Here is a 228,210-nt window from a genome sequence, read left to right as displayed (position 1 = left end):
AAGGTTTTGTGCACATTAAAGAAAAATATGCCTTCTTAAGATGTGACTATCTGTTCAACATTAAGTTATCTGACGAAGGCCTAAGAACCCGAAAGCTGATTTATAAGGAACTAATAAATATTATTGTGGAACATTGATAGGTTGTATTCTAGTTATTGATCTGTCTGTGTTCCTCCAAGAACTGACGAAATGTTCCATAAATAACAATTTGACTCAGCAATATTATACTCACAGGATAAAATGTTTATTATTTTGTGAAGTGCAGAATTTTAAGATTTTGAACATCTAAAGTAAGCTGTCATACATTGCACCACTTTTAAATATTATCGAGGTTGGACTGAATATTTTTACAGCTTCGTTCGGATTGTATTTCTCAGTAGATAACTGTATCATCTGTGAAAACTTTTAGGTTTCTATTGATATTGCCTTCAAGATCATTAATATACAACATGAATAACAAGGAACACAACATGGATCCTCGTGATACATCTGAAGTTTCTTCTACGTTTGTCAATGACTCTCTATCCAGGATAACATGCTGCAACCTTTCTACCAAGAAATCCTCAGTCCAAACTCAATTTCATCTGATACCCCAAGATCTCAGTGACACTCTGCCATGGGTGAAACAAATCTGTGGCCGTTTATGCTTCCCTTCTCTGTGTATATTCAATATCACCTGCTAGGCTTATATGATATGGGCTCCACACACTATAAATATTATTGTGGAACATTAATATGTTGTATTCAGGTTATTAATATGTGTATGTTCCTCCAAGAACCGACGGAATATTCCATAAATAGTATCAAATGTGCTAACGTAACTCAGTTATCCGTCATATACAACAGGTTAGTACTTTTGATAATAAGCGAGGATGTTGTACTGAGTGAAATGTTTTTCGGAAATGCATTTTGGGCTTCACATTGTCTATGTTTTCGAATTCCATGCTGGTTAGCATGGATGAGTCGTTCCGTCCGAGACAATTTATTATGTTCGAGCTCGGAATATGTTTTAAAATTCTACAAATGTATGTCAAGGATATCGAACGGTAGTTTTGGGGGTCACTTCTGCTACCATTCTTGTAGGTATGTGTGCCTTGCTCTTTCTTCCAACTTCTGGACATAGTTGTTTGCTAGAGGGATCTATGGTAGATTATAGTCAACAGAGGGTTAACTCAGCTGCGAACGGGGTATAGAATCTGATAGGGATTTCATCGAGCCCACGGACTTCGTCCAATTTTTAACGATTTGAGCTGTTTCTCAATGCCATGGACACTAATATCTATTTCACTCACCTTTTTAGGGATACGAGAATTAAGATGGGGCAATTACCTTTGGGTTTTTCTTTGTAAGGGAACCTTTGAAAACAAAATCACTTGTCTGTTATTTTAGACTGTGGATCTGTTGTTGTTTAGTGTGAATCGATCGGTATGCGAGAAAAACTGTCGATATCTCATATAGAAATGCGAACTTGTATACGAACGACGTCACCTGGCTAGGTGGCGTTGATACGTATGAGCCATGAGGCTATGAACAGCTGTGCAGGTCACGTGGCTTAGAGTTGGTTGTTGGAATTTGATCGCAGCTGAAATGTGATATGAATAAAGAAAAACTTTTACATGAACCTGTTTCAGATTTGTAGTTTCTGCTACACTCATGAACCTTGACAGTGTCTAAACATGTATTCTGTTGGTTATATTTTGTCTGCGACCGTGATTGGGTGTTTTCATTTATGGCTCGCGTTATTTGTATATAAAGATTACCTTATCAAAACATTATTGAACGATTTAGTTCCATCAGAGTTTGATTATATAGTTGGTACGCAAAATTAAATTTAGCTTTACACCACGCCTACTGTGTAATTTTTAGACGGTTTTATAATTTTTTTTTCGTTTTTTTGTGGTCACATTTATATAGTTGGTGCTGGAACTGCAGGTTCTATTGTTGCTGCTCGTTTGGCACAAGATCCTAACGTACGGGTACTACTGATCGAAGCAGGTGGATACCCGCCTCCGTTTCTAGATGTTCCTCTTATTGCACCTCTTTTGCAGCTTTCAGGCTATGATTGGCAGTACAGAACGGTCCGACAGGAGAAAGCATGCAAAGGTCTCAACCAAAAGGTATTTTTTTTCGCAATAACTTGTTAAACAGCCAGTCCACTTCTTTATACAATACAGGAAAACAACTCTACTTGAATAATAATTCAGTTTCTGCTCCCAGGAATTATTTCATGGTATTTACTCTAACTCTCAACTTCGCATTGCATGTTTGCTTTGCGAAACACGTTTTCTGTTATAATAAAGGTGGTACTCTCGTGCTTCCAGTTGTGTAGAACAGAGATTAGAAGTCCACCTTTCCATTCAATGCCTGTAGTGTACCGTACATCATACGACGGCACAGAATTGTGTGGGGTGTACATTGAGCCAATTTATGCAATGACAGAAGCAGTTGTGCAGGCTACTTCTGTATAGTACACTATCAATCAGATATAACTAATGATTATCTACTCACGTTGTTAATTGCTAGAATTATTTACAGAGTTTTTAAATTAGGCAATAATGTCCATTAGTAGGAAAGCAGCTACTCTGAAAAAGATGCTTGTTCTTCCTCATGTTTTATCTTTCCAACTACCACCTTATGCTAACTATTTGTGTAAATTGAGTGATTTTAGTGAATGCTATTAGCTGTCTATACTGGTAAAACTACAATATGTTTTATTTGTTCATTAGTATTATCCAGAATTAATATACTTCAGCTCAAATAGTTTCATTAATCGTAGGAGTATTGGGTAGTCATGTAACCTTCTACTTTATTGTTGAATTTCTGGGGATGCTCAATTTCTTTCCTGGTGCCTATCTGGTAAAGACTTCAGCATCAAAATATAAAGCTTTGTTCTGAACCCTAGACATAGTCATAAAGTCCATTTGAAGACAGTGTTTACCTTTAGTATTGTAACTTTTAATTTTACAGTTCATCCTTACTATTAATCACAAAAATTGGTAGGGATGAAATGTATGGGTACATGAGTGCAAGAATCCCAAAGTCTCAGCAGTAGCTCCTCCTACGCAAAATACTTCAGCAGTCCAGTCTCTCTTAGTGGAAAAATAGATTTGAATCCAGATCCTATCTAGCCACTGGTTCTCTTAACTTGTGCTGTAATTTTTTCAGGCACATTTGGCAGAAAAACTGGATTTGCAGTGTTATAAAAATTAAACTTTAAATTTAATGTTAATTTGTATCCATGATATGCTTGTACCCATATTTCAGTCAGTGAATTTTCTCTAAATACAATGACTGAGTCAGCATTTTTGATTTTTAAAACATACTTTCCCTTCTTAGCTAAAGATGATTGATGGAAATGCTTTATTGCTGCCATTTTATCATCGGGATCAGAAAAACCATTTATCACGAGTCGCATGTATAATCAATGTAAAATAATTGGATTGAGAAATAAGTCATTAATAGATGTTGCAATATGCCTTACTATTGTTAAGGATGTTCAATAAGCAGTGCAACTTTTTTTGTGTTTGTGGGCAGGTCAGTTGTATTTAGGATTCCAAAACACTATATTATTCCCAATTCTTTTGGCTACAAAACACTTTTTTTCAACATAATCACCATTCAATGTGACGGCCTTACACCACCTTACTGGGAGGGCTCGTATGCCCTCATGGAATAACCTGCTGGTTGATGTTGGAGCCAACATCATGCTGCATCCATAACCTCCCCATCAGCCACATACTGGTTCCTACAGATTGCATCCTTCATTGGGCGAACCAGATGGAAGTCGGAAGGTGTGAGATCTGGGCTATAGGGTGGATGAGGAAGAACAGTCCAATGAAGTTTTGTGAGCTCATCTCAGGTGTGCAGACTTGTGTGAGGTCTTGGGTTGTCATGGTGAAGGAGAAGTTCATTTAATTGTTGTGGCAGTGGACATGCTGAAGTCATTCTTTCAGTTTACTGAGGGCAGCACAAAACACTTGCAGAGTTTATTGTTGCACCATGAGGGAGGACATCAAACAGGATATCCTCTTCATAGTCCCAGAAGGCTAAGGGTGCAGCTTTGAACTTTTTCTTTGGAGGAGGAGTGATGTGGACCCACACTTTGGATTGTCGTTTTGTTTCCAGTTCGAAATATTGGATCCGCGTTTCATCACGTGTAGCTATGGTCGACAAAAAATTGTCATGATCAGCCTCGTAATGCACAAGCAGTTCCACACAGATGGCACTTTATGGGCTTGTGTTAGACAGCGAGGAACCCAGCGGGCACACACCTGTCGGTATCCCAACTGTTGGTTAAGTACCCCAACGAGTGTTTCAGCTCTACCAACAGAGATGTCCAGTTGTGAGTATGGTGTTTGATTGTGATCCGTCAATCACGTCAGATGAAAGTGTCCACATATTTCCACATTGAAGGAGTCACATCTGTATGCAGCTGACTGGCATGCCTAATTTCTTTCCTGATGCCTATCTGCTAAAGACTTCAGCACCAAAATATAGAACTTTGCTCTGAATCCTAGACATAGTCATAAAATCCATTTGAAAACTGTGTTTACCTTTAGTATTATAACTTTGAATTTTACAGTTCATCCTTACTATTAATCACAAAAATTGGTAGGGATGAAATGTATGGGCACCTGTTAGCGCAACCTTGTTGCGTTGATGACAGGCGGCTCGCCCACTGATTTGGCATGCTTTTGTTCACTGCCACGTCTCTGTAGACATTCTGCAAGTCTTTATGAATATCTGTGGTGTTTCAATGACAGCTCTTTGCTTGGAACACACCTCCATTACAGATGCCATTTTTAAGGCTATGCACATCACTGCCACCTATTGGAACTTCATGAGATTATAGGAACTGAAGCAGGAATATCCCACGATGTCCCACAGCAAATTCCACACTTTTTTTTAAAAAACTGAAACTGGCCATGGAAAAAAAGAGTGCATTGCATTATTTGTAAAACACCCCCTGTACTATGAAAAGCAAACCAAATCTGGACTTTAAGTATCCTTAATCAGTACTTTCTGAGATGAAATCAATATTTAAACCTGTTGAATTACTCCATACTATGGCCCTTCACATATTTCAATCAAGAGTGTACCCAGAATCTGGGGGGGGGGGGGGTGGAGGCAGCTGCTCTCTCCTCTCCTTCACTTCACTGGGTTCACCCTTGGGATCTATTCTTTTAATAAGGTTTCACCCTGGTGTGAGCCAAGTTAGTATCTGAACTGCCATCTTATCTGTTTCCACGTCTATTACTGAAGCACTACACTTTGCATAAAATATAATTTACTAAGTATTCGCTACCTAGGGAGTTCTCCCCCATGACTACTCGCTATCAGAATGAGATGGGTGGTGTTAGATCCTTGTATTCTGGTTGTGTTGTTACGTCCCATCAAGGCTTCATGATTGTTGAGCAGGTTTTCAGGTTCCTCGAATAAGAAGGCCCCCCAACTTTGACGTGTGCATCACAACTGTAGCAGTGCTTCATACAGAGGACATGGATGACATCTCTACACTTTTGTCATCTTTCTGCACTGGTGTAAAATTCCATATCAAGTCTCATGTGCTGTATTTCACTGACTGGTGCTTGGTGTTATATCAGTCTCAGTCTTTATCCTGGCCATCCAAAGTCTGTATTTGAGCCAGCCATCTTATTTCTTCAGTCCTGATGATGAAGTGTTTCACACAGTCACCCTCATTGTTTCTGATTGAAATGAGAATGGCCCGTCCATTGTCATTTCAGCATTGAGACTGTGAAGCAGAAAGAATGGTGAGGAGACTGCTGTATCTTGCTTCACTGTGTCACATACAAGTGTCACAACATATGGTATTATATCTCAATCTCCCTGTTTGATGTCAATGTACATTGAGAGCATATCTGACCACATCTCATTAAAGTTTCATATCAGAGCACAGGCACATTCTGTTGCAGAGTGAAATCCTTCTGGTATTATTAATGTATTCTTTGAAGCCACTCACATGTCATGTCATTTGTGGGTGACACTGCAAAGTGAAATTACCTCTGATACTAGTCTCAGTTAGACAATTTTTTCATGATCAGAGATCAAGTGGGGTGCTCTCTGCTACAAAATGATGTCTTATACAAGAAACCTTGTAATTTCCAGTGTTGGTAGTCAGCTTTTGTGACAGCATAACAGAAGAGTTAGGCACTGCACATTATTACCCATCATTACTTTAGGAACCTCCCTAAGAGGTTGATTCCAATTCAGTGGAATGGCACTGCTGCAGATCAGTTGGCTTCAGATACCCGAAAGGTAATTGTGGCATGTGCTTCTGTTACTAGCATTCCTTACAGTGGCTCACATATCAGTAGAGACATGGCCAATGATAGTTGGATCTGAATCTCTCTTAAAGTCTTTATGAATCCTAAGTACCCAGATATTGAAGCGTCATGGAAAAACTTCAGGATAGCTGGCCATAGATGAGCTGGGATGACATGCAACCATTTCTGCCCAATCAGATCGTAGTTCCTCTTATACAATGTTCTTTTATTAGCCTAATTGTTTTTCACCGGCTATTTCATCCTCTACCAAGGTTTCTGTAGCTTTCAGCCACGCTGGATCATCTTGTGTTCAGCAGCAGTGTCATTTAACACAGCAATGAAAGAGATTTTGTCCATACTGCTGTGTTATGCCAAAGGATTCCTTGGACAGCAGTTGGTATTGTTGAGTTTACGTGTGTTTTCGTATACCATTGTGCTGTAACACTCCTGAAGCCTCAATGCTCATCTTGCCAGTTGACCCAACATATCCTTCAGGCTAGTCTGCCAGCATGGATAATGGTGGTTTGTCACAACAGTGAATCGTTTGCCAAATAAATATGGCAGAAACATGGTGATGACCGTGACAACTGCAAGGCACACTTTCTTGGTTGTATAGTAGTTCCTGTCAGACTTAAAGAGTGCTCTAAAAGCATAAGCTATCATGTTTTCAGCACATTATTGAATTTTTACCAGAACTGAGCTTATCCTGTAACTGCTTGCATCGGTGTGAATACAATGCTGGAACTGGAAATGATGTTAGTACCTCCTTAACGACAAGAAAAGGTCTTCCTTACAACCATTCAAGCAAAATTTGCCATCTCTCTGCAGTAGTTCTTGTAAGGGACATGTCTTGGTATAGAAGTCCTTTATGAACCTCTGGTAATACAAGCACATTCCAGGAAAACTTTTCCCATCATGTATGTGCCAGGAAATCAGAAGACCTGTCACTGCTCTTATTTTCTCTGGATGGGGATGTACTCTGTTGCCATTTGCTAGATGCTACAAAATTTTAATGTTTTTGTTTTGTGTGTTCAGGTGGTGGCCTACAGTCCGAACACACTTCAACACATTTGTTAGCCAGATTAGATGTCCTTCAAATGCCTTTAAAAAATTGACAGTGTTCACCAGATAGCAAAGACTCATTTTCCATTTAAGGGTTTGAAGCAGGTTGTTCATCATGTGTTTGAAGATGGCTGGAGTGATAGTCAGAGCATAATTTTGAACTTATAGAGGCCATCAGGAGTTGTAAAGGCAGTCTTTTTTGCAGTCGACCTTGATGTGTAAGTAGCCTCTCTGCATGTCCATAGTTTACAAATACTTTGCTCATTTCAAACAGTTGAGGATGTCATTAATGCGTGATGAGGATAGACCTCTTTTTTCATTATTTTCTTCAGTCGTTAGTAGTCAATGTAGAAACATCATTTGCCATCCTTCTTGCGAGAGAACCGATAGCACTCCGAAGGTTCACTGATGTCACCTTGAAGCATCTCCTTCACTTCCTCCCAGGTTATTTGCCTCTCAGCTGATGACACCCTAATTGATGGCTGATTGATGGATTGATCCCTAGTAGTGATATGGTGTTTTATGATGGATCAGTTGATCTGTCTTTCCTTCACTCCCAATTTGAAAGCACCCAAAAAGTAGCACAGAACAGCCAATGCTCACCACATTGTTCCTCGGTCAGGCCAGATCCTATTGGTTGTTCTATAATTGCTTCCTCCCCTGTCTGTAGTGGTACTGGAGCACAATTTTTTGTTGATGGAGTTGAGCTGCACTTTGTGGTCCAGTTCAACTACCCCTGTGCACATACCCTTAGGAATGAGTTGTGGCTGCTCATGACATTTAGTGATTCAAAGCCTGCCTTGACCACCTACCATTCTAATGATTACCACTGGCATGTAGATTTCTTTTGTGAGGCTGAGCAGGTTTTTGAAACTGTCGAAAGCTTCACAGTGTAACTAAGCATTTAGAGCAAAGACTGGAAGTCATCTCCATGATGATGATGGGATAACATTGTCTTCAGTGGCAAAAATTACCCAGAGCAATCTTTGATATGTGTACGGTTTGGAGTAGCTTTGTCAGTCTGTAGCCCTGATCTCCCAAAGTCTAGATTGCTTGTCCCATCTGAGAATTACATTATGACTACACTTTCTTAAATAATGAATTCTGGAGGCTGTGTTATGTTGTTGATGTTATTCTTGCAACACATGAGCCTGTCAGTCGAGACATATTTCTGATTGAATGAGATTTTCACTCCGCAATGGATTGTGCACTGATGCGGAACTTCCTGGCAGATTAAAACTGTGCGCTGGACCAAGACTCGAACTCAGGACCTTTGCCTTTCATGGACAAGTGCTCTACCGTTTTAGCTACCCAAGCATGACTCACGACCCGTCCTCATAGGAGATGAGGACTAGAAGAATTGAAGCTGTGGGGACAGGTCATGAGTCGTGCTTGGGTAGCTCAGATGGTAGAGCACTTGTCCGCAAAAGGCAAATGTCCCGAGTGTGAGTCTTGGTCTAGCACACAGTTTTAATGTGCCGATTTTTGATTTTCAACACATTGGGTTTCATATTGTGCAACATAATCTTATTTGGCTGGCAACACGAAGCATTCATAAATACAGTAAAAGTAGCAAAAGTCAACTAGTGCCCTGTCAGGTTGTTCATTGATGGTGATGTTGGTGAGATTTCCTTATATATTGGTGATTGTTATGCATGGCGAGTTTTTATCTACCACAACCTCACCTCTGTAGATTCTTGCCTCACTGAGTTTTTCTGAATTCGCTGGTTAGGTGAGTGGCCGGTGACTATGTATGGTCGGTAGGAAATGGCTACTTAGTGTTGAGGAGCAACCTCATCCAGATACTGTGGTGAGCTTCATGTCACCTGTTGACTATAATTGTCTGCAGCTGACTGTTGTGGACAGAACTCTTGTGATAGTTGATCTCCAGTGGCATAGTGGTGGTCAAAGACTCATCTTCTTTCTCTGCAGTAGCGTACAATATTTCCAGGGTGTCCACAGTAGAAACATAACAGCATGTTGTCCTATGCCCTCCAAATGTGTATTATTCTGCAGGGCGTTATGTTTGGTGGAGGAGTTGGTTGTACCTGCATTGATAAGATACTGGGTTGTTGTTTGATTGCTGCAGTATAGATCAGAGTTGGCCGAGACCATTCTTACTCCCATGTTCGAATGGTGGAAAAGATTGGTGCTAAAAATCTATACTCTTCTTCTTCAACATTCCTCTTGGTGTATGGGTTCGGAATTCATAGCTGCTCTCTCTTGCTTACTCAGTCTGACAGTTCTGGCTGCCATAAACTGCTGCACCGTATTACTTGGTTTACAAGAGATGTGAAGTCATGGTGGTCTTCCACAACTGCTGCAGGAACCAAATTTGTGGATCAGTCATACTTCTTTTATCCATTTCTTCCCTATTGCATTTCCCCAATGTGTTAGTACCACTTGAAGAATTCTTTGGTAGTAGTGACATTCTTTATCAGAAGAGCTTGATACATGTCTTCTGTGACTCCTTCCATCAAGTGTGGGATTTTGTTGAATTCTGTCACATTCAGATTCACAGTCTGGCAGAGGGCCAGAACATTCTGTTTATGGGACTGTGTCATTTCCCCCATGACAGTGAGTCCTATTCTCCAGTTGTTCTTCTGATAAGTGATTTGCTGTGACTGTCATCAAACATTGTTTTTCACCTTGGTCCTGTAATGGAGCTCCTGCTGTATACTTTCATCCATTCCATCAGGTCCTGACCAGCATCTCTGGAAAACACTGATGGATGTCTGATATGGAGTTCGTGTTTTGGAATCCATTGTTTCCTGAATATTTGGACCTTGAGAATGATGTAATGGTTGAGTTGTGGTTCCTGTTGATGTAGGCAAAGAATTTTACATTACCCAATTAGAGACACGGCAATGCAGATGTTTCGAAGTACCTGGTGTCTGTGCCAATGAATGTCACATCATAACCACAGTCAAGTCCAGATCCGAAAGCAGGCTCATCACTGAAGTACGATACTTAGCACCGAAAGTATGTTTGTTTTCAAGACCAATGTACAGCCAGAACTGAACTCCTGCATGAAGAATCCTGCCATTTATACAAACATCAAGTATTACAGAATATATAAACATAAGAAATTTCAAGAATCCTCCAGAAATGACAAATAATTGCTGGTGATTGGGTCTGAACTGGTATCCCACAGCATGCCAGCCAGCCACACATTCTGCTGTGCTGCACTGCATGCAGGGCAGCTCATGGAAATATTTTACTTACATGGGCCAAACATGATGTTAAACTATTATGACAACTATCAGTTATATTTTTTTTCATATGCTCAGTGACTGCATTCAACTGCAGATTCCTTCTTGGTGTGCAAATTGAGTCAGTACTCCATCACTTCATTCTGTTAAGCTGAAGGAATATCTTCTCTTATACAGCTTCAACTTATTTTCTGATCTAAGTATAAAAGCATTGATAGACTGTTAAAAAGGAATTTTACTGCACAACCCAATTGTTATCATCCCTTCATGTAATCATGAAACTTGTTCTTGATCATAAGTACCAGTTTACTTTCTTGATTGCTCTTTAATTTTCGAAATACCAAAGAACTCTTGTGTTACTCTTGAGGAGGATTACCTGGTTGGTTGCACCAATAATCACACCCATTTAGCAATAGTTCATTTATTAACCTTAACACATACAAGGATCATAAAGAACTAACTTGAACATGGCAGAACAGCCAAAGATAATGCTTAGAGTCCAGAGATGGATGCATATCGATGTTGGTGTCGATTCCATCGGCGCCACATAGCCCCCCTCCCACAGTACGGAGTACTCTTGAGAGGCTGGGGGAGGGGGGGGGGTGACTATGGCGTCAGCAGGGGTGGTCCGCAGGAGCCGGACCACACTCAGCTCGACAGCGTCATCGGAGAGCTGTGGGTAGATGTCGCAAAGGAAGGTTCGGCCACCGAACCTGGAAGTCGTTGAAGCAAGCTGGGCGTCGTACTGGCCATGCTGGTCGTGCGGCGACAGGTAGGCTGGCGGTTTGCGGGTGGAATGGAGCGATGACGACAATGTCTCCAGTAGGTGTGCGGAACACACAAAGCATGTCCAGGTTGATGTCGGGTGGGAGGGGAACACATTTCAACAGGTGGCAGGGAATGGCGGAGGTTGTGTTATGAGCACTGGATGAAGAGAAACACACGACGAACAAAGTATAATTGCGCAGTATTATTGAGATGTTGTGGATTATGTCCAGGGGGACAGCAACCAACACCTTGAACGTGGGCATGTTCAAGACGGGGGGGGGGGGGGGGGCGTGAGAAACCTCGACAGGGCGAGGCAGGCGATGGTGGAGAGGTCAAAGGGACCGGCAAAGGGCCCGGCGGCGAGGGCATGATCGTAGGTAAGCTCAACGTGGGGAGCATGTGGTCACTTGACGGAGTGGGTGAGACCAGAGTAGAGGGCGAGGTTGGAGGAGAGCTCGACGATTGGAGCTGGAAGTCACTCGATCGAGTGTGTAAGTCCGACGTGGAGGGAGTGGTTGGAGCGTCATGAGCCGCGACAGTGAGTGGCGTGGTCGTGGCCTGAAGGGGGGTAGAAGAAGGCTCGACATATGCAGGCTCAAGACTGTTGAGAGAGACTGTAACAGCTGAATCTTTCATATGGACGTCATAGGCGTTGGCTGAGCACCGGAGAACTCGATACGGGCCGGTATATGGAGGTTGGAGGGGAGCACGGACAGTGTCATCTCAGAGCATGATGTACTCGCAATTGTCCAGAGATTTCGGGACGTGAACCTTAGGGCAGGAATGGCTGGTGGGCGGAGGGATGTGGAGGTTGATGAAGTGGCTTCTGATGCGGTCCGCAAAGGAAGGTAAGTCAGACTGAGGGAGAGAAGCGGAAGGGCTCACAAGTTCGCCAGGGAGAACAATGTTCTGGCCGTATACGAACTCGGCTATTGTGCCTTTGAGGTCTTCCTTATAGTTCGCACGAATGCCGAGTAGCACAAGGGGAAGGGCCTCCGTCCATAGAGAGTCGTGGCATCGAATAGCCACCTTGAAAGCGCAGTGCCAATGCTCGACTAGCCCGTTTCTTTGTGGGTGATATGCTGTGGTATGGATGCACCAGATGGCGCAAATGTTACGAATCCCGTTGAACAGGGCCGACTCAAATTGTCTGCCCTGGTCAGTCATGATGATAGTTGGACATCCGAAACACGATACCCATGACCCGACGAAAGCTCAAGCAACAGTTTCTGCCGTAATATTGGGGAGGGGCACAGCCTTGACCCAGCAACTTGTTCGGTCGATAGACGAGAGAACATAACGAAAGCCATTAGAGGGGGAGAGAGGGCTGACAATGTCAATGTTAATATGCTGGAAACGCCCAGGAGGGATCGAAAAGGTGCCGAGGGTGGGGGGGGGGGGGGGGTAAAGTGTGCTTGTTTACTTTGCAGCATTGGCACACGATGCAGGAGCGTACCCATTGCTGGCAGTCCTTGTTGACATTTCTCCACATAAAGCACTCCGCTACGAGGTGGGCGGCCGCACGAACACCGGGGTGTGCTAAATTATGCAATGTGTTGAAGACAGCTCGACGGAGCGAGGTTTTGTGTTTCCTTGTCGGAGGTTAGGTAGTTCAGAGAGGTCTTACAGCGAATGGACGGCGTCGACTCGTGAAAGGAAATCAGCAATATATTGTCAGCATCCTTTATGTGTCTGACATTGATGGTGAACTGAGATATGAAGTCCACGTATCTGAAGCGGCGAGGAGGCGGGTCAGCTGGCGGGTTTGTAATGGCCGCAGCCAGGGGTTTGTGGTCCGTTAAAACATAGAAAGAGTGTCCCTCAACGTCAGTCTTAAAATGCTTAATCGCTTCGCAGACCGCGAGCAACTCCCTGTCAAACGCGGAATATTTCCGTTGTGCATTGGTGAGCTTGTGCGAGAAGAACTGCAGAGGGGAAGTTTGGCCGTCGATTGTCTGGCTAAGGACAGTGCTGATGGCAATATTGCCCGCGTCTGTGGCGATGAAAAGCTGCGCATTTGGATGAGGATGTGCGCTGGTGCAGGCCTTGGCAAGAAGATTTTTTAGGGCAGTGAAAGAGTCAGTCGTAGCAAGGGTCCATGGAATGGGCCGAGATCCAGGGGTCCGTCAATGGAGCCTGAATCTCCGCAGCCCGAGGTAGATGTTGGCGATAATAATTAACCGTCCCCAGAAAGAGCCGGAGCTCTTTGAATGACGAAAGTCTGGGTAGGTTTAGTATTGTTTGTACTTTCTCAGGGGGCAGTGAAATGCCGTCGGCAGAGACCTGGAAACCAAGAAAAGTGGCAGTGGGTTGATGTATCTGCAATTTGTCCTGGTTGGTCTCGATGCCTGCTGCCGCAAGTGTGTTCATAACAGTTTGCACATGTCGAATGTTGTGCTTGACGGAGGAGCTGAACCCAAGAATGTCATCAAGACATGCAAAGCAGAATTTTAGGTCGAATAGCACTTCGTTGATGAAGCGTTGCCAGGTCTGGGTTGCGTTTTTCAGACCGAAGGGCATGAATCGAAACTGAAATAACCTGATCTGGGTGGTGATTGCTGTCTTCTCGGTGTCTTCAGGTGCCATGGGGATCTGGTGGTAGCCCTGTTTGCAATCAATGACAGAGAACGTGGTTGCACCTGCAAGGAAACTGGTAAAGTCGGCAATGTTGGGTATGGGGTAGGTGTCCATAATTGTTCGTGCATTTAGTGAATGGTAGTCTCCGCAAATGCACCAGGACCTGTCTCTTAGGTGTCATATGTATGGGCATAGACCAGCTACTGGCAGAGGGTTCAATGACGCCGGAGCTTAGTAGTTCAGAAATCTGATTTTTAAGGTCGGAGAAGCGCTCGGGACAAAGTCGATGTGGTTTACTGGAGATTGGGGGCACCTGGCGTGAGGTGAAGCTTGTGAACCGTGCCATAGGTGACGCCGAAAATGTTGCTGGCGGCACGAGAGGTGGTTTGTTTACAGTGTGTGGCCGGTGGGACAGGCGAGGCGTAGTCGTGGTTTTCGGAGCCACTCAGCAGATCCGACGGGAGCTGAGGCAGTGAAGTGTACCAGGAGTCAACGCGACAAGATTGCCGCCGGCCCAAAGCAGTGGCACCGTGGTCGGGTGAGCTCGGTAGAGCTCGTGAGCCATTAGTGAGTCCATCGTCCGAGGGCGCAGCCTGTGGCAGCTCGGTCACAGGCGAAACGCTTGGCGCGAGTGCACTGTTTTGTGTTGTCAGTGGTGGTCGCACAGCAGCGCGCAGGAGCCAAAGTTGCATAATTTGAGGTGCTGTCCGTGAGGGGCAGGGTAGGAGCCATCAGGTCGGGAACACGTGACGCTCGTCACGCATGCGCACTTGTGTCCGGCCGAGTGTCAAACATTGCCGTGTTAAGGGGGTGTGGCCCTGTGGAACTGTCAGTACACATTATGGCAGTCTTGATAGCACAGTTGCGAGGGGTAGCAGGAGGTACACACACAGAGGCTCGATTGCTGGTATTGCAAGCAGAATCGGCACACTTACTGACCTTGCTTTGTCCTTGCTGTAGTGTCTGTAATTCCTGTGCTGCATCGGAGAGCTGGAGCTGTGTTTAGTGTTGCCGGTGGGAGAGCTCGAAGTTTTCCTTGCGTAGGCGAGCAAAGTGTTCAAGCTCGACAAGGCACTTGTGCGTGGTTTCTTGTAACGTCGTCGACAGAGATGAGTATGTACGGCTGAGATGAGCCCGGACCGATGTGTCATGGGGAGGCAGGGGGGTGGGGGTTGCTCGACAGAGCACAGGGGAAGTGAGCCTTGGATGGATGATGAAACACAGTGTTTCGCACTAGGTCCGGTGAATGTTTGTGGTGTCGCAAGAAGTCAATGCCTAGTATTGGTTCGTCAATTTTGGACACTAAAAAAGTCCACTCGAGTTTGCAGTTTGCGGAGAGTGAGACGACGTGGGAGGTTCAACCTGAGCATTGTAGTTTACTTGAATTCATGGCTTGCAGTGAAGTATGATGAGGGCGGATGTTCGACGACACTAAGGACGTAGGCAGCAGCAAAACATCGGCGCCTGTGTCCACTAGTAAAAGGTATCCTGACAAAATGTCTTTAATGTGAAGTCGTCCACAATTATCCGGTCGTTCCCGGACAGAATGGAGCACTGGGTTGTGCCTGTCATGTTGGGCGCAGGAGGCGGCACCCGGACCTGCCTGCGATTGGCGTTTGGGAAGTAGCAGGGTGGTCTGTAGTTCCGTGCCGCCTCACCAAACCGTGTGTGGAAGTAACAGCATGGGTAGTGCGGTTGCATTTCCTGCGGAAGGTTCGTTGCCAGTGGTGATGGTTGAGGTTCAGTGGCTGCAGTAGGTTCGGTGGCAGGAGGGGGTGTGACCATGGGCCAAGCCGGTGACGTCCCAGTTGCTTGTTTACTGCTTCCCGGAGTGAGCGGAACGGTCGGCACAGTACGGCCCTGGCCACGTCTGGACGCAGGGCGATGAGCCTGAACCTGAGACTTGTCAGGTAGGCGGTGGCTGGAGAAATAGAGCAGTGATGCATTGTGTAGCTTGTCAGCAATTGTCATTCTTTGCTCAACAGGTTCAGGAGACCTTTGAGCGAGAGCAAAGCGGATGTGAGGAGATAGTTTATCTGACCAGATGGCGAGGAGAGCTGTGTCATAGAGTAGATCGGTGCTGACCAGGGCACGTAGCCATCTCCAGAGCTGGGAAGGTTTGTCATTGCCTAGTTGCTCGATGTGGAGCACTTGCCGTATTGCTGCCTCAGTTTAGCTTGCATGCTGACTTAGAACTGTCTTTTTGGCTAGAGTGTACCGGGTAGATGAGTCCAGGGTGTCGACCAGGTCAGCAATCAAATCCTCCTGGTTGTGCAGGTGGGTGATGAGGCACAGAAACCTGGTAGACTCTTCGAGTTTGTAATGGTCGAACACTTCGTCCATAATTTTGAACCAGGTTGTTGCTCTGTCGGGATTAAACGGTGGCAGCATTGGTAAGCGTTATAGAATGTTCGGAAGAACAGGTTGAGTTGAGTTCGTCGGGCACTGTCTGAATTGTTCGAGGAGTGTGTGCCTCCAGGGGATGTGGCAACGACGGCTGTTCGGGTGGCAGTGTGAAGGTGACACGTGGTTGAGCGCGATCCATTGCGACGCGGAAAGCCGATGTGGGTGAGACACCGTAATGTGTCAATTGCAGTTGCGGAAGCTCAACACGTTGTGGGTGTGTTCGGATTGACGCGTCGCGGAAGACTTGATGCGGATGAGGCACTGAGATGTGCCGAGAATGGTAGTGGAAGCTTGACTGGAGCTGGCACGGGTGCGACAGGTGAGAAAAAGTTCAAAGTTTGAGAACGTGTGTTAGTCTGCAGAAAGCTCAACGTATGATCAGAGCCGGGGCCACCGGTGTTGCAGGGAGGCTGCGGACGTGCAGGCTGTCCAGAAGAACAGTGTGGGAAATGATGTCGAACGTGGGACGGAATGTGTGAATGTTCACTGTTCATAGTCACTCCACTCAAAATGGTGTGCGGATAAGGTGAATGTCGTGGCACAAAACACTGAGGTGTAGCAGTGGGATGGAGGTGGAGGTCAGGCACAGATAACAAGTTATTGTTCCTGTTGCAGGCCGAGGTATGGAAGTAGGAAGGCATGTGCTGATGCTGAACCGAGGCAGGCACGGGCGTGGTCGGATGCTGAGGAGGTAGACCTGTGAACGAAGTAGTTCCGGCCAAGTGGAGGGTATCCGCGTGGTACTGCATGGATTGCGGCGTGGCAAATAGTTGTCCTGGCGGTAGTAGGCTGTCCGACAAAGCATTTGCAGAAATCGGCATTGGTCCTGCACTGCATGGGGATCCGTAAGAGGTAACTGCACAGTCGATGAGGGAGGGCATATGTGGTGGGAACAAAGGCATTTGATAGCCGGAGTCATGTGCACTCCTAACCTCATTTATTGTTGCAGGCACGAAAACCTCCGGCGAAGTCAGCAGAATTATCGAGTGAGAGGCATCGTGTTGCAGTCCTGGCGGGTGTACATCGCCCACAACACAATGCATGTCGATCACAAAAGCCGGCATTAGGTGCTGGGCTGAAGTCATTGTTCGAATGCTGTGTCGATGTAATACACACGAAAATAACCGACGCGCAGGTCGCGGACACAGTAAAACGGCGAAAACGGAAGATGTTACAACTCGGGGTCACCAGTGAGGAGGATTACCGGGTTGGTTGCACAAATAATCACACACATTTAGCAATATTTCATTTATTAACCTTAACACATACACGGATCCCTGCCGCCGTTGGATAAGCAGCTGCAGCAGCAAGTCGTATACTCCTAGCTCACTCATTTGTTACATAGTTTAATTCTTAATTTCTTTGCGTGTTTTTCGTACTTGCATTGTTTAATTCATAAATTTCGGGCGTATTGTAGTATTTGAGAGTTGTAGCATCGCGTTTTAGTACATGAATAGTGTAAAATCGCTTAGTCTCCTTCCGCCGCCGAGCAGTGTGTCAGCAGTGCGCAAGTAGCAGCATTACTGCATTTACTAGACAATCTTGTATTTTAATAACCGTTTAAATTTTGTCGATTAGTTTGCGCTCTCTGTAGATTAGTTCAGACGTTCTTTGCACAACAGTTTTTAGCATGGATAGGGACTGCAACTGCTGTGTTCGGATGCAGGCTGAGTTGGCATCCCTTCGCTCCCAGCTGCAGGCAGTGTTGGCTTCGGTCACACAGCTTGAGGCTGTTGCCAATGGGCATCACTGTGGGGGTCCGGATGGGGGTTTGTCAGGGACGGCCAGCTTGTCCCACTCATCCCCCGATCGGACTACAACTGTGGTTGCCCGGGATACTGCCCGCATTGAGGCTGATCCCTCACCTGTGGTAGAGTGGGAAGTCGTCTCAAGGTGTGGCAGGGGGCGAAAGACATTCCGGAGGGCTGAACGGAAGGCCTCTCCAGTTTGTCTGACGAACCGGTTTCAGGCTCTGTCTCAGGCTGATACTGATCTTTGGCCTGACATGGCTGCTTGTCCTGTTCCAGAGGTTGCCCCTCAGTCTGCAAGATCCGGGCGGTCGCAGAGGGTGGGCTTACTGGTAGTTGGGAGCTCCAACGTCAGGTGCGTAATGGGGCCCCTTAGGGAAATGGCAGCAAGAGAGGGGAAGGAAACCAATGTGCACTCCGTGTGCATACCGGGGGGAGTCATTCCAGATGTGGAAAGGGTCCTTCCGGATGCCATGAAGGGTACAGGGTGCACCCATCTGCAGGTGGTCGCTCATGTCAGCACCAATGATGTGTGTCGCTATGGATCGGAGGAAATCCTCTCTGGCTTCCGGCGGCTATCTGATTTGGTGAAGACTGCCAGTCTCGCTAGCGGGATGAAAGCAGAGCTCACCATCTGCAGCATCGTCGACAGGACTGACTGCGGACCTTTGGTACAGAGCCGAGTGGAGGGTCTGAATCAGAGGCTGAGATGGTTCTGTGACCATGTGGGCTGCAGATTCCTCGACTTGCGCCATAGGGTGGTGGGGTTTCGGGTTCCGCTGGATAGGTCAGGAGTCCACTACACGCAACAAGCGGCTACACGGGTAGCAGGGGTTGTGTGGCGTGGGCTGGGCAGTTTTTTTAGGTTAGATGGCCTTGGGCAAGTACAGAAAGGGCAACAGCCTCAACGGGTGCGGGGCAAAGTCAGGACATGCGGGGACCAAGCAGCAATCGGTATTGTAATTGTCAACTGTCGAAGCTGCGTTGGTAAAGTACCGGAACTTCAAGCGCTGATAGAAATCACCGAAGCTGAAATCGTTATAGGTACAGAAAGCTGGCTGAAGCCAGAGATAAATTCTGCCGAAATTTTTACAAAGGTACAGACGGTGTTTAGAAAGGATAGATTGCATGCAACCAGTGGTGGAGTGTTCGTCGCTGTTAGTAGTAGTTTATCCTGTAGTGAAGTAGAAGTGGATAGTTCCTGTGAAGGTGGAGGTTACACTCAACAACCGAGCTAGGTTAATAATTGGCTCCTTTTACCGACCTCCTTACTCAGCAGTGTTAGTGGCAGAACAACTGAGAGAAAATTTGGAATGCATTTCACATAAATTTTCTCAGCATGTTATAGTCTTAGGTGGAGATTTCAATTTACCAGATATAGACTGGGACACTCAGATGTTTAGGACGGGTGGTAGGGACAGAGCATCGAGTGACATTATACTGAGTGCACTATCCGAAAATTACCTCGAGCAATTAAACAGAGAACCGACTCGTGGAGATAACATCTTGGACCTACTGATAACAAACAGACCCGAACTTTTCGACTCTGTAAGTGCAGAACAGGGAATCATTGATCATAAGGCCGTTGCAGCATCCCTGAATATGGAAGTTAATAGGAATATAAAAAATGGGAGGAAGGTTTATCTGTTTAGCAAGAGTAATAGAAGGCAGATTTCAGACTACCTAACAGATCAAAACGAAAATTTCTGTTCCGACACTGACAATGTTGAGTGTTTACTGACAAAGTTCAAGGCAATCGTAAAATGCGTTTTAGACAGGTAAGTGCCGAGTAAAACTGTGAGGGACGAGAAAAACCCACCGTGGTTCAACAACAAAGCTTACTGCGAAAGCAAAGAGAGCTTCACTCCAAGTTTAAACGCAGCCAAAACCTCTCAGACAAACAGAAGCTAAACGATGTCAAAGTTAGCGTAAGGAGGGTTATGCGTGAAGCGTTCAGTGAATTCGAAAGTAAAATTCTATGTAACGACTTGACAGAAAATCCTAGGAAGTTCTGGTCTTGCGTTAAATCAGTAAGTGGCTCGAAACAGCATATCCAGACACTCCGGGATGAGGATGGCATTGAAACAGAGGATGACACGCGTAAAGCTGAAATACTAAACATCTTTTTCCAAAGCCATTTCACAGAGGAAGACCGCACTGCAGTTCCTTCTCTAAATCCTCACACAAACGAAAAAATGGCTGACATCGAAATAAGTGTCCAGGGAATAGAAAAGCAACTGGAATCACTCAACAGAGGAAAGTCCACTGGACCTGACGGGATACCAATTCGATTCTACACAGAGTACGCGAAAGAACTTGCCCCCCTTCTAACAGCCGTGTACTGTAAGTCTCTAGAGGAACGGAAGGTTCCAAATGATTGGAAAAGAGCACAGGTAGTCCCAGTCTTCAAGAAGGGTCGTCGAGCAGATGTGCAAAACTATAGACCTATATCTCTGACATCGATCTGTTGTAGAATTTTGGAACATGTTTTTTGCTCGCATATAATGTAATTTCTGGAAACCAGTATCTACTCTGTAGGATTCCAGAAACAGCGATTGTGTGAGACCCGAATCGCTTTATTTGTTCATGAGACCCAGAAAATATTAGATACAGGCTCCCAGGTAGATGCTATTTTCCTTGACTTCCAGAAGTCGTTAGATACAGTTCCGCACTGTCGCCTGATAAACAAAGTAAGAGCCTACGGAATATCAGACCAGCTGTGTGGCTGGATTGAAGAGTTTTTAGCAAACAGAACACAGCATGTTGTTATCAATGGAGAGACGTCTACAGACGTTAAAGTAACCTCTGGCGTGCCACAGGGGAGTGTTATGGGACCATTGCTTTTCACAATATATATAAATGACCTAGTAGATAGTGTCGGAAGTTCCATGCGGCTTTTCGCGGATGATGCTGTAGTATACAGAGAAGTTGCAGCATTAGAAAATTGTAGCGAAATGCAGGAAGATCTGCAGCGGATAGGCACTTGGTGCAGGGAGTGGCAACTGTCCCTTAACATAGACAAATGTAATGTGTTGCGAATACATAGAAAGAAGGATCCTTTATTGTATGATTATATGATAGCGGAACAAACACTGGTAGCAGTTACTTCTGTAAAATATCTGGGAGTATGCGTGCAGAACGATTTGAAGTGGAATGATCATATACACTCCTGGAAATTGAAATAAGAACACCGTGAATTCATTGTCCCAGGAAGGGGAAACTTTATTGGCACATTCCTGGGGTCAGATACATCACATGATCACACTGACAGAACCACAGGCACATAGACACAGGCAACAGAGCATGCACAATGTCGGCACTAGTACAGTGTATATCCACCTTTCGCAGCAATGCAGGCTGCTATTCTCCCATGGAGATGATCGTAGAGATGCTGGATGTAGTCCTGTGGAACGGCTTGCCATGCCATTTCCACCTGGCGCCTCAGTTGGACCAGCGTTTGTGCTGGACGTGCAGACCGCGTGAGATGACGCTTCATCCAGTCCCAAACATGCTCAATGGGGGACAGATCCGGAGATCTTGCTGGCCAGGGTAGTTGACTTACACCTTCTAGAGCACGTTGGGTGGCACGGGATACATGCGGACGTGCATTGTCCTGTTGTAACAGCAAGTTCCCTTGCCGGTCTAGGAATGGTAGAACGATGGGTTCGATGACGGTTTGGATGTACCGTGCACTATTCAGTGTTCCCTCGACGATCACCAGTGGTGTACGGCCAGTGTAGGAGATCGCTCCCCACACCATGATGCCGGGTGTTGGCCCTGTGTGCCTCGGTCGTATGCAGTCCTGATTGTGGCGCTCACCTGCACGGCGCCAAACACGCATACGACCATCATTGGCACCAAGGCAGAAGCGACTCTCATCACTGAAGATGACACGTCTCCATTCGTCCCTCCATTCACGCCTGTCGCGACACCACTGGAGGCGGGCTGCACGATGTTGGGGCGTGAGCGGAAGACGGCCTAACGGTGTGCGGGACCGTAGCCCAGCTTCATGGAGATGGTTGCGAATGGTCCTCGCCAATACCCCAGGAGCAACAGTGTCCCTAATTTGCTGGGAAGTGGCGGTGCGGTCCCCTACGGCACTGCGTAGGATCCTACGGTCTTGGCGTGCATCCGTGCGTTGCTGCGGTCCAGTCCCAGGTCGACGGGCACGTGCACCTTCCGCCGACCACTGGCGACAACATCGATGTACTGTGGAGACCTCACGCCGCACGTGTTGAGCAATTCGGCGGTACGTCCACCCGGCCTCCCGCATGCCCACTATACGCCCTCGCTCAAAGTCCGTCAACTGCACATACGGTTCACGTCCACGCTGTCGCGGCATGCTACCAGTGTTAAAGACTGCGATGGAGCTCCGTATGCCACGGCAAACTGGCTGACACTGACGGCGGCGGTGCACAAATGCTGCGCAGCTAGCGCCATTCGACGGCCAACACCGCGGTTCCTGGTGTGTCCGCTGTGCCGTGCGTGTGATCATTGCTTGTACAGCCCTCTCGCAGTGTCCGGAGCAAGTATGGTGGGTCTGACACACCGGTGTCAATGTGTTCTTTTTTCCATTTCCAGGAGTGTAAAATTAATTGTTGGTAAGGTGGGTACCAGGTTGAGATTCATTGAGAGAGTGCTTAGAAAATGTAGTCCATCAACAAAGGAGGTGGCTTACAAAACACTCGTTCGACCTATACTTGAGTATTGCTCAGCAGTGTGGGATCCATACCAGATCGGGTTGATGGAGGAGATAGTGAAGATCCAAAGAAGAGCGGCGTGTTTCGTCACAGGGTTATTTGGTAAACGTGATAGCGTTACGGAGATGTTTAATAAACTCAAGTGGCAGACTCTGCAAGAGAGGCGCTCTGCATCGCGGTGTAGCTTGCTCGCCAGGTTTCGAGAGGGTGCGTTTCTGGATGAGGTATCGAATATATTGCTTCCCCCTACTTATACCTCCCGAGGAGATCACAAATGTAAAATTAGAGAGATTAGAGCGTGCAAGGTGGCTTTCAGACAGTCGTTCTTCCCGCGAACCATACGCGACTGGAACAGGAGAGGGAGGTAATGACAGTGGCACGTAAAGTGCCCTCCGCCACACACTGTTGGGTGGCTTGCGGAGTATAAATATAGATGTAGATGTAGATCACAAAGAACTAACTTGAACATGGCGGAACAGCCAAAGATAATGCTTAGAGTCCAAAGATGGACGCATATCGATCTTGGTGTCGATTTCATTAGCGCCACACTCAAAACCTAATGCAAGGCCTTTCATTTCAGTTGTTTTTGTGTCAGTGGTATAGTCTCTTCAGTGAAAGAGTTCCTCTCAAGACTAAATGGTCACCTTTCCTCTTCAAAAATCTGATGTGACAACCAAGCATCAAATGTCATCATCATCATCATCATCATCATCTTGTTTTCATTGTCTTCATCATCTCTTTTTTGTCCTTGGTCTTCACACTTAATAATTAATATAAAAATAACCCAAGGTTGGTTTGAACACCATTGCTTTAATAAGCAAGATCTTTAAAGGTGGCATGCCCTTGCCCTTTACTGACCTGCACTGATTTACTCGACCAATTATAGGGGAACCTATAGTTTTACATGGATTCCAAACAAAGGTGCAGCTTGGCATTTTTCACATTAACAAGTGCCATGAGAGGTGAAAGTAGTGGTAAGTGACAGAAAAAAAATCATAGGCCTGACTAGAAATCGTATTTCAGGCTGTTGGATCCACAGTTTAGCACTTACCCACCGAACCACACCATTATTAACATAAGGTGATACAAAAACAAACAGTTTCAAGGCTTAACATGGTTTTGAAATGAGGTAGAGATATCAGCACAAATTTGAAAGCTAGTGTCAGAAGTTTAGAAAACCAAGAACTGCAAACATTAAATGACAAATATGTCACGACTTGGTATTTCTGACTATGGTTAGAATACCTTTTCTAAGGACTTCTTCAGTGATGGAATTATAAACAAAATGTTAAAAATGGAAACTCATTGCTTAAATTTAAGATTTAATGTTAAATCATCAGAGGTGACTGAAGAACAGAACAATTAATTATGTATTTTATATGACCAGTATAATTTCACACTCTTCATTATTCCCCCAGCGCTCTTACTCCTATCTGCCTGGCATCAGTTTCTGGGAGCTTCTTTTTTCACAAAGTTATTTATTAATTTTTTGGCTTATATCCTGAACTCCTTATTGCCTTTTGATCTGAATTGTGCTACCCCACAATATTACAAATATTTACTATGTGACATAATTGTCTACAGTATCTCTTAATGACAGCACTTGTGTTTTGCATGTGGAGGTACTGTGTTTGATTTCTAATGAGGGCATTAGTTGAAGAAATTGGATGAGCGCAATGGTAAACCACCCCAATAAAAAATTCCATGTGGCAGCAAAGCAGTTTGAGTTGGAACACAATTAAGCCATGCTGTACACAAAATGGACCTACACAGTTGTGGTTGATGTCAGTTACTGTGCTTGCATACCCATGTGATGGTTCCTAAGTCTTCAGTCCAGAGACTGATTTGCTGCAGCTCCCCATGCTACTCTATCCTGTGCAAGCCTCTTCATCTCTGAATAGCTACTGCAATCCTTCAGAATCTGCTTAGCGTATTCATGTCTTGGTCTCCCTCTACGATTTTTAGCCTCCACACTTCCCTCCAATACTAAACTGGTGATCCCTTTACTGCAGGGTGGGTTAGAAATTTGTGCATAATGTTTGTTCACTGTCTTTCGTCGTACTATGCACTACAAAAGTTCTACCTACCTCAGTATGGCCTCTGATCACCAACCCATTTCTCTGCATACGTAGATACTGTTCAGACGGTGTTAATAGCAGCATTGAAGAAAAATCGCCGTCAGTAATTACGTTTGCAAAGTCTGCGTAACCTCTGGTAGCAAACTATCCTGTAATATCTTATAACAATTTTTGGGTGGAGGATGATTGCTTCATCTCTTTAGAAAAATATCAAAATTCTGCAACAATTTCTTTTATTTCTTTAGGTTCAAAATAAAACTTGCTATCAACCTGTATTTAATTAACGAATAATATCACTGTCCTCAGCTCACAGTTCAGACAACCCAGTACACACAGAAGGCAGCCAGGAATGTATTTAAGTCCAACCCGAATTATCACATGATTTACAGTCATTACTCTGCTACAATATACGAGTTTCACATTTGGTCCTTTTTCAGTGGATATCTAATAAAGAAATTGCTCACCAAATATTCCATAGACGAATATGAAACATGCAACGCAGAATTTTACAAAGGCCAGAAGTTCACAAGCGGTTCTCTTTCAAACAAAACAATCCAAAAACTTCCAAACTTCACAAAACTGTCTGTAAATGCAACTGCTGTTATGGCCACACAATCTGGACGCGAGAAGCCAATTATTTCTTCATTTTACACGTAATAAAGACTGAAGCGTTCAACATGACCTGCACGTCCGACGAAAGCTGACTAGCGACTCACTCACTGCCGTTCCTTCCAGGGCCTATAACTACATGCAATGTGCGGGAAATGCTTAACTCTGATTGGTTGTTCAAAATGACCAGCCAATCAAAACGGTCCTTCGAGTTCTTTTTCGCACTAAAACTGTCTTACGCCAATCAACATTCACAGATGCATTTACATCACTTCATCATGCAAATATTAGCAAAATGTTTAACAAAGCCAAATGAAAAGAAAACTAATCTTGAAATAACTTTAGAAAACTATTACTCTGTAAATGGTCATTCTGGCTGCCTCCTTACAAAAGCAAGTACACTTAGACATATGTCATCAGCAATGTGGGGGAAACACAGCTTTCCCATGACACAGTTACGTAATGCTGTACATCATATAATATTAAATCTTTATGTATGTCCCACATACACACCCTCACTTATTCTCATTTACTCACACACCAGCATATTAACTAAATAATAATCTTTTCTGAATTTTATATTACGAACAATGAAAAGTAGTTAATGTTTTTTAATTATGAAAATCTAAATAAATTGTTCTGCCATTTTGTGAACTCCAGTAATGATTCCAAATGATACTAAAAGACAAACTGTTATGAATCCTAACTTACAAGTGTTGGTTTGGGGTGTTTTAGGCAATTTTGTCTAACTATGAAAGTATGCCAGCTAGAAAACTGAGATTTTCACACAATATTCTTTTTAATATCAAATGGCATTATATTGACTTTTGGGTAAATCCACGGAAAAGCGACATTTTTGTCATAATTAAAATTTTCTTCCACTTAATCGTGTAGCATGTCATATTAAAGCTCAGAATGTGTAGTTTTTGAATTTGGCAACACTGCAACAATAAACTTAGCGCAAGCTATGCAATAGAAGCCCGAATATAAACAGTAACAGTGCCTTGCACAGAAGCCATTATTGGCAGTTTTCAGTGAACTAAAACGTAAGTCTTTACTCCTATATTAAACATATTTTACATGTGGCATGCTATATGGTGAACTCCCCAGTCAATTGATGTAGGTTTTCACAACCCATTGACTATTATGGTGTGGGCAGATAATAATCATAGTAGCTTTGACGTCAGTGTTACGTTAGTCATCAAACATGCAATTTTTTCACATTTGTACTGTGATTTCAGTTTTTTTGAGCTATTGTATCCATACACATTAGGACAGACATCCAATATAGCATACTGAGAAAGGGGATGCATAATATGCTTCTACAAACTCTAATAGTAGGTGTGACAAACATAACAGGTATTTTGTGACTCACGTAACTTCCATTATTTGTTACATTAGTCACTGGCTACACCGACATTTTATCTGCCTCACTGGAAATAACAGTTTAATTATACAATTTAATTTCAAAGAGACAATGTTAGTGTGTGTCAAAAATAACGTATAAAATATTTATGACAATTAATAGCCTACTTTGCTTCGGTAGGAAAATTAGTTGAAACGTGCATCATTGGCCACAATGGCTCCAATGACACCAGCAGAACGGAAAAGAAGAAGTTGAGCTAAGCAAGATCCACAGAAGAAGGAAATGGAAAAACAGAAAGCACGTGAAAATATGAAGAAACTCTGAGAAAGTAGAAAAGCTAACAAGAAAATTCAACAAAAGGACAGGGAAGCTTCAAGAATCCGTATGAAAAGAATGAGAGAATGCCAAAAACAGGCTTCTGATGAAACAGCATCCCCTACAATGCCAACAAGTTTGTCTGAAATATCACCATACAAAAGTGCTCGGTCACTACAAAGAGCTGTCAGAAAAGTGAGTGAAGCTTTACCCAGCAGTTCTCGAAAACGAAGAAAAGTGATAACGAAATTATTTTCCACAAGTTTATGTAGCGTCTCTCTGTGTGACACAGTGTCAAGACACAGGTCAACTGCAATCACTGAAGAAACGAAATAACTTGTGCAAGTTTTCTTACGCAGTGATACAATTTCACGCCAGCTGCCTGGTAAGAAAGATGTGAAAGTTGTCAGGGATGCACAAACAAAGACAAGCATGCAAAAGAGGCTGATAATGTTCAGTCTGAAGGAGGCCCACTTTTTGTTTAAAGAAAAGTACCCTGATGTGAAAATAGGATTGTCAATGTTTTGCCAACTGCGTCCACCACATGTTGACTTGTTTGGCTCTTTGAGACAAGAAGTGTGGTGTTGTTTATACTCTGAGAACTTTGAATTCCTTCTTTGCCAGATCCATTTGTACACAAGTGCAGAAACATCCACAAATGGCTTTGTACGTTCTATTGTGTGTGACATGCATAACAAAAACTGTATGATAGGAATGTGTCACTTGTGCTTACCTTCCGAACAATTAGTAGACACCTTGGAGTTCAAAGTGCAACAGTCAACTGAAGAACTTGAGAACTGCAAGATTCAGGTCACTCAGTGGGGTAGAAGGGGTGCAATTGTGAAGCAAGAATGGAATCTTCTTGAAGCAAGAGATGAACTAACATCTCAACTCCAGAAAGTAAAATTACACCTATATAAGATATACCGACAGGCATCAGAATTGTAGAAACAGAAAGACTCTCTACAGCCAGGAAGTGTGATACTGCAAACAGACTTTGCTGAAAACTATTGTATAAGAGACCAGAGTGAAGTAATGGCAGCACACTGGAACAATGATTGTGCTGTGACAATATACACTGCAGTCATACATCATCGACCAGATTCTACTGAGGATGTCAAGCATCAGTTTTGTGCTGTGATTTCAGATTGCACCAGTCACACATCTGCAGAAGTACAGATCTTCAACAAAGTCATCATAACACCTTTTGAAGAGCACTTTGAGACAGTTGAAAAAATTACAGTATGGAGTGATTGAGCAGCCAGTCATTTCAAGAACAGGTATTCCATGGCAGCTATGTCGGCGTGCCCAAAATATTCTGCTTGGAACTTTTTTGAATCATATCATGGTAAGGGCGCACATGATGGTGTGGGTGCTGTCGCAAAAAGATGTGTGTGTGGAGGCGCGTCCTCCAAGGTGACGAGCATATTTCAAATACTAGAGAGTTCTATGATGATCTTGTTGCTGGTAATTTGAATATGCAGGTCCTGTTTGTCGCTGAGAAAGACATGCAAGAAGAAAAACATGAACTGAGTAACTTTTTTAAACATGTAGCTCCTGTCCAAGGTATCAAGGGAGCGCATTGTGTGAAACAAGTAGGAAATTTGCAGGTTTTGTTGTAAGAAAACACAGAAGATGTGGTTGCCATATCTGATAGTGTCAGTCTTCATAATAGCAATGTTGATTCAGATAGCAGTATTCCCCAAGAAAGTAGTGAAGACTTTAGTAATATCCTAACATTTGGTAATTCTGATTCTATAGAACTATCTGTACACAAATGGTGCATTGTTCAATATGATAATCAGAGGTATCCTGGAGAAGTTGTTGGAGTGGATCCTGAGGATTCTAATTCTTTTCAAGTGTCTGTCATGATTCCTGCTGGCACATCTACATATAAATGGCCTGACAAAAAGGATCATATTATTTATCACAAGAGTGACATTGTGAAGAAACTGCAATCACCACCATGACCACTGAATCATCATGGTCATTTCAAGTTCAGTGAGGCTATATGAGATTTATCCAATGCTGTATGCTTTGTATTTACACATGTGCTTCAATCATAAGGCTGTAGCTTATTTTGAAATAAAGTTAATAGTTATGACCATTGTGTTGCGTTTGTCACGTTACGTTTGTCACAGCACCTTACTGATAAAATCTTCCTGCTTCCACCTAATAATTAGCCACACAGCAATAAACAGCTGGTAAGAAGTAAGGTAGAGTACAAAGGTCAAAGTCATATATTAAGGGTGAAACTAAACAGCATTGGCACTTGACAAAAGCTGTTACAACATCAGTTGGTTTTTAAAGTGTCACGCGAATGTTACGTTTGAGATTTTATCTATAAATAGGCTATTGTATTTATAGGCAATTTGTGAAACTCTCAAAGAAGCCTGGAAGTCAACATATCATGTGTAGTATAAAGTATAAAGGTTGTGAAAAAGTAATCATTGTTGCCAAAAGGGAGGGGTAAAAATGTCTGTTGTCACTGAAAAATGTTACGTTAGACACCATGGAATGACCCTTTTAACTAAATTGAACAATATTTAATATAGTTTATTTAGATTCTTAGGGGCTTGAATATTCTGTTGCTCGAATTGACACAGGTACCGCTTCCCATGGCTAGGCTAGCGACAGGTGCGAATGAGTCGCACTAAGATACAAGCGGCTGTTTCTATCACCGCCAATGGCTCCAAAGTTATGAACAGAACTCCAAAGTAGTGCACCAAATGCTATTTCATATTGACTCGTGATGTTACACACCCCCAAGAACCTAAAATTTCTCTTGAGTTTAGCCATAAATGTTATTTAAGAATGACTTCGACAGCTACACCAACACTGTCAAATCTAAATTGTTCTTACTAAAATCTATGTTGAACTGAAGTCTTTCTAATGTAAACAAAATATCTAAGATTACGTTATAACATTATATACAGTTACATAAATACTCAATGGCTAGGGCTTGATGGCATACAGTAAATTTTTATACAAAAAATTTTCAATTTTTTTCTCTCAACATTCTATGTTGTAACATTTTCTTTCAATTTAAATTTATAAAACATTCATGAGGACTCGCGATGTTACACCTTGATGCTTCAGAATGTGCCCTATCAACTGACCTCTTCTTCTAGTCAAGTTGTGCCACAAATTCCTCTTCACCTCAATTCTATTCAGTACCTCCATATTAGTTATGTGGTCTATCCATCTAATCTTCAGCATTATTCTGTAGCACCACACCCGAAAGCTTCTATTCTCTTCTTGTCTACACTGTTTATCGTCAATGCTTCACTACCATACAGATATTTTCAGAAAAGACTTACTGGCACTTAAGTCTTTACTCAATGTTAAGAAATTTCTCTTCCTCAGAAACGCTTTCCTTGCCATAGCCAGTCTACATTTTGTATCCTGTCTACTTCAACCATAATCAGTTATTTTGCTCCCCAAATAGCAAATCTCTTTTACTGTTTTAAGTATCTCATTTGCTAATCTAATTCCCTCAGCATCACCTTATGTAATTCAACTACATTCCATTATCCTTGTTTTGCTTTTGTTGATCTTCATCTAATATCCTCGTTTCAAGACACTGTTCATTCTGTTCAGCTGCTTTTTCAGGTCCTTTCCTGTTGAAACGTCCCCTTTGAAAAATTATACATGACTGCTTAAACTGACACACAATATTTTTAGCACAATGCAATTTGACTTTCAAAAATCCCTACAAAAGAATGGCCCTGACTAACATTAACCTACATGTTTCACAAATCACTTACCTCACAAAAATCTTCGTTACTCAAGCTACTGCAATACAGCGAGCGCCACTACTGCCAGCTAAATAAAAGATTCAAACTACTGAAGGCACTAACTACTGATAGGCACAGTTAGCAAAAGAAAGATTTTGATAGAGAACAAACAATGTATTTACCTTAATATTGTTCAAAAGTCATATTATATGTATCAGTTCATGACATCCAGTCTTACAAATTTACTCTTTCTTACTGAGACACGTCCAGATCGTCCGCTCTCAAAATTCCGCCATCTCTCTCCCCACATCCACCACTGCTGGCGGCTCACCTCCAACTGTGCAACGCTACGCGCTGTTAACATCCAGCTGCCCAACACTACAATGGCAGACACCAATGCAAACTAACCACAGACTGCACACAGCACAGCCAGTGATTTTCATACAGAGTGCTATGTGGCGTTACCAATAAGAAAACCTAAACAGCCTACTTACACTGTCTCTGACGGAATTAAAATGTCATTGGCAAACCTCAGAGTTTTTATTTCTTCTACATGGATTTTAATTCCAACTCCAAATTTTTCTTTTGGCTCCTTTACTGCTTGCTCAGTATACAGATTGAATAACTTCAAGGACAGGCTACAACCCTGTCTCACTCCCTTCCCAACCACTGCTTCCCTTTCATGTCCCTCGAGTCTTATAACTGCCATCTGGTTTCTGTACAAATTGTAAATAGCCTTTTGCTGCCTGAGTTTTACACCTGCCACCTTCAGAATTTGAAAGAGATTATTCCAGTCAACATTGTCAAAAGCTTTCTCTAAGTCTACAAATGCTAGAAATGTAGGTTTGCCTTTCCTTAACCTATCTTCTAAGATCCATGACTTATTGAAATGATAGTTCGGTAATTTTCACACCTGTTAACATGTGCTTCCCTTGAATTGGAATTATTATATTCTTCTGGTAGTCTGAAGGTATTCTGCCTGTCTCATACATTGTGCTCACCAGACGGAAGAGTTTTGTCAGGGCCTCTCCCAAGGCTGTCAGTAGTTCTAATGGAATGTTGTCTGCTCCCGTGGTCTTTTTTCGACTTAGGTCTTTCAGTGTTCTGTCAAACTCTTCACCCAGTATCGTATCTCCCATTTCCTCTTCATCCATATCCATTTCCATTTTCATAATATTGCCCTCAAGTACATTGCCCCTGTATAGACCCTCTATAAACTCCTTCCACCTTTCTGCTTTCCCTTCTTTGCACAGGACTGGTTTTCCATCTGAGCTCTTGATATTCATACAAGTGGTTCTCTTTTCTCCAAAGGTCTCTTTAATTTTCCTCTTGGCCGTATCTGTCTTACTCCTGGTTATACATCCTTGTACATCCTTACATTTGTCCTCTAGCCATCCCTGCTTAGCCATTTTGTACTGCCTGTCAATCTCATTTTTGAGAAGTTTGTATTCCTTTTTTCCTGATTCATTTACTGCATTTTTATATTTTGTCCTTTCATCAATTAAATTCAATATCTGTTGCATTACCCAAGGATTTCTATTAGCCATTGTCTTTTTACCCACTTGATCTTCTGCTGCCTTCACTATTTAATCTCTCAAAGCTACCCAGTCTTCTTCTACTTTATTTCTTTCCCCTGTTCTTGACAACCATTATGTAATACTCTGTCTGAAACTCTCTACAACATCTTTTTCTTTCAATTTATCCAGGTCTCATCTCCATAAATTCCTACCTTTTTGCAGTTTCTTTAGTTTTAATCTACAATTCATAACCAATAAATTGTGGACAGAGTCCACATCTGCCTCTGGAAATGTCTTACAATTTAAAACCTGGTTCCTAAATCTCTGTCTTACCATTATATAACCTATCTGAAACCTCCCAATGTCTTCAGAGCTCTTCCATGTAATTGCTCTGTGCAAAATTGTACGATGCATTTCTTCTTTCATTCTTTACTGCCATTCCATATTCACTTACTATTTTTCCTTCTCTTCCTTTTCCTGCAGTTGAATTCCAGTTCCCCATGGCTATTAAATTTTCGTCTCCCTTAACTACCTTAATAATTTGTTTTCTCACGTCATACATTTCTTCAATCTCTTCTTCACCTGCGGAGCTAGTTGGCATATAAACTCATACTACTGTGGTAGGCATGGGCTTTGTGTCTATCTTGGCTACAATAACACGTTCACTATGCTGTTCATAGTAGCTTATCCATGTTCCTGTTTTTTTTATTCATTATTACACTTACTCTTGCATTACTGTTATTTGATTTTGTATTTATAACACTGTATTCACCTGACCAGAAGTCTGCCACCGAACTTCATTAATTCCCATTGTATCTAAAATTAACCCATCCATTTTCCTTTTTAAATTTTCTAACCTACCTTCCCAATTAATGGATCTAACATTCCATGTTCTGATCCATAGAACACCAGTTTTGTTTCTCCAAATAACGACATCCTCCTGAGTAGTCCCCACTCGGAGATCTGAATGGGGGATTATTTTACCTCTGGAATATTTTTCCCAAGAGGATGCCATCATCATTTAACCATACAGTAAAGCTGCATGCCCTCGGGAAAAATTACGGCTGTAGTTTCCCCTTGCTTTCAGCCATTCACAGTACCAGGACAGGAAGGCCATTTTGGTTGGTATTACAATGCCAGATAAGTCAACCAACCAGACTGTTGCCCCTGCAACTACTGAAAAGGCTGCTGCTCCTCTTCAGGAGCCACATGTTTGTCTGGCCTCCCAACAGATACCCCTCCGTTGTGGTTGCACCTATGGTACGGCTATCTATCTCACTAAGACTCGCAAGCCTCCCCACTGACAGCGAGGTCCATGGTTCATGGCAGGGGGAAGGGGGGGGGGGATGATTCCTATATGCATTTATTTATTTATTTATTTTGCTGCTCTGACAATTTTCTGAGCACTTGATCTTACCTACCAAAATTTAGCAAAAATGTCTGTTGTGAAATGAGCTTATCTCTTGTCCTAACAAGAGATAAGCTCATTTATATCCTGCAGTACCTCTCAAATTGAGCATGTCTTTCCCAGTCACTAATCTACCATTTTTGATCTTAACTTACCATTTATAATTACTGATTTCATAACAGGTTTCCTTAATCTTACTAATAAATAACAATACCTGCATGTTGACAATCACCATCGTGTCCATGTCGTTCCTTTCTCTCCAGCTTGATCTCCACTGAAAGTGGGTCTGTTCAATGCAGAACACTTGATTGGATATATTCACATCTTTTCCAACAACTGTTTCCAGAAACAGATCTCTCATCCCATTTCCAATAGCCGTACTTCTAAAAGTCAGTACTCAGATCATAGAACACACTAACCCTGAGATGATGCAGAGTTTATTTTTGGACGTAGTCACTCAACAGTAAATACCATTCTATGGAAATAGAAGACTGACATGGTGCTCTCCCTATTCATAGAGAATGAAAAAGAGCAAGAATCATACAAAGCAAGTTTTCACAATCATTGTTTACACCTTTAGTGCTGTGAAAAATCTCTATAGCTTGACACGTATTTTCCTCACTAACATACCTTCTCTCTCTCTCTCTCTTTGGGAGACATTTTCAATTGACAACCTGTCTCCTGCAGCAGAATAGTATCTCTTAGACCCTCAAAAAAATTCCAAGAATTATTGTGTTGAAATGGACTAAATTTAAACTAAAGAAAGGAGTGGATTTAGAAATTAGGGAATAACAAATAGGCTTGAGTTTTCCAGATTACTTTTTGATTTCTTTCAGAAAAAATTTGTTCAGAGAACAAGTGCTGTCTGTAATGCATCTCAGGAATGATGAAAAAAAAATCTTGATGAGTGGAAGAACATTTCTAGGTTTTTAAATGAGAATCTTGTACCATATGAAACCTGGGTGCCCAGAAGTAGGTGAAACAGTTTATTTTTAAATGATGACCCAGATTATCACAGGGAAAGACAGCAGCATAGTCACAGTTGTCATGCATTTATATTCACTGTTTCCTGCTACTCACATGCAAATCAGCAAGTTAAGTTTTTAGCTTTTTCTGTGTTTTCTTAGTAGTATATTTCTTAAATTCCATCTTTGTTTTTCTATTTAAAGGGTGTAATCTCGTGTTTTGTAACTTTAAAGTGTAAATTTAGACAGTCTACAGTGCAGTTGCTATTCATTTGTTCATTTTGAAGAGCCAGCAACCATTTGTTTCCATTAGTCTAGTTCCAACTATCGCCTGCAGCGAATTATGTATTTAGCTTTTTCTCTATTTCCATAGTAGTGCTGGGATGAGGAGGACATGTGCCTGCTGTGTGTGAACACAGGAGTAGCTGGTCACAATTCGCGAACAGCTGAAGGTGCTTTAGGCTATGATCAGCCATCCTCAAGCTGCTGCCTCAGGGTATAGCGGTAGTGGAATATATGGCATATTGGTTGGGACACTTCAGGTGATGCTTGTTTTGCCCACAGACTTCACTGCCAAGACACCATCCAACGGACCCAACACAGGTGATCCACTCTCACTGCAGGGTGAGTGGTAAATGGTAACACGTTCACATTAATCGAGATAGAGGGCCATTGTGGGGGTTGGCCAGCTCGCCTTGCCCATTCACCCTATGAATGGGTAGGTGGCTGCTCCTTCAGCAGAGTCTGAGTGGGGAGGATTTCAGTTGTAAGGAGCTCCAATGTTAGACACAACATGGAGTGTCTTAGGGAAATAGTGTTCGGGGCCAGAAAGAAAGTCAGTGTGCACTTGGTATATCTGCTGGGGGACCTCATCTGAAGTGCAGAGGAAGCCTGCTTGCAGCCATTGAGTGTGCAGGTTAGTCATCTGCAAGTTGTGGCTCACATGGGCATCAATGATGCCTTTCATTTGGATTCTGAGGCCATCTTAAGTTTGTATGAGTGACTGGCTGCAGTGTTGAAGGCTGCTGGCCTAAGATGTGAGGTGCAAGCTGTGCTTGCAGTTTGCATTGTTGTTCCCCGGGGTTGACCGGGACCCATTGGTTTGGAGCCGAGTGGAGGGTCTCAGCCAAAGGCTTCGTTGACTTTGTGACAGTCATGGCTGCAGATTTCTTTACCAGTGTTATCTGGTGGAGAGTTGTAGGACTCCCCTTGATAGGTCAGGGGCACACTACACAAAGGAAGCAGCTACCTGGGGAACAAGAGTACTTGGGCAGTGTACATGGTTTTTCTCTGGGCTACGTGGTAGTTTGAGATACTCTGATGAGTACTCACCAGTTGACACATGGATAGCAAAATCAGACTGCATTCAGAGTTAAGACACTTTGAGTGTCAAAATTTTATCACTAAACTGTTGAACTATTTGTAACGAGGTTTCCAAATTTACTCCCCACAAGGAAATTTGTCATGCTCAAATTATCAGTTTTGTGTAGTACTTTGGAACCTATTTTGCTAAAACTGTCTTGAATAGCTAGTTTACCATCCCACATGCAATGGAAATATTTTACATCTTATAGCTACAAACAAGCCTGATCTTATCGATGGTGTTAGCGTAGAGACAGGGATTAGTCGTCATGATGTCACTATAGTTCCTGAAGTTAACAAATCAATCAAGAAGGTTAAGAGAGTATTTTTGCTGGAAAGAGGAGATAAGCAGTTGCTAGCATTCCACATAGACAGTGCATGGGCATCATTTAGTTCCAGTAAGATGGAAATAGAGGAATTGTGGGCAAAGTTTAAACAGATTGTAAATCATGTTCTGGAGAATTATGTGACGAGTTAGTGGCTTAAGGTTGGAAAAGACCCAATGTGGTTTAATAACAAAATTCAGAAAATGCTGAGAAAGCGAAGACTGCAGCACTCTTGATTCAAAAAAGAACATGCAAATGAAAATGGGTAAAAGTTAGCAGAGATTTATGCATCTGTAAAAATATTGATGCAAGCAGCATACATCAGCTACCACCATCATGTCATTGCAAAGGATCTAGCCATGAGCAAGTTCTGGTCCTACATAAAATCGCTAAGTGGATTGAAGGCTTCTATCCAGTCACTACTTGATCGATCTGGTGTGGCTATAGAAGATAGCAAAAGGAAAGCTGAAGTTTTAAGTTTCACATTTAAGAAATTGTTCATGTTTTATGAGAAATAATTCTTACAAACATACTATTGTTTGAATATCACATTGATTCCTATGTGGAGGACATAGTAATAGTCATATCTAGCATAGAAAAACAACTGAAAGAGCTTAAAACAAATAAGTCACCAGGTTTAAATGAAATCCCAATTTGGTTTTACAAAGAGCACTCTACGCCATTGGCCCCCCTAGCTTGCATTTAGCATGAATCTCTCACCCAGTGCAAAGTCCCAAGTGACTGTCGACCAATACCCTTAACATTGGTTTGCCACAGAATTTTTGTACATATTCTCAATTAGAATATAATGAAGTTCCTTGAGACGGAAAAGCTTCTGTCCACAAAGAAGCACAGCTTCGGAAAGCATCACTCATGCGAAGCTTAGCTTGACCTTTTCTCCCATGATATCCTGTAAACTGTGGATCAAAGGCAACAAACTTATTACATATTCCTATGTTTCCAAAAAGTGTTTGACATGGTGCTCCACTACACATTGTTAACAAAGGTATGATTGTACAGAATAGGTTCTCAGATAAAAATGTGGCTCGGAGACTTCTTAAGGAACAGGACCCAGTATGTTGCCCTTGATGGCAAGTGTTCGTCAGAGACAAGGGTATTTTTAAAGGTGCCCCTGGGAAATGTTGTAGGGACACTGTTATTCTCTACATCCATAAATGAGCTGATGGACAGAGTGAGCAGCAATCCACAGCTGTTTTCTGATAATGCTGTGGTGTATGGGGAAGGGTCTTCATTGAGTGACTGTAGGGGGAAACAAGGTGACTTAGACAAAATTTCTTGTTGGTGTGGTGAATGGTAGCTACCTCTACATATAGAAAAATGTAAGTTAATGCAGAGCAGTAGGAAAAACAATCCCATAATATTTTAATACAGTATTAGTAGTGTGCTGCTGTCCACAAATCAGCACAGATTTAGAAAGCATCACTCATGCAAAAGTCAGTTTGTCATTTTCTCTTGTGATATCCTGTGAACTATATGCGCAACATTGCAAAGTGATCCGAAATGGCATGAGCATGTAATGGGGAAGGCGAGTGGTTGGTTTCAGTTTATAAGTTCATCAGTGAAGCAAACCATACATAGAACACAAGTGTGACTCATTCCTGAGTACTGCTTGAGTGTTTGGGATTCCCACTAGGTCAGATTAAGGAAGACATTGAAGCAGTTCAGATGCACATTGCTAGATTTGTTACCGATAGTTTTGATCAACAAGCATTGAACCACTATGAGACGTGCAGGAAGGGAGGCAGTGAGATTCTGGAAGGCACCAACATGGATGTGAAGCCATGCCAACTCCAGTGCTGGGGCCAGCTGCACTAGGTTTCTAGGTTGAGGGTCCCTGGCACGAATAACTTGATTGATATAGTCCCTGAAATTCTTTATTGGGTGTAAGTCCAGGGAGTTTAGTGGCATGGGAACATGCTCTTCGAAGTATGCATGTGCAGTGTGAGTGGTTGCATTGTCTTCCTGGTAGAAGCCATCGTGCATGAAGGGGCCATGGTCCCCAAGGATGAATGCATACTTGGGTTGGTCTGTTTAGTCTACCAGAATGATAAGATCACCCAGGGAATGCCAGGAAAACATTCCACGGACCATAATGCTTCCTCCTCTGACCTGGACTCTTCTGACAATTGCTACAAGGCGTTTACTTTCAGACATTTTTTGTCACACATGTCAATGGCCTTCTGTCTGATGAAGCATAAAAGATGATTCATATGAAAAGACCACTTGTCGCCAATTAGTGGGTGTCGAGTTGTACTGGTGCGCAGATTCCAGCCTTCATTACCAATGAACAGCAGTCAGCATTGGCGCATGAGCCAGGTACCTACTGTGAAGGCCCAGAGGCATCAAAATTTACTGAGCAGTTGTTGAGGAGACACTGTTGGTACCCCTTTGTTCATTGGGGCACTCAGTTTCTCAACAGTTGCACATTATTTACCACTGTCACCATGGGGCACCACAATTGCCTCAGCACCATTTCTGGACAGCACCATTTAGAAATTTATAGTATACTTTAACCACAGTGGCATACGAACAGTTTAAAAATTTAGCTGTTTCAAAAATGTTTCCGCTGTTGATGAAAAAGCCTGTAGTCATGCCCTTTTGGATTTCAGGTAGATTGCTTCATTTCCACATTACAACAAGGACTGTTTTCCGTGTCCTGTCAGCATGCTTTATACGCCCTCCACCACCCATGCTGCCACCTGCTGTCTGTGAGCTTGCATGTTGACATGGAACATAGATGGTGAACACATTAATGTGAGTGGACTGTGTAATACGGAAATACTTCAGGAACTCAAATGGGAATCCCTGGAAGGATTTTTGAGGAATGCTCTTGAGAAAATTAAAACTGGCTGCAGAACTATCCTGCTGCCGCCAATGTACATTTCACATAAGGATCATGAATGTAAGATAAGAGAAAGTAGGGATCATATGGAGGCATATAGACAGTTGTTTTCCCCTCGATCTATTTGCAAGTGGAACAGTAAGGGAAATGAGAAGTCGTAGTACAACGTACCCTGCATTATGCAGAGTATGTGTGTAGATGTAGATGTAAGTAACAAATTAGTAACTGGGCATTATGATAAAGCAAATTTTTCCCTTGCAGCTAACTGATTCTGAGGAGCATACACATGTAACAAGAGAAAACCACACTAGATTTTGGGAAAGCTACTGCACTTTTTCCACTTTTAACATGCTAACACGCACAGAACCATACAACCCACAGCTGACATGATAATTAGATTATTATTAAAGCAGTGCAGATTTGTGTAGATGAAATTTTGATGATTAGTAATGGCTGTCAGCACTATTTAGAACTTGTGATGTATATAAATTATAGATTTGGTGGAAACACTTCATCATCCAACCTAGTGTCAAAGTCTATTGCTATGAGACATTCTTATTTCAGAAATGAGAAGACAGGTCTCCATGGACACAGTGCACAGTGGAAAATAATGTAGATGAATGGGAACAACTGAAGTTCCATTAGTGGCCTTTCCTAAACTGAGAAATGACCATATTGGGTTCCTAAACGTTCAGTGACATTTTAGAAGTGTAACTAGTTGTCATTTACTACCACACTTGTTATTCTTGTGTGCACCTGCCAGACATCTTCAGGTGAGATGTTGAAAACAGACACTGGCTACCCACGAAGTAAAATTTATTTGTTTGCTATACTTGTTTTGCATATGCATCATGATTGTAACTGCAAGACTAACCACACTTCCAACAGCGAGGGACTGTTGGATTGTCACTCATCATGGTTCCTGGTGTGCTCTGTCACCCTTGCCATGAGCGAATTGTAGAAATAGTGGGATTCAATGTGTTAACCAATTGATATCCGCTGTTCTCATTAACAAGATTTTCTGCAAAGCGTGTATCACCACACTATTTAATGATAGAACCACAAAATGAAATTACAGTAACCAAATTTGTTGTTCCATAAAAACACGGGAGAACTGCCGGATATCAGTAACTTCCTGCCACGATATTTCGGCGCAGAGTCTTCTGGCCATCTTCAGGTGAATGCCACTGTAGTAGTACTACTAGTACTAGTAGTAGTAGTAGTAGTAGTACTAGTAGTAGTAGTAGTAGTACTAGTAGTACTACTACAGTGGCATTCACCTGAAGATGGCCAGAAGACTCTGCGCCGAAATATCGTGGCAGGAAGTTACTGATATCCGGCAGTTCTCCCGTGTTTTTATGGAACAATCAGTACGCCGGGAAAGCTTTAAACATCACACCAAATTTGTTGTTTGATTATATTTCATTGTATGCCTCTTGGATAGACAAATTTAGCAATGGAAGATTTCGTGGGTTGCAAAAGGCAAATGCAGCATTGATTTTATAGACAGCATTTGTGGATTGACCTATGTCAGACACACTACTTTGCAAAGGTATATAAAATACCTTCAGACAATTGTTGCAGTGTGTTTACTTTCAGACATTTCATGCTGTGTACACCAATGGCGATCTGCCTGATGGAGCATAAAACATGATTCATCTGAAAAGGCTACCTGTCACCACATAGTGGTTATCGCCGCCTTTGTTGCTGATGAACGGCAGTTAACATCGGTACATGAACCAGGTGCCTGCTGTGCAGCAACATTCGCTGAATGGTTTTTAAGGAAACACTGTTGGTAGCCTTGTGGTTCATGGGAAGCTCAGTTGCACAACAGCTACACTTCTGTTCTCCCATATGCATCTCCACAGCCTTCGTTTGCCCTTGTCGTTTATGGCTCATGGTACACCACAGTTGCCTTGACACCATTTTATTTTTATATACTAAAGCCTTCTGCAGTAATGTATCATCATTCACCAATCTGAGAAAGTCTGCAACTTATATGGTGAAATTTCAAGAGGTCCCTGCCTATCTTGAACAAGACGTTACCAACAAATGGAAGAAAATTATGAACGGTCTTCTGTTCCTACAGTGTGTACATAACTGCTGTTTTATGATAAGTAATTGCACAATGTAAATATTAATCTACCAGTAGGAGATAAACAGCAGAAATTTATTATAACTGATTAAGTAAAAGCTCTTGAGCTAATTTTACTAAGCTGGGAAAGATGGCACCAGATCGGTTATCATCACATTGGCTCCAGCTTCAAAAGATGTTTTTGTGTAGCAAGTGTCATTATTGGCAACTGTTGTCTGCACCCACAACTAATGGAAGTGTCACTTATCCAAGTGCAGATTTTCTGGAAGAGACATTAAGTGTAAACAAGGCACAGTGAGTTTTTAAAGCTTTAAGTGAGATTGGTGAAAGAACCGTCGCTCTCCCACTGGTACAGAATGCAATTCGATGTTTGTGCTAAGTCAGTTGAGGAGATGCATGTGGACAGTAGTGCTACATCAGGTGCTGTCCTGACCATTTGTGGCCAGTACAAGACGAGCAACACCCAGCACGTATGGCACTGCTTCTGGCAACTCAGAAGAAGGCAGCTCACATCAAATGGTCAAACAGATGCAGTCAGGACAGCTAACTGGAAAGAGACAGCAGAAACTGACATGGCTAATTCCAATGGTAATGCCAAAAAGAAAACTGCAACAATTAGAGAAGTGGTGAATGTACAACAGCCATATAAAAACTTGATGGTATTTATTGTAAATGAATTTTCTAGGAAATAAATGACACAGAAAAGAGCAGGTGAATTACAAGAGGAATTAAAGATGAAAATATCATAATGGACAATAGAGCAGTCGTTATTAATTAGTAAGTTGGAACAACTACGGAAAGAAAATGACAATTAAACAGAAAATTTACAAAAACCAGAGAAAATATATTCATGTGCTGTGCCAGTGATACCTCGTAGTAGAGATGGAGCTGAAGCAGCTCCTGCTGCTAAAATCACACCCCCATGAAGTATGCAACAAAATAGTTTTTTCTTAAAGCTGTGAACAGATGAAGAGGTAAAGGTAACACAACAAAAACCAACACCCTTAATAAATGCCAAAAACTTGTATAAAGAAGATCAGGCAAACTAATAATGTAATCATTCTGAAAACTGCTACAGAAAGTGACATGGAAAAGATAGTGAGCAACAAAAAGACACAAGAGAGACTGAGACGTAAGCAACATATGAAAAAGAGACATTTCATGATGCCGGCTGGGGTGGCCAAGCGGTTCTAGGTGCTACAGTCTGGAACCGCGCGACCGCTACGGTCGCAGGTTCAAATCCTGCCTCGGGCATGGATGTGTATGTCCTTAGGTTAGTTAGGTTCAAGAAGTTCTAAGTTCTAGGGGACTGATGACGTCAGAAGTTAAGTCCCATAGTGCTCAGAGCCATTTTCTGAAAATTTCATGATATTGCATGACATCCCGGAGGTCACAGATGCAAAGACACTAAAATACACAATATACGTGCAGAACCTTGAAGATGAACTGACCAAGAAAAATTGTGACAATGACTTTACAGCATGATTCAGGACAGGACCATTGGGAAGTAAAGCAGTCTATCAAATTATTAAAGTGAGCTGTGAGGTTAGAACATCTCTCATGAAGTGGCAAAAAGGATACCAGTATCTTAGATTTCTTTCAGTTTCAGTAAAAGTCTACCTCGTAGTGAGGTGATGCATGCAATGCCAAGACCTTGGATCACTGGCAAAACATTGTGGTAAATAGGTAGTAACATGTGGACTCTGTGGGGAAGAAGGCCATATCAGAAAAAAACCGGAGTAAAAGCAAACAAGCAGCATTGTGTGTGTGCCATGTGAATATAGAAGCAAAAAGTGGAGAGGTAATAGAGATGAATGTTACACATATCAAACCCTCCTAACAAAGGAGATTTTAAGGACAGATTATGGACAGGCATCTCATAACAATAGAAAGTAATGAGGACTGTAATGAAACTATTGTGTGCCATCTAAGTAAAAAATATAAATCATCATTGAGGAGGAGGAGGAGGAGGGGGAGGAGGAAGATGAAGGAGGGAAGATGAGATGGGACACCAAAAAAGTGAGGAATTTCTGGTAAAAAGGAAGCAGTAAGTACCATAAAAAAGAGAATGTGACAGACCAAAGTAGAGCTTCATGCACCTCTGAAAAAGTCAGAAAGAATTTTTTGGCACAAATTCAGAACTATGTGGTTTAATAGAGAAGCAACTTTAGAGGTGGAAGTAAGAGTGATGTATGATAAAGGCAAATTGGCAGCTGTATGTAGAAAGCAATAGCTTACAAATAGATGAAACTGTGCCGCCTACAGAATTAAAAGATGAATTGCCAATGCAGGATTGAATCTGTGACAAAAACAGTATGAGACTGAGAACCAGTTTGTACAGGAAACAGATACATAACACAGACATGAGGCAATGGAACACAGACTGGAACAGATGCACCACAACTTTATGAAAGCATAGAAAACATTATGCATCTCACTAGGCTGCAAGAGCCAATGATGCATTAAGATTTATGGTGAGGAATATGCACCAAAAAAGAGATTATGTTACTGTTCCTGTACTTGTTTTCACAGATAGAATCCATCTCCAATTGAACAACCTTCTAACAGAAGTGGAAAAACTGGAGAAGTTATTGAAACAGGTTTCTGCCAGAAGTACTGATTTATTTTCCTTAGATATATTGTACAAACACTTTGTGGTGACGTATGGTTGTCTAATATGGGATTACAGATGAGAATGGCTAGATTGTCTAATTGTCCCTATTTTAAATCATCATTGTTCCATCGTCTTTAACAGAGATGAAAACAGGACAGCTTAAGGCCATGAGAAGTTCCGCTGTATTGTAGGAGGCTAGAAAAGTGGCAGAAGAGTTGAAGTTAGTTGTGGATCTAAGAACCATATTCTAAATCAGATCCCCAACATGCCAATAACTACCCATACAGTCACCCAAGGGCAACAACCTATGGCAGCAATAATAGTACTTAACAGGGCCATTGCAGTGATTAAAATATCACAGTATTGTTCAGAACTCACAATCTGTGTGGAAATGTTAACCAGAAAGGAGAGTTGCATACTCGTTTCTGTGTATTTTCAGTTTAGTTGGTTCAAATGTCTCTGAGCACTATGGGACCTAACATCTGAGGTCATAAGTCCCCTAGAACTTAGAACTACTTAAACCTAAGTAACCTAAGGACATTACACACATCCATGCCTGAGGCAGGATTCGAACCTGCGACCGTAGCAGTCGCGTGGTTCCGGACTGAAGCGCCTAGAACCGCTCGGCCACAGTGGCCGGCTTCAGTTTAGTAATGAAGTCAAAGAGTATCTCCTAAGGCTGAAGTATGTTAGTTACCTAGGATGAATTAAGCCTCTTGTGTATACCAGTGAGAGCAGAGATGAAGTTCGTATTGTACTGCAGACGCCTGATTGATGATAATGGTAGACAACTAGAAGAAGCCATTATGGAACTCAACCCACAGATACTGAGTACACCATGCATCTACCAACCTGCGAAGGAAGGGCCAGAGCAATGTCAGATATTGATGTCACTCTAGCAAACATGGCAGTGATGCACTATGTGAAAGGCTGGAAGGCTGAGAGTGGTACAACAGTGAATGATCTGAAACAAGAAGAGCCAAGAAGCTGTACCAGAGCAGCATGGCCTGAGAAGAAAGAATCTGAAGGCTGCATAGATACAACAGTGTTTTAAGGAAGACCATACCCTATACCATCACTGGAAAGAAAATTCAAGACACCACAGAAAATGTGCACATAAAGCCCAAATGCAACATCAAGGAGGTTAACTATGAAGACCTGAGGAGGGTGTTACAGTATGCAGGAAGTCCATCACTGAGTGACGATGTAGATGTTAGTGTGCAAGAACAGAATGTGGCTATACATAGAGCAATGGAGATGTTGATACTTATCAACAGAGGTAGTTGTAGATAAGTTTCTTGTGTCTGCACTAAGGCACTGCAGTAATTGAGATGTGAAACAAGAAGAGCCAGAAAGCTATACCAGAGCAGCATGACCCGAGAAGAAAGAATCTGAACGCTGCATAGATACAGGTGTGTTAATCAAAGTTTTTAGGAAGGATTATGGAAATCAAAAATGAAACAAAGGGAATATGTCATTCTGACTAACTTAGAAACCAATTCCTGAGGATTACCATGGAAAATAGCCTGTGAGAAAATATGATCACTACCAGTCCTATCCATGGCCAAAAGAAATGATGGTATAATAACAGAAAGTTGGGAACAGTAAATTGCCCTGCTAATGGAAACTCTGCTTCCTGACATCCATGAAGAAGAAGATGAGACAGAAGATCAATGTAGGTTATGAAAAATGTTATGGATGATGCTGCAGTCACAGTATCCACAAAGACCAAGGAAGACTTCACAAGACATTCAACCATCTGTCAGCATACTGTCATCCCAGCTCGACAATATATTCTACAGATGGAGAGAAGACAACAGCTTGTCAACCACTGAATGAAATGGTCTCCCGTGAATCTACATTGCATTGATGGAAGTGGTCATGGATTGTGGATTCTAAGATGTAACAGCGAATCGTGGAATTGCCTGTTATAATGGATCTGCTACTAATGTGCTGCCCTATGCTCAAGGAATCCAGTAGACAATGACTTTTGACCATGGTAGTATGAGTGTGGATCCAGTAGTGGAAAAATCATCTACATTTTAAGTGCACCATAAAAAATGAACAAAAACTGAACGGATTCTGATTACTGAGAGCAGTATTACTTGTTTGGTAATTGGTTAAAGATTTTAATGTGGTTTTGTAGTGGTAGAAAGTAGTCATAGTAATAGCATTTTTATAATATTTGCATTTTTTAGCACTAGCATTTTTAAATTAAGTATCAGATATAAATAATTAATGTGTGCATTTATTGTTATCCACAAAAGTGTGAATCGTATAGCCTGTTTTAACTTCTCAGTTAGTGGGCTGTGATTGAGAAGAATAAATAAATAATTATGTCAAAAAAATAGTATGAGAAAGTACAAACATTCAGTAGCAGTTTAATGCCAATTCATTTTTAAGCAATTTCCAACAGCTGCACCTCTTTGTCACCTAATATCTTTTCTCATTCATCTTCCCTGAAGGATTTCCATCATGATGTCATTCACACATTCATGCATGTTCCAAAGATCCTTATAGATATAAGGAGAGCCTTCACCAATGTGAAACAAATCAAGGTACTCATGGGCACAAGACAAAGACATCAAGTTAAACTTAAACTGTGTGCTGTATTAACAATAAACTATTACTATACTGCTTAATGATATACACACTTATGCCATCCAAAATTCAATTGAGAGTCAACATTAATAAAACGTGTCTGGGAATGGACGGTGTGTGCGCAACGACACACATCATTCCGGAACACAGTACAGAGCTGCATTGCATCTATATCACAACAGATGTTCAGTGGCCTACATGGGGTAGTAGTGGTTACCATGCTGGATACAAATAATCGTACTTTGGCTGATGTCATGTTGGTGGGCCACTTGCCTGGAGCTTGTACCAGAGTTTTTCTCAATATCTTGTAGAACCCTGCTTCCAAATCTGGTGTTTGCACAGCCCTGCACATTCGTCTGCCTGAAAGGACCTATGATCACACAAACACCCAAAAAAAAAGCCATAACATGTTGTGTGATGCGTTTGATGTCTGTAAAGGTACTTGTTTTGATATAGCCGTGCTGTCTCGTGACTGTTTCTACCTGCTTGGCTGTACAGAAACAACATCTTGGCTTGTTTCAGACATGAATCCAATACCAATCTGCTGCTTTTAGTGTACTGCATCAATCACACAGACTGCAAAACACAATTAACACACGGCACATGGTCAGAGGAACTATTATCCGTCAGTGGCATCTACTGTGGCAACGATGAATTTCTGGACACACATTCTTAGGAACTTTTTTCCTCCATTTCGAGTCAGGAATCTGCCCCTGCAGTTTGCCAGTTTTATTAATGTTCACCCTGTATGACTGCTGTTTATCTGGTGGTATATTGTTCTCTAATTTCATTGTACAATTATGTGAGAAATTGGTTATTTTTCAGAATCTTCAGGCGTTTACATAACTATATTTTTATAAGTTACCAGTACAAGTGTTTTGGATACATAATTTATTTTGTAGCAGATCAGTATTTCTTGTTCACAGTTCTGCCAAGAATACACTACCCCTGATTTCACTGTATATCAATGCAAATAATAGTACATTTTTGATAATTTTTGGAAGCTACCATTTTCCTTTGCATAATCCAAGAGCAATTTGCAGTAAACTGGCGTTTGTGATTTAATTACTGTAGCAGATATTCTGACTAACATATTGTGTTACGTCTAGTTTTCCCTTAAAGAGGAGTAGCTCTTTATATTATCTGCATCTATTGTAAATAACTCTGTATTCAAGTTCACAAACAGTTACAGTTAACCTCAGAACATTTTCGGAAACTAGTAATTTTTACCACAGGGTTTTGTGTTGCCTTAATATAAATCTCAGTTCGTATATTTACTTCAATTCTTACAGAGAATTAGCAGCTTTTTAGTTCAATAGATTTAAACACAATCAGTGGCTTAGCTTAAAGTTATTTTTTCACTGTCTTGTAATACATTGCACCAGCCAAAATGTAGTCCCACGGTGAATGCTGTTCTCAAATATGGGTGAATTGGTTGACATTTGTAAGCAGCTGAAATTGCCCTTACTACTGTCAAACGATTGGAGCTGCTGCGAATCGGTGTGTTGGAAAAGCTCCCTAGTGTAATGTACCAGAGGTACCTCAAGTACTGTCCTCTCCTATAGATCCTGTCTCCTCTGCAGAAAGCACAGGATCTCTCATTACTCATCCACTTGACTACAAGTGGCATGCCAATAGTAGATCTGTGCGTCCTGTACAGGGTGGATGGGGACCAAGAGGACTCAGGGTGTTGTACCAGTCCCTCTAAGCAAGACTGAGTTGCTCTCTCTTACTGGAACTGAAACTGAGCCAGTGGGATTCACTTCACCAGTTTTGGGGAAACTTGTTTTGTCTGGTGTCAAGAGGAGGCAAACACAAAAGCGTAGGGGTCTGTTAATCAGTTCAAATGTACGGTGAATGATGGCACCCCTTAGGGAAATGGCAGCAAGGGACAGGAAAGGACACCAGGTGCACTCAGTCTGTATGTCTGGGGGCCTTATTCAACATGTTGAAGAGGCTATTCCAGAAGCCATTGAGGGAATGGGGTGCAGCCAACTGCAGATTGTGGCATACATCGGAACAAATGACGCTTGTCATCTGGGCGCCAAGGTCATACTCGGGTTATTCCAGTGACTGGCAGAGGAGGCTGAGAAGACCAGCTTTGTACATGGAGTTTCAAACAACCTCATAATTTGCAGCATTGTTCTCAGAACAATGCTGCAAATTGTTGTTACAACTGAAGTACCGTAATTCTTGTTAGGAAGAACACCAATCGAAAAAGTACGAAAAGCTATAATATCTCTTTTATTATAGCTCTCCAGTCCTCCAAGAGGAGAATCACCTCCTTGTATTATAGCAACAGTAAACCATGAGTTACCAGCAACCAATTCAGTAGTAGTACAAGAAAAATTAATCTTGCAGCCTACAAAAACACTAGGCCCTGCTAATAACTGTTGTTGGGCAGTATTCTTCGGTGTAAAATTGAATGTATCTACATTCTTGTAAACTGGTAATCTCGATCTTCTTGTATATCTTCTCCTTCGGTAAGGCATGGCTGTCTGTAATCTGTGGCTGCCTCGAGTCGACTGACGTGCAGCTGCCTCAGTAGCAGTGACGTAGTTACTGATAAGATGGGCACGGCAGGAATTAAGGGCCCTGATAACTGCAATGGCGTCACTGGAAGCGAGCAACATAGTATTCTATGACTATAATATCAGTGAATCACTGTTGGAACTGACTAACTCATACAAATACCAGGGTGTAACACTCTGTAGGGATATGAAATGAAATGATCACATAGGCTCAGTTTAGATAAAGCAGGGTGTAGACTTTGGTTTATTGATAGAATTCTGTGTAAGTGCAATCAGTCTACAAAGGATATTGCTCACAAATGACCCATGCGACTGGTTCTAGAATGTTGTTCAAGTGAGTGTGACCTGAACTGAGTAGGACTAACAAGGGATATTGAATGTATACAGAGAAGGGCAGCACGAATGGTTACATGTTTGTTTAATCCATGGTAGAGCTTCACAAAGATACTGAAGGAACTGAACTGGAAGACTCTTGAAGATAGATGTGAACTAGCCCGAGAAAGTCTATTAACGAAGTTTCAAGAACCGGCTTTAAATGGCGACTCTAGGAATATACTACAATCCCGTACTTGTCGTGAGTGGAACAGGAAGAAACCCTAATAACTGATACAATGGGACATACCCTCTGCCATGCACTTCATGGTTGTTGGCGGAGTATAGCTGTAGATGTAACTGTAGATGAAGATGTTGGTGTACAGAATAGATCTACATACATGGCACACCACTGTATGGTGCATGATGGAGGAATCTTGTACCACTGCCAGTCATTCCTTTTCTTGTTTCATTCACAAATGGAGTTACTGGTACATTTTTGAGCAGGGGACAGCGAAATAGTTGTTGGAACCAAGGAGATTCTCACTTATTCATTTGGTTTTTTGGGTACCACTTAGAGTAATTTCTTGGAATTCAAGGACAATCAGTTCTCTGATTTATTAAAACACATTGACAATATTTTCTTCTCAGCTTCCATATTCTAAAGAATCTGAATCAGTTTTCACAAATAAATCTTGCCTGTTTCTGTATTCAGCTGTGAACATCTTCCTTAGTATTGACCATCTTCTCATTGACCAGGAAGCTCAATATTTTGGTACATCCAAGGCAACAAATAAAGAATGGTAATTCCACTTTGACCATTGTCATCTTCACTGTATGAAATAGTCTCATAACTGCTACAGCGTTAGTAATACATTTATCTGTTTTATTGCTAATTTACTATCAAAATACACAGTTTTACTACAGCCTTCAGTTCTTTGTGTTATCTCATCTGCTTGTTTTCCAAGTGCATGTTGCATGTTATCTAAATCGGTTCCTAGAACTTTTGATTCATCTTTAAAATACCATGGACCATTGCTATCATTGCAGAATAATATAATAACCTGTAATGCATAATACAATGTCTGTTGAAAAAATTCCAGAACTTTGTCCACAAAATTTTCCTGCACGTACCTTTTCTTGTTGCGCATGGTCTCCTTTGAAATTTTCTCTTCCACAAATGATACACCATCCCAGTGCCATTTCCACTTCCAGAAGCTGTCTTGGTATGCCTCTTGCTCAATTGCGCGAAATGCCGTCAGCACAGCTTTGACATTTGATCTGACCTGAGGTGCTTTTTTTGGTCTTGAGGGATCTTTCCCTACCCAGTGTGAAGACTGAACCTTGGTTGTTATCATTTGTGTGATCCAAAAACTCTTCATAGAGTGCGAGATGGAGGGCTCTCTGGTCTTGACTCCTGAGCTGTGATGCATTCCAAGATGCTGTGTCAGGCTTTCAAAACATGATCCAACTGAAATGTGACAGTCTTCTGCAATTTCTTGGACAGTCAGTCTTTGGTTACCATGCACAATTTCATAGATGTTTCTGACATGAACGGCGTTGGTAGATGTTGAAGGGCGTCCTGAACGAGTATCATCTTTAACATCCAGCTGGCCATTTTTAAACCAAGTGCACCATTCGTAACACCAAGGCTTAAGCACCCATCACTGTAGGCTTTCTGCATCATTTGGTGTGTCTCTGTAAAGCTTTTCTTGAGTTTCATGCAAAATTTAATACAGACGCATTGATCGTGTAACTCAGCCATCTCGAAATTCGTCAACTGTGCAACAGAACTTTCTACTCAATACAGCATTAAACAATAACTAACAGACATACAACAATGAAACTTCCAGCAGTTACACATTAAACACAGGGGTGTGCACGGATGCCAACTGCATTTCGCTCCAACGCACTTTTGGCGCGAAATTACAATTGCCATTAAACTGTTATTAACTATTAGCAGAGTAACTTTAGCAGAGAAGCTTCTACATTTTCCGTTATCTGTTGTTTATCTCCTATTGGTGCATTAATAATTACATAGCCAAATATACTTATTATAAAACAATACTTATCTACATACTGCAGGAATAAATGCTTGATTATGTTGGCTGTATTTTTCCAGAATGCAAACCTGTAAACGTCTTCCACCCTATTTTGTTCAATTTTACTCCATGAGGTAACAGGCATGAAAGTATGTAATATGAACTTCTTTATCAAAACTATGATTCTTTGAAGTCATAGCTTGAAATGAGGCCCCTGTCTTTCCATTACCGCATTTCACAGGCTATAAAATGTCACGGACTATAAGACACACCTTAATTTTTGAGCAATTTTTTAAAAAATAACTTCTTTACCATTTTTATTATCAGACTGCAAAGCTAGACTAAAAAAAGTTTTTATTTTATAAAACTGAACTGACCTTTAAAATCCCCGAAAATCATCATCTGAATTTTCTTCTTTCATATTTTGGCTTTGGTTTGTATGCTATGTCCATGACGCTCCATAAACCTGTAGCACTAACCAGCTCCACTCTTAAAGCCTGTTAAGTTCCAGTGTAGTGCTAGCTTATGAGCATGTATTTGGATCATTTTTGTAATTCCAATACCATTTTTATGGTGTCCTTGAATCCATTCAATATGTCTTCTTCTAGTTTTGGTGATTTTGCATTCAGTCCTCTATTAGCTCATTTAGTCTTCCCCATTTTTCTTTTCTTTTTTACTAGCCTGCCAATTGCAAAGGATTCTTCTGTTGGTGGAGAGCCAAAGTGCCGCTCAGCTGCTATGTTTCCATGTTGTTCTGCGTATGTTAATACTTTCAATTAACAGCCCACATCATATTAATATCTTTTACTTTTCTCCATTACGAAACTAGCTACAAACAAAACTATTGCACTCTTACCGATAACACATATGACTTTCAATTCAAGTTCACTGGCACTGTAGACTTCATGATCCGTCATAGGGTAGACAGTGTTCTGGGTTTGTGACAGTGGGGTGGGAAGGGAGACAGTGTTAACAAGCTTATGAATCCATACAAATCATGTTCATTGCATCAGTGCACTGCTGCTGCCAGGTGAATCCAGTGTTGCCAGATAGAGATAGGTTTCCTGCGGTATTGAATATATGGCCATTTTTAAGACTGGCAGGAAATGTAAATCAAACACTTGTAAATCCAACATTTTTACACTAATTTCAAGCAAATCACTCTTGAATTTTGGAGACAATTTTTTGAAGAAAAAAGTGTGTCCTATAGTCTGTAAAATATGGCATTTGCTCCATGCTAAACATGCTTCCTCAATCTAAACTTATACTCTATCTCTAATCATATGTGGAACACTAAATTACAACGTTCCTTTCTTTGCATCCTACCAGAGAGCTGTACTGTTAGACTATTTCTGAACTTGTTGGACAGTCTACATTCCTTTGTCCACAGTCTCTAGAGCACTAAAACTATTGGAGATAGGTAGGCTGAGGCTAACTTTGTGCAAGTAAAGCAAAACAGGTCTTATTACTCGTATAAAAGTTTACAAACTTACTTTTTTTGCACTGCAATAGACGCAGTTATGCACTGGTGTGTTTCCAGTGATAGGGTGCAAGGTGGCTGTGTCGAGTAGTGTCTAGTAGCTAAATCAAACTACTGAACTGCTGTGAAGCTACAGCTGACAATCCTCAAATCTGATTTGAAGTCAAAGGTTGCTACCAACAACCTTGAAGCTGATAACTGTGCTGATGGCTGCTCAAACAGTCTACAAATGGCCCCACAGCTGATGGGGTGAAGGACTACAACAAAGTGTTAATAGGTAACTACAGAGAGCAATACGGTGTTCTTTCTGCTAAGATGCAACCTGGAGTAATCTAGAAGGATGAGACCAGTGAAAACTGTTATAAGGAGACTTAGTTGTCTGGCTGTTTCAATCAGGTAGCAAACTGTGCCCTCAGACTTTGAAGTATAGCAGAAGAGCTTACCAGAATACCGCAAATATTTGCTGTCCCTTCAATTGCTACATAGCCTCATGTACCTCTCAGTTAACAGAAAACAATGTGGTCCCACTCCAAAGTCCAAATAGCTGCCAGCTGTTCAGATATGGTAGCCCATGGCTGTCTGCTACTGCAACTCCATGAGCCTCCCCCCACACCTCTTGCTACTGCGTAGGAAAAACTACCTCTTGGTAATGAATGAGCTCTCTATGTGCCCACTACAGTTGCCATACAGCCAACTGCAACAACCCACAGCCCTCTCCTGTTCATTCGGTAAAGCACAGATTCAAAAATTGGGTGTCAGAAGGTGTCTTTAAGTCAGGAAGAAAATTAAGCACCTAATTCCTCAAAGCTACTTTTGCAGTTTTGTAAATTTGATTTTATTTTGTTCTAAAATAATAATTGAATGGTTACATATAATCCAAGCCCTAGTATATGACTGCCATATAATATAAGGTTATAGACCTGCTACTCTGACAATTAGTGGAACTTGTGTATGATTGGATAAATTTTGTCCATATTTATGATGCATAATAAAAGTTTCAGTAAAAACTACAAGATAATGAACACTGCTTTGACACAAAATGCATTTACTAAATTGTTTTGACCTTTCTAATCATAAGGCTTCTGAGGCAGTGGTCAGACTTAATATTCTCTTGTGAAATGCAAATTTATCTTCCTAGCACAGCATAGATCGAAGGTTGAATACTGATATAATTCTATAATTCTGCGTAATATAAGTTCATTACAGTAGACTGTTATGAATTTCTTCTTAATGTTGCAGCCTTTGCCTTTCAATGAAATCTCTCTACTAGCTGTTCTCAACAACTCTCTTTTTGTTTATTCCATGAAGTTCCAGTGCCGACTTGAATTTTCAGTTGCCATGATCTCATTGTGCAACTGTTTATATGTAATAAATCAAACAGAACGCAGATTAAACATTAATTTAATGAACACTCTCATTCTTTTGTTCTAATCATCATCCTTGTGACTCATTTTACAATATAGCTGAGGTGTGTGGGACTCATATCAAACAGGACTAACAGGGGTATTGAACATACCAGTGTACAGAGAAGGCCAGCAGAAATAGTCAGGGTGTAGTTTGAACCATGTGAGAGTGTGACAGAGATGCTGAAGAAACTGAACTTGCAGACACATGAAGATATAAGCAGACTATCCTGAGAAAGCCTACTTACAAAATTTAAAAAACTGGTTTGAAATGATAACTCCTGGAATGTACAAGGTCTGTTCAAAAAGTCTGGAACATTCATAATTTCACACCAGTGGTGTGTTCCCGAAGTGCAGTTGGCGTCCCTGCACACGCCTGTGTTTGATGTGTAACTACCAGAAGTTTCGTTGTTGTGTACCTGTCAGTTATTGTTAAGTGCTGTATTGAGTAGAACATTGTGTTGCACAGTTTGCGAATTTTTAAATGGCAGAGTTAGAGAAGCAATGTGTCTGCATTAAATTTTGCTTGAAACTTAAGAAAACCTTGACAGAGACACACCAAATGATGCAGGAAGCCCACGATGATGAATGCTTAAACCATAGTTGATGTTATGAATGGTTCATACTGTTTAAAAATGGCCAGCCGGAAGTTAAAGATTACCCTTATTCAGGACCCTCTTCAACGTCTACCAATAATGCTCATGTCAGGAACGTCAACAAAATTGTACATGCCAATTGAAGACTGATTGTCCGAGAAATTGCAGAAGAATGTAACATTTCAGGTGGCTCTTGCTATGAAATCCTGATACAGCATCTTGGAATGCATCATAATGCCACCAAGTTCGTCCCATGGCTCATGAGTCCAGACCAGAGAGACCTTCACCTCACAATCTGTGAACAGCTCTTGGACCGTGCAGATTAGAACAAAACATTCCCTAAGAGAAACATAACTGATGATGAGATGTGAGTCTGTAGTTATGATGTTGAGACCAATGTTCAATCTCCATAATGGGTTAGGAAGGGTTCTGCAAGATCAAAAAACGCTCCTCAGGTCAGGTCAAATGTCAAAGCCATGCTGATAGATTTCTTTGACTTTGATAGAATAATTCATCATGAATTCGTACCACAGGGACAAACTGTTAATCAATGATACTATTGGGAAGTGATGTGACACCTGCGATAAAATGTGAGAAGGCAATGGCCTGAAATGTGGTGAGACAGTTCATGGCTCTTGCATCACGATAATGCACCTGCACATTAATCTCTGTTGGTACATGACCATTGCACGAAGAATGAGATCACTGTGCTGCCTCGTCCTCCGTACTCTCCAGACCTAGTCTCTGCAGAATTTTTTTCTATTTCCAAAGTTGAAAATCCCATTGGAAGGCTGAAGATTTTCAATGAGAGACAAGATAAAAGAAAATTTGCATAAGACGTTTCGTACAATCGAGCAAGAGGCATTTCAAGACTGCTTCTGGAAATGGAAATTTTGTTGGGAGCGGTGTGTCAATTGTGGAGGAGAGTTATTTCAAAGACGATCATGCACAATAAGTAAAAGGTAACCTTAGCAAAAGTTTGTGCATGAAGTTCCAGAATTTTTTGAACAGACCTCGTACTACAATCCCCCTCCTCTTCCATATTGTTTCTCCAGAGATTATGAGAACAAGGTGAGATTAATTACAGTGTGCACAGAGGCATGTAAACAGTCATTCTTCCCATGCTCCATACGTGAATGCAACAGGAAGGAGCCCTGATAACTCATACAATGGTAGTACCCTCTGCCACTCATTTTACACTGTTCTGCTAAGTATGAATGTAAATGTAGTCAGTGTTTTCCAAGCCCCCTTCATGTAGATTATGTAAGGGTTACATAACTATAATCCACCTAGATAAACTTTTGCTGTGCATGTTCACAGTTGCATACCATCAGTTATAGGCTTACCAAGAATCAGACAAGATCTGCAAATGGACACAAGACTTCCTTACAGACAGAACTCAACACTTCACTCTTAACGGGACAAAATTAACAGATGTAAAGGTAATTTTTGGAGTACCCCAAGGAAGTGTGATAGGACCATTACTGTTTACAGGGTCTATAAAGGATAGTAGAAATCATCATAAAATCTTTAAGACTGTTCGCAGATGATAAAGTTGTCTCTAAGAAAGTAGGAATGCCAGAAGAATGACTAGCAGAGGATTGACAAATAGTGCAGGCTCTGTCACTTGACTCTGAATGTGAATAGATGTAACATATTGTGCATATATAGGAAAAGAATTCCACTACTGTGCAACTACACTATTGGTGACAAATTGCCGGAACAGTATCTACCATCAAGTATCTAGGGGTAACTATATATAGAGCAACCTTAAGCAGGATGACCATATAAAACAAATAGTAAGAAATGGAGATGCCAGACTGATATTCATAGGAAGAATCTTAAGAAAATGTAACTCGTCCATGAAGGAAGTGGCTTTCAAGGTGCTTGTTTGACCGATTATTGAGTATTGTTCATCAATCTTCGATTCTTACCAGGTAGGACTATAGAAAAGATACAGAAGATGGCACATTTTGTCACAAGATGATTTAGTTTGCACAAGAGTGTTACAGAGATGCTCAACAAACTTCAAGAGAAGTATTTGGCATCGTGGAGAGGTTCACTATTGAAATTCCAAGAGAGCACTTTCTGGGAAGAGTCAGGTGACAAAATACTTCCTCCCACATATCTTTTCTGAAGTGACCACAATGAGAAAAGTCAATAGATTAGAGCTAATAGAGAAGCTTACCAATGATAATTCTTTCCATGTGCCATTCACAAGTGGAACAGCAAATGGGGGCTCAGTTAGTGACACCAGAAGTACCCTCTGCAGCACACCGTTAGGTGGCTTGTGGAGTATTATATAGATATTGATGTTGATGTTGATGCAGATGTTGATCAGTTATTGTGGCTCTTATTGTCAGCAATGTTCACTCTTGTCATATGTAAATCAAAATCCCCTTGAGTTATATGGTCTTTTCACGTTAAGATGAATGAGAACTTCCTAGCTCTGGTGTGGCAGAAGTCGACTTCATCCCACTCACGTTTTGTGTTCATGTGCTGCCAGCCTCAGTGATCTAATATGTGTAGGTCACACACTTTATCTTGACCGCTCTGTGATTGGTGAGTCTTTGTGCCACTGCGGAATATTTACGCTTTGTTGCCAACCTTAACTATGTAGTGGTATTGTGCACCATAGCAATAGATGCTGCCAATTTATTATTTTCATGGCTAAATTTAGCGTGTTTTCAAGTAACGTAGCATGCAAAAAATCAATTGAGCGTTAGCATGTATTTTAGCAGTTATTCCTGATATGTCAACAGTTGTGTGTTTTTTGTTCAAACAACAAGATTGTGCTATCAGAAAAGTCTTAGTTTCCACCTTTGGACATCCTACATCATTCATTATCATGGGAGAGGGTGTCCCAAAAGTTCAGGGCTGAAACTTCAATACAAATCCAGATTGGAGATTGTTTTGTTGTACATTAGTAACTAATTAATGTGTGATGGTGATTTCAGATTAGTGATTAGAGTTTGCTGGTAATTCTTTGACAATGACTGTGAAATGTAGCCAGCATTATTGTTAAGGGTGCGAGTTTATGTACGAGTTTAAAGAGTGGCTTCAACCTGTTGAAAATGACTCCAGAAAAGCATACTGTAAGCATTGCAACTGAAAGATCTAAGTATTTAAAAAAATGATTGATAGCCAAAGTGCTGACTTATAACTACACAGAGTAAAGTGCACAAATGTAATCAAGAAAATATTAACACCACATTTTTATCAACATTAAGAGATGACATTGGTGATCAAGAATACAGTACGTCAATGATGTTAATAGATAGAAATAAGATTTGCTAGAACTATTTATTGGTATAGTTATTTTTTGGTGATTAAGGTAATTGCATTTTCCATTTTTTCATCATTTTCCATAAACTTTAGCATATTTTTGGCATTTTCTAAGTGTATATTTTTTTCTGGTTGGCAGTGCTGGCAGCCAAGTAAAGTTGTGTAGCCATTGCAAAGTGATTCTTGTGCCATGTTTTGTTATACTGCAAATTAGTACATATCTTGATGAGTGCCAAAGTGGTTCCTGTCCCATAATGAACGGCACCAGATACTCTTTCCACTCCTCGGAGTAGGACAAAGGATAATACGTGGTAGTACTTTATGGCATGAAGCTAGAAAAATAATAATGTCTCTGAATGTTGTAAGTAGGAGAGCTAAAATAAAGAGATGCTTCATTCTCTCTCTCAGGTGTTGAGATGACGGGAATTTTTGCAAAGATAATCCATGGAAATCACTAGAAACTCCTAGTAAAAAACATGAGTTTCAATTCAAAGTTTTCAATTTGACATTGATTAAGAATTGCCTTTCCCTGAATTACTTTAAAACGATGTTTTTGTTTGAGTGTGTATAGGAATTCTTGGTACTGGTTTCCTTACTGAAATGACTTTTCAAAATCAAATTTTCAATTATTTAGGTTTGGATCCCAAGTATTATATCACACACTGCAATAATTTGCCCTGGTGGGTGCTTGTTTGTGAGTAGTAAACAAAAATGAATTTTCTGTGATCCACTAGATGGCTAAAGTAGCAGCAATAATGTCCAATTTGCAAATCCACATCTTAATTTGTAGTGTACTGGATAATTTGTTTGTAGGTAGTGGGCTCAAGTTCCCTCACATGTCAATTTAATATTATGTATTTATGGAAATGACTGTCATCGTTTTTACTCAATTAATTGTGGCTGCACGGTGAATGTGGTGCTCAGATCTTCCTATAAGGGCTGAAGTATTTGCACAGAACACAAGTCCGAAAACAATTTATTGGACTCACTAAAACGAAACAATAATACAATCTCCAAAAGAACAACAGACTCGATCCCAACTGCAGATTGTCACAAATATAAAATAACAGATAATAATAGAAAAGACCTGACTCTTCACGGGGAGAGATCACAATAAAACAATTCTACAATGTCAAAATGTTTGTCAGCTATACCAGTTTCATCTGCAAGAGATCGGCCAGCTAGAAGAGGTGTCTGTCCATGGCTGCCAGTTCTGTATACTTCCAAGTGGTGCATCTAATTGCCCTTTGCCAGCAGTGCTCTGACCTATAAAACCCATTTGGTGGATGTGTCTGCTGGAACTATTTGCGATCACGTGCTTGGTGTTTCAAAATAGTTCCTGGGCTAGCTGCGACCTCTGGTGAAGTTGTTCTGCAGTGTCCACAAATGGGTAGCAGTCTCTGGTGGCCGTTGGTGGAAACCTGGCATTGTGGCCAAATGTAAATATTTGTGTTGACAAGAAAGATGATGTAGGTTTTCTTGGTGATTATACGCCCTGTGATGCAGGCATCCTGTGTTGGTTGGACGTGAAGTGGGATGCCGATGCAGTAGGCACTATGATGTATGAAGTGGACGGCCACAGCAGACCTCCCCCCCCCCCCTTTCCATCCCCCCCAGATCCCCCCCAGGGGGGAATGGAAGGCTCATCTCGACATGGGGCCCCAGGGCTGTTGGCAACAGGAGACCGGGAGCAGGTGCAGGTGCAGGATCTACCTCCATGGGCGTAGAGACCTCTACGGAAGATTCCACCTGGGGTGTGACCAGCAGCGACGGCGGAGGCAGCGGTCACCGGAGGTAGCGGCAACCGAGACAGCGGCAGAGGCAGCGGAGCACCATCATCCCTGAGCAGACAGCCATGGAGACGGCAGAGGAGCCGGCTGCGGACTACACCGGGGGAAAAGCTGGTTGGTGTGCTTCTGGCACACCATGCCATAATCAAGAATGACTGCTGCCGTAGCATGGCCAATGAGTGATGAGACCCTGATGGAGACCCACAGAGACGATTCCGGGTGAACACCATCACCCAGACTGGATCCTGCAGAGAAAAATGGGGTCGTGCGGAATGCGGAGGAGCTGGGCGGGGAGAAGACGGAAACAGGAGAGATAAGGGGGACTGATGAGGGTGGCCATGAAGTTTTTCAGCTGGAGATGACCCATCCTGAATAGTGGACTGGTAGGAGGAAAGAAAGACAGTAAGGACATCGTCCAGGGAGTGTTGGGAACACAATTTTGACATCTGGACTTTGAGTGTACTGACAACAGTTCAGCTTATCCATTAGATGCAGAATGAAACTGGATGCCCAGGGTCGTGCAGAAGGAGGTAAATTCAGCAGCTGTAAATTCAGGCCCGTTGTCGGACACCAACATCTCCAGAAGGCCCTCAATGGCAAAGATGTGGGAAAGAGCTTGGACGGTATGGGCGGGTGCCATGGAGGACATGCAGGAGACATAAGGAAACCCACTGCTTGCGTCCACAAGCATAAGCTGGGTGGAACTGAGGAACAGGCCTGTGAAATCCAAGTCCAAATGGAACCAAGGAGAAGGAGAAGGAGAAGGAGGAGGAGCAGGAGCAGGAGGCCATGGGAATGGGCATCAAGGGGGTGCTGACTGGTGCCGTTGACAAGAGGAACATGAGACCACCATGCTGATGATGACGGCGTGCATCCTCCTCCGGTAGACATACTGGAAGGCAAGTCGTTTTGTCAGGACAATCCCCAAATGACCAACCTGCAGGAGCTCCAAGGCCGCTGGTGGAGGGATGGTGGCAGCACAAACCGCCAACAATCATTATCGCCCAAGATGAGGAGGACCCCCATCTCTGACAGACAGGTCCTGGCTGTGGTGCCAGTAGGCCCAGACCTCAAGCTGCGACAGCTGACAACAGTCTGATGTCCACCCATGTTGAACGGGTCGGCTGCCGTGCGATGTGTGATGAGCTTGGCATCCAGCAGCAAATCAGATACCGCCTGGGCAGCAGCATCATTCAGGTGGAAACAGGCAACTGGCTCAGCATCGAACTCAGGGTCAGCACCCACCAGGAGGCGAGAGAGAAGATCTGCAGCAAATCAGATACTGCCTGGGCAGCAGCATCATCCAGGTGGAAACAGGCAACTGGGTCAGCATCTAACTTAGGGTCGGCACCCACCTGGAGGCAAGAGAGAAGATCTGGCCCAAAAACAGATTTTGTAGGAATATTCAGTGAGGAACAATGCCCAGCGCTGGAGGTGGCGAGCAGTCCTCGTGAGGATGGTGGACATAACACTGAACAACGAGATCAGAGGCTTATGTTCGGTGTACAAGGTGAAGCGACAGTCGTAGATGAAATCGTGGATTTCATGATGGCCAAGGCCTTCTACTCAATTTGGCTGTAGTTACGCGGTGTTGGGGATAGTGTTTTGGAGACGAAGGCCACTGGGTGCTCAACTCCATCGAGAATGCGAGACAAGACAGCCCTCACACCATAGTCTGACACATTGGCAGCCAAGGTGAGAGGCTTGTAGGTTTCATTAGGGGCAAGGCAACTCAGCGTCAGGAGAGAAGACTTCAGATTGGCGGAACACCGTATCACAAGACGGCAACCAGTCACAGGTAACATTCTTATGGAGGAGGTGGTGAAGGGGTTCCGCCAAAGCCGCAGCATGTGGGATAAAATGGCGGTAATAATTGAGTTGACCCAGGACTGACTGGAGCTGGGGGATGTTCTTTGGGGGTGGCAGCTGCTGAATAGCCTCAACATACTGGAGCATCGCACGAATGCCATTAGCACTCAAAACATGACTGAGGTATGTCACCTGAGGAACAAAACAAAGACATTTCTCCTTGTTGCAATGTAAGACGGCACCCTGAAGATCATAGAAGAGGTGTCAGAGGTTCCATGCCAAGTCCGGGGTGGAGACTCCAGCGATTAAGATGTCATCAAGGTAGTTAGCTGTCCACAGAAGGTGAGTGTAATGGAAGAGCCCAAAAGGGGTATTGATTACCAAGATCATTTTCGACAACTCATCCGTAGGCAACTGGAGGTAGGCATCCCGCAGGTCAATTTTGCCAAACACCTTGCCTCCAGCCAACCTGACAGGATGTCATCAACCTTGGGTGTGGGATAGGAGCCAATAACAGTCTGAGCATTGACAGTGGCCTTAAAATCCCCACAAAGGCAAAGAGATCTGTTCGGCTTCTCAAGGACCACAATGGGTGTAGTCCAGTGACTATGGTGGACTGGTGTCAGGATGCCCTCAGCCTCTAGGTAGTGAAGCTCCTGCTATAGTTTGTCATGGAGGACAAGCAGTACCGAGTGAGCCTTGTGGAACATCGGGACCATTGAGGGAAGGCTTGCGATATGGGCTTATAACCCAGAGACCCCCGGAGATGTGGCAGAGAACATGTCTGGGAAGTCATCCATAAGATGCTGCAAGTGATTGTCTGCTGACAACGACTGGACAGCCAGGCCCGAGTCATGTAAGTTGAGGCCCGGTAAGGGGAAAAGATCCATTCCGAATAAGTTGGTGGCCTTGGGGGCAGTGAGGACCAAAACCTGGACCATGACATGAGTGAGGTACTGGACCCAAGTCAAGAACCACCCCTGTTTGCAGGTGATGTCATTGCTAAAGCTCTTCAGGGAAGTATTGAATGGACGAAGCGGAGGTGAACACAACTGACAGTGGGAATCCCCATCGATGGTGGTGGCGGAGGACCCTGTATCCATTTGAAAAGGTTGAGGAGTGCCTCAGTGCAGCTGCGGTGGCTGCGGTGATGTGAACTGGTGCCAGGGACTGCAGTGTGGAAGCAGAGTGAAAGGACTGCTGATGAGTGTGGATAATGGATAAACAGTTGTCTAAAGAGGGATATTTCAGGTTCAGAAGATCAGTCCGTAAGGTATCATCTGGAGCATGGACAAGAATCATATCATGAATGAGTGCTGAGCCATAAGCCTGCTTGCAATGGGGTTGCCACAGAAAAAATGACAGTCACGGGAGAGACCTTGCAGTGTAGTAATCCATTCCCTGTATGATTACACAGGAAGCTTCTGACAACAGAAGAACCTGTGATGTGCTGTTGCCACGAGAGAGTCAAAATAATCCAATAGGCTAGAAGTCAACACCCAGTAAGAGAGAGTACGAGCTTCTGCATCGGGATGCAACTGTTGCACAAGGTGGAGACAAGTTGGTTTACTGGTTTCCTGCGTTTGCTCAGTTGTTAACTGCTATGGCAGACGGTATTCCAGGTATTGATGAACCCTCAGCACAAGTCACAGCGCTGTTGGAAAGTATGTAACAAATGAATGAGCCCACGTAGGTGAGAAAAAATGCATGACGCTGAACATAACCAGTGACATCATGAGCAATAAAGTGTTACTCCAGACGAGCCACGTAGTTGTCCCAAGGCTCAATGGATTTGTTGAACTTGGGAAATGCAGGAGGCATGGTACGGAGCCCCAGAAGCAGGGAAGCTGGGTAGAACTACTGCATGGGCACCCCAAAGGGTGGGGGGACAGCGCCTGTAAATGCTGAATAATGAGCTTCTTCGTTTGTTGCATACTTTCCAACAGTGGTGTGACTTGTGCTGAGTGTTCATCAATACCTGGAATACCATCTGTCATAGCAGACAACAACTGAGCAAATGCAGGAAACTAGTGAAACAACTTGTCGCCACTGAAGTATCTGCACTAGCAGAATAGAAATGCACAGAACACAATTCCGAAAACAATTTATTCGACCCATCAAAATGAAACAATAATACAATCTCCAAAAGAACAACAGACTCGATCCCAGCTTCGGATCGTCACAAATATAAAACAACAAATAATAATAGAAAATACCTGACTCTTTAAGGGGAGGGATCACAGTAAAACAATTTTACAGTGTCAAGATTTTCGTCGACTATACCAAGTCCTTCTGCAAGAAATCACCAGCTAGAAGAGGCATCTGGCTGTGGCTGCCGGGGTGGCAGCTCTGTATACTTCCAAGTGGTGCATCGAACTGCCTTTGCCGGCAGTGTGCCGCCCTATAAAGCCCGTTTGGCAGATGTATCTGCAGGAACTATTTGCGATCACATGCCTGGCATATCAATTTAGTTCCTGCGCTAGCTGCGACCTCTGATGAAGTTGTCCTGCAGTCTCCGTGAATGGGTAGCAGTCCTTGGCAGCCATTGGTGGAGACCTGGTGTTGTGTTGTGTTGTGGCCGCCGGTAAATATTTGTGTTGACAACACTGATGATGTAGGTTTCCCTGGTGAATATACGCCCTGTGATGCAGGCATCCTGTGTTGATTGAACGTGAAGTGGGTTGCCGATGCAGTAGGTGCTATGATGTACGAAGTGGGCGGCCACAGCAACGGTGTTGTTCTGGACAATTTTTCACACCACAACAGAAGGATAGACAAATACAGTTTGATACCAGAGTGAGATGATTCAATGGTTGCTAAAGACGTGTTTTCCCTGCAATGAGAGCATGAGAAAGCATGCTCTGTTCTCTTCAGCTCAAGAATATAGACCTGCTAAAAAGTCATATGCAGTCAACAAATCATCTAAAGAGAAAGGCTACATGGTTGTCTGCTTGCAGTTGTATTATTAACTGGCACGAGCAAAAGTGGAAAGGTTGTTTAGAGAGTACAACATTTTATGGAACATAGCCAATGACAATGTGTTTAATATTGCAAGCAAATCCTTTCTGTTAGTAAATGAGAGAAGTGGCATGGTGTTTAGTACACTGGACTCGCATTTGGGAGCATGACTGTTCAAATCCACATCAGACTATTCAGATGTAAATTTTCTGTTCCTTCTGTAAATCTTTCCAGGTAAATGCCAAGATGGTCCCTTTGAAAGGGCATGGCTGATTTCCATCCCCATCCTTAACAAATCAATCTGAGCATGTGCTCTGTCTCTAACGACCTAGTTGTCAATGGGATGTTTGACCCTACTTTTCATTCTTTCCTTCTTGTATCAGTAACTTCTGATGACTAGGAAGTGTACTGCAAGATAGCCCAGCAACTGGGAGACGATTACTGGAGGTGCAACGGTGTTTTAAAATTTGTGGTAGATGAAATCTTTATTGATACTGCTGAATCTGATAGTAGTGACGATAATAGTGAATATGATCCAAAGAGGAATATAATGAGACTGATTCTGAGTGTCCTTATGTGTGCTTGCAATTCAGCATTGCATATGTTATTAAATGTTCAGAACTTTACTATCACAGTCTAAGTTTTACTACTGCGCTTTTTAATTTTGAATTGTCTATGAGAACTGATCCAGTATTGGTAGCAGTATGCGCCACCATTCAATATAAATCTATCAATTTTGATTTCATGATTCTTGTAAGCTTTTGTTTCATGCGTTTCAGTTTTTACTTTCCAGATGCGCAATATGCAACAGTTAACAGCTGGTGTGGTGGCCAGTAGATGACACTGTCCATGCCGCTTGGAGCATAAATTGATATGGTGGTGCAAGTGACATAAGCCCTGCTCCCGCTTCCCCTCCTCCCTCTCACCGCTTGGTAGCATATGTGTTGGGAGTCAGTGGATAGAGATGCTTCCTCCACTCCCTGCACTCTCACTCAATTTGTTATTCTCCTTGTGAACAGACTATAATCTAAAAATACTCTGGATTCTATTGTTTATGTATTTGTGACAGACAGTGTAGTTTAGCTAAAACTGTCAACATTACATTTAAATTCAGCTTCACATTAGCATTATTTTCTTGACAAACATTTTAGATTATGTATGACTGTCCTTCATGAAGATTGGTTGAACAGCATTATCCTATTGGTGGTACTATCCATGTTTCGCCCTCCAACCTTTGAATTAACTAGCCTTTTATGGGGAATGTGTAGTTTCAAATGGTTCAAATGGCTCTGAGCACTATGGGACTTAATTGCTGAGGTCATCAGTCCCCTAGAACTTAGAACTACTTAAACCTAACTAACCTAAGGACATCACACACATCCATGCCCAAGGCAGGATTCGAACCGGCGACCGTAGCGGTCGCGCGGTTCCAGACTATAGGGCCTAGAACCGCTTGGCCAAATGTGTAGTTTAATGCGGAATCTGAACAAAGTTGTGACTTGGCACTGTTTGCATATACAAAACACTGTTAGAGATAAAGTAAGTTGTAGGTAAAGGTGAAGTTCCGCATCAGATGCAGCATGAAGGGGCATGTGGTCACCCCACTCTCCCAGCCTTTACTGGGTTTCTTGACCTTGGAACCACTATTAATCAGTCCAGTAGCTCCTCATTTGGCCTCATAAGGCTGAGTGCTCGCCACTCCAGTCCTCCCACAAAGGAAAAATCCCTGGCAGTACTGGGAAGTAAACCCAGATTCCTTGCATGGCAGTCATCCGCACTGACCATTCAGGTGCTGAGGTGGACAAAGGAAGCTATAAGTGACAGAAAAAGTCTTACCTCTGACTGAGGGTTTAACGACAGACCTTTGGTTTTGTAGTCTGACACTTACTTGCATAGCTGTCAATCCATAAATCTTTCTTATTGATAGTTGATTCTTTTAAACTAATATGGATTAGAATAACAAAATGATTGACAGTTGGGCATGGAAGACAATGATTACCTAAGTTCATGCTTAAACAGCAAACAAAGTATGTGGCAGCAGCAGCTGCGGTATGCTGTTACAAACCTACCCCACAAGTCCTCCATGTAGTACTGAATTCACTTTACTGGATTGTTATAAGCTTATCACTTTCCTATTCCATGCACTGTGTTGTAAAAAATAAACATGCACCACAAAGAGGAATAAAGCACACAATGAAACAAATCACAGCCATTAATATTAATGCAGTCCCCAATTGATTTTGTTTAGTGGCACCTGGAGCAGCAGAGTGATATGACAACAGTGAACAGAAGGAAAGTTAAGAACGAGCTCATTGTCTGGTAGGTTTCTTTTGAATTATTATAATTGTGTATCAGAAAAATGATTCCTAAGGACACCATGTGTATTGAGTTTCTCTACGTTATATACTGAGCAGGGCTATTTCTAGATTTCTCTCTTTGATCCAAATAATAATGAAAGAACATTTAATGTGCATGTAATTCAAGTCTTACCAATTACCACAGCTTCATTCCATATCCTTTTCTTACTTCTCAGAGTTACTTTTACCGAGTGTCCAGGAATATAAGTTTTTCAGCCCTTAACCTTCGAGCAGGCACGCCTATGTATAAAGTACACCAACCAAAAATAACATTGTCATGTACTGTTCAATTGTTATTTTACAATTGTGGGCCCATACCTATTCCTTCATTATTGCTTCAGCTAACACAGTGATAAGTGTGATGTCATATGTCCAAGTGAGCAGTAGTAATATAAAATAAACAGTGAGCTATGTGAGGAAAAATGTATGATCTGTGCAAGAAAATCACCCAGATTCTGAGCTAGCAACACAATTCCACAATGAAGCAGTTATCTATGATGTAAATAGCAATCAAATAAGTGGAAGGTTGGAATCTGATGCAACAGCATTGTTTAGTGGGTCGAGTGGATCATTACTGTGGGGTATGCTTGTATGCAGCAACAGAATGATGTAATGAAAGTTTATTTTATTATTGTTTAATTAAAGAGTGATTTAAATCATCTAATGTAAATTAATTTTATCATTGTTTAGTTAAACTTAGATTAAATTATGATTATTTGCTCATACATGTTTACCTTGCTAACATAAAGACAACTATTCTTTAAATGTGTACAAAGTATGCCACATGCCTGCTCATATTACAAAAAACCGTGCACCCGCTTGAGGCTTAAATGGACTACATCCACTGCTTCATTGCTTCTTTGAAGTATCATACATTTACTGTAACGGTTAGGAGAGTCAAGTCATTCCACATCCTGATATTTTCCACAACCACACCTGACATCACATTCATTTATAAGGCCCCATTTGATCAAATTTGGCTTCACTAGTGCTTCGCTTGTTCCGACACAGTCCAAGCTTCTTCAAATTTCCTCTCACAAGATCTAACTGCTGTGTTTAGTGGGGTTTAAGTGTTTCAGGTCCACAGGACCTGCCAGATAAGATGTGGCATTCAGTGGAAGTATGCTTAAATTTTTCTTTATGCTCGTGACCATTTCTTTGGGAATTAGGGTCTATAAGACCAGCTGTTTTGTATAGGTTATTGAGCAGCATAGGTTTTATGCAACTGGTTATTAGTTCTGCTGCAGAGTATTGTGTGTGGTCGGTGGTTCTCAGCAACTTTGGTTTTGGTCTAGTCCCAGATTTGCTGTTGCAATAGCCAATTTTCTCAGTATGTTATTTATTGCTGCATGTTTGTGATATGGCTTCTGATGGTAGTCTCAGGATGAGCTTCATTCCACAGGGTTCATATTATGAAGTCACTGTGAAAGTTCTGCATTTGATTGTTAGTAGATCTATGTTGTTGCATTCGGTCCTGTTTGTCTGACTGTATCCTGTTTTGTGAAGATTGCACTGGTATACTTAGGGTGTGGAGTTTCTACAGCTAAGCACATTCTCTCTGTTCCTCATCTCATTTTTCCTTCATCCCAGTGCGTTTATTGAATGCACAATATGTCCCATTTTTGTGTGTGACTAAGTTCCAGCAGAGTTTGTTGTTTATTTTAGGTGATTCCCTTGATGTTTAGGCAAGCAGTGGTCAAATTTGGCTCTGACAAGTGACATTTCTCTATTTTGTTTTGCTCTGTACAGATGCATGAGATACACTTTGATGTTTTTGTGTTTCTAGCAAACTGTTAAGGTCTTGTCCCGACTAGATGGGATTATCCTTAAACTATCTTTGTAGTCATTCAGTGACTTAGAACATATTTTCTGCAAGACTTAAAAATACTGTAGAAACATCTCTTTATAAAACTGGAGATAAGCAAACCATGTATGAGGGTTGGAACTTAAATAGAGGCAACTTTTTATTCACAACCGATACAAAAGGGTTACGTGTTTGCACCTGTTACTGTCATTCAGAGTAGCCACCATCGTTGTGTAGAACCCGTTGCCAGTGATGTGGAAGGCATAGTATACTGTTAGCAGAGCCTGTTCTGTTGATGGTGAGAGTGGAGCGGTCTAAAGTTATGGTGATTCTTGTGCATGACTGTGATGGTGTTATCCTAACGCATTACATTCCTCCGTGGCAGACCATCAGTGCACAGTATTACTGTTCATTTTTGGAGCATCACCTGCAACCAACTTTGCAAAAGAAGCTGCAACACTTTCTGAACAACCCACCCATAATTTTGTGTGACAATGCACGGTTGCATACAGTGCAAGCTGTGGCTGCTCTGTTTGGTCGGTGGGACTGGGAAGTACTGTACCATCCACCATACTCCCTGGACATAAGTCCTTGTGACTTTGATTTGGTTCTGAAGATGAAGGAACCACTTCATGGCATTTGATTCAGAACTGTTCCAGAGAGTTGACGGGCAGTAGACCGTTCCATTCGCACCATCAACAGAACACGCTCTGCTAATGGTATACTGCGCGTTCCACATTGCTGGCAATGGGTTCTACACAATCTTGGTGACTACCTTGAAGGACAGTAACAGGTGCAAACATGTAACTCTTTTGTCTTGGTTGTGAATAAATAGTTGCCACTATTTAAGTTCCAACCCTCGTATAAATAAAGAGTTATGTTGTTTCTCCCAGTCTTTTCAAGTTTTTGAGAAAGTAATCTGTCATGAAATATGGTCTCATTTTCCTGAGCAGAAATTGTTAACTAACTGCCACTCAGTTTGGCTTTCATAAAGAATTCTCAGTGGAGGAAGCCATATGGGTGTCTCAAAAAGGAAGTCCTGACCGAACTCAACAGGAAAAGATTCAGTTGGCAGGTTGCCAAAACCTTTGATTGTGTGGATCTAAAATATTGTGGAATTCATAGAGTGGTTACACAAGGTTCAATACTGGGTCCATTCCTGTTCATGTCTTAATAAATAATCTTCAATTACTTTAAAGAATGATTCAAAAACTGTACCATATGCTAATGAAGCAGCTGTACTGATCTTGGCTGGAAATCAGTGTTAACAGACATAGATCAACAGCTGACAGTTTAATTCATATTAATCTCATAACTAATATTATGCAACTTCATGCAAGTAAAAGTGACCTGCTTATATCAGAAGTAGACATTAACTGTCACACATTGAATGAAACACCGTGTGTAAAATTTTTCTGGGTCACACTGGGTTACAAGTTCACTCCTATAAAATTTAATCAAGGAGCTGAGTTTGGCACATTGTAAATTTAAACCCAAGTGTGTTGACTTATTCTGCATGTTTTCACTTACTTTTGTTTTATGCAATTGTCTTCTGGGACAGTACATCTAAAGTTAGCATTCATTCAGCAAAATTGAACAGTAAGAATATTATATATAATAAAGAATTGCACATTTTGCAGAGGCCTTTTTAAGTACCCCCACCAACATAGTGGCACAGTGCTAACTACACTGTACTCAGATTTAGGAGGACAACCATCTTGTTGCCATTTAGATTTTCTGTGAATGGTACCTTAGAGAAGGGCACGGTGAATTTCCTTCTGAAATGGAGTTTGTATTTAGTCTCTAATGACCTCCTCATCAACAGGAAATTAAACACTAATCTTTCTTTTCTATTTATTGATCTTAGAATTTCAACACTCTGTTCCAAATACAGGTACTCCTAATGTTTTCTGTTGCCGATCATAAAAGCTGGGTTCAACTGAATTGTGATTTACAGAATCACAATTGTTGGGCAAACTTGGCCTCCTTGTGTAGGGTTTACAGTGCTGTTGGATACTCAATATCTCGCCTAATATAACTAAAATATTGTGAATTCCTACCAATGCAAAGAAGAATGATAACTATTTCTTTGAAGCTTATGATTATATACATGTCAATATTAAACTACCCATTGCAACCCTCACTTTAGGGCAAACAACATTTGTTGAACACAAATAAATTTTCTGTAACAACAGATTCCACTATCTACAAGTATTAGTCCATGAAACTGAACAATAATAGTTCTTGATATAAATTAATTTAAAATCTAGTCTTGTCTGACAGTGATATACAAGTAAGTTCAAACATTACTACTTCATTATGCATGCAGAAGGAAATTATTATATTAAGCAAGGTTTCACTTAAGCCTTATGGTAATGGAAACAAATATGCTCATCAGCCAAAGCACTATACAGCTAAAGTGTAAATCAGACCAGGTAAACAGGAGCAGTTGTCATTGTTCACTTGTAGAGGCAAAGTCAGATAATAGCATCTGAGACTGGGGAGCCTTATATTTACCTGCTATTGAAGTTCCCATGACATACCTACACTCATGATCATAAATTAAGGATAATGCAGATACATGGGGAAACAATGCTCTGGTGGGTGGCTGTGGTTGTCGCACGGTGTCACTGGCAGCAGTCCAAATAAGCAGAGGTGTGTTGGTGCATGACAGAGTACAGTGTGGCGAGTAAATGTGCAGACATTTTCAGAAGTGCTAATGGTGACTGTGTTTTGAAAATGGCTCAAAGAACACATATTAATGACATTATGAGGGGTAGAATACTAGGCAACTGGAGGTTGGTCAAAGACAGCAGGCCATAGCATGGGCTCCCCATGTGCCACAAAGTTTGATCTCAAGATTATGACAAAGATTCCAGCAGATAGGAAACATGTCCAGGTGCTACAGTATGGGACGTTGACATTGTACAGCTCCACAGGAAGACCGATATCTCACCATCAGTGCTCACAGACGGCCACGGAGTACTTCAGGTAGCCTTGCTCGGGACCTTACCGCAGCCACTGGAACAGTTGTCCCCAGACACACAGTTTACAGACGACTGAACAGACATGGTTTATTCACCTGGAGACCTGCAAGGTACATTCCACTGATCCCTGATTACAGGGGAGCCCGTAAAGCCTGGTGTCAGGAACACAGTACATGGTCAGTGGAACAGTGGTTCCAGGTTGTTATGTTCATGGATCAGTTCAGGAATAGTCTGAACAGTGATTCTCATCGGATTTTCATCTGGCGTGAACCAGGAACCAGTTATTAACCCCTTAATGTCCTTGAAAGGGACCTGTATGGAGGTCATGGTTTGATGGTGTGGGGTGGGATTATGATTGGTGCACGTACACCCCTGCATGTCTTTGACAGAGGAACTGTAATAGGTCAGGTGTATTGGGACATCAATTTGCACCAGTATGTCCACCCTTTCAGGGGTGCAGTGGGTCCCACCTTCCTCCTGATGGATGATAATGCACGGCCCCACCAAGCTGCCATCCTGGAGGAGTACCTTGAAATAGAAGATATCAAGCAAATGGAGTGGCCTTCCTGCTCTCCAGACCTAAACCCCATCCAGCACGTCTGGGATGCTCTCGATCGATCGCTGCATGCCTTCAAACCCCTAGGACACTTCAGAGCTCCGACAGGCACTGGTGCAAGAATGGGGGGCTATACCCCAGCAGCTGCTCGACCACCTGATCCATAGTATGCCAACCCATTGTGAGGTCTTTGTACGTGTACATTGTGATCATATCCCATATTGATGTCGGGGTAAATGCACAGGAAACAGTGGTGTTTTGTAGCACGTGTGTTTCAGGACGGTTTCCTCAACTTATCATCAATACTGTGGACTTAAAGATCTGTGTCGTGTGCGTTCCCTATGTGCCTATGCTATTAGCGCCAGTTGTGTGTAGTGTCATGTTGTGTGGCACCGCATTCTGCAATTATCCTTAATTTATGAGCATGAGTGTAGTATACCATCGGCTTTTCTGCCACAGATGATCACTGATTGAAAGTGGAAACATTTGAGAAACTTACACTTACGACATTTTTGAGCATGGACCATAGAAACCAGACATAGATTGTGCAGATGTTCTTCTGACATGCAGCTAGTGAGCATAATATCACCGAGGTAGTTTACACAACATGGAATTCCTGCAATAGTTTGTCTAAGAATTCTCTGGAATATGGTAAGAGTGCTAACCACACCAAAAAGCAACATGTTATATTGACAGAGAACAAATGGTATGATCAAGACTAAAACCTTCCTTAAGTCGTCAGCAAGAAGTAACTGCTAATATGCATTGGCTAAATCCATTATAGAAAAGAGTTTTCCTTTTGAAAGTTAAAAAAAAATTTCACCTGGTTGAGACAAGGTATAAGAATTAGTGTGTGCTTTTACATTATTGGTTTGCTTAATGTCACCACACAGTCAAATAGACTGTAGCTCTTCAGCGAGGGAGGGGTCTTACTTTCTTAAGGATTGTGTGTGTGGATCTCCTCATCTGGAGCTAAACAAATCTTACATCATACATTAAACTTTCCGCATATGACACCTCTTACACACACACACACACACACACACACACACACACACACACACACACACGCCTTACCCTTACATTCAGCTTACATTATCTACTCAGCCGATCAAAACCTGGGGTTCGAGATGCATGGCTACTTACAGGTCTGACTTATGATGATGCAAGAATTGCATTCTCACCCCTGTTATGTGTATTGGGTTAGAAAAATATTTGGATAATAAAGAAAATATATTAGACAATGGCAACACAGACACATTAACAATGACAATAACTTTTGAACCAATTAGATACCAATAATAACCTACCTACGGATTTGTAGTCAGCAAAAATGCCCATTGGTATTCTGGACTTCTAACATCACTTGCTTGAAGCTGCAGCATGAGACATTTTTGACATCTTCTTGAGCCTTTTTGAATGGCTGGCAGATCCTGTGACTGCTGCTGTGTAGAACTGGTTAAGTGCTTGACGATTTCTAATGCTGGTTTAGCTGTCAGTGCCAAAACTCAAGAAAAGTTGCATTCACGTGGCAACCGATTAAAAATGTATATTAGGCCATGAAACCAAACATTGGTTCTTGATAGAAGCAGTATTTCCTGACTGAAAACCATATGAGTCCAAGCACTACCACTTTGTTACATAAGCATATCAAAATTATAATACTAATTCAAATTCCATTTATGTCTTGCGGTCGGGAAACCACTCGTTGATCAACTGGAGCACCATACAATGCAAGTCAAAATTAGCCCAGGTAATCCTGTTGTAGAGGTGAAGCTGGATAATAGCAACTAAGAGCGAGTGTTGGTAGGTGTGTGCAGCACATGCTGTGATGCCAAGATTTCTGCTGATTAATGCCATCTGGCATACAATAAAACACAAAACAAATACAAAAGATATGAAAATATTATTCCCATATAAATAATGGACCTTCCTGGAGTACTTGATCTTTTTCATATCTTTCAGTTATTACTAAATTAGAAAAAACAACTGCTTCAACATACACTTGCTCATTTGTAGATGACTAGGAGACATAACATTTCACAGCTTTAATACATATTGAAATTTTCCCAATAAGTAATTCTGCCAAATACTGTATCCTTTCAAAATGAATAACACGGTTAAGCTACTACAAACAGCATAGTGAACGCATTATTGTGGCCAAGATAGATACGAAGCCCACACCTACCACAGTAGCTCTGCAGATGATGAAGAGGTTGATAAAATGTATGGTGAGATAAAAGAAATTATTCAGATATTGAAGTGAGATGAAAATTTAATAGTCATGGGTGATGGGAATTCAATAGTAGGAAAAGGAAGAGAAGGAAATGTAGTAGGTGAATATGGAATGGGGGTAAGGAATGAAAGAGGAAGCCGCCTGGTAGAATTCTGCACAGAGCATAACTTAATCATAGCTAACACTTGGTTCAAGAATCATGAAAGAAGGTTGTATACATGGAAGAAGCCTGGAGAAACTGGAAGGTTTCAGATATATTATATAATGGTAAGACAGAGATTTAGGAAACAGGTTTTAAACTGTAAGACATTTCCAGGAGCTGATGTGGACTCTGACCACAATCTATTGGTTATGAACTGTAGGTTTAAACTGAAGAAACTGCAAAAAGCTAGGAATTTATGAGATGAGACTTGGATAAACTGACATAACCAGAAGTTGTAGAGAGTTTCAGGGAGAGCATTAGGGAATGATTGACAAGAATGGGGGAAAGAAATACAGTAGAAGAAGAATGGGTAGCTTTGAGAGATGAAATAGTGAAGGCAGCAGAGGGTCAAGTAAGTAAAAAGATGAGGGCTAATAGAAATCCTTGGGTAAAAGAAGAGATATTGAATTTAATTGATGAAAGGAGAAAATATAAAAATGCAGTAAATGAAGTAGGCAAAAAGGAATACAAACATCTCAAAAATGAGATTGACAGGAAGTGCAAAATAGCTAAGCAGGGATGGCTAGAGGACAAATGTAAGGATTTAGAGGCTTATCTCACTAGGGGTAAGATAGATACAGGCTACAGGAAAATGAAAGAGACCTTTGGAGAAAAGAGAACCACTTGCATGAATATCAATAGCTCAGATGGAAACCCGGCTCTAAGCAAAGAAGGGAAAGCAGGAAAGTGGAAGGAATATATAGAGGGTCTATACAAGGGCGAGGTTCTTGAAGACAATATTATGGAAATGGAAGAGGATGTAGATGAAGATGAAATGGGAGATATGATACTGCATGAAGAGTTTGACAGAGCACTGAAAGACCAAAGTCAAAACATGGCCCCGGGAGTAGACAACATTCCATTAGAACTACTGATAGCCTTGGGAGAGGCAGCCATGACAAAACTCTACCATCTGGTGAGCAAGATGTATGAGACAGGCAAAATACCCTCAGACTTCAAGAAGAATATAATAATTCCAATCCCAAAGACAGCATGTGTTGACAGATGTGAAAATTACTGAACTGTCAGTTTAATGAGCCACGGCTGCAAAATACTAACACGAATTCTTTACAGACGAATGGAAAAACTAGTAGAAGCTGACCTCGGTGAAGATCAGTTTGGATTCTGTAGAAATGTTGGAACACATGAGGCAATACTGACCCTATGACTTTTTATAGAAAATAGATTAAGGAAAGACAAACCTATGTTTCTACCATTTGTTGACTTAGAGAAAGCTTTTGACATTGTTGACTGGAATAATCTCTTTCAAATTCTGAAGGTGGCAGGGGTAAAATACAGGGAGCGAAAGGCTATTTACAATTTGTACAGAAACCAGATGGCAGTTATAAGAGTCGAGGAGCATGAAAGGGAAGCCGTGGTTGGGAAGGGAGTGAGACAGGGTTGTAGCCTATCCCCAATGTTATTCAATCTGTATATTGAGCAAGCAGTAAAGGAAACAAAAGAAATATTCGGAGTAGGAATTAAAATCCATGGAGAAGAAATAAAAACTTTGAGGTTCGCCGATAACATTATAATTCTGTCAGAGAAAGCAAAGAACCTGGAAGAGCAGCTGAACGGAATGGACAGTGTCTTGAAAGGAGGATATAAGATGAAGATCAACAAAAGCAAAACAAGGATGATGGAATGTAGCCAAATTAAGTCGGGTGATGCTGAGGGAATTAGATTAGGAAATGAGACGCTTAAAGTAGTAAATGAGTTTTGTTATTTGGAGAGTAAAATAACTGATGATGGTCAAAGTAGAGAGGATATAAAATGTAGACTGGAAAATGGTGAGGAAAGCATTTCTGAAGAAGAGAAATTTGTTGACATCGAGTATAGATTTAAGTGTAATGAAGTTGTTTCTGAAAGTATTTGTATGGAGTGTAGCCATGTATGGAAGTGAAACGTGGACGATAAATAGTTTAGACAAGAAAAGAATAGAAGTTTTCGAAAGGAGGTATTGAATAGAATTGGGGAGGAGAGAAATTTGTGGCACAACTTGACTAGAAGAAGGGATCGATTGGTAGGTGATATTCTGAGGCATCAAGGGATCACCAATTTAGTTTGGACGTCAGGGTGGGGGGTAAAAATCAAGAGGGAGACCAAGAGATGAATAAACTAAGCAGATTCAGAAAGATGTAGGTTGCAGTAGGTACTGGGAGATGAAGCAGCTTGCGCAAGATAGAGTAGCATGGAGAGCTGCATCAAACCAGTCTCTGGACTGAAGACCACAACAACAACAACAACAACAACAACAACCACCGAGGAAATAGCAACTTTTTAAAAGTAGTATATTTCATGCTAATTCACTAGGTTAAGTTATCTAGCATAAGCACAAATGATCTGAAGTGTTGTGGTGATAGTTTAATGTTAGTAGTTATACAGCTTACAGTGGTAAGAGTTGCTTTTATGTTGTTAAATGCATATCTTGACTCATTCTACATTTCTGAAGGTTCGCCCTCTTGGTGATGGAATGCATGGCACACTTGCCCTCTCTTCTCACAATGTATCAAAATATTTAGACTCTCTAACGTAAATTTTACTTAACTGTAATATCTTTATTAGATAGATCTTGAGTTTGCCAGTGTATGGACAGCAGAGAGTGGTGTGTGTAAAGTTACATAAATGCTCTGTTTAAAGTATTAGATAAAATCACAGCTGAATAGTATAGATGGAGGGGCAATGGCCTTTTTCAGAGTGGCTGTTTTTCTCCTAATATACGTAGGTAATGTAATCTGAATCATTTACAACAATTATCAGTAGAAGTAGATTAGGACTATTCATAATTTGTTGTTAGCTTACTTTAGAAAAATAGCCAGCAATGGTCATTTATGTCAGTTAATGTATAACTCCTTCATGATGTAATTTACCAAACATAATGTGTAAAGTAATGACAAATGGATGAAATATTCTGTTCTCTTGTCTCCTCTCATTTGCTTGTAGCAGTTTTCCACTGGTATGGGACCAATCAGTTTACTTTCTCTTTCTTATTTCTCTGTCGTGATCTATGTCATTCTTGTTTCATTTGCAAGCTAATGGATAATTATTAATCAATTGTTCCTTTTAATTTGTTTTTCAAGTTCGTTTTTTATCTTGCATTTTAATTAACTTCCATCGTTTACTTTTATTCCTTTGTAGCTGCTCCTCTTGATTTGTACACTGAAAGCCAAAGAAACTGGTATACCTGCCTAATACTGTGTAGGGTCCCCACGAGCACGCAGAAGTGCCGCAACATGACGTGGCATGGACTCAACTAATGTCTGAAGCAGTGCTGGAGGGAATTGACACCACAAATTCTGTAGGGCTGTCCATAAATCTGTAAGAGTACAAAGGGGTGTTGGTCTCTTCTGAACAGCACGTTGCAAGGCATCCCAGATATGCTCAATAATGTTCATGTCTGGGGAGATTGATGACCAGTAGATGTATTTAAACTCAGAGGAGTGTTCCTGGAGCCACTCTGTACCAATTCGAGACATGTGGAGTGTCTCATTGTCCTGCTGGGATTGCCTAAGTCCGTTGGAATGCATGATGGACCTGAATGGATGCAGGTGATCAGATAGGATGCTTACATACGTGTCACCTGTCAGAGTCATATCTAGACGTATCAGGGGTGTTGTGCAGTCATCAAGGGTACACAAGTGGGCCTTCAGCTCTAAAAGCCCATATTGGTGATGTTTCGTTGAATGATTTGGGCACTGACACTTGGTGATGGCCCAGCATTGAAATCTGCAGCAATTTGCAGAAGAGTTGCACTTCTGTCATGTTCAAGAATGCTCATCAGTTGTTGTTGGTTACATTCTTGCAGGATCTTTTTCCAGCCGCAGCAGTGTCAGAGATTTAATGTTTTACTGGATTCCTGATATTCATGGTACACTCATGAAATGGTCGTATGGGAAAATCCCCACTTCATCGCTATCTCGGAAATGCTGTGTCTCATCGCTTGTGTGCCGACTGTAACACCATGTTCAAACTCACTTAAATCTTGATAACCTGCCATTGCAGCAGCAGTAACCAGTCTCACAAATGTGCCAGACACTTGCTGTCTTATATAGGCATTGCCGACCATAGCACCTTATTCTGCCTGTTTACATGTCTCTGTATTTAAATATGTGTGCCTATACCAGTTTCTTTGGTGCTTCAGTGTATTTGCATCTACATATTATTATTGTCTCTCCTTTTTTAGCGTCTGACAGACAACATGTATTCTAGATGTGATACATGCTTGTTCACATTAGATATGTTTAATTGTCATAATGATTGTGAAAATATGATGTTATTTTCTCCTTTGTACCCCCCTGAATGGCTTTAAATGATGTAGAATTATCCATTGGTTATCCCTATTCTGATTATATTTTCAGTTCAAATCATGGACTAAAGTGTTTTATAAATTTTTAATTGCAATTCTTGACAGTTTTCTTACTAGTTTGCAATATAGGTTCAACAGCCCCCAATTATGTCATGACCATTTTGTTTTTGGTTTTCTTAATTGGATTACGCATATAATTACTAAAAATTATAATGCTAAACTGAAAAAAATCTTTTTTTATAATAGTCAAGCAATTGGCCAATGGGAAAAGTTGTAGGAGGATCTGGTGCACTTAATTATGCCATGTATATTCGTGGGCATAAGAAGGATTATGATTATTGGGGAGACAGAGGTAATGATGGATGGCATTACAATGATGTGCTGCCATATTTTAGAAGAGCTGAAGAGCAACGTGGGATAAACATAAAAGATTGTAAGTCAGAAAATTAAATTTCTTCCATATCTCACATTTAATGTGTAAAATAATTAATAATTATATTTGCAATCATAATTTATCATAAAAATGATTTGTTCAGAAGCAGTGTAATGATTTGAGGGGCTATAAGGAAGTTCTCATGGAAGAAAATAAGCTAGTCAGTGTGACTGAAACATCCTGTCCTTCCCACTACCAGAAATTAAAGCTCCCATTGACTACATAAACCTATAGATGGAGTACTGCTGCTATTGTGAAGGATAGACCAACATTTTTTTGAGTGATTAAAGGAAATCAAGCAAAAATAATTTTTTTTATTGATGAATTCATCCATTCATTGTGTTCTAAAGGTCTCATCAGGAAGGAGGACATTAAGGCATGTGGAATAAGTTGAGGTATGCATTAACAAAACAGAAGCAACTCAGGAACATAACTGTACATTGTATTTACAACTGACTGTTGCTGTACTGCTTAATGCTAAACATACTCTTGCTGCTACTCTGAAACGAACTGCTGATCCCTCAGATATTAAATAACTACCGTTTATCTTCTGCCGGTAACTTAGTATTTGTTCAGTATGGAAATTTCTGGAACAATGTAAATAACTTGGGAGCGACTTACACACACACACACACACACACACACACACACACACACACACACACACACACACACACACACACACAGAGAGAGAGAGAGAGAGAGAGAGAGAGAGAGAGAGAGAGAGAGAGAGAGAGTTACTAGTAGGAATATAAAAGGTAAATGGTAGCTAATTAATATAACTGAGGAATCAGCAGTTCTTTTCAGTATTTTAGCTAATGGTGTGTTGTGTATTTTAACTTGGTATTTACTGTATTACATTGGTATTTTTCAAATAAAATGGTTAGTTACACCTTCACTACCAATATCTGACTGGAGCATGCAACTACTCGTCATGCAGACTTACAATGAATTGGCTATGTAGCTAATAGGTATTTTCAGTCCTTGAGTCTAGATACTCAGATAATATGCAGACAGAGTGGCTACTGCGCTGTATTCTTTATTTTCCTTTGGACTGGCAGGAACACCAAGTTTCTTACTTCATGTTGGAAGAGAGCTAGTTGTGTTGTGACCAGGCAAAATTACTTTCATCGGGCCACAACTGTGGGTTCTTTTATTGCTCTGGGAGAAGGCTCATCAAACTAAAACATTGAAATATTAGTTCCTTTTTTTCACATATATGAATAAAAGATATACTTAACTTTGCCACAGTTTTTTGCAACAAGATTGCTTGATAATTTAAAACTGTCATTGGTTATGAAAGCATCACTTGATGCACTAAGTAACAAACTGTTCCTGTGAGGTACCATGGTCAACATTTACAACAGTGTAAGTTCATCTGAAAATATAAAAGTCACTGCCCTATGCAATGATGTTGTCTGCTGTTGCTGAGGTGTCAAACTGGGGTTGAATTCTTGCATGTTCGACACTATGTTGACCTCAGTGTGAGGGTACTGCTATGCTGAGAGGGAGATAGGGTCTTCAGGAGCACCTCCCATGTGGTGTTATGGATTGCAGTGAGACCTCCCTAACATCTGTGGTATAGATATGTGTTGCTGACTTTGGTGTGGCACTGTGATCTCTGAATGATACAGCACCACAAGTTGAATGCTGTTGCACCAAAGTATGTAAGTTCAAATGTGTGTGAAATCTTATGGGACTTAACTGCTAAGGCCATCAGTCCCTAAGCTTACACACTACCTAAATTATCCTAAGGACACACACACACACCCATGCCTGAGGGAGGACTCGAACCTCCTTCAGGACCAGCCGCACAGCCCATGACTGCAGCGCCTTAGACCGCTCGGCTAATCCCGCGCGGCAAAGTATGTAAGTCCACCCAGTCCATAGCAAGGAGGCAAAGTTAAGACAAAAATTATTTTTGTCTCCTGTTATGATATTGTAGATTACATTTCCACTGAAACTGATTTTTATTGTCAGCAATAAAAACCATTCAGAAATAAATGTGCGGGGAGTCAATGTAAAATTTTAAGAACCTTGATGAGGCTTGTCAAAGGTGAACACTTCTTTCCTTTACACAATATTCTTATTGATGTATTATCCTGAATAAATACTTCATTTGTGTCAGTTGCATTGCCACAGAAAATAATTCTGTAAGACATCAGGAAGTGTAAATATGTAAAATAACCCAACATGATTGCCTTTTCATCGAGAGGCACTTCTTCAAGCTAAACGTGCTGCACTGAGCTTCTTGATTAATTTATCTATGTGTTAACTCTGGTTTAACTTCTTATTGATCTGAATTGCAAGATATTTTACAGACAGTTTGTCATTTACTGTATGACCATTAATACCTGCTTCTGGTCCTATAGTTTGAATAAAATATCTTTGCATTTAACATATGGCAGTACCAGGGGGAAATGTTGTCAATGTGCAGTCAGCCATGCTTGATCAGGCTCTACAAAACAGGCAAGTGGCACTCAAGAAAGAGCTGTGATTTGCTGGCAATGGCTCCTAACAGTTGACGTGCAGAAACATTAGTCACAAAGTTATTAAAACTAAGTCATTTTTACTTCTCTGAAATAGTCTTTGCGAGCTTAAGACTTATTTATATGCTGTCAACCAGAAGTAGGTCTATTCATCTATAATCAGGATTGACTCTGGGAACACTAAGTTTGAAACCTGACTCATATCATCAGCAAACATAACAATTTTTGAACTGTCCTTTAACATCATGACTATGATATTTAGAATTAAGAATGAAGAATAAAGTGCTTTACCCCAATGAAACATCTTTCAGTGTACATCAAATTTGATACTTTTTATAACTTGCAATCTGCAAACAGGTTGCACTCACATTTGACGAGATGTGTTTGTTGCTGTCAAATTATTATTTGCAATGTTTCCATGTGGTTGATATTATTTGCAATGTTTCCATGTGGTTGATCGTGCCTTTAGTTCCATCAATGCCACAAGCAACTGGATCAGTCATACCATTTGCAGGTGATGGATTTTCAGGGACTGAGTCAACATTGTGATTTCACCTGCGCAAACCATTCTTGGAAACCTCATATACAGATTATTGATTTGTGACATGATGGTCCAATTGGCGCCCAACCTGGAAGTACATATTGCAGCTCTCAAGCTGGTCATTACTTCCTTGGACGATATTTTGAAAATTGTGCATTCTTTCAAGATCATGCAAATGAAAGCCTTATGGTTCATACCCAGATGACAGTGGTTCAGCCGCCACCAAGGGATTGAAATTCACCTAAGTTCTTTTTCTGATGGCAGTCACTTTGGATATGCCAGTAGCCTCTGAGCAGCCAGTCACATGGTGCCAGTGTAAGCAGTGGGGTCTTCCATCTTGTCCTGACTCTTTCACATTACACAAGTATGCAGACTATCCAGATTGCTGGGCACACTGCATCCTTTGTGGAAAGGATCGTCATCTCCTTACTGTCTGCCATCAACCATTGGGACAGTCAAGCCCCAGTAAAAACTTGTGTCAAGGGTCAGTGCATAAATTTCAGGCCATTGTTACCCTGGGCAATCCTCTCACCATCAAACTATTTATTAATCTCACAATTCCACATCAGAGCATTCGTTTCCAAGTAGACACGAGAGTTGCATATGATGACTGGCCTTTTCCCTCAGAGGTCAGTTTACAATGACAGCAGTGTGCAAGGAGGTTACATGGTTGATAAGGAATTTGTTACCTACCAATAGCCACTTGGCTGTAACCCTTACAGCCTGGGTGCTGAACTTGATGACCTTTGTGCCATTCTCACGTCTCTGTTCAAACCGGACTTTAGGTGCGCCACTAATTTCAAAACGCATATTTCTCTCTGCCCGTATGCCTGTATGCAGTGGCACACCTGCTTCTGCTGTCCCTATGGATGGCAATTAAGCTCGAACTCAGTCACCTTCATGGAGCCAGGGTAATTGTACTTGTCAGAACTAGTGCTTGGGCCAGACCCCTGGTGGTGATCAAGAAACCATATGGCTCCCTTTGGCTCTGTGAAGATTTTGGGTCAACAGTCAGTGCCCAGGTACATGTGGAAACCTTCCCCATACCACGTCTGGAGGAACTCCTCACTTAGCTTATCGGCAGTAAATATTTTTCCAAGGTAGAGCTTGCCAATACTTATTTACGGATTCCACTAGATAAGGAAACACAATTCATTATGGTCGTCAGGATCCACTTTAGCTTGTAGAAATACAAATGTCTGTCCTGTGGGATCCAGCAATCACCCAGGGATACCTGGAACAGTTAACCATGTCCATTCCTGCTGATACCAATTGTCTATACGACTTAACAGTTACGGATGCTATACACCAAGACAACCTACATAACATGTAAATGCTCTTTACTATGTTGCATGCTGCTCAAGTGCCACCTACAAAAATGCCAGTTTTTTCAAGAGGAGGTGGAATACTTTGGACACTTGATAAACAAAGATGAGATTCGACCCACTGACTGCAACATTTCAGATGTTTACTCTCTCCCATGTCCCCAAAACCTACTGGAGCAGCAGGCTTTTTTGGCTATAGTGAATTATTATTCTAAGTTCCTCCCATGTGCAGTTCGATTTATGCACACACTCAACCAGTTGCTGAAGAAGGGAGTTCTCTTCTGGTAGTGGGCTGCCTGTGAGCATGCTTTCACCCAGATGAAGCACATATTACACTCAGTGCTCTGCCTTATGCCCTTTCTGCCTTCACATCCCCTTGTTTTGGCTGCTAACACTGGCCTCTGTGGTATTGGTGCAGTACTGGAACAGTGTAATGATGATGGTACTGAACAATCCATCACCTGTGCGTTGAAGACACTGACAGCTGCTCAAAGAAACTTCTCACAGATTGAGGACTAAGTTTTCCATAATTACTGATCTCAAACTGTTGGTAGTGCTGTTTGAGACAAACTCTCAGTTTCCAGAGCTTACAGCTCAAAGGTTCCAGCATTGGACTCTTTTCCTTAGTTCTTACAATTAGACCATTAAGTACAAGCCTACCATGCAACATGCAAACACAGATGTGCTCTCTTGCCTATGCTCCGGACCAGCATTTGACCAACAGGAGATCTGCTGTTTCCATATTGATATAGAACGACAATGCATGTTGGATGGGTTTCCTGTCACTGCTACTCACATTGCCGCAGACATGTGCCATGATCCTATCTTCTGGCATGTCACACACTGTGTGCTACATGGGTGGCCCACTTATTTTTCCAAATCAGCTGATCAGAACTCCAGGCCTGGGTTTGCCTTCCTCATTATTGGTCTGTTATCTCCAATGTTCTCCTGCTGGATGTGGAGATGGATAACCACCCTGTTGTCATCCTCACTACCTTACACCCTCATATCTTGGAACTCTTACAGTGTGGGATTAAGATGTGTGATGTTTGAAAGCCCTTGTCAGGTGGCATGCCTACCAGCCAGGTCTGAGCAAAGATGTGGAGGCCATGGTGTGCAGCTGTTCTCCAAGTGCACATCAGGCTGCTGCTCCTAGTCTTTCGCCCCTGGCTCACTCTCCACTCCCCTGGGACCGCATTTGTCTGGGCTTTGGTGTCCCTTTCTGGGCTCTGTATGGCTCATTGTCATGGATGCTTATTCCAGCTAACCCTATATGGTTAACATGGTGTTCACCAGTAAAACCATCACACTCAATACACTTACCCAGATTCTCACCATTGAAGGGTTTCCCTGCACCCTTGTGCCCAACAACAGGTCCCAATTCACCGTGATGAGCTTTGAACAGTTCTGCAATGCCAATGGCATTAAACAACTTTTTAGCCCACATTTTCACCCAGCCTCCAATAGCTAAGCGGAGCAGATGGTGCGTATGTTTAAACAGCAAATATTGAAAGCAGTGGGCATATCTACCGTCACAGTGGCAGTCTCAATGTTTCTGAGCAACTACAGGATCACACCTCTGCATGATTGCAGCCTGGTGGAGCTCCTCCACGGGCAACAGGCACGTACTTACTCTCTTCCACTTCATGGCACCACATCCTTTAGAACCCTGGATGTGACACACTGGATGATACCCCCCAGGCTCAGCAGTCTGGGCGTGTTCCTGTGGACCAAAACCTTCGTGGATGGTGGCTACCCATATACAGTGCCTATTTCAGTCGATACTCCTTGGGGTTTGGAGCATCGGTTCACCAGTCAACTTCGTCCCCACTTACTGTTTGCACCACCTCAGTGGGCCACTCAGAGTTGGAATGCCCACCCTCATAACCCCTCAACCACACGGGTACCGTCTGTGCTCCAGAGCACCGTCAGCAGTTCCCGTGGATGTGGGTTTGGAGGATGCAAACTCACCACAGCATCCATCCCCTCAACAGTTGTCTCCCACACTGGTGTTCCCTTGTGCATTTCGGGCAGCCCATGTTCCTTCTCCCAGCCAGCAGGCTCCTCTGCCAGGACACTAACTGTGCCACCACTTCACCTTCTGAAACATGGTCATGGGAACTCCAGGCCCTATGTCCCATGCTGGGGGGATATGGTATCTCCACCTGATGAGTTCAAAAGCCTACCAGAATGCACGGATCTAGATGACAACTGCTAGGCAGCACTCCTAATATTTGCAAATGCTGATTTCACCATCTCAGCACTAGGTGCAGGTCACACCCCATGTGCCGACCTATCGGTGCCCGCAGCCATACTATAAAGCTAGCAGCACAGAGCCCCACACTTTAGTTGTGTTTCGAATACTTTCTCATATTGTTCCTTGTACCCATTGTTCCTTGGTTCCAGATATTGCTATGTCTAGAATCTCAGTTTTGGTTTGCTCTCCAGACTTGACTAATTATCTATGCCCTCAGCTGGACATCCAACGTCTCCCGGTTGGGTCAATTTCTGGGTACTATAAACGACTACACACATATTGCTGCTCACCCATTCTGCAGTTATTGGCTTCGCCAATATTTAAAAATACCATTGCCTACCTCAGCAGCCACATTAGTTACCACTATCTCTCCTACAATGGTGGCTATTAAAGTTGACACCAGAAAGGATAGCAAATGACAAAATTTTTATCTTGTGCATATGTAATACAGTAGAAAGAACACAGTCAATTTTTGACAAAATAATTTAACTGGATAGATAAAGAATCTACCCACCAAGTGGTGGCAGAACACACACATAAAAGAAGATTATAAAAAGCTTTTCGAGCCAGTGGCTCATCTTTTAGACAGAAGGGTTGAAGGGGAAGGAAAAGGGGTGAAGGAAAAGGACTGGAGAGGTCTAGAAAAATGGGTAGATTTTGGGAGAGTCACCCAGAACTGCAGGTCAGGGGAGACTTACCGGACAGGATGAGAAGGAAAGACTAATTGTTGCAGACTGCATCGGATGGAAATCTCTATTTTTTATCTATCCAATTAAATTACAGTAGAAAGAAGGTAATTTTGGAGTACATAGGATGTGAAATTTAGTACAAAGAGCTGCCACATCTGACAATATCAGTAGATCTAATCCAGCTAGGCACAGAGCAAACTGAGCTTGGATGACATACCATACTACTTTTACTCTATGCCAGAATTCATAAATCATTGTGAGTGACTAGTGGTGATGTGGTGACCGGAAGCTTTCAATGAGTGAATGTGCTGACCAGGGCAACATCAAACCCCCTCTGTATCAAGGTGTGGAAGGACTACACTGGCAGCATGCAGTTTTACATTATGTTGTTGACAATAACGTCATGTACTCTTCAAAGATATGGCACAGCCTTGCAGTTTGACATGTCAGAAATGTAACAGCTGCTGTCCAAATGACCATTATACAAACCAGAGGTGCTTGGTTTGTGTACCAAATGACACCCCATAACATTGTGCCATTGCTGGACCTGTATGAGGATGACAAATGCAATCTGGCACCTTTGTTCTTCTTGACTCCTTCACTTTTGGATCTGTCTTTCATGATGTGTACGCAGAACTGAGACTCAGCTGAAAGGCAGCATGTGCCATTCTTCTGTCCAGTGTTGGCATTGAACGCATCACTGTTATTTAGAATTGGATGCTTAGGAGTTATTAGATCTTAATATAATTGTTGTCTCAATATACCATTCTCCAAATGGCAAGTTCGAAAATTTTCTCATCCAAATGGAATTTTGCCTATGCTACTTACCATGCTTGAAATCAAAAATTGCATTGTATGGGTATTTCAATGTTCACTTTGGTACAGAGAATACTAACGAGACAGGATTTATGAACATAGTAGCCAGTTACAGACTGTTGGTAGCAAACCATTTATCAGTCAGAAATGATGCCTGTCTTGACACTGTGATCACAAATTTAAATTTTTGTTATTATCCAACGACTGTATTTGACCCAGTGATCTATGACCACATAGCATAGGTCATGGAAATTTATACAAAAAGATCTAATAATCAACCAATTGCTTCCTGGCATTTTAATTGTGTGTTCACAAAAAGGGTCATCAATAGGGACACATTAAGCACTTTTCAGACAGCACCATCTGCAGTAGAGTGGTAACCTTGATTACAGGAAACAGCATTTGAAGAGTTTATCGAGACCATCAAAACCAAATTTTACTATATGCATCCACATAAGATGGGAAAATGTCCTACAAACATGTTACAACCCAGACAAAATATGGTGAAAGAAAAAGGATGATATACAAGTGAAGTGAAAAAATTAAAATGCATTATACTGATCATTACAAAACAGTAACTGATCCCAGGGCAAAGGAAAAGTTTTGCAGCAGACATTTACAGGGAAAAAGATTCTATAGAAAGGATATAGAAGGAGCCAAAAAGAAAAGCATTGATAGATTGATTGAAGGTGTTCACAATCCCATTTAATGCAACCTGGAGCCCAATTAACGCATCTCTCCATTAAGCCTTTGTAGCCCAGATGACTTCAACAATTATTTTATTGACACTGTGAAAAAAACTATAAGTGCAATCCATGGTGTGAATATAGATCCTGAAGCTGCTGTAATAAATTAACTGAAGGGAAAAAGAGAGAGATAATAAAGACTGTAAAATCTAAAGTGTAACCCAGGCATAGTAGCAAGCTTCAGACCAATATTAATAATTCCAGTCTTTGCTAAAGTCATTGAGGCTGTAGTGAAAGACCAAATCTCAAATTACTTTGAAATTAATGAACTCTACTCGGACACACAGCATGATTTCCAGAAAGGTAAATCTACAACAGTAGCGGCACTAGATATGGTTGCTAGGATAAAGTAGTTTTGAAGAAAAAGAATCTTTAGCAGGTCCCCAGGGAGCTCATAGTTCTTTCACGAGTTCGTGTGTGGCACACACGTGGTGCTGAGCTATTGCAGTCCATTCTTCCTTCCCTGGCTGCACTTCCTTCGCTGTGCCCCTCCCTCTCTATCCTCACTCTTTCCCTGGTGTCCCTTCCTTCCCCTCTCTCAGTGTTCTGGTTTATGTCGACCTGGCTCCCTGTATTGCTTCTTCTTGGGGTTTGACCTTCACTTATAAATTTCCTGTTTTTAGAGTGAGCCATTTGGGGAAGAATTCTCTCCCTAGCGTCTGTGGCACGGATTCCTGTCTCCCCCCCCCCTCCCCCCGTCCTTCCCCTCTTCCTTCCCCGCCGTAGCCCCGCTCCTCCACGCTATGCCACCAACATTTGTAACCAGTCCATGTGGTGGGGCTGTTATGTACCCCTGACAGCACAGGGATCACACTACTGATACCTGAGCTGTTCCCTCCCCATGTATGGCAAGAAGTGATTGCTTGTCTCCCTAGAGCATGAGAGCTCCCGGCAATGGTCGTGATGCCAGGTGGCCCTTGCTGTGCCTGGGTGGCACCCTGGGGAGAGCCCCTGATTGGAGTGGGTGGTATCAGGGTGGATGCTTGACGCATGAAACGTATCAAGCTGCAAAAATCTGACCATCCTCAAATGATTGTCTCTTTGAATGGTAAAGGATCATTGAATGCTGCTTTGTGTGACCTGGCAGCCTACAGGGACACATTCACTGCCAGAAAGCCATTGTTTTTTGTGGAGAATATTAAGGACAAGTTTGGTGAAGTGGAGTCTTTCCTTAAGATGCAGTCAGGCTCCTTGTTGATCAAAGCTTCTTTTGCCACACAGTCTGCAGCACTTCATGGTTATGATCATGTTGACTCTGTCTCAGTGTCTATTACCCCTTACCTGTCTCTAATATGGTACAGGGAGTGATTTTTCCTAGGGACCTGCAAACTGATGAGAAACTCTGGGCTAATCTGGAGAGACACGGCATTCATTTTGTTCAATGTGTGCTGAAGGATCTTAAAGACAACTGCACCAATATCGGTGTCTATATTCTGAGTTTTGAGGAAGATATTGTTCCCAGGGAAGGTCAAGGTTATGAGCTTTTGATGTGACAAGAAGCCATAGTTTCCACCACCCATGAGATACTTTCGGTGCTTGCATTTTGGGCATATATATATATATAAGTCTTCCCACCGTATGGTGGACCCCTTGTGTGGTGATTGTGAACACGCACTCCATGAGGGAAGCCCCTGTGTTCCACCACCTTAGTGTGACAATTGTCATGACCACCATTCTCCTTGCTTACCAGATTGCTCAGCTTACAAGAGAGAAAAGAAAATCCAAGAGTACAAGTCCCTGGGTCACCTATCTCATACTGAGGCTTGCCAAAAATATGACTGACTCCATCCAGTGTCACTTTCTTCAACTTTTGCCTCTGTTACATCCTTTCCCCTCCTAACTCTTCCTTACCTCAACCCCATCCCCCTCCCCTGCAGTTCCCATGCCCTCCACTCTGGGAACCACTCCCCCCCCCCCCTCCCGACCGACGTAGTGCCCTTCTTCTTTGGCACCTGGCGGTGATGGGGCTCCCACCTGGGACCCCTCCCCCTGGCATCTCTCAGGCCAGCAGCTTACTACCACAACTCAGCCATGAGACACACTGTATGTGCGCCCCAAGGTTGCTCACTCTCTTTAAGTTCTGGATCTAGCAGAAGCCTGGCCTCCATCTGAGCCCTGCCCTCTTCCATAAGAAGAAACGTATTATGCATGTCACCCCATCCTTGTCAGTTAAGACTACTGACCAAGTGACATGACCTCCTCTCAGCTTATTTGTGTCCAACCTGGACTCTTGCCACACAGTAATCCTGTGGAATAGCAATGGATATTATCATCACCCATGGGAAATACAACAACTTGTTTCCTATTATTCTGCATTCTGTTTTTCTCTTCAAGAAAGGCACTTCTATGATTACCACTTTCCAATATTTCATGAGAATCGAGTGTTCTGTTGGAACTGTGCTGTCCCCAGGATAGCATCTGGAGAGGTCTTCCCTTTGGTTCATCCGAATATCAGTAGTGACTGGATCCCCCTGCATACCAACCTGGGAGCAATAGTAGTTAGAGTACAAACAACCCCAGCAATCACCATTTGCAGTGTCTACCTCCCTCCAGTTAGGCCACTTCCTTAAACTGAACTGTCTACCTTAATACAGCAACTCCCAGCCCCATATCTCCCTTCTTGGGGTTTCCCCTTGGGGGAGTGCTACTTCTATGGGTAGCGGTCTTCTAATTGATCAAACTATTATAGACTTTGATTTGTGTCTCCTCAGTGATGATTCCCCTACCACTTCTATGCTGCTCATGGCACCTTTACTGTTATTGATCTCATCATCTCCTCCCCTGCTCTCGTGGCTTCCCTACATTGGTCAGCCCATGATGATCTTTGTGAAAGTGACCTCTCCCTGGTGATTTTATCATCCCCCGGCTTCCACCAGGCAGACAAGCCCCCACATTGGGCATTCTGCAGAGCCAATTGGCCTTTATATATGTCTGCTGTTTGATTTGACACATCTCTCTAAAATTGCATTGATGCGGCCGTGCAGTACATCTCTGCCACTGGTCTTCATGCTGCTGGCACTGCTATCCCCATATCCACAGATGTCCCTCATTGTCAACTGGTACCGTGATGAGCCAAGGATGTAGCAGTTGCTGTCCAGGACCACCAGTGGGGGCTACAGCAATTTAAACGACACCCTTCACCGACCAACCTCCTCGGTTTTAGCTTCTCCATGCCAAGGCTCGCTACCTTATCAAGAAGAGTAAAAAAGAATGCTGGGAGTGCTATGTTTTCTCCCTGGGAATGTATGACTCTTTGTCGCAGATTGAGCCGAACTCTGTAGCCTTCTGTGCTGCCACTGACAATCAACTGTCCAGGGTCTTATCCTCCAGAGTGCTCTATGTACTGACCTATTGGTCCTTGCAGAACACTTCGTGACACGCTTTGCGACAGCATTGGCGTCCTCTTCCTATCATGCTACCTTTCTCTGCCAGAAATGCTTAGTTGAACAGACCCCCTCCAAACCCCTACCAAGCTGAATCCTATAATGAACCCTTCACTGAATGAGAATTCTTGCAGTCTCTTACCTCTTCACATGATGTGACCCCAGGCCCAGATTCTGTCCACAACCAGATGATCCAACACTTGGACGTTCCCCAGAGGCAATATCTACTCAGGGTCTTCAACCACATTTGGCTCATGGGTGCCTTCCCTCGCAATGGCAATACAGTATAGTTATCCCCATCCTTAAGCCTGGAAAGGACCCAATGCCTCTTGACAGCTACCGCCCTATTAGCCTGATAAACATACTTTGTCAACTGATCAAGAAGATGATTAACTTCTGATTTTATTGGGTACTCCCGTATCAGTGTGACTTCTGGTAAGAACAATCTCCAACTGACCATGTACTCAGATTGGAAACAGCAATCTGACAGGCTTTTACTGCTTTTGCTGGCTGCTTTTGGCTGCTTTTGCTGGCACCTTGTCATGGTCTTCTTTGACCTACATAAGGCGACGACACTGCTTGGTGCCATCACATTTTAGTTACCCTCCTTGACTGGGCTCTTGCGACCATCTTCCAAATTTTTATCATCGAGTTTTTATCCCACCGGCTCTTCCGGGTTCAAGTTGTCACTTCACTCAGCACCCCTCGAATTCAGGAGAATGGTATCCCACAGGGTTCTGTGTTAAGTGTCACACTCTTCCTCATACTCCTCAATGGGCTTGTAACCTCTGTTGGGCCTCTGGTTGCCTTCGCATTATATGTCACTGATTTTTATATCTGGTGTTCCCACTCGGTAGCATCTGTTGAGCTCCTGCTCCAAAGTGCCACTGACAGGTCTCTGCATGGGCCGTTTTCCATGGCTTCCAGTTTTCTCCGATCCAGAATTTTATTTAGGTGACCAGCTCCTAGAGGTTGTAGCACATTCCCGTTTCTTGTGCATTATTTTTGATACAAAGTTGATGTGGCTGCCCCATATTCGCCACATGAAGACTAGATGCATGCGGAAACTTAATGCACTCTGTCTCCTGGTCCATACATCTTGGGGTGCAGACCACACTACTCTTCTCCATCTTTACCTTGCTCTGGTCTTGTCCAGACTAAATTATGGTAGTCAGGTTTATGACTCAGTGGGTCCTTCCACTCTGAAAATACTTGACCCTGTTCACCATTGTGGGGTGCATCTAGCTATTGGTCCCTTTCGCACTAGTCCCATTGACAGTCTCCTTGCAGAAGTAGGGTATCCCCCTCTACAAATATTATAGAGCCAGCTCCTGGTTTCTTATGCAATCGCCATCACTGATTCCCTGACCATCCCATGTGCCCTGTTGTCTTTTCAAATGAGGGATGTCTCCCTCCTGATAACTACCCACCGCTGGGACTGTCAGTTGGAATGCATCTCATTTCCCTCTGTCGGGATCCCCATCTCCACTCACTGGAATGTGCCCAGTGTATTCCCTCGCCCTCACCCCCCCCCCCCCCCCGCCCCTCCCGATGGTGCCTAGACTGGATTAGGAATGACCTATTCCAGGGTCCTAAGGTTTCTGTCTCCTCTATGATCTTCCGGCATCTTGTACATTCCATCCTTGCAGAGTTGCAGGGTGCTACAGCCTTCTACACTAATGGTTCTAAGATGATAGATAAGATGGGATAAGCTTTCACTTCTCCTACTGGCTTAAAACACCATTTGTTGCTGGGATCATGTAGTGTGTTCACAGCAGAGCTGCTAGCCATTAACAGGGCCCTTCATTTTGTTACTCAGGGCACCTTCCACATTGTTTTAGTGTATACCAACTCAATGAGCAACCTACAGGCTATCGACAGGTGCTACTCTAGTCAGCTTTTGGTCTCTGCTATCCATGACCTTCTCTCTGCCCTTGGCTGTGTTGCATGCTCAGTTGTCTTTCTGTGGGTCCCAAGTCATGTGGGCATCCCAGGGAATGAACTGCCTGATCATTTGGCAAGAGAAGCGGGCACTTACCCCCTTCTCTTTGATGATGCCATATACACTGATCCACATCAAATCTCTCTTTGCCCAAAAGTGGAATGGCATCTGGTACACTACTGCTCACAGTAATAAACACACTGTGGTTTGGTGCTCTTCATTCCACTCCTCTCGGAAGGAGTCCACTGTCTTATTCCGTCTACATTTTGGTCATACCAGGCTCACCCATTGTTTTCTCTTGTGTAATGAGCCAACCCCAGACTGTGGTTGTGAGCCAGACTGACAGTGTCCCATATATTGGTGGAATGTCCCTTCTTTTGGCCCTTCGTACGAAGTATAGTCTTCCAGAGTTCCTATTTTTAAAATTAGCAGACAATTCATGGGTGGTTTAACTGGTCCTCAGTTTCCTCCATGAAAGTGGTTTCTATTTTCAGGTATAAGGTTTTGCGTAACTCCTGGAGCAGAGGCAGGGTAGTTGTGGTTGGTGACACTCTTCATGTTACCTCAGTCTGGGACTCATGACCACATGCCATGTAAAGACCACTGTTTTATTCCTCTGTTTTACCAGTTTTTAGTTTTGGCCTACAATTTTATGCATTCTACTGTGAGTGTTTTTACTTCCTCATTTTATAGTTTGACTCCTCTGACTGGGTTCTTCCACTTTTAGGGGACCCCCTCTCTTCCTTGGGTAACTTTGGAATCACGGGACTGATAACCTTGCCATTTAGTCCCATAAACCTTCCCCCCCTCCCCCCCTCAATCAATCAATCTTTAGCTGTGAATTTTGTGACCTTAGTAAGATAATTTTTCCCGAGGGCATGCAGCTTTACTGTATGGTTAAATGCTGATGGCATCCTTTTGGGTAAAACATTCCAGAGGTAAAATAGTCCACCATTCGGCTCTCCGGGCGGGGACTACTCAAGAGGACATCGTTATCAGGAGAAAGAAAACTGGTGTTCTACGGATCGGAGCATGGAATGTCAGATCCCTTAATCGGGCTGGTAGGTTAGAAAATTTAAAAAGGGAAATGGATAAGTTAAAGTTAGATATAGTGGGAATTAGTGAAGTTCGGTGGCAAGAGGAACAAGACTTTTGGTCAGGTGAATACAGGGTTATAAATACAAAATCAAATAGGGATAATGCAGGAGTAGGTTTAATGATGAATAAAAAAATAGGAGTGCGGGTAAGCTACTACAAACAGCATAGTGAACGCATTATTGTGGCCAAGATAGACACAAAGCCAATGCCTACTACAGTAGTACAAGTTTATATGCCAACTAGCTCTGCAGATGATGAAGAAATTGATGAAATGTATGATGAGATAAAAGAAATTATTGAGATAGTGAAGGGAGATGAAAATTTAATAGTCATGGGTGACTGGAATTCGATAGTAGGGAAAGGAAGAGAAGGAAACATAGTAGGTGAATATGGATTGGGGGTAAGAAATGACAGAGGGAGCCGCCTGGTAGAATTTTGCACAGAGCATAACTTAATCATAGCTAACACTTGGTTCAAGAATCATGAAAGAAGGTTGTATACGTGGAAGAATCCTGGAGATACTAGAAGGTATCAGATAAATTATATAATGGTAAGACAGAGATTTAGGAACCAGGTTTTAAATTGTAAGACATTTCCAGGGGCAGATGTGGACTCTGACCACAATCTATTGGTTATGAACTGTAGGTTTAAACTGAAGAAACTGCAAAAAGCTAGGAATTTATGAGGTGAGACTTGGATAAACTGACAGAACCAGCAGTTGTAGAGAGTTTCAGGGAGAGCATTAGGGAATGATTGACAAGAATGGGGGAAAGAAATACAGTAGAAGAAGAATGGGTAGCTTTGAGAGATGAAATAGTGAAGGCATCAGAGGATCAAATAGGTAAAAAGATGAGGGCAAATAGAAATCCTTGGGTAACATTACCAGATGAAAAAAAATGCAGTAAATGAAGTAGGCAAAAAGGAATACAAATGTCTCAAAAATGAATTCGACAGGAAGTGCAAAATGGCTAAGCAGGGATGGCTAGAGGACAAATGTAAGGATGTAGGGGCATATATCACAAGGGATAAGATAGATACAGCCTACAGGAAAATGAAAGAGACCTTTGGAGAAAAGAGAACCACTTGCATGAATATCAAGAGCTCAGATGGGAACCCAGTTCTAAGCAAAGAAGGGGAAAGCAGAAAAGTGGGAGTAGTATATAGAGGGTCTATACAAGGGCGATGTACTTGAGGACAATATTATGGAAATAGAAGAGGATGTAGATGAAGATGAAATGGGAGATATGATACTGCATGAAGAATTTGACAGAGCACTGAAAGACCTAAGTCGAAACAAGGCCCCAGGAGTAGACAACATTCCATTAGAACTACTGACAGCCTTAGGAGAGCCAGTCCTGACAAAACTCTACAATCTGGTGAGCAAAATGTATGAGACAAGCGAAATACCCTCAGACTTCAAGAAGAATATAATAATTCCAATCCCAAAGAAAGCAGGTGTTGAGAGATGTGAAAATTACCGAACTATCAGCTTAATAAGTCACAGCTGCAAAATACTAACGCGAATTCTTTACAGACAAATGGAAAAACTGGTAGAAGCCGACCTCGGCGAAGATCAGTTTGGATTCCGCAGAAATGTTGGAACACGTGAGGCAATACTGACCCTACGACTTATCTTAGAAAATAGATTAAGGGAAGGCAAAACTACATTTCTAGCATTTGTAGACTTAGAGAAAGCATTTGATAATGTTGACTGGAATACTCTTTTTCAAATTCTAAAGGTGGCAGGGGTAAAATACAGGGAGCAAAAGGCTATTTACAATTTGTACAGAAACCAGATGGCAGTTGTAAGAGTCGAGGGGCATGAAAGGGAAGCAGTGGTTGGGAAGGGAGTGAGACAGGGTTGTAGTCTGTCCCCGATGTTATTCAATCTGTATATTGAGCAAGGAGTAAAGGAAACAAAAGAAAAATTCGGAGTAGGTATTAAAATGCATGGAGAAGAAATAAAAACTTTGAGGTTTGCCGATGACATTGTAATTCTGTCAGAGTCAGCATAGGACTTGGAAGAGCAGTTGAATGGAATGGACAATGTCTTGAAAGGAGGATATAAGATGAACATTAACAAAAGCAAACGAGGATAATGGAATGTAGTTGAATTAAGTCGGGTGATGCTGAGGGAATTAGATTAGGAAATGAGGCACTTAAAGTAGTAAAGGAATTTTGCTATTTGGGGAGCAAAATAACTGATGATGATCGAAGTAGAGAGGATATAAAATGTAGACTGGCAATGGCAAGGAAAGCGTTTCTGAAGAAGAGAAATTTGTTAACATCGAGTATAGATTTAATTGTCAGGATGTCGTTTCTGAAAGTATTTGTATGGAGTGTAGCCTATATGGAAGTGAAACAGGGACGATAAATAGTTTGGACCAGAAGAGTATAGAAGCTTTCGAAATGTGGTGCTATAGAAAAATGCTGAAAATTAGATGGGTGGATCTTATAACTAATGAGGAGGTATTGAATAGAATTGGGGAGACGATGAGTTTGTGGCACAACTTGACAAGAAGAAGGGATCGGTTGGTAGGACAAATGTTCTGAGGCATCAAGGGATCACAAATTTAGCATTGGAGGGCAGTGTGGAAGGTAAAAATCATAGAGGGAGACCAAGAGATTAATACACTAAGCAGATTCAGAAGGATGTAGGTTGCAGTAAGTACTGGGAGATGAAGAAGCTTGCACACTATAGAGTAGCATGGAGAGCTGCATCAAACCAGTCTCAGGACTGAAGTCAACAGCAACAACAACAACAACAACAACAACATTTCTTGTAATGTGCTATAGCATCAACATCGGAACTGTTTCGGATTGACAGATACAGTTTTCTTTTTGTTTTACAAGATACCCGTATCCCTTTAGTAATCCATGGCTTCTTTGTAGACTTTGCTCTAGCCTTGGTAAGTTTTGGGGGAATACAGTGTTCGAATAAGGTAAGCACTTTATTAGCAAAAGTGTTATATTTTTCATTCATGCCATGAGCACTGTAAACATCAGTCCAGTGATTGTCTATGAGGAGTGTCCCAAAATAATGAATTTTTGGCTTATTGATTACCCTCTTGAGCTCAGATTTAACGGATTTTATATCCTGTTCAGTATTAACATTTAACAGAAGGAACTGCATGTCATGGTCTGATTGGCCATTGGCTTTTGGTTTTGTAATATAATTTTGTTCATTGGACTTTTCTATCTTTATTATCAATGGCTGTTTGTGAGCAAGTGGCTACCGTAGTGGGGAACTTTACAGTGGGAATTAATTTGAATGATAGTGTTACTAACTCAAATAAGTTCTTATTGGGAGAGTCTTTAAGGAAATCTACATTGAAATCACCAGCAACCACTATTTCTTTGTTTTTGGTTGTTAATTGGGCCAGTACAGCTTCAAGGTGGTTTACAAACAGATTAAAGTTACCTGCAGGTGCTCGATATACACTTAATATTATGAAGGATTTTCTGTGAAGTTCTAATTCTGTTGCACATGCTTCCATATGCTGTTCTAGGCAAAATTTATGAATGTCTATGTTCTTAGTGAGATGCTAACCTAAACCCTGTAACACTTAAAAGTTCTTTACCAGTGGTCACATGATGTTCAGAGAGGCAGATTATGTCAGCTGGGTTTGAAGACTCTAATTCATCTATGCAGATAGTTAATTCATTAATTTTATTTCTCAGTCCTCGAATATTTTGATGCAATAAAGACAGCTGATATTGCACATTGACTGAGTTAAAATTGGGTAGAGTTAAAATATCTGCTGATTGTTGAAAATTATTAACCAATAGCTGTTTATGCTGATGTAATTAGCTGGAATTATGTTTTTTCATTTCTTTCTCAAACTGAAGGTTTGTCTCAGTTCTAACCTCTCTTAAAATTTGCTTTCTTTCTGTCCTCCATACCCTAAAAAAGGGTCTTTTCTGAACCCTATAACCACTGGTATTTTACCACTCATGACAGTGCCTCCCCCCTTTAACTTTCCTGCTATTTCCCCAGCCAATTTACCCTTCCCCTTCCTGTTGAGGTGAAGGCCATGCCTAGTATAATCCCACCTCCTGAGAGAATCAACAGGAACCACACCAATGTGTGACCCTGCACCCGACATAAGCAGCCGTTCCAGCTCCAAATTAACTCTCTTGAGAGAAGAGTTCAAACGAGGTCAGTCATGGCGCCCAAGAACAGATACAAACTCAACACCAGTATGCTTCGATGCTGATGCAATCTTCGCCAGGTCACACTCTATACTGTACCCAGGATCTCTGTCAATACTGTTACCTGCCCCACCCACTATAACCACGGTGTCTTCCTTAGTGAAATCTTTGCAAAGTGATCCTAAATCCTCTGTCACCTGCTCCAGACCAGCACTAGGCTTAAAAAAATTGGTGACCTGGTATTCTGATCCTAGTTCATCCTGCAAAAGTTGGCCAACACCTTTTCCATGGGAACTACCTAATAACAACACTTTCTTTCTCTTTACTGATTTCCCTACATTCTTACTTTTCAATTTGCTTCTGAAAGTTTGTTGTGCCCTGTCTACACCTGCAACTGCTTGAGGCTCACCAGCTTCTAACTGAAGCAACAGGTCAAATCTATTTTCCACATTCACCATGAAGCTGTCAGACAAAGTTCTAGACCTGTTCCTCCTGTTGCCTGTTGCCACTTCCCACCTCTCTTTACCCTTCTCCCTCCTCAACCTGTCAAAATCTCCCCTGGCCTTGTCTAACTCAGCCTGAAGGGCGTCAATTTTCCCCTCCTGTTCTAGTATCTTGTCTTTACTATTACCTCACATACTTCTTTAGGAAGACGTAAATTCAATCATGCTTTGACAAAAGCCTTTTCACAGCACGAAAATCACAGTCATTGGGGGAAAAGAATTTCCTCTCAGGGAAGAGGTGCAGTTCCCCAACATCCTTCGGAATGCAATTATCTAAGTAATGCAGAAGAAAAGAAGCTACTTCATTTGGTCCTTTGTTACCCTGGATTTCATCACAGAGGTAAAAATGACCTTCTCCTGATTTTGCAGTATAAATTTAAAAGATATTGAAGGTTAACTGCCATAGATAAAACAATTCCTGCAGTGAAATATTTGGCAGTAAAATATTTCTACATGTAATTCAAATTAAAACGGCCAGGTCCTCCCTTTCTCTGCACAGATCCGTGAAAGTTTGAAGAGAATTGTAATTTTTTTTAGCTCTTCTTTCATGGATCATTAACTCTGCTTCAGCAGCCTTCCTTTCCTTTTGTTAAGGAGTGGAGTCTTTAATTTCTGTTCCTGAACTTCACATGTACAGCAAGCATCTACCTAAGGCCTCCCAAAACTGAGGTGAAAATGGTCTTTGAAGTATTTGGCATAGTACTGGTATGTAATGTCTATATCAGAATGTTTTTCATGTTCTAATGTGAAACTTGTTATTGATAATCATTATAAAATTATGGTAAATAAAACCTGAGGCACAATACTGGTTAAAAGTCTCCATTTCTTGACGAGAAGGCAATGAAGGTTGCTGAAGCAGTAAATGAGCCACAAAAGAAAAGCTAAAAAATTCCTGATTTTCACATTTAACTTTGCATCAAGGTAATTTTCAGCTTGAAGGAACAGTGAGTCTGTTTTTTTGGAAAAGACTCAATATGTTGATGAATGGGCATCTTAATTTCAGCAGACTTAAGACCATAGAAAGCTATAAATGCCTTCCAGCAGACTTCCTTTATTTCATTACTGAGTATGATAAAGTACTTAAAAATTGCACGGATGACACATTTTTAGATGGACGAGGTCTTTGTACATTGTCACAGGGGATGAGACCTTGTAAATATAAATCCTTTTCATCTTTGCTCTTTAAAATATTAAATCTCTCTAATGAAGATGTCTGATCAAATATATCTACTGTAGCAAAACATGCTTTCTTAAAATTGCATTTCCCACATGTTTTTCTTTATGGAATTGTTTTTCCTACATAGTTTATTTATTAATTATCACACTCTTGTATTCAGCTTCATTCCTCAAACCTGTCTTTCGCTTTGTGGAGTTATCCCTTCATTTTGTGAAGTTATCCATTATCACAGAACCTTAAAATAAAACTGCAATCAACCTGCACCTTGTAATCACATAAGATAACCAAAACCAAGAATGTTCTGTTCTGTCTAAGAGACAACCAATGACGAATCTTCTTATTAGAATAAATAGGTCTTTCAGTACTGCCAACAGAATCAACAGTGTTTCAACATTAAGCTTAGAAACACCAATACACCAAGGATTATGTTGTTTCTAAAACTAACACAAACTTACAGACACAAAAAACATGCACAGGTACAAGGAAATTATGTCTTTTCTATACAGAATGCTGCAGCCAACGTTAAAGAAGGCCTGGACCTAAATAACTCATTTTGCTTAAAATGTGGAGTTATATTGTTTATAAAATGATGAATTCAAGTGAACTTCTTTGTAGGCAAGTTCCAGTAAAACAGATCTTTTAGTAGAATTCTATTACATCCGCTGAAGTCCGCTTGAGAAAACCGCTCATTTGATCTGTCAGCCTTTAGCATTTATTTTTAACAAATATCTAAAATTTGGAATTTTCTCTGAATCACTAAACTTTTCAAAACTTATATCAATTTTTTTTTTTTAATAAGTAAACTCCATGGCAAATCTCAATACATACAGTAATTTCCGGAACATATTAAACCCTTATATACAATCAACTAAGGGTTTATTTTGAAGAGCATATTTCTTACAAATAATCAGTTTTGTTGTCAATGTGGAAAAAATTACATTTCAACAATTCTTATCCAAACCAGATAATTAGAGCTTTTAAAAATTAGAATATGGTCCCACTTGTTTTATATGACCTAAGTAAAATTTTTATTGTACTCTAGGTAAAATATTACTTGAGAAGCTGATTATTACAAGGTGAACAATACATGAATGAAAGTAATTGCTTTATAGGTAATAGCGGAAAACCATATATCTCATTGAAAAACAGGCATTGTTTGATGAAAATTGTTGAGATGGGCTTACGTCAGGGATCAGTTTTTGGACTGTTGTCTTTCATAATTGCGATAAGTGATTTGCCACATCATATTCCCCATTCTGTGATCTACAGTGTAGATGAAACAACAGTATTTACTACTCATCAAGATGTGTCAGTATTAAAACAAATGTCATAGGCATCACCAGATGCTGCAGTGAAATGGTTTCCTCCAGTAAACTTTTGTGTAACATAGATACAACACACTGTATTATGTAACAACTAGCAGACTTTTAAGATTTCATCTTGAATCCAAGTTTATGTGCAGAGAACACATCAATCATATTTGCGAAAGAATTCAAGGGCAACATAGATAATATGGAAACAGAGAGGTGTAGTTACTTCTGAAGATCTAAGATCGACAGATTATGGATTGTTCCAGTTTCCCATTTCTTTTTGGCTACTGTTATGGGGTCAGTCATCTCCTATAAGTGATATATTGAAAATAAATATGAAAAAATACATGAGAAGTGCGTAGAGCTGGCCCAAGAAATCACTGCTGACTTCTATTTAGAAATCTTAATAAACTTTATACTTATGGTTATAATAGAGGGAAACATTCCATGTAGGAAAAATATATCTAAAAACAAAGATGATGTGACTTACCAAATGAAAGTGCTGGCAGGTCGACAGACACACAAACAAACACAAACATACACACAAAATTCAAGCTTTTGCAACAAACTGTTGCCTCATCAGGAAAGAGGGAAGGAGAGGGAAAGACGAAAGGATGTGGGTTTTAAGGGAGAGGGTAAGGAGTCATTCCAATCCCGGGAGCAGAAAGACTTACCTTAGGGGGAAAAAAGGACGGGTATACACTCGCATACACACACATATCCATCCACACATATACAGACACAAGCAGACATATTTAAAGACAAAGAGTTTGGGCAGAGATGTCAGTTGAGGCAGAAGTGCAGAGGCAAAGATGCTGTTGAATGACAGGTGAGGTATGAGTGGCGGCAACTTGAAATTAGCGGAGATTGAGGCCTGGTGGATAACGGGAAGAGAGGATATATTGAAGAGCAAGTTCCCATCTCTGGAGTTCGGATAGGTTGGTGTTAGTGGGAAGTATCCAGATAACCCGGACGGTGTAACACTGTGCCAAGATGTGCTGGCCGTGCACCAAGGCATGTTTAGCCACAGGGTGATCCTCATTACCAACAAACACTGTCTGCCTGTGTCCATTCATGCGAATGGACAGTTTGTTGCTGGTCATTCCCACATAGAATGCGTCACAGTGTAGGCAGGTCAGTTGGTAGATCACGTGGGTGCTTTCACATGTGGCTCTGCCTTTGATCGTGTACACCTTCCGGGTTACAGGACTGGAGTAGGTGGTGGTGGGAGGGTGCATGGGACAGGTTTTACACCGTGGGCGGTTACAAGGGTAGGAGCCATCCTATCCCTATGAAATCCCCAAACCACCTTCCCTACCTTCTGGCTCCTACCCTTGTAACCGCCCCCGGTGTAAAACCTGTCCCATGCACCCTCCCACCACCACCTACTCCAGTCCTGTAACCCGGAAGGTGTACACGATCAAAGGCAGAGCCACGTGTGATAGCACCCACGTGATCTACCAACTGACCTGCCTACACTGTGACGCATTCTATGTGGGAATGACCAGCAACAAACTGTCCATTCGCATGAATGGACACAGGCAGACAGTGTTTGTTGGTAATGAGGATCACCCTGTGGCTAAACATGCCTTGGTGCACGGCCAGCACATCTTGGCACAGTGTTACACCGTCCGGGTTATCTGGATACTTCCCAAAAACACCAACCTATCCGAACTCCGGAGATGGGAACTCTCTTCCTGTTATCCACCAGGCCTCAATCTCCGCTAATTTCAAGTTGCCGCCACTCATACCTCACCTGTCATTCAACAGCATCTTTGCCTCTGCACTTCTGCCTCGACTGACATCTCTGCCCAAACTCTTTGTCTTTAAATATGTCTGCTTGTGTCTGTATATGTGTGGATGGATATGTGTGTGTATGCGAGTGTATACCCGTCCTTTTTTCCCCCTAAGGTAAGTCTTTCCGCTCCCGTGATTGGAATGACTCCTTACCCTCTCCCTTAAAACCCACATCCTTTCGTCTTTCCCTCTCCTTCCCTCTTTCCTGATGAGGCAACAGTTTGTTGCGAAAGCTTGAATTTTGTGTGTATGTTTGTGTTTGTTTGTGTGTCTGCCGACCTGCCAGCACTTTCATTTGGTAAGTCACATCATCTTTGTTTTTAGATATAAACTTTATACTTAGTCTTATTTATTTATTTAGCACCCGTATTATCACATTCATGATATTGGACTTGTCAAAGTACAGAACAGTATAAAATATTACATATTTATATTATGTACAAAATCTTATAATTGGTATCAACACTTCTTTGCACCAAAAACATTATTCTGCTTACGTACATGCAGTTAGAAGAAAAGCTTGTGAAACTCCTTGGCTGATTTTACTTAAACTATTTAAGTACCATTACTTTGGTTAACTAGGCATAGTAACATACAGCACAAAATCTGGGTGCATAATTACATACATACATGGATGAAAGAAGTTTGGTTTTATCAAGGTATGGTTGATAATTGTGAATTTATGTTTAGAGAGTTATGAAGTAGTTCTACAGATCTGAGCAAAATTCTGGGTATTCGTTAATGCTGTAGAAGCTGTTGTTTATTAGTAGATTTTTTAGTTCTTTTTTTAATGTTTTACTGTTTGGTATTTTTTTGATGCTGTCTGGCAATGCACTGTACAGAATTTTTCGTTTTTAAACAGCACAGTCCTAATATATTGATTTTCTTTGTACAGCCCTATGATAATCATCCCTTCTCCTTGTTTGATAATGGTTGATCTCACTATTCAAAGCTGAAACTTGATGGTTTTGTATGAAGCATACGCTTTCAAATATAAATATAGATGGTAAAGTCATGATTTTTAATTCCTTAAAGATACCTCTACATGGTGCTCTGTAAGCAACAGCACTTATTAATCTTAAAGCTTTCTTTTGGAGCTTAAAATACTGCTTTGCAAAAGATGTATTTCCCCAGAATCCTATTCTATACTTCAGTAGACTATGCATTTATGCATAATAAGCATTTAATCTGTTTTGGTATTGCAGCAATCTTTAAGCACTCTTAATATGTAGCAGTACTAGCTTAATTTTTTGTTAAGCATTTCTTCATGTTTTTTCCATCTTAGATGCTCATCCACCCATAATCCTAAAAATTTTATGGGATTCTTTTACTGAATTTGGCTATTCGATAATGTGAATTTTACATTGGTCCTATTTTTGTTCCTTATATGTTTGAAGTTCATCCACACAGTTTTCTTGTCATTAACAACTAGACAGTTATCTTCAAACCATTTTTCTGCCTCTTCTGCTGTTTTGTTGATATTTTGCTGCCTCTCATAATCACTCTTCCCTTTTATAATGAAGATGGTGTCATCAGCAAATAATATAGTATCAGCTGTTGAAAACTGTCGAGGTAGGTCATTAATAAAAATCAATAATAACAATGGTGCCTATGCCAAGCCCTGGGGCACTTTATAATTAACTTTTTTATATTCAGAATGGTACACATTTCCATCCTGACATATAAAAAGTGTAAAAAAACTGTGTATAAAAATTTTTGGAATGTTTACAAGAGACAAGAAGACATACCTTTTTATGTGACAAATCTGTTCAGTTGCATCAATTCCCTCCTGGGGTTCTTGGACTGACGTTCAACAATGGTGTTCAAACTGTTGTATGACGAACATTGTTCTAGAGATGTTACTGAAAATGTTCTTTTACATTAATACAAATTGACATCAGTTGCTAATGATTGTCTAACATGCTCAAAACAACCAAGTGTTCCACGAATAATGGCTGCAGCTTCAGCCAAATGGGCAACCAGCTCTTCTGAAATGTTTATCAGTGTCTCATATCCAAACACTTCATCTGTCCCAATGTGAGTGAAGCAGGGAGAATGTGGTGGTAATGGTGCTGACTGACTCCTTCCAATCCAACATTTGAGGAAAAAATTGTCTAAATGTTCTCTGACATTGGGTGGTAAAGTGTTATGAAGCCTCATCATGCTGGAACCATAATCATTGCCTGGCTGTTAGCAAAACATTCTCCTCCATTTCTGGTAGTACCTCATGGCAAAAAATACTCTTCGCTAAGCATATTAGACAGAAAATATGACCCAGATGACCATGAACAATACATGTCCATACATTTATTGTAAACCTCTATTGATGATGGAGCACATGAGTTGCCTAAGGATTTTCCATCTCCCAGCCATCTCACAAGCCATTGTGGCTTGTGAATATTCCTCTACCTGTGAAGCCAGCATCGTCCGTAAACATAATACATATTGGAAGAAAGAGATATTTACAATCTGGTGTAAATACCATTGGCAGAATTCCATATGCTGGGAAAAGTCACCAGCTTGTAGGTCTTGTACCTTCTCAAATGGATGCATGTTCATCTTGTGCAGGACATTCCAAATAATAGTGTTGGGAATATTTAGTTCCTTGCCTATGGATCAATTGCTGGTGCTAGAGTTGTCCGTGGTTAGCTGTAACATAGCTTCCTCAAACTGTAGTATACATGCTGTGAAGTCTGCCATTCCTGTCAGTTTGGCCTAAGGAGTCTCTATTGATGATGGAGCACATGAGTTGCCTAAGGCTTTTCCATCTCCCAGCCATCTCACAAGCCATTGTGTCTTGTGAATATTCCTCTACCTGTGAAGCCAGCATTGTCCGTAAACATAATCAATGTCGTCGTCACTGCCGTCTGTGTCACGTCTGCTGTGCAGCGAGCTACGTTAATTTAAGTATTAACTGTATTTTTCTTACTTGTCACTTCTTCTTCTGTGTGTTTTTGCTTTTAGGAAGCTTTAATTGTTGAGTGCTAGTAATAGTATTCCATAGATTTCGTTTTTGTTTTGAATACAGTCAGAGAGAGACCCTTTAGTCAGCCACAGTGCCAGTAGTGCTAGTGTTTGGTTTGAATACAGTCCAGAGACAGGTAGTGCTATTTTCATTTTTTTCTACAAGAAGTGTCTAGTAACCACAAATTAGTCAACTATCAGTCGCCTTTAGTGAATTAGCAGTCTAGTTAAAAGTTGATTAACTCTCTACAGTAAATTGATTTCTTAGGATGGATAGGATGTGTGACTGCTGTGTATGGACGCAGGAGGAGCTAGCCACTGTTCACGAACAGCTGAACGTGTTGATGGCCATGGTCAGCCGTCTTCAGGCTGCTGACTTGGAGTGTAGCGGCAGTGGGGAGTTTGGTGCATCGCATGGTACACCCCAGGTGTTACATGCTTCACCCACTGTCCCCGCTGTCGAGACATCTTCGCGGGTACCGGGCGCGGTTGGGCCACCCTCTCCCCAAGGGGAGTGGCAGGTTCAGCGGCATTCGCAGCACACGAGGCGGAGGGTCAATGTGGAGGCTGGCCGTGTGGCATCACCCGCTCTGCCTGTGAGTGGACATGTGGCCGCTCCTTCAGCAAGGTCTGAGCAGGCACATGGGGGGAGGGGTTTATTAGTGATTGGGAGCTCCAACATTAGGCGGTTGATGGAGCCCCTTAGGGAAATAGCGGAAAAGTCGGGGAAGAAGGCCAGTGTTCACTCTGTCTGCTTGCCGGGGGGGTCTCATCCGAGATGTGGAGGAGGCCCTGTCGGCGGCGATAGAGAGCACTGGGTGCACCCGACTGCAAATTGTTGCTCATGTCGGCACCAATGACTCCTGCCATCTGGGTGCAGAGGTCATCCTCAGTTCATACAGGCGGTTGGCGGAGTTGGTGAAGTCGGAAAGCCTCACTCGCAGGGTGGAATCTGAGCTAACTATTTGTAGTATCGTTCCCAGAACTGATCGCGGTCCTCTGGTTTGGAGCCGAGTGGAAGGCTTAAACCAGAGATTCAGACAATTCTTCGGAGATCTGGGGTGCGAATTTCTCGCCCTCTGCTATCGGGTGGAGAAATGTAGGGTCCCCCTTAATAGGTCAGGCATGCACTACACACAGGAAGCAGCTACAAGGGTAGTGGAGTACGTGTGGAGTGCACATTTGGGTGTTTTAGGTTAGAGAATTCCCTCCCTAGGCCCGACAAGACGCCTCCTGAGACGTGACAAGGTAGGAGTAGGCAAAATGCAACAGGGAATAACAATATTAATCTGCTAATAGTAAACTGCAGGAGTGTCTATAGAAAGGTCCCAGAACTGCTCTCATTAATAAACGGTCACAATGCCCACATAGTACTAGGGACAGAAAGTTGGCTGAAACCAGATGTTAACGGTAATGAAATTCTGAACTTAGATTGGAATGTATACCACAGAGACAGGCTGGACAGTGAAGGGGGAGGCGTGTTTATAGCGATAAGAAGTGCAATAGTATCGAAGGAAATTGACGGAGATCCGAAATGTGAAATAATTTGGGTGAAGGTCACGGTTAAAGCAGGCTCAGACATGGTAGATGGATGTCTCTATAGGCCCCCTGGCTCAGCAGCTGTTGTGGCTGAGCACCTGAAGGATAATTTGGAAAATATTTCGAGTAGATTTCCCCACCATGTTATAGTTCTGGGTGGAGATTTTAATTTGCCAGATATAAACTGGGAGACTCAAACGTTCATAACGCATGGCAGGGACAAAGAATCCAGTGAAATTTTTTTTAAGTGCTTTATCTGAAAACTACCTTGAGCAGTTAAACAGAGAACCGACTTGTGGCGATAACATATTAGACCTTCTGGTGACAAACAGACCTGAACTATTTGAAACAGTTAACGCAGAACAGGGAATCAGCGATCATAAAGCGATTACTGCATCGATGATTTCAGCCATAAATAGAAATATTAAAATAGGTAGGAAGATTTTTCTGTTTAGCAAAAGTGACAAAAAGCAGATTCCAGAGTTTTGTCTCAAGTACAGATAGTGTTGAGGATCAGTGGACAAAGTTCAAAACCATCATACAATATGTGTTAGATGAGTATGTACCAAGCAAGATCATAAGAGACTGAAAAGAGCCACCGTGGTACAACAACAGAGTTAGAAAACTGCTGCAGAAGCAAAGGGAACTTCACAGCAAACATAAACATAGCCAAAGCCTTGCAGACAAACAAAAATTAAGCGAAGTGAAATGTAGTGTGAGGAGGGCTATGCGAGAGGCGTTCAATGAATTCGAAAGTAAAGTTGTATGTACTGACTTGGCAGAAAATCCTAAGAAATTTTGGTCTTATGTCAAAGCAGTAGGTGGATCAAAACAAAATGTCCAGACACTCTGTGGCCAAAATGGTACTGAAACAGAGGATGACAGACTAAAGGCCAAAATACTAAATGTTTTTTTCCAAAGCTGTTTCACAGAGGAAGACTGCACTGTAGTTCCTTCTCTAGATTGTCGCACAGATGACAAAATGGTAGATATCGAAATAAACAACAGAGCATGGAGAAACAATTAAAATCACTCAAAAGAGGAAAGGCCGCTGGACCTGATGGGATACCAGTTCGATTTTACACAGAGTACGCGAAGGAACTTGCCCCCCTTCTTGCAGCAGTGTACCGTAGGTCTCTAGAAGAGCGTAGCGTTCCAAAGGATTGGAAAAGGGCACAGGTCATCCCCGTTTTCAAGAAGTGACGTCGAACAGATGTGCAGAACTATAGACCTATATCTCTAATGTCTGTCAGTTGTAGAATTTTGGAACACGTATTATGTTCAATTATAATGTCTTTTCTGGAGACTAGAAATCTACTCTATAGGAATCAGCATGGGTTTCGAAAAAGACGATCGTCTGAAACCCAGCTCACGCTATTCGTCCATGAGACTCAGAGGCCCATAGACACGGGTTCCCAGGTAGATGCCGTGTTTCTTGACTTCCGCAAGGCGTTCGATACAGTTCCCCACAGTCGTTTAATGAACAAAGTAAGAGGGTATGGACTATCAGACCAATTGTGTGATTGGATTGAAGAGTTCCTAGATAACAGAACCCAGCATGTCATTCTCAATGGAGAGAAGTCTTCCGAAGTAAGAGTGATTTCAGGTGTGCCGCAGGGGAGTGTCGTAGGACCATTGCTATTCACAGTATACATAAATGACCTTGTGGATGACATCGGAAGTTCACTGAGGCTTTTTGCGGATGATGCTGTGGTATATCAAGAGGTTGTAACAATGGAAAATTATACTGAAATGCAGGAGGATCTTGCAGCGAATTGATGCATGGTGCAGGGAATGGCAATTGAATCTCAATGTAGACAAGTGTAATGTGCTGCGAATACATAGAAAGATCCCTTATCATTTAGCTACAATATAGCAGGTCAGCAACTGGAAGCAGTTAATTCCATAAATTTTCTGGGAGTACACATTAGGAGTGATTTAAAATGGAATGATCATATAAAGTTGATCGTCGGTAAAGCAGATGCCAGACTGAGATTCGTTGGAAGAATCATAAGGAAATGGAATCCGAAAACAAAGGAAGTAGGTTACAGTACACTTGTTCGCCCACTGCATGAATACTTCTCAGCAGTGTGGGATCCGTACCAGATAGGGTTGATAGAAGAGATAGAGAAGATCCAACAGAGAGCAGCGCGCTTCATTACAGGATTATTTAGTAATTGCGAAAGCGTTACGGAGATGATAGATAAACTCCTGTGGAAGACTCTGCAGGAGAGATGCTCAGTTGCTCGGTACGGGCTTTTGTTGAAGTTTTGAGAACATACCTTCACCGAGGAGTCGAGCAGTATTTTGCTCCCTCCTACGAATATCTCACGAAGAGACCATGAGGATAAAATAAGAGAGATTAGAGTCCACACAGAGGCATACCGACAATCCTTCTTTCCACGAACAGTACGAGACTGGAATAGAAGGGTGAACCGATAGAGGTACTCAAGGTACCCTCCGCCACACACCGTCAGGTGGCTTGCGGAGTATGGATGTAGATGTAGATGTAGAATACATATTTGGAAGAAAGAGATATTTACAATTTGGTATAAATACCATTGGCAGAATCCATATGCTGGGGAAAGTCACCAGCTTGTAGGTCTTGTACTTTCTCAGATGGATGCATGTTCGTCTTGTGCAGGACATTCCAAATAATAGTGTTGGGAATATTTAGTTCCTTGCCTATGGATCATTTGCTGGTGCTAGAGTTGTCTGTGGTTAGCTGTAACATAGCTTCCTCAAACTGTAGTATATGTGCTGTGAAGCCTGCCATTCCTGTCAGTCTGGCCTAAGGAATCTTGTTTCAGAAAGACAGCCGTCAAGTATTTGAAATGTGACATGATTTGGTATCTGCCTCCCTGAAAACTGTTCTTGCCGGTCAACTGTTGCAGCATGCCTCCCCATAAATGAAGCACGCCAGTTAACTCAGTTAGAGCTTAAGTAGCCATTGAGGACCTGTAAACATCAGTAGTTGCTCCCATCCATATATGTATGTATATAATTGTGTATCCAAAGCTGTGGACCTGCTTTCAGTTATAAAACCTTGTTCTTCCTAGCAGTAAGACAAGCAGTAAGATGTAACTATGTTGCAAATCATATTTCACTGTTAATGTGTTATGTACAAAGCAGTCAAAACAAATGTGAACGTTGGCCTAAGGGAAGCCCAGTATTAAAACCTTCAAGGACAGAGCACCTGTGACATTATTATTACACAAAAAAGTGTTTCTTTTTATATCCTCTAACAACTCTACAAATTTGTGTACATAGTTTTTTTACACCATGTGTGCATGCCTGTACATATGTACATCTCATTGCTGCACACTAAACTGAATATTAAAGGGCTTCATGTAAGAGGAGATATTCATCAGCACAGTACTAGAGGCAAAATGGAAATATATATTTCAAAATACAGGCTGGTAAAAGCACCACACTCACCAAGAGCCAAGTCCCAAAAAAATTTAATAAATTACGACCCTCAGTTTGGTCCACGTCTTGGAATTTGTTTCTCAGTAAATGTTATAGCTGGTTGGCTGAAAACCCATTTTATAATATAACAGAATATTGTGTTAAAATTCAATGTGCATTAATATTTATCTGTAATTATGTACACTTGTAATTTAGTATGACTGAAATTACACATTTCTGTAACTAGGTATTATAGATTAATGCTACTCTGCTGTGGATGTGGACAAGGGCAAATAAAGATTTTGGTTCTTATCAGTGTACAGCCCAAACATAAAAATGTGTGCTCATTAGAACAGATTTTGGTTGCAAATAATTGGTGATAATTTGATTGGAACTTCTATTTCACCTTCCCAATCTATTTGGAAGGAATTGGTTACAGTTGATGCCTTTAGATTGTTTATTGCATTATTTCTCACCACAAATGTGACAGGATATGGTCCCATAGGAGTATGCTCAGTTGCAGTTCAGCAGCATTTGAAAGAAGTCTTTGGACACAGATATATTTGGCACTGTAACCTCTATCAGTTACCACTGAATTTGCTGGATTTGATACTACTGTATGTTTTGTGTGTGTATGGAGGGGGTTATGGAAGACTGCATTTACAACATACCCATCACAAGAAACTAGGAATCATACACAGAGAGAGCACATCAATCATTTATTTAATGGTGTCAACTTTATAGCAGTGTTTGAGGAAACATTTCAAACTTTTTCTGTAGAAGAGTACTTTAAACTTTGTGTATATTTTATTCCTCATCAGAGGCTTAGCTTACAGCTACTAGTCTATGTGTTAGAATAAAAGTTAATGCTCTGTACGTATACATTAATAAATGATAAAAGTGTGGTCTTTACATTTTTATTATTATTAGCATTGGTACCTGACAGAACCGCATATGAACTACCCAAACTCTTTACCTTTACAAATGTCTGCTTGTGTCTGTGTATGTGCGGATGGATATGTGTGTGTGTGTGAGTGTATACCCGTCCTTTTTTCCCCCTAAGGTAAGTCTTTCCGCTCCCGGGATTGGAATGACTCCTTACCCTCTCCCCTCCCTTAAAACCCACATCCTTTCATCTTTCCGTCTCCTTTCCTCTTTCCCGATGAAGCAACAGTTTGTTGCGAAAGCTTGAATTTTGTGTGTATGTTTGTGTCACATCATCTCTAATAGAGGGAAACATTCCACGTGGGAAAAATATATCTAAAACAAAGATGATGTGACTTACCGAACGAAAGTGCTGGCAGGTTGACAGACACACAAACAAACACAAACATACACACGAAATTCAAGCTTTCGCAATGTCTGCTTGTGTCTGTATATGTGTGGATGGATATGTGCGTGTGTGCGAGTGTATACCTGTCCTTTTTTCCCCTTAAGGTAAGTCTTTCCACTCCCGGGATTGGAATGACTCCTTACCCTCTCCCTTAAAACCCACATCCTTTTGTCTTTCCCTCTCCTTCCCCTCTTTCCTGATGAGGCAACAGTTTGTTGCAAAAGCTTGAATTTTGTGTGTGTGTTTGTGTTTGTTTGTGTGTCTATCGACCTGCCAGCGCTTTCGTTCAGTAATTTAGGATCACTGAATGGCTGCTGTTTTATGGCAATAGCTCCTCAATTGTGGATTTTTCAGCCTATGGTCATCCGATAAATTGTAATTGATTTAATGTCTCCAAAATTGCTCTACCCAAAAATTAAGGGCTTCCTCTTTCCTTTTATTTTTTTACTCTTTCATGTACAGAAAAGAGAAAAAAAGGCAAAATGGAAAGCTGAGTAAATAATGTTTTCTGATAATCTTGTTACAATTTTGATCAGTTCTGAATTGTTGCACATCTGGGCCACCTTTCAATCAGCAGCCAAGATGGCGACATGTGTACAAACTGTGGTAAATTGCTCTGTAAATTTTGTGTTATTATCATCAGTAAAGTGTTGTTCATATGATATTATATTGGAAAAAGGTATTAGAGCATGCTCACTAATGCATAAATGGTACCACACCAGTTCTTTTGTGAAATTAAACTCTGATAGAATCTCGTGCGATTGTGGTCAACTGTGTAACAGTGTCCAAGGAGCAATGGAAATGTGCAGTGCCAGAATCGAACTAAATGTTTTACATGAGCTTTATTGTGATATAAATGCAGCTAGAAAATACGTAGAATTCCTGTAGAATTTAAAGCAAGTATTGAGGAATCCTCTTGAAAACAAAAACTGTTAATCAGAAAGTGTTTACAGCAGGCCTAGCCCTAAAAAAGTACAGAACAGTTTTGCCATTCTAGATGGTGGAAAAGCAAACAAGGAAGACTTTAATGATACTGATTGCCATCTAACAGATGCTGCTGATATATACGAAAATATAGCAATAGCATTGCCCCAAAAGGCAGTAATGCATACATACACACATACATACATACATTAATACTTGTTCCATAGATCATGAATATGACATTTTGTAATGATGTGGAACATGTCACTTTAACATAAGTTTTCTTTCATCATCATCATCATCATCATCATCATCATCATCATGTAAGACTGATTATGCCTTTCAGCGTTCAGTCTGGAGCATAGCCCCCTTATAAAATTCCTCCACGATCCCCTATTCAGTTCTAACATTGGTGCCTCTTCTGATGTTAAACCTATTACTTCAAAATCATTCTTAACCGAATCCAGGTACCTTCTCCTTGGTCTGCCCCAACTCCTCCTCCCCTCTACTGCTGAACCCATGAGTCTCTTGGGTAACCTTGCTTCTCCCATGCATGTAACATGACCCCACCATCTAAGCCTGTTCGCCTTGACTGCTACATCTATAGAGTTCATTCCCAGTTTTTCTTTGATTTCCTCATTGTGGACACCCTCCTGCCATTGTTCCCATCTACTAGTACCTGCAATCATCCTAGCTACTTTCATATCTGTAACCTCAACCCTGTTGATAAGGTAACCTGAATCCACCCAGCTTTCACTCCCATACAACAAAGTTGGTCGAAAGATTGAAGGTGCACAGATAACTTAGTCTTGGTACTGACTTCCTTCTTGCAGAAGAGAGTAGATCGTAGCTGAGCGCTCACTGCATTAGCTTTGCTACACCTCGCTTCCAGTTCTTTCACTATGTTTCCATCCTGTGAGAATATGCATCCTAAGTACTTGAAACCGACAACCTGTTCTAACTTTGTTCCTCCTATTTGGCACTCAACCCGTTTATATTTCTTTCCCACTGACATTACTTTCGTTTTGGATATGCTAATCTTCATACCATAGTCCTTATATTTCTGATCTAGCTCTGAAATATTACTTTGCAAACTTTCAATCGAATCTGCCATCACAACTAAGTCATTCGTATATGCAAGACTGCTTATTTTGTGTTCACATATCTTAATCTCACCCAGCCAGTCTATTGTTTTCAATATATGATCCATAAATAATATGAACAACAGTGGAGACAGGTTGCAACCTTGTCTTACCCCTGAAACTACTCTGAACCATGGACTCAATTTACTGTCAACTCTAACTGCTGCCTGACTATCCATGTAAAGACCTTTAATTGCTTCCAAAAGTTTGCCTCCTATTCCATAATCTCGTAGAACAGACAATAACTTCCTCCTAGGAACCCGGTCATATGCCTTTTCTAGATCTATAAAGCATAGATACAATTCCCTGTTCCACTCATAACACTTCTCCATTATTTGCCGTAAGCTAAAGATCTGGTCCTGACAACCTCTAAGAGGCCTAAACCCACACTGATTTTCATCCAATTGGTCCTCAACTAATACTCGCACTTTCCTTTCAACAATACCTGAGAAGATTTTACCCACAACGCTGATTAAAGAGATACCTCTGTAGTTGTTACAACCTTTTTTGTTTCCATGTTTAAAGATTGGTGTGATTACTGCTTTTGTCCAGTCTGATGGAACCTGTCCCGACTCCCAGGCCATTTCAATTATCCTGTGTAGCCATTTAAGACCTGACATTCCACTGTATTTGATGAGTTCCGACTTAATTTCATCCACCCCAGCTGCTTTATTGCACTGCAATCTATTGACCATTTTCTCCACTTCCTCAAATGTGATCCTATTTCCATCATCATTCCTATCCCATTCTACCTCAAAATCTGAAACATTACTGATCGTATTTTCACCTACATTGAGCAACTCTTCAAAATATCCCCTCCATCTGCCCAAGGCATCCACAGGATTCACCAGCAGTTTTCCTGACCTGTCCAAAATACTTGTCATTTCCTTCTTACCTCCCTTTCGATGACTGCTAATTACACTCCAGAATGGTTTTCCAACAGCTTGACCCATAGTCTCCAACCTGTTTTCAAAGTCTTCCCAAGATTTCTTCTTGGATGCTGCAATTATCTGTTTGGCTTTGTTTCTTTCTTCAACATAACTTTCTCTGTCTACCTGAGTTCTAGTATGTAGCCATTTTTTATACGCCTTCTTTTTCCTTTTACAGGCTGCCTTGACTGTGTCATTCTATCAAGCTGTTTGCTTCATCCTAATTTTACACACTACTGTTCAAAGACATTCTTTAGCCACTTCTAGTACTGTGTCCCTGTACCTTGTCCATTCCTTTTCCAATGACTGTAATTGACTACATTCAACTAACTGTACCTTTCTGAGATCGCTGTTATGTACTTGTGCCTGATTTCCTTATCCTGAAGTTTCTCCACTCTTATCCTCCTACATTTGGACCTGACCTCCTGCACTTTCGGCCTCACAATCCCAATTTCACTGCAGATTAAATAATGAACAGTGTCATCAAAGAATCCGCTGAACACACGTGTGTCCCTCACAGCCTTCCTGAATTACTGATCTGTTATTATATAGTCAATGACAGATCTGGTTCCCCTGCCTTCCCAAGTATACCGGTGAATGTTCTTATGTTTAAAAAAGGAGTTTGTGGTTACTAAGCCCATACTGGCACAGAAATCCAAGAGTTGTTTCCCGTTCCTGTTTGCCTCCATATCCTCTCCAAATTTACCCATAACCTTTTCATACCCTTCTGTTCGATTTCCAATCCTGGCGTTAAAATCACCCTCTTTACACAAAATAATTAATTAATAAATTAATTTTTTTTTACTGTTGCTACTTCATATCGAAGAATTCATCTATTGAGTAGAAGGAGTTGTCATTCAGAAATTCTTTTAATTTGTTTTAAATGTTGGTTGGTTATCTGTCAGACTTTTAATACTATTTGGCAAATGACCAAAGATTTTTGTGGCAGCATAATTCACCACTTTCTGTGCCAAAGTGAGATTTAATCCAGGATAGTGAATATCATCCTTTCTTCTAGTGTTGTATGCACTTTGCTGTTATTTTTGAATTGGGATGGGTTATTAATGACAAACTTCGTAAGTGAATATATGTATTGCGAAGTTACTGTGAATGTCTCAAGTTCCTTAAATAAATGTCTGCAAGGTGATCTTGGGTGGGCTGCAGCTATTATTCTGATTACATGCTTTTGTGCAATGAATACTTTCTCTCTTAATGATGAATTGCCCCAAAAATATGATGCCATATAAAGCAATGAATGAAAATAGGCATAGTAGACTAATTTACTGATATGTTTATCACCAAAATTTGCAATAACCCTAATAGCATAAGTAGCCAAACCTAACTGTTTCAGCAGATCATCGATGTGTTTCTTCCAATTCAATTTCTCGTCAATGCACACACCCAGAAATTTTGAGTATTCTACCTTAGCAACAGACTTCTGTTCATAGTCTATATTTATCAATGGTGTTATGCCATTTACTGTACAGAATTATATAAACTGTGTTTTCTCAAAATTTAGTGAGAGTCCATTTGCAGAGAACCACTTAATAATTTTCTGAAAGACATTATTTGCAATTTCCTCAGCTGATTCCTGCTTTTTGGATGTGATTACTATACTTGTATCATCAGCAAAACGAACTAACTTCGCATCTTCATGAATATAGAATGGCAAGTCGTTAATATACATTGAGAACAATAAGGGACCCAAGACTGAACCCTACCCTGTGGGACACCATTCTTGATACCTCCCCAGTTAGAGGACTATGTTGGTTTTTGCAGACTATCTGTACTGTTAATTTCAACCTTCTACATTCTTCCAGTTAAGTATGAATTAAACCATTTGTGCACTGTCCCACTCATACCACAATACTTAAGCTTATCTAGAAGAATTTCATGATTCACACAATCAGAAGCCTTTGAGAGCTCGCAAAATATCCCAATGGGTGATGTTCAGTTATTCATTGCATTTAGTATTTGAACAATGAAAGCATATATAGCATTTTCTGTTGGAAAGCCTTTCTGGAAACCAAATTGACATTTTGTAAGTACTTCATTTCTACAAATATGTGATGTTACTCTTGAATACATTACTTTTTCAAGAATTTTGGATAAAGCTGTCAGAAGTGAGATTGGGCGGTAGTTGTTAGCATCAGATCTATCCTCTTTTTTATGCAACAGTTTAACAATAGCATATTTCAGTCTACCTGGAAAAATTCCCTGTTTCAGTGAGCTACAACATATGTGGCTGAGAATCCAACTTATTTTTTGGGAACAAGCTTTCAGTACTCTGTTGGAAATGCCATCAATTTCATGTGAGCTTTTACTTTTGAGTGAATTTATTATTTTCCTAATTTCAGTAGGAGAGGTGGGTTGAATTTAAATTTTATCAAATTGCGTAGGTACTGCCTCTTCCATATGCTGCCTTGCATTTTCTAATGAATAGCTGGAACCTATTTTCTCTACAACACTTAAAAAATGATTATTAAAAATGTTTTCTACATCTGACTTCTTGTTAACAAACTTTTCATTGTGTTTATAATAGAGGGAAACATTCCACGTGGGAAAAATATATCTAAAAACAAAGATAATGAGACTTACCAAACGAAAGCGCTGGCATGTTGATAGACACACAAACAAACATACACACAAAATTCAAGCTTTCAAGGAATATGTGTGTGTGCGCGCGAGTGTATACCTGTCCTTTTTTCCCCCTAAGGTAAGTCTTTCCGTTCCCGGGATTGGAATTACTCCTTACCCTCTCCCTTAAAACCCACATCCCTTTGTCTTTCCCTCTCCTTCCCTCTTTCCTGGTGAAGCAACTGTTGGTTGCGAAAGCTTGAATTTTGTGTGTATGTTTGTGTGTCTATCATCATGCCAGTGCTTTCGTTTGGTAAGTCACATCATCTTTGTTTTTAGATGTATTTTTCATTGTGTTTGATAGAAATACAGTCTTCCTGTGCTCTCGGTTGCCCTGTTTCCCTTTTCACAATATTCCAAATTGTTTTAATTTTATTATCAGATGTGCTAATCTCAGACATAATGCACATACTTCTGGACTTTTTAATAACTTTTCTTAATACAGTGCAGTAGATTTTATAATGTTTCATTGTTTCAGAATCATTACTCCTCCTAACTATAAGATACATTTCCCTTTTCTGTTTTCAAGATATTTTTATCCCTTTAGTAAGACATGGCTTTTTACAATTATATTTCACTGTTTTTTTAGGGGAACTGTTTTCAGATACAGTCACAAAGGTATCATGAAATGGGTTAAATTTTAAATTAAGACCATGTTCCCTGTACACCTCATCCCAGTCTAACTGTTGCCAGCTTTCCCTAAAATTTTGAAGTGTTAAATCGTTAATGGAACACACTATTTTGGAGACTGTTTTACATTACTGTATGGAGCAATATCATATACTGTAACTAGCTGTGCATCATGATCAGACAGAGCATTCTTAACAGGAAAAGTTTTTATTTGATTGAATTTATCTTGGTATGAAAATGTTGTCTACCAGTGTGCTGCTTTCCTGTACCACCCGAGTAGGAAAATCAGTAACTGATGTCAAATTGAAAGAACCAATTAATACTCCCAAGTCAAGCTTTCTATCTGACTCTTTCAGAAAAGCTACGTTGAAATCCTCACAAACAATAATTTGCTTTCCTTTGTCTGACAGGTAGCACAACAAAGAATCCAAGTTTTTCAAAAATAGATGAAAAATTCTCAATGGGGACCTATACATGGCTACAATTATAAAAGTGACTTTATTTAGTTTAAGCTCACATGCACGTTCTTCTGTGTGTTGCTGTACGCAAAATTTTTTAGTTTTCATATTTTTCACACTATGACTGATTTTAACATATATGGCAACTCCTCCGCTCTCCATAGTGTCTCTACTTACATGTGTTGAAAGCTTATGCCCTCCTACATTTACCATTTCCATACCTGTGACAATATGATGTTCAGACAGGCATAGTACATCTATTCCACCCTCAGTTTCTAAATCTTCTACACAAACAAGAAGCTCATCTACTTTGTTTTTTAATCCACTGATATTCTGATGCAATATATTAACATTATTTTTTACTGTGCTTTTATGTGAATCTTGTGACATACTAACATTATTTTTCACTGTACTGTTATGAGAATCTTATGATATTTTCGCATCACTAGTACCTGCCTGTCTGAACTTTCCATTATGCTTAATTTCAATCTATGTAGGATGATTGGATACTAATCTTAGCCTAAAAAAGTACTCCCATGAGTTTCAGTGGTCACCCCCCCCCCCCCCCCTAAAGATTTTACTATCATCCCAACCAGTTTACCCTTCCACTTGCTATTGAGATGCAGACCATATCTCATGAAGTCCCACCTACCAATACTATCAACAGGAAACAAACCTATGCTTGACAAAGTAGTCACCCAAAGCAGCTGATCTAGCTCCATATTGACCCTCCTGACAGAGCTGTAATGGCAGAAATACGTATCTTATGAAATCCAAGTTAGTTGTTTACTCAGACAGTCATGGTCATGATCTCGCAAAAATCTTGCAAAACAGACACAATCTTAGAGCTACCAGCAATGTAAAACCTGGGGTCCCTATGCACAAAGTTATAAGGAACATACAGTGTGATAACACTACACAAGAAACTTGGGTTTTGGTTATAATTGGTGTTGCAAATGATGTCTAGTGCAATGAACTAAAAAGTGACATTCGTGACTTATGAAAAACCCTAGATACAGTGAAAAATGAAAGTGTAATAGTAACTCGAATACCACACAGATATGACCTAATAGAAAGTCATGTGTCAATCAGGAAATTATTAAGGCCAACAGGCAATTTCGCAAAATATGCAAAGCATACAGAAACACAAACTACCTAGATGTGAACTTTTTGGAAAGGAAATACTTCACCAGGCATGGTATGCATTTAAATATTCATGGGAAAAAGTTCATAGGCTCTAGAATAAATGAGATGGCTGAGATGATGTACACAAATAACAACATCATGCCTATTATTGTATCAACTCAAAATGGAGAAGCCATCTCATCACAGATGATACCAGCAACAAAAAAGCAGCAGAAGAAACACAACCAACAGCAGTTACACAAAATGCTGCAGTACAAACAATAATCGGAGCAGACATGCCAACAACAGCGTCTCCATCAGCAGCAGCATCACAGGCAACAGTAATAGCAGAAATCCCAGCAATAGCAGGAGCAACAGCAGACATGGAAACAATGATCCACGGGGCAGCAAGTAAACGGAAAAGGATACCTCCTTCCCATCTTAAGGTTTTCTTTTATTGCAGATGTGACAAAAAAGAAGCCACCAAGATAAGTAACATTAAATGTCTAACAGTACTCCACCAAAATATACACTGTGTAAAAGAACAAAGTGCAACAGCTGGAAGTCGAGTTACAAATCTTAGACAGCACTGTTATCTGTATTACAGAGCACTGGTGTAAAGAAAGTGAAATCATATATATTAATTTACCCTCATATGTCCAAGCATGTTCTTATTGCAGAAACGCAATGAAAGGTGGAGGATCACGTTTTTATGTTAAGAACAGTATTGAATTTAAAGTCAGAAATGATATTCTCATGCTAAGTGTAGACAAAGACTTTGAAGTGTCAGCAATAGAGATATTTGCTATAAATATGCCCAAGAAACTAACTATACGATGTGTATACCGTTCTTCCAGTGGTAATTTAGATATATTCATTTCAAAACTTATACAAAGCCTAGAACTAGCATTGACTCTGAAACATAATATTCTTTTGTGCGGGTACTTTAACATAAATACAGCTAAAACAAATGACACCGGTAACACATTTATGAATATCCTGCATGTCACTAGTCAACTGTGCAACAAGAATAACCACACATTCATCATCTACCATTGACCATGTAGCTACAGATGTAGGCAGAGAAAACTGTGATGTACTTGTTAAAAATCTGGGACTGTCTGACCATCTATGTCAAATTATAAAAATAAAAGCTTGTGTAAAAAAAAAGGAAATCAAAACTGCATGTATATAAAAGAGTCTACTCTCCATCAGCTTTGCAAGAGTTTTCCTTAAAGTTAACACATGAAAGTTGGGAAGGAGTATATATATAGAAACTGAAGGGAATAGCAAATTCTCAATTTTATGTCTGAGTTCCAATTAAAATTTGAAGAAACATTCCCCAAAGGATTAATTCCTATTGGAACACCCACCACCAACAAATGGATTACTAAAGGAATTAGGAAATGTGCTCAAACTTGTAAATACCTAAACTCCATTAAAAAGGACAATAGTGATCCAGTTTTTTTGCACTACTACAAAAACTACAAAAGGATCTACAGGAAGCTACTCAATACTGCAAAAAAATCAGCCAATGATAGGTTCATAAATTTAGCCAATAATAAAAGTAAAGCTTCATTGGCTGTAGTGAAACAAGAAACAGGAACTGTGAAACAAAGAGGTACAAACACACAAATCAAGAACAAGGAAAACTTAGAAAGTAACCTGAAAGAATTAGCAAATTATGAAAATACCTACTTCAGCAACATTGCAACAAAGTTACAGAAAAATTTTTCCAAAAAGTGCTAGTCAACCAATACAGAAGCATACAGCAAACTCAATAGTATTGGTTCCAACTACTGAGGAGGGAGTATGCAATGTTGTAAGGCAATTAAAGAACAAGAACTTGGCAAGTTTAGATAAAATTCTAATGTGTGTGTTGACAAAATGCATAAATGGTATCAAAGCTCCACTAACAGAAATCATAAACGAATCCTTCAAAACTGGTTGCTTTCCTGACTATTTGAAGCAAACCAAAATTTTACCAGTTCACAAGGAAGGTGACATAGAAAACGTTGAGAACTACAGACGAATAGCTGTATTGTGATGCTTTTCCAAAGTGATAGAAACAATAATGAAAAACAGGCTTATGAGCTATCTAAGTAAATTCAACCTCCTCTGCAATGACCAGCATAGTTTCAGGCCTGGTAGAGGTACAGAATCTGCAATAGCACAATTTACAAAAAGAGTTTTAGAAGCACTACATGAGAACAGCTATGTAACTGGCCTTTTCCTAGACCTGTCTAAGGCATTTGATACAGTTGACCATCAGAAGCTGTTGCATAAATTAGAGGCACTAGAAGTAATGGGATTGGTTCTCAAATGGTTTCATTCATATCTAGAAAACAGAGTACAGTCAGTAGAGATAACACGTCTCCAGTGGATCAAAGTACATTGAGAAACATATATCTGAGCCACAATATATCAATATTGGGGTCCCTCAAGGAAGTGTACTGGGCCCAGTATTGTTTCTGGTGTATATAAATGATTTCCCCAGAACATATTATCCATGGAGAGAAGATATTGTTTGCTGATGACAGCCACATAGTAATCACCAGTAAGACACCAGCACAAATGCTGGAAAATTCTACTGAAGAGCTGAGGGATGTTCACAAATAGTCTCAGGAAAACAAAGTAACTCTCAACCTAAAGAAAACAAATACAATATGCTTATAATGAACAGAAAACAACCGGCTGAAGTGGCCAAGCGGTTCTAGGTGCTTCAGTCTGGAACCGCGCGACTGCTACGGTCACAGGTTCGAATCCTACCTTGGGCATGGATGTGTGTGTGATGTCCTTAGGTTAGTTAGGTTTAAGTAGTTCTAAGTTCTAGGGGACTGATGACCTAAGATGTTAAGTCCTATAGTGCTCAGAGCAATTTTATTTGAACAGAAAACAGAGCCCCTTAAATTTAAAACTAGATAACATCTCCATTGATGATGTACCTACAACAAAATTCTTAGGGTTACACATTGACAGCCAAATGAAGTGGAATGAACATGCTATGAAATTCTCGAAATTAGATTAGATTAGATTTACTTTCATTCCAATTGATCCGTAGTGAGGAGGTCCTCCAGGATGTGGAACATGTCAGAAAAACAACAATACATGACAAATATTTACAACTAAAACAAATAAGCTAATGTACCATTCCACAGGTCCCAAGTGCAATGATCGTCATTTTTTAATGAACACTAAGAGTCATTTTACAAATACTAATGCACTGAATTTAAAATAAAAAAGTTTTTTATTTATTTATAAGGTAATTCAACTACTGTAATACTTATTTACAATGAACACATTACTGCACTGAAATGGTGCAGAAGTTAGATTATACTAACACACACACACACACACACACACACACACACACACACACACACACACACACACACACACAAATTTTCAATGAACACATTACTGCACTGAAATTGTGCAGAAGTTATGTTGTACTTATATACAAACCAGTTGGTTTTACTAAGAAATTCATCAATGGAGTAGAAGGAGTTGGCCACCAATAAATCCTTTAGGCTTCTCTTAAACTGAATTTCATTGGTTGTTAAGCTTTTTATGGCTGCTGGCAAGTTATTGAAAATGTGTGTTCCTGAATAATGCACACCTTTTTGTACAAGACTAAGTGACTTTAAATCCTTGTGAAGATTATTCTTATTTCTAGTATTGATTCCATGAATTGAGCTGTTGGTTTGAAAAAGTGATATATTTTTAATGAAAAATTTCATTAAGGAATAATTATATTGGGAAGCAGTAGTTAGCATCCCTAGTTCCCTAAACAGGCTTCTGCAGGATGTTCTTGAGTTCACACCACATATAACTCTCACTGCACGTTTTTGTGCCCGGAAAGCTTTAGCTTGGCTTGATGAATTACCCCAAAAAATAATCCCATATGACATTATGGAATGAAAGTAAGCATAGTATGCCAGCTTTTTCATTTTTATATCCCCTATGTCTGACAAAATTCGCATTGCAAACAGAGATTTGTTAAGACGCTTCAGCAGTTCTGTGGTGTGCTCCTCCCAGTTGAATTTATTATCAAGCTGTAATCCCAAGAATTTAACACTGTCCACTTCTTCTATCTTCTTGTCATCGTATGTTAGACATATACTCTTGGGACACCCCTTACAAGTTCTGAACTGCATGTAGTGTGTTTTTTCAAAGTTTAGTGACAAAGAATTGGCTAGGAACGAGTGATTAATGTCCACAAATATTTTATTGGCTGATCTTTCTAAGACTACACTTGATTTGCTATTTATTGCAATATTTGTATCATCGGCAAACAAAACAAACTTGATATCCACAACATGTTATGCTCTTAGAGTCCTTGTAACCACATGCAGTAATGAATGTTTGAGAACTGTATACTTTAGTTATGTTCATTCAGTAATCAGTTATGGTATTATTTTCTTGCAAAACAGTGCTCAGAATTTACAAACAGTATTATAAAATACAAAAGAGAGCAGTAAGAATTATAACAAAATGCAGTAAGTGGGCCCACTGCAGAGAACTTTCCAAAATGTTAGAAATTCTAACTGTTCCTTGTGAATTTATATTCCAAACCATAGTGTACATCAAGAAAAATATAGGAAATTGTAGCACAAATAGCAGTTTTCATGACTATAGTACAAGAACAAGTCACTGTCTTCACCTAGACAGGAAGAATAAACATAAGACTCAAAATAGCTTCTTGTATGAAGGTGTAAAACTGTATAATAAACTGCCCCAGAAAATAAAAGAAACAGGTAACATGCTTTTACTCTATAAGTGAATTCCTTAGTACAAAATGATTGTAAATAACTCTTGTTTCACAATATTTAACTGTATGTAACATTTTGATAAGAATTGTAAATAACACATATGTCACAATGTTTAACTACATGTAACAGAAAACTGTATAAATATATGAATGTACTCAAACTGACAACATCCATACATTTTAAAATGTCCACGGATGGCTAAATAAATAAATAAATGAAGTATCCCCAGTGTTCATTTCTGAGACCTATAAACCATTATCTTTATTTCTGAATAATGTAAAATGCGTTTTTGAGACTAGTCATTCAAGGAAATGAATTAACAGTGTAGTACTAGCATTTTAAATTATTAAATAACTGATTTGCAAAATAATATTGTATAGTAGAGATAAGCCAAATGCACCATTTTTAACAGACTGTTCTTATATTTGGGAGAATGGGCTGTGGAAAAATTAGAGGTTGCCTTTATTCACTGTATTTAAAATGGATGAGATGATGATGATGATGATGATGATGATGATGATGATGATTATATGGGTGGGGAGATTAGTAAAAAGTTGTATCTGATTTTTCAGTTGTCAGATTAGCTCATAGACAAAGGGTATAACTAGTGGAGTGTGTCATGGTCTATTCCTGTTTCGATTAAACAAAAAGAAAATCACTACACAAGTCAGCTGTGTTTCACTTCTTAGCACAGTTGCTTCTGAAATCTGGAGATATGAAGTAGCTCTGTATTACAAAGTTAATACCTGCCATCTATTCAATCTTAAAAGGATCCTACTGTCTTCACCCTTATTTCTTGTTAACAAACTTCTGTAAATATATTTTCTTCACTCCTTTCTTCATTGCCATTTCATCAGGTGATATCTTCAGAGTGTTATTATTTTTTATGTACAGGGTGAATGTTATTAACGTTTAAAAACCTCTGAAGTGACGTAGATGATGCTGAGACAAGTAATTTAATATAAGACACATGGGGTTGCAAAGTTTGGAAAACACCCTAAAAATGGATGAGACATGTTGAACTTGTGACATCACCATATTAAGCACCTCACCACATGTGCTGTGGTTAGGCTTGGGTGTGAAGGGATGATTGTGTGTTACAATAAGTCAATTTGAGCAAACGGTGAAAATTTCAAAGACTTTTGTAAATGTGATATGTTGTAAACATAGAAGTTTCAAAATTATTGGTCTTGTTGTAACCAAGTAAAAGTTGTTCTTATTTTGTGTTTCTTTCCTTTTGTCACCTAATGTTTTCTTTAAAGACATTGTTTATTTAAGAAAATTTAGGTCATTTGATGTTAACAAAACAATTCAGAAGCTTATAGTCAATTACTTGTGAAGCAATACTGTAGGTTTTTGTTGCATTGTGCTTTGCTATAAACAATTGAACACAGCAAGGTCAGTAAATAAAATAATAAATCTTACTTCAGTGTGAACACACACAGTTGTCTAACACAGTGGAAAAAAATACTCCCTACCAGATGCAAGACACAAACCCTGAGCTCCACGTGCTAAATTTGTGCACGTGCATCCATAGCCACACATATGTGAATACTTGATCTGGACTGGGATGATCTGGTGTGCCAGACCAATAGGCTCAACTGCTGCGTGAGCTTTGAGGTATGTCATCTGGTGATGCCACATGTTCAATATTTGTCATCCACTTTTGGGATATTTCCCAATATTTGCAACCCATGCATCGTATACAAAATTACTTGTCTCAGCATAATCTATGTCACTTTGGAGGTTTTTAAATGTTAATAAGAATTGCCCTATATATAGATGACTTTCCAGTCGATTCCTGGGAAAAAATTATTTTTTGTTGACTGCAACATTGTAACCACAAATAAAATATCAGAGTTTCTGGTAGAGGAGCAAATGTTTACAATTTGTTAATATGCAATAACCTGATATTTAATATAAATCAAATGAACAGTAAGAATTTTGTTTAAATATGGCAAATAATAATGTAACATTAAACATAGTTGATAACTTTATTGGTTGTGTAATTAGCAGGTGCTTTGTAGCTGCATACCTACTCACACACACACGCACACACACGCACGCACACACACACACACACACACACACACACACACACACACACACACTTATTCCTTTTCTATGGGACTGTTGTCTAGGGAGCAAATACATACAATGTTGACATCATTTTCTAACTTTGGAAATGGGGTCATAAAAGCAACAACAACAACAACAACAATAATAATAATAATAATAACAATAATAACAGGAACAGGGTTCCTTGTCAAAATCCATTAAAGAGTTGGTGACTTTAACTGCAAAATCTGAGAAAATTTACCAATGTGTTATGCAGATTAACAAAAATTATAACAATAGCTAAATCAATGATAATGGAACTAGAGCCAGTCATAACTTACTTGTCATAAGAAATAATTTAAAAAAGTATGAAACAATGTTATCTAACAGAAAATCAAGCTGAAAAATTAATTTCCTAAGCAATAAAAAAAGATAACTCAATCCAAGCAAACAATGGAAACACCAGGTAAGAATATCGACAGTGTAGGAGAAGACAGATTGCCACCTACTGCACCGAGCGAGGTGGCGCAGTAGTTAGACACTGGACTCGCATTCGGGAGGACGACGGTTCAATCCCACATCCGGCCATCCTGATTTAGGTTTTCCGTGATTTCCCTAAATCACTCCAGGCAAATGCCGGGATGGTTCCTCTGAAAGGGCACGGCCAACTTCCTTCCCCATCCTTCCCTAATCTGATGAGACCGATGACCACGCTGTCTGGTCTCCTTCCCCAAACAACCAACCAACCAACCAAACAGCTACTGCAAAGAAGATATGTCAAACAGAAACAATTAAAATATACTCTCTCTCTCTCTCTCTCTCTCTCTCTCTCTCTCTCTCTCTCTCTCTCGCACACACACACACACACACACACACACACACACACATATATATACATCCCATTCCTGATGTCCAGGCGGAGCTTCAAGGAATCCTCAGAACCTTAGGCCCCCCCTACAAAACCTTTCACCTGACTCCATCAACCTCCTGACCCCACCGACACCCCGCACCCCTACCTTCTACCTTCTTCCTAAAATTCACAAACCCAATCATCCCGACCGCCCCATTGTAGCTGGTTACCAAGCCCCCACAGAACATATCTCTGCCTGCGTAGATCAACACCTTCAACCCATTACATGCAGTCTCCCATCCTTCATCAAAGACACCAACCACTTTCTCGAACGCCTGGAATCCTTACCCAATCTGTTACCCCCGGAAACCATCCTTGTAACCATTGATGCCACTTCCTTATACACAAATATTCCGCACGTCCAGGGCCTCGCTGCGATGGAGCACTTCCTTTCACGCCGATCACCTGCCACCCTACCTAAAACCTCTTTCCTCATTACCTTAGCCAGCTTCATCCTGACCCACAACTTCTTCACTTTTGAAGGCCAGACATACGAACAATTAAAGGGAACAGCCATGGGTACCAGGATGGCCCCCTCGTACGCCAACCTATTCATGGGTCGCTTAGAGGAAGCCTTCTTGGTTACCCAGGCCTGCCAACCCAAAGTTTGCTACAGATTTATTGATGACATCTTCATGATCTGGACTCACAGTGAAGAAGAACTCCAGAATTTCCTCTCCAACCTCAACTCCTTTGGTTCAATCAGATTCACCTGGTCCTACTCCAAATCCCATGCCACTTTCCTTGACGTTGACCTCCATCTGTCCAATGGCCAGATTCACACATCCGTCCACATCAAACCCACCAACAAGCAACAGTACCTCCATTATGACAGCTGCCACCCATTCCACATCAAACGGTCCCTTCCCTACAGCCTAGGTCTTCATGGCAAACGAATCTGCTCCAGTCCGGAATCCCTGAACCATTACACCAACAACCTGACAACAGCTTTCGAATCCCGCAACTACCCTCCCGACCTGGTACAGAAGCAAATAACTAGAGCCACTTCCTCATCCCCTCAAACCCAGAACCTCCCACAGAAGAACCACAAAAGTGCCCCACTTGTGACAAGATACTTTCCGGGACTGGATCAGACTCTGAATGTGGCTCTCCAGTAGGGATACGACTTCCTCATATCCTGCCCTGAAATGAGATCCATCCTTCATGAAATCCTCCCCACTCCACCAAGAGTGTCTTTCCGCCGTCCACCTAACCTTCGTAACCTCTTAGTTCATCCTTATGAAATCCCCAAACCACCTTCCCTACCCTCTGGCTCCTACCCTTGTAACTGCCCCCAGTGTAAAACCTGTCCCATGCACCCTCCCACCACCATCTACTCCAGTCCTGTAACCCGGAAGGTGTACACGATCAAAGGCAGAGCCACGTGTGAAAGCACCCACGTGATTTACCAACTGACCTGCCTACACTGTGAAGCTTTCTATGTGGGAATGACCAGCAACAAACTGTCCATTTGCATGAATGGACACAGGCAGACAGTGTTTGTTGGTAATGAGGATCACCCTGTGGCTAAACATGCCTTGGTGCACGGCCAGCACATCTTGGCACAGTGTTACACCGTCCGGGTTATCTGGGTACTTCCCACTAATGCCAACTTGTCAGAACTCTGGAGAAGGGAACTAGCCCTTCAGTATATCCTCTCTTCTCGTTATCCGCCAGGCCTCAACCTCTGCTAATTTCAAGTTGCCGCCGCTCATACCTCACCTGTCTTTCAACAACATCTTTGCCTCTGTACTTCCGCCTCGACTGACATCTCTGCCCAAACTGCCCAAACTCTTTGCCTTTACAAATGTCTGCTTGTGTGTGTGTGTGTGTGCGGATATATATATATATATATATATATATATATATATATATATATCTAAAAAGAAAGATGATGAGACTTACCAAACAAAAGCGCTGGCAGGTCGATAGACACACAAACAAACACAAATATACACACAAAATTCAAGCTTTCGCAACAAACTGTTGCCTCATCAGGAAAGAGGGAAGGAGAGGGAAAGACGAAAGGATGTGGGTTTTAAGGGAGAGGGTAAGGAGTCATTCCAATCCCTGGAGCGGAAAGACTTACCTTAGGGGGAAAAAAGGACAGGTATACAATTTTTTCCACGTGGAATGTTTCCCTCTGTTATATATATATATATATATATATATATATATATATATATATATATATATATATCTGTGTGTGTGTGTGTGGATGGATATGTGTGTGTGTGTGTGCTAGTGTATACCCGTCGCTAAACATGCCTTGGTGCACGGCCAGCACATCTTGGCACAGTGTTACACCGTCCGGGTTATCTGGATACTTCCCACCAACACCAACCTATCCGAACTCCGGAGATGGGAACTTGCTCTTCAATATATCCTCTCTTCCCGTTACCCACCAGGCCTCAATCTCCGCTAATTTCAAGTTGCCGCCACTCATACCTCACCTGTCATTCAACAGCATCTTTGCCTCTGCACTTCTGCCTCGACTGACATCTCTGCCCAAATCCTTTGTCTTTAAATATGTCTGCTTGTGTCTGTATATGTGTGGATGGATATGTGCGTGTGTGCGAGTGTATACCTGTCCTTTTTTCCCCCTAAGGTAAGTCTTTCCGCTCCCGGGATTGGAATGACTCCTTACCCTCTCCCTTAAAACCCACATCCTTTCGTCTTTCCCTCTCCTTCCCCTCTTTCCTGATGAGGCAACAGTTTGTTGCGAAAGCTTGAATTTTGTGTGTGTGTTTGTGTTTGTTTGTGTGTCTATCGACCTGCCAGCGCTTTCGTTCGGTAAGTCACATCATCTTTGTTTTTACATATATTTTTCCCACGTGGAATGATATATATATAAGCCACCTCACACACACACGACCACCAGCGTCAGAGTCTAAGGCAGAATGCCTTGTTGCCCGAGATTCTGGAGTTGGCAGTTGTGTGTGTGTGAAGTGTGCTTCTTTTAATGATGAAGACTGTGGCCAAACACAGCATGTGAGTGTCTTTTAATTTTGCCTGTCTGCAACTTGATGTGTCTTCTTTGTGGTGTGTGGCAATCTGTCTTTTTCTTCATTGATGATATAACTCAGTCTCACATTTTTTTTTTTTAGAGAAAACGCTATTAATTGTAACTTTTAAGTAATACATACTATAAAGTATATGGTAATTTGGATAGCCTAACATAGAAGTTGGTAAAAATGTAACATAATTGAATAATAAAACACCTCCATCACTCTACAATACTCTCTTTCAGTATACAGCTTTTTTTACCAGGAAGTGGTATGCCAAAGATCTGCAATGGAAAACATGAGGGCATCCTAGAAATAATGCCCCCAAATCTGTTGTGTCAAATCTCATAAGGCTTTTTAAATGAAGCAAATGTCATTAACATTATACAACTTTATTCTTCCTGTCAGCATATTTGCAGCCCTCTGCCACCATAGGACTCTGAATTGTAGCACATATCGTATTGGTGTGAACATGACTATGTTGATTTGTGAGAAACAACATGCTGTAATCAAGTTTCAAATCCACTTAGTTTATCCACAAATGGACACCCTCTTCTTTAGTGTGCCATTACCAGACAACACATGAGTGCTGTAACATCTGCAACAATCGGTTGCCTTGGATTCATTGTCATCGATCATTCTCCATGCAGTCCTGACTTGGTTCAATCCGAGTTTCATCTGTTCACAAAATTTAAGGAACACCTTTGAAGACTTCACTTTGATAGTGATGAAGCGGGCAGGCAGAGGTGAAGTTGTGGCTCCATCAACAAAGTCAAACATTCTACAGTGATGGTATCAACAAAGAGGTGTTTCCTTGGGTGAAATGTGTTCATCCCCAGGGTGACTATGTTGAGAAATAAATATGTAGATATGAAGAATAAAGATGCATAATGTTAATAATATTTGCTTTATTTAAGAAGCCATAAGAGTTTTCACATAAAAGATACAGACGCACTAATTTTCAGCATGCCCTTCTACTAATCTCCTTTCATGGGTGGCATGAGTAAATTGTGGTCTTAATATCAGCTGAAAGGACACATGCATAATGTATGATTATTGTCCACATAAAATTTCTTGATAGTTAACACTTAATGTGTTGGAGCTGCTTTCCTCCAGTCAGAGCATCCAACTTCAATGTCTGAACCGTTTGCTGTTGCCAAACTACCACAACAGATGGTCAGTGCACTTCCAATTCCTTGTCTGGCTTTCTTTCATGCTTTGGTTGGACCCTGAATCCTGGGTCTGGCCCTTTTATTTTGTATTTCATCACACATGATAAATGCAACGAAAACAACACACACATACACACACACGCACACACACACACACACACAATGATGCTAAAGAAATACACACTTTTCGTACATGGCACTAACCCTACACTATTGGATTTTTCTGCACAAAACATGTTTGAGCATCACATATACAGGAATTATAAGTGCAGATATTGAATTGCATTAGATAAGCTTCACACAATGTTGTGTGAAGCAGAATTTTTGAAGGCTACAAGTCCGTACTGCAAATGGGTCACCAGAGTCATAAATACAGGGTGTTTATAAATGAATATTGGGGTTTTAATGCTTTATAATATTTATTATATTAAACTTACAGTTATAAATGATATGTCAAATGAAAGAGCAGCTCAAACAGTTTTACGAAGACCCTTATAAATGTTCAGTGTGAGCACCATTTGTCCCATGGCACACATCAAGTCTATAGCTGAGTTCTTCCCAAACATTGATAAGTGTGTCTTCAGTGATTGTAGCAATAGCTGCTTCAGTCCAGTTTCTTAATTCAGGCAGGTCTGCTGGTAGTGGAGGCATGTACACACGATCCTTGATGAAGCCCCAAAGGAAAAAATCACATGGCGTTAGGTCGGGTGAACGTGGTGGCCATGCAAAGCAAGCCCTGTCATTGGGTCCCTTGCGGCCTATCCAGCACTTGCGTACAGTGATGTTCAACAAACCCCTTACTTCGCTATGCCAGTGAGGTGGTGCACCATCTTGCTGGAAAATGAAGTTCTATGGCTCCTCTTCTTCCAACTCAGGGAAGAGCTATTGCTCTAGTGTATCAAGGTAAGAAGTGCCAGTTACAGTAAGTTCACCAAAAACGAAAGACCCTTAAACTTTCCACCAGGATACGGCACATGAAACAGACACTTTAGGGCAATCTCGTTGCATTTGTACCACCTTGTGAGTATTTTCTGAGCCCCAGATGTGCACATTGTGAGTGTTAACATGTCCACTTAAGTGAAAGGCCGATTCATCACTGAAGACAACATGAACCAGAAAATTTTCATTGTCATGAAACAACATTTCATTTCCGAAGTTGGCACCTAATCCATGGTCTGCCGGCTTTAGAGCCTGTAATAACTGTAAATGGTAAGGACGTAGTTGTACGCGTTTTCTTAAAACTTTCCAAACAGTCAACACAGGAACTTGTAATTCATGACTAGGCTTCTGGACTGATTTCTTTCGGCTGCAAGTGAACGATTCTCTCACTCGCTCAACAGTCTCTTCGCTAACTCTTGGTTATCCTATGCTCTTCCCGTTACAAAGGCAGCCGGTATCTTTAAATTGATGATACCATCTATGAATGTTATTATCACTTGGAGGATCACAACCGAACTTCAGCCGAACGTACGTTGCACAGTAACTATATACTTCGGTCTTTGCAAACTGCAAAACACAAAACGCTTTCTGTTCACTAGTCGCCATCTTCGCTACTACCACTATCTAGCAGATTGTGGCGGAAAAATTGCGCACTTCACATTGCGCACTGGTGCCTAACACAAATGTTTGAATTGCACTTTCATTTGACATATCATTTATAACTGTAAGTTTAATGTAATAAATATCATAAAGCATTAAAACCTCGATATTCATTTATAAGCCCCCTGTATAACATTCAGCCACCACATAGTGGTATAACGCAGTGGTTAGCATTTAAACCTGAGATGTAAATGGTAGTGGGTTCGAATCTTGTTGAAAGCAGCAATCTTTTTTATTTCTAAATCTAATCAAATGACTCTGATTACTATTTTTATTCAGTTAATTGGTTTAAATGTAATTTTATTTATTTATAATAATTTTCTGTGTCATTTTCATAACTGTGTTGGTTTTTTTGATTTAGTCTTATTTTTCTTCCTGCCCTTCATTTTCCATTTGGTATCTGCCTTTGTCCCCTATAATTTTCAACCAAGTACCAACCAGGACTGCTCCTTGGTTGGAAATTCAGCAGCTTGTGTAGCCAATGTGAGGACAGTTTCAGGTTACCAATGATAGTGAGCAAGTATAGTTAGCATTTAGTGGTGAAATTTAAATTTTTCTGTCTTGTGTTTGCTTGTAGAGGTTGGCTTTAATCACGATGAATAAAGTGATTGTGATTTTAGTTTTGTCACAGATTGTTGATCCCAATTTCCTCAGATACACTGCACGCCACGGCGTTGTGGTTAAGGTAGGACATGAGTTTAAATTCAGGGCTACGAAACCCATAGTCTGCCACAGTTCAGTCATTGGTCACTTAATAACCAGCTGTCAACAGAGACTCTTGCATTTATTCATACCTTGTGGATGACACTTCCAACATAGATCTGATTCACACAATAACAGGATTTGTGAAGTGAACCATTGTGTTTGGCTGTCGCCTATAATCAAGCGGTAACCAGCAGCCGATGTGGCAACACTGTAGTAGCCAATGACAGACGTTAGTTGTCAAGTAACCTTAATCAGATTATAGTTACAAGATGCGAATGAATAGTGTAACATAATTTGTACTGTATCAGCTAACTTATTTGCAGGTTATATACATGTAAATTATCATTATACACAATGTATAAGTCCTTGTGAAAGTAACTTGTACGTATGAATTTGTTGACATTCAGTTTTTAAGTTGTTATCTTAATCTGAAATGTGAAATATTATTTGAAAGTGACCTGCCGATGAAAAAGAATTATTTAACTAGCTGGCTGATCTTTTTATCCATGACTTTTTGTCATTTTGTGATTCCCTTTTATAAACTTTCGCATGTTCACCCCCCTCTCCCTTTTCCTCTCTATCACTCTCTCTCCCTTTCCTTGTGGGTTTGTGGATATGTGACTTTCAAGTTATTTTTTTAAATTTATTTAAGTATCTCTCACTTTTTATTTTAGAATGAAATATTAATGTGCTGTTGAAATGACTTTCATTGAAAGGTTTATACTGATCATCTGATTTTAGTCATCTTTTATTTTATCTCATTATTTTACAGCTCAGTACCATTCCATATTTGGTCGCTTACCTGTAGAGGATCTTAAATTTGTCAGTACCTTTGCAAAAGCATTTCTGGAAGCTGGAAAAGAACTGGGTTATTTAGTAAGAGATCTCAACCAGGAAGAAGCTACAGGTATTTCAAACTTCACTGATTTCATTGCTTTAATATGTCACATATCAAAGAATAGAAACTGAATATGATTTACATTCAGGTTTTATGCTGACACAAACAACTACTGACCATGGAAGGAAATGCAGTACAGCCAGAGCATACATCAGTCAGTGTCCTCGAAACCTACAAGTCATCACAAATGCCATTGCAACAAAGGTATAATAGATATTGTGGTAATGGCCACACACACACACTCTACATATTTATTAATATTTATCCAGACAGATGAATATGGATTGTGAGGATTGTAACTTAAAGGGTAAGAGAAAAGGAAGGTGTTGCATGGAAGGAGAGGGGAGACAGGTAGGTGTCTTTCACTAGTGGTGACCAAATTAGGACTAGTTTTCAGTACATTAAAAGATAAACAACAGAATTAACAGAGCATTAGTGAAAGAGAGGAATTTGGATGGAAGGGGGAATAATATATGGGGGAATGCAGAACACAGTGTCAGATCCAGGAAGGAACAGTTTTCATACTGGCAGGAGAGGAAACCCTGACTCTATGTGCACTGAATAGTTGTGGTTAGAATCAGTGAGTGCCATCAGATTGATGCACAGTGTCAGATGGCATCTGTGGTGGTTGAGGTGATTGACCTGTTGCTTTCCTTGGATTCAAGAACAGAATGTTGTGATGGACATGTAACAGGAAAAAAAAATGTTTACTGTAGACAGTAGCATTGTCCATGCAACTGAAGCCATGCCACCCATCCAGTTCCAGGTGTTGATGAACTTGGGAAGAAAATACACTGTAATTGGGCTACCCAGTGTCTTCATAATCTGTGCCCCCTTGTCACAATGTACATTGTTCAATATTCAGTTTATTCACCATTGACCACTTAGAGCGGGATAGGTCTGAACATTAAATATACAATTAACAATAACTTTACAGTAAAGTTTTTACAATTTAATTCCTTTTCTTTTAGTAATATTCTTATATACTAATGTCAATGATTATTTCAAAATATTCTGTTATCTTATAAAATGGTTGTTTGAGTAACCAGTCATAAATCTTACGTTTGAAAATATTACTGGTCAGTGACCGAGTAAATGCTTGAAGTTTATTGTAGAGTTTTAAACTCATTATTTTGTGTGAGTTTGCAGTCTTTGTAAGTCTGTGTCTTGGTATGTCGAAGTCCAGTTTGCCTCTGGTGTTGTGGGGATGTATGTTCTCTCTGGTCTCGAACTCATTTAAGTTGCTTTTGACATAAAGCAGTACTGTGTAGATGTATAGATTCACAACAGTTAATATCATGTGCTTGATAAAGAGGGGGCAGCAGTGTTCCTTGGGCTTAACTTTGCTCATTATTCTGATAACCTTTTTTTGAATTTTCAGAATTTCACACTATTTGAAAGGCACATATGAGGAAACTGTGCACACTGTCTACTAAAGACTTTATTGGTATTTACTCTAACTAGCCAAACCAATCATTGCTTATATTCTACAAATCAGTAAATTACACAAATTTCAGAGCTACATTTCTGTTTTCCAAATGTGTGACAAATTTGACGGTTCTGAAGGGACCATGTTGCACAGATGGTCTTACACCCAAATCTGCAATACAAATATTGTGAGTGAGTAAATTGGGTTGCAATCTTCATGGATTGTTATAAGATATTGGAGTCATTTTTGAAAAATCACTAAGATAAGAAAGTCACTAAGATAAGCATTTTAGGGACAGTGGCTAAATATTATGACTGCTTAAGTTTATTCATACCTTTTTATATCATTCTTATATTTTGATTTTCAAAGAAACTTGGTTGTTAAATTATGTATAAGGGAATATTTCAGCCTCAGACTTGACTTATAGTTGGCACTCTTGGTTTCCAAGATGAATAGGTCTAACTAGCACAAATAAATTTGCAGTTCATGTATTTTGTAATGTCTCTGAAACTGCATATGGAGGCATCTTGTATGTGAAAACCTCTGCTACCAATTATTGTTGAGTATGCATTGCCTTTAGCAGGAATGGACTCACACTGGTTAAGAAAGTGACACTTTCCACATTACATTGGCACATAGACAAAATAATTGATCGAAACTTACTGTGCCCGTGCACCTGCCCCTCCAATTGCCCCCCCTCCCCCTCTCTCCCCCTCCCACCTCCCCACTATCACCAGCCCTCTCCTCCCCAGTTTACAAAAAGCATGATTGTACTCTGTGACATAGTGTTGCGGGCTTTCAAAAATAAAATGAAATATTGTGTGACGTGATCCTCAACTATGTACCCACCAATTCAGAGTTGCAATATTAAATGTTTTGGCTGGTTTCATTGTCTAGGGGCTGGGATATGTAGTTGCCGCATTACAAGCCAAATACTGCTGAGTCTACAGTATACAGTATGAATATACACATGAATCAAATGGTCGAAGGTTCCTATCACTCGGCAATTGCGAATGTAACATAGAAATTTATAAATGAAAGAGTGCAGTTAAATAAAATCTGCAGGTGGTATCTGAACAACTTCAAATGATGAGTACAACAGTAGAAGTACTTTTGAGAATGCGGTATATTTCTGTAAAACATTTATTGGTGTTGATGGTCCAGCAATTAAATAAAATATAAGTTGAATAACAGAGAAACAATAGATTCCTACTTCACATAATTAGTTACGAACAACAACATGGCTCACGAGATATTCACTTCTAAACGCATACTACGTATTCACTGCAGAAGCCATGGAAATCACACAGGAGCACAAGTCAGCACTCCGAAATATTTCTGTCTCTTACGACCACGCGCAAACTGCTCCATTGTCCAAGTCTTTCCCCATGACTGTGCATCCATCGTACCATCGCGTCCCTCACGCTACACTCCCCAAAACTCCTCATGCCAACTCCGGAAACGATGCTCTTCTCTCACTTCCATCCAGTCTCCCCATTCACAAGCGCTGTGGTTGCCTAGAGCGCTCCCTCTGTGTCTCCAAGCCAATGCATACTCACAAACGTATTGAAACACACATGAAATGCTGGATTTACATTTAAACAGCTTGAAATTAAATAAATATTCCTACGGCCGGACCATAAACACGCTCTAACACACATAATTAAATACATAAACAAATTAAATAGACATATATCTAAGGAATAGCAAGCAAAAGTAGGTCAGTAGCCTAACGTCTCTGTGCTTTCTTAAACACTGAAACACTGTAAATAATTGACCAATTTCTTCATGAATAGAGTATATCAGATATAAACAAAGACATAGATGAATAAATATATTTATAAGCATGCTGCTACTGTTTTTTGTGTAACTGTGGAGTACTTATGGCCTGACACAATCAATAGTAATCGGCCACTTTGACCTCCAATAACTCATGTACTATTGGTATGAATTACAGGCATATAACTTCAAAGTTACTTGCCTGTAATTTATACCAATTTAGGTTTACACAAATATCTTTCTAAAGACATGTTGATCGACAAAATCGGATGAAGTGTTTAGATGTTACTTGTATAATGTTACTTGTATAATTTATCATCAGATACTAAACTGTAAACTAATAAAGATATTGAAAATCTGATTACACCATCAGAATAATTGGGCAAATCATGGCAATGTACATGTTTCTTTTTGAAGTATCATGATTCCTCTGGCTACTATTACTTTCTATATGAGCTGTGAAATGTCTGCCATTATGGTTTCACAAACTCCGCCATCTTTGGCACTCCCATCATGTCTCCTTCATTGACACAACAGCACCATGGAATTCCCAGCCACACAGCTGGATCATGCACTGGGCTACTCCTTATGCTCAGCTAACATTCTACACCACGTGGTTGCTGCCGGGCCGCGGCCCACCGGGAGGCCTCCACGCGGCCACGCCAACTCCGAACTTAGAATATTTCCAGGACACCACAACTCCCCTGTTACCTCACAGTGTTCATCAAAAACTGGCACATATTGAACAATATCTGCTTGCAAAGGGTTGCAACCCACCGTACCAATGCACTGACATCCGTGGAACTCTGATATGTAGAGCATAGCTATGTCATACACAGATAGTCTTGTCTAACCCAAGAACCCATGGACTTTGCATTTGTTTTTAAAGAAAATGGATATTCTGAGCAGCAGATTCATGGGGCTGTGGGATGTGTACCATCACCAGCAGTGCATGAATAGTAGCATAGGTCTGTGGCCTTTATTCTTTATGCTTAAGGCAAATCATTTAAGATCAGAATCATTTTAAGGAGGTTTGGTATTAAGAATGTGTTCCATCTACCTGTAAAGATTAGGGCACTACTCGGCTCTGTCAAGGATGAGTTGGGATCAAGGGCACCCATGCAGTAATTTGTAGGGCAGGGGGGTCTAGATTTGTGGCTACGGTATATTTTTAATATTTCTGATGATGAATGGCAACTTTTAAGTAGCCATAAAAATTTTCAAACCGACCATGTTAAAAACCAGTGTAATACTGACTTTTAAATTGTTTTCATGATAGAAAACCACCTGAATGCATTAAATTTTTTCCTTTTCCTGAGAGATTTTTGGGGGGGGGGGGGGTGTCCTTGGCCCTTCTTGCCCCTAAGTGTTGACACTCTTGTTTCGAATTTAGGAAGTCTGTTGGCCCTCCTTGCCCATAGGTTTTGGCACTCTTGTTTTGAATTTAGGAAGTCTGGCATGTACTAAATTCCATGTCATTGTTAGAAGGTTTATGTTGTGCAAACAATTCACACATTTCAGGGCAGGTCCATGGAACATCACCATCACATGAGGCCGCACCAACCTGAAAAATCAGTGGTAGCAGAGCATTGTTTAAACAAGTGGTAATGGATGTAATTTTTATGAGATTCTGATAGTTGCCAGCGCATCTGGTTTTTGCAACAATATTTATAAAGAGTTGGTTGAAGTTAGATTGGCAGATAACTAGATTTGCGGAGAGAAGTGGTTTCTTGTAGCAGGATGTGGAACTGTGTATTATCCTGCATCAAAGCAAGTGTTCTTTGGTGTGGTTGACCATAGTGTTTTTTAGGAGAGTCTTTTATTGCAATACATTTTTGACACTGGTGTCTAGTATGGTCGGCACCCCCGCCGTAGTGGGAGCAGCACCATGGTGTAATTGCATGTCCTGTGTATGGTATGGGGGCCTATATATAGAATGATGGTTTCCAGTCTGGCCATTAGTTTTCACAGGGAGACAGTAGCAGCAGCAGCAACAGTATTGGCTCTCCTGAAGATGGCAGACAGATGGATCGCTGAAACATTGGTTTAGTTTGATGTTTTAATCTGGCTGTCAACCAGAGAGTACTTCCATTGATTTTGTAGGTGAATTACATTTTGTTAACATTTTTTCAAGAGTCTCAGCCTGATATCTGCTTTCCTGCAGTTAGTTCAGTGTCATTATACCACTTTGCCACTCTGGCGATTTACTTCTAAGTATCTTATGGTTGTTACTGTTTTCAATAATTTATTGCCAACAGCATAATCTAACAGTAATGGGTTTTTTCACCTATTTATGTGCAGTTACCTTTACATGTGTTAAGAATCAGCTGCCAGTCCCTGCAACAATCACCAATCCTCCATATATCTTCCTGCAGTTTGCTACACTCTTCTGGTGAGCAATCTTCCCAACAGCATCTTTTGTGAAAAGCCTTATAGTGTTTCTGATTTTATCCACTAGACCAGTTACATATATTGCAAGCAGTAATGGCCCTGTAACACATGGGGTAATCCCAAAAATACCTTTACATCTCTTGCTTTTGTCCCCATTAAGAACCATGTGTTGAATTTCTTCTACTAGGATATCGTGAATCCAGTCGAGAAACTGGCTCAGTATTTGGTATGCCCATACTTTTCTCACTAAATGACATACAAGTAACATGGTAATAGCCTAGATACCTTTATTTACACTTCTGTGATTTCATAAATGAATATGAATTAGTTTTTGAAAACAGCTAATGAATATTATCTAAGGAGAAAAAGTGGCAGATTTACACATAAGAAAAGTAATAGAATTAATTACCATGCTTAACAAATAAATTAGATTAGCACTAGTCATAATTGGTTGTTAGTACACTTTACAGAAATTGTCAGCAATCATTGTCTGTCTGTTAATGTATAACTTGACTCGTTCCTCATTGGTTAGGGCTGTTCTTCGTAATGGATTTGGATGAATGATCACTGGATGGATAGTGCAGATCACTCACAATAGGTGTTAATGTGTAAATTACTAACACAAGTTTCACAAATCACTCATTTACTGATTCTTTCATATTTCATGTTCTGTAAATCCTATTGTGGAGGAGAATGTTCAGGGATGTGCAATGAGTCAGGACTGAAGCAGTCACAGCAGACTACTTTTATACAAAATAGTAACAACAATAAGATGACATTTATTTAACAGAGTTTTAACCAAAAACAAATCGACATGGATGAATGTAGCTTCAATGAAATACACCCACCATGAAATACATATTTCACACAGTAATAACATTTAAAGCTGTGTGCTTCTAGTGTGAGAATCTTTGGTTTGCATCCAGCAGATAGTCTGCATAGAAAGCTATTAGCACTTACTTTATTTACACAGTATATGCTAGTGCTTCCACATCAAGCACTGTCTTCTCTACAGCAGCAGGAATTTGTGGCAAATGTATTTGTTTCATCTCTGAATGACAACATCCATACCAACAAACTCTCTCAGGCTTTCCTTTATTGAAACTGTCACACTTATCTTGTCCACACGCAAATCTCCCTGATAGTTTTATTCTCTGTCATCTATCACTTCCAAAAATCTCAAAATCACCCACTTGTCACCTAGTACCATCCAGATTTAAATTGCCTCAATACATTAATATTTCAAGGCTATGGCTTTCTCAAGCCAGATGCTCGAATAAGATCATCCCTCCCTAGTATCCTCCCTGCTACAGTCACTGTCACCTATGTAACTATCTTGTCAAACCATATGCATTCCCATATCATGCTCCCTAGTTCTTACCTCTGTAGTTATTCCTGTGCTAAACTAGCTCCATGCACCCACAAATCACCATGACAAGTAAACCCTACATCATCAAAAGGCAAAACAGCACGTGAAACCACACATGTTGTTTGCCATCTAACATGTCTTCATTATTCTGCTTTTTGCAGAAATGGCCACCATTAGAATGACTGTAGGCATGATTGGACACAGAAGAATTGTCCGACTTGGGAATATATAGTATGCAGTGCTAAAGATGTTCTACAGTCTACAGCATGATTCAAAAATGTGTCTCCAGCATATACTCTCGTCCCACCACCCTCCTGGAATCAACTTCTGTTAATTGCCACACACAAAATGCTCACTTCCTCTCCTCCCTCCTCTTTTACCCATTTCTTGGTAGCATTTCTTTCTTTATTTACCCGTTTCATCTTCATCTCTCATGAAGCTGGCAGCCCCTCACCAGAGGCTGCTGATTGTGAATGGTGACTCAGTCACCTGCAGCTGATAGACAGTGGCTCCTGGAGGGCAAATGTTCTTTATATTACTGTGCACCAGCTCTAGCCAGCAGTCTTGTACATGTCACTAAATGGTATTTTATTACCTATGTTTTAACTGTCATACTGTGACCAAATAAATAGTTGACGGGCTTGGGCAGCAGAACTGCAGGTTTTGAGCCATTATTACTAAAACTTCCAAATATTATTATGCAGTCTCCATAGTTAGAAATATGATAATCTGTCTGGTACTCGATAAGGAAGCTCATCAGAGTGCCCTTCACTGTAAGGATGTGTCCTAAACATTGTTCACTCCATTTAAGTCTCCCGTGCTGTGGCCCACCAAATCGAAGTGTGAGGGGTGTCGCAGTCATTGATAGTGAGCCACATCAGTGCATAGCAATGGGCTCACCGAGTATGGAGGATGTTGATGCTATTCAAACCAGGAAACCTGGCCACAATTGACAGCCCCATTGGCAACAACAACAAGGACACCATGCAGCACTTCTGTCATGTCCCTCTTATTTTGTGCAACATGAGAGAGTTGCATGCTCCAGGCAGTGGGTGTTGTGCCACGACTGCCACAAGAAAAGCTGCATTGCATCAGTTTGTTGTTCTCAGCCTTCCTCAGAACAAATGGACTTTGGCATTGATTCTGTTTCATCATTGTCTACAGATCAGAATAAGCTCTTTATTGAAGTGTTTATGCTGAATAAACCATTATCCCTGCAAGTGGACAGTTTCACTCCTCAGCTCTCAGACATATACAAATGGCCTCCATACCATTGCTTCCTGTCAAACGCAATCTGTTAAACTACAGTAGACAACATATTCCTGTTCTTGATCATTTACTGTTGCCAAGACTGAGAAATCTGTCGTCCATTCTATCACATATTTGGTTGTTAATGATCCTCATAGTGAGAATTTGTTTGGTTAGATGCTTTCATTTCTGTTGACTTTTCTGTTACTGACACTGTACATCTACTATCAGATCATATTCCTTATCAAGACATAGATTCATTGTGTTCTGAATTTTTGGATTTGTTTTTGAGGGATTAGGGTGTGTGAAAATCTTCACAGTCCACATCACACTTAAACCTTCAGCTCAGCTGTGTTATTGCTGGGTGTGATCCTTACCTGTGTCCTTATGTGAACAAGTTAAGTCTGAACTGGATCAGTTGACATCACTAGGCATCATTCACCACTTTTAACAAGTGAGTGCAGCTACTTCATTGATGGTTGTCAAAAAACTGTTGGTGCAGCTCTGACTTTGTGGAGACTTTAAAGTTACCATCAATGCACAGTCTGTTGCTGACACATACCTGTGCCTTGAACTGATGAATTACTTGCAAAACTGGCTGGGGGGGGGGGGGGCAATTATTTTGCAGGATTGACTTAACTGGGGCCTACCTGCATGTTCCATTAAAGACATATGAAAATAATTGCTTGTTGTGACATGCCTTTTGGTCTTTATCAATATCAACATTTAATGTTTAGGGTGGCTAATGTCCCAGCTATTTGCCAATGCTTTGTGGAGCAACTAACAGTGGAGGTTCTTTGCTGCATCAACTGTCCTGATGATATTGTAGTGATGGACACTACATCAGAAGAACACTTACATAATCTCCATTCTTTCTTTGCAGTTTTGCAAATCATAGGCTTTACAGATAATCTTACTAATTCATAATTTTTTCAATGTGCTTTTGTGTATCTGGGTCATGAACTTTCCAGATAAGTTGTTAGACCCCTGCAACACCATGTTGCTGCTAAAATGGTTTTGACTCGTCCAGTGGATCTATGGGTACTGCTAGTGTTTCTTAGTAAAATGGCACACTATCACAGGTTTCTTCCAGGTTCCATCACTCTGGCTCACTCCCTGCACTAGTTGATTCACAAAAATATTCCTCTCCAGTGGTCACCAGCCTGTGAGCATGCATTTGTGCAGCTTACAAACAAATTATGCTCAGTGCCTTGCCTCGCAGCTTTCCAACCTGGGCAACCTAGTGCTTTTGTCTCCAAAACGCTCAACACAGCTCAGCAGCACCATTCACAAGTTGAAAAATAAGTCCTTGTGATCATTTATGCTATAAAGAAATTTCATGTATTCTTATACAGTACAAAATTCCACTTAGTCACAGACCATAAACGTTTAGTTTCCTTGTTTCATCCTTCAGTTTCTTTACCTGACAAAGCTGCTCATTGCCTTCACCATTGGGCCTTATTTTTATTGAGATATAATTGAAATATCCATTTCCGCCCTACATTGCAGTACACATTGTCTTGGCTGCTAATGGGGTCCGATCCATTGTTTGATCAGGAAGAACTGTTGAATTTTCCTTTCGACACAGAAGCAAGACAGACTATTGATGATTTCCCAATTACTAGTTCCAGGACTGCATCAACAGTAGCTGTGGACCTAATGCTTAAACAAGTTGTGTTCATGATACAACACAGGTGCCCTGACAGTCAATGGGGCTGGGCATCTGACCCATTGTGAAACTTCTATGCTCTCTGTCATGATCCTTCCCTGTAGGATGATGTCATTCTCTTGTCAATGTAAGGGGGTTCTCCATATGATGTGATTCCAGAAATGTTAGCTAGGGAGGTTATCAACCTGTTACATAAAGGTGATTGGGAAGTCTCCCACATTAAAATGTTGTAACGTCAGCACACATTCTGGCCCAGTATTGATCGCAAGGTGGAGCTCCTGGTCACAGCATACTGCAAGTGCTCAAGTCAACAAGTGGCCCCTGGCACTGTTTCTCCCTTTTGCCAGCACTCACACTACCTTGAGAATGAATCCATATTTACTTTGCTGGACCTGTTTTTAGCAACTTTTTGGTTGTTGGTTAATGACCTTTTCTGAAATTTCCTTTCGTTGTTTGTTGTACATCTATCACAGCAGATATTTCAGTCAAGGCGCTGTCAGAAATTTTTTCTTTTGAACATCTACCTTGTATGGTTGCTTTGGACAATGATCCTCAGTTTTTTGCTCAGTCAGGGGCATCCGCCATGTCACCGCACCTCCCTCTCATCTGCAATCCAGTCATATGTGGTCTTTCAAAACACAAATGCGCAAATATGTCATGGAATTTCTATGAAAGAGACCCTTATACTCTTTCTCATTTCTTACAGCGTGACTCCAATCAGGGGCATGAGCCCAGCCAAACTCTTCCATGGCCGACAGCTATGTATGGTGGTCCATCTCCTACTGCTGTATAGGCATCTTGCAGTGCCACTGATGTCACAGAAGCAAGACAACTATTGACAATTTCCCAATTACTAGTTCCAGGACTGCATCAGCTGTAGCTGTGGACCCAATTCCCAGAACTCCAGTTCAGACAACACCCGCATTGGATTCCACACATCATCCCAGTCAGTAAGGGAGCCATGTGTTCGTGGCACAGACAGACGAGCATCTTGTGGTATGTCAGTGGACTCAGTTGTGCCCTCGGTCGAGTGCTGACAACTCTCTGCAGACCACTGCTGCAATGCCTCTTCCATCGGCATTGCTGTTCACTGTGGACAGCACACCATTCAGGCCATGCCCGCCCACCCTCCCAACATGATTTCCGGCTGCTCTGTCAGTGGCCAGGCCCCATACAGGCAATTCAGGTTGGCCCCCTGTGGTGCCTTTTCTCATGATGGGGGGGGGGGGGGGATGTTGCATGTATACTGGGACTTCATAAGCGCAACCACAGGCACCTCCTGTGCCTGTGCAGAGACTTCTGATGCTGATGCAGGTGCCTCCTACACTAGTGGCACCAACATTACCGCTGGACACCATGGCTCCCCAGCTCACTGTCCCTGGCGTTGAGTCCAATGTTAACATGACCACTGCCCCTGGGGTAGGGAGGTCTTCAGCTCCTTCCTGGAGCGGGAGGAAAACATGTGAGACCACGCTCGCACCATTTCTGCTCCTACTCGCTGGTCCATGCACACCAGGAACTGTTTGCGCCTAGGACTATGGATATGTCAGTCATCGGTGCATTGCAGAGGAGCTGTCATCTGATCACTCTTTGCCCCCACCCACAAGGAAGGAGGAGTGTAGTAACCCAAACATTACTACACCTCTGACACCACTAACGTGGCATGTGTCACACACTTGAATATCATGCTGTTTGGTTTTTCCAGACCCCCACCAGAGAATGCCAGTCATGGACACTACACAGTTGCCTGCAACTAATAGGCAATAGCTCCTGGTGGGCAAATGTTCTTTATATTGTCAAGCACCATGTCCAGCTGGCAGTCTTGTACATATCACTAACCAGTATTGTACTACGTATGTTTATGCTGTCACACAATGCTCTAATAAATAGTTGTTGGATTTTCACGAGCATATCTTTTATTATGTTCAGAATTAGTGGACTTACCGTATACTATCTTTGACCTCGTACAGTCTCTGATACTTGGCTCTTCATCTTTGTGTCCCCACACCCACAGAAGAGGTGGAGGTCTCTCAGCCGGGGATCTGAATGATCTGTCCCCCTCCTTTCAAAGCTTTCGCAACCTATCCCTCTTTTCTCTGTGAAAAAGGAATGAACAGTTCTAAAAGCTAGTGTAAATGTTTCCAATTTTTTGTGTGTCTATTGACAGTACCTTGTCCAGTCCTGTCTCCTTGTAATATTATTGTATACTTTGCCTCATTCCGCTTCCCTGTAGCTTTACCTTCTTGCTGGAATGGAGAGAACATGTTGAATGAATGAATGAGTTATGAAATAAATGGAGGATTTATTTATTTATTCCTGTGATTCAGACTGATAGCATGCTTTGTTAAATCAAAGTTTATGCTCTGAAGTAATTAAACTGTTGTTACCTACATCGCAAGTAGCTGTATTTCTTAAAAAAGTTATGTAACAAATAATAATGTTGTATAAATAGGACTCCATATTTGCAGATGTAAAATATTTTTTGAAAAATATTATTGTAATTAAGTAAACATTAAGCTACTAATAGCAGATAAACAGCAGTTGTATGATAAAACTAAGGAGGCTGCAGCATTTATCAAAGTAGCAGCTGAATTACTAATTTACTAGATTAAATGTAGATGGAAATAGTATGAATAGCATTAGCAGTGCAGTGATAGTTTGTTGTTAATACGGTATACAAATTAATTTTATGTGATATCTTTCTGTATGTTACTATATTTCTTGATTCACTACATGTCACAGAAAGTTCTCCTCTTTGATGGGATCTGCCGGAGACAGTGAATGAATGATAAAAAAATTTCTCTGAAAGTTATGTTGTACTGCCATTCTATAACACTCAGTTTTTTTAGTGCGTCATTAGGTCTTCAGTCATGAATTAAAATTAGCTAAACAGTATGCAGTCAGTCATTTAATGTAATTGTGTAACTGTTATTTTGTAACTTGAGAATTGATGATATTAATTTTTCATTACAGCAGTATTACGAAAAGAGATTGCCACTCTCCATACAGAGGAGGCACTGAATCACAGGTAAGCACAATGAACATTTAAATATTTAGCAGTCTTGTGATTGCCACTCAATGCCTACTCTGTATGGTGAGTAACAATCTGTCCTTTCTATTTTTTATTTTTCATTACGTTTAAATGATTTCAGATATTATTCAGAATGAAATATGAAGCAAATGCAGTCACATATGTGCAGTCTAAACAGAACTTCACTGTGAAGGCTCGCAGAGGAATTGTTTTATCTGCTGGAACTATTGGCTCTGCAAAACTTTTAATGTTATCGGGAATAGGACCAAAGAAACACTTGGAAGAAAATATGGTAACATTTGTCTACTTTTTGTGTATACACTTAAGCAATTGTTTTCTTGTAACATGTCAGAAATGAAGTCCCAGTCTCTTTATCATCTCATTGGTATTTTGAGGTTTATCTATGAAGTAAGAATTAGTAGTCATTAAAAATAAAAGAAAATAAACAAAATATGTTTCTTAACAATGAAATAAGAAACAAAATAATTCACCATATAATGAAGATAATGGCCAGTTGACAGTTATATGAAAAATAATTTGACATCATAGCTCAGCTTTTGCAGTCTTCACCAGAGCACAAATACAGAGTAGCATTTTATGAGTTCTCCTGCCTGACTGTGCTAATCAGCGTCTCAACTTCTCTCTTATACAATTAGTTGTTGTCTTTACTCATTCCACTGTATGTATTCCATTGCATATTTGTCAGGTAGCTTTTACACTATCTGTTTCCATGTATTCCATTTTCTGATTCATTTATCACTGAAAGTACAAGGCAGTGTCTCACTTTGTCAGTGAGAGGTGGTACATAAATATGGGTCCAGATATTTCACTGCAACTATGGCTTTATTGGCTAGCAAAGGAATATCTCTATAAAATAATAAATATGAAGAAAACACCTCTTATCAGGTGGCATTAGGTACAGCCAGAAATATAAGATGGCTCACGTGGTAGCTTTTGGAGAATGGTTATAGCCCATGCAAATTGCAGGAAAGGTTTGGAAGAAGTGAGACTATCAGGGTATTTAGGAGGAAGGGCATCCTGGTGTCTTGGCAAAGCTATATATAACATAAAAAAGTTGAAGCAGATTACATAATGGATTAATCTTCTATTTCATATTGTTCTGTTGCACTAGCATTGTCTTGTAGATATTGTCACATAATGACCACACTCAAGTTCAAATCTGAAAGTAGGGTTGCCAATGAAATACAACACTTAGCACTGGAAGTACTTTATTAAAAACTCCAATGTACAACAAGAACAGAACTGAACTCCTGGATGAAGAGTGAAGCTATTTGTACAGACATCAAGTATTCCAAAATGCTGCTCTGTTCCAAAATAAACAAACATAAGATACTTCAACAACCTTCCAGAAATGATAAATACTAAGTAATGTATAATTGCTGGTGGCCATGTTTGAAATAGCAACCTCCAGCATCCCAGCCAGCAACACCAACCATTACTGTATGCACCACAATTTGCAGCAATATCCCTAATAAACTGTCATGAATTGATTGATGCAAAGACTAACTAGATTTTGTCCAGTTGTTTACATAAAGGGAAAATTTAAACAAAACTATAGAAAGCCAAAAATCAGCTAAAATATTGAAGTGGAAGACCAGTGAGCATGTGAATTGGGTCAATGAAACAGCAGATAGACTAACCTCATTGTTGATGGAATTTCCATGGAATTCAACATAGGTCATAGTTTAGCTTACAATATATCCATGATGGACTTGGTTATAGAAAGTGTGTAACTGGTGGGTGCTGAGGTATCTCCATGACAATCACATTGATGCTTATCAAACAGGTGTCTCAGGGACACTTGAGCCATTATGCACATGAAGGAGATGCTTGCATGGGTGAAATTATGGCAGGAGATATGTCTTGGGTACAATAGACTAAGAAGTAATCAGAGGACTGGAAACTCTCATTATCACCAGTTAAAAACAAATTCAGGGTACTGGTATCCACCAGGAATCTCATGCTGACAATCTTTAGAGATCTCAAGAGCTTTCATCTACATCTACATTTATACTCCACAAGCCACCCAGGGGTATTGCGGAGGGCACTTTACATGCCACTGTCATTACCTCTCTTTCCTGTTCCAATCGCATATGGTTCGCGGGAAAAACGACTGCCGGAAAGCCTCCGTGCTCGCTCAAATCTCTCTAATTTTACATTCGTGATCTCCTCGGGAGGTATAAGTAGGGGGAAGCAATATATTCGATACCTCATCCAGAAATGCACCCTCTTGATCCTGAACAGCAAGCTACACTGTGATGCAGAGCGCCTCTCTTGCAGAGTCTGCCACTTGAGTTTGCTAAACATCTCCCTAACGCTATCAAGCTTACCAAATAACCCTGTGACGAAACGCGCCACTCTTCTTTGGATCTTCTCTATCTCCTGTCAAACTGACCTGGTACGGATCCCACACTGATGAACAATACTCAAGTATAGGTCGAACGAGTGTTTTGTAAGCCGCCTCCTTTGTTGATGGACTACATTTTCTAAGGACTCTCCCAATGAATCTCAACCTGGCACCCACCTTACCAACAATTAATTTTATATGATCATTCCACTTCAAATCGTTCCATACGCATACTCCCAGATATTTTACAGAAATAACTGCTACCAGTGTTTGTTCCGCTACCATATAATCATACAATACAGGATCCTTCTTTCTATGTATTCGCAATACATTACATTTGTCTATGTTAAGGATCAGTTGGCACTCCCTGCACCAAGTGCCTATCTGCTGCAGATCTTCCTGCATTTCGCTGCAATTTTCTAATGCTGCAACTTCTCTGTATACTACAGCATCATCCGCGAAAAGCCGCATGGAACTTCCGACACCATCTACTAGGTCATTTACATATATTGTGAAAAGCAATGGTCCCATAACACTCCCCTGTGGCACACCAGAGGTTACTTTAAAGTCTGTAGGTGTCTCTCCATTGAGAACAGCTTGCTGTGTTCTGTTTGCTAAAAACTCTTCAATCCAGCCACACAGCTGGTCTGATATTCCGTAGGCTCTTAATTTGTTTATCAGGTGACAGTGCAGAACTGTATCAAATGCCTTCCGGAAGTCAAGGAAAATGGCATCTACCTGGGAGCCTGTATCTAATATTTTCTGGGTCTCATGAACAAATAAAGTGATTCGGGTCTCACACAATCGCTGTTTCTGGAATCCTACAGAGTAGATTCTGGTTTCCAGAAATTACATTATATGCGAGCAAAAAACATGTTCCAAAATTCTACAACAGATCGATATCAGAGATATAGGTCTATAGTTTTGCACATCTGCTCGACGACCCTTCTTGAAAACTGGAACTACCTGTGCTCTTTTCCAATCATTTGGAACCTTCCGTTCCTCTAGAGACTTGCGGTACATGGCTGTTAGAAGGGGGGGAAGTTATTTTGCGTACTCTGTGTAGAATTAAATTGATATCACTTCAGGTCCAGTGGACTTTCCTCTGCTGAGTGATTTCAGTCGCTTTTCTATTCCTTGGACACTTATTTCGATGTCAGCCATTTTTTCGTTCATGTGTGGATTTAGAGAAGGAACTGCAGTGCGGTCTTCCTCTGTGACACAGCTTTGGAAGAAGGTGTTCAGTATTTCAGCCTTATGTGTGTCATCCTCTGTTTCAATGCCATTATCATCCCAGAGTGTCTGGATATGCTGTTTCGATCCACTTGCTGATTTAACGTAAGACCAAAACTTCGTAGGATTTTCTGTCAAGTTGGTACATAGAATTTTACTTTCGAATTCACTAAATGCTTCATGCATAGCCCTCCTTATGCTAACTTTGACATCGTTTAGCTTCTGTTTGTCTGAGAGGTTTTGGCTGCATTTGCAGCGAAGCTGCGTTTGCAGTGAAGATCTCTTTGCTTTCGCAGTGGTTTCCTAACTTTGTTGTTGAACCACTGTGGGTTTTTCCCATCCCTCACAGTTTTACTCAGCACGTACCTGTCTAAAACGCATTTTACGATTGCCTTGAACTTTTTCCATAAACATTCAACATTGTCAGTGTCGGAACAGAAATTTTCGTTTTGATGTGTTAGGTAGTCTAAAATCTGCCTCCTATTACTCTTGCTAAACAGATAAACCTTCTTCCCTTTTTTTATATTCCTATTTACTTCCATATTCAGGGATGCTGCAATGGCCTTATGATTGCAGATTCCCTGTTCTGCACTTACAGAGTCACAAAGTTCGTGTCTGTTTGTTATCAGTAGGTCCAAGATGTTATCTCCATGAGTCGGTTCTCTGTTTAATTGGTGCAGTACCAGGGAATGAGCTGCACTGTGATGAATGCTTGCTATGGTGACATGCTGATAATGCAGTTGAGGCCTATCAAATCAGTAGGGTGGTCACTTCTCTCTCAAGTACTGCTCTGCTATATGAATTCACACCTCCATACAGTTGCACATCATTGCACATTATAAGGATATGATCTGAAATATCACATGTAAAACATTTTCCTTGTAGCCTAAACTGCCCATCATCATATTTTCACTTGTTTGGACCTTTGACTGAATGTCTGTGGGATAAGATGCTTGCAAATAATTGTGAAGTCACTGGGATAGTGTGAAGATGGTTAGGAGCCACAACAAACACTTTCGTTTTGTAGGCATCTGTAAACTTGTTCAAGACAAGAACGTTGCAAATCAGAGTTATTATGTCAAAAAATAAACTACAAGCATTTCTGTAAGTATCTCAGATAAAGACCTGTAATAAGATACACATTATTTAATTACTCACCCATGTTCATTAATAACAGCTCTCCTTGTTGACTGTTCTAAACATTTTTTATCAAAAAGTTTTTCTCATTTTCATTTACATTGAACCACATGTTATACCTTTTACCCAACTATAGGTATAGATACTCAGAATAATTGCATGAATTGGTTTCGAGGTAATGGATGAACCTGTGGCTAAGCTTGTTGCACTGGTTAAAGGAGAAACACTGTAAGGTTAATTCTGTATTGTGTGTTGTGCATTAATTCCATGTGATTCTACAAGGAGGCAGAATTTTCAGCACTGAGAAGGAAAAATGAATGCCCGGGAGTAACATTTGGTGATCTGTAATTTAATAAGTCTTGTTTGTACTGCACTGTTTTTAATAGGTATTCAAAAGACACTATCCTGTGGCAACTTCATTTACAGATGGTATACTCAGTGTTTTAGAAATAGATTACCTCTGTAATGGAAACAACAGTTACCATCCGATCCTCCTTCCTTGCACTGTAACATAAAAGATGTATCTAAAAATTGACAGGTTTTGCCACTGCAGTGTGAAGATGTCAACAATTTGTTTCTGATAGATGATGGTACACCATCTCCTTCCCTTGGGAGGTCAGTCAGTTGCAAATTAATAACTTCCATGGTGACAGATTGGACATGTTGCCCCTGTAATCATACACTCTTTCTCTGATATCTTGTTCAGCAGATTAAAAACTATAAGGTGGTGGTGTGTGAAGCACTACATCTCTGTATCTCCTCTACCTGCAATGAAATGATTACAGGCCAGAAACAGGGACTCAGAATTGTTGTAGTAGTAGTGGTAGTAGTAGTTTTATTCATCCATTGATTACTCTTAAAGGGAGGTTTGGACAGGTTGTGCAGTTGCAGTTTAAGAACAAAAAAGTAACAACAAAATTTACAAACCCTAGTACACAATACTGACTTGTTTATACATTCTTGCTGAGAGTTACATCATAATACAAAAAGCTAGTGGTGCTCTGTTCATTTAGTCTGCCTTCATTGCTGAATAGTATGCATAGCTGACTGCCATGTGGAAGACCTCAGCCATGTGAGGTCAGTTGAGGAGCTAGTTGACTGAGTAGTAGTGGCTCCAGGTCAGGAAAACTGACAATACCTAAAAGAGCAGTTTGCTGACCCCATGCCCATCCATACCCCATCCAGTGTCCTATTGGCAGAGGAAAATGTGGCAATTGGTCAGTATCATTGGGCCCATCAGGGCCTACAGATGGAGTTTACATCTTTTTACTCTGTTCATTAATTTCTCAACACAGATCACTGCATTCACTATTGGCTGACATCAGCACCATGATGTCCACCTGCTTAACTGAATGGTAACGTGCTTGCCTCCCATACAGCGGGCCTGGTTTGATTCCTGGCCGGGATGGAGATTTTCTCCACTTGTGGAATGGGTGTTGTGTTGTCTTCATCATCATTTCATCCTCATCATCGGCACTCAAGTCGCCCAATGTGGCGCCGACTGAAATAAGACTTGTACTTGGCAGCCGAACTGAATGGAGCCTCCCGGCCAACAGTGCCATACAATCATTTCATTTCAGCACCATGATTATGATGATGATGGTGGTTTGTGTCCATTTTATGTTTTTCAACTTGTTTACTTGCAGAGTTGGCATCCCTCCATAATCAGCAGTATGTTGATTGAAGAAAGAAGAATAAGATTTTTTTATTTTCCATTACAGAGCTTTGGTGTAAGGTTTTTCAGAGAAAAAGAAAAACATTATGGTGTGAAATTGCTTTCTTTAAACATACACGCAGGCATATTGGAGTATGCGTAGGTTGGTGTGAACTGTCAGATGCGTGGACATAGTGAGAATTCATAAATACCTTTTAGTAAACACAATGAGTTAAGGCACGTAACAGAAAAAGGCTTATAATAAGAACAGTGTTATATTACATGGGAGCTTTTTTTTGAGACTCCACCAATCCTTCTGAATAACACTTCAATCTGAAGACAATGTTGAACAACACATGTATAAAACTGATCACAGACCATATTGTACAAACACACATATAGTTTAAAAATATGCCATGAAAAATATACACCAAACTAGCATGTGAAACAGTCATTTGGTTTGTAACTATGCTCTGGTGTACTTGCTAGACACACATGTCCACCCCATTTATTGCAGTGATTTGATAAAACATTGGAACTTAAATTCTGAACAGCCTGTTACATAACAGTTTACAATTCAATTAATCTTTTATCATTGTTTTCTTGTCATCAGATTGATGTTTTGCAAGATCTTCCAGTTGGGAACAACCTTCAAGATCACATAGCAACAGCTCCTGATCTGCTTGTACTAAATACATCATTATTGCTTTCTCCACTTGACATTGTTTCACCATCAGCAGCTTGGGCATATTTTATTAATGGAAAAGGCAAGTAGATGATACATTGAGTACAACAAAGAAAAACTGTTGGAATTATATGAACGTTTTGAAGCCGTTTTGTGATTTAGAATGAACCAACAACATTATGTTATTCTCTCTCTCTCTCTCTCTCTCTCAGCAGCAATTTATAGTGTAAGCCTCTGGTAGTTCTTTCTCTTTTCATTTTTAGAAAATGGCAGCTTATATAACTTTATCTGCACTTTGTTAGTAGAAAGTTCTGCCAGAATATAAATAGTTTAGCAGTAGAGGTAACAACTCACTGAATAGTAGAGGTATTAATGTCAACGGGCACATAAGCAAGACTGATAACTTTGCTAGCTTTCAGACAAAGCCTTTTAAAAATTTGTACCATATTTCGACAGCTATAACTGTTCCAATAGTTACAATGAGGTTAAGTATGTGAAGTGTGGGGGAACTTTCAGAAACTGTGAGATTCTTTAATAACATTGGGCTCCTCAGTTTGATAATACAGTTACGGATAGTTTAAAAATATTCTACTCTTTTGACCAGCTAAGATTATCTAGAATCTCTAGTTACGGCATGCAGAACATAAATAACATGAATTCATAGCAGTTCAACTTAATCTCTGCTTAAAGACAATATAAAATAGTTACAAAAGCTCAGAAAATAGTAAAAATTTTTAGTTAAAATGACCAAAAATAGTTTGAAATCTTTCATTGCTCAGAACAAAAAGTGGAATTACAGCTGATAATTGTATCAAATAATGTAAGAAGTGTTGAAGTTTTTGTATTATCCTTCATCGAACTGAGGAAAAAGAATTATGGAAATGTACACATAAGTTAAAATGCTTGAGAACTGTGGTTGCTGTAAGTATTTTTTATGTTTAAAGAGAAATCTTAACATTAGGTTTAAGTTCTTTCCTGCTGTTGGGATAAATTATATGCACCTGCCTTCTCTAACATTTTTATCTTCCTCTTTCTTCCTTTTTCTTAGTTAATCGTATGCTCAAAATGCTCAACTTATGATGATATTATGCTTATAACATTCACTTGATTAAATGAACGCTATTGATGGAAATCATGTAATAATGTGATTTATCTGGAAAATAAAGATTTAAGACAGAAAATATTTCTTAACTTCTCCATTTCCATATTAAGTTAATGTACAGTATATTTAAAACACAACTTTTATTACTTTTCCAGATAATCACCACCCATATCCATACATTAAGCAAGCCTAGATTACAGATTTTTTATTCTGCTGTGAAAGTGTGCCAGGTGCCTTCCTTACCATAGTTGTTGAACCTTGTCATCATCTTCTCTGCAAGATATTTTATCAACTTCAGAAATATATGAAAATTGTGAAATACGGATGTTATTCTGGGGATGATAATAAAGTTCACCACCAGGAAGACAGCAATGGTTCCTGGGTGTTTTTGACAGAATATATTTCGGAATTTCAAGCAGAAAACCAATTCTTGAAGACATAATTTCTTTGCATGGCCTAATGTAATTTATCTAGCACCTGCAAGTAGATACTAAAACTGCTTGCACAGGCCAACGAAAAATTACTTTTAAAAAACTTTTTTACTTTGCTAGCTGATCTGTATAGATTTTTATGAGCTGAATCCAAATCTAGCCTTAGTTTTTTGTATCATATATAGTTTTTAAGCAATCTGCTTTTTATTATATAGTATAAAAATCCAATGCTATACGGTAAACTGGGAAATTAATGAAAAGCTTTGTTACAACACAAGCATGGTTTGTATATACAGTAAGCTACTTAAAACAATATGTGTTAATAGAGGTTTCACTTGTCAGCTGGTATTGCTTTGTATTTCATTTTTCCTTTTGTTTGAAGCTTCTTGTGTAGCTTTTTCTATGATGAGTCACTTGCTGAACTTCTCGGTGAAGTGACCAACAATAGTCCCCCATCATGTTGGTGTTCCAGTGGCCTTGGTAGCATTTTTCCATCACTTTAATGTCCTGGTGAAAATGCTCTCCCTGCTCCTCACTAACATCTCTCTCATTGTCCAGGACGTAATCAAGGTGACTGTTCAAAAAGTTAACTTTCAGGCTCATTAAACATCCTAAAGTTTTAAACTTCTTTAACATTGTAGCTATAATAGAAACATATTCTTGGTCTTTTTCATGTCCAAATAACTTTGTAATGACTTGCTTGAATGATTCCGTGCTTCTTTCTCATTTAAGGTCATTGTGGATTCAAAGTTAACATCAAACATAAATTTTCTAATGTCAGGTCCGACAAAGACACCTTCTTTTAGTTTAGATTCTGAAAGATGTGGAAGCTTTTGGCAGAGATACTTATATCGGAACGGGATCGGTAATCGGGATATAGAAAACTTAATTCCCGTATACGTTGTAGCTTGTATATATTTGCACTTGACACTGCGTCCGTACAGAACGAAATATAACAAAGAACGGACTAAAGTAAAGTTAAGATGGAGGCTCGACAGAGCACTTAGAGTTCACCAGATATTAAGTTTTGTGGTCGATACGAACTATTGACACCACACAGCTGCTCCCCCTCCCCCCCCCCCCCCCCTGCCCACCTAAGCTAATGAAATCTGGCGAGGGGGAAGATTAACCTGGGGAAGAATAAGTTCCCCCAGTAGGACCAGATTCTCGCCAAAAAGAAATTCGGGTATAGTCCCCTGTAGGTTAGGTTTATAGGTTGAGCGTAGGCCAAGTAGCACCCATGGGAGAGCTTTCCACCAGAGACAATCATGGCATCGAAGGGCCGTCTTGAGGGTGCAGTGCCATCTCTGCACCAACCCATTGCTTTGTGGGTGATAGACGGTAGTGTGTATTTGTTTAATACTGCAAATATTGCAGAGGATGGTGAAAAGGGAGGATTCAAACTGTCGACCCTGATTGGTGGTGATAGTTATCGGGCACCCAAAACGAGCAATCCTTGAGCCAATGAAAGCCTTGGCTACCATCTCAGCAGTAATGTTAGGGAGAGGAATGGCCTCGACCCAGCGAGACAAACGGTCAAGAGTTGATAAGATATATCTATGGCCCTGCAGTGACATTATCTGCCCCCTTGATGTAACAGACGTCCATCGTCAATTGAGAAACCAGGTCAAAGTGGCAGTAACATCGAGGGGGTGGGTCCTCCGATGGGTTGCAGACATTTCTGCCAGTGGTTCGTGATCGGTGAGGACTAAAACAAATGTTGCTTGATGTTGGGGCAGAAATGTTTGATTGCCTCATAAACAGCAAGGAGCTCTCTATCGAATACAGAATATTTTCTCTGTGCCGTAGATAGTTTCTTGGAGAAGAAATGAAGGGTAGAAACCATGTCGCCCTTGCGTTGTTGCAACACTGCCGCACCACGATGTCGCTGGCGTCCGTAGTGATGAATAACTTGGCCGAGGGGTCGGGGTGGGCGAGTGTCACAGCGTGAGCTAAAGAAGTCTTCAGAGCTTTGAAGGCCTCTAGCATCGGAACAGTCCAAGAGACGGGTTTGATACTGGAAGTTTGTTTGCCTGATAGCGCGTCCGTCAGGTGTGCCTGAACAGCGGTGGCGGAAGGCAGATGGTGATGATAGTAATTGATGGTGCCAAGGAAACAGCATAGCTCTTTGTAAGTAGCCGGGGGTGGCAGAGACATGATAGCCTGCACATGAGATTTGGGAAGCTGTATTCCGTCAGCGGAGACGGTGTAACCTAGGAAGGAGACTGATGCCTAGCGCAACTGAAACTTGTCGTTGTTGACCACGACACCATTGGAGTTCAAGGTCTGGAGGACCTTAGACAGATGATTTTCATGTTCCTCCACTGAGCTGCTAAAAATGAGAATGTCATCCAGATAAGCAAAGCAAAACTCGAACTGTCGCAAGATAGAGTCAATGAAATGTTGCCACATTTGCGCTGCATTCTTTAGGCCAAAGGGCATGAATTGGTATTGGAATAACTGAGCAGTATGATAATAGCCATCTTAGGAATGTCTTCCGGCGCCACGGGAATCTGGGGGTAGGCATGTTTAGAGTCAATAACACTGAAACTTGCGGTGCCCGATAACATATGAGTGAAGTCATTGATGTTTGGCACTGGGTAATTGTCCATGATGGTATGAACGTTTAAGCGTGTGTAATTGCCACACATTTGAAAAGATCCGTCATGTTTGGGGACGAGGTGGATTGGGGAAGACCAGTTGCTGTCTGAAGGTTGCAGAACACCTGCTGCCAAAAGTTCATTAATCTGCTGCCGGGCCGCGCGCAAATTGATAGGGTTGAGGCGTTGGACCTTATGCCTAATAGGAGGGCCGGCAGTGGTAACTATCTTGTGTGTCGTTCCATCAGTGATGGAAGAAACTGAGAACTGCACATGAGATTGGTTAACATCCTGGCGCCGAGTCTTTGGATGAGTAGGGTACAACGAGGCCTAGCTGTTAGCGTGAGTGGGGAAAGGTAGCACGAAAGTCACATGTTTTTTACGGGAGCACGGCATGCACTTGTGTGGAGGGGGTGGCTGTGAACGCACCGCTGAGTGAAAGGAAGTGGACGGCAAATGTCAGCTGTTAACCTTGCACTGGACAACCAGCGCGAGCGAGAGCAGTGCAAGCATCGCACGTGGGTCCACAATGGCTGCTAGGTCATGTTGCCGGTGAGTGAGAGAGGGGGAATATTTATCAACATGCGTGGCAGCTGTCCGAGAGGTGGGCGTGGTCTTAATGCACGCACGCGACTGTCATTAACAGTACTGTTCGAAACACGTGGCACTGGATTAGGCGAGTGCGACAGGGGGAGTGGGGGGGAGGGTTGGAATGTCACACACAAGTAAAGTTTGTGGACTAACCTGGTGAGAGTTCGAGCTAGGCTCAACTGAGCAATCTTGTTTAGGTGCGGCGCCATGGACTGCAGTTGCAGAAGCAATGTACGACCCACGGCGAGCTTGCTGTAAGTGGATGCGATGTGTTGTTTCAGCTTCTCGTTGTCCTGGCAGAGTTGCGTCGCCGAGTCTAATTCTCATATTAGGTTGGTAACATAGGTTGCAACGTTCCCCGCAAGGGTGGAGCACTCGCGTATGATATCGTATGTTGCGGTGGAAATAGAGCATTGGACATAGGTGCGGGTGCACGGTACGTGAGTGTTCGTAGGATGGTGGAGCACTGAACCCTATGCGACATTCGGAGATAGTTCATAATGAGACAAAAACTCCATCGGTTCATAGATTTAGGCAATGTATAATGTCCACGGAAAATGTAGAGAAGGAGATGGGGTCACTGTAACCTTTACTGAGCCTGAGATAGGTAACGTAGCTGCATTGACAGTTCGTAGAAGTGACTACATCTGTGAAGAAGTGGGTGGAGTCATCGAAGTAGGTATGATCGACACGTCAGCACCAGTGTCGACCAGAAAAGCTAGACCTGACACAATGTCAGTCACATAGAGCCAACCACTTGGCCGGGCAGATGGAGTGTAATGTAAGAGGACACCTGTTCGGTTCCCCGCAGGACCTGGCATCTCTTAATTCCTGCGGTTGGCATTGGGGTATTGGCATGGCAATCTGCACTTCTTGGTGTAGTCGCCGAACACTGCAGAAAGGGTGAGGAGGAGGTGGAGACTGCGACAGCGGGGGCAGCGTGTCCTCGTTGATTTGTACCTGTAAATAGACCAGTACGTAAGGTGCGTGGGCGATCCTGGAGTGCTCGGGCAGTAGAGAGAGTGAGCCGATGCTGTCAGGAGAAGTAGGTGACGACGGAGTGAGCCCTGCCTCTGCTGGCCGAACGTCGGTATGCGAGGGCGACTATGTTGATGAATGGCGTGGAATGAACCGGTTGATGTTGCTCCAGCAGTGAATACAACTGGTCAGTGATGTGTAGGCGGGAGCTGGTGGACTCGAAAGAGAGTGGTAACAGATGGATCTGTAGATTGGTAGGTAGTTTGGCAGACCACACAGCCCATAGCGTGACGTCAGGCATGGTATGCTTGTTCACGAGCAATTGAAGGCTGCGACAGAGTTGTGAGAGGGTGCATTCCCCCAGGTGCTCCTTGTAGAGAATCTTGATTATTAACTCTTGTGGCAAGCAGGCAAGTCGTTCCATTATAGTCTTCTTTGCAAACTCGTATTTTGGTGCAGTTGGCGGTGAAAGGAGCAGGTCACAAATCAAATCTGAGTGGTCGTGGAGGAGTGTGACGAGGCAGAGAAATTTTGAGTTGTCATCAGACACATGATGTAACTCGAACAGATGCTCAACGAGCTCAAACCACAATGCCGGGTTGTCCTCGTATAAGGGGGTAGCTTCGGTAGGCGGCCATAAGGGGGTGATGATGGCGACTTCGGTGTCTCCTGGGGTAGTGGCTGAAATGAGATAAGTCAGAGGTCAGCGTGGTAGGCCCGGATTTAAACCAGGCGAGCAAATCCATAGTAGTGGCAGCTGGCATAGTTGACTGTGTGTCACGAAAACACGGCGTGGCAGGCACGGACGGTACCGTGGTAACGGGTGAATGGATGGCACACGAGGGGGGCCCGGAAAATGGACTGTGAGTGCTGGATGGAAACGACCCGTTTCTGGAACAGGATGAGAGATGAGAGACCGGCGTGGCAAACACAGGCGGTGCTGTGTGTGTGTGTGTGTGTGTGTGTGTGTGTGTGTGTGTGTGTGTGTGTGTGTGTGTGTGTGTGTGTGTGTGTGTGTGTGTGTGTGTGTGAGAGAGAGAGAGAGAGAGAGAGAGAGAGAGAGAGAGAGAGAGAGAGAGAGAGAGAGAGATGGTGCATAATATGCCTGTAGTGCATGTGGCGGGCCACTGAGGCGAGGTAAGGGGTCCACGTTATGCGAAACACTGAATGTGAATGTAAATTATGTTATGCTAAACACTGAATTGTGCTTGTAAATTAGACACAACTGGAACACGATGTGCACGGAACAGATCCGGTGTGATTTGTAGTACTGGCGGTGAAGGCTGAGTCCATTGTTCACTCTAATGGTGTAGTTGTTGGCCGATGAAAACGGATGAGGTTGAGAACGTGAATCACTGTGCATAAATGATGAATACGCCGTTGGCGAAGAAACGATGAAACTCGGTGAGTGGAGTTGTGCTTCCACATCTTCAAACAAGGCATTGTTTGGCATGGTCATTGTGTAGTGCATATAACCTGTTGCATAAACACCGGCATGGAAGATGTGAAACATGAACGAACTGCGGGGTCACCACTATGGGAATGAGATCAGTAATTGTGATATAGAAAACTTCTTGGTTGATACGAACTATCGACGCCACTCTTGAAACATGGTCCATCTTTAGGCAAAGTCTTTACAAACTGTTTCATTAGGCCTAACTTTATATGTAGAGGTGGTAGGAGTTTTTTTTTTGGGATCTTCAAGGTTTTTGTCTAGAATGTTTTTCTCACCAGCTTTTAAAGACTCCCTCACTGGTCAGTTCTTTCTGCACCAGTGTTGATGCCTAGCCCTACTGTCCCATTCAAACAAGAAACATGGAAATTTGGTAAAGCCATTGTGCTGACCAAGGAGCATGCATGTTACTTTTAGATCACCTCATATCATCCAACCATGAGCAGAATAGCCTATTTTATTTAGCACTATTTCTAGGTTTTCATAGCTTTCTTTCATATGTACAGAATGTCTAACAGGTATAGATGTATACAGGTTACCTTTGTGTAATAAAACATCCTTTAAACTAGTTTTGGATGAATCAATAAACAGCCTCCAGTCTTCCATTTTGTATTCAATACCAAACTCATTCATCAGATCGGGAATGTCTGAGCAGTACAATAAATCACCTTCTCGTTGAAAAAACTTGGAAAATTTGCTGCACTTTCTTTCTATACATGTTTATACTGGTTCCAACTGCCAATAAGTTCTTTTATTTTAATCTAGAGCCAAGCAATTCAGCTTTTTCTTTCGTTAAGCCAAGATCCCTAACAAAATTGTTAAGCTTGGTTTGAGTAAACAATTTGGGCTCTAGACTTGCTGTATTACAATGGAATGCATCATCATCTGGTTCATCTAAATCACATTGTACATCAGAAAATACGTCTGTTGGAATAGAATTTAAATCATCTGGTGGTTCAGGAACCGGCAAATCTACACCATGCCCTACTAGTCGGATGGCGGACAGAAGGTTAGGGTAGCTTATTACCTTCTTGTTTTTCAAATTATGACCAGTAATATCAACATCAAAAGTAGCAGTCATTGGAATGATTTCTTGGCTTCCTCCATATCATAGGAACTGCAAATCTAAAGACTTTTCTCTCCTTTTTGCACCATTTTCTCAGATCTTCAACACACATATAACATACCTTATGCGGCGCCCAAGATTTATATTGATCACCAAGTTTAGATCAAAAGTATGATAGATAAACCTTTTTCACAAAGTCTGTAGTGCTTCTTTGGAGGTTTTTAATCACAAATTCACCAAAAATATAACAAAAACTGTCAGCAGAATTTTTACAACCGCTATTAGACATTGTATTGAGCACATGTACAGGAAATGGGAAAATTAGGTTAGGTTGACAGTAAACAAAACGCCATCTGTTAACACAAAAATATAATTGACCGGTTTGTACCAGCAAATGTTTTTCAGCAGTGCTACCAACGTTATCTACATTCACTACATCTCCTTTTTAAATTATTTTAACTATATAAAAGCTGTTGATTTCCTTAAAAAATCGCTTAATTTAATAAATTTAACTATAAAATGTGGAGAAATGGTGGGTGATACAGTTTTTTAAGTATCAGATTTTTTCCCACCATAAAAAACATAAGAATAAGGTATTTTCAGCAAAAAAGTTGGTCCGTCATTGGCCTATGTTATTGTTGTCTTGAGACAAAAATTTGATTATTAAAAAAAGCTTTGGTTCTTTTCTGTCTGGAGTTGAAATCTAGATTTTTTCTGTGATGATGAATACGGGAGGTGGATGAAAATATGGTAACACCAAAAACACAACACTATTCCTGATATGATGGAGGGAAACTGTTGGCATTTGAAACAACTTCTAGCCTTCTCAGTGATAAATACAATCCCTGTGTGGTTTTCAGGGGAATCTTATATCATTCTTCCTGCAAAATAGTGGTAAGTTCAGGTAACGATGATGGAGGGGGTAGCGGTCATACAACCTTCTCTCCAAAGTAGACTACAGTAATTCAGTAATATTGAGATATGTTGACTTTGGTGGCCAGGGGAGGTGTGACAATTCTCCCCTTTGCTCAAAAACCAGTTCTATATGATGCGAGCTGTGTGAACATGGGCCCTGTTATCTTTGAACACAGCATCACCACTGGGGAAGAAATATTGTGCCATGGTACAGTATGATCAGCCAAAATGCTCACATAATCCTAGTCAGTAATGCAATCTTGCAGAGTAGCCCTGAGGCCCCTGGAATATCATGATATGACTGCCCAAATCATCATCAAACCCCTGCTGTATTTCACTCTTGGGACATAAACTTGGCCAGAAGTTGGGAAAAATGTGAAAAGAGACTCATCCAACCAAATGGCATTCTCCCATTACTCCATAATCCAGGTTCTTTGGCTTTGGCACCATATTTTCCTGTTACAGGCATTTGCATCACTGATGAGCGTTTTTTGCAATTCCTTGGTTATGGAAGCATCTACAATCTGAACACCAACACGTGTTTGCCCAAGTTTGACTTCACTTAGCTTTGACATGAGATACTCACAACTATGCACAATGTTGTTTTGAACATGACTGAAACTGACAATGTGTTGAGGACATTGCCCAGGTGCTATTCATGGTCAGGTACAACTGTGCAATGTGCAGGCTTAGCCAGCATCTGCAGTTATGTTCAAGCATGCATTTCTCAGTAAAGAAAACTTATGTTAAACTGACACTTTCCACATGATAACGAAATGTTGTATTCGAGCTCTATGGGACAAGTATTAATATTATGTCATCTTGTTTCATTGCTGATCATTTCTTTTCAGGTGTGTGAGCTTACCAAATTTCAGGCCAGCTAAAGCGTAGTACAGAAAAGTCATTTCCTTGTTGCTCTCAGTACAAACTTCACATTTGTCAGAATGTGGAATTTGCATGGCCCTTATGAACATGTATTTTGATTAAGACAGTGCCACAGTTGTGGTCTGGTGACTTGTGGGATGGCATGTATGCATGAGAGAAATAGGAGTTGTTACATATTGTCCAAAAATAGCTTATCTTCTATTACTTCCCATTTTGTGGAAAAATGTGGGAATTTGAATTAAATACTGAGAAATATAAAATCAAGACTTGTTTTCTTGCTGCCGAAAGATTTTACAGTTTTAATCTGTCCTTTTCAGCTCCTTTAATGTATGTTTCAGTGATGTACATTCTGCCTTCGTTTAAGTTTTTTCCCCAACAATCCCATTGCACATCAGTAACATGTACCTCAAGGTTTTCTAATTGTCCAAAACCATCGACATACCTGCTAACTCTTCTGATTAAGGTGGGAGACTCCTGATTTTCTACTTTTTCTCCTGTCTTCAATTGTTCAATTATTTCTCTCAATTTTAGCTAATTGTCATCATACCCAACCCATTTGTTTTTAAAACCTGCCATTCCAGTTTCTTTTTTTTCTTTTCCTTTTTTTCAATTGTCAGAAGTTCTTTACTCATTAGTAGTTTGTAATTGATTGTGCTCAACCTATATCAATTGTTATTTTTCCTCTTTCCCTCACATTCTACTGAATTTATACTTACAATGCTCAACATTGTACTCTGTTGAGATTTGTGTTTGTCTGTTGTCATTTTGCATAAGTGGAGTCACTTATATTTATCTATATAACCAGTATAAAGTTTTAGAGTGGATGGTTATGAGTTTTGTTGCCTGAATCCCTGAAAGAATTTATTTTTGTACAAGAGGTTATTTCATGTGCATCTTATATGTCATATTTATAGGATTTTGATTTTATATTTTGTTTTTAATTATGGCAAAAAATATCTGTTTCCCTTTCTTCACCCATTACAAGACAGGTACTGTGCATGTTCTTATGATTGTTTCTATGTTACTCAATATTTAAGTATACCTTAATATTAATAGGCTACATACATCACTAGAGTTAAATATTATGAGAATTTTACAGACTTTAATGACATTGTTTCCCTGAGAATATATAATACCAGCTAACTTTGTACATACCATCACATAATGATTGAAATCTTATGAAGAGAAAATGAATACTTCCCCTGAAACTCAAAAAAGGAGGAGTTTTGGCAGAATTTCAGAATATGTCTGAGAGCCAATCAGCAAGCCTTTTTACATGTGTATGTCACAAGACAATATGGAGAACAGTGTTTTATGGCAGTCACTTTTTTTTATTTCAATTATTCCAATCTAGTACCTAATACTAATTACCTGGGCTAAGCTGCACTTGAAGCTCTAGTGTTCTTATTTGCATTCTTTTACCTATTATATAGCTTTGTGATGTCATAGGGAAAGACTCACATCAGTTGCCTATGGATTATACTGAAAATGAACTGCGGTTCTTGGTCCTTGGTACCTACTGATTTTTAAAACTGAATCTCTTGATTTTTTAAAGTTTGCAGGTATGCATGGAGTATTGGGCTCTAGGCTCACAGTGTTGAAGGCAGAATATTGAACAAAGCTCAGGATCTGCACCCATCCTAGATCTCGGCTAGGTTACATTCAGTGACTGAGGTGTATTATGGGATGTGCCTTCAGAAAACATGGACATCATCATTTCCTGCATTTGTTCCTTTAATGTGCTAAACATCCATGTCTCCCTGTAGTACTACAGTGGGTGGAACGGGGCAGTAGTCAAGTGCTGTATTCCATAGAAGAGGTGGAATGCAGAACTGAGGACCATTGACTGAAACTATCGTGTAGGGAATGACCTCCATGGCAAAGATGCTGGCCAGGAAACAGATTATACTGTGCGGTTAAAGGCGCTGCAGTCTGGAACCGCAAGACCGCTACGGTCGCAGGTTCGAATCCTGCCTCGGGCATGGATGTTTGTGATGTTCTTAGGTTAGTTAGGTTTAACTAGTTCTAAGTTCTAGGGGACTAATGACCTCAGCAGTTGAGTCCCATAGTGCTCAGAGCCATTTTTGTTTGAAACAGATTATAGTGTTTACTTAAGTGATTGTAATCTGTACTATTTAGTGGAATTTGACATGTCCAGCACAAATAGTCACATAGCTCACTGGGACAGGCCAGCAAAATCAACATGAACTCACTCCCATAAGTGCTCAGGATTTGAACAGAGAGATAAATGTTGTGCTGAATGATTCTGGGCAAAAGCCAAACATGCCCAGGCACTATGTTCAGTCACCTTCTCAATTCTGGGCCACTAAAAGACATTGTGCTATCATGTTCTTACTGTCCTTTTTTCAGTTCCAGGCTTGCAACTGGAGCGTCCACGGGTGCAACAAGCGTGGAATAAGGAACCAACATTCTTCTTTCTTGGCTGTTAGGTGCTAGACACCATCGGTGGCATTCAGATGGTGCTTCAATAGGAAAAATGTCCTAAATAATTTAAATAAATTCTGGCTTTTATTAGACTGTTTGCTAAAGTCTTTAAACAAGCTTTTGAATGATCTCTCTCTCTCTCTCTCTCTCTCTCTCTCTCTCTCCCTCTCCCTCTCCCTCTCCCTCTCCCTCTCCCTCTCCCTCTCCCTCTCCCTCTCCCCCCCCCCCCCCCCTGAATTTTTGTTTGTCTGGGATCTCCTCCCAAACCCCTGGGTTGATTTCAATCAAATTTCCCATGGAAACAGTAGGCCTTATGAGTATCAGCACTGTGTGTTTTATGATATCTTAGCTCCAATAGAAGTGGAGATGCAGGAAAAAGCATCTTCTTCCCAGCCCTTGGCGTACAGGCTACCCTTCATGAAAGGCATATTGTGTAGGAAGAGTATCGGCTGCCTGATAGTTGTGCTTTGCTGGGCAGCCTACATGTCAGGGGCAAGAAATTGTTTCTACAGCCACTCAACATGTAGGCAGCCCACACGATAGCCATGCTATGGTGGAGTAGTTTTTGACTGACTTATCAACCTACTTTGCATGACAGCCTATATGTAAGGCCAAGGAATGGCTTTCCAGTTCCTGATGTGTAGGCTGCCCTGTGTGACAGACATGTTGTATTGGAGTAGTATCAGCATGGATGGAGGGATGGGTTGGGAGAAAGGGAGTTGGGAGCAGATGGATCGAGAGAAGTGCGAAGAAGGGTAAAGACAGAGGGGTTAGGAGGGAATGGGCAGCGAGAGGTGGAGGAGCAGATGGTCAGAGAGAGGTGGAGGAGCAGATAGGCAGAGGTAGGGGGGTGGGAGGAGATGAAGAAACAGAGGGGGTGGAGAGGGGGAGATAGACAGTGGCGGGAGGATGAGGTCCAGAGAGTGATGGAGGAAAAGGTGGAACCAAAGAAGGGGGGAAGGTGTGTGCAGTATTGTGTCAAACACATATGCAGGTGAAGGCATGGGGAAAAGGCATGGTATTCAGAAAATGCCAATACAAAAACAGTTATCATGAATACACATAGGTCTTAAAGTAGTAGTTTTCTCCTTTGACATGTGCTGTGGCCTGCTCTTGTGGCATATACATTTTCATCTATTGCTGCTGCTATATGGATTTTGTCGTACACTCTTTAATATTTTGTAAAGAATGCTTACAATGCGTTGTTTATTACAATCACTACAAGTGCACACCACAAGTGTCCTTTTGAATTCAGCAATGAATTTCAGTACTTTCTGTCCAGTCTTCATCTTGTCCCTCTGACTATTTCTTACTGCAATAAAGTATTTTATGCTGTATTTGACATTTCTTAGAATCATATCTCTTACTGACTTTTGCATACATTTAGCACTCTTGAAATAGGCATGAGCAATCTTTTTATTGTGATTTTTGTAAGTCCTGTGACAATTTACACACTTATCATTTTTCTTGTTGTTGATTAGTTTCCTTAGTTAATGTTATTTTTAATTGTACCAGTGAAAAAAAAAAGATTTTTCTTTCTGTCAACACCATTATCAGATGACTCTAGTTTCAAAGTTGTTATGACAGGCCTCTTGCAACTTTCTTTATACTTTTACCGCTCTTCCTCATGGATTCCAAAGGAGACCACTTTCAGTGATGTCCTCTGGACATCCAACATATCTTCTTCCGTTCTAACCATTTCAAGGAATTTCATGGGTATCCTGGTTGCTTCCATTTCTTTCACATAACCCTACCACCTTAATGGAGATTGGTAGAGTTTTCGCAGTACACAGTTTCACATCTACATCCATTTCGTTCTTTTCATTCCTTAGCATATCCTTTTTTTTTATTGCCTCGGCGTAGATATAACAAACTTTGTTTTAACAGCTTTGATCTGGTGATCTGATTATTCTCTCTCTCTCTTTTTCTTTCTTTCTCTGAGCACTGGTCACTGGTCTCCAGTGAGTAGGTCAAAATTGTAATATCGTAGGTACTGAAGATGCTTAGTTTTGTCTTGTGTGGTATTCGGTTATCCCAAAGCAGGCTTCTTACCTTGTTGTAAGACTTAAGTGTGCTTATATGTGCAGTTTAGAATTTCAGTTTGCATTAAGTTTTTTGCAATTTATCTCACAGCTCAAAGATGGGAAGTGTTGTACATTCTCCAGGAATCTTCCATTCAGCTGTAACTCAGGCTGTTCTCCTTGTCTGCTGACCTTCATGGCTACAGTCTTTGATTCACTGACTTTGATACCAAACTCCTCAAAAAGATCATTCCATATCTTTCATTTTTCTTGGACTTCATTTGTATCTCCCCAGATCATAACATCATCTGGGAACACATGCTCTTTGTACCATTGCAGACATGTAAGACATTATTTATTATATCTGTTTTTAGCCATGAGATAAAACAAAGGTTATTATTATTATTGTCACTCAGCCATTATATAATCAATGAACCCAAGTTGAATCAATTAAAATGATATAAAATAACACATTGTGTCTCCTAATTCTCAAAACTGATTATGCTGTCATAGTCAGTTATAAATGGAAGTTGTCACCGAGTGAGGTGGCGCAGTGGTTAGCACAGTGGACTTTCATTTGGGATGATGACAGTTCAAACATGCATCCGGCCTACCTTATTTAGGTTTTCCGTGAATTCCCTGAATCACTTCAGGCAAGTGCCTGAATGGTTCCTTTGAAAGGGCATGGCCGACTTCCTTCTCTGTCCTTCCCTAACCTGATGGGACCAATGACCTCGCTGTTTGGTACCCTTCCCCAAACCAATTAACTAAATGGAAGCTGAAATGCTAACATTTGTGACTAGTTATCATAGACAGTTAAAAAGTAGCTGTGATTTAAAACAGAAAATTTGCTGCTCTTTATAACTCCATACTTTACCTAGTTATGACTCTGAAAGATGTTTATTTCTTATCTTTTTTTTGTATTCTGTAAAACAGCCAGTAGCAGTAAAGTTATCAAAACAAAATAAAAATTGTAGGTTACAACTGTTAAAAACTTAGATTTTTAAGTAATTAATATTTAGAAATTGTATTTTGTGCTACTGTGCCCTCTAGTACTTGGATAAGAAGTAATTTGACACATTTTTGATCAGTTTTCTAAATTTAAATTTCTTCCTTTATATTTGTGTCTGAGAAGTGAATATACTGAATGTGTGTCCATATTGTCTATATTCAACAGTCGTACAGTCTTGACAGTGGTGGCCTTTTCTGTCTCTTTGTGGTGCTTCTCAGAATATTGTCTTTATCCCCTCCTACACAAAAGTATTAATTAATAAATACAGCCTTATCACATACCTTATTTTATATTATAGGCCCATTATCAACACCTGGATGTGAAGCACTTGCTTTGCTGCAAACAAGGGCTTTAGGCTCTTCAACTGACTGGCCCGACATTCAGCTGATGGCAATGCCAATGGGTGTTTCTAGTGACGGGGGCATTCATATGAAGAGAGCACTAAATATCAATGACACGGTAACAATAGTAATAGTCTTCTATTTTATTGAAACTGGCTTTAGGTTTCCATTGATACACTATTTATAATTTACTTTCTTTGTTATTTCTTATCACCCAGATGTGCTTTTCTTACTTTTCATGTTTATGTCATTAATTACTGATCACTTGTGGCTAATTTGCCTATATATTAGTGAGCTTAAGCAATTAAAAAGCAAGATCTGACAGTATATGAACAGTTTTTGCTTTACAACAGTCTGTTTGTCGTCATCTCTACTGATGTGGTAAATGCTTCAAAATGAAAGTCACTTATTATTGACATTAGAGATTGATCTTGTGATTAGATCAATCTCTCCACTCATCTCTTCTGCTTTAGAACTCCACCTCTGGCCATAGTTAATGGTTTTATAGTTTACGAATAAGAATAAGAATCTTTATTAGCCATTCAATATTTTCTTATACAATGGGCTTCATCAATAAGTTTAATTACAGTATAAAGATGGTTATATTCTCATAACAATGTATATATAAATCATATGAATGTTAGTGTAGTACAATAGCACACATTTGGAATTTTATATAGTGTTAATTTCACAATAAAAAAGAAAACATTATACAAATTTATACTCAGCGGGGAGTATTCATGTTGGTGACACTATGTCATTATCATATACATGTTGATAACACTATGTCATTATTCTAAGATATTGATACAAATACAGAGCACTCGAAATAGGTCTATGCCTATATGTTAGATATTGTTTTTCCAAATTTAGGTCCTACTACAGGCAGAGGTACCTTTCTCTATGTTGAAACAGCAAATCTGCCATATTACAATCTTTATATTCATCAACTGAGTAAAATGCTTTACCTTTGAGCCATTGACCCAATGTTGTCTTAAATTTATTTTTAGGTACTGTTTGTACAATTTTAGGGAGCATATTAAACAGTTCGAGGTCTTCATATTTATAACTATTATGTATCTTGGACAATCTAGAGTTGTTGTTGTTGTTGTTGTGGTCTTCAGTCCTGAGACTGGTTTGATGCAGCTCTCCATGCTATTCTATCCTGTGCAAGCTTCTTCATCTCCCAGTACCTACTGCAACCTACATCCTTCTGCATCTGCTTGGTGTATTCATCTCTTGGTCTCCCTCTACGATTTTTACCCTCTACACTGTCCTCCAATACTAAATTGGTGATCCCTTGATGCCTCAGAACATGTCCTACCAACTGATCCCTTCTTCTAGTCAAGTTGTGCCACAAACTTCTCTTCTCCCCAATCCTATTCAACACCTCCTCATTAGTTATGTGATCTACCCATCTAATCTTCAGCATTCTTCTGTAGCACCACATTTCGAAAGCTTCTATTCTCTTCTTGTCCAAACTAGTTATCGTCCATGTTTCACTTCCATACATGGCTACACTCCATACAAATACTTTCAGAAACGACTTCCTGACACTTAAATCTATACTCGACGTTAACAAATTTCTCTTCTTCAGAAACGATTTCCTTGCCATTGCCAGTCTACATTTTATATCCTCTCTACTTCGACCATCATCAGTTATTTTGCTCCCCAAATAGCAAAACTCCTTTACTACTTCAAGTGTCTCATTTCCTAATCTAATTCCCTCAGCAACACCTGACTTAATTCGACTACATTCCATTATCCTCATTTTGCTTTTGTTGATGTTCATCTTATATCCTCCTTTCAAGACACTATCCATTCCGTTCAACTGCTCTTCCAAGTCCTTTGCTGTCTCTGACAGAATTACAATGTCATCGGCGCTTCTCCATGGATTTTAATACCTACTCCAAATTTTTCTTTCGTTTCCTTCACTGATTGCCCAATATACAGATTGAATAACATTGGGGAGAGGCTGCAACCCTGTCTCACTCCCTTCCCAACCACTGCTTCCCTTTCATGCCCCTCGACTCTTATAACTGCCATCTGCTTTCTGTACAAATTGTAAATAGCCTTTTGCTCCCTGTATTTTACCCCTGCCACCTTCAGAATTTGAAAGAGATTATTCCAGTCAACATTGTCAAAAGCTTTCTCTAAGTCTACAAATGCTAGAAATGTAGGTTTGCCTTTCCTTAATCTAGCTTCTAAGACAATTCGTAGGGTCAGTATTGCCTCACGTGTTCCAATATTTCTACGGAATCCAAACTGATCTTTCCCTAGGTCGGCTTCTACTAGCTTTTCCATTCATCTGTAAAGAATTCGCGTTAGTATTTTGCAGCCGTGACTTATTAAACTGATAGTTCGGTAATTTTCACACCTGTCAACACCTGCTTTCTTTGGGATTGGAATTATTATATTCTTCTTGATGTCTGAGGCTATTTCGCCTGTCTCATACATCTTCCTCACCAGATGGTAGAGTTTTGTCATGACCGGCTCTCCCAAGGCCGTCAGTAGTTCTAATGGAATGTTGTCTACTCCAGGGGCCTTGTTTTTCGACTCAGGTCTTTCAGTGCTCTGTCAAACTCTTCACGCACTATCGTATCTCCCATTTCATCTTCATCTACATCCTCTTCCATTTCCATAATATTGTCCTCAAGTACATCGCCCTTGTATAGACCCTCTATATACTCCTTGCACCTTTCTGCTTTCCCTTCTTTGCTTAGAACTGGATTTCCATCTGAGCTCCAAATACTCGTACAAGTGGTTCTCTTTTCTCCAAAGGTCTCTTTTAATTTTCCTGTAGGCAGTATCCCCTAGTGAGATAAGCCTCTACATCCTTACATTTATCCTCTAGCCATCCCTGCTTAGCCATTTTGCACTTCCTGTCGATCTCATTTTTGAGACGTTTGTATTCCTTTTTGCCTGCTTCATTTACTGCATTTTTATATTTTCTCCTTTCATCAATTAAATTCAGTATTTCTTCTGTTACCCAAGGATTTCTACTAGCCCTCATCTTTTTACCTACTTGATCCTCTGCTGCCTTCACTACTTCATCCCTCAAAGCTACCCATTCTTCTTCTACTGTATTTCTTTCCCCCATTCCAGCCATTTGTTCCCTTACGCTCTCCCTGAAACTCTGTACAACCTCTGGTTTAGTCAGTTTATCCAGGTCCCATCTCCTTAAATTCCCACCTTTACAGTTTCTTCAGTTTAAATCTACAGTTCATAACCAATAGATTGTGGTCAGAGTCCACATCTGCCCCTGGAAATGTCTTACAATTTAAAACCTCGTTCCTAAATCTCTGTCTTACCATTATATAATCTCTCTGAAATCTGTCAGTATCTCCAGGCTTCTTCCGTGTATACAAACTTCTTTTATGATTCTTGAACCAAGTGTTAGCTATGATTAAGTTGTACTCTGTGCAGATTTCTACCAGGCGGCTTCCTCTTTCATTTCTTAGCCCCAATCCATATTCACCTACTATGTTTCCTTCCCTCCCTTTTCCTACTCTTGAATTCCAGCCACCCATGACTATTAAATTTTCGTCTCCCTTCACTATCTGAATAATTTCTTTTGTTTCATCATACATTTCTTCAATTTCTTCGTCATCTGCAGAGCTAGTTGGCATATAAACTTGTACTACTGTAGTAGGCATGGACTTCGTGTCTATCTTGGCCACAATAATGTGTTCACTATGCTGTTTGTAGTAGCTTACCCGCATTCCTATTTTTTTATTCATTATTAAACCTACTCCTGCATTACCCCTATTTGACTTTGTATTTATAACCGTGTATTCGCCTGACCAAAAGTCTTGTTCCTCATCCCACTGAAGTTCACTAATTCCCACTATATCTAACTTTAACCTGTCCATTTCCCTTTTTAAATTTTCTAACCTACCTGCCCGATTAAGGGATCTGACATTCCACGCTCCGATCCGTAGAACGCCAGTTTTCTTTCTCCTGATAATGACATCCTCCTGAGAAGTCCCCGCCCGGAGATCCGAATGGGGGACTATTTTACCTCCGGAATATTTTACCCAAGAGGACGCCATCATCATTAACCATACAGTAAAGCTGCATGCCCTCGGGAAAAATTACGGCTGTAGTTTCCCCTTGCTTTCAACCGTTCGCAGTACCAGCACAGCGAGGCGGTTTTGGTTACTGTTACAAGGCCAGATCAGTCAATCATCCAGACTGTTGCCCCTGCAACTACTGAAAAGGCTGCTGCCCCTCTTCAGGAACCAAGCGTTTGTCTGGCCTCTCAACAGATACCCCTCCATTGTGGTTGCACCTACAGTGCGGCTATCTGTATCGCTGAGGCACGCAAGCCTCCCCACCAACAGCAAGGTCTAGAGTATGGCAGATCAATTGTGTGGTTTCGTCCTGTATTATGGGTGTGGACAGATGACCTAAGGGGATATTGAGCTATGTTTTCTTTTATGTGTAATAAGCAATAATAGATGTACAATAAGGAACTGTCATGTTGTTAAATTTTTTGAAATGTTCCCTTCATGTATCCCTAGAAGATAAACCTACTATACATCGAAGAGCTTTTTTTTTTGGCATCTAAAAATTTATACTGAATTGGGAGAATTCCCCCAGAGCAGAATACCATATGAAAGATGGGGGTGGATATAAGAAAAATATGAATGCAGCAGTAAGTTTTGGCTGACATTATTCCTAAGCTTATAAAGTAGGAACATAGCACGTGCAAGTTTAGAACAGACGTATGTTATATGTTTATCCCAGCTAAGTTTCTGGTCAATCATCATTCCTAACAGTTTAACAGACTTATTTTCTTTGTTTGATACCTTCAAATTAAAGAATATTTCCTCAATTTTTGTTTCATTTATGTATAGGGAGTTTGCACTAAACCAATGAACCAATTTTTCAAATATTATAATATTTTTTTCTCGTACAGATTCAAGAGTCTGTCCTGAATTGATAAATGTTGTATCATCCACATAGAGGACTGTTTTACAGGGTAAATACTGTGGCATATCATTAACATACACTACAAACAGGAACGGCCCAAGTATGGAGCCCTGTGGCACATCTCTCTTTATTGTTTGTAGGTTTGACAGCTGCCCATTTACACTAACAAATTGTACCCTGTTGTTTAAGTAGGATTCTCATAATTTCAGGGTGTCCTCTTCCATGCCAATGTCTTAATTTCATGATCAAAGTACTATGAGATACAGTGTCAAATGCTTTCCTCAGGTCTAGGAGAGTAGCACAAGAGATTAATCTGTTTTCAAAGCCATCATATACATCACTATCAATATTTTCAACCGCTTTGACTGTGGATAGTTTAGACCTGAATCCATGCTGTGAGTTACTTAACAAGTTATTCCTCTCAAAATAGTGATTCATTTGTTGGTGAACACAGTCTTCGATTATTTTAGATATTATTGGGATTAATGAGATAGAGCGACAGTTACTTGGATTTGATTTATCTCCTTTCTTAAATATGGGAATAGTTACTGCTATTTTCAAACAGTCGGGGAAAACCCCTTGCTGTAATATACGGTTAATGAGAGTGGTTAGAGGGGACAGAAGATCACTTGATATCTTCTTTATGACAAAGTTTGACAGACCATAGAAGTCCTCTGCTCTGAAACTACTTAGTTTGTCTATTGCTTTGCTAACATCATTTTCAGTTACTGTTGCCCAGCAGAATTTATGAATTACATTCTTATTTAAACCTAAAAGAGTTTTAGCATCAAGCAAAGTTAACAAAGTGTGAGTTTAAGATATCTGGGGCTATGGGTATAGCTAGTTGAGTTGTTGGTCTATTTATTTCACTTTTAATTACTTACCAGGCAGCTTTACAACTGTTTCTAGATTTAAGAATATAGTTATCATTCGCCCTACATTTTTCCAAGCTTTTTTCAGATCTATAAATTTTTCTTATTCTAATGTACATCTCTTTATTCTTGCTGCTGTTATGAGATCTGTCCTTAAACATAAGAAGCATAATCCTGATGCTGTTGAGGTATGGTGTGAACCAATTATTTAGTCTCTGTGGTTTATGAGCTTGGTTATTATTCTGTTTTTTTTACTAATCTGGGACAACACTCATCAAATATTCTTGCAATTTCCTCTATAAATAATTTGCTTGTGTTATTCACAAACATATCTTTGTATAAGATGTCATTCCAGTTAACTGACCTTAATCTAGTTCTAAGATCTCTTATGTTGCATTCATTCTTAGGTCTAACAGTTTTGTGTTGTTCATCTGGGATGCTGACTGGGACTGTAACCCATAGACTTAGTCTGTAGATATTGAGCAGTCATCATATATATTCACTATATCTTTTATCTTTTCTCATTACTTCCACAACCAATCAAAGAAACATGTTTGTGTCACTTGGGTTCGACTTTTTCCCTTGCTAGTATAGATCCATGTTTCAGCACCATATATGCCACTCTATGGACTTTTAAAAATCAGCAGCATTTCCTTCCTTTTCTTATTTTCTGTGTCCACTTATTACATCACAATTTCTGAATTTTGTATTTAATATACAAGAGAGGTAAAATTGTCAACATGTTCAATAAGTTTGTTATTAATGATCAGCTTATATTGGATTTGCAATGACCACAATTATATTTTTAATTAGTGTCTGTAATTCAAGAGTTTTTGTTATAATGCATATTCAAAGTTGTAATATATTGTTTGATTGTCCACAAATATGAATGCCTAAGTTAAATTGTCACTATTCATGTCATTGTAAAAACCAGATGGAAAATTTTGTCTCATTGTCAAATGGAGTTGTCAATGTATAAATTGTATAAAATTATTGGCATAAAGCAGCTTTCTAGTACACCCACATACAAAAAAAATTGGAGGGTTATTGTTTAACATCCAATTGATAACAAGATTATTAGAGATGTCACACAAGCTCAGAATGCTTGCTTCAAGGAAGGTAATCAACCATGCCCTTTCAAAATAACAACCATGGCATTTGCCTGGAGCAATTTATGAAAATCACAGAAAACCTAAACGGGATGGTTGGACATTAAAATTTAAAGGGGAGAGGGAAAGGGGGGGGGGGGAGATACTGATTAGCCTCATTCCAGCTAGTAAAGTCTCCAAGCTGTTTCACATTCTTGTGTGTCACAGATGAGTGGGTATCCTTCCACAGTTTTATTAACTCATTTCCAATAAAATGAAATAATTCTTCCTTTCGTAACTGTTTGAAGAATGTGACATTGTGCGTTGTATTGGTAGTTTTCCATTACCCATTACCACATGCTTGACAGAAAAGACACTGTCCATTGTAGCTTTCAGCTGTTAAGACAGCTGTGCTCTACCTGCATGTAATTTTCCATTGCATAGAGAAATGATCATATGCACAGTGTGTATTTTTGTGACAAGGATTTAATATCATTTTTATGGATGAATAATATCCTGCTTTTGTTGCTGCTGTTAACAAATGCAGGTCTATATTTCTGATGATGTTAACCTTTTTGCAAGAGTCTTTGAAATTATACTGACACATAGGATAAGGCACCATTTTTTCCCTAATGGCCTTTTATAATGACCAATACACAAAAGGGAAAGTTCAGTGTTATTGGCCCAATTTCATTTTTTCAGCACTGAAAAGATGAGTGGTACATTTGTTAGTGTCAGTGGTGTTGAGAAACAGCTGAAACTGCTAAAATTGAACAAATTATTTAGGAATAAACAAGACAATTCAACACAAGGCAGAAATGCTGCATTGTCAGTAGATACACAAACAAAAGATACAGAGCTTTGCTAGCTTGAAATTCCTTTTAGAAGCTTGTAGGAGAAACATGCATACATACTCACACACATTCATGCACATGCACACGCCTGTCTCCCTACCTTGTGTTCATTCTACTGCCAGCTCTTTCCTGGCCCACGGTGAATGTACTGGGGTCTGGTGGTGGTGCATGGTGGGCAGGGGTAGTGGATGGAGAGAGGTGGGTTGCAGGAAGGTAAGGGGTTGGGGGGAAGCGTCTAGCGGTTCGTGAAGGTGTGGGGAGCTGTCTGTGGGCTAGATGGGGGTGCAGGTAGAGGGGCCAGGTGGCAGATAGCGGGGCATGCAATTTCACAGACTAGCACGTAAGATGGCAGCACACAACTATCTGACACAAAGTGGCCAGGGGTAATAAGACAGGGGATGGTGTTCACACACACACACACACACACACACACACACACACACACACATACACACACACACACACATGCACTGTTGGGAGGATTGTGAGGGGACAGCGAGTTACCTAAGGTTTAGGCCAGGGAGGTTACAAGAGTGAAGGATGTGCTGTAAGAACGGCTCCCATCTGCAGCTCAGCAAAGCTGGTGGGGTGGTGGGCATGATCCAGATGACACAGGTTGTGAAGCAGCCATTGAAATCTCACATGTTGTGCTCTGCTGCATGTTGTGCTACTGGGTGGTCCACCTTGTTTTTGGCAACAGTTTGGCGATGGACATTCATTCTTGTTGACAGCTGGTTGGTTGTCATACCAATGTAAAATGCTGTGCAGTTGTTGCAGCAGATGTGGTATATGACATGGTTGCTTTCACAGGCGGCCCAGCCTGGACTGGAGTAGGAGGTGCTGGGCGGGTGGATAGGGCAGGTCTTGCATCTGGGTCTTCGACATGGGTATGATCCCTGTGGCAGGGTATTGGGTGTAGGAGTGGCTTAAGGATGGACAATGATGTTGTGGAGGCTTGGTGGGCAGCAGAACTCCACTTTGGGAGGGGTTGGAAGTGTCTTGGGTAGGATGTCCCTCATTTCAGGGCATGATGATTAGGCCGGTATTACACTATCAAATTTCTTTGTCAAAGATTTGATCAAAGATGTGATCAAATATTCCGTCAAATATATTTGACAAAGATCTTTGATGTAGCGCTAGAAGTGGTATTACACTGTCATCAAATTTTTTGTCAAAGTTCAAGATGGCTGACTACTACTTGTTATTAACCACAGCAGTTGCACGTACCGCAATTGCATTGTGTGCACATGCGGAAAAGAATTGGGGGAAAAAAAGGAACCATACATACAAGGTTGACAGTCTTAAATTCCTGGCATTACAACTTGATAATAAATTCAGTTGGGACGAGCACACCACAGAACTGCAGAAACGCCTTAACAAATCTGTATTTGCAGTTCGAGTGTTAGCAGACATAGGCAACATAAAAATGAAAAAGCTTGCATACTTTGCCTACTTTCACTCCATAATGTCATATGGTATAATATTTTGGGGTAAATCTTAAAGTCAAACAAAAGTTTTCAGAGTCCAAAAGCATGTAATACGTTTATTTGTGGAGTAAATTCACGGACATCCTGCAGAAACCTCTTCAAAGAACTGGGTATACTAACTACTGCATCTTAGTATATTTACTCCTTAATAAAAATTGTCCTCAATAATATATCTCTTTTTCCAACAAACAACTCAGTTCATACATACAATACCAGGAACAAAAATAATCTGCACAAGGACTTAAAAGCACTTACTTTAGTTCAAAAAGGGGTCCACTACTCAGGAACACTCATCTTCAATAATTTGCCAGCAAACATAAAAAATTTAGTTACAAATAAAGATCAGTTTAAAAGAAGCCTGAAAGACTTACTAGTGGCCAACTCCTTCTACTCCCTTGACAAAATTTTTAATAGAAACAAATGATGTATTTATTCATACTATTCGTATTGTTATTTCAGCTTAAAAAAATTGACATGTTCCCCATCCACAAGGATCTCCTCAGCACGGATCTATGGAATGAAAAACTAATCTAATCTGGGTGAAGCCGTGGGTTTTACGACGACACGATAAAAGCATTCAACAAAACTTGTTACGTGAGCTTACAGTGGAAGATGTCAAGTAGTACATCAATTACTTAAGAATGGAGGATGAGCATACATTTCTGTATGTTCTCAGTGAGGTGTATCCTCATATCACAAAGCACAATATTCACTTAAGAACTGCTACATCTTCAGAAGACAGGCTCACTGTAACACTCCGATTCCTTGCTACAGGAGAGGGTTAGGTTAGGTCAGGTCAGGTCAGGTCAGGTCAGGTCAGGTCAGGTCAGGTCAGGACAGGACAGGACAGGACAGGTCTCCAATCTTCTTAATCTATTTTTGTATTCAGGGTGCCTCACGTTGTAAAGCGCCTCATCAGCTTCATACATCTCTATTAACTTTGTAGTTGTCGGCACACACCAATTGTATTTATCGGCAATGTTTATAAAAACACTACAGATGACAGAACGCTGCAGCGATGCTAGCGCTCCATGTGGTAACATGTCACATTGCAGTGAACAGGAGACAAGCGATTTCTTTGATCAAATCTACAGCGAGGCCCTAGATTTGATCAAATATTGGACGACATTTGACAAAGTCCCTATTACACCATCAAATATCTTTGACAAAGATATTGGACAAAGAAATTTGATAGTATAATACCGGCCTTAGATAATCAAAGCCCTGATGAAGAATGTGGTTCAGTCATTTCAGTCCTGGGAGGTATTGAGTGACAAGGAGGGCGCTCCGTAATGGTTGGTTCTTGGGATTGATGTGAGGATCAGGTGTGTGTGAGGCCTTCAGCATACTGTGCGAGGGAGTTCTCATCACTGCTGATGCATGCACATGCCATGGGTGGCCAGGCTGTATGGGTGGGACTTTTTGGTGTGGAAGGGGTGGCAGCTTGCTAAGTGCTAATACTGTTGGTGATTGGCAGGTTTGATGTGGACTGTGGTGTAGATGGAGCCGTTTGAAAGGAGGAGATCAACATCTAGGAAAGTGGCTCAATGGGTGGAAGAAAACAGGTGAAGTGAATGGGAGAAAAGGTGTTGAGATTGTGGAGGAGTGAGGATAAGGTGTTCTGGCCTTGGATGCAGATTACAAAGATATCAGCAATCACCCAAGGGGTTCGGAGTTTTGGGAAGCTAGGAATGTTTCCTCTAGGTGGCTGATGAAGAGGGTGCCATGCAGGTGCCTAAGGCTGTGCTACAAATTTTTTTTGTATACTTTTCCTTCAAAGATGAAGTAGTTATAGGCTAGCATGTAGTTGGTTAGTTATACGAGGAATGAAGTGGTGGGTTTGGAAACTGCAGGGTGTTGAGAGAGGCAGTGTTCAATCGCAACGAGGCCATGGGCATGAGAGATGTTGATGTGTAAGGAGGCTGCATCTACAGTTACGAGTAGGTACCCGGGAGATAAGGGTGTGGGGATGGTGGAGAGCCTGTGCTGGAAGTAGTTGGTATCTTTAATGTGCGAGGTTGGTTTTGGACAAGTGGTTGCAGATGTTGGTCAACAAGGGCTGAGATTCTTTCAGTGGGGGCACAATGGGGTGCCGAGTATTGTTAGGTTTGTGCATTTTGGGGAGCGTGTAGAAGGTGGGTGTGTGGGCTGTTGTTGGGGTGAGAAGGGAGGTGGATTTTGGGAGGAGGTTCTGGGAAGGGCCTATGGATTTCAGCAGGGATTAGGGGTTCTGTTGGACTTCTGGGATGGGGTCACTTTAGCTGAGTTTATAGGTGGAGATGTCAGACAACTGGCAGAGGCCCGCTACCAGGTAGTCACTCTGGTTCACCACAACAGTGATGGAACCTTTATCTGCTGGGAGCAGGCGGGATCCAGTTTTAGGCAGTGTGGGGCAGTCCTTTCTTCTGCTGAAAGGTTGTTGTTCTAGGGGAGGGACCTGGGGAAGGATGAATAGACCAAATTCGAAGTTAGGAATTCCTGGAACGTGACCAGGGAATGGTGTTGTGAGTGTGTGGGAGGGTGACAGTTTGATGGTGATACGAATTGGGACAGGGAAGATTCGATGCTAGGCTTGCGTTTGCTTTGGTTGAAGGGTTTGATGGCAAAGAAATGTTCTCACTATAGACAGCAGAAGAAGGAGAGTAGGTCTTTCACAAGACCAACATGGTTAAACCTGGGAGCAAGGCTGAATGTGAGGCCTTTGAATAGGAGTGAAACTACTGTGGGGCTGAAGATTTTGGTGGAGAGGTTAACAACGATGTTCTGGGATTGTTTCGATTCTGGATATCATGGAGTGTTGGTAGGGGTTTTGGAGGTTGAAAAGTTCAGTCAGGCAGAGTCTGGGTGCTATGAGAGGTTGATGAGGAGGAACACTGCGACTAGGTTTGGGGTTGTATAGTGGTGCGCCAAAGTGAGAGTAGGATTTCAGCAGGCTGGATAATATGTAGAGATTGTGTTTGGAATGTTGTTCTAGGTGTTGGATTGTCAGGATTTTAATTTGGGTGGTGAGGTGTAGGTAGTGGGGTCGCACAGTAACAGTATTTTGCGGAGGGAGTGGAAGTGGTTCAGGGATGTCTGTGCCATGGAGACAAGTTTTGTAGAACCAGGTTTATGAGGGAAAGGGACTGGCGAAACCTGAAAAGGTGAAGGTATTGTGGAAAGAGTGGTGGGATCCAGAAATAGGGATTTTTGCAGTTAGGCCATGTGGGGGGATTTTATGGCTTGGGCAGCATTTAAGGGACAAGATATGGGACAGGGTTTTGGCTAGGAAGAGGGAAACTTTTCTAAACTGATGCAGATAAATAAAGCAGGGGTCCATTGTGTTGCTGGGGAAGGGGGAGGGAGCACTGGGGAAGGAAGTTGGTGTTGAAAGTGGCTGGTAAAGCTTACAGGGAGAGTTGAATAATGTTGATTCGTATAAGGAGGGATCAGGGGTCAGGGGGTAGTATTGTGACTGACTTATATCTCATCTCCACATATTGTCATGCGCGCAAAATAAATTTGATGACATGTGATTTATCAACATATATAAGAGATAAAGAGGAAACAAAGGCACGTTGAGTTGTGTGCGTGACCATTATAACAGATGCGACTGTAACTATAGGGTGTAACAAAAGTTGCTTGCAACCATGTGTGTCGTGGCTGTCACAGAGTGTGTCATACAGGCAAGAGGGAAGAAACATAAGAGAAAGAAATGGACAGACAATAAAGATCAGCTAGTAAAGAAGACAGTAACAATGGGCAGACGATACGAGGTTTAGATGGAAGGGAGCCACTAGGTGGTATAATAATGTATGAAAATTTCACTCTCATTTCCCTGCCACAGGGATCATACCCTTGTGGAAGACCCAAATGCAAGACCTGCCCAATCCACCCACCCAGCATCTCCCTGTCCAGTCCTGTCACAGGCTTATCCTACCCACCAGAGGCTGTGCCACCTGTGAAAGCAGCCATGTCATGTACCAGATCTGGTGCAACCACTGCACAGTGTTTAACATTGTTATGACAACCAACCAGCTATCAGCCAGAATGAATGAATGTCCATTGCCAACCAGTTGCCAAAAACAAGGAAGATGACCCAGTGGCACAACATGCACAGAGCACAACACGTGGGGTTTCAATGGCTGCTTCACAATCTGTGCCATCTGGACCCTCACCATCGCACACCATCCCCTGTCCCAGTACCCCCGCCCAGTTTGTGTCAGCTAGTTGTATGCTATCATCTCATGCCCTAGTCTGCAACATGGCATGCCGAGCTGTCTGCCACCTGCCCCCTCTATCTGCATCCCCAGCTAGCCCACATGTGGCTCTCCACTCTCCCATGAGCCTCTAGATGCTTCTCCCCAACCTCTTCTCACCAACGCTGAGCTTCTGCCTTTCAGTGAGTCATCTCCTTTATTCCTAAATACACTCCTGGAAATTGAAATAAGAACACCGTGAATTCATTGTCCCAGGAAGGGGAAACTTTATTGACACATTCCTGGGGTCAGATACATCACATGATCACACTGACAGAACCACAGGCACATAGACACAGGCAACAGAGCATGCACAATGTCGGCACTAGTACAGTGTATATACACCTTTCGCAGCAATGCAGGCTGCTATTCTCCCATGGAGACGATCGTAGAGATGCTGGATGTAGTCCTGTGGAACGGCTTGCCATGCCATTTCCACCTGGCGCCTCAGTTGGACCAGCGTTCGTGCTGGACGTGCAGACCGCGTGAGACGACGCTTCATCCAGTCCCAAACATGCTCAATGGGGGACAGATCCGGAGATCTTGCTGGCCAGGGTAGTTGACTTACACCTTCTAGAGCACGTTGGGTGGCACGGGACACATGCGGACGTGCATTGTCCTGTTGGAACAGCAAGTTCCCTTGCCGGTCTAGGAATGGTAGAACGATGGGTTCGATGACGGTTTGGATGTACCGTGCACTATTCAGTGTCTCCTCGACGATCACCAGTGGTGTACGGCCAGTGTAGGAGATTGCTCCCCACACCATGATGCCGGGTGTTGGCCCTGTGTGCCTCGGTCGTATGCAGTCCTGATTGTGGCGCTCATCTGCACGGCGCCAAACACGCATACGACCATCATTGGCACCAAGGCAGAAGCAACTCTCATCGCTGAAGACGACACGTCTCCATTCGTCCCTCCATTCACGCCTGTCGCGACACCACTGGAGGCGGGCTGCACGATGTTGGGGCGTGAGCGGAAGACGGCCTAACGGTGTGCGGGACCATAGCCCAGCTTCATGGAGACAGTTTCGAATGGTCCTCGCCGATACCCCAGGAGCAACAGTGTCCCTAATTTGCTTGGGAAGTGGCGGTGCGGTCCCCTACGGCACTGCGTAGGATCCTACGGTCTTGGCGTGCATCCGTGCGTCGCTGCGGTCCGGTCCCAGGTCGACGGGCACGTGCACCTTCCGCCGACCACTGGCGACAACATCGATGTACTGTGGAGACCTCACGCCCCACGTGTTGAGCAATTCGGCGGTACGTCCACCCGGCCTCCCGCATGCCCACTATATGCCCTCGCTCAAAGTCCGTCAACTGCACATACGGTTCACGTCCACGCTGTCGCGGCATGCTACCAGTGTTAAAGACTGCAATGGAGCTCCGTATGCCACGGCAAACTGGCTGACACTGACGGCGGCGGTGCACAAATGCTGCGCAGCTAGCGCCATTCGACGGCCAACACCGCGGTTCCTGGTGTGTCCGCTGTGCCGTGCGTGTGATCATTGCTTGTACAGCCCTCTCGCAGTGTCCGGAGCAAGTATGGTGGGTCTGACACACCGGTGTCAATGTGTTCTTTTTTCCATTTCCAGGAGTGTAATTCATAATTCTCAACTAGAACTTTCTGTACAATAAAATTGAACAAATCTCCGCATTCCGGATTCTGTACTGATGGTAAGTGATAAGAGCCAAACAGTTGCAGGATAAAGATTTATTTTTTTATCCTGCAACTGTTTGGCTGTTATAATTTACCATGAAGATTTTTAACAGTTGCTGCTTCAGCCATGTTTAAAATTTTGAGATTCTGTACGGAAACTTCCTGGCAGATTAAAACTGTGTGCCGGACTGAGACTTGAACTCGGGACCTTTGCCTTTCGCGGGAAAGTGCCCACACAGTTTTAATCTGCCAGGAAGTTTTATATCAGCGCACGCTCCGCTGCAGGGTGAAAATCTCATTCTGGATTCTGTACAGAATTTGTGAATGAGATAGGTACTCTTTTAACTGCAATAGGCTGTAAGACAAAAATACAAAATGATGCACCATAAAGGAATTACCCGAATGAGGCAGAAGGTGATAGATGTGATGCACATGTGCAGACAAAGAAAGATTACAATTCCAGAAAAAATGGATGATTTATTCAAGAAAAAGAGCTTCACAGACTGAGTACACCAGTAATGTGTTAGTCATTCTCTGGTCCATATGTAAGCAGTTATTGGTCTTGTTATTGACTGCTGGAGTTGATTGATGGAGTTGGATGTCCTCCTGATGGACATTGTGCCAAATGCTGTCCAATTGGCATGTTAGATCATCAAAATCCTGAGCTAGTTGGAGGGCCCTGCCTGTAATGCTCCAAATGCTCTCAATTGGAAAGAGATGTAGCAATCTTGCTGGCCAAGGTAGGGATTGGCAAGCATGAAAACAAGCAGTAGAAACTGTTGCCGTGGGCAGGTGGGCATTATGTTCCTGAAATGTAAGCCCAGGACATCTTGCCATGAAGGCCAACAATACAGGGTGTAGAATATTGTGGACATACTGCTGTGCTCCAAGGAAGTTACAGATGATAACCAAGGGGTCTTGCTATGAAAAGGAATGGCACACCAAAGCATCACTCCCAATTGTCAGGCCATATGGCAGACAACAGTCAGGTTGATATATCACTACTATCACAGGCATCTCCAGACACATCCGTGCTGGTCTTTGGGCCTCATTTTGGAGTGGGACACATCACTGATGACAATTATACTCCAGTCAATGAGGTTCCTGGCCAAAGACATGTCTGGAGATGCCCCAAACGGGGGGAGGGGGGGGGGGGGGTACCAACCTGACTGTCATCTGCCATAATTTCCAACAACCAGGAGTGATGCTCTGGAGTGCCATTTAATTTCTTAACAGGACCCCCTTTTTTTGTCATCTGTGGCTCTCTTACAGCACAGAGGTACATCTATGGTATTCTATGCCCCATTTTGCTGCCCTTCATGGGATTCCATCCTGGTCTTACATTTCAACAAGATAATGTCCGCCCACACACGGCGAGAGTTTTTGTTGCTTGTCTCCGTGCTTGGCAAACCCTACTTTGGCTAGCAAGATTATCAGATCTCTCCCCAATTGAGAACGTTAGAAGTATTACTTGTGGGACTGTCCAACCAACTCAAGATTTTGTTGATGTGACAGTTGGATGGAATCTGCCACAATGTCACTCAGGAGGGCAACCAACAACTCTGTCAATCAATGCCAAGCCAAATAATCACCTGTGCAAGGGCCAGATGTGGACCAATGCATTATTGACTTGCTCAATTTGTGAAGCTCTTTCTCTTGAATAAATCGTCCAATTTTTCTGAAACTGTAATCAATTTCTTGCCTGTACTTGTTCTGACCATCACCACCTTCTTGTAACTCAAACCTGATTTATTGAGTTTGATGTAAGTTAATAATTTGGGTGGCCTCTCACAGTTTCACAGCAGTTGACACACTGTGATAGTAACACACTACAGAGAGAGGTAGTGACGGTAGAATTTGAATAAACAGTTTTCATAATACTCATCTTTTACTCATCTTCTTTGTTGTAAGTTGTAGGCTTGTATTCCATTCTGAAATGTAACATTTTATATTGATCTAGAGCAGGGCTTCACAATATACGTGCTCGCGGAGCAAGCTGTGAGCAGCCAGGCGCGAGCACGGAGCAGCGCGAGCACGCTACCCCCACTACAGGACCAGGGCGGAGAGTGGGGAGAGTCGCGTGGGACACACAATAGATGCCGCCAGTCAATGTAAATACGCGGCCACCTGCAGGGATATCACTCACGAATTATTACTGCGACAAATGAAACAAATAAAGGAGAATGTACACGTGCCACATAATTTTATTAGCTTAGTGTATGCCTTTACCATCTGTAGACAGAAACTAAAGAATTCCACGACAATCCTATATCTTCAACACTTTCTTCAACACTACTTAAAATACCACCTCCGGTTGTAGTGTTCTACATGGCTACTACATCAAGGAGCTCCTCCCTCACCTGAAGATCTCTATTAACACCTCTAATAAATACGGCAAGCTGCGCTGTTCCAGTGATATCAACACTTTCGTCCAGAGCTAGAGAATACGCCATAAAATCTTTACAGATATTTGCAAGCTGGCTCTGGACGTCGTCTGCCATGTCCTGTATGCGACGCATAATGGTCATGTTAGATAATGGCACAATCCGAAACTGTTCAACTTGAGATGGACACAGATGTTCCGCTGCAACTACCAAACATTCTTTTATTAAATCGCCATCAGTTAAGGGGCGTAGGGATTTTGCTAAAAGCAAAGCAATTTTGTAACCCACTCTGAGAGCTGCCTCAGTTGATTTTTCTTCGTCGTCCAGATCATCTTCGGATAGCTTCCTTTTAAGTTTAAAAACTTCCTGTGCACGATCTGGTCTATCACATTTTCCACGTCCATAGTCTTTCGCGTGGTATGACATATAATGTCGCTGCAAATTAAATTTCGTAAAAGAATTCAGCGTTTTGTGACATACTAAACATTTTGCAACACCATCTTTTTCAGTAAACAGATACAATTCCTCCCAATGGGGATTGAACTGCGAAAGCATGGTTGGGGTTACACAAGGGCAACTTCACAAGATTCTTAACCAGCGAAGTGACTGTTAAGAGCTGATCGTAGTACTTTAAACGTTACACAGTCGGCGCGAATTCAATAGGCACGCTGCGGCCCTATTCAAACGTGCGCGCGCATTTCCCCTCCCTCCCCTCCCTACCTACTCCGCGACCTTGCGGCTGCTCGCGAGTACGTGCCTGAGCAGACTCGAGTACTCGCGCTCAAAACCGGCCAGTTGTTAAGCCCTGATCTAGAGGATGCTAAACTTCATTTTGTTATGTAATATGAACACTGGTGGACTTTCTGGTGCTGGACACACATATTTTCAGTCACTTCACTTCACAATACAAATCAATATCAACCACAATGCTAACACAACATGTACAACTTGTATTCCATCCTCACACTTCCAGCTCGTACCACTGACTATTCAAAGATAAAGATTTACCTCTAACAATATGAAGCAAAGAAAATAATATCATATATTGATCTATTTGTGCAAAATCAGCTTTGAAATATATATTTCAAAAATAAGATGGAAATGATTGTTTATAATTGCTTATCTTCAATTTGGGAATCAGTCATTTCATATGATCCAAGATCAGTTAGAACATTTATCTCACCATAACCTGTTTTATTAATATTACCCTTCCAAAAATTTGGAGAACATAAAATGCGAGAAAAATTTTGATACAAAATAATAAAACTGGTTATGGCAACAAGGTTTGGAGTATAACAAATCAATATTCATAGGTTTTTTTCATTACATAATTTACAATATTTTTGACTTCATTCAGATGAGGACAAGAGCAAATTTTTGCTTCATAAAGGTCGTTTCTCACAAATTTTGAAAACAATTACAAAGTCTAGCCTTTTACCTATTCTGTAGCTCACAAATTATTATCAAATGTCATATAACATAAATGGGATAGTCAAAAAGAGTTATGCATAACAAATATTCCTACTTTTAACTCTGTTTTTTGACATAAAACTGCATTCTTTGGTTTTATCATAGTGGCATGACAGTAGAACTGGCATTTCATGAAAATGTCTGTAAGCATTTTGAGAAATGCAAAAATTCTGTTATCAACAAATATCTGTTAGTAACTGCTACGCAAAAACACTTTCTTTATTCTCCTTTATATACCAACATTTATAAATCTGTCTTCAATTCATGAAATGTTATTGATTGGTGATGCTCTGGGGCCAAAAGAAAACATTTTAGTTCACATAGAGTTATTTGAAGTGCTTTAAAGAAAATATAGCAAAATACTCTTGATCACAGAACAAAATTAATGTACTTGGTTAGGAACTTTTTCCTTTTGCTTAGAACACAAATGAAATGTTTTTGCATCAACATTTTACAATGTCTCTTACATTTTTCACTAATACCTATGTGTCTTTCATAATACCTTACATCATCATCAGGTATGTCACTTTGGAAAATAGTTTGTCAGATTTTAAGCCCATTTCTGAGTTTACTTATTTATTTACTTTTTGTCAACCATTACTAGGATCCAACTCTCTCTCCATCTCATTTGCAAGTGGTTTAACAAAATAAATGTGCCTGCTCAACACTTACCTTCATGCCACACGCAACAGAACTTACATCATTAAGCTACATTTCATCTCTTACAGCTTCAGCTGTCATAACAACTTCAGTACCTTTTCCTCCACATAAACCTCTGTTATTTCTTTAAAGTAATCACCCTTTTATGCATTACCATTTCGACCACAACATATGACACAAAAATCACTGCCTATTTATTATAAATTTTCACGTCTTGAGTGGCGTAAACACTCCTTTTTGTGCATTACTACCTGTAAAAACGCCAACTTCAGGCCCTCCTGCCCATACTCAATAATCACTGACTTTCACTGAAGCAAACTCCATTTTATTTTCTTCAATATTGTTACTGTTGCCCATCATTAACCTCCTATTACCACAGTACACATCCATTCTATCAAACTACATGGTTTACTCTACTTTATCATCCAGAATGGATACCAGAACCTTCTTACTTCCAAATTTAACTTTCATACAGAACACTGAACCCTCAGCATATAAAAACATTCTACTACAAAAATTATTTCTTGCCCAACTTTGCAAGAATTTTTTATGCACAAAATGGCAGATGCTTCAAGGATAAAACTGTCGGATCACCTCATCCACAGAAGCTGTGGTCACATAAAATAGGGTAGACCATGGATAGAAGAGAATAAAAAAAAAAAAAAAACTGAAGAGCACAGTAGGAACAGAACCCAGATAGGAAAGAGTTAGTATAGGGTGCAGCAGAAAATAAGAATCGATACACCCAGCTATGGAAGGCACCACCCATCAAGTGGTGTGGCTGCCAAAGTCAGCAGACCCCCTAACTTAATTCCATGTATAAGACCATCAGTTTTATCACTCATTTGTCCTTTAGTATCTGATTGCTACAAACATTTTGCATTCAATAGTTTTCATGACACATAATAGATTCTAAAGTAACATGTGAAAAATTTCTTATCAAGTCTTTCAAATTCTGTTACAGGATGAAACAACTAGAGTATTCTTACATGTTTTCCTGAAAACTGTGTTATTTAGTTACTTATGTAAGAGAAAGTTGGCCACAAATTATGCCAAAATATCAACAACACTAAAATTTGCTTTAAGGTGCTGTTCATCAATTATTTGTCACTGTCATATTTAAATTCTTCTTTCACATCTACATGAAGTACACGGATTTAATGGGGCAACGTGAAAGTTCCATACATATCAAAAATAATATTAAACATCAGAAAAAATATCTATCATAGTAATCACAAGTAAATTATATGCATCACAAGAAATTGCAGTTGTTTTGTGAGAAACAGCATGGTACTTTCCTCACACCTTCCCAAAACTGGTACCTGGAAATATCAAAGATTCATTGGATGACAAATAATTCTAGACAGCAAAAAGGAATGCTGTAAAGGTCATTTTTCAGATTCCAGAGGCTTTTTACACAAATATCATGACAAAAACTAACATGTAAATTACACAAGTACTAATTCACCATATGGCAGACATGCTGAGTCATGATATGCTCAACAAAAAGATTCACACAATTACAGCTTTCGGCCATTAAGGCCTTTGTCAGCAATTGACACACAAACAGACATGCACACAAACACACTCACGCAAACGCAACTTGTACACACGTCTGCATTCTCAGATAACTGAAACCACATTGCGAGCAGTAGCACCAATGCATGATGGGAGTGGCGACTGGGTGGTGGTAAGGGGGAGGCTGGGGCGGGGAGAGGGAGGGATAGTATGGTGGGGATGGTGGACAGTGAAGTGCTGCAGTTTAGATGGAGGGCGGGAGAGAAAGTGGGGGGAGAGGGGGGGGGGGGGAGGAAGTAGCGGAAAGAAGAGAAATAAAAAGAAATTAAATGACTAGGTGTGGCGGTGAAATTATGGCTGTGTAGTGCTTGAATGGCAACAGGGAAGGGGCTGGATGGGTGAGGACAGTGACTAATGAAGGTTGAGACCAGGAGGGTTACAGGAATGTAGGATGTAGTGCAGTGAAAGTTCCCACCTGCACAATTCAGAAAAGCTGGTGTTGGTGGGAAGGATCCATACGCCACAGGCTGTGAAGCAGTCATTGAGATGAGAGAGATCATGTTCGACAGCGTGTTCAGCAACAGGGCTGTCCACTTGTTTTTTGGCCAAAATTTGTCGGTGGCCATACATGCGGACTGACAGCTTGTTGGTTGTCATGCCTACATAGAATGCAGCACAGTAGTTGCAGCTCAGCTTGTAAATCACATGACTGGTTTCACAGGTAGCCCTGCGTTTGATGGGATAGGTGCTGTTAGTGACCGGACTGGAGTAGGTGGTGGTAGGAGGATGTATGGGACAGGTCTTGCATCTAGGTCTATTACAGGGGTATGAGCCATGAGGGAAGGGATTGTGAGCAGGGCTTGTGTAAGGATGGACGAGTATATTGTGAAGGTTCAGTGGACAGCAGAATACCACTGTAGGAGGGGTGGGAAGGATAGTGGGCAGGACATTTCTCATTTCAGGGCACAATGAGAGGTAATCGAAACCCTGGCAGAGAATGTGATTCAGAAACCTTCACAATATACTCGTCCATCCGTACACAACCCCTGCTCCCAACACCTTACATCATGACTCATACCCCTGTAATAGACCTAGATGGAAGACCTGTCCCATACATCCTCCAACCACCACCTACTCCAGTCCAGTCACTAACATCACCTGTCCCATCAAAGGCAGGGCTATCTGTGAAACCAGTCATGTGATTTACAAGCTGAGCTGCAACCAACAAGCTGTCTGTCCGCATGAATGGCCACCGACAAACTGTGGCCAAAATACAAGTGGACCTCCCTGTTGCTGAACACGCTGTCAAACATTATATCACTCATCTCAATGACTGCTTCACAGCCTGCGCCATATGCACCCTTCCCACCAACACCAGCTTTTCTGAATTGCGCAGGTGGGAACTTCCCCTGCAATACATCCTACATTCCCGTAACCCTCCCGGTCACAGCCTTCGTTAGTCACTGTCCTCATCCATCCAGCCCCCTCCCTGTTCCCATTCCAGCACTACACAGCCATCATTTCATCACCAAACCCAGTCTTTTAATTTATTTTTTTTCCTCTCCTTTCTGCTACTTCCTCCCCCCACTCTCCCCACCTTTTCTCCTGCCCTCCGTCTAAACTGCAGCACTTAACTGTCTGCCACCTCCACCATACTATCCCTCCCTCTCCCCGCCCCAGCCTCCTCCTTACCCCTACCCAGTCGCCACTCCCACCGTGCACTGGTGCTGCTGCTCGCAAGGTGGTTTCAGTTATCTGAGACTGCAGATGTGTGTGCAAGTTGCATTTGTGTGTGTGTGTGTGTGTGTGTGTGTGTGTGTGTGTGTGTGTGTGTGTGTGCGCGTGTGTGTCTATTGCTGAAAAAGGCCTTAATGGCCGAAACCTATAATTGTGTGAATCTTTTTGTTGTGCCTCTTGCGACTCAGTATCTCCCCTATATGGTGAGTAGCAACTTTCCTTCTCTAATATTGGTACATTCCATTCTGGATTTTCCATTGTTTGACAAGTACTAATTCATTATATAACACAAAGAAAGTTATATAAGAACTGAATAAATGCTGAGGGATTGACTGAGATTCATACTTAAAGCTTCAGCTTTTCAAATGATTAGTTAGTTAAAACATTACTCTAAACATTGACAAATAACACCGTTAAAAAGCTAATTACTTTTCATGAAAGAACGTAATAAAACAAAATCATGACTTCTTTACATTCTGTATAGAAGTAATACAGCATAAGCAAAAATAATAAGTTACCACATTTGAAATTGTCTGTGCAAAAATTTATGGAAACCTATAACTACATAGTTCTTCACAAATGGTAGAAAACATTTTGTTTCTACAGCTTTTCTTTCTTTCATTCTCTTTTTACTTAACAGATACATTTGACTTTTTTTTTTTTTTCCTGCAACTATTACCGTGTTGCTTTCCAGAATGAAAATTGTTACCATTTGCTCTATTGTGTTCCTTCTGATGATAATTGTTTCCATTGTGTTTACCATGTTCTCTTTTGCTGTTATTATTACAGTGCCAATCTTGATTACTACCTCTTTCAAAATATTTGTGCTTTGTGTGGTTGTACTTTACTGATTTTCAAAAACTCTATCTAATTTATCTACCTGTTTCAAAAACTGATTTATTCTACAGAACAGCAAATAAATTTTTTAACAAATGTAAAACAAAAATCTCAGGTGCAATAGAAAATAAAGAGGGGCAAATGCTGTTTGATGAAAACATGGTGAAGAGATCGAAAGAATACATTGAGGAGTTCTATGCCGGAACATCTCTTTCAGAGGAAGTAACAGGAAAAGAAGAGCAACTAGACAAAGATAACAAGGGATATGAAATTCTGCAAGAAGATTTTGAAATGCTCTAAAAGAACTATGGGCAACAGTGCAACGGGTATTGATGGCATCCCTGCAGAACTAATGAAGAATGCTGGTGACAGCATAACAATGATGCTGCTTAAACACATTAGGTCTATCTGTAACACAGGAGAGATACTGACAGACTTCCAGAAATGCATCATTGTTCCTGTACCAAAGAAGGCAGCAGCTACAAAATGGGAACAGTACCAAACTTTAAGCCTAATATCACATGCATAAAAAATTCTCATCAAAATAATTCAGAAGAGAATTGAAAAGAAGGTGGAGGACATGCTGAGTGAAGATCGGTTTGGTTTCAGAAGGGGACTGGGAACAAGACAAGTGATTCTACACTGAGACTCCTTATCGAAAAGCAATTACAGAAAAATAAACCAATTTATATTGCCTTTGTAGACCTGGAAAAGGTATTTGATAATGTTATCTGGCAAGAGATGTTCACAGTTCTGAGGAAAAGTGGAATGAATTACAAAGACATCTGTGTGATACTCAGTTTCTATAAGAATGAGGTGGCAGTGATTAGGAACTGTCGGCAGGAACAAGAAGCAAATACTAGAAAAGGGGTAAGACAAGGGTGTGCTCTCTCTCCCCTCTTATATTCAGTGCTTACATCTAGGAAACTATAGACCAAGTTCGAGAAACTACTGAAGTGGGATTCAAAAATAATGGGCAGAAGATAGACATGCTGTGTTATGAAGATGGTATTGCCATAGTCACAAAGGCAAAATAAGATCTAGAGGAAGTCCTCAGAATAATAAAAAGAATTCTATGCAATCAATATGGAATGAGAATAAACAAGAAAAAGACTAAAGTGATGGTATGCACCACAGAAGCAGAATATGAACCTCTAAGAACGAGAATTGGAAGAGAGGAGCTGGAAGTGGTAGAGGAGTTGACCTACCTGGGAAGCAAAATCACAAGGGATGGTAGAAGCCAGAAAGAAATTGTGAGCAGAATACAACAGGCCAAAATTGCTTTTAATCTGAGGAGGAACTTACTAGCAAGAACATCAATTGGAAAATAAGGAAACGTATCATGAAAGCTTTTGTTTGGAGTTTGTCCCTATACGGATGTGAAACACGGCAATGAGAAGAGAAGAGAAGAGAGAAGATGGCTAGAGGCTCTGGAAATGTGGTGCTATAGAAGGATGATGAAGATCAGCCGTAGAGACAAAGTAACAAATTAAGAGGTGCTTAGAAGAGTACAGGAAACCATATCTCTGTGGAGGCTCATCCAGAAAAGAAGAGACAAACTTGTAGGGCACATCCTAAGACACAACAGCATCATTGGGACAATATCAGAAGAAGCTACTGAGGGAAGGAATTGGCAGAGGTGACCAAGGACATCACACATTCAACAGATCATGAGTGACGTTGGATGTAACACGTACATGGAAATGAAGAGGAAGGCAGACAGAAGAGAGGACTGGCACTCTGCTGCAAACCAAACTCAGAGTTCAACAGTAAAAGAAGAAGATGGTTTCAAAAACTGGTCTATTGTGTCATCTGGCCCATAGTCTAGGTCCCACTGTGCCTCAGCTAGTAACCTCCTTTTTAAAGCCTCAATCTGGGTGATTCAAGAGGTTTGCTCAAATGATCTAAGTTTTTAACTTTATTTTTGCAAAACTGTTTCATGTTAATATGCCCTTCCCTGTAATTTGGTCCATTGAGAAATTCACTTTTTTTTCTAGCTTGTTCAGTCTCTGACCAAAATCTGTCTAAAAATGCTTTCTCAAAAGTTGCATAGGTTGTGTTGTCATTAGTATACTGATTAGCCCAGCTTCCAGAAACAAACTTGATTTTCATAATATCACTCATATTACGCACAAAGTTATCTCTGCAATGTCACAGAAAATGTACAGGGTGTAAACTACCTTCATCTGTGAAGTTCTTTACTGGAATGTTGCGAAACATGGTACCAACATTGTTTATAAGATTTCTGTTGACTATATCATTGGACAATTCTTCAACCTTTTTGTGCAGAACAGAAACACTTACTTTCTAGTGTGCTGGTTCTCTTGTTACTTAATAAAACATTTTCTGTGAATTTGCTGTCTGCTGTCTTCACCTGTTCAACAAAACTGCTTTCAACAAATACCAGTTTGGTATCAAAATTAGTTTCCAAAATCGAAATACAACTATTTACATTTTCGTCAACAGTACTTATTTCCCTATGCACTTTTTGAAAAACAATTTTGTTTTTTTCCTATCTTCAGTGATCTCATCTTTGACATTTTTGACTTCAGTGTTAAATTTAAGAATTTAAGTTCAATTTCTTTCATTTTAGACTCAACATACTCTACTTGAACATCTAATCTACCAATTTTTTGATTGATATCCTTTAGTTGAGCTGTATTTCTACCTATACACTCAAATAACACTCCTGTGGAATGACCAAATTCTTTGAACTCATTCTTACTTTCTTGTTTATGATTTCCAAGTTGCTCATTAATTTTTGTGAACTGGTCATTATTCATTTGTATTAACAGTGCCAACATGGTAGGTATGTCATTATCATAACCTCGTATTACTAATTTACTGGATTTATCAGCACCTTTTTTTCTGTTCTACTGTTTCATCAATAAAGCTTTCCTGCTCCTGTTTTACAACACTACTTAAGTCTTCAGTCTGTATTACTTCCCACTGTTTCAGATTCTCATACAATGACTGTCATTGTTAATGATTTTTCAGTGAAACACTTTACCAAAAAAAAAAAAAAAAGATTTACAGTATTTAAATTTGCTGTTGGATGTTGACATTGTTAGTTGTTTACCTCACTTTTTATTTTTCATTCTTTACTTCTTCTTGCTTGCATACTCCTTTTGGTGCTGCTATTGCTGTTTCATAGCTGTGGTTCATATTTGTCCAATAATTCACATGACATTTTCACAATGTGTATACTTTTAATTTGAAAAAAGAAAAATAGACCAACACAGTATTACACATTTCACATTAGGAAAATCCCAGATGACCCCCACTCTCTTGTTGCCCAAAGTTGATTTATTAAGTTTGAAGTAAGTTAGTAATTTGAGTGCGTGGTCACATTTTCACAGGACTTGACACACTGATACAGTTTCACACTGCAGGGAGCGGTATTAATGGTGGAATTTGAATAAACAGTTTTCATAATACTCATCTTTTACTCATCTTCTTTGTTGTAAGTTGTAGGCTCATGGTCCATTTTGAAATGTAACTTTTTATATTGGTCTTGAGGATGCTCGGCTTCATTTTGTTATATAGTATGAATACTGGTGGAGTTTCTGGTGCTGAACACATATATGATTCTGACACAACAAACATAACTTGTACTCCTTCCTTGCACTTGCAACTTGTACCACTAATTACTCAGAGACAAAGATTTACCTCTAACACCATGTAGCAAAGAAAATACTGTCATATATTGATCTATTTGTGCAAAATCTTCTTTGAAACATACATTTCAAAAATAAAGTACAAAAAATTGTTTATCATTGCTTATCTTTTTAAGAAGTCTGTATCATCATCATAACTATATGATAGTGGATTTCTGGGTTTTGAGTCTTCAACTTGGGAATCCAGTCATTTCATATGATCCATGATTGGTTAGTACATTTATCCCATCATAACCAGTTTTGTTACAATGTACATCACATATTCCAATTTCTGTCTCTTTTGAATAATTCTTTGATGGTGCATCTTTCTTCATGTCTGAAGAGTGTATACTGTATATTTGTCAAAAAAAAAAAAAAAAAAAAAAAAAAAAAAAAAAAAAAAACGTACCCAGCAGTTGGTATAAAGTGCAGGTCATGCACATATAAAAGAAAGTAGCAGAAATGATCCAAAAAACTACCATTCAGTATCTCTGACATCAGTCTGTTGAAGACTCTTAAAATGAATTCTGAGCTCAAACATAATGATGTATCTGAAAAAGAATGACCACTTCCGTGCCAACCAGTGTAGACTCCAAAAATATCGATCATGTGAAACCCAACTTGCACTAAGACGTCATGAAAACATTGAATCAAGACACTCAGAGATGCAGCAGTTTTGACTTCTGAAAAACATGTGGCTCGGTACCTTATTGACACTTATTATGCAAAGTATAATTGTGTGAGAGGTCAAACCACATTGAGGAATTGTTGGTAGTGAGGATACAGCATGTTATTTTGGATGGCAAATCATCTACAGATGTAAAAGTAACTTCAGGTGTACCACAGGGAAGTGTGTTGGGATCCTTGGTTTCGTGTTGTATATTAATGACCTAGCAGATAATATTACTTATAACCTCAGATTTTTCACAGATCTATAATGAACTGCTGTCTGAAAAAAGTTGCAAAAATGTTCAGTTGAATCTTGATAAGATTTCAAAATGATGCAAAGATTGGCACTTGTTGTAAAAGTTCATAAATGTAAAATTGTGAACTTCACAAAATGAAAAATCATTGTATCCTATGATTGAAATATCAGCGAATCATAATTGAAATCATTCAATTGATACAAATACCTGTGTGCAACAATTTTTAGGAATATGAAATGGAACCATCACATAGGCTCAGATGTTGCAAAAGCAGGTGGCAGACTTCAATTCATCGGTAGAATACTAGGGAAATGCAGTCAATCTACAAAGGAGTTTACTTACAAAACACTTGTGCAACCCATCCTAGGATGTTGCTAAATTGTGTAGGTCTCTACCACATAGGACTAACAGAGGATATTGAAAAAAATGCAGCGAAGGACAGCATAAATGGTCACAGGTTTGTTTGGCCGTTAGGAGAGTTTCAAAGAGATAGTAAAGATACTGAACTGGCAGATGCTTGAAGATGACACAAACTACCCCTGGAAAGCCTACTTACAAATTTTCAAGAGCCAGCTTTACATGATGAATCAAGGAATATACTATAACCTCATACGTATCACTCCTATAGGGATTGAAAGGACAATATTAGACTATTTACAGCACACAAAGAGGTGTTTAAACAATCATTCTTCCCACACTCTGTGAATGCAATAGGAGGAAGCCTTAATAACTGGTACAATGTAAAGTATCCTCCGCCATGCACTTTGCGGTGGTTTCCAGAGTATAGGTGTAGTTTTACATGCATATACAGTTATAATTTTGTATTTGGTTAGCAACTAGGTCAGAGCAAAAGGCATTATTGAAAGCAGTGTATTCGATCATGTAGAATACTATCTGACAGGAGAAACTGACAATGGATCAAATATAAGGTAATGCCACATGTAGTGAATGTTCTGTGTATATGACCTAATGTATGGTTGAGTTTACACAGGTTACAGTATTAGTGTCTGTTCTTTTTCTGTAAATGTTAATTGACTATTTGTGTATTTAATGTCTATGTTAAGGATTAAGAAATAACTAAAAGAGTTTTCGGGTACATTGTGACTTTAAATGTATTGTGTTTAGAATCTGAGTGTACGAAGATGGTATTTAATTGTTGAGTTGTGCCAGACCATATATGCATCACAGCAGCCACATATCTGATTGTATATTTAATTTTATTACTGATTGGCACTTTGTGTAAGGATACTTGCCCAAAATTAACCAAGAAAGTTTCAGCTATTAAGGAGCAAAGAGGAATCAGTTGTCAGGAAGTTTAAAAATTGCACGTAATTTACTGCAAAGAGAAGTATTCATTGTAGCAGTCATCCCTTGTGCTGTGGCTAAGCCATATCTCCATGTCATCCCTCCTCCTAGCAAAATCAATTTTTAGGAGATGTAACAATTTCTAATTGTGGAGAAATTTCCATTCATAATTAAATTCACGATTTCGAACTTAGTAACTTCAGTAGCACCTAATATATCTGTCTGCCCCATGTAATTTTATATATGGTTGCAGATAACTGTCACCTACTGATGACATAAGAAGCCAAAAATACTTATTTAATAAATAAAAATTTCTTCTTGCTATCACTCAAGCAGTTCATGTCAAGAGAATGTCATTCTAACTTTTAGCAAATTTTCTTTCCTCCTCCTCAAGCCATCTCCTGTTCCTGGTAGAAATTCTCTAGCCTATTGTTCTGATGCTCAGAATCATTTTTACTTGACTCACATCACTTCCATTTGCTATTTGTTCTGTCTGCCATGTTTCTATGTCTAACCTAAAGTTTTTCAGTGATATAGTATTCCCTTTCCATGTTACAAACACTGTGTAGGGTAGATCTTGTGGTTTCCAAACCCAGCTGGCTTTTCTTTAGGTGCATGCTTCCTAGGCCATTCCACTCTTTCCATTGGCAATTCCTCACCCCCAACCCCTCCCTGTCACACTTTGAGACCATTGACAGTTATAAATGCCTGCCACTCTTTTATCTGGTGGCCTACACATTCTTTTTTGCCTTGAGGATAAAAAATCAGTTATAAGTCTGAACTGAATGAAGATGAAAAAGTAGCTAATTGTTGCAGTATATTTTCATGGAATTTGAGCACATAAACTTAAAAAAAGTAATCCAGATACTGGTCAACAAACATTTGTAAACATCAAGGATAATAATTCATGTAACTATCTCAGGTATCTTAAGTATGAATTTGTTTGTCAATATGTATAATGTAAGTTCACAAGTAAAGCCATTTCACCAAATAAATCCAACTTTGGATGTAGAAATGGTATTAGTATAACTCTAAAAATCTATGCACATTCTAAATTCTCTGACATATGAAACTGCTATATCTGCTCACAATTCAGATATTTATTGACAATGTCGGGATTAGCATGAGCTAACTTACCTCTTCTTGGCGTGAACAAAACTGAGTTTGGAGGTTTCACAGAACAAAATTCTTTATTTCGGTAACAGTATCTGCTGAACTGATTGGACAATTGGTTACCCTCAAAGCTGAGTAAGTTTAACCTGTAGGAGAAATGTTCTGAATGTGCATATCACTCAGGAACAGGTGAACCAGAAACCAGCCATAGCCAGCCATAGATATTGCATCTCTGAGAGACTGGTACTCAACAAAACATAAAAGCATGTAACAAAGAAAATCATATACAAATTTGCTCATAAAGAATAATCAGTACAAAAGAACATAAAACATATAATGAAACACAGTGCCCCTGGTGATTGGCACAAAAACTTTTTGACAGCTCAACTCATTTGTTAACACGGACCTCACACACACAACACTGTGCCACTGAATACAATCACTGGTTGGCGCGAACATCGTAGGAGATGCATCAACAGTAACCATTTATGTTCTGTTTAAGTTTAGAGTAAATGTGTACAGTTCAGTTTATTGCCTTTTTTTACTGATTTTGTGCTTGTGGTTTCCAGTTGTGGGCAGAGTATTTCTCACAGCTTCAAGGGCAACAAGTAGCAAGTATAATGCCAGTACTTTTGCATCCAAAAAGCAAGGGAAATGTTCATCTTAAAAGCAGAAACCCTCTGGATCCACCGGCAATCAATCCACAGTATCTCTCCAGTCCAGATGACATAAAGGTTCTTTATGAAGGTACAAAACAACAAGCATAACTGAAATATTCCGTATAGATAGCTGATGTTTCAGTATGCCTAGAACACTTCCATTAAAAAAATTGTTTGTAATGTGTTATTTGTTTATGCCAATCTGAAGATTGTAGTTTTGCAGGTATCAGAATAGTGCAGAGGTTAATAAATACAACACCTATGCAAAACCTGGGTGTTAAAATGTACAGAAAGCCCTTACCAGCTTGTAGCATGTTTGAATTTGACAGTGAAGCATATTGGTATTGCTATATGGAACATATTACTCTCACATCCTACCATCCTGTTGGCACATGTCGTATGGGGCGACCAACAGATTCAAGTTCTGTTGTCAGTGCTCAGCTAAGGTAAGTGCAGTTTCTCTTTTTTAAATGTATAGCTGTACTATTAAAAAGAAACACAGTGTCTGCTCAAAAGCATGAAAGAACAGTGAGTACCTGGTAGTAATTTTTAAGAACCAAACAATGAAAATAAACTGCAAGGATTTAATTGTGTTTAAAAATACTCTAATATGCACAACAAGACTCGTATATTGAACATATATATTGTGCATATCTTGGCATTGTGTTTGCTAACTTTAATACAGCACAGGACATAAAAGTATATTTCTCATGTACAGTGAGAAACATAATCCCTGTGTATGATTTGTTCTCATTTTTTATGACAATATGCCTGCCTTACATATTATAATGTGGTAGACCAGAAAATATGACAGTGAAATGACTGCTGCCAGAAATGACCCATATCCCAGTACACAGGATGAGGATAAAACAAATATTCTGTAAAATAGTGGTAACACTGGCATTCTTAATTCCACTAGTATAGGAGTTTACAGTTGTCCTATGGGCCTTAAATAAAGTGTACTGCTGGATATCAAATCATGATTATTTTATGTTAATCTAATTTTGTAGAATATTCTAGGAAATTGTCCTACCATATTTCCTATTGTTAGCACTTCCAAAACAAGATATAAATTAATACTTTGCATGATTGATTGTTAGGTAGATATGTTGCTAAGTTTGCTGTTAAAAACATTTTGTATGCCAAAAGTTTGTTCACATGAAACATGTCAGTACATTTTTAAGAACAGAACTATGTCTCTGGCCTCTTACAGAGTTCAGAAAGTTAATGTTATGTCTATTTATCAATCATACTGTCATATGAAAATTGTCATTGTTACCTGTTATAAATAACTGGATGCGTGAACCCACTGGGAGCTGAGTTGAGTTAGTTTTGAGGTAGTAATCGGTTAGTATGGCACAGTAACAGTATAACTCTGGGTCTCAGAATTGATGAATTTGTGAAAAGTTGTAATATAAACTGGAAATTGATCAAAACTCGTTGTACACTTTTTAATTAGAGTGCACGTCTGCCTTCTGACGTGCATGAAAAACAAATTTTATTTAGACTGCAGTGAAACAAGTTTTAACAATCACCCTGACTGCAAAAAAGGGATAAAGCTAGGAAAACATCTGCTACAAGTTATATCACTATTTGTAAAAAGCTTCATGATATATTTAGAAGCAAAATACAAAAATCAGTTTTTTCTACAACAATTTGTAATGCTTTGCTACAGTATACAGATACCAATTTTAATACTTTGACAACAACATGTTTTGCAGACACGTCTGACATACACTGATATCTTTCCAGTTGCATTTGATAATGGCTCAAAACCCAAAATCGCTATGGGGGAAATAATTAAAAAATGCATAGTCAATTGGTGACAGTGACATCATTTGAAAACAGTATTTCAGTTTTGTACAACAAGCAGCACATGAACTAGAGACAGTAGATTGCTACAGATATTTGGGTATATATATTGATTACAACTTGAGCTGGAAAAAACATATTGCTGAAGTGCTGGTTCAAATGGCTCTGAGCACTATGGGACTCAACTGCTGAGGTCATTAGTCCCCTAGAACTTAGAACTAGTTAAACCTAACTAACCTAAGGACATCACAAACATCCATGCCCGAGGCAGGATTCAAACCTGCGACCGTAGCGGTCCTGCGGTTCCAGACTGGAGCGCCTTTAACCCCACGGCCACTTCGGCCGGCCCGCTGAAGTGCTCAAACAATTAAATTCAGATACTTTCGATATACGTATAATTCCTAATGTTAGAAGCAAATGAATCAAAGTGATAACATATTTTGCACATCTCATCCCAATAATGTCTTACAGAATAATTTTCTGGGATAACTTGTCACTTAGAAAGAAAATATCGACTGCACAAAAATGAACAATAAGAAAAATGTGTGATGTTCACTCACAGCCATCTTGTAGGTCCTCTTCAAGGAGTTAGGCATTACTCATTATTAAAGCTGTCAGTGGTTCAGAAAGGAATTCAGTGTGCATAAAAAAAAATTTATGAGCATTTGCCAAATAATATAAAATGTCTGCTTTCAAATCCTTTATGGAACATGTAACTAACCAACTAACAAGAGAAAATAAAACAGTGAAATCAGTACTTATTACTGATCTTTTGACCACCATCAAGTTTGAATTCTGTACTTGTACATTTTGTTATTACCATTGGTGAATCTTACTCTTTGCACATCATGATTGTAAGACTGAAGGTAATAATTCTCAATAAAACAATTTCTTACTACTGGAGCTGATATTCTTTGAAATTTTAGGGTTAATTTTGAATGACATCGTAATATGTGTTTAACTGTTCTTCATAGTAAACTTTACAGATCTATTGTGGGGTACTCCATAAAGTGTATTATGGTCCATTACATTGTGTGAGTTGAGAAATCTAATTGTAAAACAAAAATATTGTGAAAAGGAAAGTTGCCACTCACCATGTAGCAGAAATGCTGAGATGCAGATAGGCACAACAAATAGACTGTCACGAATGTAGCTTTCGGCCAGAAGGCCTTTATCAGAACACATACATACACACTCATGCAAATGCAACTCACACACACGTGACTGCAGTCTCAGGCAGCTGAGGCCACACTGCAAGCAGCACCGGTACATGATGGGAATGGGCGGGGGTAAGGAGAAGGCTGGGGCGAGTAGGGGAAGGGATAGTAGGGTAGGTGTGGCAGACAGTGATGTGCGTTGGTGAGCACAGATGGATAAGATGGAAAGAGGGTAGGGCAGCTGTGTGCAGTCAGGAGGTTAGACAGAGGGAAAGGAGATGTGGGGAGGTGGGTGGGGGGATAGCAGAAAAGGAGAGAAGTAAAAAGACTGTGTGCGATAGAGGAATGAGGGCTGTGTAGTGCTGGAAAGAGAGCAGAGAAGGGACTGAATGGGAGAGGACAATGTCAAACAAAGGTTGAGATCAGGAGGGTTATGGGAACATAGGATGTATTGCTGGGAAAGATCCCAGCTGTGCAGTTCAGAAAAGCTGGTGTTGGTGGGAAGTATCCAGATGGCACAGGCTCTGAAGCAGTAATTGAAATGGATTTCATGCTTGGGAGCATGCTCAGAAACAGAATGGTCAACCTGTTTCTTGGTCACAGTTTGTCGGTGACCATTCATGCTTGTTCGTTGTAATGTCCAGATAGAATGCAGCACTGTGGTTGCAGCTTAGCTTGTAGATCACATGATTGGTTCACAGGTCTTGCCTTTGATGGGATAGGTGATGTTCGTGACCGAACTACAGTAGGTGGTTGTGGAAGGATGTATGGGACAGGTCTTGCATCTAGATCTATTACAGGGGTATGAGCCTTGAGGTAAAGGGTTGGGAGCTGGGGTTGTGAAGTGATGGACAGGTATATTGTGTAGGTTCGGTGGACCCAACCAAAGACCAATGTTCATTCCTCCATTCAACCGTGATCCATCCCCACTGGCCCCACATCACCCCCTGTTAACTTTTCAGAATTTCTTAACCTCGTATCTTGCTTCACCATCATTCCCAAAATCCCTAAACATGCAAACTAACCTTACATCCACAGAAAGAACCACAGTCCACCATCTTAAAACTGATCCTGATCTAGTAATCCTACCTGCAGATAAAGGCACCACTGTTGTTTTGAACCGCAAGGATTATCTGGTAGAAGGACTCCATCAGCTGTCAGATACAGCCACCTACAAACCTTGCCACAATGACCTCATTCCAGAAATCCAGCAGGGTCTCCAGTCACTTCTCAAATCTCTAGGCCCATTCCAGAACCTCTCTATTCACCCCTACCACTCCGCTCCCACCTTCTACATGCTTCCTAAAATCCATAAACCCAACCACCGAGGATTCCCCATTGTGGCTGGCTACTGTGCTCCCATTGAGAGAATCTCTGCTCTCATAGACCAACACCTCCAATCTATTACCCGGAACCTACCCTCCTATATAAAAGATACCAATCATTTCCTCCACCGTCTCTCCACAGTTCCTGTTCCTTTACCACATAGTGCTCTGCTCATTACTGTCGATGCCACCTCCCTTTACACTAACTTCCCTAATGCCCATGGCCATACTGCTGTTGAACACCATCTTTCCCAACGGCCAACAGATTCCAAACCAGCTACCTCCTTCCTAGTTGCCATGGCCAACTATATCCTCACCCACAATTACTTCTCCTTTGAAGGCATTACCTACAAACAAATTTGTGGTATGGCTATGGGCACCCGCATGGCACCTCCTATGCCAACCTATTCGTGGGCCATCTAGAGGAATCGTAAATACCCAGAAACCTAAATACCTCCCCTGTTTCAGATTCATTGATGGCGTCTTTCCAATCTGGATCGAGGGTGAGGACACCCTATTCCCATTCCTCAAGATCCTTAACACTTCTCCTCCATTTGCTTCACCTGGTTCTACTCAATTCGACAAGCCACCTTCCTAAATGTTGAGATCCACCTAAAAGATGGCTGCATCAGTACCTCCGTCCATATCAGACCTACTAATCACCAACAATACCACCACTTTTACCACTGCCCCCATTCCATACCAAGAAGTCCCTTCCATACAGCCTAGCCACCCATGGTCATCACATCTGCAGTGATGAGCAGTCCTTCTCAAAATAAACTGAGGGTTTGACTGAAGTCTTCACAAACCGCAATTATTCTCCTAACCTTGTTCAAAAGTAAATCTCCCGTGCCTTATCTTTCCAGTTTCCCACCACCTCACAAAGTTCCACTGTCCAGCCACAAAGGAGCATTCCTCTCGTAACTCACTACCACCCGGGTCTGGAGCAACTGAATTACATTCTCCACCAGGGTTTTGATTACCTCTCGTCATGCCCTGAAATGAGAAATGTCCTGCCCACTATCCTTCCCACCCCTCCCACAGTGGTAGTCTGCCACCCACTGAACCTTCACAATATACTTGCCCATTCCTACACAACCCCTGCTCCCAATCCCTTACCTCAAGTCTCATACCCCTGTAATAGACCTAGATGCAAGACTTATCCCATACATCCTCCAACCACCACCTACTCCTGTCTGGTCATGAACATAACCTATCCCATCAAAGGCAGGGCTACCTGTGAAACCAGTCATGTGATCTACAAGCTAAGCTGCAACCGCTGTGCTGCATTCTATGTGGGCATGACGACCAACAAGCTGTCTGTCCACATGAATGGCCACCGACAAACTGTGGCCAAGAAACAAGTGGACCACCCTGTTGCTGAGCATGCTGCCAAACACGACATCCTTCATTTCAGTTACTACTTCAGAGCCTGTGCCATTTGGATCCTTCCCACCAACACATGCTTTTCTGAATTGCGCAGGTGGGAACTTTCCCTGTAATATTTCTTACATTTCCGTAACCCTTCTGGCCTCAACCTTCGTTAGTCATTGTCCTCTCCTGTCCAGCCCCTCCATCGCACACAGTCTTCTTATTTGTCTCATTTTCTGCTATTCCCCCACCCCCCTCCCCACCTCTCCACTCCCTCTGTCTAACCTCCTGACTGCACATAGCTGCCCTACCGTCTTTCCACGTCATCCCTTCGTGCTCCCCAACAGCATGTCACTGTTCACCACCCCTACCAATATCCCTCCCCGTCCCCACCTCAGCCTCCTCCTTACCCCCACTCACTCCCATCATGCACCGGTGCTGCTGCTCACAGTGTAGCCTCAGTTGCCTGAGACTGCAATCATGTGTGTGTGAGTTGCGTTTGGGTGAGTATGTATGTGTGTGTTTGTCATCTAATTCTGACAAAGGCCCTCTGACCGTAAGCTATATTTGTGATGGCGTTTTTGTTGTGCCAATCTGCAACTCAGCACCTCCACTATATAGTGACTGGCAACTTTCCTTTTCACAATAGTATTACATTACATCCTGGATTTTCAATTGTTTGTAAAATAAATGTCAGTTTCAGATTTCAAGTAAAAATTTGTAAAAAATTTTAGTACGTTTACATTGTCTTCAGCCATATAATTACATCACCATATTGCCACCAGGTGTAAGCCATATAGACACAAAAGAATTGTATGACCTCCACATTTTTTAATTCCTTTAATGAAAACTGACTTGAAATTCCTCAGGTGTATTATTAAATATTGTCACATGATATGTTCAGTGTAACTTGTTCTAAAGATATTTGTCATGTATTTTGATGATATATGTTTTACTTTTCAGAGTCCACAACACCAATCATTTGTATGTGATTGATGCCTCTGTCATGCCAAGTCTTCCGAGTGGCAACATAAATGCAGCAGTCACAATGATAGCAGAAAAGGGTTCCGACATTGTTAAAAATTATGCATACAATGAAATTGCAAAGAGCAATAGGATTGATATCTTTATCCCAAAGAAATCCACAGACTGGATTTTCAGAGTAAAGTGATATAAATTGTTACATTCTTTCTATACATATAAAAATGATGGTAGAACCAGTATCTGTGCTCTATGAATCATTATGAAATGTAGAATGCAGCTTCAGTATTATCATATGTAGAAATTATTTTATTCATTCACGCAGTTATTCATTGCTGACTTCACTATTGTTTTTGACCTAATATTTTTTAAAGGATATTTTGAATTAGTGCAATATTCTGATATTAGGAATAGTAATTTTCTTTTGCACACAATGTCTCAGTTTTTATAAAAAAGAATGTATCTTATCAGTGTGTATGTCATTAATTTTATATTTTGTGAAAATATAATTGGCAAACCATACAGGAAATCTAAATTTAAAAATTATAAAATGAACAAACTATTCTAGATTACTTAAGCACTACTTTCCTTGTTACTATATTTTGTCATACATAGCACAGCAAATAGATAACTCTAGAAAAATGAAGAGGGACATCATTGCAATCAGTATATTGTTCTTGAAGAATTTTATTAAGTCACTCAGAGTGGTACAAAGTTTTTGGCCAGAAAGGCCTTCATCAAGAATAGATGAGACACACAGCAGCACCACTGCATGATGGGAGTGGCGACTGGGTAGGGGCAAGGAGGAGGCTGGGGCAAGGAGGGGGAGTGGTAGTATGGCAAGGAAGTGCTGAAAGTTAGATGGTGGGCAGGTGGGGGGTGGTGGGAAAGGGGGGGGGGGATGTAGTGGAAAAGGAGAGAAGTAAAAGGACTGAGTGTGATGGTGGGATGATGACTGTGTAGTGTTGGAATGGGAACAGGGAATATGAAGGTTGAGGCCAGGAAGGTTACGGGAACGTAGGATGTATTGCAGTGAAAGTTCCCACCTGTGCAATTCAGAAAAGCTGGTGTTTGTGGGAAGGACCAACAGCTTGTTAGTTGTCATGCCCACATAGAATGCAGCACAGTGGTTGCAGCTTAGCTTTTAGATCACATGACTGGTTTCACAGGTAACCATGCCTTTGATAGGATAGGTGATGTTCGTGACCGGACTGGAGTAGGTGTGATGGAAGAATGTATGGGACAAGTCTTGCATGTAGTTCTATTACAGGGGTATGAACATGAGGTAAAGCGTCAGGAGCAGGGGCTGTGTAAGGATGGACGAGTATATTGTGTAGGTTCAGTTGATAGCAGAATAGCATTGTCCACTACCCTTCCCACACCTCCCCTTACCACATGGCTCCTACCTTGTAACAGACCTAGTGCAAGACCTGTCCCATACATCCTTCCACCACCACCTACTCCAGTCTGGTCGCAAACATCACCTATCCCATCAGAGGCAGGGCTACCTGTGAAACCAGTCATGTGATCTACAAGCTAAGCTGCAATCACTGTGTTGCATTCAATGTTGGCATGACAACCAACAAGCTGTCTGTCGGCATGAATGGCCACCGACAAACTGTGGCCAAGAAACAAGTGGACCACCCTGTTCCTGAGCACGCTGCCAAACATGACATCCTTCATTTCAATGACTGCCTCACAGTCTGTACCATATAGATCCTTCCAACCAGCACCAGCTTTTCTGAATTGCGCTGGTGGGAACTTTCCTTGCAATATATCCTGTGTTCCTGTAACCCTCCTGTACCCAACCTTCATTAGTCACTGTCTTCACCCATGCAGCTCCGTGCCAGTTCCCATTCCTTACTACATAGCCATCACACACAGCACAGACTTTTTACTTCTCTCCTTCTCCGATAAACCCCCCCCCCCTCCCTGCCGCTCCCCTCACAACTCTCCCCTGCCCTCCATCTAACCTGCAGCTGCAGCACTTCACTGTCCGCCACGCCCCAACAATACTATCCCTCCCCGTTCTCCCCACTCCAGCTTCCTTCTTACCCCCACCCAGCCACCCAGTCGCCAATCCCTTCATGCAGTGGTGGTGCTGCTCATAGTGTAGTTTCAGTTGTCTGAGACTGCAGTTGTGTGTACAAGACTGACAAACAAAAATTGATGTCATGGTAATAATGCCATCTTACAATTCATCCACATAAAGTGGATTTTTATGAATGAATTGTATATTGGAGCATTGCACATCTATCTAGAATGACATTCGTTTATTGTGAAATTCTTCAGATGAGAGAATTATTAGATATTGACAGCAGTGTCCAACAAAAAATGAGTCTGAAATAAGATAGGCACCACTTCCAGAAGTATTGAAGGAAAAGCTGAGAGTACGACTACAGCTCCCCATGAGTGTTGTTATTAAAAATACAGCATATCTTACCAATGGACACCAATCCTTTCCTCAATATTAACCAAATCGAAAAGTTAGCGGCTGTATTCACGCAGGGAATTGATAAATAGTGATAGAGAGATGTAGTTTGAATACGTAAAAATGGATTGTTAATGAATAACATTGTAAAGGGTCTGACTGTTGCTCATTCCCATCTTGAATGCAATCAAGAAGTTAATAAATTAAATAAGCACCTAAGAATCAAATAATAAAATCCCAACTTGTTTGTAAATTGATATCACGAAAATTCGAAGACTTTAATGTAACCCACTTGACTATAGATCAAGGAGAAATAAAATCTAACAAAAAATAATAAACTATTGTGAGTTACAACCAAAAGATAATGAGGAAAAATTCCCGAGCATCTAAGTAAAACAGCTGTAAGAGGTTAATTTTAGCTAAAAGTCAAAAAGTGGTATAATCATATGATTTTTAAAATGAAAACTTTAAAAGTACCTATCTACAGGATAACTGTGCAGAGTGCAATGTGGGAACTTTCCTATTTAAAATGCATGTTGCTCAGCAGTTGTTACTCATTATTGTGTCAATTTGAGTGCATTCGAAAGGCTGAGCCATAAGAAAATTGATTTTTATGTGGGTGGCCATGAATATGGATAGTAGCAGTGTGTAGAAAAAGAAACCAGGATCTTTGAGAACCATGTGGACACCAGAAAAGTTTGAGGAAGAAACTGGCAATTTTGAGTTTCTCAAGGTAATCTGCACACAAATCACTTGCAATATCTGATCACACAGTGAGATGAATTATTCGTAAAGACTCAAAATTTCATCCATACAAACCGGCAGTGTGCACACACTTAATCCACACAATTCTGCTCCATGAAAAAATGCATGAGAAGCCTTGATCGAAAACATGCCCAGTGATACCATCATATTCTTCAGCTATGAAGCACACATTAATTTATCCAGATGCATGAAGAAACAAAACATGCAATATTGGAGTGGCACAAATCCCTGAGAAATTCATTATCAGCAGAACATGCGACTGTTTTGTGTGGATTATCTAAAATTGGCATTGGTGGTTTTTCGAAGACAATGATAGGTCCATTACGGTCACTTCTGATTGTGTGTCCAGAGTTTTTTTCCCAGACTTGAAGAAACGGATGTGGGGTATATTTGGTTCCATCAAGATGGTGCAGTGGCTCACATGGTACGAACATCAATGACTCTTGCACGGACAAAATCCCTGACTGTCTCATATCTCTGAGGAGCAAACTTCAATGTCCAGCAGGCTCACCATTATAGCCTCCTGTGACTTTTTGTAATGGGGCTATCTTAAATCCTTGGTGTATACCAATTATCCATGGACCCTGTGTGAATTGTGGAATAATATTCGTGCTGCTATTGCCAAGAAAGCATTGTGAAGAAACAATGGGTAACACAAGAAATACTTCAGTTGATTGATGAAAGAAGGAAGTTAAAAAATGTTCAGGAAAATTCAGGAATACAGAAATACAAGTTCCTGAGGAATGAAAAAACAGGAGGTGCAAGGAAGCTAAGACGAAATGCCTGCTTGAAAAATGTGAAGAAATAGAAAAGGAAATGATTGTCGGAAGGACTGACTCAGCATATGGAAAGTCAAAACAATCTTTGGGCAAATTAAAAACAAGCATGGTGACATTAACAGCACAATGGGAATCCCACTGTTAAATGCAGAGGAGAGAGTGAGTGGGTGGAAAGTGTACACTGAAGGATCACGCTGTTGAACACGAGCTTAACAGATTTGTGCAGTGAAAGCTAATGTAAACACACGACATGGACACACTGGCCTTGTACTGAACATGGACGTTGGGCTACATGCGCACACTTCCCAAGCTAAACACCATGCAGATCCTGACTGACAACAAAGGGACTATGCGATTGCAGCAAGCACTTTGTTAGGAGAGAGAACTTATACAGGATCATTCCAAAAGATTTGCAAATATTTTACTATGTTATTCTACAAGTAAAACTAAAGAAAAAAGTTCATATCAACATAGGTCTGCAAATGTTTAGTTACAGAGTTATGGCTAATAAAAGATTTTGCCTGAAATTTAGAAACTTTGCTAATATGAAGCCATTGCAAAACTGTACAAGGTTAAAGTAAAACACAATTTCCATTTATTTTGTTGTTATTGGTCTGGTGAATCTAATAAAACATGTCCCAGACATGTATCTGCAGTAGTTTTCCAGAACATCCAGAGAAGCCAAGATCATTATATAAAAAAATTTGTTTACTTTCCATTAAGAATGTGGAAACATTTATGTCATTGTTGGCAACTGTTAGTGAGTTGATTCAGTCATTTCCTAAACTTGAAACGAGTTAGTTTTCTGTATTGTTCAGTCAAAAAACATAACAACAACAGTGTATTTAATTGAAACCACTTAGTAACTGTTGTAGTTTGTAGATTATTTATGAGATATGGGTGCCTTTCAAATTTATGACAGAGAAATATGCTGATATGGTGTTTATTTATGGCAAATGTGATGGTAATGCTATGGCTGCAGTTAACAAATATTGCGTACGTTATCCAACTCGGAGGATTCCGAATACACGAACCATTAGCGGAGTATTTCAAATGTTATGGGAGACAGGTTCTCTCCCTAGTGTTCGTAACCATTACGAGTGCTCAATATGTGAAGACAATGATGAGGATTTTATGGATGCTGTTAACGTGGCCCGGGTACTAGTACACGACGTATCTCTCAACGATTAGGCATTTTACAATCTAAGATACGGTGTACACTGAAGTACACACAATCAAAAAGTGCATCATTTACATCTGGGAGATCATGCTCTTCACTTGGAGTTGTGCAACTCATTAAATACTAATCAGCAGTTCCACAAACGCATTTTATTTACTGTTGAGGCACCATTTACTCGAGATGGTATAAACAATTTACATAATGAGCATGTGTGGTCTGAAGCAAATGCATATGCAACAGTGCAACACAATTTCCAGCAGCAATTTAGCATAAATGTTTGGAGTGGTATAATCAACACACATTTTATTGGACCATTCATTTTCCCAGGGCATCTAACTGGCGAGATGTAGTTACAGTAGTTTCAAAAAGAAATGTTCCACTTTCTCAAAGATGTTCCACTTGCTACACGACTGAAAATGTATTTTCAACATGATAGTGTTCCTCCACATTTCACCAGTGCCGTTACTACACATTTAAATGAATATTTTCCCCAGAAATGGATTGGACATGGTGCTACACAACTGTGGACACCCAGATCACCCTATTTAACACCAATAGATTTTTGTGTATGCTTGGGTGAAAGACATAGTTTATGAGGAAAACGTCAATATACACGAGGCATTACTTGTTCACATTATGAATGCAATAGAAGAAATTAAGAAAAACTCTGTGAAACTGAAATGAGCAACAATCTCTGTTCATACATGCGCAGCTAAATGCATCGAACTCAGTGGAGATATTTTTGAATGTTTATTGTGAATGTATTGTGAAACTGTATGTACACTTTACAACTTCCTTAACATTGAGCTTTGTTTTTTCTGCTTTAACATGAATTTATGTATGCTATGGTATTAATAAAGCAGAGTATCTGACACATTCATACAGTTTCAGTTAACATTATTACCATCATTTTTCCAAAATTAAATTCTCTAACTTTGTGTAATTGTCTGGAATTTAAAAACAAATTAGACCAAATAGTTAATAAATGAAAATTTTTTATGAAATTACATCTTTGCTTCTCTGGATGTTCTGGAAAACTACTGAAGATGCACATCCGGAACATATTTTATTAGATTCACCAGATCAATAACAACAAAATAAGTAGAAATCATGCTTTACATTAACCTCATACAGTTTTGAGATGGCTTCATATTAGCAAAGTTGCTAAATGTGAGGCAAAATATTTTATAAACCATTAACTCCATAACTAAACATTTGTGGACCTTGGTTTATATGAACTTTTTTCTTTAGTTTTACTTGAAGAATAACATATTAAAATATTTGAATATCTTCGTGACTCACCCTGTATATGTATGTGTTAAAAGAAGCTGACATGCCTCTGTAAATTGATAATCATTCAGGGTATCTCCAATGGCCGAAAATAAAGGCTATACTGGTACTGGCCAGGATTATCACACCTCAAAAAGGAAAATAAGGTCAGACACTGTGCACCTCCATATGGCGTCAGTGCACAGTGGGGGGCAATTGTATTGAATCATATCATTTTTTCTTTCTTTTCTTTTCTTAAATATATGCTCTGTGTATACTGAATGAGTTATAGACACTGCCGAAGGTAAGTTATCGAGTTGTTTTGTGGCAAGGATAATGTTTTGATACATTGTTAAATGTCTGTATGAAGCAAAGTAAGAAATACGCTCTTCAATTTATTAATTCTTCTGCGTTCACAGCTTTGTTTCGAGAAGTAGTAGCATATGGATGTATGCTTGGCTCTGTTGTACTAACATTTTTAAAAATGTGTATTTCAACTGTTGATTAAAAGTGCTACAAAAATTATTGGCAAAGCAATGTTTATTTGCACAGTTAAGAGGACAATTCCTGTTCATCATTTGACTCACCACCGAGATCCTGCATCAAGAGATTCGGTGCATATAAGAAGAATTTATGTGGTATCCGGAGGAGTGTACCCGCATTGACATTGTCACAATGGAGACTAAGCACAATGAAATTAATGGGAAGCACTAGGTAAAGAAAATTAATTTTATTAACCTTCAAGGTATTGATATTAAAGGTCTGTTGATATTGGTATCAGTTAAAGTTCACCCAGGATTTTGCACAGATTCATAAATGACCTTCAAATTTCTTTCAACTATCCAATTACTCAAGCAATTAGTAATCAGTTTCCATCAACACATACCTATTCAAGAGGCACTAGCTATGCATTTAGCAGCACATGGAAGCATGCACTTGATAGGGAAAAACTCAGAGGAAGACTTCTCACAGTTCTCTGTGTGATGTGATAGATGGCTCTGCAAGCAATGCTAGAGAAAGTGTGCAAGCAAAATCTATGAATGTAGTAGGTACCATACCTGTACACTCCATCATAATGTAATCCAGACAATTGGATGCCATCCTGTTAGTCTAAAAGTGGGAACCTCACCCAGTTCATGACAATCAGTTTTAGTCCTTGATGATGATGATGATGATGATGATGATGATGATGATGATGGAGATTATCATTAAAAGCTTGGAATTTTATCTGGATTTGACATGGAAAGTTAACAGAGATCTTTTCATGCATGTACAGTATCAAGAAAACTTTGTGAACAGATGCAGATATTGATGAACGCCTTGGCAACTGTTACTGCCACAATGTCTCTGATGGATGTGGGTTCCACTCATTGTGTAACTCTGTCTAAGTTGGAGAGGATACATCAGGACCCTTCTCACTCCAGTAGGGGCTGGACTAGCTCTAAGTGGACTGTGGAAATGGCCCCAGACAATCTTGAATCTTCCTAGAGGAAGCTGCGTGTGGTGGCCAACTTTATTCCTTTGGCACGTTGCACAATCATGAGCCCAGATCGTACAGTCTTTTTTTACATTTGTTGAGATGAACTGCTCTGTTACAAGTTTGACTGGAGGCTGAATCCCGGTGTGTGAAAGATTGTGCAGGTTTCCCAGAGAGGGCTAGGTATGACTGGGTAGAGACTGTTCTGATAAACATTGCACAGCACACATTTACTAGAGCCCAGAAAGCAATGGTGTTTAAAGCACAGTCTGGTGTTGAGATTGTAGAGTAGATTGATAATCTGCTGGTTATGGGACTGCACGATGGTGAGTTGGTCATGGATATTCTATACATTTTCTGCGCCCTTAAGGTGTCTGACATCAACAGAAATTGTGCAATAAAGTGATAGCACCTGGGGATGGAATCAGTTGACAGGTTTTTGATGACATGAGCGAGTGGTCGGTGATTTGTGTAGAATGTGATTAGTCAACTTATGACACCGTCCTGAAAGTAATGTAAGGTTTCATACACCGTGAATAGTTCACATTTGAAAGCAGACCATTTTTGTTGGGAATTATAATGTTTCCATGAGAAGAAACGCAATTATCAGGTAACTCTACCAAGTTCCTGTTGTAAAATGGTCCTGATAGCATAGTCGCTTGCATCCATGGTGATTGACAGGTGAGCATTAGGAGTAGGATTGGGCAGAATAGTAGCCTTGACAAGATCATCTTTGAAGCTGTCAAATGCTTGTTGCATATATGGAGTCCACTTGAGCCAGTGCTTCTCAGTTTTATTTTTGCCTGACAGTACCTCAGTTAGAGGTAGAAACATGGTGGCAGGTTTAGGGAGGTGACACTGGTAGAAATTTATTGTTCCTAAAAGATGGCATAATTGGTGATAGTCCATGGGTGATGGCAACAGTCGAATTTGGGCCATTTTTTTGGATGTGGGGTGGATACCATTAGTGTCAACAAAGTGGCCAACAAAGGTTACCTTATATTGTCAGAACTGACACTTGGCATCATTAATGATCACTCCTTTCTGTGCTAGTATGTCAAAAATTGGTTTGAGATGGTGCTCATATTCTTCTGGCGTAGTGAAGAAAATGATGATATTGTCAAGATATGCATAACAGAAGGGCAGTTTGAGCAGTGTGCCTTTGATAAAATGCTGCTAAGTTTGTGCTGCATTTTTGAGTCCATATGGCATGAACAGAAATTCAAAAAGGTGACATGGCATAATTATAGTGGTCTTTGGAATGTCCTCCTCACTCACAGCAATTTGGAAGAATCCTCTCCTGCAGTCTACCACACTGAAAATCATTGCACCCATGAGAGAGAGTGTTAATGTCTTGCATGTTAGGAACTGGGTAGCTGTCAGTTATGGTGCACAAGTCTGACAGCTCTGTAATTGCCACAAAAATGCCAAGTACTGTCTTTCTTTAGGATGAATGTAATGGGCAACACCCAAGTGCTATCAGAGGGGTGAACAATTCCTGCTTTTAATGTTCATCTATGGCAGCTTTTGCTGTGCTTAATTTGTGTGGAGGTAGGCAGTGTGGTCAGCATCAAACAGGCAGACATGGGATGGTGATAATCTGGTGTACAGTTCCATTACAGATACCACTGGGTGCAAGGGACTTAGGGATACACAAAGATGGCATGTTGGTTGCATCGGCAGATTCATACCCAGTATCTGAGGGTGGCGCTTCACTAACCTTGCGTATGAAATCCAGTGACCTGTTTGAGTTAGTCTGCAAGGTGCACCAAGGTTCTGTCAGAGGAGAGAGCAGCATTGATGCCTCGTAGTTTGAACTTGATGCAGGTGGGGCCTTGTGACATCGATATATATCAGTAACATCATGTCTTGCAGTGTGACGGTGGATGTAGCAATACGCTGGCAAAGTTCATCATTTTCATCATGTGTGTGGGTGTTGGAGAGTTGAATGTAAAAATATTAAATCTGAGGATGGTGAGGCACTGAGTAAAGTGTTTGTGAGGATTGATGGTGAATGGGCTAGAATAGACTAACACAAATCCTTGGCTGGGTGAGATGAGTATGTCACTGATGTGGTTGATTATGGGTCAACAGTTGTCTTGCTGAAGTAAAACATTGTGAGCCAGGTCTGTGCCATCAGCAATGAGGAAGGTCTGTGGTAGTGGTTTGTTAGAACCTAGATTGATGTTGATGGTAGTTGAATTGTACACAGTGACTGTAGTGTCATGCACCATGCTAACTTAAATGTGCAACATGACAGCAGAAGGGGTATGCACATCAGGGCATGGTGCTGACATCAATGCCTGTATTGGCAAACAGGCAGTTTTGTGTTGTGCAGTCAAACATGTAGAGCAAAGAACTTTACGTTTGCAGTGTGATCAGTGGGATTGTAGACATATGTGATGCAGTAGGTGTTGCATACATGGGTGAGGGGAAATGGATCAGGATGTTATATAGTCTGTTGCATTGAAAACACTATGTAACTTACGGATGTGGAAGGAACATGGGGCACACTCAAAGAATTGTCTGTCTGATACCATTATGCAGGCAATTAAAATATAGGCACGACATACTCAAGTGGGCAAAGAGGATTGGAGCGTTGCACAATCTGAGGTGCTGGAAACACCAAAAATGTCCATGGTGCAGTAGATGCACTGTGCACACTCAGTGAAGTGTTTGTTTGATGTCATTGTTCAGGTAGGAGGTTGACATTGTTCATTGTTGGTACATGGCACTGTTGCATCACATTCTCAATTTTAGTTGCAGTCTGATGAGACACACTTGGTTGCATGGTGTTGTAGGAAGGCACATATCATGAAGTTGCAAGAAAGTCACTGTCTGTTTGCAGTAATTGTGGGACTCTGGAGTCCAAAAATGGCTGTGTTGTTACCGCATAGTTACTGGTGTGGTTGTACAGTGAGAAAATGCAGCTAGACGCAGTTGTCAGGAGTCACCAATGTAGGTCTTTGCCACAGCGATAGGTAACTAACATAATTAATACACCCACAACTGCTATAAATGATGAATTATTACTGAATGTTAGAGCTTACATGAAGTGTGACCAGCACATATAAATCAGCAAACGAATCCACACAATACATTGCTGCAGGGAATCAGAGAGGTATTTTTCCCTCATGGCAGCAATATTGTTAGTTGAGTCCCCACACAAAGTTTGTTAATTGTTGTTGACTTTTATAAACAACATGCCTCTTTAAGAGATACTGATATTCAAATGGGATCCAGAACATGAAAATATTGAATATTACCTTTATTGCGATAAGTCGCATCTAGTACTAACCTCGATTAGACTTAAAGTTTTGGATTAAGTTTAACTGAAAATATTTGAAGCGGTTATATAATATGGCAGCAGAATTAATTACAAACAATAAATATTTTTTTCAAAATTTTAAAATATAACACCACAAGAATATAATATTACAAAAGGTGGGAATAAAGTACCCAACCCATTGCTATTGCTAAAGTTAATGAGCAGTAATTGTTATTTCTTAATCTGTTTCTGAGTTATTTTACTGGTACAAAAATCATGTTCCCATATCTAATTAAAAACATTGCTACCAATAGTTAGCACAGAATATTTAAATATGTATTTCTATGTATGATACTAAAATGAATTAAAATTTTATTTCTATGTAATGACCAGTGTTGAATAAAAATTACTTTCATCTTCATCATTTGTTATCATTTTGTCAACAATGCTGAAAGGTTCAGTTCCTTGAGTTTCCACTTAGTGAAGCAAATAGCTGTGAAGTTATTCCATTTCCCAGGAGACATAACATGATCAGATGTTACTGAAGTTAATATCTGTAGTACTGCAAAGAAACCAGATGACATCTCAGAAATAAGAGGAGTGTCTGTAGCTAAAAGAAAATAGTGTCCCTTCATCCCTTTCCCACACACCTCTACACCATACCTCTAACTTATCTGCTGCTCACTCTATTGCTTCTACAAACTCATTTGTTGAATTTCATTGTTTATTTCCATTTTGACTGCTATGCTGGACATCTCTCAAGCTAATGTTGGGGCAGATACATTAGTACTCCATTACTCCTGTAATATCACATGAATAATAAAATTGAGAACTTGCATGGTAAGAATTACTGAGAACAATACTTTCCAGAGGTAAAGCATGTGAGTCTTAAAATCACTGTCAGGAGCAACACCGTAGTGTACTGAGAATTCTTCTCTGCTGTCGGACATGAAATGACTAGCAGATGACTAATGAGATTGCCCCACGATGGGCGCCATAAAATGTAGTGAACTGACAATTCTCCCCTACTGTTGGACATGAAATGATGAGTAGGTGACTAATGAGATTGCACCACATTAGAAACCAATAATTAATTTATATCAATAATTAAATTATATCAAACACAAAAATTAAGGTGTTGATGTATGAATGTAAAAGATTGCTTATGTGATTGAAACAAGGAAGAAATGTATTTATTTCAGTGCTGTCTATACAAACCAAAGCAAAATTACAAATCTCAGGGCCAGTTTGACTGGGCTTGGACACAACTCAGTTATTAAGGGGAAGGAGGGGGGGACGAATCATTGCACCATTATTCATGATCATTCGTCATGTAGTGCTGTCAAGGCAGGCTCTGCAACGGTATGGCATGTCACCTTGGAGCTGTGTGACATGGGTTGGCTGCCCTCATTAACAATTGCAGCTTTCCAGGGATGCTCAGGTATGACCTCCATATTGTTTACCTATTGTCAGATGTGTGGCGGAAGCTGTGATATCATGGAGCCAGAGACCTCATGTCCTCTCACTTCTGTTCTGTTTTGCCAACTGCCTTTTTTGCTGCTCATCCATCTTTCAGCTCAACTCTTCTTTGAAATTTTCTTCCTTTTGGCATTGTCATTGGCATGCTAAATATTCAATGCATTCCAATGACAGATCACCACTGTGCCTCTCATATCTGGAGTGGGCTGGTGCATGCCTCGTGAATTGGTCATGATTTCATATTCTTATGATGTTTTTCTGCATTCCGTGTCTGTTGTGAGAGTAGCTACACAACTATTCTTTGTAACTGCTCTCTCCACATGAGACCTGGACAGCTTCATGTTTGGTCTTAATCTCAGAGTCTGTTGGCGTCCATGATTAATAAAGAACATCCTTATTGTCAAGAAAAAGATCTTAAGAGCGCTGGACTCTTTCACACACCTCCCTGCACGAATTCTCTGTGGTTTTGTGTACACTCCTCCCTATGCACTTGGAGTGCTGGAATTGCCGGAACATTCCTGCTTTCTAAGATTGGCCAGAAGAACTCACATGCTTTCACACATACATTCTTGACATTCTGTCCTAATGACTGCAGGTGCCAAAGAACTTGACATTATGAAAAAATATATAAAAACAATGGAAAATTTGGTACTAACCATATGGGAACTGTCTGAATCGTCAAGGCAACAAGATCTCATTAATGCTAGCCATAAAATTCGTAGGTCTGCACAACCAAATGTACAAAGTGTAAACAGTACGACTGTAATTAGAAATATGAACGAACTGATCACCCAAAAAGACACAAGTGAATTAAATGCAAGAAAAGAAAGTGTTAATAGTGCATCTATGGATAAAAATATGAACAAACTATCCACACAAAAATATACAAGTGGATTAAACGGAGAAAAACACAAGGTAAATATTCGTAAAGAAAAAAAAGTAAACAATCACGTTATGCATAAGCAAGGATACAAGCAACAGACATATATTTTTGCAGATAGTCATGGGAGAGGAGTTACGGAAATTATGAGAAGAAATCACCCAGACCATAATGTAAAAGGCATCATCAAACCAGGCGCGCCATTACGCGAAATTCTGAAAAACAGTGACAACATATTAACGACGGGTAACAGCTGCATCATAATAGGAGGCACAAATGATGTTTACTGTAATGAAACTTGGCGTGCAATGAGAATCGTAAAGGAAACAATCAAAAGGATGCCTCGAGTGCGTTTCTACATTGTTAGTATCCCCAGGAGACACGGTCTGATGGAAAACTCGTGTTTAAACTTCGAGATTGTTACAGCAAACAGGCTATTTGAGAAAATATGTAGAGGTTTCAGAATACGACTTTCGTAGAGATAAACAGTGTTCACAGAGAGCACTTCACAAGACATGGTCTCCACATGAACGTAAAAGGGAAAAGATTATTAGTGCCGAAATACTTAAATTTATTAATGAGTCATCTGTAATGGAAGTGTCTCCAATCCCAATTCCGCCAAAACAAGAGTTGTCTGTAACAGTGGAACCATCATTATCTGCAGTAGAGCTACAACAAACACCAGTAGCAGCAGCAAAGGCTCAGATATTCTCAGCAGCAGTGTCAGATAAACCAATAGCAGCAGAATCACCACAATCATCAGCAGAGCTGTCGTCATCAGCAACAGCATCCAGAACAGCAGACCCCATAATACTACCTCAAGGCAATGAAAATGCATGTGAGGAAAACATACAAAGGTCATTAGCCGCAGCAGCTAACAAAGAAGGGCAGTCACCAAGTCGGGGAGCACAGGAGCCACCAGCAACAGCAACCACACAGAAGAGGTACCTGAGGCCTGGGAGGTCAACAGCAGAAGCAGCTTCCAATCAAGACAGATGCCTGAGAACTAGGAGACCTTCTACACTAAGTGAGGATTTTTATGGTACCGAGGAGGCAGAAAGAGAACATGGAAAAAGATGTAAGTAAAACTGTCCATCTTAAATACCAGTGTGACAATAGTGAGAGGAATATAAACACCGGACAAAGATACGAGCCAGGTTTAATGAAACAAACTGAAAAATCACTGAATAGTACCAGAAGCAAAGGGAGCAAGTGAAGTGCTTAGTATATTACAGGAAGGGGAACTATTACATTTAAAGCCAACTGTTAGAATACTTCACCAAAATGTTCAATACATAAACAATAAAACAGAGGAACTAGAGGTAATATTACAGGAGTATAGGCCAAACATTCTAGTAGTTACAGAACATGGGCTAAAAGAAAATCACATAGGAATGTACAACTTGAAGAATTATGTGAAAGTAGCCAGTTTTTGCAGAACTTCCTATAAAGATGGTGGGGTTGCCATTTTTTCTAACTATAAATCAACTAAAGCCATAAATATAACAAAATATGCTATGGAATTGAGCTTTGAAGCTACAGCACTGGAAACTAAAATTGCTGGGAATTTATGTTGTGTATTAGGTTTGTATCGATCACCAAATGGTATAATTAAAACCTTCTTTGAACAGCTGGAAGATATAATCCAACACCTCTCAAAAACATATGCTTATTTGGTCATTATAGGAGATCTGAACATAGACACGAGTAAAAATACAGACAATACTAAGATCCTACTGGACTTATTGTGCATATACAATCTAAAAATAAAAATAGATAAACCAACCAGAGTAACAAAGCATAGTGAAACTATTATTGATCATGTAATAACAAAAATTCCTACATGCTATTGTGACACACAGGTAATAAACTCCACATTAGCAGACCATTTTGCAATCATGATAGACATAAATATAAAGACTAGTGATTCAGTGCAGAAGATATGGGAGATGAGAAGACAGAACTACCCACATAACATAAACCTGCTAAAAAAGATGTTAGAGGCAGAAAACTGGGAAACAATATATGCAGCTAAAGATGCAAACACCAAATGGAACCAATTTTATTCTTTATTCAATTATTATTATGATGTTACATGTCCTGTTAGTAAAAGGTTTGTCAAACAGCAACAAAAAAAGAAAAGCTGGGTGACTGGAGAAGTAATCCATGCCAGAAATAATCTGAGAGTGTATTATGACTTCTCCAAACAAAAAAATACTGAGGCCTACAACACACTGTATGAAATAAAAAAGAAAGAGTACTGTAGTTTTATCAGAGAAACTAAAGCATCATTCATCAGGATGTCTATAGATAAGGGAAAGAACTACTCAAAAGGTTTATGGTCGTTCATTAATGAAGAGAGAGGAAAAGTAACAAATCGGGCAGAGGACATCTGCCCACTGATGAGTGGGAAACACAACGCAAACCCTCTCGAAGTAGCCAATACTTTTAACAGATATTATATTACTGTAGCTGACGAATTAGTAAGTCAAAATAAAACAAATGCAGTAAGTAAATTGTTAAACCCCTCACATACAAATCATATTATGGTTTTCATACCTACAACAGATGCAGAAGTGTCAAACCTAATAAAACAACTTAAAATTAAACATTCATCTGTCTTGGATGGTGTCACATCACATCTCATAAAGGAATGCCGGGAATGTATATTAAAACCATTGACACACATGCTGAATGCTGCGATAGAAGAAGGTATATTTCCAGATTCACTGAAAGTAAGTAAAGTGAAGCCAATATTTAAGAAAGGGAACAGGGATGAATTAGGAAATTACAGGCCAATATCATTGATCTCAACATTTACTAAAATCTATGAAATGATAATAAAGAATAGAATTGTAAGTTTTATAACAAAGCACAATATACTGCATTCATCACAACATGGTTTCAGAGAAGGGAAGTCAACAAAAACAGCATCAACAGATATAATTGAGCACATTCTTAATTTACTTGACAGGCAACAAAAGACTTGTGGGATTTTTATGGACCTATCTAAGGCATTTGATTGTGTGAACCACTCAAAATTAATGATGAAATTATATCAGTATGGAATTAGAGGAAAATGCTATGACATACTTAAATCATACATTACAAATAGGAAACAATGCATGGAAATCAGACATACTAGTGGGGGATATATAACAAACTACAGATCAGAATTACAAACAGTTAAACACGGTGTGCCACAAAGGTCTGTACTTGGGCCAATACTATTTATACTCTACGTAAATGACTTCCCTAGCTATATAAATCAGAAACTTATAATGTATGCTGATGACACAACAATCATTTGCACATCTGACACAAAGGAGGAGCTTGAGAAGGAAGCACTCCTGACTATTGAAAATGCAAATAAATATTTAACACAAAACAACCTGTTTGTGAATCAGTCTAAAACAATGAATTTAGTATTTCAGACCAAGCATAGTGAAAATTATAATATAAATGTTAATATAAATGGAAAGACTATTAAAGAAGTAACCAGCACAAATTTTCTAGGAACTATAATAGACAGAAATTTGGCAGGGGAGCACATAGATGCACTGTGTAAAAAGATAAACAAACAGATCTTCATCATGCATAAAACAGCTAAGACTGTGGATGATAAAGTCCTCAGATCAATGTATTCCCACATTTGGCTTATTCAGTTCATATATGGGGAAATGCACAAGCTGGCTACCTAAAAAGAATATTCACAATTCAGAAAAGGACAGTGAGATGCATTGCAAAAATACCACCAAGACAGACCTGTAGGCAAGCTTTTGTACACTATAATATTATGACAGTATATTCACTGTACATATACCAAAGCATAATGGCGGTAAGGTCAAGTGATAAACACCTCCTAAATAAAGATGTACACAAACATGGTACAAGAGGAAATGAAAATTACTACATGATAAACAGAAATCTAAAACTGTCTATGACTGCCCCAGAAGAAGCAGGCAAAAGGTTTTTTAATAAACTTCCCAAAATCATTAAAAAAGAAACAGATCTAAAATGTTTTAAAAATCATTTGAAACTATATCTCACAGAGAAATGTATATACAGTTTGAGTGAATACTAAGATGGTGTTGAAATATATCATTACTGAAATGTACCTTTAAAAATTATCATTTCTGTATGTTGTTTGGATTTGTGTGTACATATAATGTGAAACATGTAAAACCTTTGTATGATTATGGACTATTTCTGTTTAATTATTTGTTTCATTTATATATAACGAAATCAAGTTTGATGTTAATAGGCTATTGTATGACACATCCAATACTCTCAGCTGGATTTTCAGCTGGAGTCCATGGGCAAAGAATAAATAAATCAGTTCTTAGCATGCTTCTCGGTCAGTCAGGTCCTTCGCAGTGTGCCCCTTCTTGAGTGAGGTGAGGGCATCCACCCAGCTTCCTGCTGTGTGCTTGTAGAAAACCTGCAGTGTCCTCTCTTTGGGTGCTCACCGCAGGGTGTCCAACTCCCTCTTCCTCCTCTGGCCGCTGGCTCTGTGAGTTGGTGAAAGTGGCCTTGACTGGAGATACCACACACCTCCTTGTCATGACTATTAAGCTTCTAATATGGAAGGTTGAAAGCCATGGCAAAGTGGCCGATCTATGTTCACTTGGCCTGTCACACACACTTCAAAAAGAAAGTGGACATCTACACTCTTTAA

The 228,210-nt window shown here is 40.7% G+C and overlaps 1 protein-coding gene across 4 annotated transcripts; it reads left to right on the top strand.

Annotated features, from left to right (window-relative positions):
- The first annotated feature begins 1,382 nt into the window (after positions 1-1,382).
- Positions 1,383-210,406, top strand: LOC126234494 (glucose dehydrogenase [FAD, quinone]-like). 4 transcript variants are annotated; one of them, XM_049943186.1, is made up of 12 exons: positions 1,383-1,815; positions 1,915-1,970; positions 2,049-2,117; positions 79,514-79,700; positions 136,008-136,142; positions 136,222-136,337; positions 149,171-149,341; positions 156,055-156,208; positions 171,924-172,084; positions 203,269-203,446; positions 203,582-203,804; positions 209,987-210,406. In XM_049943186.1, the coding sequence occupies exons 1-12, from the start codon at positions 1,677-1,679 to the stop codon at positions 210,192-210,194; spliced, it is 1,797 nt and encodes a 598-aa protein (XP_049799143.1). In that variant the 5' UTR covers positions 1,383-1,676; the 3' UTR covers positions 210,195-210,406. The 4 variants fall into 4 exon arrangements, with proteins under 4 accessions (XP_049799143.1, XP_049799142.1, XP_049799145.1 ...); XM_049943185.1 differs by having other exon boundaries at positions 1,384-1,815; positions 1,915-2,117; positions 209,987-210,404; XM_049943187.1 differs by lacking the exons at positions 1,383-1,815; positions 1,915-1,970 and adding an exon at positions 67,068-67,138 and having other exon boundaries at positions 2,062-2,117; positions 209,987-210,401.
- The last annotated feature ends 17,804 nt before the right edge of the window (positions 210,407-228,210 follow it).

Source organism: Schistocerca nitens, chromosome 2 (assembly GCF_023898315.1).
Source record: "Schistocerca nitens isolate TAMUIC-IGC-003100 chromosome 2, iqSchNite1.1, whole genome shotgun sequence".
NCBI lineage: Eukaryota > Metazoa > Arthropoda > Insecta > Orthoptera > Acrididae > Schistocerca > Schistocerca nitens.
This window is presented reverse-complemented; position numbering and strand designations above follow the sequence as displayed.

Coding starts and splice junctions, on each gene's coding strand:
- LOC126234494 (XM_049943185.1), top strand. CDS start 1,677: ATGTATTCTGTTGGTTATATTTTGTCTGCGACCGTGATTGGGTGTTTT. Junction 1,816..1,914: donor AGAGTTTGATTATATAGTTG/GTACGCAAAATT, acceptor ACATTTATATAG/TTGGTGCTGGAACTGCAGGT. Junction 136,338..149,170: donor CAAATGCCATTGCAACAAAG/GTATAATAGATA, acceptor AAATGATTTCAG/ATATTATTCAGAATGAAATA.